This window comes from Cimex lectularius, unplaced genomic scaffold, assembly GCF_000648675.2.
Source record: "Cimex lectularius strain Harlan isolate CLEC.00 unplaced genomic scaffold, Clec_2.1 scaffold69, whole genome shotgun sequence".
In the NCBI taxonomy this organism is placed as follows: domain Eukaryota; kingdom Metazoa; phylum Arthropoda; class Insecta; order Hemiptera; family Cimicidae; genus Cimex; species Cimex lectularius.
Genome location: NW_019392630.1, coordinates 46,847 through 290,639, shown reverse-complemented (window position 1 = coordinate 290,639; position 243,793 = coordinate 46,847). Strand labels below are relative to the sequence as shown.

The 243,793-nt window shown below is 33.5% G+C and overlaps 10 protein-coding genes and 3 long non-coding RNA genes across 58 annotated transcripts; 7 read left to right on the top strand and 6 right to left on the bottom strand.

Moving 5' to 3' along the window:
- The first annotated feature begins 1,101 nt into the window (after positions 1-1,101).
- On the top strand, positions 1,102-36,424 carry LOC106670343 (cytochrome b561). Of its 2 annotated transcripts, XM_014400579.2 has the most exons (6): positions 1,102-1,339; positions 18,746-18,836; positions 33,571-33,780; positions 33,845-34,074; positions 35,735-35,892; positions 35,955-36,424. In XM_014400579.2, exons 2-6 carry the CDS (start codon positions 18,752-18,754, stop codon positions 36,115-36,117), a joined length of 846 nt encoding a protein of 281 aa, XP_014256065.1. In that variant the 5' UTR covers positions 1,102-1,339; positions 18,746-18,751; the 3' UTR covers positions 36,118-36,424. The 2 variants fall into 2 exon arrangements, with proteins under 2 accessions (XP_014256065.1, XP_014256067.1); XM_014400581.2 differs by lacking the exons at positions 1,102-1,339; positions 18,746-18,836 and adding an exon at positions 29,008-29,134.
- Positions 7,807-15,193, bottom strand: LOC106670334 (protein Fer3-like). Of its 2 annotated transcripts, none has more exons than XM_024224605.1 (3): positions 14,862-15,193; positions 10,617-10,756; positions 7,807-8,881 (listed from the first exon to the last, which is right to left on the bottom strand). In XM_024224605.1, the coding sequence occupies exons 1-3, from the start codon at positions 15,096-15,098 to the stop codon at positions 8,509-8,511; spliced, it is 750 nt and encodes a 249-aa protein (XP_024080373.1). In that variant the 5' UTR covers positions 15,099-15,193; the 3' UTR covers positions 7,807-8,508. The 2 variants fall into 2 exon arrangements, with proteins under 2 accessions (XP_024080373.1, XP_024080391.1); XM_024224623.1 differs by having other exon boundaries at positions 14,789-14,920.
- Positions 34,188-62,288, bottom strand: LOC106670337 (protein Malvolio-like). Of its 19 annotated transcripts, none has more exons than XM_024225984.1 (13): positions 51,183-51,598; positions 48,372-48,491; positions 48,176-48,298; positions 47,620-47,846; positions 47,254-47,548; positions 45,845-46,003; positions 45,727-45,771; positions 43,938-44,102; positions 43,651-43,874; positions 43,376-43,580; positions 41,551-41,627; positions 37,409-37,486; positions 34,188-34,442 (listed from the first exon to the last, which is right to left on the bottom strand). In XM_024225984.1, the coding sequence occupies exons 1-12, from the start codon at positions 51,315-51,317 to the stop codon at positions 37,438-37,440; spliced, it is 1,824 nt and encodes a 607-aa protein (XP_024081752.1). In that variant the 5' UTR covers positions 51,318-51,598; the 3' UTR covers positions 34,188-34,442; positions 37,409-37,437. The 19 variants fall into 19 exon arrangements, 18 of the variants coding, with proteins under 18 accessions (XP_024081752.1, XP_024084938.1, XP_014256053.1 ...); XR_002910173.1 differs by lacking the exon at positions 34,188-34,442 and adding an exon at positions 41,327-41,453 and having other exon boundaries at positions 37,044-37,486; positions 51,183-51,597; XM_024229170.1 differs by lacking the exons at positions 34,188-34,442; positions 51,183-51,598 and adding exons at positions 48,556-48,581; positions 56,471-56,551 and having other exon boundaries at positions 37,044-37,486.
- A 380-nt stretch (positions 62,289-62,668) lies between these two features.
- On the bottom strand, positions 62,669-63,984 carry LOC106670348 (cytochrome b5 domain-containing protein 1). The gene is made up of 3 exons (XM_014400594.2): positions 63,569-63,984; positions 63,232-63,453; positions 62,669-62,917 (listed from the first exon to the last, which is right to left on the bottom strand). The coding sequence occupies exons 1-3, from the start codon at positions 63,773-63,775 to the stop codon at positions 62,693-62,695; spliced, it is 654 nt and encodes a 217-aa protein (XP_014256080.1). The 5' UTR covers positions 63,776-63,984; the 3' UTR covers positions 62,669-62,692.
- A 2,339-nt stretch (positions 63,985-66,323) lies between these two features.
- Positions 66,324-77,834, bottom strand: LOC106670344 (clavesin-2-like). Of its 4 annotated transcripts, none has more exons than XR_001341059.2 (7): positions 76,494-77,834; positions 76,227-76,431; positions 70,832-71,006; positions 70,581-70,757; positions 67,768-67,896; positions 67,631-67,704; positions 66,324-67,572 (listed from the first exon to the last, which is right to left on the bottom strand). XR_001341059.2 is itself a non-coding variant. In XM_024230590.1 (6 exons), exons 1-6 carry the CDS (start codon positions 76,645-76,647, stop codon positions 67,699-67,701), a joined length of 846 nt encoding a protein of 281 aa, XP_024086358.1. In that variant the 5' UTR covers positions 76,648-77,834; the 3' UTR covers positions 66,324-67,698. The 4 variants fall into 4 exon arrangements, 2 of the variants coding, with proteins under 2 accessions (XP_024086358.1, XP_014256071.1); XR_001341060.2 differs by having other exon boundaries at positions 66,324-67,563; XM_024230590.1 differs by having other exon boundaries at positions 66,324-67,704.
- On the top strand, positions 71,105-79,841 carry LOC106670349. Its single transcript, XR_001341061.2, has 2 exons — positions 71,105-71,412; positions 78,763-79,841. It is a non-coding gene; the product is annotated as an uncharacterized LOC106670349 (long non-coding RNA).
- Positions 79,842-81,949: 2,108 nt separating this feature from the next.
- On the top strand, positions 81,950-84,829 carry LOC106670345 (aquaporin-11). 2 transcript variants are annotated; one of them, XM_014400587.2, is made up of 6 exons: positions 81,950-82,127; positions 82,641-82,830; positions 83,548-83,740; positions 83,875-83,956; positions 84,072-84,210; positions 84,535-84,829. In XM_014400587.2, the coding sequence occupies exons 2-6, from the start codon at positions 82,650-82,652 to the stop codon at positions 84,732-84,734; spliced, it is 795 nt and encodes a 264-aa protein (XP_014256073.1). In that variant the 5' UTR covers positions 81,950-82,127; positions 82,641-82,649; the 3' UTR covers positions 84,735-84,829. The 2 variants fall into 2 exon arrangements, with proteins under 2 accessions (XP_014256073.1, XP_014256072.1); XM_014400586.2 differs by having other exon boundaries at positions 82,065-82,156.
- Positions 84,830-86,352: 1,523 nt separating this feature from the next.
- LOC106670341 (androgen-induced gene 1 protein-like) lies at positions 86,353-120,008 on the top strand. 8 transcript variants are annotated; one of them, XM_014400573.2, is made up of 9 exons: positions 114,563-114,655; positions 114,723-114,810; positions 114,879-114,882; positions 114,960-115,081; positions 115,712-115,846; positions 115,907-116,124; positions 116,616-116,767; positions 117,878-117,964; positions 119,873-120,008. In XM_014400573.2, the coding sequence occupies exons 1-8, from the start codon at positions 114,651-114,653 to the stop codon at positions 117,943-117,945; spliced, it is 792 nt and encodes a 263-aa protein (XP_014256059.1). In that variant the 5' UTR covers positions 114,563-114,650; the 3' UTR covers positions 117,946-117,964; positions 119,873-120,008. The 8 variants fall into 8 exon arrangements, with proteins under 8 accessions (XP_014256057.1, XP_014256058.1, XP_014256060.1 ...); XM_014400571.2 differs by lacking the exons at positions 114,563-114,655; positions 114,723-114,810 and adding an exon at positions 86,353-86,805; XM_024230483.1 differs by having other exon boundaries at positions 114,310-114,655; positions 114,879-115,081.
- Positions 120,009-124,828: 4,820 nt separating this feature from the next.
- On the top strand, positions 124,829-136,123 carry LOC106670340 (nucleoside diphosphate kinase 7). 3 transcript variants are annotated; one of them, XM_014400568.2, is made up of 10 exons: positions 124,829-124,992; positions 130,592-130,708; positions 130,762-130,928; positions 131,012-131,173; positions 131,248-131,455; positions 132,372-132,483; positions 132,560-132,693; positions 132,763-132,873; positions 133,757-133,864; positions 136,033-136,123. In XM_014400568.2, the coding sequence occupies exons 1-10, from the start codon at positions 124,975-124,977 to the stop codon at positions 136,060-136,062; spliced, it is 1,167 nt and encodes a 388-aa protein (XP_014256054.1). In that variant the 5' UTR covers positions 124,829-124,974; the 3' UTR covers positions 136,063-136,123. The 3 variants fall into 3 exon arrangements, with proteins under 3 accessions (XP_014256054.1, XP_014256056.1, XP_014256055.1); XM_014400570.2 differs by lacking the exon at positions 124,829-124,992 and adding an exon at positions 125,204-125,344; XM_014400569.1 differs by lacking the exon at positions 124,829-124,992 and adding an exon at positions 128,951-129,020.
- LOC106670336 (cytosolic carboxypeptidase-like protein 5) lies at positions 131,191-169,481 on the bottom strand. 11 transcript variants are annotated; one of them, XM_014400547.1, is made up of 18 exons: positions 169,055-169,481; positions 147,978-148,139; positions 147,811-147,921; positions 147,578-147,738; positions 147,149-147,314; positions 146,666-146,841; positions 146,504-146,572; positions 146,006-146,265; positions 144,721-144,850; positions 144,454-144,646; positions 142,234-142,372; positions 141,954-142,164; positions 141,648-141,827; positions 140,257-140,549; positions 132,960-133,064; positions 132,080-132,118; positions 131,859-131,962; positions 131,191-131,464 (listed from the first exon to the last, which is right to left on the bottom strand). In XM_014400547.1, exons 2-17 carry the CDS (start codon positions 148,063-148,065, stop codon positions 131,875-131,877), a joined length of 2,409 nt encoding a protein of 802 aa, XP_014256033.1. In that variant the 5' UTR covers positions 148,066-148,139; positions 169,055-169,481; the 3' UTR covers positions 131,191-131,464; positions 131,859-131,874. The 11 variants fall into 11 exon arrangements, 9 of the variants coding, with proteins under 9 accessions (XP_014256033.1, XP_014256034.1, XP_024080503.1 ...); XM_014400548.1 differs by lacking the exon at positions 169,055-169,481 and adding an exon at positions 155,104-155,383; XM_024224735.1 differs by lacking the exon at positions 169,055-169,481 and adding an exon at positions 154,902-155,083 and having other exon boundaries at positions 144,454-144,643.
- On the top strand, positions 155,431-159,025 carry LOC106670346 (RNA-binding motif protein, X-linked 2). Of its 3 annotated transcripts, XM_014400590.2 has the most exons (6): positions 155,454-155,710; positions 157,521-157,566; positions 157,646-157,798; positions 158,104-158,233; positions 158,325-158,571; positions 158,771-159,025. In XM_014400590.2, the coding sequence occupies exons 3-6, from the start codon at positions 157,650-157,652 to the stop codon at positions 158,965-158,967; spliced, it is 723 nt and encodes a 240-aa protein (XP_014256076.1). In that variant the 5' UTR covers positions 155,454-155,710; positions 157,521-157,566; positions 157,646-157,649; the 3' UTR covers positions 158,968-159,025. The 3 variants fall into 3 exon arrangements, with proteins under 3 accessions (XP_014256075.1, XP_014256076.1, XP_014256074.1); XM_014400589.2 differs by lacking the exon at positions 157,521-157,566 and having other exon boundaries at positions 155,431-155,710; XM_014400588.2 differs by lacking the exons at positions 155,454-155,710; positions 157,521-157,566 and adding an exon at positions 155,922-156,058.
- Positions 163,657-166,186, top strand: LOC112126168. The gene is made up of 2 exons (XR_002909822.1): positions 163,657-163,703; positions 166,011-166,186. It is a non-coding gene; the product is annotated as an uncharacterized LOC112126168 (long non-coding RNA).
- A 26,419-nt stretch (positions 169,482-195,900) lies between the features above and the next one.
- On the bottom strand, positions 195,901-199,503 carry LOC106670366. The gene is made up of 3 exons (XR_001341067.2): positions 198,875-199,503; positions 198,688-198,784; positions 195,901-196,080 (listed from the first exon to the last, which is right to left on the bottom strand). It is a non-coding gene; the product is annotated as an uncharacterized LOC106670366 (long non-coding RNA).
- Between the last annotated feature and the right edge of the window lie 44,290 nt (positions 199,504-243,793).

Here is a 243,793-nt window from a genome sequence, read left to right as displayed (position 1 = left end):
TGGCATGTCTCTATGAGCCCTATTATTAAAAAGGGCTAGTCATTCTCTTTGATATCTTAGTTTTTTCATTGCACAGAAAAACTTTTTTTTAATAAAGCCCATTTATAAATGTCAGGTTTGAATGCTGCTGGATTCAAACCCGGGACCTTTACTTTACAGTGGTGAGTGACAAAACCAAAACTGTGGTAGCCCTAGATAGATATTGTAGTTTTCTCAAGTAGAGAAATGTTTTCATGGAAAAACAAACAAAAAATCCTAGGAACTGAAGATAGGTATAGGGACTATATGTTGGAAGGTGTTGCAAATAGTGTGTACTATCATCCAAATTTTTTTTTAACATCATCTCTGGGACACCTGTATATATGTATTGAAACATTACTTTCAATTGTTTGTGTTTGTTATTTTTAGTTATTGTTACAAGTATATTATTTATATTTCAAATATTGATTATTACTTTTGTACAGTTCAACCTCTTATAGAACCCATTATATTTTGTGGTCCAATTAGAGCAGCAGCATATTGAACCGAATGTCATGGGTTCGAATCCCGCTCATGGCACTAACTTTTTCATTTCAACCACTACCTTACATAAAAAGATCTACTATTTGGAAGCTCTTATAGAACTTTCAACTGTATTTATCAGTATTTATATATGTGTATTTATCAGTATTAAATAAATAGAAAGTTATACTTGCTTTATTATTATTTACTTTATTTTATTCTTTTTGCTCACACAAATTAATTTAAATTATTGTTTTTATATTATATTTTTGTTTTGAAAAATTTTCAAACTTGTAAAAAAAGTTCTGTACTTTAATACAATAAAATAATGATTGATTGATTGATTGCTACCAGCTTCTGCACGTGCGACATAGCGGTAAGTGTGTGGTGATTAGTGACCGTTAATCGATAATTATTCAGAAATCGTGAGATACGGTACCGCATCTCACGATTTCTGAATAATAGCGGTAAGTATTTAAATCGCCCACGTCCCTACAGTAGCGTTCGCCTCACTGCACCTTTGATAGTTTGAATTTATTGTTATTCAAGCGAAACTACTTCAAAACGGGCGATAACAAAAATAACTGCAATTTAAAGAAAAATAATTAGGAAAAAATGCGCGTGGGAAAGTCTTTTTTTGTTTTTTACACAATTTCTCAATAACTACGAATGTTCGGTTTTTGTCCCAGCAGGTTGCAAACCGTGTGTAATGTAAATGTACATCACAACCCCGTTGTAAAGACTGTGACTGTAGATTTCTTTATTATTTTTACAACATCAACCCCCTTTGTTTTGTTTACACCTTCTTTTTTGAAGAGTTCGTCCGATCCAGTAAAAGGTGAGATAAATTTTTTCTGACAGGCTAATTTAAACACTAATCGAATGACAATTCAGTTGTAGGTATTGCGTTGTCTAACGTACAAAAGTGTTAGCCTCGTAAAAAGCCCGTTTATAAATAAAAATATAGTTTTAGATAAGAGATTTAATTTTAAATATTATTCTATTTATTTCCCTTCGCGTATTTCATACACTGCGCATTAATTTATTGACCTTGTGAAGCTATAAAACGTTCATACATGTAATTAAACATACTTATTTGTTGTAGATATATTAAATTTTCATATAATTGATGTTATGTCATTATATTTCATAATTTATTTATTTATATAGTTTTACACATCTCAGCAATGAACTGATATTAAATTTATTTAACCTAAAGTTTCATAGTTTTATATTTAATTATGTAAGGATTTTAAAACTTCATTTTTCTCTTTAATTTAATGGCACGTGATGAACTACAGTGACTGTAATTTCTCGACAACCTGACCCTTAATTTAATTTTAGGCTACATAAGGAAAAACAAGTTTTTTGAGGTTTGTGGGATTGAATAAATTTAAAAAAAATATAGATCTATTATAGAAGCCCTATAAATTATAACTATACTTTGGAAAATGCACATTTTCCTAAAGGCTAAGGTGCCTCTTCACGCACCAAAGCGGCTGTACTGTGACAGGGTTAATGCTGATTTCTCCGATTTGTCCAGACAGAGTTGGCACGTTTCTGTCTCTGCTTTTTCTATCTTATTTAGGTGGTAGTTAATACAGTAGTGGCTGGTATAGAAGCCTATAATTTTCTTCAAATCCTGCCTGGTGAGATAGAGGAGTTACTTCACCTTCCATTTTGTGAGCTTGATAAATCCCTTGGCTTGCCCTTTGTCCAGTGCTTGAGTTATTCTTTCTCAAGACATTTTTCCAGTTACAGTTTAAACACACACTCTTCTGCCCCTAGTTGTGGTTGATTAATGGTCTCATGGGTGAGAAGGCTGCACTTTTTTTGGATAGTTAGTTAGCCTGTTAATTTCCTTCTATACCTTCATGTCCTGGAACACACTTTAAGTAATCTTGTTATGTTTTTCTAGGGCCATTAGGCAATTTAGGCACTCCGAGATAATTTTGAAGTTGAAAGCATATGCATTTAGTGCATTTATAGCTGCCTGACTTTATGAAAGTATGTAAATCTGTGCACCTTTAATGTTTTTCTTTATTAAATCTTGTGCGCAGAGCTTGCATGGAGCTTACCTTGGAAAATTGTTGGGATTTGTCCTAGAATATAGTTCCCTTTAGACCTCTCTGTTCCATCTTTGATCCATCTTAGGGCATATTGGGACTCTTCTTGTGATTTGGGGCCACCTTTCTTCCAAAGGTCTCAATTATCTATGTCCCACTTGGAAGGGTCTGTCAAAGGTTAGTTTTTCTCTCAATTTGTAAGATAACGTTATAGCCATCTCATTTATTTTAATTCTCTCCAGCATTTTGTGGGCTCTTCCTTAGATCTGGTTTTATACCCTTGTATCTCAGGGTCTTTTACCACTCTCAAAAGTCAACTTTTGTACTAATGTTAGGTGGAAAATCAGTGTGGTTTCCATTGCTGCAGTGGGGCAGGTATGCATTGCCTGCGTTATATTAAGACACACTAGTCTTATGTATGATCCTTACTGAGGTACAAACTAGTCCCCCCTTTAATAAACAAAAACAAAAAAGGTACAATTCAGATTATCATGTTAAAAATATTTGGACACCTCCTAAAAATTGATGAGTAAATATATTCGAATTTGAGGTCCTCAAGCCTGTTAGCCGAGCTATAGTCGATAAAGTACCTGACTAGTTTTTTCTTTCTTTTTTCTATTTTTCTTCCTATGATAGCTAAGTTACTTGTTAGATCTTAGTGTTTCCTTGAACTTTTAATTCCAGGCTGGTTACTCCTTGTATCCATAATTGTTAGTTATTTATTAAAATATTGTATATTCATTAGAAAGTGTATTCAAAAGGATTAACCAGCAAGGGGGAGACCTAGTAGATTAGGTAAATTAATAATAATAAAAATATTTCCCTCCTTCCTTGGGTCTTCCCTTTCAGGGCAAGGTTGAAGGAAGCCGTTAAGCACAATAAGATCTCCTAAACTTGCATCCCATTTGAATTAGTTTAGTGGCTGTGGTACGCCGTTATGGGATCTCCCTTAGGTATGGCGGGGAGGTGGAAGGTGGATGGGTAAAAAAAAGTAAATATATTCCTTGAACTTTAATATTTTATTTTGATATCCTTTCTGTTCAACAACATCTTGCCAATGATTGGACATGAGCTTTTTTTTTTTTTTTTTTTTTCAATTAGAAATTCCTATTTTCTCTTAAAGTGGTAGATGAATATGTAATATTTGTGGTGTGTAATATACATTGATCCTTTGAGAGCTATTGTACCTTACAGCACATCAGTGAGTCCTAGTTGAACAAGAAGTTTCATTAGTAGGCCCGGTTTCAACGGTTGAATGATGCAGGTGATGCACAACAGATAAATGCAAAACAAATAAAATTGAAATGTGGTTTAAATATCAAAACCAAATTCATATGGATGTTATATTTTGTGATTTTACTTCCCCCTTTTACCTTTCTTCTTAATATGGAGGTAGAGAATCGGTTTTTCTGCTATCGAAAGCTAAATTAATTCTTCTCATAAAGGATGCTGGTTTTATGGTACATTTATTTAACAACTTTCAGAAAGTTATTTAAAACGCTTTTGAATTGTGTAAATTGGGTTTTCATTCACAACATTGTAGTCCAAAATTGTTAAGTTGTGGGCATATCACGTTTTTAAACAATGCTAATATGTCTCATTCAATAAAGGATGCAGATGATAAATATGTAGAAGTAGTATTTAGGGTATGTAATATGCAGCACTGAGAACTATTGTTTCCCCATTCTGTACCTATTCTTCTATGGTTATGTTGTACTTCCTGCTGCATGTAAGTGTAGCACCATAGTAAATGCAGGTAATGTGTAGCAATTAAATGCAAAACAAAATTAAAAGATATGTAAAATGTTCAAGTTTCAGAACCTAATTTATATATATGGTATGTTTTTTACTTTTAATTCCCTTTTTCATCCCCCCCCACAACAGTTGGGAAGTAGAGAACAGTTTATCTGTTGTCAAAAGATAAATGAAACAGGATTCTTATCAGAAAAGATGCTGGTATTATACAAGTTATTTAATTACCTTTTCATAGCTTAACACTTTCAGAATGGTATTAATGCCAGTTTTGAATAGTATACTTTTTCATACAAATCATACCTCTAGAAAATTGTGTTGTAGACCACAAGATTTTTTAAACAATAGTTGATTGATCATGAAATCCAATTAAAAGTAAGACAAAATTAAAGATCCTTAAAGATTTTAATTTTTACAATCGTGGTATGTATTATCACACTTCAGTTCAGTTTTCAGTCAACTTTATTAGTAAAATTATGTGGTGGAAATCTACCATTTTTAAATATATAATCACATTTTGCAATTGATTTAAACCCTATGATAGAAGAAAAATAAAAATGGCGCTAATACATCTCATTTGTAAGGGTCCAGCAGAATTTTTGTAACAGTTAAATATAAAATGGAGACTTCAAGGGCTATGCTACAATATAAGTATATATGCACTTGAAGAGCCGATGTATCCACTTTTCTGTTTAAAAGTATACCAGTGGGTCCTGATTTTTCTGATTAATTAATTATTGCCTCAGCTCATCTTGGTATTAGCCACAAAATTGTTTCCTTTAGTGTAAATATGATAGTGAATATGTCATCCTGACATCTTTCCTCTGCTTATTTTCAGAACCTTTACATTCATCTATATTACATCTCTGTCATTCATCGATGCTGACCTTATTTTTTATGTACTTTGTGTTCGTTTTTCCGAATTTCTTTTTATTTCCAATTTGGCAAGGAGATTCTTCCAGTGAGATATTTACATTATCTCCACACTGGTGAGTCTAATTCATCAAGGAATTTGATGAGTAGACCTAATTTCAGCAGTTGAATTTCTTCTATGGTTATGTTGTTAGTAGCCGTGATGATTTCTCGTCTACATGTTACCAATCTTCTTCAAATGTCCATTCAGTTTGCAGTGTCCTGTTAAGAATCCTTTTAGGATTCGAATTTTTTTCCTGCTAGCTTTGATGCATTATGCTGCTTCTTTCTTTCTTATATTCGCCAGAAGGTTCTTGGATTGTTTTTGTCCAATGAGTGAATTATTTTGTCATTCATCAGTACCTACCTTCTTTTATATGTAATTTGAGTTTGTTTTCCAAATTTCTTTCTTTTTTTTAAATCTGACAAAATTCTTCCAGCAATATATCTACATTGTGCATGACTTATGACATTTTATCGTTTTTTCTGTAGTACATAGTACAAGGTACAGTGTAGTCAAGTATTAATTGTACGGTTGGGAGGTTGACACAACTGCTATTGGTATTACTGTTTTTGCCAATCTAAATTATAAGTTAAAAAATGCTCATTAATAAAAAGACTTTAGTGTGTGGTATTTAGTCATGGTGATTCATCAATGATGGGCAATGATAAATTTTTTAAATAATTTCTTATTTGAAAGGATTGAAGTACTTTATTCCATTTGATCTACAAACAATTTATTTAGTTATGGAAGGAAATAACACTTACAAATTAATAAAATAACGTTGTTTTGAATAATTAATGTTTTAATTAGAATATTCTAATACTCACTTTGGTGTCGCATGCTACGCATGGAATAAACATGTTTAGAAATTGAAACTATATATGTTCCACCCAAACATGAAAAATAATGATAAATTCGTAAGTTATACACACACGCACACACACCTCACTGCCAGCTTAAACAATGAAACATATCTTCAAAAAACATAATTGAGCGATGGAAAAATCTTTTTTTTCCCCTGCAATTGAAAGAATTTTAAATTCAAAATGTAATACTCTCTTCCGACAAGTTTGTTGTTGTAAGGAAAAGAATATGTATAACAATATAGTCACATAACAGAATAATCATGCCGTTGAGATGATTGAGATTTTACAAAATGAAATTTTTATATACAAAAAGCTATACAATAAATTCTACTGTTCTATGCAGTGTCTGCAATTTATATTAGCAGGAAAACCTTTCTTTTTTCTAAATTTTTACAAATTTCAAAAATCATGTCAAATTTATAAACAATTAAGAAGTTATTTATGTTATCTTATTTAAAAGATTCAGGATCTCAAGAACACCAATTGATCAGTTTATTATATTACAGTTATATACAAATTAGTGATTCGTGCAATTTTTTCAAAGAGGCACTGAAATTAAAGTCCTACATCATTATTGAGTTCATCCAAATAACTGTTAAACCCTTATCTAGGCATGTCTATTTTTTATGCTATTATTAACTTCTATTGGCACTTGTATAATGCATACGCTCAATAATTAACAAAAGCATATCTGATTTTAGTTGTGTACAGAATGAATCTACAGTTTAGTCAATCATTTTAAACAGTAGTTCCTGCATTTATTTATTTATTGGAGTGTTTAGTCAAGGTAACAATCATATCCAGAGGTCAGCTTCTTTATAGCACGCAGATAAGATTTTATTTCGGCTAGGCTTGTCGGTCAGGTAGCATGATTACAAACAGTTTTTATCAGTTTGTAACGTTTAACACTAACGTTTTTACTTTTAGCTTTTTTTCTTTTTCTCCTCAAATGAATAAATCGTCCATAAAAGAATAGACAGTATGAGGGTCATTATCTTTTCCCATAGTCATAGTCTCTGGGAATTAGGTTTCCAATCTGGCGATAATCTCACGGGGGTTTCACGTTCCTTCTTTCCAAGGCCGGTGCCTATTTTAATTTTGATTAATTGATTGGTTGATAAATTAAAAGCTTATTAGTTTTTTCTTTTCGTATTGACTTCAGTTCGCTGTTTTTTAATTTGTAATTTGCCGTTAATTAAAATTCAATAAGGCCGTTTGGGCCAGTCTGTTGGTAAGTTTATCCAGGGTAATTACAGGAAAAATCAATAAAAATTTTATTACACGCAGTTAAAGCATTTTGTCTAGAAATTTTTATGATTCGATAAAATATACCAGCAAGGATATATTGCTTTTCGCTTAATGATTTTTTAAAAATGTTACTTACTCCTTACGGAGAGCGTGGAGGCATGCTGTATTTAAGAATGTATCTCGGGCGCAGTAGCCAGTTTCTACTTTTTGAAGGACGTGGTGTTTTTTATCGTACACAGATCTGTCTTATGTGTTCTGTTTGAGTGCTGTATTTATTATTGAAATCGGTGAGAGTGGTAAATATAGCGTTACCATCATCTTTCCAGTTCTCTCTGCCTCTCTCCGAGCGCATGTGTGTGTTTCGGGTCGTTGGCGGAATATTAAGGAGCCCATCAACCCTATTTTAGATTAAATTATTAATGTTGTAAGTTGCTAGTGGAGGAATATCGAGTATTCCATCTAGTAATCAATATACATAGTTGTGAATGTATTTATTTGTGCGACTGAATTATACCAGTAGTTTTAGGCTAGGGAATAGCTTGCATGCGTTTGGTACTGAAATGACCTAACCGTCGAAAGCCACCGTTGGGTGGAAGGGACAATCTCTTTGGCATCTGGCTTAAGGTAGGTACTAATGAACCATCCGTATAACTCGGTAGTGAAATCCCATGAGGTATAGACCATAGGGTCAGCACATCGGGAAGTGACAGTCCTTCGAGGTGAAAGTCCAATTTAATGTTACTTATAGTTTAAAGGCTGATGTATGTTAGCAAATAACCAAAACTTCCTTATTGCTTTTTTATTATAACATTAGCAGGAATAATACAAATAAAACAAGCCGAAAAACGAATTACCGTACTCCAAACACTTGACATTCAAACAATAAGAACAATAAATAAAATTTGCAAGATTCACTAGTCACAACATATTTTTAAAAAATTGGGATATTTAATTACTTGGCTAATAATTAAAAATTATTCGTAAATATAATATTGCACATTGATAAGAGGTATTTTCCTTGAGGTTTGTTAAATCATTCAATTGTTTGGTAATTTTGGAATCTTTTTAAAAAAAGCAAAAATTGAATAAATTAAATAAACCTCCGTGGATTGTATTTTGACCGAAGTCTCACCAATTTTCGATTTATTTCTTGTAATTTTTACGAGAGAATCGAGTATGGTATGTAATCTCTGTGCGATTGGTAAATCGGGGAAGAAGTCCCTTCACTTTCTTTGTGAGTCCCGTTGAGCAATTCGCTCATGAATGAGATGTAAGTGATCGCCAGCCGTAGTGTCTCTATTCTCGAAAGTCGTTTTTCGTAGGCGAACGTTGGCACTTTCCTTCTCAATTTGTCAAAAGCCTCGTTGAGGTTGAACATCCGCCTCCTTTCCCTGATGTTCGCCGCCCTCCTCTGTGCTATGGTCGCCACCCTCCTCCTCGGCTTCCTCTGCGATCCCAATGGGTTGCCGTTGGGCACACTCCCATTTCCAGTTATCCCTCCGTTCTGGCCCAGTCCACTACCTCGTAACATTCTAAAATATATGCAACATTATCACAGTTAAACAATTCTATACAGAAAAAAAAGCCGGTACTGTATCCAGTACAAAATTATCACATGGAATAATGACGATACAACGAAACAATTAGTACACCAATAATATGGATCTTTATTGATGACTTTATTGTGAGATTTCCTATTGAGTCTGTGTGATGATGGACTTGAAGCTTTTGATTCTCGCCATCTTCAGAAGTGAATCTTATAAGTTAGTGAAAGGTGGCAAAAGGAAGGTATTGATGATTTCCTTTCCTATCGTCGTCTTTGACGGATTAAGTATGTGTCTTTTTCATCATTGTTCTGCTTACAGACCTACCGCTGAAGTTGGCGAGAAACCCAAACTCGTCTGACAGACTCAAATCAACAATTAGACCAACCAATGATCCGAAACGGCCAAACTATAGGTTCATCACTCCACAGACCTCATCTCACTTTGCGTTAACTCCTCTAGCGTTTACAAAGTGCAGGAATTCTTGTGGCATCCCATTCTTTCACCAATTTTTGTAACGTAGGTTGTGTTGTCGAGTTCTTGCGTGACTTCTCACCATGCCCCACTCTTGGGCATGTGGCTTGCCACGATAAAACATTAATTTGCACTTTGTAAAGATTTTCATTCATAGCCGGACAAAATTTCTTTGCTAATAAATTGAGCTGATGGTATTTCACACGCTCAGAAGGTCTGTATGCACGGCTCGGCTGCTATAAAGCCTTAGTCGAGACACATCAGATGTGGGCGCACTCAAAATTACGCCATCCTTCCGAAAAAGTAACCCTGAATTGATTGTATGTTGTCTAGCAAACAAAAGCCTCGATACACAGTATTGGTGAGAAAGAACAGCTGCTGGACGATTAAACGTTAGTCCAATTTCAGAGAGCCTTTTCTTACAGTTCAAGCTGCAATTGACGTTTCTAAATGGCGTTCAAATGATGAAATCTGTTTTCAGTAGTTAAAGTAGGTACCTCTAGGACGGCTTTTTTTTATTATAAAAATCTTTTTTAAAATAATGCATAGTTAAAATTTAGAATTTAGAAGTCAGGATGTTTAGTTATACCATGCCCTTCAAGAGGTGTTGATAGAATCCTGCATAACCGTGTTCATTGACTTCAACTTCCACAGTTGACCATTGAGTCGGCTGAGTCGTCCTGTCAAGGTGCCTATTAAAATTTCAAGTTTCATCCTTGTTCCTTTTTCAAATCTTGCAAGATTGCTTGACTTTTACCTCATCTTCTATTGCAATAACGTCTAATGTGTTTATTGAAATCGTACTGAAGTGTTCGGATTCTGATAGCGATAGGTATTACCCTTGTTTGCAAGGCCATATGCTTCTTTTCTCTCAATTGCTTTGACCTGGTATCTATTAACTAGTCACTGTTTTGCATTTAAACGTTTTTTTAATAACTAAGTATTAAATGGGTTGGATCAGCACATAATACGTTTCATTGGATGCTGGACATGTTCTGTAACACGCGAGTTATCTTAGTCAGGGGATATTTGATTCTTATGAATTTGATTCGTATCGGAGTTAAAGTATCTGTAGTACAGTAGCGATTCAGCTCCTTGCCCGTGCAGGGTTAGTAAGAAGATCCAAGATGACTACGTCCCAAGTTCAGTGAAAAGTAACAGTGCGTTAAAAAATCAAGAGTCTGATAGATCTATTGAATGTTGTTATGAAATTAATTTCCGAGTGTCAGATATAGTGCTTTGTCCTTACCTGTGATGTAAGATAGCTGGATGATTGGGAGGTGGAGGCCAGAGATCTGTCGGACAGCCTAGCCCGGGGTAGTTTCCATGTGACCAAACTCCATGGGACTGGACGCCCGAGCCGCAGTACATATCGTTTTCTGTACAACCCTGAAAAAAGTATAATTATGAATTTATGATAGAATCTCATCCATGAAATGTTTGATATTGGTTGAAATAGAAACACTACAACATAAATTTTTATTTCATTTTAACGGAACCTTTGTTCGTAGGTTGCCACTTGACGTGCCCTAAGTCAAACGGATATTTCGCTGGATGAAGCATAATAATAACTTAACTGTTTTATCTATGTGCCTGTAGTAACAGAAGATAATCCTTCTTTTTAATTTAATTCAGTCGTTTTTATTGATACGGTTCAGATTTAAACGGCTTTTACCCGATGAATAATTGTTTGAATTATCAAGAACTGTCCATATCAAATTGAAATGGTTAGGGATGGGACTCTTGTTTCTGTGCAGATGATACAGAAATCGTTCAAAGAATATTTTTACTAGAAAAACCTCTGAACCTTATGTTAAGTAAAGAAATCATTGATCTGTAGAAATATGGACTTCCAACACTGTGTAACATAACCACTAGGTTCGTCTTATCGCATTCTTATGTAACTTCATTTATAACTATTTCTGCTTTTGAGAGAGGAGAGTACTGTTCGGGTGCATTCTTAGACATGCCCCAAGCTTTTGATGAGGTCTGCACTGAAGCAGTACCTACCCATTCCTTATTACCAAATCGTAAAACCCTACCTAACCGAACGCTCCTTCAAAGTGAGATGCGGCAACGAGGAAGTCAGACAGACCCAGGACGGCGTCCTCAAGGGAACATTTTTGGTCCCATCCTATATAAAATTTATACTGCTAATCTGCCGAAATATCCCAAAACGATCCTTTGAAACTGCGCGGACGATACTGCCGTCTTATCTCCTAATTCAAATCTTACCCGAGTCACCTCCAATATCCAGGAGTGTCTTGAGCTAATTGAAGAAGTATGCAAACCGTGGAAAATGAATTTTGAATGAGGATAAATGCGCCCAAAAGCAACTTACAATGCGACGATCAGGTTGGGCTGTCACGGATTTGGACCTAACTTTTTTTTGGTGATTCTATACTCAAAAATATTGGACGCGTATTCGCCAATTTTTGCGAATAGGCCCTAGTTTCGCAAAAACAATTAAAGTTGAAATTTTCCGTTTTTTTAATGTTTTTATTTCGCCGTTCTACTGGCCCAAAACAAAATGTAAATATATCAATTTACAGCATTTTTATTTAGAAAGCAATAAAAAATATAGTAAAATTAATCAAAGTTTATCACTGACATGCGTTTTACAAGTGAATGTAGACGGACCAGGATGATTAGAAATGAAGTATGTAATAACAGGTTCACATAAAAAAAATTATACCGCAGACATCATGATATTTGACAATTTGACACATACTAGATCATATGTTTTCTTCACAATCGAGATTGTACGAGCATTTCCGATATGTTTCACCAATTTATGTAAGATTTTCTCGTATAGGTCATCACCCGGCCACCCTGATCAAACAGTTGTCAAATCAAAAACAACCCATCTTTTGACAGATAAGAATGGTCGATGACGATCAAACTGTAGGATTTCGATCTGCCATTTTTGTTGGTAGTTTTCGAACATTCTGATCCGTCTTGAAGAAGAAAACAAATTCAGTTGCTACTGCCAAGCTTTCGACCTATTTTAAGGTCATTATCAGGGCAAAACAAGCTTAAATATGGGTACGGCTTGACATATTTAAGTTTTTACAGGCGATCTCAAATTTCCTTGAAGACCGACTCAGTCCCAACATTGCCAAGAACTGTAACAGTATTGCTTTGTATTGGTTTTTTGCACTGATGACCTTAAAATAGATCGAAAGCTAAGCGGTAGCAACTGAATTTGCTCCCTTCTTAAAGACCATACCTTGATCCAGTGTTCGTAACTTTTAATTTAATTAGCACTTGATTGGAAAATCTGTGCTCTCTTACAGTAGTTCTTAGATGTATGATTTTCATTAATTTTTAAGTTTGAAAAAAAATATGCTTCAACATTCACAAATTGTCATTCGGGAAACTGTTGAAAATGAAATCTGAACTTTCGCCAAATATTTTACTATTTCTGATTATACTTTCATTTATTTTCTCAGTTTATTTTTTAATTGGATGTTTATAATATAATAGAATTTTTATTTGTTGTAGAGCATAGCTCATAAAAAGAATTGAGTCTATTAATGCTTTTCGCGTATTGATAGAAAATAATTAATTTTTCTTTAGACCCTGTGGACAATATATTTAATATGTTAAGTATATAGTTGTTAGTAACATTAAGTTGTTGGAAATAATGTTTATGTAATGGTACGTATGCTGTATAGTAGATTATATATTATACTACAAACTACATTTCTGATTGGCGACAATATTATAACAATAACCATTGATGTTTAATTTAATGTAGTGACTATTGCATGTTCTCTTTTGCCACAATAAGTTAACTAATTGCAAATGGCATTTTAGTTAACAGTAATATTGGGGAATTTTACTTTTCAATAGCAAAGTATTATAAACTGGACTGTACCTCGATTTAGACGATTTTAGATCCTTACTATTTAGGAGCTGCTGAAAAGAAATTATTTTTAAAAGAGGATAGGCATTGCCGAAACCTTAAGCTTTAAAAACCCAACTCAGTAAACAATTTTTTAACTTATGAACCCAGTGAAGTTTCGTCCCATTAATTGGTTGAGAGTCTAGAGAACATATAGGAAATACGAGAGTATCTGGTTGCTTCCTTTCCTATAACTTTACATACCCAACCAATTACCAATTTAGTACCCGAACCGACATATGAAGGATACCAACCCAACCTACTGACTGACTATATAATCCGGGTTCGTAGAGTAAACGGATAGTAACCTTTTGTAAAAACTAATTTGGACCTTCTCCAGTAAAGCTACATGTCTTGATGATTTCTGATAGAAAATATTTTGATAATGCTGGCTTATAAAATTCTTTTTAATGTCTTGTTAAAATGATGGCACGACACATTCATGCGGAAATTTTAGAAATATTCTCCATTGGCGGAAACATTGTATTAATTGGAAACAATAATAACAATTACGTCTAAGAAATAGTAAAATGCTCGAGTAGTAAAAGTTTTCAGGGTCAGTTAATCGTTGATCTTGGTCATTTAATCCTTTATGAAGTCTTTTATTTATTTATCTGGAACTGAAAAACTGGAAAACTAACCGTTCTTTTACTATAATAGTTGCCACGTTTAATAACTCAGGAAAGTTTATGTTGTAAGTTTGAATATTATGCAGACATTGATCCAACATTGAAGCCATATTATGCAGACATTGATCCAACATTGAAGCCCTAATGATCATTTCTCAGCTTGCGGTACAGTTTGAAACAAATTTATTTACAAGGTAAAATTTGTTATTTTCAAATTGGCCTTAACGTAAGCTATGAAAATTATTTTGCTACCTACAATTGACGTTGATACTTAAACCTCTGGAAGAGGCTGCTGAATCTCAAAGATCAGGAGTGAGTTAATATTATATATTTCCTTTGATTGCGGTACAGTTTGAATCAAGGTAAAATTTTGCCTTTTCAAATTGGCCTGAACGGAACATATGATATGGTTTTGCCCCTTACAACTGAGGTCGAATTGAATTTTAAGCAGGGTCCTGCCTTACTATATTGTCCAATTCCAAATATCCAATAATTTTGAATGTCAATTTCTTTTTCTATGTTCTTCTCGAACTTGTCCGTTTTGGGGCCCCTTCTATTTATAAATAGAACCTGCATTGCACCCCTGATGGCTATGCCACTGGAAGAGTCTGCTGAACCTTAAAGGTCAGGAATGAATATATCAACATATCATTTTCGTCTTCTTGTACCTATTAACGATTAAATTCGATTCACCTAGCTGCGGTAAACACAATTCACAATAATTGAAGCTACTTACGCATAAAAACAAACAAAAAACAGGATATCACAGTACCGTTTACTTCGCCGAATGCACTCGTTTTAAGATTCCAACGAAAATACATGGTGTTTTTTCGAGTTGTTTTGCATTAAATATAATCTTAGGGTTTATTTGACGGAATTACTAACTGTTCGGTCTCGAGGTCCCAAATTGAACGGCATCAACATCTCCAACCGTAAACCAAAATCTGTATCTACTTACGTTCGCCTGAGACGACTGTACATCCCAAGTTGAAAGGTCGGAACTCATGTTTATACTAAAAGGATGATTTCCACCCCCCATTCCGTTAAAAATCAACCCCGTCGAATGAGGCTCATCCACCCTGCGTAGCCCTTGCTCATAGGGAAGGGCAGATCCGAACATGCGCCGCCCCTTGCCCAATCCCTTTCGTCGGCAGCCATGTTCTTCCATGAAATTATGCGGCCCTTTTCCTTCCATGGGCCTATGCTGAAAATATGATTTCACATGAACTTTGATTTTATTACAACGAGCTATCTGCAATTACAACTAAGACAAACTTCTATGATTACTTCCACCGATTACTATAGGTATTTATCTTTACATAAAGATTCAATTATTTATATTGTTACGCTGACTAAATTTTTGTTTGAAAAATATGTATCAGTAATAATAGGTTTCTTTACTGCGCTTCCTACAATCATAATCCCAACAAAAGCAGAACCGTGAAAAAAGGGCCAAGTTCCAGACCCCCTCCATAAAAACAGCCTATCAATGTATTGATATCTACAATGTGGGCAAGTCCGTTCTTTTTTGAGTCCATAACCTGTGCGAACTTAAAAAAAGTTAAAAGTTCCAGACTCAAAAATGTCAGTCTATCCAAGTAGTGACCAACCTCTCTTAATCCTACTTTATTGAATAACAATGTCCTTTTATTTTTATTACTTAACACTTGGCCAGTTTCGGAATGAGCAAGAGGAGTGTGAAACGTTTTTCTTTTCTTCTGAGTTCTCTACCTTCTCGTCACCCACCTCTCCCGTGTGAGCACACATGGCCGTGTTCTTGTAATCTTCACTCTTGGTCATAGTGTAGGTATCATTACATTGATAGGGTAATTTTTGTTCTGGAACTTGACCCATTGTTCAGGGTTAGGTTTTTGTTGGGATATCATGTGCTTATGTTCGCTTCAGCATCGTTGACGCCGTTTTTTGAGACACAGGATCGATTATGCATGTTGTAGATTTTCTCTTGTAAGAAGAGAAAATTGCAATTTTCAGATTCTTGTACTTGTGTATCAAATATCACATTTCTACTGACACGGGAAATGCCTTATAATTTTGACGATGAGTCTACATTCTAAATTTGTGGAATGTCACTATTACGAACTTTTTATTGTATGCTGTTAAGATCCGTGTGTTTTTCTGGCGGATTGTCGAATTTCTCTTGTAGCAAAGGGTATGGCGTGATCGTCGTCGTTTATTTTTGATAGCTGCTGAACCAGAAGATGGAACATCCATACGCGATCCATAGGTTGAATTAACAGTATGTGGATCAGTTTTTTTAATGCACAGAGCGATAACAGGACAATTCGGGAGATATTTTAATGGGTAGATTCGGGTTCTTGTTTTTTTCACAACTGAGATCTGCTTATCGTCGCTACTTTCGTCTGTCAGATCACACAACCAACATCTTCTGGCAGACCAGGATGGTCGGTAACGATCGGACTACAGGATTTTCTCAGACGTTGGACGTACACTCCAGTACATGTAGGATTCACGTAAGAGGTTAAATTGGGGGTGATGATGGTATTAGGGTGTACAGGTAGGTTAGAGGTATAAATGATATAAAGGACGGGACTAAAAATGCTCCCTTGTGTGACGCCGGCTTGTATCTGTCTGACTTCCGAGAACCCGTTGCCGTTTACTATTTTAATTGATACTTTTAACCCAGCCCTGGCAGTAAATGATACGTTTACTTAATAACCAAATTTCTCATTCTTTGTAACATTCCTCCTTGTGTTAAAAAATTGAAATCCGCTTTCTAAAAAACGATGATTGTCTTGTTGCTATCATCTTTTTATGTTTTTATCTAATGTTTATGAACGACAGGCGAGACGTAGTCAAGTTTTTGTTCAATGTCATTGTTTTTTATCTTTTGTTTTATATCAGGTACATTTTTGTTGTTCGTATGTTGTGTGTAATGATTCTAGACCCCTTAATCTCGCTGTGTTTTCTTAGGAAATCGGGCTAGAGATGTTTTTACCAGAAAGTTCAGCGAGACTATGCGGTCCAGGATTTTGATCAATTAAAGTGTCAAAGAGTGTTGAACAATTCGCAAACCAACATTGTTTCACAATAATTTTTTATTGTCGTTAATTATCAGTAGAGATAACCCATTGAGTCATGTACTCTCAGTTGAATAATACTTTTTTCATTTTTATAATTTTGCATATTTATCCATTATTGAGTGTTATTTTTAAAATTATTTATTTAAAAAATGTAAATAGATTTTTTTTGTGAATGCATTGCTGCTTTGTGGCTTTTGTTATAAAAATATAAAAAGATTCGTTTAATTTACATTTTTTCAGTTCTGTTGCAATGACCTCCATATCACGATATCGTTTGTCTTTACGACAGCAAACAATTACAAATATGTGTTTATATATGCTTAGTTTGGTTTCTTCGGAACCGTAAACATTTTGAACAAAATTACTATGGTATTTTATTATGAAAGCATCACGTACCAAGGCAAGAACAAACCTTTTTGCACTCAAAGGAAGTCGACACTTAAGTTTTTAAACAAATATCTATCGGACGATTAGCCTATTAGATGAGTGAAAGCTCAACCCTATTTCCTTACAGAATCGGACCACTTATCAATCGGTCCATCAGCTGCGATTCTTTTTTGATGGTATAGGCAGTCCCAACCTTGTGATCTATTTCCTATTCTTTCTGTTTCTATTACCAACTTCTTTTGTTCTGGTGCGTGGTGGTATAAGGCTACATGTGTGCAAGTACAGCCTCTCATAATCTGTGAACGTCAATTGTAAAGCTCAACAATACGAGGATGAACTTTTGTAGCCCTTGTACTATCGGGAGTATTCAGATTACTCAATTTATGGTTTGTATTATGTATTTAAATTACTCAAATATGGTTGTAGTCCATTGATCCCACTTGTCAAGGTTCCGTTTTTACTTTGACCGTCGACTGATCTGGTTTTATTTAGGTTAGAAATGTGTGGTGATTAGTGACCGTTAGTCGATGATGTGTTGAGAGTATGTTCACAAACACTTTGAGCCCTGAAGATGATCTCAATAAAGATCGAAACGTTGGCAGGATAAAGAAAATGGTTTTCTGAAACCTACATCACACCAGACCGCATCTCACGATTTCTGAATAATTATTTTATGATAGAGTTAAATGTCTCTGGATCCCTGGTTTTTGGACAGTCTTGCCTGATTTGATTATATGCCTTTTATATTTTTCTTTTTTCTATTACCAGCCTCAGGTTTTTTAGTGGCCAAGTTGAGAACACTTTTTTTTAGCGGGACTCTGCGGATTTCGTACCAAGCACAGTGAAATTGGGCATGTTCGGATTTGATTCATCCCAGGGGAATCCGTGCAAGTATGACCCAATGATTCAGGATCTGTGAGAGCCAAAAGTTTTAAAGCCAAGGATTTATCCACGAGAATGGTATTAGACCTTGTTTTGTCAGGCAATACTCAAATGAGGTTGTAGTCCATCGATTCTGCCAATTGTCTAGGCCCCATTTTTTCATTTTGCCTTTGACCATCGAATGGACTGGTTCAAATATTTTTTTCCTGTATTTCTGACAGCTAGCCCCCTTTTTTTTATTTCCTCGTGGTCGTTTCAATTTTGAGGTTCAGTTCTGAGTGAATCTTTCTCATAGATAACTATTCAAGGATCTCTACGCCTTTGGTATTCCGTTGCACTTCGACATTTTCTTGTCTTGAAGAGATTGGAAATAACCAACAATCGAAAAAAAAGGTTGTGTTGCATTGTATAAGTGTTACATTAAGTTTTAACTTTTATTGTACAGTTATAAATAAATAATGATTAGTGTAAGAATAAATAAATTATATTTTAATTGTATTTCAATTTTCAGATATAAATGAAAAGAGTTATGCCATCAGGTCAAGAAGTATACTATGGAGGTGGTGACGTTGCAGACGAATCCAACTCTGGACGTCAGGGAGGTAATTCACCATTTTCTATTAATTGTGTCATTTATTGTGTGTTATTTGTACATACTTTCAAAGTGAATAGACGTCCCTTAATTCAACCGAACCAGGCTCTAACCGGCGTATTTCGCGGTTTTACTTTACGCTATTCCTGTTTTGTCAGTTCGGGAAGCGTAGCTAAAACCGTGGATTAAATCGGTTAAACGACACTCAGTTGTTGATAAGAGAGTCATCCAACAAGCGAGACCGGCAATTAGCACAAGGGCAGTCAGAGTCTGTATCCAATTCGGAAGGAATCGAAAATCTATGATAGTCCAGTTGACTTTCCCAGAGGAATTAGTCGAATATTATCGTATCTTTTTAATCATGTACTAATAAGATTTAATTTTATGATCTTGCTTAATAAAAAAAGGTTCAACATAAAATATAACGAATTCGTAGACAACAGGAGACATGGTACGTTAAGTTTTATAGTTTTGATTGTTTAATTACTTAAGTCCATTAATAATTAATTAAATCATTTTCCATTAATATTATGTGTTATCATTTTGAACCAGAAGGCCAGAATAAAACCGAAGTAGGTTAATCAGAAAGTCCTTTTCTTTTACCGAACTTTTGGATGAATGAACTTTTAAGTCTTAGTTACATAAGACTTACTTAGTTAAGTTTACTTGTTTTATTTACTAGATGTGGTTTACTATCTGGTTTTTCTCTGAAAGACAGAAGGCCGACAGGCACTTGTCCCCTGACGCAATGGTTAAAGGACCTCACTGAGAGTTGCGGTCACATAATCAAAATCTAGGAATAAAATTGCAAAATTTAGGAAATCTTGCAATATAGCAGCTTTCGTTGTATACCAGAATTATGAGAAACTTAGTATTTAAATATTATTTTTATGTAAGGTCTATCCCGCTCGTGACACTGACTTTTTTTATCTCAATCAAGACCTTACATAAAAAGAATAATTAATTGAAAGAAGTAACTTGGTCAATTGACCTCTAAAACATAAATGGATTAGTGTTTAAACTTAAAGACATATCTGACTCTTCTTTACGATGAAAAGAATTTAAGAAAGATGTTACTTTCATATCATCCCTATATTTATAACTTTATTTTTTAAAGAAATATTTATATATTTTACAATAGTTTTGTACAAATTAATTTAAACGCTTAGCTTTATTTATTAATTTTTAAAAAATAAAATTTCTTTTCATTACATTTTAAATAGGTAATTGTACTAAATCTGTGAGTACAAAGAGATACCTTTTACAACCGATGGTGTATTATTATTAAATTTTAATAAAACGTGAATTTTAATATCCTGAATGTGTTTTTATTACTCCAAAGTCTTTATATTAAATTTAAAAAAATAGTTTAACTTGTGGAAAGCTTAATTATCAGAGAACGCATAGTTAGTTTTAATATTTCAGGCTAAATTGTAACCGCTTTCAAAACTTGTCAATTTAATTTTCTAACAATGGAAAATATAGCCATGATTGTTCAACTAAGCCAAGGAAATTATATCGCATGTGTTAAACATTTGCGCTCAAATCCCGGATGTTACTGCTAAACATTCTTATGTTTTGAAATGACAAATTACTTATACTTTCCGGTCTAATACGTTCTGATGATTTCCACTGGTTGCCAGTTTTTGAAGGTTGTGGTTGACATATTACAACGGAAACCACAATCAAAAGAATCAGTGCTAGAGTTAAACGCTCCAAGGATTTGGTTGGCACGCCATAAAATCGGATAGCGTATTTCAAAAAGGCACAATCCTTGATTTTGAAACTAGTATTGTTCAAATAGACCTTTTCCTGTTGTAGAAGAAGGAGGGAGCAAGTTGTTTATTTATTTATTGAAAAACCCAGTAAAAATAACGGCTTCATTTCAACCATGAATTTATTATTATTATACTTGTCCATGTCACCCAACGGGTAGTTGAACTAAGCCCTCCTATATGACAGGACTTACTTTACACACTATTAAATTTCTGATTAATTTTCTTTATATACTGTTATGAATTTTCTAAGGATTTCTTCTTCTTTTTTTAATTCAGAAGCATTGTTAATTAATATTTTTTCACTACTTTCCCATTATTGTATTCAATTTTTTAATAAAATTACATTTTTCTTACCTACCATACGAAATTACGTGTCTTCATGTATTAAATTATCAAGATTTATTGTGCTCCAATGTAGGCCTGCATACAGGACAGCTGTTTAATGCCCAACTATACGTTGGGTGTCGGGTACGAGGGTCAAACCACTTTACAATATATTCTCCATATATTCACAATTAAAAATGCACGGGCTATGCCGGGATTCGAACCCAGGACCGCTAGCGTGGCAATGCGAATCGGACGCCCTAACCATTGGGCCAGCCAACCCCATAAAAGACGAATAGGGAATTAGATAAATAGTTTTCTGTGTGCATAACAATTTTTTTTTTTTTCAATTTGCCCTCATTTGTTAGCATAATCGATCATGATTAAGATATGATGCTTTGGTGCATGCCTTGCACTCCACAAACTAATCTTGTAACTTTGTATTGTAGTAAGTTAATATTGTACCGAACTTATCCTATTGTTTCTGTTAATTAATTTTCCGTTTATCCATATTATTTTCCTTTATTTCCAAATTCTTGTCAAGTCAATAATACTTGCACCCTCAACAATTCGTTATATTTCCGGTGGGCCAGCGATTTTTTCCCCGGGCTTTTGTTTTCTTCGCTATTTATGTCTGGTCAAAATGTAAATTTAACCCTACTTCTGCTCAGTTTGGACGGTTATTCCATGAAAACATTGTCCATTTATTGAACATGTTTGTCTTTGCACTATTTGATGATCAAGAACTTCCATAATTTATGTGGGCTTGTATTATCTTTGTTAATTTGATCTTTATTTGCTTGAGTGATTTTATTAAAATATGTACAAACGTCGAAAAATAAGTAATATTTTCAATATCATGAAGTCAATTATTTATAATCTTTATTGAGTGCTCAATTTTATTTGTGTAGTTGGATTAAAACATGAAAAAAAAATTATTGAATTTGAAATCTTATTGTTAGATTTTCTCCTGAGGTCTGTGGGGTGATGGTCGATTCCACTTTAGGATACCAACTTCGATGTTTTGGTCAGATACGATTTGGCATTTCGACATCTTCATTGGTGTTTTGGCACAAATCTTCAAACCCACCAAGGATGGCAGGCCAAAAGACCTACCTATAGGCTGTACGTGACAAAAAAAGTTTGATTACCTTCATCAACTTGTTCTGCTTGACCTATCGTTTCGTATGCCCTAGCGACAAAAACGTTTATGTAGAAATATTGTAGCCCCAACACCCAGACGAATTTCTTCTAAATCTCTGTGCAACCCAGTTTCATTTCGATTCCAAATTTAATTAAGCTTCATTGTATTTCATCTCGTGAATCAGCTCGATGCCACTGACAATAAAAACAAGATGCGTTATATCAAACCCGATTCATCACGCGAGCCAAGTGTTTAGAGGGTACAGAACCAAAACAAATTAACTTATTAATAAATCCGATCCTTTTCAAAAGAGGGGTGAAACATCGTAAACAGATTTACATTTAATTGGCCACGTGGATGGGGAAGCCATCCTAGTCGGCCCACCCTCCTACGACGCACGACCCTCTTCTATGTTGCGATTATCCGCTCGAGTAGGCAACAGACGGCACTATGCCTTATTTGAGCTTTAATTTACAGCTAATATTCCTATTAAAACAATATCATGACATTGTTTTGTACAATTCACTTACTGTGGAATTAAGTCATCATCATTCCTGTTTTACTCGTTTATAACAGTTATCGGATGTGGACTTAATACCCACCAATGGCAATGAATGCAGTAAACCTGAAATTATTCTGATAAGGCTTTATTACTCAATTGGTAATGTTTCTGCCGATCATCTTGTTATATTCTGTCCAACACGTGCTTGTCTTCAGAATAAACACCTACAGCAAAATATTGCAAAATTGGTTGTTTTATCTGGTATCAAAAATATATCCATGTTCCAATTCCAGCACAACTTTTGAAAAGCCCAGCAGCATTAGGTATCATACATGCTAGCTTAAATCACCCACACGAATCATAACTAATGTCGGATATAGTAAACTCAGTACTTCTAACCTCTGAAGTACGTATACAAGAATTAAAGCATAATACCATACAACGGTTATATCATAGGCTCATTTAACAAACTATGTAATCATTAAAAATACAAACAAAACGACACTTCAGAAACTGGCATTAATTGGGCCGCATTCACCTGCGGAGATGATCATACTGTCATATATTAAATAATTTAGGCAAAAAATTCCATCAATTATAACAAACATTTTATGAGAAAATTCAACATAACCTCTTTGACCTGACCAATAATAAAAATAAAAATACGATCTAAATGTAGAGAAGCAGTGTCAGACAACTATAAACATATGAAGTAAAAATGTATAATCTTTTTTTTAATTGTATTTTTATGTCTACGTCTGTGATATTACATGAAACTAGTCTAGTCATTTCATAGTTGAAAAGGTGAAGAAAAAAGTGAGGAAAAAATCATTCAATGTTTGCATGAAAATAAAACAATTCAAGTTATTTACTTCTGACTAAAAATCAAGCCCTGAAGAAGGTACAATAAAGTTCCGAAAGCTAGGTTAAGATTTAAGATTGAAAATATTTTATTTGACCACATCCTTGATAACCAAGTGAACATTATCTGCATAAGAAGGTCGATAAATCCACAAAACAGAATGTTTTTTCTTTCTTAGAGTTTTCCTTTCATCTACATTTACTTGTATGTTGGCAGCTCGTTTATGCGATTACTCCAATTTAAACCTATTTTAAACTAACAATAGAAATATGTACAAATACCCTTCAGCATTTTAAAGTTGTGAACTACTAGACATGTCATTATTTGCAATAGGAATTTTACCGTCTACCGATTAATTGGTATACCAGAGCCACAAATAAGTTCAGTTAAGGTCACCAAGGAGAAAACTCACTTTCGCCTGAAAGGAACGTTTAAAACAAACTTCCTATACTGTAAAACCCGGTGGTTTTGATTAAATGTATTCCAAAACCGCATATGAGGCGTAAATGTATTTGGAATGTTGTTTATTTATCTTAATTGACATTCATACTTATTAGACATTTGATTGATATGAATTTTGCTATCAATAAATTATTTTATTGATTATTCGAAAATGAAAAACATTTGAGCATGAAAGCTTGTAATTTTATGTTAATAATTGTAAGGGGTGTTACATCATGTGTAAAAATTAATAGCCATTTTGTGGAAAACAGTATGTATTCAATTTTTAAATATATGTTTAAAAAATTCAAGTTTTTCTATATAATTTGCTGTTTCATTTTGGAAGCGATAATTCATCTTCAATGATTTTTCATTGGGGGAATTTTTTTGCTTATTGCCTTTAATTGATTCATTCAGTGTATAACAAAAAATAAACGAATTAAAAAAATAATCAAGTTTAGCTAATTGGAGTGTGTCTCTCACGTTTTGCCCATTAGAATTATTTTTCATGGTTACTTTTATTGAAGAGTGCATAATAACGGCAGGCTTTCCGACTGGTTGAACGAAAAAACTTATTAACAATTTGTCAATGTTTAGTTTAATGTGTGTCAATTTTGCAGAATTAGCCTCGTATGCTCCTGTGAGATGTCGGTGCTCAATGGCATTTCAATCTTTCACAGGCGTTTTGACTTTTCCCCATCATTGGTAGATCTTATTAAGCAGTCGTCTGATTTCATCTGGATCATTGATGAACTTAATGAAGTTAACTTAACTGAATGAATGAGTTTTATCGTTTCTGATCAATTTGTCTGTCAGACTGATTGAGGCTTCTCACCTTCACCACTGACGATTTATTTATTAGCAACTTTGTTTGGATATATGTATTCAATTGTGACATTTTATCTATAAATCTGCGGGGATGAATCTATAGTTTAGTCGTTTCCGACTAGTTTGTTCTGTTTATCCTCAGTATTTTGATCTGCTAGAGGCGCACTTCGGCTTCACGAGATCATCTGTGGTCGGTTTTATTAAGTTGGCCTCTTAGCAGTATTAAATGATCTGATTTCATCTGGAGGTCTGCTGGTTGATGGACTTGTAGTTTTATCTGTTCTGAATTTGTATGCCAGACGCGTTGTGACTTTTACCATATCAATGATGATTTTTTACAATAGCAACTTTGCGTGGGTAGCTGTTAAATAGTACTCACTGCTTATTGACCTGTCAGAGGCGTTTGGGCTTCTCACCATCATCATTGGCCGGTCTTACTATTGTAATTTATCCGCGTTAGCTGTGTTAAATCATTACGTTATGTATGGAAGCCTGTGGGTTTGTAACCTGTAATTTTATAATTTCTGATCAAATTTGTCGGTCATCAACATAAAAACATATTAACAAATTTGTCCATGCTTCATTAGTATGTAAATTTTCATAAGCACCCTCGTATAGAATATTGGACGATGCAATGGCATTGAGCGATTTATCTCGTTTTTGTCTTAGTTCTAGTCATCATGTGCATCCTATATTTAGCAAAAATTTCACCCGGTTCTCTCGATGTCCCTGGAGTCAAGAAGTCGAAGGTCTTTTCATCCATATCAAAAATCGACGCAATCTCTTGGATCTTTCTCCACCAGTCAGTCCTTGTAGCAAATTTTGACCGATCCGGTTGAAAAGAGCGGAGAAATTCACGGCCTTAGCCACAATAGTTTCTATAGATTTTTCCTCCCTATTATGGTGGCTGCTGAATTAGTATCAACTTGCTGTTTTGAACAATTTTGTGGTCATAATATATATAGTACCACTTACATAATGGAATTTTCAAAATGTACATCAGCAAAGTAAACTTGTCATGGTGCTCCTGGTTCTGTTTTAATTTGAATAGAACACAACTATTTTTTTTCTCGAAAAGTTTGTAGTACATAGTATTAGAAGAAAAATATTCCTATTGTAACTTTCAATATTTTACCAGTTGCTTCGGCTTCCGAACAAAACATTCCTCATCAACTACGTGTCCAGATTACATAATTTCATGCTTGGTTACGATTTGAGTTTAGGTGTTTCTCATGCCTTGACTATGTCATGTGTGCTTTAGAAAAATAACAGCAATTTTATCAACACATTTTTCACCGTTTGTATGATGAGGATTTCAGTTCTTGTTAGCATCCAGTTCTTGTTATACAAACCAGGTATCAGAATTTAAAAAAAAATTAAAATAAATAAAATAAGAAAATTAAGTCTTCCCTTTCCGGGCCATTGCAAAATCAAGGATAATTATATATTTAGGACTGTACAACTTTATTGTTAAACTAATATAAAAGGAAATAGTTGTCGCACAATTTTTTTTTTTTGGGGGGGGGGTTTACGCTGGCATATTACCTATGAAGTTTTCTATTTTCATTTTACTGTCGAGCGGGATCGGCCGACCAGGACCAGGTCCCCGCCGCGCGCCCGCACCCACTCATTCAGCTCCATCTTTTCTCATCTTCTAAATTTTCTTGGTTGAAGATAATCAAAAAGATACGTTTATCGACTTTAGAAATCCATAGATTATGTTGAAAGCTGATGGATTGTTGCTTATTAGGACAGATTCTAAGTTTATTGGTTTTGAAATGTTTGGGACTTTGCTCAGATTTTTTAGCAGTTTGTCTCTTTCATTTTCGTATTCTGGACATTCAAAAATTATGTGGGAAGGAATTGAAGTGCAATCGCAATTGGGACAGTTCGGAGACGATGCCAAACCGATTCTCGTCTTGTAGCTACCCCATAGGCCATGATTTGTCTTCAGTCTAAAAATAGTAGAATAGAACTCCTTTGACATTCCTTCTGGGCTATCGCCTTCCGAAAACCATGGTTTTTTCTTGAGCTCAGGGAACAGTGACCTGTAATAATTGCCAACATTTGATGCGTTGTATTTTTCTTGCCACAGATTTCTAAAAAACTTTTCCAAAAAGTTTTTCCCGTCATCTTTAGAAGAAACTTAACCCTTTAACGTCAAGGGTTGGACCTGATGTTGCTGCAGCCTCCTTTGCAAGTGCACAAATACTTAATCGTTTGAGTCCTGTCATACATGAGAATTACGCTTCATCGTAATCTCCACATGCCAGTAAGTTATTAACAGGATCCCTCAATTAGCCCAGTAGCTGACAAAATTTGGATTACAGATATTTTAGGAGTACTTTAACTAATTAGTATTGATAGTAAATTAGTAAAATGGGCAGATCGTTATGCATCTAATTCAGAATAAATTAAAATATGAATTTTATTTCGTGTTTCTTCTTCATTTATTATATTAATTCATACATGTTTAGCGGTCATAATTGACCATATTAATTATTTCAATTAATTATTCTTTTTATCTAAGGCCTTGGTTGAGATGAAAATAATAATTAACTGAAATTTATTTACTATGATAGGGAGCTCAATGGGCCGTAGTTGCTCTGTAATTTGGTGAATTTTGGCAAATATATGTTTTTAACTTAGAGTTTCATTTAGCTAAATAATGAGCTCTGAAGAAGGGCCAGGGGCGTGGCCCGAAAGGCATTAGCAATTAAAATATGTAGCATAAAAATAAATGGTGTTATTTAATTTAAAAAAAAAGAAAACTTTGTAGGTTTAAAGTGTATTTTTTCTCATCGGTTATTTGATTCTATATACTTCTATACTCCACCCATTTAATTCGGAAACGATTGACTTTACCAAAAAATGGTCTTATACAAACGTCAAGTTAATTTTGGCTATGCGTCGCGGGGTGGTAACATATTTAACATAACTTTCTCATCTAGCTGGGACATTTCTCATTGTTTAAAATAATAAAGTTAGTGTCATTTCACTAACTTTGTTATTTAAAATGAGAATCTTATATTTTTCTTGTACAGTTCGATTCTGCAATGCTACAAGAGGAACTATGCAGGGTATATCATCAATTTCTATAGTCCACCTATTTAATTAGAAAACAATTAACTTTAGCAAAAAAATGGTCTTATACAAAGCCCAAATTAATTTTGCCTAGGAATCCAATTCGATTCTAGAACTTATTTTATGCCACTTTAACTGAAAGGAAAATTTTGATAGGATCGACCATTTATGAGTTATGCCCGAGACGCGTGAGGGGGGTATGTATTTTAAATCTAAAACAGGGAGGGCAACCTTGTTACAAAAAGCCACCTCACGCATCTTCCGTCGGGCATAACTCAGAAATGGTCGATCCTATCATAATTTTCCTTTCAGTAAAACTGGCATAAAATAAGTTCTAGTATAGAATTGCACAATAAAAATATGGGATTCTCATTCAAAATAACAAAGTTAGTTTCATTTCCCAGTTAGATGAGAAAGTTATGTTCAAAGTGTTACCACCACGCGATTTCTAGCCAAAATTAACTTGGGATTTGTAAAAGACCATTTTTATCCAAAGTTAATCGTTTTCGAAATAAAGGGGGTGGGACATCTGAGTGTTACAAAAGGTATACCCTCTTCACGCTTCTTCCGTCGGGCATAACTCAGAAATGGTCGATACTAAAAAATTTTCCTTTCAGTAAAAGTGGCAAAAATAAGCTCTAGAATCGAATTGGATTCCTAGCAAAAATTAAATAGGGATTTGTATAAGTTCATTTTTAGCTAAAGTTAATCGTTTCCGAATTAAATGGGTGGACTATAGCAGTTGATACACCTGCATAATTCCTCTTGTAATATTATTAGTATTAGTACATAAACATTTATTTTTTTCTGGCAATTTTAATAAGCATTTTAAATCTAAAATTATATATAATATATATTTAATTTTAGAATTAAAATGCTTATTTAAATTGTCAGAAAAAAAATTCTAAAATTAAATATATATATATATCTGTGAAGCTTGCCAGCATGCATTTAATTAGCATCTTGTCTGGAGAACTAGAAAAGACTTTTTTTAGATGAGTTTAATTGGGAGGGAATATTTTGTCTTGCATACTACATCCGACAAAGAAACTCATCATTTCTTCAATTCTTACTCTCATTCGCGGTTTTCCATCTATTTGAGAAAGAAAATTCCAAATAATATTCGAGGAATGTTTTAATATCGAACAGAAGGCCGGCAGAGAAGCGAACGGGAGAAACGGGAATCGGGAACGTAGTGGGAGAGCGTTCAAGGCAGGGAAAGGGGAAGCGGAACTCAGCAGTCAGCACGCCTTTTGATCGATATCCAGCTCCGGCCGAAGCAACAGCTGTCTCGGTCCTCATTCGCTCGAATTTCCAGCGAACGCCCTCGCCCAACTGAAACCAGGTATCAAGAGAAAACTGATAAGACATTTTAAATTCTCCCCCTAAGATGCGATACACGTTGAAATAGCTGATGTCAGTCGTTCCATCCGCCTTGGACAACTTTGACATATTGCACGGATCTTTACTGCATCGGTTGTCTCCTTTTGACAACGTTTTCATATCGCAAACAATATACTGTTTAAAAAAAATTGACCTTTCCCAACATATTCAACACTTGATTCCGCCATCCTCTTAAACTTTTTGTCCATTTACACCAATTATTTCTATCACACATCTTTACACTGACAGTGACAGTTGTGATCAATCTGTTTTGGAATCATACGATATTCTTATATTTCTTTGTCATTTTAATAAAACATTACACAAACAGAATATACTCTTGTCAAAATAATTATATAATTTATTGTAATAAAAGTTTAAAATACATAATGTAATACTTTGACTCTTTGAAACGTATAATCGAATATGTATATAACTTGATTTTTTTAAATGGTCGAAGAAGAAGACGGATAAGATTGTCGGCTGCATATATACGTATGCATAAATTTAAATGCATTTGTGAAACTGCAGGACAATTTTGATGAGATGTTAATATACTGATCACAAAAGACGATATTTTTTGTCGAAATAATCATTCTATACTTTATAATAGTTTTTCCACTAAAAAAGTTCAACTATTTTTTTAAATTTTGTATGGTAGCATGGTAGAATAAAATGTATTGTTAAGACTGTCTCATGTTTTGTCTTATACGTATGTGTACATATACGTATGCGTAAATTTAAACGGCAATTGTGAAACTGCAGGACATTTTTGATGCGATCTTTTATACTGATTGACTCTTTGAAACTTATATTCTAATTATGTATATATCTTGATTTTTTTAAATGGTCGAAGAAGAAGACGGATAAGATTGTCGGCTGTTCATCGACACTTTGAAACGAAAAACTGTCTTATTTCTAGCGTATATACGTATTCTTAAATTTAAATGCAATTGTGAAATTCTGCAGGACATTTTTGATGCGATCTTTTACACTGAACACGACAGACGATATTTTTTGTCAAAATAATTATTCAATACTAGTAGTTTTTCCACTAAAAAAAAGTTCAACTATTTTTTATTATTTATTTTTTAATGGCGGAAGAAGAATATATTGTTAAAATTGTCTAACGTTACCTTGACACAGTAAAGTTTAGTCCTATTTCTACGTACGTACATAAATTTAAATGCAATTGAGAAACGTTAGGTACTTGAATTTTTTCGATACAATCTTCTAATTCCAGATAAACCGCACACGGCAAAAGATATTTTTTTGCCGTAATAATTCATGTTTTATTTTAGTGTTAATGTGTGATTGTTTTATTTCTTGCGTATGTACGTATACGTAAATTAAAGTGCAATTGAAAAACTGTGAAACATGGTCCACGCGATCTTTCAAATTCTAATTAAATTGCACACGGCAGAAGATATTTTTTCTCAGAACAATTACATCCTTTGTTGTAGTTTTTACTTAAAAAAAAGTTCACGAAGAAGAAAGATTGTATTGACCTGTTACCTTGACATATTAAAACGTATTATTGTCTTATTTCTAACAATAAGGGGATATACAGGGTGTCCTAGAGATAGTGCGAAAAAAATTTGGGTGATAGTTCACCCCATTTGCAAACAACTGCAAACGTATAGTCAGTCCCTGACGGGTTACCATTTTTGTTAGACCTTACTTGAGAAAAACACAAATGTTTAATCCTAGAGATAGCCAAACTTCACGAAAAGTTCATAAGCTTTCAAACGGTATGCATAACCCCTCCTTATACAGTTATATTTATTTCCCACCTAAGCCGTGATCGTTGATCTCATGTGAGTTTTTTAACAACTGATATGCAGCAGTGTAAGTCTACTGCAATCAGGAAGAAATATCTTCTGTCGTGTGCAATTTAATTAGAATTTAAAATATCGTATCAAAAATGTCCATCATAGTTTTTAAATAGCCTTTCAATTTATTCGTATGTATACATGGTGTCGCAGAGATAGTGCGAAAATATTTTTTGAGTACAACACCCTATTTGCAACTTTTTTTTCAGTATGTTATAAATGTTCCGGCTATTAGTCTACAAGTTCCTTAGAAACCGAATTAAATAAATGGCTAACATATGTATTTTGCCAATAAAAAATGTTAAATCGTAATAAACTATTTAATATAAAGTAACGCATTCTTTGTATCTCGTATGAATAAATCGGAAGAATCCTTGAAAGCTAAGGTTGATCTTTTGAGATAACTACGTATCGAACCGTAACGATGAACAATGAAACTTTTGGAGAAGAATAGAGAAAGAATCTATTGCCTTCATAAAAAAAAAATAATAATAATAATAATAATAATGCAGCCTTATGAATTTGCTTGGATCTCGTTTGTTTCAGATTTTTTTCTAGATGAATTACTAGGCCGGAAGTTGAATTTTTTCTGTGTACTCTTATGCAAATACGACGCCAGTTTTAATGAGTTTACTGTGAACGTGCTATTTCGATGGAATAGGACGATTTTTGTTTTTCTTTGTCATTTTTTTTTTTTACCGATGCCGATCTCGGCGTTTCTAAGGATTTTCAGTCTACCCATTTCAATAAAAATATACAATTTATACGCCCCAGCTACTCATTATTTACCAGAAATATTAATTTTAAATACCATCGCAATTTAAAATAGCTTTTATTTATTCAATTGGCATTTAAAGAGCTTGAAAAATCAGTGGTATTTTTGAAAAGAAAATTACGTTGATCCCAAGATTTAATTTCTTGATTGCTATCAATGAATTGGTTAAAGTAATTGATTCATTTATTTTAGAGTTTTGTGAATGAAATAACTTTTTATTAGTAATATATTTGTATATGCTGCAAATCCTTGATTTTCTTAATCTTATGTAGCCTAAAATGAACTGACTTCATCACATGTATTTCTATTATTCATGATTTTGTTTCTTGTGAATGTAATAGCTTTATTTGATGGGTTTGATAGACACTTTATACATTAAGAAATAATGACTTTTTTTAAACAAGGGTATTTCAACTACAAGGTTACATGAACCCGATTTTTTTTTTTTTTGTAAAATGCAGGGCAGCTGGTTTCGAACCCGGAGCTTATAGGACTTTAGCTTATTGATTTTTTCACATTTTATGCATTAAGGCCGAAGGTTTTTTAAAAATTATTATTCTTAATTTGCTTAATCTTATGGGGCTTTAGCTTATTGATGTCTCCAATAACTTGGTCGGCCTATTCTTGATGGCTTTATTTATTGTGGATGTTAGTTGTTTCAACACTTCATACATTAAGACTGAAGATTTTTTTTTGTGTGTCTTTATTCTTAATTTGCTTAATATTATAGGGCTTTGGCTTATTGATAGTTTCAAATAACTTGGTCTGCCTATTCTTGGTGGTTTTGTTTGTGTTTGTTAGATGTTTCAACAATTTATACATTAAGATTGGTTTTTTTTGTTTGTTTTTTTAATTTGTCTGTTTTAAACTTAAATTCTCTTATCTTACAGGATTTTATTTTTTGATTAAGTTCTTTTATAATTTTGTTTGGATCTCTTCAAGAACCAACCTGATCTGCATTTTCTCGATAGTTTTGTCTCTTTACTTTATTATCTACCTACTTCATTATCTTACAGAACTTTGTGAGCTTTCTTCCAGGGGTATGCCTATTTACACTAGTTTGGTCTGTCAATTTACTTTGTATATTCAGACTTATGTTGTGAGTTGGATCTTCAGGTCAAATGACAAATGAATTTAAAGAAACTAGGAAACAGCTTCCGGGTTCAGCCGAGTTTTCAGCGATTTATATCATTTTACTTATTCAGACTTACGGAAAATATTTTTGTTTGCTGCTTAATGTTCTTTTATGAGTAACTGTGGTCTGAAATTCTTAGTGGTTTTACGTATTAAACTTGTTTTGGTATTCATCATTATTTAATGATTGGACAAAGTGTCTTATAGACAAAACCAGTAGTAATATGCCAGACTTTAATGATCAGAGACAATCAAGTCAAAGATCAATAGATTTTTTTCTTCTTATACCTTGAATATAATATTATAGTAATATTTCACATAATGAAATCTTGGCCAAACAGCTTTTCAAGTCTGAAGTCAAGTTTAGTCAGATTTACAGTCTGTTAATTGTCTGGCAACTAGTCAAGTCTTGTCTATTATTGAAAACTTGGTCTTTAAAGCTGCTCACAACTACCAACAAAAATTTAAGCTCACAACACAGTTTTTTGTTTTAAATAAACATCTTTTTAATTCTTGTCTTTTCTCTTATTATTGTTTCAATTTTCAATCATCCTTTTTTAGGTATAATTAATTAATAACATTCATAATGCTATATTTATTTCTGAATGTGATAAATAAATGTAGGCTGTGAAAATAAATTTTTACAATTTGCTACAGCTCGCCCCAACCGCCAAATGGAAGAAAATCTCAAAGGCTTCAATGTTGCATTTGCAATCAGCCAGGTCCTTGGAGTGACCTGCGTCGTGCTTGTTGCCACCTGGACATCCTCTTACAGAAACGGCTTTGGATGGAGGTCCAACCCGGATCTCGAATTTAACTGGCATCCCCTCTTGATGACTGTCGGTTTAATTTACCTTTATGCAAACTGTAAGCTTTTTCACTTTTGCCTTCATTTGAAAAGTAGTTTAACCAGATTTTTGTCCTATCTCAGCTATCATGATATACCGTGCGTTGAGGACAATGCGAAAACAAAAATTGAAGATTTTCCACGCCATTATCCACTCGGTTGTCATACTTTGTGTTCTGTTTGCACAAATCGCCGTCTTTGATTCGCACAACTTTCACGTCAATCCGCAAACTCAAAAGTTGGACCCTATTCCCAATTTATACAGTCTTCACAGTTGGATTGGATTGGTTGCTATTATTACATTTATTCTACAGGTATTTATTTTGCACACTTTAATTTATTTTCACTTTAATTTTATTCACACAAAAAACAGGCCATTTGTATTTATTTATTTTCCATAACTTGTTGTTGTTTACCTTTATAGAGTGTTACTAATCCCATTTCCCTCTTCAGATTAAAAAATAAAGAAAATCCGTTCAATTTCATCCTTTCCAGAGCCAGCTTGTTGAGCGAGTTAATCGATTTTTCAATTATTTTCTATTCGCTTTTATTCGCTACCGCGATCCGGCCCGGTGACGCTGTGCGAGCAGTAAAGAACGCTGTGAGAAAGCGTTGGCAGCGTCAGTGGGCAGAGAAGCTCCTGCAAGTTAAGGGAACGACTGAACGATGGCCCCATAAGAATCTGAAATGAAATGAAAGGATCGTGTTAACTCGGTTGAGGATTGGCCATACCCGTCTGACACACGGACATCTGCTTCTGGGTCAAAACCCGCGCAGGTGTCTCGCTTGTAGAGAAAGGCTGCTCAGTGTGTCTCATCTTGTCGAGGAGTGCCGTGCCTTGGCCCCCTACAGGGAGCGAGTAGGCATGAACCCTGACATAAAAACGGTACTCGGGCGAGCAAGTCAGATGTTGGATCCCCTATTCCGCTTTTTAAGAGAAACAGGGGTGTTTCCTCACTTGTAAATAGTGTATAAAACGTGAATATCTGTGTAAATAAGTGTATCTGTGTTGTGTTTTATTGTGTCGTGTATTTATTTGTAAGTAATTTATTTATTTGTTTGTTGTAAGTGGGTGATCTTTTAGACTATAGGGCCGATGGCGGAATATTGAGTACCCCATCGGCCATAACAGTGCAGTGCGAGGGGGCTGAAATGACTTTATTGTTGGAAGCCCCGGGAGGGGGAAAAAAATTCTCTGATGAAACAATAAATTTGAGTAAAAAATAATTATTCATTTTTCCCCCCCCAACATTTTGAAGATACTTTAGACATTGGATGTAGCATCCATCCACATAGTCTAGAGTGGTTTAGGGTCTTGGAAATATTTATCAAAGAGAAAACATTGGTCAAACGCAATGTACAACTTCTAGAGATGATTGTTTTATTGGTCTTACTGCACTGTGGAACCATAATTTAATGGCTTTGACTGTACTAAAGTACATTAAAGAAGTTCTTCTGGAAGCCTGTGGCTCCAATCGCTCCATTTATTGGGGACAACTTCGTGTTAATGCACGATAATGGTCTTGTAGCTTGAGTTTTCACCCGTTACTTGGAGACGTAGTGATTGCCAAAATGAATTGATCAGCACATTTCGCTGACATGAATTCCATAGAACACTTTGGGATGCGATAAAGGGACAGATTAGACATCATTTGCCGCCTCCAATAATCTGGTTGCTTATTTATTCGATGCCTAGGAGACTTAAGGCCAGAAGAGGTAATGCGCGTTATTGAGAGTAAAACCAGGTCAAAATGATTTTCTGATGTTTTGGTGAATTTTCTTTCAAACCATCATAATTCCATTATTTTTTTTCAACACATGAATTTTTTCTCTTGTTTAATTTGGTTTATATTAAAATAAGTATTTTGTAATTAATATAACAAAAAAAATACATGATTTGAAATAAACAACAAAATACGAGTGGCCTTTTTTTTTCTCTCCTTTAAGTATATTTAACTATTTTCTTTTCTTTAGTGGATTGGCGGATTGTTAGTTTTCCTGTGGCCTGGCGCTTCTATGACAATAAGAAGTGCTGTTATGCCTTGGCATGTTTTTATCGGGCTTTGTGCTTTTGTCTTAGCCCTTGCAGCAGCCGTCTCTGGTTTGAACGAAAAGGCAATATTTTCTTTGAAGTAAGTATTAATAATCCCTTAACCTACCACATTTTAAGTACTAATTCAATGCTTAATTTCAGTAATTATGCTGCACTTCCTGGAGAAGGTGTTCTCATAAATCTCATCGGTCTCATGTTTGTATTTTTTGGCATCACAGTTGTTTATATCGTAACAGAGTCAAATTATAAACGCCACCCACGCCCTGAAGACGGCGCTCTTTTGAAAACATCACCGTCAGATTAAATTTATGAGATTTCATGTAAGATAGCAACTATAAACTTGTGCTACAAATTTGTTATTTTTTCTCAAATAGAACAAGGTTTTTTCATTTTTATTCAATATAATGAACCTTTCCTATGAAAGATAACATTATTTGACCAGTTGTAAAAAACAAATTTATATACTCTTATCAAGATCAGTTCATAGGGTATATTTTTCATTATTCGTCCCAATCTTAATGTTGTTATGTATGTTTTCGGCTTATTGGCATAATTGTTGACAGTGTTGGTTTAAATTAATTACTATTATCAGAGCACAAACAAAGCACAATCTCTTGAGTGATACTGAGCAGTTAAATTTAGGTTGAATATTTTGTAATAATATTAAAATGAAGAGATTTTAGATTTGATGGTGTAGTAACTCTTCATTTTAAATTACCACAATGTCGTAAAAACTGATGATAAACAAACAAAGAATATATTTTATATTGTTTTGTGTTAAAATATATCTATATTTTAAATTATACTGCAATTTATTTAATAAATATTATTGTGTAAAAGCTCTGGAATAATTGTTTCCAAGTTTACTTAAGTTTTACAATTAAGTAAATGCTTACCACATTACACAAACGAGAGCTTTCTGTAAAATATATAGTTTTGTTTAACTTCTATAAAACAGATTATGCAGAAGTGTGATACACTTTTAATGTTAGTTTTAATTAGAGTTTCGGAAGTTTTATCTTTCTCGCCTTGTTCCAATTCTTTTTAATATTTTTTATTTAAATAAAATATATTTTACTTCTTCATTGTTATATTTCATGTAAATCCTTTCCTTCGAGTGAGTTCACTAAAATAAGAATTAACACCACTTACATATCAATTCAATCTAGCGAGAAGAAACCCAAGATAGTTGTGAACTGTCAGCCTCTTGAGTGAGGAAAAAAAACATTCTTATATATTAATGTATCTTTATTTTGTTATCTTTTAACATTGGTGCCCTCCCTGTCTTTTGAGCAAAGTTTAGCAAAAATTATTCTTATATACAACATACATTTAAATTATGCTTCCCCTTAACATCCATGGAGTATATACAATTATATTTTCAGCTTTGGTGTTAAGTTTGACTAGAAGATTGTAAAAACTATTCTACCTTAAATTTTATGATTTAGGAAGGCACTACAGCAGGGAGATATAAATAATCTAATAGAACAATCATCACAGATATTTATAATTTAAAATTTCAACGAAATATAAAAATAGATTTTTTTATCTGTAAGTACATATTATAATTAAACATATTTCCTTATCATAATTACCCTTGAAAGAATCAAAAAGTCTTGCTGTATCAACTGACACCTGGCTCATCTTCCTTTAAAACATATTTAGATGGAAATCTGAAATGGTTAAAATCTTATTAAAATATAATAAACATAATCGCATGCAGTATAATAAATAAAATATGTGTGGCAAAAACTCGAGTATTACACAATTATGTTAATCAAATAGAGAAATACATTCACAGGCAAAAAATTCAACCCCCTTGATAAATGTATAATTTTTAAAAATTAATTTTGTTAGTAATATATTTTTATGTTATTTTTGAAGAATACAGTAAATTGAATATTGTCTGTTTCTTCCCCTTGCTTTGATAACTTGTCAATATTAATTGGCCAAAATATGATCCCGTGCAAAATTAATTAATTTTCTTGCCGGGCAGTATGACTTTTCCATATCTTTCTAATCCTATACATTTTCAAACAGATTAAAGTCAAAAAAATGGGACAGTAAAAAAAAAAAATGCGCTGGAAGCAAAACAATCATCACAAATGGACAACACATTTCTATACTATATCCAATACAAAGGAGTTTTCAAACCATCACAACATTCATAACCAATAAAAAAAGTCAAATTTTAAAAAGATGGCTATGGACAAAACGCTAACAGCATATCTGATTTTATGTTAGACCAGTTACTTACTGGGTCCCTCTTGAGTGAAGACAGACCCAATAAGTAACCCAGTGGCAGTTTAGCATGAGTTAACCAACTTGCAGACTAACATCCAGCAACAACTATAGTTGATTTTGTCCTACTTTTTATGGCCATCTGGAATTTGTATAATAAATTGAGACACATCAGTAAGCAAACATGTAATCTACACTACTATAAATTTAAACTTTTCTGTTAAAAAAAAGCAGAAGTTCAGTGCATCCTGATTGATTCCTGTGTCAGGGTAGGGAAGTTTCAGTTTGATTAACGATTTGAATGTTTTGAACAACCAGCAGTTAGTGAATTGCATTATCAATGTTTTGGAGACAGTTTTGCACCATTTAAAACATCAAAAAAGTAGTCTTATGCTTATTAGCCAATAACTAGGACCTGACTTAGATTAGAGTAGGAGTTGGCCACTTTACGACCTGTACTCAGTACATAACACCTTCACACCAACATAGGAAATGTTCCGCTGTCTTTTCTTGTATGGGCAACAATTATGTTTCTGCCACTCTGAGTTTATACATATTTCAATGGAGTCTGCAATGTCAGCTAGCAGCGGCCAACTATTATTCTAGTCCTAACACATACTTTTGCCCGTTAGTTTTTGCAATGATCTTGTGATGAACTTTTTTTCTAATGCCTCTGTCCTGGGCTACATTACAATTGAAGGAGGACATATCTGATGTATCCCATGTTTTCAGTATGTGTCAAAATGCTCAGAACCAACAAATGTCCTCATCGAATTTTTCTTGTACAATTTCTCGGCTTCTTTGTTGCTCCTCTGCCCTGGTGCACTGGAGGAAGGGACTTGCATGCAATGACAGCTAATGCAATCCCTAAAGATTAAAGACTGAAGAAAGACCAATTTACAAATAAATGCCTCACTGGCTCACAAGGAAAACCAGCAGTTGTGAATCTAAGATCATGTCATCAATGAGCACAACCGAATGTGCAACTTGCAATGCCTCGGGAATCTTCACAAATTTTAATAACACCTTGACCTAACCTTGCGCAGTGGCAATATCATAATCAATGAAGTTCTACTAAGAATAACACCTTGACCCACACACAAAAAAATACATAGAATAAAATACATACCATAGAAGTTATAAACTTTAAATAAATTAAGGTCGAAAGAAGCCAGGTATTCTGTGGTAGTATATAATAAATAAAAGAAATAAAAATAAAATAATTTATAACTAATATAAATAAAATATTAGTTAGCAATAAAATAATTAAAGTATGTGGAATATTTGGCTGCGAGTATAAAAGTATAGGCACACTGATGTTTTTAAAATTTAGTAACCACGGCCAAGTGGTTAATGTGATAGTCGGCTTGTAGAACCTGCGGTGTCGTGGGTTCAATCCCCACTGTCGCCCTATAGCCTTTTTTCATGCACCCTTTCTCCCAAAAAATATGCGTATGCAGCATCTTACACTTTTCCTCTGGCTAATAAAGAATCATAAGGCAATAAAAAATGGTGTCTGGTCTTTCCGTCTGAATGTGCAAAAGAAGCAAAGTCAACTATTTCCAATGTTGTTAACTTACTAAATCTAAAGGTATACAAGAGGGTTGAATTTCTGTTTTATAAGTTCATTAACAAATTATACTAAAACAATAACACATGCAATTTACACTAGAAGCAACTAAATAGCTATGAATTCAAATATACATGAACATTTACACTTTTATGATGTCCTTGCGGTTTAGTAACTGATTTTAAAGATAATTCAGTCTTCAATTTTCTCTAATTGCGAAAAGTGGAACATTTAGACATTAAATAATACACTCAGTTTACAACGATTTCCTATTTTGGACATTTCAAGAAAAAAAAATGTATGTAGGAGTCTGTAGGAAAAAAATTGAATTTGCGGGCAATGAACAAACAATTTTATTAAGGGAAAATGCAAATGTGGGAAAAAAATTCCATTCCCATTATCTAATTTTTACTGATATTAAATAAATAAAGTATGTAATTTTGAAATTAGGAAAAAAATTGAATTTGCGGGCAATGAACAAACAATTTTATTAAGGGAAAATGCAAATGTGGGAAAAAAATTCCATTCCCATTATCTAATTTTTACTGATATTAAATAAATAAAGTATGTAATTTTGAAATATATACCTAAATTTTAATTACATTTAAAAATATCAATGATTTCAGGAAACAACATTGGTTTATTTATAAATGTTATTACCCTTGAACTAATGACTTTACACAGATAAAAAAAAAGTTTAGTATCCCTTACCACCAAAGACAGCAGGAATAGTTTATGAATTTATTTATAATGAGATCATATCTGAAGTTGTTTTGATGAAGAAACGAATAAGGTAAGGACATACCGAAAATGCCTTATGATACCTTGAGGTTGAGGTAAGCTCACTACATCATTATCACTTCCAAGCAAAAACCAATGTGTTGATATAGACACTTTTGCACATGTTATTCTTGTAGATGTTTACCATGATGGTAACGTGAAAAATTATTTATTTTACAGTGTGATTAAGAAGAAATGTCCATTGATCAAATACACATTTGTAAACTTCAGCTTGGGAAAACTCTTTATCAAATAAAGAACTGAATGTTTCTATTGTACAAATAGAAGTTACTCATATAGAACTGTATTCTCTATAGTGCAATCATTTTTGTCTGCTTATATATGTTGGTTTAGTTTGCCAGATGCCATCTTGAGGGCTAGGTGTGTTGTTTTGTCAATCTTTGACTCAGAACTAAAGATGACAAAATGCTTAAATGCTTCTGACAGACCAAAATGATCAGAAATGTCCAAACCCTGCAGATCTCTTGAAAAAATTTCATTTTCTGCTTGTTGGTGTCAATTCATTACCATAAACTAAAAATAGCATGTCTTTGTTTTACCTATTACAATTCAGCAGTAATCAATCAGCAGAACAGCATACCAAGACTGAACTGTCATGTTTACTTGTGTGCCAACTAAGAATACACTAGGTTGACAAGGTAGCGACCACAATTTTAAGGCATCTTTGATATGATCTTACCCAGTGTTATTTACATATATACAATAATGTGCCATTTATGCAATCTTTATTATTTTCTAATTGGGACAACAAATACCAAAGAAACGTTATTTACTTTTAAACATAATATTCAATTTCAAAATTCAAAACCTTATGTGCAACAATACATCAAGCAACAAGATTATATTTTCATAAGCAATCATCCCGGCATTTGTTAAAAAAACAAAAACAGACTAGACCTACTTTCGAATATATGCAATGCAGTGGTTTTTTTCGTATGAATAACATTCTAGCCTGAGCAAAAGACTTCATACCTTCATCTTAGCTTTTGTTATTGTCTAAAGATTCCAGGATTTATTCTTCCTCAGCACTTAAAACGTTTTATATATAAATTTTAGATTTAAAATAAAGGTAACGAAATACTCAATTAAGGGTATAGAGAATAAGTATTTAATAAAAATGCTCACCTAGATAGAGAAGATTCATAAGTTCTGTCTAAGTCAAATTCATGAGGTGATTCACGCAGTACATAATGCTGAACAAACTGGAAAAAGGTCATTTTATTAAAAAATTGATAATTTAAGCACATTATTATAATTAATCAACTATGTTTATAAAGCCCAGGCCCTGAAAATGATAATAAAGATCGAAACGTTGACATGATAAAGAAAATGTTTTTCTAAATCTACGTCACACCAGATCGCATCTCACAATCTCGAAATAATCATTATAATTAATTATATTTTTTTTTAACAAAACCAATCAGTCATAAAATTAATTAAAATGCTACTCACAGGAAGAGAGGAATGGAAGAAAAAATGGTCCATAATTAAAAATTAGAAAATTTGAAGAAAAAGTGGGAGAAATTTTTGCTTGCGAGTGCGACATGAAGACACATGAAATTGATATTGATTAATCTGACTGAAAATAGTTGTCTGATTATTATTAGCTATAAAGCAAAGTGCTATAAAATAAAGCAAGACTGGTCCCTGGTCCACAAAAGCCGGGATACACATAAGTCTTACTTGGCTTGCACATGGGGCACTTGTGCTGGCAGGAAATAGACAAGCCGTTATGTACCAAAAGGTTAAGCGTAAGGCATACTTTACAAGCAGAAAACTAGAAGCCTACTGATTATGATAGGCATTATGGTACAGCAGCAAGGCATGGATCGCTGTTTCAATACATCAGGGCTGTAAGAGTTTGTAAATGTATAGTAAAACCAAACCTCCATTAGCCAGGGTTCGATTCTCCAGGAATCCAATTATCTGTACTACATAAACAGGTATATATATATTTTGCATCACTTCTGATTTGAGGAACATTGCCTTTTTTTCTGAAACTCCCACCAGACTGTTTATACTGAACATATTCATTACAGCCATCGTTCTGAAATGATGCACTAAACCCTTCCCCATATATGAACGTCTCTTAGGATGGCGCACCTCTTTAGAAAACCCTTGCTTTTGAAGTTTGTAGTGTTGGAGGTATTTTTGGAATTGGTATGATAGGCCCTTTTCCTTTATCAATGTTACTATGAAGACCATTTTTCAATTTGACCTTTTGGAAATTTTTTATGATTTTTTGAAAAAAATTATCAAAATTTTTTCTGTTAGATAAATATTAATAAAAATAATATATGTATGTGTCTTAATTCACCTGTTAAGGAACACATTAAAAAATAAATTATATTATCCAGGGTTTTCAATTTTCCGTGGTCTCCCCATCACTACTGCACATAACGGAAGTTTTACAGTATAGAATACGCGTTTATGTGTTGTTTTTATTTGTGGTGAATGTAAATTATTAGTGTGATTGATGGGATTATCCCCCACACTGATGGAGTGAAAGTGACGAGACTTGTATTGTTTTGGGAGTTGAAGGGACATTGGCGTCGTCAAAACATGCTACATACTGTCCAGGTGTTTCAGACAGAGGAGGGAGGGCTCCCGTTACTGCGGTATTTCTGGGGGAGGTGGGAAGTGGGAAAATCATTATGTGTTTTCTTGTTCTATTAATAATAATTTCACAATCTTGAGGTAACTACAAAAGTTTAGCAAGCTAAGTTAACAGTAGACAAAATATGAGTGTCAGTGATAAAAATGCGCGGAGGAAAAATAATAACAAATTTTCTGTTTAACGCGCAGAGGGCCAGTGATGACCCTTGATATTTATAGGCCAATAAATAATAGATAATACTACTGCAAAATTACATTTGTTATAAAAATATATTATTAACTTCTAAGCGTGTTTAAAGTAATTAAGGGGTGTGGATAAGAGAAGAATACATACCGTTAATGAATTGATGAAACTGTCAGGACTACTCATGCTGGCAGCTGTGTGAAGTATTAAATATAAGCACATGGTAATGTATAATATGAAATAAATTGACAGAGCTGTTATCATCCACCACGTTCCGGTAAGATTTACTCCTACCATTCCTAAATTAATTGATATTATAACAATACTCAGAACACAGGCTATTATTTTATTCGCACTAAAAATAAAGTAAGTATTACCATATGGAGTATGTTTAATTTTAACATTTTCTTCCGTGTAATACTCACATTCCATTTACAAAATCTCCCATTATGCGAGGATTGCTGGTAAATGCAATTGTTGGGAGGGTGGCAAAAGGAAGTTGAAGTGTCATAATAGCATTTAGATTATCGTTTAAGTTGCTCAAATCAGATATGTGACTGAAGAAAGCAATGTAAAATGTAGGTACGATTGCAACCATCCTGGTGAACAGCACTCTCTTCCATCTGACCCACTGTAGATTCAAAAACCCCTGGAATATTTAAAGAATGTTAACATTAATGCTGTATCATTGATTAATAAATTATGGACTTACTTCCATTGCAAATTGGCCAGCATAACAACCAGTCATTGTACTACTCTGACCAGCTGCAAGTATTCCGATAGCCCAAATGTACATGGCGGCTATGCCGAACTGGCAACCGAGGAAAATTCCTCCAGAGTATATATGAACATTTTCATAAGCTAGATTTGTATTATTCTAAACAAAATTAAAATAAAATTTGTATAATTATGTATTATTTATGTATATACATGTAGGGGAGTTTAAATTCTATTCCCATCTATTTTTTTAATATTTTTATTGAGGCGTTTTTATTAAAAATCCTGTATGTAAATTTTGTTAAGCTTCTCTTGAACCAAAAAGTTTTGACCTAACTCTCCAGGATAACAGGATACGGATAGAAACTTTACTATTGCTAATAGCAAGGTTCTCAATGTTTTTTTTTCTAATTGTTTTTTTAACGCTAAATTCAACGGTGCAAATGATTATTAATTTGGAACAACCATCTCAAGTTATTCACAAAAAACTTTTTCGTTCACTGTTTTTAGTTAAACAAAATCTCCAACTTCTTCTCTCAATCACAAAATTGTTTATTTATCATTTTAATTGTTAGTAAACTACTTGCTCTTGATATAGAAAGGTAAAAATGCAAAAAATTTTGCAACAATTTCCTCAAATAACATCGATTAACAGGACGCTCTAGGTGTAGGCCATTAAAGCATAATTCAACTTGGTGCAAATTTCAGTCCACCAATAGCAGAATCATCTCCAATTTTATTGTAATGGTCAAGGCATTGTTATGATTTGCACATATCTAAGATCATAAAAACTAAACTTCAATTTTTATTAACGTTTTTGTTTGTCAAATATTAATTTCTTTCAGTTTGTATTATTTGAAACTGAAATTTACATCAGGATAATCACCATGAATAAGCTACATACAGAGAAACCTGGTAATATGCTGAACCGGCACTGGATCATTAATTGGGTCGTCTTCACTTATGAGTTTGTAGAAATACTCAAACGCGTTTCAGCATTGCTTGTAATTGATGTTAATGTTATTTGGAGAAATTGTTCCTATATTTTTTTGTACCATGAGCAAGTAATTTACTATCAATTAAAACGATAAATCAACAAATCAGTGATTGGTCGAATCAGTGGTTGGAGATTTTCTTTCATTTATCCAAAAAACAGTGTTTGGAAAAAGATATTGTGAATAACTTGAGAACAGTTGCTCCAAATTAAAAACTGTTGGCACTGTTGAATTCAGCATTAAAAAACAGAAAAATGTGCATTGATAAGTAAGTACCTTGCTAATTGAAATAGTTAACCATCTATATCCCATTAACCTGGAGAGTTAGATCAAAACTTTTTGGTTCATGAGAAACTAGACAAAAAATAAATAAAAGTTTACATATCTCAGAACTTTTCCCAAAAACAGAAGGTAAACTCATCCTGCAGATAAATTATATTGGAAACTTTGATTACCAATGCATATACATGTAGAAAGTAAATTAGTCAGTGTTCAAATATTTCCTTTATTATGTTTTGAATAACTGTTTTTTAACATTTACGATATCTTAATTTTAATTTAATAATAACTTAATAACTTAATTTTAATAACTGTGATAAACAGAACCTATTACAACTATCATTAAAGACAAAATTAGTGAAAATACTAGTGATAACACAGCTGTCTTAATTGAGAATGCCTACCACTAAATGTGAACTTACTTTAAAATTTATTCTCTAGTAAAAAACTGAAATCCGTTAACCTCAATAGTTTAGATATCAAAAACACCAAATGAGAAGATGTACCCACCTGGAATACATCGGGGTCTATGTTGGTTGCATTGCAGACTTGAAACTGGAAACAAAAATACAAATAAAAAAATAATAAAAAAGAATTCAACAAAACACCAATGAAACAAAGAACTTACCACATCTGAATTTCGTTTACCATACAGACCATGAGCAAAGACAGCAACGACAAAAACGTTAATTATAAACGAAACAAACAAGGCGATACATGCTTCAATAAAAAAATAATAATTTGCATCCTTCACTTTTTCTCTTTTTGTTCTGTCAACTTGTCGGGACTGAAAAACAAATAAGACATGAATTATTTATGCTTTTTTTTCTATTCATGGCAATTAGTTAGAATTTGTGACAAAGAGTAATTTGGCCATTCTACATTCGTAATGTGTTTTTTAACCTTTTCAGGACTGATTTTCAGATTGTAAAACCTCCGTAAAATTTTCTCCTCCTATAGCCGCTATGCGAACCCCCTCCCCGACCCAAACCTGATTTATTTTGTATCATGCATCGAATTTCAAAGTGTTCGCTTTAAATCGCTCTTACTACTTTTATGTGGCAACAATTCAGTTCAAAATCTGACAGTACATTTCTATGATGCTATATTTTACAATGAAAATAAGTAAATGTAAAGAGAAAAAAGTCGTATTAAAATTTATTTAAAATCCATTTTATTCAAAAAGCCTTAATTATGCATTTTAAAAAATAACCAAATTAATAAATAGATAAAAACTGGTAACTAATTTATTTAATTCAACTCTGAATGTGTATGTACGTAAGTACATGCATACACACGAGTACACAGTTGAAAAGAAAAAAAAAGGAAAAACAACTGAATTTACATAAATAAGGGCAACAAAACAAAAATATATTCTGAAAAGTACAAATGTAAACAATGTACCAAGGGCACTTGGCAGACAAGAGGCGAAAAATCAGAAAGAAAGTAGGACAGATAGTAGGGAAGGGTAGGGGATGGGATAGGCAAAAGCGAGACTTCCCAATGAGATTATATATTACTGCCAATTGGTTTTCCAGTAAAAGGAATGTGTTGCAATTTCTCAAAATTCTGCAGAAGGGGCCAGGCTGTAAACAGAAGGGGGAGAAAAGAATGGTTCAACGATGAGGACAGGAATGGAATTTGCTACCGAGGTGTGTGCTACATATTGGATATAAAATCTCAGCCTAATGATGCTGTGCAGACTGTCAAGTTAGGGATCATAAAAGGCAAAAAACCACGAGGACATGAGATAGGGCCTGGGGAGTGAGCGGACAAGCCCAAAACGATATCCCATCTAGTCCTGAAAAGGTTAAACAACAAAAGCTGATGTTTGTAAAATAACACACAAATGAAAAAAAAAACCTACCAAACATCATGAAATCAAGCATGTTAAGAAGTTTTTATTTATTTATTTTTTTATATCCCTATGTCTTTCTTATTAGCCAACTGTTAAGAAATTATTACATTACACAACTTTGGATATAATTATGATAACCAAATAAATACTCTACTAAATTTAATATTTTGCAAACTCACTTTAACAAGGCCTGAATGAAGGTAGAGATTGTGAGGCATTATCACAGCACCAATTATTCCAATCGCTTGCAACATCATATCAGAATTGCAATTTTCACACCAAGGTATAGCCAGGCCTTTCAGAACTTCAACTGTGTCAGGCTTGACGATAAAAAACTCGTATCCGAAAGTTATCGCCATTACAGTGATCAAAAAACCAAAGAAAAATTCTAACTTTCTTAAACCATATTTGTCTAACAATAAAAATGTAAATGTATCTATCACTGTAATAAGCACACCTCCATAGAGCGGTATTCTAAAAATGAAAATAAATGTATTATTAGGAAAAAAAACATTTTACATTTAAAATGTAGGTGAAGGTGTTACGTTTTGTTTGAGAGGAGATAAATGGCTATCGCAGTTCCTATCACTTCTTGCATGTCGGAACCTATGATAGCGATCTCCATCATTATCCATAAGAAAATTCTTGGTATAGTTTTATACTGGCGATAACACAATTCAGCCAAATGAAGTCCTGTGACGACACCCAGCCGAGCGGATAATCTTTGCATAACTAATCCAAGAACAGTGGACCACATTAACACCCATAGTAACTACAATGATAAAAATTAATTTAGTCATTACACTCTTTGAATATTGATTCAAATACTAAAAAAATGGATTTTATAAAATATTATTGGGATATTTCAATTAATAAATTGATCACATAGATTAGTTTTATTTTAATTTTTTTTTTATATTTGACATAAAATTTTGAACCCTAAGAGAACATCAAACATTTATTACGCATAAATATTTTAATTAATAAAACTGTACTAATAATAGAAAATATTAGAATGGCAGTTAAAAGTAATTTCAATGAAGAAATATGTCAAGGTGGAGTGATAAACATGGTTAAGTTATAGCAACGATGGCATCTCACCCTATATTTTGCTGTCGTTCCGGATTTTAAATCTGACTCTATATTTCCTGGGTCCAAATATGCTATGCTCATTAAAAATCCTGGACCTGTGAAAGCCCATAGCTTCCTAAAGCTGAAACCAGGCTGTAAACAAAAACACATTGAAACATAACAGAAATAATAATATATTATCCATTTTTTTTTTTTTTTAACTTACTGAGTATGACTCCGGTATTATGACCTTATCCTCAGTTTTGGGTACAGTTAGATTTGTTGACTCATTTGGCCTTGTGTCAGGTTTTCCCCCTAAATCTTCTTCTGGGAAATCCATCATTGGCTGTAAAGAACAGATTGCATCATGGTATGATCGAATAAATGCTAATGCATAATGGAATAAACACCTTCTGCTTGGAAGGAAAATCTTTTGCTAAAATCATTTATTAATTGATTTACCAGTTTAATTAAATGTAAAAACATTATTAAATTTTTTTACATTTATATACTTAAAATTACTTACATGTGCTAAATATAATTATTACAATAATTTTGTACAATATTTTTTTAAATCTATATTTCTGTAAAAGCAAATAAAATTTTTATAGAAAATAATAACAAAAAACGGATTTTGGTACAAAATGCACCAAACAAGCAATAAAATGTAGTCTTCTTTGAGATCATTTTACTCTTCCTATTGTGTTATTACGACCAAACTGGCCTGAATTATTCTTTTTCACTAGGTAGCACAAATGTCTGACTAATAGTAGTTCGCTCAAACAATTAACATAAAATGAAAAATCAACACCACAAGACTGTCTGTAAACAAATTAAACACACTACAATTTTTAGTCAAGCTGGTAAACTTGGGGCTGATATCAAGGGAAACACCCAAGTTGACGAATTAAGTCAGAGGAAGCATGAAAAGGGATTAATGCAGCCTCTAAACAAAGTGATGAGAACCTTTGAAAATCTCTGTTGATGTTTATCTCTGGTGATAGCAGATTCGGGTAAATATTTATCTGGATTTGACAGGATCAGAGAGGTACATTCCTCTATGGCGACCATGGATTTCTGCTAATCAATTTTCCAACTGAGAACTGGCCATACTATCTATGCTTACTTGCAAGATTTTGGAATAAAAGCGTCACCACTATTTGAACCAAGAATAAACTGTGGGTTCATCACCCCACCTAAAAAAGAAATGTTGCAGTACTACTTGAAATACTCAATTGTTGTCAATAATAATAACAAGTTATACTTTACAATCGTTTTATAGTTGTTTTATCATAGAAGACCAGGAGATAAGAACTGTAATTACCAGCTAAAGTGATTTAGACGTAAATGTAATCTTCCTAATTAAAGCCTTGAATTTCATGCTGCTCTTCTAAATGTTCTATTACGAATCAATTATTCTTACAAATAAAGTGATTAGTTAACGAAATATGCACCAGCTCAACAGACAGAATACTGAACACCTGAATACTTTTGAATTATGTTAATTAAAAAATTGGAAAAGCGACCAAGACCAGTCCAGTACAGTCAATTTTTACTAACTTAATTAAAGTAGGCTTTACATCTCACCCTTTCCTGAACATTTTTTAAACCAGCACAAGTTTTACGATAAAATGGTCCCCTACTAACAAGGTACAACAAACTTTGCCAAACAATATCGAGTATATTTATGAAAAATGCCATACAACAGTTAACCCATTTTCTTTAAAAATGGATATGTACAAATATGATGATTCAGAAGTTGGGAAAGCAACTCCATTTAGCTACCAACTCTCAACTTCTTGTGGTATAACAATTAAATTTAAAAAAAAAAGAAGTATTTAAACTGAAATAGCATAAGATAAAAAGTCAATAACAAGAAATTGGACACTGACAAATCTCCTCTCAAACCCAGATCAATGAAATAAAGAAATGTTTTAGCAAAAATAGCACAGAGATCAAAGTGCCATTGTTTCCTGTATTTTAATTAATAACTGCTCAACTGAGATACATTATTTTAACAATGTGTAATTTTTATAATCAGCTTAAAAATATTTTTAAAAAATTACACAATTGATTAAAAATGCATTGATTAATAAAACTCGCAGTGGCAATAAAGAACACAATAATTATGAAAAAAAAATTGTAGGGAAAGGTTGCTCAGTGTGTTACACTTGGTCAAAACGTGCCAAGCCTTTACCTCTTACAAGGAGCAAGTAGGCATGACACCCAGCATAAAGATAGCCAGCCCTTGGGCATGAGAGTGAGTTTTGGGTCCTCTGTATTTTAAAACAAACGAGGTTTTTTCCCATCTGTAAATATTATATAATTATTGTGTAGCTCTATAGTGTTTATACATATTTGTTTGTTGTATAATGTTGTTTGCTTATGTAAATTATAAAAAAATTAATTTATTAAATTAACGTCCTGTTAAGGATTAATTTATTGCATTTTAATGGAAGCCTTTGTAGCGCACACAATCCTCATACAATTTCTCAATTTTAAACAGTTACCAAGTTTCCCGTTCTTTTATGCCTAATATAAGTTATTATTAGTAGTTATTACACAATATTGTTTTTCTAGTAAATTCAGTTTATTGGGTATTAGGCAGTCGATCAAATTACTCTCAAACTTTCACATTACGTAATATTTGGTAATAATCATGCCTGGAAATTCACAGCAGAATCGGCATTGGGACAATTAATGGGTCTAGCTGAGGAAGGAATCTTTCTTCATTTAAGATGGTTCAATGCCGAGACACATTTGAGTAGTTTAACCATGAGGGAAAATGGACCCGATGCCAGTTCAGCATGCGTTTATCAACTCGCAGACCAACACCTAGCATCAATTCTAACATTTTTCATAATATAATGCATTAAAAAATCATGGGGATTTGAACCCAGAACCTCTTGCAGATTGTGGTTAATTCTATACTTGTAAATGTAAAATAAAACTAAAAAATAGACATGTGTCGGTGCATAACATGATATGTACCAAAAAGTCAAGATATAATTAAATAAATTAAATAAACCCTATTTACCAGCGCAACTACAATGAATCTGATGAAATGTGAGCTGGAAAAAAAAACCACTATAAAATTTGATTTTTTTTTAAACTTATCCAATTTTGATCCCAGGGTACGCATATGCGACACATGTATAGTATCAGCAGACATTCTGGCTCCATCAGAGCGAAGCCCCCCCAAACCACTTGTGGCAGCCCTGGCTTCAGAATTGAACCTCTACAAATCTCTCGCAACTAGTACTTTTAATGTTAACATTGTGGGCAAGGCTTTATCAAGAAGAAGGTTGCCAATGATACCACCTTAGTGGTAATTCTTTGACCTGGGAGTTCAGAGGGGCACCCCTCAATCCAGCTGGAAACCGACTAGCAACCAAGGTCCCACAAGGGCATCACCACAACTGAGCTACACCACACCACCAACATAGGGTGCCATCAGAGGGAACGAGAATTCAGGGAATATGAAATTTCATTAATATATAATTAAAATGTTGAAAATATGAACAAATGTTTTAGAAATGTCTGTGTTATAACATACAATGAAAAAAAATTCTTGGATAAATTAATTCCTATTTTCAGAACCTTCAGGGTAATAATTAACTAAATAAAATGTTATATTGACCCATAATTTGGTTTAATTTAATTTTACAGTGCAAAATTTAGCAGATAAAAGGAAATATTTAAGTTTCCCCATGAACATATTTGAAGGCACAAATGACAGAATTAAATTTAGAAATTTTACCTTTGTATACAACCTGTGTACATACTTAACAAACTCAGATTCAAAATTCCATAAAATTAATATATTTTAATATTGTTTCAGAGTAGTAGTTTTAGATATATTTTAATTGTTTACATTTAGTGGCTCAAAAAAGTGTAGGCAATTTTGCTTTTTTAATTATTTCACAGCACTGACGTTGATTATTAAATTTAAAATAATTTGATTTTAAAGATATTATAATTACCTAAACAGTAGTAAATCAATAAGGGTTTTAATCGAATATCAAAAAATAAAAAATGAAAGTTGCAAAATCGAAGGTCAAAAAGTAAGGCAATCTAGGTGATTCCTAACCGATAGCAATACAAGTTGTTAATACACCTGGCAAACACTGGGGTTATTTATATTTATTCTGTTGGTTGACCTCTCATACCATGTGGCTAACTAAATTTTACTTATATACCTATATTTAAAAAATCCTCATAAACAATTATCATTATTTACAAAAAATTACATCATTACTTTATAGTATGAAAGTCTAATTTATTGAAGGTTAAAATTAAGTTTATTTATCATGAGAAGTATCATGAAAAAAATTGAAAATACTGAGTCAGTTGCAAATTTGCAATGAAGTGCCCAAGGATATTATGCATGGTATGTGATAAAAAAGGGCTTAAAAGACATTTAGCAGTGGGCCAGACTTGGCGTTAGATGGCAATTAATCTGTATTCAAACAGTAAGAAATGTGTAGAATGAAAAAGCAAATTTCAAAAGTTCTTGTTCTTCTTGTACTCTCTTGGTTTTTTTAAATAAACGGTTCCTTTTCAGTAGCTTTTCTAAAAAAATCTTTTTCATTGAATATATTTCTTACTGTTTGAACACAGAAGGACTTGACCCACAATTTGCCACATCTAACACCGTATGTTCCACAGACAGATAAATGGGCCTTTTCTGATATTTTTTAAGATGTATCGTTTTTCCCTGATTGTGAATAATATCCTAGGTTGCCTACTTTATTTAAAATATTCAACTGACCAAGTGTTTTTAAAATTTTTCACAAAGTTCTCATGATAGTAAACTTAATTTTAACATTTCACCAAACGTACAATAAATTTTACCTTCATAGCATGAAGTAACAATGTTATATTTTTGTAAATAATGACAATTCTTTACAAGGAATTTTTAATAAGTTTTCAATGTAAAATTTTGTTATTTACAAGGCAAGAGAGATCAACCAACTGAATAAATAAAATACCAGTGTTTGACAGATATATGAACTTATATTGTTTACAAATAATCCAATATTAGGAATCTCCTAGATTGTCTATACTTTTGCTTACAAACTATCAAAGGTAGGGAAGCCAGGGGTTCATGCGGGAAGTTGAAAAAATTTTTGCCCTCCAAAATCAAAATTTCCACTCGCACTTTGCGTTTCAGACCTTTTGAACAAATATGATGCCATGACTGTCTGTCTGTGGTCAATTCCTTGAAACCGGCAAAACTCAAAATCATAAGACCAATTTTTATGAAATTTTTATAGATTGTGCAGGCTGGTTCCGGACGGTCCCCTATGAATTTCATCCCCATCAGATCAAGCCTGGACATGCGCAAACATGAAATCCCCTACACAGCTGTATATCCAAAACCATAACTCAGATTTTGACGAAATTGGCAGGGATTATGCAAATTGCTTTCTAGATGATCCTATACAAATTTTATACTAATGGGATTAACATATGTATATCCACGCGCACAAACATAAAATCATGTACACAGCTATATCTCTGAAACCATTTGTTGGATTGTTAGGGCGCTGACACACGGAGCGGTTTTGACCGAAGCGTTTACCGCTTCGGTTTTGCTACGTTGTGACACACGGAGCGGTTTTGACCGAAGCGTTTACCGCTTCGGTTTTGCTAGGTTGTGACACATGCAGCGGTATGATGTGCGTTTTGGCCGAAGCGGTTTTGTTTTCTCTCAGTTATTAAATGTATCCTACAGCAGTGCATATAAGCATTGAACGTCGCAAGGTGTTATTTTGCAGTTTGTATAACAAGTCCTGTTTAATAAATGTATTGTTCTGTAACTTCGTGTATTAGTTACAGCCTTACAGACCATTCGCCCCATGCAGTACTTTTTTTTTCTTTGATGAACATACCATGAAACTGGCTACAAAGTGAAATCTCACAGTTATCTACACACTACGTCTCGTTCGGTTTTCTTTTCTCTATGAAGTTTTGAAAATAGTCTTTAAAAATAAATATTTAAGTTGATTTATATTTAGATGGGATCTCGGGTAGCCGAATAAGCGTGTCAGACTCTCGGCTTAGATCCTGCAGTTGTAGGTTCGATTCTCGTTTCGCTCCCCCCCAACAAAAAAAAATCAATCCTCTCTGATCAATAAAAGTAAAGTAATTCCTGTTCAGAGTCAAGGAAGGTTTAAACTACTTTTCATTTTTCATACTATAATTTAAAAGGCACAGAGCTGGGATTTGAACGAGGTCCCCTTCCTCCTCCAGATAATATTCAAAACAAAATCTTTATTAAACTAGTTACTACCATGTATCACCGACAGTCATACGCATACTTTGTACCCGTAAAGCTGTAGAAATCATTTAATTATAGGGTGATGTACTTTCAAGTAGTTGTAAAGTTAAAAGAGGCCCTGGAGGAAGGTGAGTTCGTTTTAAAAACGGTTGTGTTACTGTACAGCACCGTACAATCTGTAAATACTTAGATTTCCCCCCCCCTTTTTAGTGGTGGTTAAGTATCAATATGTAAAGCTTAGGCGTCAGGAAGTTGAGAATTAGCTAAAATTCTATTATTTATTAATCTTATTGAACTGGCATTGGCCCATTCCCCATGGAGTTCCCATGGATGAAGAGATACTTCTGGTGTCTGTTGTACTATCGTTGGAAGAAGAGAATGGAGAAAAAACACAGGAGAATGTGGGTTCATCCAATTGTCGAGAAGAGAAGCGAAAGAGGGCATTTTAAGAATTTGTTTTCAGAGATGAGGAAACACCCTGAAGAATGTTTTAACATTACCAGGTTGTAAATGGGCAGTTTTGACGAGTTACATAGTAAAATAAAATGCCGCATTACAAATTTTTTTCTCCACGTCTATTTTTTGCATCATAAAAGTAAATTAGAAGACTGACAAACGAACAACCCCTCAAGAAAGTGGGGAACAAACAAGAAAAACAGCTCAAATAAACGCCACGTGTGTCAGGGCTAATGCAATACTTGGGTACCACTCACCGCCTGGCGTTTTCAAAACCGACGCGTTGGGTCGTCTCCGCCACCGACCGACTCGGTTTGAAAACCGACAGGCGGTTACGACCGCTACGTCTGTCAGGTTAAATGCAACAACAATGAACGACTCACCGCCTCGATTTTTCTCGCGGTAAACGCTTCGGTCAAAACCGCCCCGTGTGTCATCGCCCTTAGAACATTTTAAAGTATTATGTGGATTGCTTTCTAGATAATCCTAAACGAATTTTATACCAATGGAATTAACATATGCATGCACAAATGTAAAATCATGTACACAGCTTTATCTTAGCTATCAGTTAGAAATCATCTAGATGACCTATACCTCTTCCACCTTTTATTTTGCAACTTTAATTTTTCAATATTCAAATAATACCCTTACCTATTAGAATATCTTTAAAATCAAATAGTTGTAAATTTAATAGTAAATCTGTGCTATGGAATAATTAAAAAGGCAAAATTGCCAACACGTTTTTGAGCCACTGGAGGTCACTTCAGGAATTCTATACAACCCCAATATTCATGGTTTTGTATGTTACCAAACATTAAAATATACAAGATTCATGTTTGATCAAGTAATTCTGCATGGAGGACATTGTTTTGACCTTTTAAATTTAAAAAGCAATGTTGAACAAAATGATGATTGGGCTAGAATGATCTCCTTTGTTAGCCAAGTTAGGATTGTTTCTTTCCGTTGATAATCGTAATAGCTTAAAAAAATTAAACTGGCAGTTATCAAAGCCTTAACTCGAAAAAATTGTCATCCTAAATAGTTTTTAAATAATTAATGACGTGCGGAACTTCATCGGGTAGCAACTCACCAAACGTATATATCGAACAGAAGACATCACCTTCAGAACGCATCTGAATGTTTTTTACTCAAGTTATGTGACTGTTTCTTTACGTTGATAAACGTAATTACTTAAAAAATGAGACGCAGTTATCAAAGCCTTATCTCGAAAAAATTGACATCCTAAATAGTTTTTAGATAATTAATGACGTACGGAACTTAATCGGGTTGCCACTCACCAAAAGCATATATTGAACAGAAGACATCACCAACTTCAGAACGCATCTGAATAATTTTCGTTAGGAAAAATGATTTAACGTCAAAAAGTCGAACAGCATCAAAATGACACGGTATTCGGACGGTACTCGACGGCCGAATGCAACTAGACGCGTATAAAAAGAAATTTCGATTTCATGCTATTAGTGCTTGAGAAAGGACACAGATAAAAGAAAAAAATTCACAGTTAAAAAGTAGTAATGTGTTAACAGTTGTGAATTACGTATTTATGTCCCCCTGAACACCTCTACCTCGTTCGGGAAAAGTGTTCAATTGTGGTGAAGCGAGGATTCGGGGTTGTTGAAAATATCGTATCACATCTGTCGTCGAGGGCTAAGAAATCGACTCGGTTGAAAGGAGTGACACGACTGTAACCGGATCGGAAACCTACCTCGTACTTGGTGAAGTACGTGTCCCACGGACCCTCTACGCCTCAAACAGTCAAGCTCGACTGGCTCTAAGTCGTTAAACGTCAAAAGACCCGGCTCCTATTGGGCAACTCTAATTCAAAACGCTCATTTTTCCATCATCCCCCACCTCTTTTTTAACACTGCTGATTCATGTTTTGAAGTTTGATAGAAGTGAAAAAAAGTTAGAACTTATCAGGAAAAGTTTGTAGAATCATTTTTAATCACTTTCTTATAGTGGTTTTTTTTGTGCACACACCATCTCTCGGGATGGTAGGAAGATGGAGGAGGAAGAACTATTTCAAACCTCTATAAAATTTCTTGAAAAAGTTATTAAAAACAATGGAAACCTTAAAGGAAACTTGATATAATTATCAATGATTATTCGGAGATTAATGTGTCAATAATGATGCCAAGATCTTTAACAATTTCACGTCTAAATAGGAGCGAGCCTGATAGCGTAGTTAAATTTGATAGAATATTTTATTTTATAGAAAGTCATAACTGAACATTTGTCAGAATTTAAAAAATATTAGTTGAACAACTATTTATTAAGTTTTACTAGCGCGTGTTGAAATTGTAAGCAGTCATAAACAGAATTAATTTTTAGGGATATTTTTAAATGAAATGCAAAAAGTAAGGTCATAATAGATGGAAGAGAATCAGAGATATCGTTTATATAGATTTTAAACAGCAAAGGCTCTAAGGCGACCCTTGAGGAACTCCAGAAGTTGCAAGAAAACTATGCACAATACCGATTTTAATTTCACAAATTTCGTGGTCCGCTTGACTAATTAAATCATTACAATTAATTAAGGTTTTTAAAACTCATAAGGTGGGGTTGAGATAGGAAGTTGATGTCCGAGTGGATCGAGGTCACGATAGCTCAAGTGGTAGAGCAGCGGCGTATCCAGCCGAAGATTGTGGGTTCGAATCGCCATTAACTTTTTTCATCTCAACTAAAAACCTTAATTAATTGTACCGATTTTAATTTTACTTTAAGCATTCCACCTTCTAATTATTCATTGCTATTGTTAAATCTAAGACTAATAAAAAAAATCAGAAGAAACCAAAGAAATTATAAAACGAGAAATTAATCCTGTAGTTTTTAAAAGTGGGAATCGCAAAAATGATTGGTCTGTCAGGAGGAAACATCCTGATTCAGGGCCAATCAAAAACCGAGATGGAGACTGTGTTCAACAATAAATAATGAACTTCTTGTAAAAGATGGTTCTACTCAAAAATTTGTTGTTTACAACTACCGGATTTCAAGCTTAAAGCTCATCTTCAATTGAAATTTGAAAGGAGTTATGAACGTCCTTCGAGATGAAGTAAGAGTGAACTCGCCGTTCCCGCGAACGATACGTTCAAATTCAGAAGCTGGTTTTTTTTTGCCGCTCAATTTTTGAACATGTGAAAAACGTAAATTACAACACAACTAAATATTATCTTAAGACCGATAAGATAACATTAGTTGTGTTGTAATTCATGTTTTTCGCATGTTCAAAATGGAGCAAAATCAAATTAAAACCAGCTTCTCATTGGAACGTCACGTTGGCGGTAGATCGGCGGTTTTAACTCAATTCATGTCGAAAGACACGCTTGTAAGTTGTAACTCTTTCAACCTGATGATGAGCTTTGATGATGAGATGATGAAAACCGGATAATTGTTAACAACAAATTTGTGAGTATAACCATCTTTTACAAAAAGTGAATCTGTATACTCACTTCACCTTCATAATTTCTATAAATAATAACATGGAGGGGTTGATGCATAAATTAAAAAAAAAAGTCCCAGAATTATTATTTACAATATTCCTTAAGAAATTACAAAATAAAATGCAATTCAAGCTATAAAGGAACAAAGTCCTGATCTCTTTCAGTCTGATAGTGTTACAGAATAAAAAAATATAATTAACAGTAAAAATTTCAACAAAGAAGGAATTTAGTAATTGAATTATTCGGAAATCATGAGATGTGGTCTGGTGTGATGTAAGTTTCAGAAAAACATTTTCTTTATCGTGTCAACGTTTCGAACTTTATTGAGTTCATCTTCAGGGCCTGGGATTTACAAACATTGTTTAAATTTAACAAATACATGTAGGATGTGGAAGAAAGTGAATTTGTACAATGCAAAAAAATATTTTTTACATTCAGTCAAAAGCCAGTAATTCTTGTAAAGTAGTATAAGCTGGAATTGTTGGAGGACTGTGAGAAGTGATAAGCTCAATTCTGTGCACACATGTATGTAAAATCCAGATTTGAGCTTATATAAATCAGTAATAAATCAGAAGCAGAGAATAAATTAGTGCCTTTTACTTTTTGCCGAATAAGAGAAAATCAATTCAGACTGCATAAACTGTCAACCAGCTATGTAAATACGAGATACGCCCTCTTACGTTTATGTTCAGCCAGTTTCTTTAGAAAACAAAATTTCTGATTGTGATCGATACTTTTTACCATTTAAAAGATAAATTTTGTCTTTACAGAAGTGTTAGTTTTGTGAAAAAATTAGGATTCCTTGTGATTTAAAAAAACGTCAATGTTGTATGGAATGATCTCTGAATAATCATTGACTAACGGTCACTAAACACCACACAGTTGTATGGAATGTGGATCTACAGAGTCTTTTAGTAATTTTTGTCCTTTCCTTGGTCAATCTGCAAATTAAAAAAGAAAAAGAAAAAAAGAAGATATTATTACGATATGTTCCTCACCAGCCAAGTTACTCCATGACTCCTTTGTAAATATACTAGCTTTAAAGCAGGTAAACAATATAGTTAATGTTAAGAATAGGAAGTTAGATTTCATATTTAACAACGTTTTCAACCCATAGTTCATAAGTCTTTGACTAGTCTTGTTAATGAAGACGATTTTCATCCTTCCTTAAATATTTATTTATCTTATAAACTTAGTAAATATTTCCTAAAATTCTCTAATTTTGAATACAATTTTTTCAAGGGTGACTATGTGCGATGCAAAATTATCTTTCCCACCTCCGTTGGGATATTAATTTAGTATTACAGATGTAAATGAGTATTTAAATTATCTTTATCAATTTCTTTCAATAGCTGTAGAAATGTATGTCCCCAAAACCAAAACTGGCAATAATTACTCATATCCAAAATGGTTTTGCCCAGAACTTATTGAAAAAAATCAAGCAAAAAAGATGTATTGTTCATTGTACTCTTGATAATCATTATTACTCAAAATTTTCATCTCTTAGAGTTCATTGTAAAACACCGTCGAATATCTGCTATAAGAATTATCTTTCTGATACAGAAAACTCAATCCAATCTAATACTAAAAAGTTTGGGAATTATGTGAATTCTGTCAACATTTCTAAGGCCTCTATCATGGATTTAGGAAATGAATCTTTGTCTATTGGCCATGGCTTTGCTAATCTCTTTGCTAAATATTTCTCTCAAGTCTATGACCTCAGTTCTGATCTCCCCACTTCCCTACCTGAAACAACTTCTCTCCTTATGCCATCTTCTCACACTAACACTAATTACTACATCTCATACGATGAAATACTAAACTCCATCTCATTACTCAATGTAAAAAAGTCTTCTGGTCCTGATTCCATAGCCCACATATTAGTTAAACGTTGTTCTGCAGCTCCTCTACACTATATTCTAAACCAGTCGTTAAAAACAGGCATTTTCCTGCTTGGAAATGCACTTTTGTCATTCCTCTACATAAAGCCAGCGATAGATCTAATGTTTCTAAATACAGACCAATATCTATTCAATCCATGTTCTCCAAGATATTTGATTCCATTATTTGTAATAAACTTAAAAACGACATAAAATCTTTTATTATACATCAGCAACATGGTTTCTGCTCCAATAGCTCAACTGTTACTAACCTGCTCATATTTCAAAATTAAATCTTAGATGCAATAAACTCTGGACACCAAGTAGACTCAGTGTATACTGATTTCTCTAAAGCTATTGATAAAGTAAATCCCACAGTACTGTTAAGGAAACTAATAGATTATGGCTTCACCAGAACTTTTATGAATTGGTTATCCAGCTTTCTCTCCGACAGAAAACAAATAATCAAAGTAAAATCATTTAAATCGTGTCCATTTGCAGCTTCCTTGGGGTCCTGCAAGGGTCTCATCTCAGACCGGTTTTGTTTCTCTTATTTATTAATCTCTCTTATTTATTTTGCTCTCCCTTCTGCTCAATTTTTATTATTTGCTGACGATCTGAAAATCTATTTCAAAATTACTTCTCCTTCTGGTTGCTTTCATTTACAAAATTCTATCAATAATGTGCTAACCTGGTGCTCTAATAACAAACTTGCTCTCAATGTCTTCAAATGCTACACAATTGCATTCTCTCATAAGAAACAACTTTTTCTTTATCACTAACTCTCCATGATTCTCTTTTAACGGGAGTTGAGGTCGTAAAGGATCCTGGTGTACTTTTTGATCAAAAGCTCATGTTTAAAGAACATATCTCTTCAATAAAAAATAGATCTATGAAGATGCTAGGTTTCATCACCTGGTACACCTATGAATTTAAAAATCCTCTATGTTTTGTCCATCTTTATAAAGCTTTTGTACAACCCATACTAGAATACGCTACACCTGTTTGGAACCCATACTATCTAAATTATCAAAAAATTATTCAATCTGTACAAAACAAATAAAAACAAAGCTTTTTTATAAACTCAATCTTCCTCCGAACTCAGCCTATCCTGGAATCCGCTCTGAATTTAAACTTTTCGAACTGGCACTAAGATGGGACTCTTTGATATTGTTTTTGTATTTAAATTATTAAACAATCTCATTGATAGTCTCTCTCCTCTACAGCTACACGTCCCTTCACAGTCTCTCAAAACCTACAAACTATTTTATATTGAATTCCGAAGCTCTAACTACATGCTCTCTTCTCCTCTACATCGAATGATGATCAAGAGTAACAACATCTGCAATAGCATTGACTTCTTCAAAAGTTCTGTGCAATCTGTGTAAAACCATATCCTACAACCCTACTCTAATTGAATTTTCTTACCAGTTTATATTTTTTAAATGCTTTTATATTTCATACTGTTAAAAGTTTATTACAATTTATTTCATTTACTGATTCACCTAAATTTGGCACTCTAGTCTTATTATATATCTGTAAAGAGCTTTATTTTCATTAAATATGTTCCTAAATATTGTAGTTTCAATTGTCTTTCAGCTTTATTTTGTTTCCTTTGCCTTACTTTGGTTAATAATTATATCTTTCATTTTTGTTGTTCAGTATTTATTCTTTAATTGCATTTTTATATTTATAATTGTATGGTTTATATTTACCATTTATAATATTACCATGTATATACGTCTTTATTCTATTTGTATATATTATTTGTATTTTTTGCATATATTATTTTGTATATTATTATTTTTTGTTATTGTAAAATGTCTTTTTATAGTGGATTTCGATCCATAAATAAATAAATTACCTTATTGTATAGGACCATAAAAAACCTCTACAATGATCTAAACAGATCTATTGTGGATGACACTACCATATGTCCAACCATAATGAGACAAATTTAACTTAAAATTCATCACTCTGTAATCTGTATTGTACAGTAATAGGCCTTGTACTGTTTAAAAGGTCACTTATAACAACTCAGCAAAACGTATTGACACACATTGGTAACCATGACCTACATATTTGTTAGAAAGGTAGTCTTAGGTTACCTAGAACCGAGAATGGTATTTACTGCTTAAGTTTTTTTGTTTTTTAATTAAAACTGTATTAATTATCTGTCACTAGAAACTACAATTATTTATTTTATGGATGGTTATTTGTTTTATACTTACAAAACTGACTGTCTGTTATTAAAATACAATTGCAAGTTATTGTATTATTCACATTCATTGTTTGAAGTTTAGTCAGCTTTTGCAGAAAAAATTTTTTTTTTTAACATTGTCCCCATAAAATACCTCTAGATGTTTGAAGAGATATATTTTAGTGCATAAAACGTTTTCCCTCACTTCAATGGGCAACTGGTTATTAAATAATTGTTCAAAAATTCTAATTCAAATCCATTGTAATTTTATTCATAATCATCGTCATAATACAGCATGAGACAAGGCGTATGAAGATCTTCTGGAAGCCCGAGAAAGCGAAATCTTTGCTTTTCATCTTTAATGCCATTTTCTTCCAGAGTCTTATTCATCGCCAATTTCTTTTTGTAATATTTCCAAGTGTAACTTTTGGCATTTGAGTTAAAAGGCAAATACCGATCCCTTATTTGTTCTATTGTCTCTTCTCCACAAACCTGAAGGTTTATTATTAATTATTATTATATTATTAAATATAACAAAATTGAAACATCATTACAAAAGTGAAATGCACTATGTTAAAAAAAAAATTTTAAAAAAACTTTTAATTTTAAAGATCAGCAACAGACTAAATGAACTAAAATGTATAGATAGAGGTAATTTTAAAGTATAAGTTCTTATGCGCCTAAGCGCCTAATAAAAAATCCTAAATTAAAAAAAAATATATTTCCAGACATGCTTAACTTCTATCGAGAATTTATTATAAAAATATTAAAATATTTGACTTATGAACCTAGTAAGCTATACTTGCATTGAGCATAATCTCTTTTTGGGTTAAAATGTTAAGAATTCTTATGGGACGAATATTTTTTGACAGTTTTCCCACGTTGTATTTTTCATCCTTCCACCAAGGCGACTGAGGTGATGGCATCCAGTCTGGATCTGGGAAATCGGACTGTTCAGCGTGCGGTATTTTTCCATGAGGGAGATATGGCATGATAGCACCTGTTACCGGATGGACGAACGTCTGAATCTAGAAATTTTTTAAAACCAGTGTTAATTAGTCTTTAAAAAAAAGTGCTGTTTACACAACTATATCAATATCTAACTTAAATCCATTGAGAAGATTTTGCTGATGTGTTACATACGTCTCCATCCTCTTTAAACCAGTGGCTTATATCTTTCCCCGCTTCGGCGAGCAACGGTTTTATGAGAGATGTGTTGCGGTATTCTTGAATTAATGGCGTTAAATCCTTAACGACCCCGAGGAGAGACACCCAACAATCATCAGGCCGATAATGTAGGACAACTTCTGATGGCTTTAAATACGTTGTTCTCCAGTCTTTCTTTCCCATATCTAACAGTTATCACCTCCAATGACTGACAAACTTAACAATTTAAGTAAAGATCTATAAGGTTTAAAACATTCTCTATTTATTTTGAAGGATGGTTATAAAATCATATTATAACATATGTATTAAGGAATACAAATGATTTAGTACATTGTTTTAAGATGGGTATTGTCAAAATAATAATAATGTAGAAAAACTCTTACTTTACACCTTACATAGTATAGTAATAGATTACCTGATAAGTCTAAATGACAAATTCTTGCATAACACATTATTTACAATAAATTGGAGTGATTTTCTACCTACTTGATGGAAAAAAGTCTCATCCAGATTAGATAGAAAAATTCAATTTATGGTGGGTTATTTATATTAGTTGAACAAATAATAACAAAGTCAATACCTACAATAATTATAAGATAAACAAACAATTTTACAAGTAACAATGCAATATTAACTAATAAAATGAATTAACTATTACAGTAAAAATCGCTTATAATTACATTCAAGGAACTTGGTTCTTAAGGCTGATAGTGCTTATACCAGGTTGTTAACATAAGAATGTTGGGCATGCAGATACATATCATAAAATGAAAGTAATGTTTAAATCCTGATAACTATCAAACAAAAAACTGATCCTTTGTGATCCTGATTTATTGTGCCTACAACTTTTTAATATAAATTTTTACTATTACATATTGTTTATTTGGGGATTGTGAAATGCGGTGTGTCTGGTGTGTCGTAGGTTTAAAAAAACATTTTCTTTATCGTGCCATTTCAATATTTATTGAGATCATCATTTATACAATGATAGAAATTCATTTTTTTACATCCTACATGCATTTGTACAATTTAAACAATGTTTATAAATCCCAGGCCCTGAAGATGATCTCAATAAAGACCAAAACGTTGGCACGACAAAGAAAATGTTTTTCTAAACCTACGACCAGACCACATCTCATAATCTGAACTTGTTTTTTTTCTTATGTTCAACTTTGTACATCTTTTTTTAAAATAGAAGTTTCAACATCTTAACGTATACTTTTTTAAACAACTTGTTACACAAATATTAAGTTTTTAGCAATTAAATGTTAATTTTGAAAAATTAAGCACATGTGTTTAAAGCTCATTAGTAGCTATATCGGTCAGTATTTACAGGGCTAAGAAAGTAAAGTCATACTTTAGACAAGAACTTTGAAAATCGTAAAAGTTTATGTTCTAACTTATTTTGTGCTTTATTTGCTTTAAATAACAACAAACAAATAATCTAAATAATAAAAATAAAATAAATAAACCAATTAATCTTACTGGATTTTTAATACTCTCTTCATTGATGAAATTAAATTTTATGAGATACAGGGGCTTTATGGGGAAAAAGTTATGAAAGGTTGAAGTACCATAAAAGAAGAAATTTTCAAAAAAAATTAATAATTGTACTATGGACAATAGGGTCTTTTTAGTCCCAATTGAGATATAAAATGTGACGTCTGTTCACAGGATATCGTTTATATAATTATGTAGAGTGGAAAAAAAACCTTTTTGCTGTATAAATAATATAATTTATTTCATTATATACAATGCATACAAGAGGCACATGCTTTTAGCCTTACTTACCTAATGACCACATTTAAAATTATGATAAATGCATTCGACAATAACAATTGTTACTAATACTGTGCTTACAACTTTTACTTTACATGATACCCAAATAACCAAAACAAGTTTTTTTTTTAACGAGGGTTCGCAACAGCAGAGGTTATATCAACCCTCGGGGTGCCGGTGTTTTTGAAAAAAAGCCCATTTGTAAGTATGCCGGATTCGAATGCAGGGCCGCTGGATTCGAACCCGAGACCTTTACCTTACAGTGATGAGCGCCGTGTCAACGCCTAAACCATTGCGGCCACCGACGCCCCACCAAAAGAAGTTAAAATAAAACTTGGAACATTCGAATAATAATTACAGAAAATTTGTAATTTATTTCATATAACATTCTTACACAGACTTATGCTGCCACAAAATTTATTTTGGGCATGAACAAAAACAATAGAGGTTATACCAAAATAATACAAATCAACCAAACTTTAAAAAACAAACATATTTCATGTTTAATAACAGCTTGTTTAAAAAATTAAACCTCTAAAATTGGTTACCTCAATTCTCTTAATTTCACAATTTTAAATAAAATACAAAAACTTACTTCAGCCACATATATTTATTGCTAATGATAGAACTTCAAGCCCAAAATGACATTTTAAAATATTCTGTGACGTGTTAAAATACATTAAATAAATTCATACCAAAATTAATTGCTAAGTGTACTTTTATTTTTGAAATGCAACCGTCCTTTTTGTATTAAAAATTATGATTTATTTACACACTAGGTATAAAGGCGAAAATAATTTGGATCTATATGCTTTTAAATTTAGATTTTAGGAATTATTCACTATTATAATTACAATAATTATTATAGTAAAATATTTTTGTTTTATCACAATAGAAAGATCACAGACATTAAATCAATAATAAGAGGAATAGTTTTTTTTTTTTTTTTTTTAAATAGTTAAACTGTTTGTCTTATTACTCTTAATGACATATATTAATCAAAATATAGTAAGAAATTAATGTTTAAACTACTGCACTTGAAAACAAACAGGCACTACTTTCACTACACATTAACTTGCATCACAAATATTTATAATAAATAAGAGGAATATTTTTTACAATAACTTACTTAATATAGAAAGTATATTTAATACACTTATATTGAATGGCATTTCTGCTACAAACTATGTTGCAAATTTAAAAAAAATCTCAAATACTGAGGAGGAAGATGGTATCTTTTCAAAACAATTTATAAGATTAGTTTTTTTTTTAAGTAGTCTTTATATGTTTAAACTATTTGGCCTTAAAAATTGTCAAATATAGCACAATAGTGACAATACGAAAAATAAGACAAGGGAAGATGTACATAGTATCAAGATTTCATAATTTTCCAAGAGCTTAATTGGATCATAAATAAAAATGTGTGTAAGAATATTTAAACAAAAGGTACAATTTTTTAAAAGTTTGTTTATACCCAATAGTTTATGCTGAAAATAGTCAGTCTGTTTTTTACATATGTTAATCTCAAAATGGCAGTAATATGCTTTGCTTGACAAATGAGACATGCAGTAAAAATAATAATAATGAAATTACAATGGGAGAGATAGAGGTGGATAAATTTATATTTTTATTCACTTCTTTCAATAGAGTTCATCCTATAATTTTTGATATGAAATTTGACAAAAAGCATACACAACTAACATATCTGCCAACAAAATAATTTATGAATTTTCTAAACATTTCAAGTATCTTTACTGCATAATGGGATGAGCTATTTTATAGTCCCAAATTTGTACTTTTTGATTTAGATGGACTGAACAATAATTTTCCTCGATGAAATATTTTGTAACATCATTATTAAAATACTAAATTACAAAACAACGAAAGCGTCAAACGCTGTCAAGACGGTTTAAATAATGTGGCAATTATTATAAATGAGCTTATAACAAATACTTTGAGAGCTAACAAATTCACCCCTTTTTAATTATTTCATAAAATAGTTATTTGTAACCAAAGGGCAATTTGTCTCTACACGATGAGCTTTTAATGATTAAAATATCACATTAAATCAAGGTTCAATTTTCATTACAACACCATAATTAAACATATAGTATGAGTATTATAAAAACCTGCGAAACTATGAAGTCAGTTCTTCATTCTTATTATAGGTTTTGGACAGTGCTCCAACCAAACTGCAATAGCTAATTATAAAAAATCTTTAACATTTCACCGAGTTAAAAATGACTCAGTTTAACTCACTATTCTTATGAACAAATTCTGCTTATAATGAATAAATTTAAATCTTTATAATTATGGACGACACAGCATCATTTCTGTAAAAAAAATGGTATTGATGTACGATAGTAATAGATAGCAAAATATGAGAAAAAAAATACCGATTCAACCACGTAATTCGCCCAATTGGTAGGACTGTGTGGTGGACCTTCTCCGCCCAATTCAGCAGGAAGAATGTTTATGTTTACATGCTCATGTAAGGTACTCATGTTGTTGCCATGAACAAAAATCTAAAATAAAAGAAAAGTACAACTTCTTTATCAATGTTCTTAACAAAAATTTATGCTCAGTTTATTTCAGTATTACCCTAATGAAAATGAACAGCAATGTATGATATTGGGATAATACTAACAGGAGAGGCTATAGTTGTGGGATCACCGATTTCAATGACTTTTAGTGATACTAGGCCAAAAAATATTAGACATATGTTTGAGGGCCCCAGGAGACAAAAATTTTTTTTGGTATACGAAAATTGCATTCATAAGCTGCCTCTGCTCACAACTCTCTCAATCAATTTGAATGCTATTTTAAAGGATGTGGTACATCAAAAAGTATTAGACACATGTATAGGGGTTTTTTAGGAAATAAAATGGCAGAGGCAGCTTTGTGAATGCTATTTTTGGTCATGTTTAAACCTAAAATATTTTTCTTGGCTCCTGGGGCCCCTTGGACAGAACCCTCAAACACATGTCTAATGTATTTCAACACCGCTATTAAAACTGTAAATTTGAAGGGAAGAATAGACTAAACGAGCTTTCTGTGTAGTTATTTTTTAAGTATATTTACATGATTGAAAAAATTGTTTTCTTAATTGAAAATAATTTATTTAAACACAATGTCTTAACCACTCAGACATGCCATCCATCCCCTTAACCATATTTTTATTTTTTTAAAATTATATTTCCATAATTGAAAATAATTATTTAAACACAAGTCAGATGCCTTAACCACTCAGCATTAACCATATATATATAAAACGCGGTAAATCTGGTAAATTTTCTTTGATTAAATCCTACGGAAATATAATTAAAAAAAAATATATATATTTATATATTTTAAAAAAAATTATATTTCCATAGGATTTAATCAAAGAAAATTTACCAGATTTACCACGTCCCCCATCCTATCACAATCGTATAAAACCGCAGAATATAAATTCACATTTCAGAACAATTTCACACCACACCAATAAGACACCACAAGAATAGCACAGCACTTTATGTGAGGATGAACTACTCGGTTCAAAATTTATATTTACATCTGTATTGTATTTTTTCCAATCAACATGTTTTGTATTTCGCCCCGGCCCTGAAGATGGCTCGAATAAAGGTCGAAATGTCAGCAAATAAGTTAAAAAGATATTTTTCTAAACTACCTCATTCTTGACCACTCCTCACGAATCCAACAAATTATATTTCCATAATTGAAAATAATTTATTTATATATCAGTCAGATGCCCTAACTAATCAGCCATCAGCCGTCTCCACAACCATATATTGGGTTGTCCGGAAAATAATGCAGGATTTTGGTATTAAACAAAAAAAAAGAAACTAGTTACTTTAAAGCAATGTTCTTTAATCAAAATAATTTCCCATACTCTCAATACATTTCTCCCAACGTGTTGGTAACTTATTAATTCCGTCTGAGTAGAATTCAGAATTTTTAGAATTGATAAAGTCAATAAATGCATTTTCCAGTTCCGTTTGATTTTTGAATATTATGTGTTGTAAGTAGTGGTCCAGGTGTCTAAAAAAATGGTAGTCAGTAGGCGAGAGGTCCGGAGAGTAGGGTGGGTGAGGCAAAGTTTCATAGCCAAGCTCCAATAATTTTTGTGACGTTACACGTGACACATGTGGTCGAGCGTTGTCATGCAACAAAATGGGCCCTTTCCGATTGACCAAAGAGGGCTTCATTACTGCCAATTTCTGATGCATGGTATTAATTTGGTTACAGTATGATTCAGCATTGATGGTTTCGCCAGGATTTAAGAAGCTGTAGTGTATTAAACCAAATGAAGCCCACCATACCGTAACCATTACCTTTTTTTGATGAGTTGGGGGCTTTGGAAAATGTATTGGAGCTTCTCCTTTGTCGAGCCACTGTCCAGAACGTCTAGTGTTATCGTAGAGAATCCACTTTTCGTCACATGTAACAATTCTGGCCAGAAATGGGTCATTTTTGTTTCGACAAAGAAGTGATGCACAAACATCAAAGCGCTGATTTTTTTGGCGATCGTTTAATGAGTGTGGAACCCAATTTTCGAGTTTTTTCACTTTTCCAATCGCCTTGAGGTGGTCAGCGACGGTCGTTTTACTGACTTTGAGTTGCTCTGCAAGTTCTCGAACAGTTGTTTTGGGGTTTTCTTCCACCACTGATCGCAGAACATCATCATTAAGAGAGGAAGGCCTTCCACGACCTTCTTCATCTTCAAGGCTGAAATCTCCCTCCCGAAATTTTTTAAACCACCTTTGCACAGTGCACTCATTAACACAACCCTCGCCCCAGACTTGGTTAATGTTTCTAGCCGTTTGGGCTCCGCTTCGGCCGAGTTTAAACTCGTAAAAGAAAATCGTACGAAATTCTCGCTTTGACATTATAAGGATGACTGAATTATTTCCAAGTAGCGGAATGCTACAGAGGTAAACAAACAATATCATTTGGAAGAGGATTAATAAGTGTTGACATTCATACAAATGAGTAATCCTGTAAACGTAAACAGAATATTTTATATAGATTTTTTTTAATGAAAACTTAAAATCCTGCATTATTTTCCGGACAACCCAATAGTTATTTTTTTTTTAATTTTATTTTATTAATTGAAAATAATTTATTTCAAGTAAAAATATATTTAATTTAAACCATTGAAACAGTCACCCTATTCTAAATTAGAATGAAACAAAATTTTCTTGCTTACCTTTTTCTTCGTTTTCTCCTTAAGAAAAGCTCTGATAATGGCTATTATTGGTTCAACATACCAAGGTTGGTTAATAAAATGAATTCCTTTAAATTTAGCCGGGAAGCAGTCTTGCAATCCTTCTATCATTAGCTTTAATGTCTTTGGCGTGAGATTTGTAATCTTTAACAAATAAAACTTTTTTTATATTGCATTTACAAGTGTGTAAATATCATAAAAGATCATAAAAGACTTAATGATAAATTGCTTACTTGTCGGAAAGACATGTTAGTCCAGTCGACTATAATGACAAAACCATTCAGTTGGTTTTCTATATCGACAATTAAAATTTCAAGCGATAACAGGATTGAGCGGTAGATAACGTCTAATGGATAGTTCTCTTGATCCCAATTGTTACAAAAGAAAACAAGAACACATCGCCCACGCCTAAAAAAAAAGAAAAAAAAATCATGTATCATAATCCTTAGATTATGTTATGAAAGAACATTCAATATGTTTTACAAAATAAAATCTGTTACCTAATCTAAATGAAAATGTTTACTTTTATTTAAAATTCAGTAAATCTTACTAACAACTAAAGGGTAATGCTACATTGCTTTATTACCAAAAATATTTTTTTAAAAAATTTTCTCTCCTAAGGATGGAACAAAAATGTAATCTAATTCTTCTCTCCAAGGTTATCTTGATCTTTCATTTTATTCTTGTTTGCATTTGCTCCCACTACCACTCTTATTAGAATGTTTACTTCCTCTTTTTGATAAGAAACATTAATTACATTTTAAGCGAAAGTTTTGTCTGAGGAGGAAGGATAAAATGCTATCAAGGAAACAAGGTAAGAACAAAAATGAAAACCTGCAAATCACATAGAAATTAAACTTATGCAGAACAACAACAATTAAACTTATGCTGACAGGACAAAACAAAGTTAATCACAAAAAACAAAAACAAAAAAACAACTAAATAAATAAAATAATAATAATAATAATTTAAAAGAGTTGAATTTGCTGTGCGGATTTTAAATGGCTTAAGATAACTAACAAATTTTAATCTTTGATTCTATAATTGATTGCTCTCTTAAATTTTTTAATATATTTTCTAGAAATAATTTTTGTTTACTTGCTAAACCACTAATTAGTTTTTTTTCACAATTGATCTACAGTAGAGATAGATAGTATGACATGCGAAAAATTGAATCAAGAAGGATACCTCAATATATAAAATTATAAAATCACTGATTGCATCTTTTTACCTAATTTTGTTCAATGTTATTAGTATTTCTGTCTAACATCGCAGAACTAGGTGGAGAAAAGGAGAACAAAAACATACAAGATAAAGATGGAAATTTGACAAGAATTGCCAAAAATCCAATGTACCCAACATTCTTCCTATCTTGGCTGTATCAATAAGCAAACAAAAATGTTGGCATTGGTGAAATGAATAAATGTCCGTTAGAAGTAGTAAAATGATCAATTACAAGATAGCGTGATATGTCTAGGATTCGTTTGATTCACATCAAGTTTAAATTTATTTATTCCATTCTATTATGGTAAAAATACAGTTTGTGACATTTTTACACATACTGAATGTTCCCCATGACAGGAAAATGATTAATTAATCAGTTGTGGTTGCTGGGTTTTAAAAAATTACAACTTGTTGGTTAAGTTTCCCACGCTACTGTAAACTACCACTTGTGATACTGAAATAGTTCCCAAGAGCTGTAGAAGTGCCTCATGAATTATCACTTGAGAAGCTTTGAAGTGTGTAAAAACCCCACTGTTTATTTTATCGAATCTGAATTAAAAACTGGATCTAATTCACCAACTTTAATAGTGCATAGAACTGGGTGAAGATGTACAAACATTCCACGTGTAATTTCAAAAGTATATATTTGTATAACAATTTACTGAATTCAAATATTTATATAAAAAATAGAGTAAAATGTGATACACTACAATTCAAGAACTCATTCTTCACATATATCAAGTTCTTTGGAATCTGTAAAGCTCAAGGTGGTGAATTTTAGCAAATCAAAACCTGGGGACACCATATTTTCCATAATAAAATCATTAATTCTATTAATGCATCAACACTAAGAGATATTGTCAAGTAAATGTTTAAATTTATTTGTTAATTTATATAGTTTGACATTAATATTACTAGAGAAAATAATCCAAAAATCCATTTTACAAATCTAAACTTGACTATTAAAAATATATTTCTATTCCTTATTAAAAAAAATATAAAAAAAAGTTCTATAGTGGATCTGAATGTTCAACACATTTATAGCAATAGCCATTTTCACTTTTTTTTTCCATTCCCACTCACTCTCTCTTTCTCTTTTGTGTGTCATGTATGTAAATTACAGTGTTTTAATCAAAGGCAAAAAGGCTGTCTAAAAATTATCTAATTTATTATCATGTCCTTTTCGCGTCCTTGTCTGACTAGCTGTCGACTTAATTTCCATTATTATCACTAAAGTTTTGTTCACACGTCATTCATTTAGTTTTTATAATTGATTTCTTTTCATTTTTATCCTGTACATAATTAAACATACTACAAATATGTACATTATTGTTATTTTCACTCAGTTACCCCAAAGGAAATATGTGAGAAACCAGCCAACACTGGCACTAATATGAGGTGTTAAGGGGAAGAGGAGGTGGCAGCCGTTGAAGAGTTGTGGAGAGTTTGGAATAAGAAAGTGCACAGTAGTAGTTTTGAAAGGTCATAATATAACTTTAAGAAGTAGGAAAAGATTTTGTAGATAGCTTTCACTAGCTTTCTGAGGACAGATTAAAAAGATTGAATATGCTGGGGATGGCTAAACTTCACTTGAAATGAAGTTTTAAACTAATTAGTAGGGTTTTTTGGTCCTGGCAGTCTTTCTTTAAGTTGCAGTCTACAGTCTCTTAAAGTTCTACATAAACCTGCTGTCTGTTACTATTTATTGTTGTAGTAACTTGAGTGGATAGCTCCATGCTGATGTTATAGAAGATTATTTTCAAATGGAAATGTTTTTTTAATCACTTAGTGTTGTCTTCTAATTGTTTGACAATTCTTTGATATTAATGTATTCTTACATACATACAAACATCATTCATGGTTGTTGGAACTTGTTTGGATTGAATTGCAGTATTGTCTAGGTAGGTGGTAAAGGCAGTTTACGGATAAATAGCTTTGTCAAAAGTATAAATGGTCCACAAGATAGCACTGAGAATGCTTTCTCTAGCGGATAGTTTGGCTCAGGGTGGTGCATTTATCGATGAACCATAGGAAAAACTATGCATACCTACTTAAATGGACTCTGGAGCAATTAAAAAATAAATAAATAAAACAAATTTCTTGGTAAACAATCCACTGATGAGAAATGAAAATGTGCGTAAATAAATGTATTGTTATGAGTGAACTTGAAGTCAAACATCGTGTTCAAAGACATCCCCTTCTGCCACAACTCAGTAGCTTAATCAGTCATACAAATCTCAGTTGTACTGGGGTGATTATCACAAAAAGTTTGTGAAGTAATGTAAAGCTGTAATTGGTTTATGTTTTAAAAGCCGGAAGATAGATGTAAATTTTGAACTTGATATGGCCAGCCTTACAGAAAAAAGTTTAGAAGTGCGAGGTCTGGTGAACAAGGTGGTCACTGAAGGATGTACCATGAGTTTCAATAGCTTTGTGTCAAAATATGTATCTCGACTAACTTGATGATGGTCTATAATTAGCGGAAAATAAACGTTTTGAATATTTCCATACATTCATGATGCAATACTGTAATACAATCATGATGTAATCCAAAGTTACAATTCAATGTCAATAAAACACATCTGTTTATTAACAATTTACAGCATTGTGTACAAACATGTTGCGATAATTATCTGATTGCAGTTGAAAAATATCCACCTGGAATTTGAAGGGGTACTGCATAGTGGCCGAACGGAATGCCTTCAAACATCAAATTTGACTTTTAAGTTCATATGTATAATATCATAAAACTTCTTTTTTTCTTTGTTTTTACAAACTTTACCAATGTTTTTATTTATGTTTTCATTGAGAAAAATACCTATACATTTTTTATTTTTTATCAGCGGATTTTGTACCTTACCAATTTATTTAAATATGGAATGATTTTTGTTTGTTTGGTAGATGGTATGGTAAAAAGGATACTAGGAATTGTTTGGTGGAATTCATTTATTAATAATTTTATATTGCAAAATTAGAATTAAATTCTTTCAGTGTTTTAATTAGAGTCCAAGTTAAGTTAAAACACCAGAATCCATTTAAGCAGGTGATGCATTGTTTTTCCTATGGGAAAATGCAAATTCAAGAAAGAAAAATTCAACATAAAAATCAAACAAAACACCAATAAGCAATAAACCATAGTGAACAACTAAAGCACAAAAGTTATGTTGAATATTTTTGTGCGTGCTTTTTTATTAGGTTAAAGTTATGTTTTACAACTTCTGTTTTGCTCTGTATTCTGTGTTCAGTGTACATATTTTGTCCAAATTTACTGTTTTGGTTATTTGTTGTTTATTGTCCCTGTTTTATATGTTTTGTTTAATTTTTCTTTCTTTTTGTGCTTTTTTATTAAGTTACAGTTGGAAAATAAATTTTGCTTGGTCAAAAAGTTGAATTACTAGTTTAAACCCCCCATCATCCTTTTTCGTCACTACTTTTTTCCTATTTAACATAACATTTCTGCATTTTGGTCTGATGTAATTAACGATAAGGGTAGCTCTAATAAGTTTATTAAATGGATAAGTTGTTATGAAATTTGCCAAGCTCTGCCGTGAATTTTTCTGAGGTGCAAATGAAATTTTTTTAAACTTGTAAATTCAGCAGTTCTTTTAACCCAAAATTAAATTGAAAGTTCTACAAAAGGTTCCTTTTTAAAAGAAATTTAATGCTCTTTTCATTTTTTCTAATTTCCCCAAAAATGAATAGTCCAAGAGCTACGAGTAAATTTATTATGAAAAACGTATAGCTGAGAAAAAAATTGTGGGTTCAAATCCTGCTCGTAACATCAACTTTTTCATCTAAACCAAGACCTTTTATAAAAAGAATAATTAATTGAAATAATATGGTCAATTATGACCATTAAACATAAATGGATTAATAAAACAAAAAAAATGTTGCATACTCTTAATAAGTTGAGAATCGGACCATGGTTCACACGAACTTTTTTTGTTGCATTTGAGGTGTAGAAACACCTGATGAACTTTGTCGTACAAGTAATGAATCACCCTATAACTTAGTCTCAGTAAGTATTGATTGAAGTTAATTAGTCAACTAATTTTGACTGTCAAGGTAAATCAGTTTTTAATTAGTACAAGACAGGTATAGTATCCAAATTAACTGTTTTTACCTAAAGTTTGGTAATTTTTGGTCATTTTGATTTTCCTATCCTCATTAGCCCACCACTAAAAGGCAGCGGTTAGGTAGACCGAAATGACAGAAAATGAACAAGCTGTAGATTTATCACACTTTAGATTCTAGTACAGGAAATCTATCAATATTTGTATCTTGCTTGATTTATAAGAGCTGAAGCATGTCTAAATAAATGTATGATAAAGGATTGACATCAAATGAACTCATGATTAATTGTAATGATTAAACAAAATGGTAATAGTAGCTCATGATCATTACCTGTCCCTGTTAGATAAGACACCTGGGAATCCGTCATAAAGGGCTTGCTTTATTAAAGGGTCTTCCTTTGAAATGTTATCAAAAAGCTCTCTGTTTCTTTTCCTGTAGGAAAAGTAATTTGACAGCAACTGGTAGCTCTCCTCAACGTTCAATTTTCTAGCGTGAAGGAACCTCAGTAGGAAGTCGTCATCCTTCCGAGTTATATCTAAAACGTTATGTCAAAAATGATTATTTTAATAATTTTCTGCAGTGTTGAAGAGGAGTTACCTTTGTTTTCACCGCTTTCTACGATCGACTTCAAAGTCTTCAAAGCTTCGTCTTTGCTCAAGATTTTCGGCAGTGACGGATTGGAGCCGATTTCCATGTCGTGCTTATGGATCGTCCCCTTCAGGCCGTACACGCTGCTTGAAAATTCTTCCATTTCTTCCTACTGGAAATCACCACCGGGTGCCAACAATAATTCATGACATTGAACCAATTTTAAATGCCCGAACGCAGCGAGCATGAGACAAGAGGGCCGACAACATAACAGTAATGTCAAAAATCGGAGAAACCCGAAAGGAGGTAGACCCCATCATAGAAGTTCCCATGTGCTGGCATGTCTACATGAATGATCACTGGACTGTGGTCGTAGTGCGCCACTTCTAAACCACAGACATGACAGAGAGGGGATGTAGAAACAATTCATGAGTGTTTGCTTTTTTTTTTTTTTAAATATACATCTTAATTTAGACACCCAACAAATTATTTGATAACTACAAATAAGCTTTCCTTGCTTATTTAAAAAAAATTAAAGTTGATCTTAAATTGCAAAATATCAAAACATTCCAATTTTACACACTAATCCACACAAAATATGGCTGGATTTATTTTTTTAGTTTTGCTATAACTTTAATAATAAAAACAGCAAATTATAGACCAAGTTTATAATCATGTATTTCTTATGCCTGTTCATTGCTTGTGTGAGTGGTGTCTTAAGCTCTAAGAATTTTTTACCTGGAATTCTAGCCTTTTGCATTGGTTTTTAGGAGGCTTCTTTATTAAAAGAATAAGTTTGTTAGTTGCCGACCCATTTTCATAGAATTTAATTTATAAAAAGTCCAGATGTAAGAATAAGTTAATAAGAACATAAAGTGGGACTAAAAATAAACATTTTTCGGATAAATAAATTATAAAACATCTGGGACTATCATTCCAATTCTAAAGTTTGGATGACAGAGAAATTTTTGAAAAATGGTTGCAAAATTGGGACCAAAAACTTTGTCCTCCTTCTTGTGGGCAACAGCCTAGCATATCCCAGCAATTAGATTTTTTCTTCCTCCCAGCACAACATTGATGTTACAAGTAATTGACCAGGGGATTGTTGAAAGTAAATTTCAGAAAATAGTTTTACAAATAACGACATTAAAAATAAGAGAGGACCAAAGATCCCAGTATTATATGGTTAGGAATGGTTTAATGCTAGAAAATTTTTGAGGTTATTCAGTTATCGACCAACTTTGATTATAATCTGGTTTGGGGTGTTATTGGGTATGTGGTCCTTCAATCATACAGTGTATTATACAGTTGCCAAGCTTTCGGCTCTATATTTGGCCTTCCTCAGGGCAATGTATGACTTCCTAAATAAAAATAATAATGTAATAACCATTTAAAAGTCAACGATTTTTTAAATACACCTCTCTACACGTTTTTAACAGAAATATTTAATTTCTGTTTTAATTTCAATTTCTTACAGTGTATGATTCATTGAAGGACCACATACCCAAACCAGATTTTAATGCTAGAAAAGGCATGGAATTGTGTAAAACCTTCTACAATTTTGTATTGTTTCTGCCATACTGGATTCGGGATTGACAATCCTTCCACCTCTCAAATTCAAGAAATTAGTGAAGGGTTGCTTCAAGACGGCTTGCGATTTCCCAATTGAGCAGGATGTTCTGGGATTTGAAGATACAGACTTGACAACTCGTAGGAATAAAACAGATGAATAAATTGTTGCAAGAAGTTTCCTGCAGGGAAATTGATGAACATCTTTCTGACAAATTTTTTTGCCCAAATGTAAAAGAAATGTTTACAGCGGTAAGTTTTAGGCTTTCAATTATCATTTTGCAAAAGATTTTATTAAAGAACTGTTAAAGAACTCTTTTTATTTATTTAAAAAAAGTGAATAAAATTTAACATTACTGACTATAAATACATTACAGTTCGAGGTCCGATTGACCCATTAATTAGTAGTAATTACTATTTTTCAGTCAACCAATGAATTTTGTTATCATCTATAAACAATTTTGTCTGTTTTTTCACATTTTATTACATAATAATATAGTATGCATTGTTATTTTTTTGGAAGTTTATAAGCATGCATGATATTTTATATTTCATTACATGGACAGCAAAATTATTGAAAATATTTCCTTTTATTCTCAAAAGTTGACTGTTTAAGATTTTTAATAAACATTTATTTCCATAGAGCAATTTTTTCAATTTCTTAAAGCTGCTGATTTAATGAAAATTAATGTGGCCTTTGCTGTTTTAGTAGGCGGAGAACTCTGTTACCCTGGGGGAGGCGGCCGGGGCATCTGGCATGGGTGCTTTGCACATGGGTAAGAAAGAAAACCCTGGCTCTTGAGGGATGTGGAAGTTCTCAGCCTATGCACATCTATACAGTAGAGCCGAAATAAAATTAATTCAGTAATAACATCATGCTGTTTATACTGCTCATCCCTCTGTATTTTGGCTGGCCTTCTGGGCTTCCTCCTCTCTGGTTCTACGCGCACGGTGAGGAGACTGCATAAGTAAATGCTTTAAGGCAGACCCTTAATGGTTCTATGCCTTTAAAAATTAAAATAAATAAATAAATAAAATAAATAAATAAACAGTACTCACTTGGAATACAATTTCTCAGACAAACATCTTCAATAGCGAGAATTCACAGTAAAATACCAATATTTAAAATTTTAAAAAATGAACAGAATTAACAAGCCTTCCTTGTAAGATTTAATTGATTTTCCATGTTGAATCCATTATTTATTAAAAAACGTTCCACTTTCCTTCAAAGTAAATAAATTAAAAAAATATAACAGAAAGGACATTAATTTCCACATTTTTCTTGATCCAAAGCATTGATAAATAGCAACAAATATTGTTAAACTTCAACACACTGCAGGCCTCAAAAAGTAATCTAACAATTGAACAGATATTGTGCTGTATTGAGTGATTGATTACCTTTTAAAGGAAATCCTTGACATTTTGTTACAAAATTTTATCTTTGCAAATATATTGTGACTGACTTATGAAACAGGCTCTCCTTTATCCTCGTGGCATTTTATTTCAATCTACTGTCTACTCTTGAAAGAGATAGGACTACATTTATTAAGATGTAGTAAATCATTGAATTTTTATGAAAAGTCATATGAACTTATATTATTGCATTTATTGAATTTTCACTTGTTTTATTTAAAACGTAGTATATTAGTACATCAGGATGGGTATGTTGAACAAATGTACGGTTAAATATACGAATGATGTGGCAAACTTGAAAGTTTCATTGTTTGTGTTTTAATAACATTTTCCTTTCTTATTAACAATGTGCCAATAAAATAATTTCAGTGTCAATCTTGATTTTTTTAAACCTAAAAATAAGTATGCTATATGTTTCACATTTGAAGTTTTACATTTAGTGTATCTGGTTAGCACACTAAAACAACACAGACAAAAACTTTTCATTTCGAAATATTTATGGGTTGACAAACATGAAGTGGTTGTAGCATGCTCTAAATTTTTAATGAAAAATCATATATTTTTTGTACATCTTTTTCACTGATTCTCTAATATTTTGCCTTGTTTTCTTAAGTTGTTAGTCTCTGGGCAACCTCGGGTTGTAAAATTAGTATTAAAACAAGAAAACACATTTTGAAGTAGTATATTTCAGAGTGATTAGTAAGTTGTCTATAACTTAAAGTCTCAAAGCTATTTTAGCTATCATATAACATAAATAAGGCACTCATTGATTTACATATATAGTCTGCTGTGTATGCTTCATAAGCAAACTAGGGATTGCTGCTTACTTCATATCTCCACAAATATCGAGCATACTTGAGAGTAATATTTAAGAAAGGAGATCCCTGTTTACGACCAGCTTATCCCGAACAGTATTGGTCTCTTGAGCTTATCCATTGTTGTTTATAGCTCATTATTAAGCTTAGGGCTTTTTATCAGATTCCAAAGCTGTGTCAAGGAATCACATAGATATTCTTCAGGCCCAGCGTACCAACAGAGGACATGTTCCTTTGTCTCTTCTTGCACATGCTTGTTTCAGCCACTCCAGGTCAATACATAGCCTCTGGAGTCTGCAGTGCCCAGTATAGACTATTCTAGTTGTAAATTGTCCTAGAATTAGTAGTTTTGATGTTAGTTTCTGCGATGGTCATTTGATGAACTTTTTTGCAAGTATCCATTGTCTGATAGATCCACATTTTTGGAAGTTTGGTACATCACAAAAAGCTACATAGTCCTCATGAAACTTTCCTTGTCCAATTTATTGGTTAATTCATTGCCCTTCTTCCCTGCGGTAACCAGATAAGGGCTACCTAAGAGTAAATTCCAAATCAAATATTTTTGTTCTCTAAAAACAAAAACACAGCTAAATGGAATTTTTTTTGGTAAATTAGTACAATAGATAAGATTTAAAAAAAAAAAAATTATCTGATTTGAAATTTTCCAATTATCACCAAACTTTAAATAGTGAGTAATCAAGGTTTGAAATACATTTAGTACCAATCAACTATTTTGATGATATAAATACAATGGCATAAGGTACATTTGAATCATGATTGAACCACCTTGATTACATGGTGGTGCACCATGAACATAATTTAGAAAATGTTAAAAATTCAACTTGGTAGCAATAATAATAATAATAGGAGGTATTTTATAGCTATAATAATGAAGATTAGCAACCAACTATTGTAATTGAATTATAAATTGGGCAGTTCTCAGGAAATAACCAGGTATACAACATCAAGATCTTGACAAAACATCAAGTGACATTTGAAATAATCTTAATGCACGATAGTTTATCTAATAAATCAAAACATTTTATACTAAGGAATTACAAGGGCCAACTCTTTTAAGTAATGCTCAATGCTTTTTTTTTAGCTATTATTTTCTGTGAAAACTGTAATAATTTTTTTAAAATGAATTTCAGGATTAATAGTTGGAGAATAAATATGCACTTTGTTACAATTTTAAATAATTTGGATATTTTTGTCTTTACATTTCTTTCAGGTGAAAGTAAATTGTAAAACTATGATTAGGACTTACTTATGCTGGCTTTGGCCAAAACTTTTGTCTTTATTTATTTTATACTCAGAATTGTTTAAATTTTTTGGCCATAAACTTTTCAACATAAAAAGTACATGTTTATATATTGTTAAATATCTTACATTTAGTAATATGAACAATAACATTACTATACATAGTATGCAGTAACATATTTAAATTTTAATTATTGTATTAATTTATTTGCATTTTGTTGTTAGTTTTGTGATCATTAACATATTTATAATACTTATTACTTAAAAGTCAATAAAGTTATTTTTTAGTATAATAGATATTTTATTTATAACCAAATATATTTAGCATTCATAAAATGAATATAGTACATACTATGTTTAACAAAATAAAAGAAGTAAGTAAGAAAAAAAGCAAATGTTCACACTTTTGAATTGAAGATTCATCCTGCACTTTACGATGTTCACATTCTTTCATTATAATTAGCCACCATCAAAAAATATAATAATAGGTGAATCTGCTGGGAGACATTCAGCCAGAATTCTAAAATTATTCATGATACTGTGCCAACAAGTATGGGGTTGAGTTTGCCTAAATGAAATTAAATGTGTAAGTATTAGGAATTTTTTATTGTAAAGGTAAGTGCCTCTTAAGCATACTATCTCAAAGATGTACTTTATTATATAATGCTCACAATTTAAAAACAAATAAACCAATCATATTATCTGTTTATATTGGTAAAATGTAACATAAGAAATTTGATTAATTCATTCACTTTTTATGATTTAAAATAAGATACACGTTATTTGCTAAACACTTGTGTTTAAGTAGAAAAGGTGTTTGCTTTTCCAATAGAGATTTTTTTTTAATATTTAAAATAATTTTGAAAATACTATACTTCACTATGAATTTCTGAACAAAATGCTTGATTATTCATATTTAGGAAATAACTTTGTATTTATCAATGTTTATTTTATGAGGTCCAACCAAGTCAAATTTGGATAGTAGTATAAAATAAATCACTAATAATTTTGTGGTACAATGTAGCGTACCCACCATATCGGCTTACAGAATAGTCTTGGTTTTTTTTATTTGAAAATATTACAAAAAATATGTTTCCAGTCGTAAGAGATGGGGACCCTGTTTGGTCTCTTCGTTTCTACATGCTATATTGGCCTTTCATGCCTTATAGCATGGTGGGCAAGAAAATTAGTTGAAAAGCTATCAGTTGAATCTGCATTTAAAAAGCTCCTATTTCAAGAAACGATAGCAACGTGGGAACTCTGTGCATCATGTTTTGAGCTTATTATAAGTAAGTTTATCATTTTAAAACAATAATATTGATAACCAGGTTTTATAACAGATGAAAAAAAAATTGAAACATGAATTGAAAAAACAAGGAAGTCAAGTTGCTGAGTTCTTTATGATTGTATCTATATATATANAGTATATATAGATATGTTGTCCATATATATATATATATATGGATGTGTAAACTGGAAAGAATAAGTTAAGTTCAACAATTTGCTGAAAGTTTTGAGAGGATAACCTCTTCCAAATTGTAGAATCTTGTTAAAAAGTAATTTGGTCATTACTAATCAATTTGATCTGCTTATCCTTGCTGGCTGGGTCTGTCAGAAGCATTTCAGCATTTTCAGTGTTGGGTCTGTGTGAATCTTTGACCCAGTACAGATGGTGAAATGCCAAATTGCATCTGACAGACCAGCCTAGTGAGAATAGACAAACCAAACTGAGCAGTATTGATCAAATTACAGGTTCATCACATCGTAGACCCAACGGAGAAATCTCACATGCTAAAAAAACTAATTTCACGTAACTGCCTTTTAATAATAAACTGATAATCACTAAAAGCTTAACGATTGAAGGGTTTCCTTTTTTATTTTTACTTATAAATATTACTCAATATTATAAATATATAAACATTATTTCTATTATAAATATTACCTGTTTTCTTTGTTGCCATTTTTTGTTGTCAATGGTTTTAAAATAATAAATTTGATTACTGCAGTTGCTGATAACTATGGAGTTTACATGTATGCAGTTTATTTATTTATGCTGACGGTATGGTGGTCGAAAAATTGGGGCGATGCGACAGCCTGCCCGTACACACATTTTGAAGACGTGGCTGAAGGAAAGCAGTGGTTCGGCGGTGCTCTCTTAAAAATTGCTGCCCAACTTGCCGGAGGACTTCTAACTTATAAGTGATTCTTTCATTATAATTTTGTTTCATTAAAAAAAATTAGACATTTATTAGGTTGTACTATATGAATGCTTAGGTTGTGTTTGATGTTGTTTTTTCAGAAAAGATAATATTTAATTTCAAACTTACTCTCAGGTACACTCAATACCTGTGGAGCTTTGAAGTAAGCAGCAATCATAGAGGAAGAGCTTATGAAGCTTGCACAGCTGACCTTCAGGTAAATTGATGACACTCCATAATATTAAGGTTAAACTAGTCTTTAATAAATATTTTAATTATACAATTTACTCATTGCCGTATTTATTATGGAAAAAAAAAATTTTATTTTTAAGGTATCTACATTATTGGGTGCCTTGATTGAATGCTTTGCAACATGCATTTGCAGAATGTGTAGCCGACTTTTGGCCGCGCTGGAACCAAGATTTGGTGCTGAAATTGATGCTTTTATTGGGACATCACTTGTTGTAGCAGGTAACAAATTTATAAAAGCATTTTTAAATAGTCTCTGTATATTTTCAATAAGACATAATGTATAAAATTAATATGTATTAGTCAACTACGTTACTCCACTAATTGTAAGATTATCTGTGGTAATAATAATGCAACAACAAATATCAGTTTTCCTTGTTTATTGTTTATTCTGTGAAATAAAACTGAAATGTGTACAAACTAAATAGGTTTTTGTTGTATGATACAGAAAAGTTCTCATAACTTATAATATACTCCTGAACAGAGCATTGTTATTAGAGGCGGAAATCAAGAGTTCTAAATGGATTGCAATTTATTCAATTTTAGCATTCAATTACTCTGGGGGTTACTTCAATCCTGCATTGGCAACGTCGTTGAAATATGGGTGTCATGGGCATACGAACACTCAACATTTTATTGTTTATTGGATTGGATCCACTGTTGGAGCACTGACCGCAGTTTATCTGTACCAACATCCAACAGTTAAAACTAAATTAAAGGCACTTGTTGGCAACAAGCAACTTTAATCTACAAATTTCTAATGCAATTAAAAAAAGGTATTTAAATATCTATCGAAATTGTTTCACATGTGAATGAAAATTACAAAGAAATTTAAAAATAATTTCTGAGTTTTTCTTTGATTCCATTTCAAAATCTATAAAAAGTAAAATATATGTAAAATTATATATATATTTTATTTTGTTTCTAGTATTTTGAAAATCTGTATGATATAAACCAAAAATAAAATAGGCAAAGCACTGATTTTTCAGGTTGGCATTTTATATTTTTACCCTATTAATGATCAATGTTTTTGTAAGTTATCAGGATTGATTAATGAGAAAAAATGCTAAAAATTATGTAGTCTTTTCTGTTGTTTATAATTGATATTTATCACATTTTTTTTCTTGTGTACCCCCTATTCTATTAAACCATTGAAGATGTTCCTTCTAAGAAAATGAGCCATATCAATTAATTTAAATATGAATTATTGCAAAATTTTTCTCAGGCATTTTTTATTTCTTATTATGTGTTTAAGTGACAGATCAAAATGTCAACACTTTTTGAAAAAGTAAAAAAAAAATCAGTCTTTAATGAGTTTTTAATGAGTTTGAGTGAGTTTTTGAACTTTAATTTAATTAGGCTTCAGAAAGTAAAGTTCAGCAATGTTAAATATTGCCATTGATATCATTTTCAAATTTTTTAAATAAATAACACAATTATAATTAAAATAAAATATATGGAGGTTTCCCATGGAATGTCACTAAATTGAACGCGTAGTACAGAATGTGCAATTTTCCATTTGATTCACTAGTTTACAGTGCACTTTAATTGAAGAGTATTTTTGTTTTAAAGTAATATTAGTAGGCAGCTATGCTAAGGCATAAGTTGGTTACATTACTAATACCTCAGGTGGCAACTATGATAAGGTGTAAGTTCGTAATAATGGTCAGGTAGGCAAATATGCTGAGGAGTAAGTTGGTATCATTGGTCTACTCAGGTTGGCAATTATGCTGAGGTGTAAGCTAGTAACATTTCTAATACCTCAGGTAGGAAATTATGCTGATGTGTAAATTGGTAACGTAGCTTGCCTCAGTTGGCAACTATGATGAGGTGTAAGTTTGTAACATTGCTCCACTTTAGGTAGATTAATACGTAACTTTCAAATATTATTATTCCTTACTTTAGCATGAATAAGCAAAGGTAGAAATTCGTAAAAATGAGAGTTGATCCCATCTTCCAGACATTTCTGAGATTCAAAATTTTATCCCAGGGGAGGCCTCCCTCACATAATGCCACGGTAAAATAACAAATTAAAAAAAAAAAAATAATAATAATAATTTGAACAGTTGTAGCTTATGCTGAAATAAGTGTGAGTCTAAATCAGTAAATGTGCATTCAAAGATGATTGAATGATATTTATTTTAAAAAAAGTTAAAACTAACAGTGATGGTAAATAAATTAAAGTAATAACAATTTGCAACATTTATGTACTGAATTATGAGTATATTTTAGAACGATAAAATAAAGGAACTGTTTTTGTATTCAATAAATAAAAAATGTAATCCATGCATTTATTATTTACTTAATTATGATTTCTAGAATTGAAAAAGGGGTTTTCGTTTCCTAAAACTTAATGATATTTTAGTTGGGTAGTTTCCGATCATTTTGGTCTATCTGTACTTTAGTGCAGATGGCGAGAAGACTGTCAGATCAAAACAGCGAGGACATGATCTCGTCCTAAAGAAGAAATCACAGAATTTAACTTTTTTGATTATAAACAATACTAAAAATACAGCTGTTCAAAGTATCAAAATATTCCGTGTCTAAGTTGCATTCCACAAAAACTCAACAGAAAATACACTCACTCCTAAGAAAAATCGAGATCGAGGCTTGCATCACTTTATGGATCACTATGAACTCAAGTTCCGACCATTGTTTGTACTGACGAGGTTTAACATTCACGTCATTGGAACGACTTTGGACTTCTACACGTTGCACAGAGGGTTAAAAATCCAAATACCCAGTTCTGCAAAAGTCGCAGGACATATCATCGAGTGTTGCGGACATCTGACGAAATTCCTTTCTTTCTGGAATTTGGTAAGTTGAAAATACTTAATTAAACCATTGTGTAACTTGTAATTTTGTACTTATTGCGATACATACGCAACAATGACAAAGATTTATTAAATTAATCATTTTGAAAAGTCGGCTCCTCTTAAGGTTCTAAGCACGCCTTTACTAATAGTATATATAATAGAATTCGCCTAACGCATACCCCTAGGTGAAGACCTAGCCGTATACTAGCAATTTCAACATAAGTTTATTTATAACTAAAGGAAGGATATAATTAAATATGTTAAAAATACAGGACAAAAACCGGTTTAGTATGATAATTCCCAACTACTGCAAATATTTAAAAAATGTAACTTAGTCTTCCTTCTTGAAACTCAGGCCTTGGGTTTGAATAATTGCTTTTAACGAAAAGACTAATTGTAAGTGAGATTTATTTTGTTTTGTCTCATGTGGTGAACTGTACGATTTTTTGTTGAATGCTATTGCATTTTGAATCTTTTTGTACTTTAGTAATGATTAGTAATAATAGATTCTTAACTTCATAACTCCTGAGCTAGTAGCGATTGTCCCTTTGGTTGATTAGGATTCGCAGTTATTTTTTAAAATTAAATAATCGCAGCAATACTCCTATTGCAGAAATTTCTGGTGCTCTGATCAATTTTTTCAATCCTGCTGTTCAGAAAAAGCTTTTGGGCGAAAGTCCTACTAAAACATGCCTTACACTTAATCGTTAGGGATTTCGCCAATTCGCCTAAGGGCGAAGGGCTTTACTTTGAAGGGAGTTCTTTCACCATGACATATTAATTTGAACAGTATAAAAAGTTGGGGCTGTAAAATTTTTATTATTTTAATACTTTACAAACTAACAACAGCTTCTTTTATTAATTATTTACACAAAATTAATTGTTCGTTTTTCTAAAATAGTTTTACTTTCTTGCCCGATATAGAGCTATTTCATTAAGTAATATGGTATTCAGTATACAGGGTTTCGGCTACTCGTGTTACAAATTTTGCCAGTAGACTCTACATTCAAAGTGGAACCAAAAAAGTCCCAATTAACTATGGTCCGAATCTCAACAGTTTCGGTCTTAATTCCCCTTTTTCTAATTTTTTAAGATTTCACGACCTTGCTTCCAATAAACAATGATAACTCCAAAACTAAAAAGTTTTGGACAAATTCGTCGAGACCATTGAAAATACGTTAAATTTCCAATAAGATTTGATCAAACTAAACTTTACAAGTACTGTTTGGTGATTAGTGACCGTTAGTCGATGATTATTCGGAAATCGTGAGGTGCGGTCTGGTGTGTCGTAGGTTTTAGAAAAACATTTTCTTTATAGAGCCAACGTTGCGATCTTTATTGAGATCATTTTCAAGGCTCAAAGTGTTTGTTTTCTGCGTAATTGTGTCATTCTTGTGTGTCGTGTTGAGAGTGTCCCTTGGTGCCCATATGTAGTTGAAATTTGTTCATAGAATCCCATGTCCTTCGTTGTTCTCGTTTATAAGTATTAAAAGTTGGCTGTCGAGCTGGCTGTTCTCCAAAATAATCTTTTATAGACAACATCGATACACTGGTTTTACATTTTAAGATTGACAAAAAAAGTACTTGCCTAATAGAGAATAATAATAAAAAGAAACAACATTAACACACTACTGATGGGCTGAAAGGCGTCTAGTGTACAAAACAGCGAGGGTTGACAGACCAAAATGATCGGAAACGGCCAAGCTACGGGTTCATCGTTCTTCAGACTTCAAGAGGAAAATCTCATAATTTAATTATTAGACAAAAACCGAAACTCGTCTGATATAGGCAAAGCAGTGCAGATAGGTAGACCAGGAAGACAGGAAATGACTGAAAGTATCTAGGCTTCCCAAACTTTTTAGCCAGTGAACCCCTTTCACAGAACAAAATCCAGGGCGGACCCCTCGCATTCATGTATTTAAAATTTAAAGGGATATCACTATGGAAACAAATATTAGATGGACATATTTAACTTTATTTACAAAATCTGAAAATCAAAAATCAAATTAGTTAGAACGGAATCAATAGGCATGTAAAATTCGAGCCAATTGCAAAATTATTCATTTGATTAATGAATTTATGGGGAGAGTGAGGTTGTTTTCGCCTGCACAATTTGGATATGTTGGGTTTATGTTTAGACTGCTGGAGACGGATGTCATCTAGACAGCTTCGGTATTCTAGTTTTGGTGGCTGTATAGATAGAAAATGTGGCAAATAGAAGAAGAACACGTTTTGCTTTTTCAACTAGAGGTTGAAATTTCCAGACGGGGTCAAAAATGGGAGTAACTATCGGACTCGAAAATAAATTTCAAGGTGGTATCTGAAGTAATAAATATCAAACATTCGTATTTACTTCAAGATAGACGGGTTGGCCTTGTCGAAGTTGAAAACGGTTTGACCACCCATTCACGGTCTTGCAGCGTTGTATCTCGAGCTGTTGGATAGTAGTGTTCAAAGGACATCTTCTAACTTCCAAGGTGTTCACATATTCGCAAGTTGCAGTTTGTATTTTTTTTAAAATCATTTAATACGGGAAAACACTCTTACTTCTCAACAGATTCCACCCCAAACGTTTTCTTTTGAAGGCGTCAATTTTGTCATTAGCATCGACAGTTGTCATACCCTTCCCACGCCAAGAAGGCTCATCTCATTCATTTTAATGGCAATGACTTATAAATTCGACAGTGTACACCATTTCTCATCATTGAAAACGTTGGCCAATTATACTTTGTGGTCCGTCAACAGAGATAAGACTTCAAAACGTAATTCCTGTAAACGTGAAAAACAGTCACCTATCTTCTGTATGGTGAAGCTGGTGACACTCAATATCGACTCAATATGAAGACTCAATATCGACACTTAAGCATTGTGAAAAGTCTTGAATACAATGGCCACTACTTGATATAATTAAGAATTCGTGCAGAAAATCAATCCATCCAAAACTTTCTTATAAGTGGCTGGCATTGTTTCATAGTTAAGACATGTCTGTTGAGAACACAATGACTGCTGCTACAAAATAAAAACTTTCGTTTTCAGTACTCATTGTTATAGTTTTTTAAATTTTATTTATTTATTCTCCGTTTGTTTTTGCAATTATTACTTTTTCTCGAAGTTCGCCGTGGACCCCCAGTTTGGGAAGCCCCGGCCTATACCATTTCTGGTAAGTCTTCACAATATCCGAAGTCAATAGTCGCATTAAATAAACTTATATTTCATAGTAGAATCAAGGAAGTAACGCACTTAATTTTCTAAACAAACTCGAAAAATCTAAAAAAAAAGGATTTTTTAAATTGCCTACTTTAAAATCATACGTCCTCCTGGGTTGATTTGAAGAAGAATCTAGCTAGTAAAGACCTTAATTTTGGAAACAATCTAGAAAAACCGACAAAAACGATTTTTTTAAAAATTGTCTTTTTCGTTTTAAAAAGGCCAAGTGGGAAGATTTGAGGAAGAATTGAGCTGGTAATGGTAAAACCCTTAATTTTGGACAAATTCGAAAAACCGATAAAAGCGATTTTTTGCCTATTTTGAAATCATACGTCATCCTGGGTGGATTCGAAAAAGAATCTACCTAATAAAGCCAAAATTTTGGAAATAAACTCTAAAACCGAAAAAAAATATTTTTTTAAATTGTCTTTTTTGATTTAAAACAACCTGATGGGACGATTTGAAAAGGAATTAAGCTAGTCAAACCCTCAATTTTTGAAACAAACTCGAAAAAGCCTAAAACGAAATTTTTTTCGATTTAAAAAGGTCGTGGGAAGATTTGAAGAAGAATTAAGCTCGTAAAGCCCTTAATTTTGGACAAACTCGAAAAACCTAAAAAAATTTTTTTATTTTTTAAATTGCCTATTTTGAAGTCGTACGCCCTCCTGGGTGGATTCGAAGAAGAATCTAGCTAGTAAAGACCTTAATTTTGGAAACAAAATTATTATGTAGCAACGAATTAAATTGAAACATGTGTGTGAAGCATGTTTAAAAGATGACTTTTTCACAAATCAAAATCAAAATTCACACTGTACATCGCTTATAGCCCTCAGGATCATGTCAGACTTAGAGAGGTTGTTTCTTCTGGAACTGCTTGTAGATACGGTTCAGTTCACTTCACCCGTAGTACAAAATTTGCAAGAGGCGTGCGTTCAATTCCAATTCCTGAATTTTCCCCCTTTGACGATTTGTGAGGAGGACTTTGCACAGAATGCTGCCGGGTACCACTCTTCGGAAGTGCCGTTCAACAGCGGCAAATCTTGCCTTTTCGCTCTTCCGTCGAACACCAACGCCAAGAACCTCAACCTCACCATAAACGTCTTCAGGATGAACGCCAACTGTCAGAAACAACTATGCGGCACCGCTGTGATCAACATGGGAAGAAGTTTTGCCAATCTATCCCAGGCCAGTGCAGGCCAGTCGCAGACCGAACCGATTTCCAACACCTCTCGCAATACTTACACATTTTTCGACAGCAACGGTAACAATACGGGCCGAGCGGGGATCTTCATACGACTTTCCTGCTTTGGCAAACTGATAGTCACTCAATTTGAAGTTAAAAATCCCGAAGAGCAAGAATTCGTTTTCAGAAACAACGAATGCATCATTTAATGGCAAACAGCTTCATTTAAAGTCAAATACAACTAACTGAGAACGAGACAAAGAGCGGTTTTTTTGTAAGTTCACCAAAACCCCCTAAAATAAAAAAAAAATAATAAAAAAACATGAAAATTTGTTGTCAATAAGTTGGTGCCGAAAATAAAAAACGTTAGCCGTTTACTCTTTATATAATTAGCTTATATGCTTGAGTACATTTAAAATATTTCAATTTTGAACATAAAAATTATTTTTTAAGATCCAGTTATGTTAAGTTTAGGAAAAAAGACTGTACAGATGTGAATTTCCCTCTTCATACAATTTCACAAGTATGAATTACATAAAAAATTTGAAATTCATAGTCTACAACCCGGTTAATGTATTATTATTAATTAATGTAGTATTATTAATTGACAATACATTTCCTGCAAAATTGCTGAAGAACATTTTACTTATCATACGCAAAAATATCCCACCGAGTGCCAATGACAAATAGTTATGAGCCCAGCATTTCATCGCTTTCATTAAACCTATGTTTTACTTTAGACTGATCAGATTTCCTATACCTGGTTTACCGCCGCTAGAACATGTTACTAGACGAAACACGTTTGAATGAAATGAAACCAGTGAAAGCAAACATCAGTGAGGCCATGTTGTCCAGTTCAACACGAATTCACCGACTCGCAGACCAACAACCACCTCCAACTTTACCTTGAAAGTATCTCCTCATAAAATAAGTTCATATTAAAATTTTTATTTGAATTGAAGCCACGTGCCAATTTGACATTCACACTTCACAGCAGGCAAATTTTACCTTTTGGAAAACGCTCAAACTCAAAGATTTCATCGAAAACGTCGAAGCATGAAATATCTGTTTCTAGGCCTCGTCAGATTAAGAAAACTTGAATAAAATTATAATCATAATTAACCTAAATTTTTAAAAGAAAAAATCGAACCTATTTAATAAAGCGATGTTGAGTTAACTATACTAGAATGATGTAACAACCTTCATTTTCTCACTCCACATCGTTCCATAAGGCGTAATTGACTTTGCCCGTGAGTACTTCATTAAGTGCAATTATTTCGCTTGTCAGAGCACTTTATTAATCCGAGCATACGGCAGTTGCTGTTATGCAAACGATGATCGACTGCCCATGTTTCTTGATAGACATAGGCCTCGTAGAAAATGTTGAGGGAAAGAGCATGGTTTGTTGACTGGTTAAACAGTTTGGCTGTTTAATCAATTTTAAATTATATTCATTTTCTTAAGTCGAAGCGTCGTTTCTACGTGTTATTGCAAGTTCTCCCTGTAATTAAGCTAATCGGTTTTCTCTTTTGTTGAAACTCTTGAGATTTGACCAATGGAATAAATGAGACTGGTCTGCAGTCTCAGGCATTTCTCTTACGCTTTCTACAACAGGAAGGCCATTTGTGTTCTGTATGTTTTAAGTATAGGACGGAATTCCACCGCAAAAGTTCATTGACACATTCATTCAGTCCCGTCTAAAAATCAATTTAACTGTTTAATCTTCCATTTCTTGGATTTTTATTTATAATCCCACCAATAAAATTTTCTTGGTCGATGAAGACATCCTGACATCATGTAGTACACCTTCTACATACCGAGAAATAATTTGTAATATGTCAAATTAATTCCAAAGAGTACGACAGACACATTTCTTGGATAAAAATAATTTGGAAAATGGTAATTTAATAAGGTAACGACCTTACTACATTCCAGTCCAATATTTAAAGAGTTCCAAGGTTTATTGACATGGCTCTCCTGACACTAGGTTAATTTTCGTCTGTTTCAGTATTGCAGCTTTGTTGTAAACTTTCTCAATTAAAATTGCCGTATGTATGGCTTGATTTATTTCCATACCAAAAACGTTTTAGTTTAGATAACGACAAAAACTATTTTTATAAAAAATATTCTACAATTCGCAATTGGTATCAGGTTAAATTTGCCCCGATCCAGCTCCTTAAAGACGATCTCAAATACATTCCATTCCTGTGCTTCCAATTATAGATAGCTAGATAATACCTTCATTTAAAAATTAGAACTAAAAACATACTTGTACAAAAGAAATTTACAAAAGTAAATACAGCATGGTAATTCAACCGTCTGCCAGCTTTCAATTATATTTATACATTTTATTTGTACGGGGTATGCTGATTAGTATTGTAAAAATATAATAATTTTTAGCAAGAGAGAAGTAATACAAAAATGACCGAGTGAAAATGTTAACCACTGCCTTCCTAGTTCTTTAAGTGAACGACCGTTCATAATAACAAAATCAAGCCAAATATTCGTAAATTGATAACTTAATTAATTAAGTCCAGAGGTGTGTGTGGTTACAAAAATTGACTTGAGGCCAGTTGGGGTTGTCAAGAAGTCAGGTTTACAGCTTGATAGTTATTTGACAAATATTTTTTTCAAATGGATTGCTTTATAATACATTTAAAAAGAGTAAAGTTATGACTGTTATGAGTTAGTTAATAATTTGGTTGACTATTTATAAAAGATGTGCCAAAATCTGGTCACAAGTAGCACAAATGCGTCTGAACTGAAGTAACTTTGGGGATAAATATATCATATTTTAAGAGGAAGTTCTTAAACATAATAGCAAGTCACCCAAGGCAAAAAGTGACGTATTGACAGTTGTGAATTGTCAAGGAATCTTGGTTTTTGCCATTTTGTAACTTGACCCATCTCACGGCGTCTGCTAAAGACGTTTTCTTAAGATTTTATGAAATTCTACCCTCATGTGGTTTATTCTAACTCGAATACCACCCATCCTTGAAGAAGCTAAAACGCGTTGAAAGGTTGACCAAATTGATCGGAAATTACCAAAGTATATAAAGTAAAAACTATATAAATTGACACTGCAATTTATCTAGTGCCTACCCCGTATGATTTATCATATATTTATAGTTCCCGTCCTTATCCTCCTCCATATTTGTACTATTAGCTTTTTTATAGTCATAGGAGAAAGCTGAATAGAATCGTGTCGTTCGACATTTAAAAATTTTGATACGGGCTTATTTAACTGTGAACAGGCCTTTACGATAAGACTAGGCCATACTCAGTAAGAATACGAGGGAAAAATAAATGGGAAACTGTCACTACCTCCAGAACTTTCACCTACAGATTTTCTACTCTTTATGACTATAACTTCCATAATTAAGAAAAAAGGAAATATGAGCTTGCTTCTCGTTGGGGGAGGTAGTCAATAGATATTTCAATGAAAATATTATTTTTTATTTTTATTTTCTCCGTTGAAAAAAACAATCAAAGAACAGGTTTTTCTAGAGGTCGTGGTAATGTAAAAAAGGTGATTATTTGATAATTGGCGATTGTCATTTGGATGGAGCCTGTTGCTCTTTTACGATAAGACTATCCCACACTCAGTAAAAATACACAGGAAACTAACACTACCTCCAGAACTTTCACCAACAGATTTTCTACTGTTTATGACCATAACTTCCAAAATTAAGAAAAAAGGAATTATGCTTCTCGTTGAGGGAGGGTAGACGAAGCCAGTAGAGATTATTTCAATGAAAATATTATTTTTTGTACTATTTTTTTTTACTTTCATTTCCTCCGTTGAAAAAACCAAACAAAGAACAGGTTTTTCTAGAGGTCTTGGTAATATAAAAAAGGCTATTATTTGATAATTGGCGATTGTCATTTGGATGTAGCCTGTTGCTCTTTTACGTTAAGACTAGCCCACACTCAGTAAAAATACGAGGGAAAAATAAATGGTCATTGGATGGGAAATTATCACTCCTCCAGAACTTTCTCCAACAGATTTTCTACTGTTTATGTCCATAACTTCCAAAATAAGAAATAAAGATCAATGGGAATATTAATTTTTATAGTATATTTTTATTTTCATTTCCTCCGTTGAAAACAACCAATCAAAGAACAGGTTTTTCGAGGTGTCGTGATTATATAAAAAAGGTGATTATTTGATAATTGCCGATTGTCATTTGGATGGAGCCCCATGTGGATGGATGTGGAAAGAGTGGAAGTGGGTAGGGCGTTAGACTGCGATAACGGGCAGGTAAAAGGAACATGGGGCCACGAGTCCCCTTTCTCGGCGTAACCTTCTTACGCTCTGATGACACGCCAGTTACGCCGTGTCTGCCTAGTTCTCCGGCTCCGTCCGCTCATTCTTCGTTCGTTCAGCTATGTTGGCCGATTTCCAGAGAAAGAACCGATTACTTTTTAGATGTGCCAGCGTTTTCCTGCATGTGGCGGCCTCCGTACACTTTATTTTTACCTTCTACTGGGACTGGTTCCACGCCATCATTCCAGGCGAAGTCGACAAACGTTATCCGGCCTTTGCCTACAAGCTCAAATTTCTAACCAATTGGGATCTCGTAAGTCGTATTTTATTTTAACATCTCGACCGAATCTTGCCCATTAGATGTTATTAAAAGGAAAAAAAAGTAGATGGTGTAAAAAAAATCCAGTAAAACAGTTTGCGTTTTCCCGCACAAATTCGCTTGTATCCAGAATCTGACGTTTTGTATTTCTTAAGCGCCTTCGAAAGTTCAAAATGGTGGCAAACACTTTTTACAGAAAACAATTAACAAGAAATCCTTAATTTGATGGATGTAAACACTTTACAATATCATAAAATTGTACCATATCCAGCATTTGTTAATAGATCTTAAAACCCTTTACAAAACGTTTTTTAAAATAAAATACATTATGCAATTTCTTAGACCTATTTTTGAACGTGTGGGTAGGTTTTTAATAATACTTCTCCAGCTTGTCTATTTTTGTGTTGTATTCGGTTGCGTATACGTCGGTATAAATAGTCCTAACAAATGACATAAAAACATCCATATTGGAAAATAAAAGAAAAAGAAGCCTACTTCAACAGCATATGCCTAACAGATAAATGTTAAAGACAATTGCCTCTGATCTATAGTGGATTTCTACAAAATTTAAATCACGTCTTTTTAACGTTTCTACCAAATATCTTATCACGTGGTGAAAGGATTGGAACAAAAATGTATTGGGGGGTGGGGGGTGGTTAGTATGTTATTAATAAGTTAGTTAGCCTAAGTAGGTTTTAATACGTTAAAATTAATAGGAAATATCCAGCTGTGATGTTTCTTTTCAGTTGTAGGCAAACTTCTAAAAATACTATAAAAAATCAAATTTCTCTTTCAATAATGCAGGCCTATCAAATTTCAGTGCATCTTTTGGACGTTTCTACTGCATAACATGTGGTGAAAGAATTTGACTAAAAATATATTTAGGAGGGATGGTTAGTGTGTTATTAATAAGTTAGTAAGGATAAGTTTTAATACGTTAAAATTAGTAAGAAATGTTTAGCTGATTGATTTCCTCTCGAATTTAGGCAGTTAGTAGTTGTAAGTTTTGTATGTTAACATTAGTAAAAATTGTCCAGCTCGTAAGTTTCCTCCTAATTTTAGGTAAACCTTCCCTAAAATGCGTTAAAAGGCATATTTTTCCGTTCAACAATGTAGGTCTGCCAAATTATCAATACGCCTTTTTGACCTTTATACTGATTTTCTCAGTATGCTGTGGTGAAATTGATCGAAAATATATTTAGGGGAATGGTTAGTGTATTATTAATAAGTTAGTAAGCATAAGTAAGTTTTAATACGTTGAAATTAATAGGAAATATCCAGCAGTGATATGTTTCCTTTCAGATATAGGTAGACTTTTCGAAAAATCCTGCACTAATTTTCCCTTTCAATAATGTAGGCCTACCAAATAATTTGTCAATGCACTATTTCACGTTTCTATTCAATATTTTCTGAAGGTGAAAAGATGAACAAAAATTTATTTGGAGGGATAGTTAGTATGTTCTTAATAAGTTAGTGAGCATATGCAAGCTTTAATATGATCAAATTACTAAGAAAAGTCTAGCTGATAGGTTTCATATCAGTTTTAAGCGAGCCTTTTGAAAAATGCTTTAAAAACAAAATTTTCATTTTGGGCAAACGTATTAGAAATGCGTTTTTTACCTTATGAAAAAATGCGTTAAAAGTCGAATTATTTTTATTTGGTTTTTCTAAAACACCATTGGGCATGACATCAAATATAGTTTATTGAGAACATGGTAAATATTTTGAGGAGAAAACGCAAAGGATTTCACCCAAAGAATTTGACAGGGTGTCATGATGAAAATTTCCTTTCTACTGAGACGTCAAATTGTTAATTTAAAATTTCTTCGGAATAACATAAAATGTAGTGTAAAGTTTTGGGGCAAAAGAAACACCGAATCAAACTGCTTTGGTGGATTAAAGGCTTAATGGGCTAAGAAACAATTAAAAATATAAGTTAAAAAAAAATCAAGTGGTGTGAAATCTAACATTATTCTACAAAGAACATATAACCCTCCAGAATTCTACGTTAAACAACATCTTAAGATTTTACAAAATAAAGTAAACCAAGTAATTCCCCTCGTACAGGAGGGCTTATCGTCTAAGTACCCGTTGGGTGTCGAAGGCGAGGAGTTAAACCACTTTACAATACTATTTTTCAAACTATAATCCATAAAAAAGTCATGGAGTATGCCAGGATTCGAATCTTGAACCGCAAGCATGACAAATATGAGCCGTAGACTTTCCAAAATAATCCAAATTGCCAATATCACTTTCTAAAAGGTTTGTAATCAACCAAAATTAACGCTGGTCCGAAACAGAATAGTATATTGTACAATTAATTAAGGTTTTTAGTTGAGATAAAAAAGTCAATGGCACGAGCGGGATTCGAACCCACGATCTTCGGCTAGATACGCCGCTGCTCTACCACTTGAGCTATCGTGACCTCGATCCACTCGGACACTAACTTCCCATCTCAACCCCACCTTTTGAATTTTCCCTCCTTTTTGCCATTTTTCAAATGTAGTGTAATCGGATTTGATTCTCGGCGACAAATGAAATGGCCACGGAGAGCTTTAGTGAAGTATACTTCATTTTAAATCATTAAATTCACTAATTTCGTGGTCCGCTTGACCAATTAATATATTACAATTAATTAAGGTTTTTAGTTGACATAAAAAAGTCAGATCTGTTTTGAATAAGACTTTTTTGCGACGCTTATTTTTCCGATAGCTTTCCCTTGAAAGGATGGTAACAAGTATTTAAGGTATTGGTCGAGATAAAAAAGTCAGTGCCACAAGCGGAATTCGAACCCACGACCTTCGGCTAGATACGCCGCTGCTCTACCACTTGAGCTATCGTGACCTCGATCCACTCGGACACTAACTTCCCATCTCACCTAAATACCTTAATTAATTGTAATATATTAATTGGTCAAGCGGACCACGAAATTAGTGAATTTAATGATTCCATACATTTTTGTTGATAAACTGGTTAAATCGTACCTACAAAAATTAAAATAGTTTAAAAAATAGGACTATATAAACAATTATTAACAATTAAATCCATTATAGTTCGTGGTCCGATTGACCAATTAATTTTTTCAATTAATTAATATTTGAAAAATGGCAAAAGGGAGGTAAAATTCAAGATGTGAGGTTGAGATGGTTAGTTGGTGTCCGAGCGGATCGAAGTCACGATAGCTCAAGTGGTAGAGCAGCGGCGTATCTAGTGGGTTCGAATCCCGCTTGTGCCATTGACTTTTTTGATTTCAACTAAAAACCTTAATTAATTGTAATATATTAATTGGTCAAGCGGACCACGAAATTAGTGAATTTAATAGTATATTGTGTTAAAAAGATTTTTGAACAAATAAAAAAATAGTTGCATTTTTTAATTTCAATGATGCATTTGTCAATGTGTCATTGTGTACCAAGATACACCGTAAAAAGCGTCATAGTTCCCAAATAAGGATCTAAGTTCAATTACTAAACTTATCCTGCCACATATGAAACTTAACTTTTTCGCCTAAGAGGATCATGCAAACGGCCGGGCTTTCCTTTGTACTAACCTTGAATGCCAAAAAACAATGATTTCTCATGCTTGGCTCTTATGCGCATTAAACAAATCAAAACAGGCTGATCCTATTATTACACGAACCAATTATCGGAAAATAAATATTAAAATTGATGCATATAACAAGAATTGCCGTTCGTAATGCCCAGCTGCGGCGAAATCTTCCATTTTCACCAAAATCAAAATTAATATATTTCGAAAGTTCCATTTCCAACTAACCTTGGTGAAAGGGGATGTTGGTTACAATATTAGCAATAACGGCAACATCCCGTTTAAAAATCCGCTTCCTTCGACATTGGACATTCCATTTAGATTGACCAACTGTGTTAATGCAGGTTTGCTGATTAAAACAAAAGCAAAACCTAACTGGTGGTCTAGTGTAGTAATAATAATACATTTTGGGCAGGGTTATTTTAGTAGTTAGAAGCTTATTAATTGAGCCCCGACAGGTTTGAGAGCAGTATGATGACACTTGTGCTGAAGTTGGTGACAAGTAAAATGAATATAAGTATAAATCTTTACTAGTTCATGAAAATAATTGTTTATTTATGAAATGTTAATCGTTTTTCAAATAAAAATGCTCGGAAGTTTTAACCAACTTCAATGCAGATGCATCTACAGATTATACCCCCTTAAAGAGAATAAGATTCATTAGCATGCTTTAAAAAAATGTGGGAAAAATAATTATTTTAAAAAACTACATAACTTTAACCTAACGATGTGAATTCTAGAATGAAATAAAACTGAAAAAAAGCAAAAAACATTGTTTAAATGCTATTCCAAGACCTCTAAAAATTTGTTTAATTGATGGCATCAAACAAATTAATAACCACCCTAATAAAAACTGAAATGTACATGGATAAACCTTCCAAACGCTTATATGAGGGAGGGTGGGANGAGAGAGAGAGAGAGAGAGAGAGAGAGAGAGAGAGAGAGAGAGAGAGAGTGAGAGTGAGAGAGAGAGAAGCTTAAAAAAATATTACCAACAACGGAAATTCTACGTGAAATCGTCTTCCTAGGCAAGCTAAATCGTACACATTATCCTATGATTATAAAAAGCAATTAATTTTTAATAAAAACAAAAATTTCATCGGAAATTGCTGTTGCTTTTCTCCTACTGCAAACAAAATTAAAACAAAGTTTTGAACGAATAATAACGAATTAACATTTTTGAACAACAATCGTAGGGAAGAGACAACCTTTAATGATGTTGGGAGCCTATAGAGCAGAACAAAACGTCCCATTAGCCATAAAGTCAAAGATAATTGGGATCCTTTTTTGACGAAAAACGGTGTTTGTGTAACTTTATATTCAAAAATTTATCTAACAGTGAAAAAACCATCTACCAACCTCCTTCCTCAGTTCTTACCAGATCTCCCATAAAATATTTACCCACAAGCAAACAAACAGTTTCTGGCCATGATCTGATAACAAAGTTCTCAGAGAACTTTGAGCAAAAAATTGTTGAATATTTGTTTTTGCACAACACATTTTTAAAATTGCAGGAACTCACTTTCCGATACAATTGGGAATTTTTTATGTGTGAACATGATGCTTTTCAACTTGCTACTTCTTACAAAATTGTAAGAAAACTTGTTTCACAAAAGAATTATTATGAGATTGGTACAGATTCAGTACTGAAGGCAAACCAAAATGATCGGTTAAGATCAAACTAAAAGAGAATGTAGCCTCAATAATTTCCTAGTTCTTCTAGAGGGTACCGAAAAGTTAGAGAAGGCGGCTAAGGATGGGAGGTCCTCCGGATTTAATCACCGGCCTCTATTCAATAAAAAACATGATTAAAAGATGGCAGCGTCGGTGGGCCGGGTTGGGTCGGCAGAGTAGCTCAAGAAGAAAACAACGTTCCAAAAATCACGTCAATGGCAAAACTGAACTGGCGAGCCCGGCTGTGCCGAATATTCGACCGGTCCAAACTCCATCGCGCCACTCCAAGTATCTACGGCGCGACGACGGCATGGCGCGTTCGTGAATGGGAAAACCTGGCGTGAACGGTGGAATATTGGAGCGCTGGCTTGGTCTTGAATGGGAAAACCCGCGTTTTTTTGGCGCAGTCTCCGTCTTTCTGTCACTGAGCAAACATCTCCGTCGTACATTCTCAAAAAGTCAAAAACGTTTATTCTTTATTGGTAATGACATCCAATCGAGATTTTATCGTTTAGGTGATTGAATTGTATGAAAGCTTACCATGTTTATGGAAAGTGGTGGACAATGATTACCACGATATTAATAAAAGAAATTCGGTCCGCAACCAGTTGGTCGACGTTTTCAAAACAAAGGATACAAAGCGAGAGATGCAGTATTAATAACCCCTAAGCGCTGAGTCGTAGTAGAGAACTTAAGTGAACTTAGAGAACGTAATGTGGCTGCTAACCTTTCATGAAGAGTGATGATTTCCTCATGACTGTCTTTTGTTTTCTAATCAAGGGGGTAACAAGCTGGAGTAAATATAAATAAGACGTTAATCTTTATTTTGTAAAGTTTTGGTTGAAATGAAAAAAACAGTGTCACGATGGGATTCGAATCCACGACATTCGGCTAAATACGCCGCTGCTCTACCACTTGAGCTATCGTGACTTTGATAGTTCGATCCACTCGGACACCAACTTCTCATCTCAATCTATCTTTCGAATTTTCCCTCTTTTTGCCATTTTTTGGTGTCCGAGAGGACTGAAGTCACGATAGCTCAAGTGGTAGAGCAGCGACGTATTTATCCGAAGGTTATGGATTCAAATCCAGCTCGTGGCACTAACTTTTCATTTCATCCAAAACCTTACAAAAAAAATTAATTGAAAGAAGTAATTTGGTCAATAGAACACTAAAGATGAACACCATAAGACGTCATCCATCCTTAAATAGGTCCTCCAATCAGCGGGTTCTTTCATGAAACTTCATGAACTGAAAGGGAAAGATCTTGCATCAAATTGATGTGTGTATTACGGCTTCTGTTCAGGAGCCACTTTGCTTTTAATATATAAACAAACAACAGCGTAGCACAAGAGATCGTCATCCATTTTGAGAAGGTAATTCACTAGATGACGTTCGGAGCGACTGGCGGTCGTGAATGCCCACTCAAGTTTCAGGCACTCCAAATGGAGCTATAGGGCTTGGCGCGGTTCCATTTGGAGCGATCGTGAATGGCCACCTTAATGTATCAAAATACGTAGATAGGTGGCCCTCGGAGGATCTAACTCGTGGAAAAAGGGTCATCCTCACCCGATTAAGGGTAGACTATACGAGGATCACTCATGAACACTTATTTTTGGGCCAAAGCCCGCGTATGTGCCCGGCGTGTTGTTCAATATGTCCCACCTAATTGAAAAGAGCAATCCTTGGCTCTATATTGAAAGCATGTAGGAATGTCATCCGATATGAGAATCGTGATTGCCCTTGGAGCATCAGGGTCGACTATTCCGATTTTTGGAGGAAACATGGTTGTTATACTGCATATAGTACTGATAGTTTTGTGTACATAGTGTGTGTTTAGAGTAAATGTATTTATTAGCCTGAGCGTGTAGTGTGAGAGAGCTGATGACGAAATATTGACAACCCTCAATTAGGTTAGTTATATAATAGGTGTAAAGGGTGATGGAAGAATATCTAGGATTTACCGCCCTAATTGAGTGAATGGTAAATAGAAAATAATGCATTTAAGAATGAGTGAAAGTGTAAACGGGTTCGGATCTAGGAACAGTATGCATTGGGTGCTGTGTTGACATAGATGTACATACATGTAGCTCCTTCTCGGTGTCTGGACGGATAACACCGAGATATGACCCTGGACTTCGAACACCAGATGTGGGTGATTCTTGAGTCCTGCCGGTTGTTTATTGTTATTGGGTTGTCCGGAAAATAATGCAGGATTTTGGTATTAAACAAAAAAAAAGAAACTAGTTACTTTAAAGCAATGTTCTTTAATCAAAATAATTTCCCATACTCTCAATACATTTCTCCCAACGTGTTGGTAACTTATTAATTCCGTCTGAGTAGAATTCAGAATTTTTAGAATTGATAAAGTCAATAAATGCATTTTCCAGTTCCGTTTGATTTTTGAATATTATGTGTTGTAAGTAGTGGTCCAGGTGTCTAAAAAAATGGTAGTCAGTAGGCGAGAGGTCCGGAGAGTAGGGTGGGTGAGGCAAAGTTTCATAGCCAAGCTCCAATAATTTTTGTGACGTTACACGTGACACATGTGGTCGAGCGTTGTCATGCAACAAAATGGGCCCTTTTCGATTGACCAAAGAGGGCTTCATTACTGCCAATTTCTGATGCATGGTATTAATTTGGTTACAGTATGATTCAGCATTGATGGTTTCGCCAGGATTTAAGAAGCTGTAGTGTATTAAACCAAATGAAGCCCACCATACCGTAACCATTACCTTTTTTTGATGAGTTGGGGGCTTTGGAGCTTCTCCTTTGTCGAGCCACTGTCCAGAACGTCTAGTGTTATCGTAGAGAATCCACTTTTCGTCACATGTAACAATTCTGGCCAGAAATGGGTCATTTTTGTTTCGACAAAGAAGTGATGCACAAACATCAAAGCGCTGATTTTTTGGCGATCGTTTAATGAGTGTGGAACCCAATTTTCGAGTTTTTTCACTTTTCCAATCGCCTTGAGGTGGTCAGCGACGGTCGTTTTACTGACTTTGAGTTGCTCTGCAAGTTCTCGAACAGTTGTTTTGGGGTTTTCTTCCACCACTGATCGCAGAACATCATCATTAAGAGAGGAAGGCCTTCCACGACCTTCTTCATCTTCAAGGCTGAAATCTCCCTCCCGAAATTTTTTAAACCACCTTTGCACAGTGCACTCATTAACACAACCCTCGCCCCAGACTTGGTTAATGTTTCTAGCCGTTTGGGCTCCGCTTCGGCCGAGTTTAAACTCGTAAAAGAAAATCGTACGAAATTCTCGCTTTGACATTATAAGGATGACTGAATTATTTCCAAGTAGCGGAATGCTACAGAGGTAAACAAACAATATCATTTGGAAGACAAATGAGTAATCCTGTAAACGTAAACAGAATATTTTATATAGATTTTTTTTAATGAAAACTTAAAATCCTGCATTATTTTCCGGACAACCCGATAATTACAAAAATAATGAATGCTTGCCGGAGGGCTGCGAGAGGTGTTCTGTATAGGGAACACATATAAATGTAAATACAGTACAGTACAGTTCATTCACCGTACAGTCACATCAACTTCGACATATTTCATAACTCGATTCATGTAGCGGAAACTGAAGGCAAACTATTTTTAGATGTCTCCTAGGCCTTGGCAAAACCATGAAAGCCTCTTAAACAAATTAAATTTTTTTTATTCTATTCTAATGTTTTGATCGTTCATCAATTAAACCTCAAGGAGAGATTTTTTTGTGGTATACATTGGCTTATAGTTCAAAATTAAAGTTAGACCTCAAGGGTAAACAAATTGACCTTCTAGTAAAGATAATTGTTTATTATTATTATTATTATTTTTTTAAAATTCAAATTTCATCAAACGACAATCAAATTACTTTGAAAATCGACATAATTTCAAACCTGTGTAGATCTCCGAAAGTCAAATTTCCTATTCTAACAAACCTTTCAAATGTAAATAGAATAATAAAAAATGAAATGTTTTACGAGTTGCACGTGCAAAACTCCACCATGAAATTCACATGTTAACTTTAAATTGTTAAATTGTTCAATGAAAACCTTTTTAAAGCACGTTTTCAAAAGGCATTCAAAGATAGCACAAATTCTATACGACACAATTAACACAGTTGACGACTGAATAGAATTGGAAATGGAGATTTGTTAAATGATAAATACTGAGGGGTTACCAATGGGTGGCTTCCTCTATAATAACGATTAACGCAACGTTACTCATAAAATCTATTGGATGTTTTTTTTTATGTAACGGTCTTCCTCTAAAAACTTCTAAACTTGACAAACCATCTTTGGTGCATAAGTAGAACCTCTTTGTCCTTTTAACATATGCCGATATGTCAGTAGTTAAATTGTCTGTGCAATTACAGATCTGTATTTCACGATTTTTATGGTTTAAAACTATCTGGACCCCCCCAAAAAGCAGTTTGGTTGGTATTTTATTCATTGAATGTCTGTTGGCTTCAACTACTCTTCCAAAAGAGAAGCGTCGAAAATACTTTTTGGGAAAAAATCCTCAATAAGAGACTTAATTTTCAAGATTTTTATGTCTAAGGCCATTACCATCGCGAAAATTCAAAAATCAAAATTGCGTCATTCGAACTGAGCGTGCATCATACATCACACGAACACCGAGCATATTTTTCGTACAGCATTAGACACTTTTACACCAAGTTTGTGCATATGAAAATATAAACCTTGAAATCCAAAGAAACAAGAATTGTTTAAAAACGACAGGACTTTTAGAAGAACTGGTAGGTGATGTTCGAGTTAGAATAACACAGAGTAACAACAAAGGTTATAACATGCGCGCAGAATTTCATAAAATCTAAAAAGTACATAACAAAAATGTAGTCAAATATAGCATAAATGCAACTGAAATGAGGGAACCTGAAAATAAATATACATATTTTAAGAGAAACAGAGTAGCAAGATGGTCCGAAGACAGAAATTGACATGTCATTTATGGACAAGAAACCTGGTACAAGGAACACTGGCAAATTTTTGCCTCCGGTTTACTGCATCTGCTAAAGAAGTTTTCGTAAGAATTTTTTAAAATTTTGATGTAATGTTCCCTATGGTATTTATTTTAACAATAAGACTCTACCTCCTGGCAAGAAGCCGAAACGCAATCGACAAGCCAAAACATCAAATATATGATGACCGAATTGACAAACCAGATAAACTAAAGAAACTACATAAAGAGGTACTGCACAATTTAACTTAAGCCTAGCCATTAGGATTTTTCAGTTATCTGCACATTCCTTAACTTTCTGCCAAAAAAAAAACACTTGGATTCTTTGTGTTGAAAAATAGGTCATGTCCAATAAATTTAGTCCATCGTTCATTTCCCCGGGTGAAGAAACCAGAAAAGGGCAAAAATTAACCTATAGCTAGCTACTTGCGAATTCTATAGTATTGCGGAAAAAAACGCACTCAACTTATAGCCAGTTATTTTTTAGTTGATTTTTGCTTGTCCTTTTATAGCCAAATTTTAATAACTTGTGGATTGTCAAGAAACCTTGGTTCTTTTAGCTTTTATGCTGCTCAAACCAAGGTTCTCTATTTTCAAAAACACTGAATCCGAGAAAAAAAATTAATTTAAAAAACCCATTTTAAAAAGTATTTTGAAAGACCTGGTAAATGTATTATTACAGAACTTACTTTGATAATTTAAGACTTAAATCAAGCAGCATTATTGATTTTCTTACACGGTTTAATGTGCTGGAACAATCTAGGGCACAATAATTTATTATGGGGGCGTCGGTGGTTTAGGAGTTGACACGGCGCTCATCACTGTAAGGTAAAGGTCCTGTGTTCGAATTCAGCAGCTCTGCATTCGAACCCGACATACTTACAAAACACCGGCACCCTGAGGGTTTATATGACCTCTGCTGTTGCGAACCCTCGTCATTAAGGTTATTTAGGTTCTGTATCGCCAGTTGATATTGACATCGTTTTGATAAACAGTTTTAATTGGCTTAAAATAAAAATGACATTTTTGATAATTATTGCTTTTACAGTTGACATCTGACGATATCTTAAAAACCCAGTACCCCCAATGCATTTTTTCTATTGCGTATTAACAATCTTTTATTAATGGTGTAAATAGTTTTATTCGAAGCATTTGCAGACTATTTCTGAACTATTACATTATGCACTAAATCGTCGCTAGTGCATTACTAATTAAAGTGTAATTTTTATACGATATTAATAAGTTTCTTCAGTTCTTCCGAAAGTAAACAATTTTATCTGATTGGACACTAATTGTAGAACAAATAGGAAAAGATTTAGGCAAGCAGGACGTGAGAACGAATAGTTAATTTAAAAACTATTACCGTCTCGACCTTATGCTAAATAGAGCACCCCCAGCTTGTTTACTCGGTTAAAATGTCCAAATGACAGATTGAAAAACAGGGAAACTACCAATAAATGAAGGAGTAATTATTAATCGAATAAAGATTTTCGAGACAAATAGTGCCAGAAAGACTTAAAGGTTTTGAGATAACGAAAATTGAAAAAATGGATCTCTTCATCGAGTACATAGATTGTTAATTAAGTTTCGATGTATTTTTCAAATGTAAACAACACCATGACATAATTTATTATGATTTTTGAATAAGACTTATCTTTTCCTAAACTACAAACACAATTCGAAGTTAGTTTTCTTAAGTTTTACAAATTCCAAAAGTAAAATGTGAAATATTTCTATAATTTAGCTTGGACCATCTTAAGGAGCCTGTACCCGGTCTTTAGTTAGCGGTCTTGTTTGAACGGTAAAAATACAAATAAAAAATTTATGAAATGTACAAACGTCTAATAATAACGTGCTGCCATTTCGGGAAATATTGTATGTCTAAATCCAATTTTGCTCAGCTCCAGGTAGTCCAAAATGCGGTTCTATTAATTATTGGAGGGTTTCAACGTTGTACTCCGATAGACTAATGCATGTAGCTTAACAACCCACATCTATAGGGCAGTCGTAAATTTTTACAATTTATGCATAAATAGCCCTTTTGTGCGTATCACATTTTTTAATATTTATAACAGGGACGAACTAAAACTAAATACAAGAATAAAAAAATTTATGCTTGTTTGCAAAATATAATGAACACGTTTAATTGCTGCGACAAATAATGTGTAAATAGATATTATGGTTTTTGTGTATATTTTAAGACAAAATTTTTGTTATATTTAATGTAGACTAGGTGAAAAAGATGCAATACCCTAGTGCCAACTGTATACTTCTATGTAAACATATATCATATACAATAAAATTCTTAATACAAAATTTTAATAAGTAAAAAAGTAAATAGCATTTTTCGTGAAAGTTTAATTTCCTTGCGATTCTAGACTAGTAGTACTATTCTACTAGTATTCTCATGCTATTCGAAATTGTCTTCATATTATCTCTACAAAAGGCCTAATGGTGCGTATTTTGCAAAACAAAAAATATTAGTGGTAGCTTCTGATAACTTCTAAAATAATTGTAAACACTAGTGAACAGTAATATTTTATTTTGTGGTACTTAAAATGTCCGAGTTAGATTTATCAGTAAAAAATCTCTAACTCTAACAAGTAGTGCTTCCATGTATTGTAGGTGTACTGATGTTACAGGTCGAGCATATTCTCTTGATTCTATGATAAAAGGCATACATTTTTATTTTTGTGTTTTACTTACTTAATTGCTTGTGTTCAACCTCGTGTGAGCTATTTCCCATTCTGCTGTGTAAATGGTTGCGGCAGGATAGGAGAGAAAACTCACGAAGAACGTTCAATATATGATAAAGACTGGTGGGTGGGAAAAATACAAGATACGTGATGGTATTTCGCAGTCCTCACAAACCATAAACTAGTTTATTTACTCCATTTGTCACTAGATTGTATTTATATCGATTAGTTGTCAGATCTGTTTTGAATAAGACTTTTTTGCGACGTTTATTTTTTCGATAGCTTTCCCTTGAAAGGATGGTAAGCAATTATAACAAGTATTTAAGGTATTGGTCGAGATAAAAAAGTCAGTGTCACAAGCGGAATTCGAACCCATGACCTTCGGCTAAATACGCTGCTGCTCTACCACTTGGGCTATCGTGACTTCGATCCACTCGGACACTAACTTCCCATCTCAACCTCACCTTTTGAATTTTCCCTCCTTTTTGCCATTTTTCCGTTATTCCAAATAGATTACACGACATTTGAAAAATGTGCTTAGCCCGTAACGTGTTTGGTCGGTTTTCAACCAAATTTCCTCATGGTGGAGTAAAGGCGCTTCTAAATCAAGCAAACCACTTATGGACGGTACTTTCTCACATTGCGTCACCTCCTTAGAAACTACATTTTTTTTTTACAAATATCTAGTGAGAATCCAAGTTATATCCGAATTGCTATTTCTGCCGTAAAAGTATGAACGAATTTAGATTGTTTTCCTTTCAAACAAAACACGTAATGATAGAAACAATAACAAATGAAATTAAACGTATAGAAAGGAAGTGGCTACTTTTGCTTTATCAGGGTAACCAGATGTTAACTGTTTCAGCTTTTTCAAGAACATATAATGATTGAAATTGGTTATTTATGCCACATTTAACATAACTAACATAGTAACAATAATATATAACTATGATAAATAAAATAATGCTAGCGAAGGCTGATGGACACTTCTGCTGTATCAGGACGAGCAAATTGAGCAGTTTTTCATTGTTCCAACAATATATGATGATACAAACTAGTTATTTATGCTAAATGCAGCATCAAATAACAACAATAGCAAATATAACAACAAAAAGGAAATTATATGTACAAAAAGCAAATGGTTAGTTATGCTGAATCAGTGAAGAAATTTAATCTATTTGCCCTTTTTTCAGCAAAACGTAACCGCTTATGTATGCTATAGATAACATAGTAATAATGATACATAACAACCGAAAAAAAATGAAACGTCTATAATGGGACTGGCCTATTCTGCTATTATCAGGATGACCAACATTAAACCGTTCTCCCTCCGTAAAAAATACGTAATGAACCAACCAGTTATTTACGCTAAATATAACATAAAATTACAGCAATAATAAAAATAACATTGACAAAAAATGAAGAGATTATACGTATAGAGGCAAATGGCTACGTATCCTGTATCATTATGATAAAATGTAAACGGCTTTCCCTTTATTTAAAAGATATATTGATAGAAAACAATTATTTATGTTAAATTCAACATCAAATAACATAGGAGTAATAATTATAACAATAACAAATGTAATTAATTTTATTGAAGACCAATGGCTGAGGCTAGTAGTACTGACGTGTCACGATGAACGGATTTAAACTGTGTCATTTTTCAGCGAAACGCAGTGGTAGAGACTGGTTATTTATGCTATGTTTAACATAGATAACATAGTAACAATTACGAAAGATATGATACGTATGTAACGGAAATTGCCAGTTCTATTGCATCAGGATGATCAACTTTAAACTGTTCATGAAGGTTATTTAGAGTAATTCATCAAAATAATAAAATTAATTATAGTAATATATGGCAGGTGGCGACCTTTGCTATCATTTCTATTCGTACAAGTGATCAAAAATATCAATAATAATAAAAAACAGCAAATACTGCCTTTTCTTTCTAGTTGATATCTGCAAATTTCAATTATAATTCCATTCTATTACGTTTCGTGGTCCGATTGACCAAATAAATTCTTTTCAATTAATTAATCTTTAAGTAAAGTTTTGGTTGAGATAAAAAAGTCAGTGTCACCTTTTGAATTTTTTGAACAGGTGGGGTTGAGATGGGAAGTTAGTATCCGAGTGGATCGAGGTCACGATAGCTCAAGTGGTAGAGCAGCGGCGTATTTAGCCGAAGGTCATAGGTTCGAATCCCGCTCGTGACACTGACTTTTATCTCAACCAAAACCTTACTTAAAGATTAATAATTGAATATAATTCCATTGTTCGTTATTTATTTACGTTAGTTAATCATTAATTTTTTTGTGTGGTGATTAGTGACCGTTAGTCGATGATTATTCATATGATTATAATGAATAATCTTTAATTTTTTTATTTCGTTAAACAAAACTAACATAAAAATGAAAATAATATTCAAAAACAGCAAAAAGGAGTTAATCCACTTGTGTTTTTGATGTCTTCTATCAGGATGAACAGATTTATCGTTCATTAAGTTTGTTCATATATGAAGTCTCAATTTTCAATACAAGAGTAATGTATGTCTCGTATTCGTCTTATATTTGCACCAGTAATTAATTCGACTACACAAACCCATGATATAAATTGCAAACGTTACAAACGGTTGATTAGATAATGACATTTCCTCCGAATTGTTATATGGCATATCGTAAAAAATCCTTCACTACGGGTTGTTAACCTCCAAAATCTATTATTAGACTAAATAGGAAGGGCCATAAAAAGCATAGTCCTCTCTTTGACATGATGTTAACGGTCAATCTTTTTTATTTTCCCGACAATGGCAGGATGGATACAAGTCCTTCCTTATGAAACACGTTTGATCTCGAGATATGTATTTTTTACTTAACAAAATTCTATAACGCCAAATTTATTTGTTTGTATATCAATTTGTATTTACATATCAATAAAACATCCACACTTAAGTGATTATCAATGAATAATCAGGTTGAGATTAAAAATAGCAATAAAAAAATTTACAAACAGTAGTATCAATAACGTCCATTTCTGTGATAGTAAATGACCTTTAGGCCTATAAATTGACTTGATTTAAGTTTCTTAAAAGGTCAACTCGAGAGATAACCTTGTAATCATCGAGGCTGTTTCTTTCTTTTCTTTCTTTCCAAGAGAAAGATAACCGTGCACGTTAAAGTTTGACTAATATTTTTAGCCTGTAGCGCATGTTATTGCTTATCTTGCACCTCCACTTGGAAATTGTTCCATTAATTTATAATTAATTCACGTGGATAATCCATAATATCATTTCAATTAAAATTTTTTTAGAGGACGGTTCAACGCATTACGGATGGATATTTACGTTCATCTTTCAGGCGCAGGACACATGCTATTAACGATATTATGCGACTATCATTTTTTCAATGAAGACCCGATTCATTACTATTATGATGGGAGTGTAGCGTTTTATATTCTAAACAGAACGAGATATTTATCTTATCTAAGCATCGTGAGTGTCTATATTTTAATAATATATTCACCTTTATCTATAAACAGCCGTTTGTTAATTACTTTCACCTGCATAACTCTAAAAGATCGGTTGTATAGTTTTGGGTTTATCCGTTAGAAAAAGAAATTGCAATTATATTAGTTTTTACCATTTCTCATTATTGCCAAGTGTTATTATCCTTACTTTGTGTGTAGTAATTACAATTATCAGAAAATCCAATAAGTTATATACATAAATTAATGACATTCATGCATACTCTATCGTCCTTGTTTGAAAATACACACACATTCGCACACAAGTAACCATTAACTTATTCGTTTGGTCAACTTTGTCAAGGGTGCACTTTGTATATTTATATATATGTCACTCTCATACAGTCGTCTGTCGCTTCCCTATTTGCTCAATCTCTCTCAGTCATTCCTTTCATAACTTCCCCACGAGTATTCATTTAGTCAAACACCCTTTTTCTATCACTCCCTCTCTTTCTCTCATTAACACTTATTTAATATTTTTTATCTCTCTCCTCTCTTATCTCAATCTTCTTCTTTCCCTCATACTCACTCCCGCGCGTAATTATTCTCTCTCTCTCTCCCTCTCCTCTCTCCCTCTCCCCCTCTCTCTCCCTCTCCCTCTCCCTCTCTCTCTCTCTCTCTCTCTCTCTCTCTCTCTCTCTCTCTCTCTCTCCCCCTCCCCCTCTCTCTCTCTAGGGGGGGGGGAGCACTAGAAAAAAGTTGTTGTTTACTACCTATTTAGACAATGCATTTTTTTTATTGGAAAAAAAAAAATCATTTTCCCATAGAATTGGAAATGTTTCTGTATAAAAATGAGTTTATTTTGTTTCAAAATTATACCTCTATTAAAGAATTATTATGAGATTTCCTGTTGAGTTCTGTTGCGTGACCAGCCACTGAAAATAGCGAAAAACCGAAACTCATCTGACAAACGGAACAGCTTTTTAATGAACTTCCCATCAAAAATACCAAATTGTAATTTAAAAAATTATATGTATAATTCAACGGCATATTATAAATATTAGAAACTTTAAATTTTAGATTTAGATGTAGCCTTGATTTTGTTTTGCTCTGGAATATCAGCATTCAGGCTTTTAAAATGTGTGTTTGTTAGTTTGGACAAAAAAGTTTTATATTATACTAATTTATTTCTATTCGTAGATAGTCTATATCTTTAGAAAACCCTTCTTTAACTCTTTCCTAAACGACAATCGACTGTACATTGTTGGTTCATTTTTATAATAATAATATAATTTTTAGTTATGTAACGTTTTATCCTCTGAATTGGATATATTTTTGAAGCTTGAATAATAACAATTTTACCTATGTATAAATATTGAAGCTAACAGATGTATTTTGTTAAAGTAAAAGTAAGAAGGCGCAAAATAGAAGTTCAGATATAATTGAACCGAAGTCTTTTGGTCGAAAGGTAGATCGTGCATATTTAATGAACCAGAGGGAAAGACTAAAGGGTTTTATGAAAATTAATAATTAGTGAATTTTTAATTAATTTTGACCCACTTTCCCCCCAGAGAGAGAGAGAGAGAGAGAGAGAGAGAGAGAGAGAGAGAGAGAGAGCGAGTGAGAGAGGGAGGGAGAGGGAGAGAGTGAATGAGCAAGTGAGAATGAGAGAGAGAGTGAGAGAGAGAGAGTGTGAATGTTTATTAAGATGATTGAGAATAAGTTACAATTTGTCATATCTTTTATTCATGGGGTTTTATTTCTGTATTGTTTACATTTTCCTTTCGTTGAGATACGGATTTAGAGCTAATTTTTGGCCTGTCACATGGAGCAGCCCTTTGCGAACACTATTCATTCATGAATATCTTTAAGCTCTGTTCAGTGTTTTAAGCAACTTCCTTTGTATTCCGGTCGGTTTCACCTACAGAGATTGAAACTAAATAGCCGTTTTGCGAAGAGCCAATCATCCATTAATTCGTTCCGATTTTCATTTAAATGGAAATGCAAGGTGGGCAAATACGGAAGAGGTGGACGAACCTCCCTCTGGCATTGCGATCAATGAGAAAAAAGTGGGGATGGCACGGTGACAGTCTGCAAAACAGTGCCATTCAAGTGATGTATTAATTATTATTTTGCACACAGAACGTATGGAATGTAAATTTGAAGAGAATCCAGGCAAATTAAAACCGGGGGTGGGGGATGTTCAAACGGCTGGCGCTAAAACAAGCTCGACGGCGATATGAATAGAGGGACAAGGACTCTGATGTAACTAATATTCTCCGTTCAGTCGTTAGTCAGACAGGCGAACTATCAACCAAGTGACCGATGGAAGTCGACTTGCACAGACGGCACAGAAACATTTACAACGCGCTAAGCTATTCTGTTCATGCTTTCGGTGCTTTGCACTTCGTTTACGCTTGCTACTACGACTGGCGTTATGTCATAGTTCCAAAGGAAGTTTCTCCTCTTCATAACGGTTACGGATATAAATTTAAATTTCTTACATTTTGGGATGCGGTGAGTCTGTTCAGCTTTAATTTTCCTCTTAAAACCAATTCTGAATTAGTCCGAAACCCATTTATAGAACTCAAGGGCGAGCTAGGCTTATATTCAAGACAATTGAGCGGTTTCTTGTCCAAAACGTCGTACGATGGAGATATTTATTACAAATTGTCTGTCATGATAATCTTTCCGATAATATTGGGTGTTTTACGTTATTGAAATTATCAAATTTTTACAGTCTGGTGAGAAATGGAAGTCGAATTATTCAGACGCTACAGTAATGCTTGCAGTACGCTAAGCTGTTCGGTTCATGCTTTAGGTGCTTTGCACTTCGCTTACGCCTGCTACTACGACTGGACGTATGTTGTAGTTCCAAAAGAAGTGTTGCCCCTTTACGGAACTTATGGATATAAATTAAAATTTCTAACATTTTGGGATGCGGTGAGTCTTTTCAACTTTTAATCTTTTTCCTATGATTAAAATCCAATCCTTGTCCAAGGGCCACCGAAATTAAAAATTGAAATTATCTCCAAACTCCGACGAACAAGTCTGAGGAGAAATATTTCTAATGACTTCGAATGCTGGAAGAAATATTCCTTTTCCCCCTTAACACAATTTAAAAATTATATTTCCCATTGGAAATCAGTCTAAACGTTTTCCTCGCCATCCGACGTGAAAAACAAAACCCAAAAGCAAAATATTTTTTTTTAACATAACACCAAATATCATTTGCTCTTAATTTAGGCTATATTCAAAAAAATATTTTGGGTACTGGATAGTTTTAAATAAAAATTACGCACTAAAAAGTGGGTACTGTGATACTTGGGTGTTTGAACTTGATGTACGAATTATTTATGCGATTTCTTTTTCAAATTCATTCAAATTCGCCTCAAATACCAAATTCATGCAGACATTTGAGAGGGGTTCGTATTTTCCTTATAAACTAAATGTTTTCAGATTGAAAATTGTACTCTTTTTTCTATCATTTAAGAGTAGTTAGGAATTGTAAACTCGGAACTTTTTTCATTTTGAATGTAGCTCTTGAATTATTTATGTATTTTTATGTTTTAGGTAACACAAGCCTGCTACTTTTCCCTGTGTGTATTCATAGACATTTGGGGGTCGAAAAATGACCAAAACGAACGGAATGTCCTCGTCAGGATCAAGGACTATGTGGAAGCATCGATCGCATTCCCCATTGCAATGGTGTGGAGCTTTATTACATCCACTGTTTTTTTGGATAATGTAGAATCATATTTTTGACAGTTTGTCGGCGTCACATTCTGGGGGCTAATGGCAGTAGACCGTGAGCTGGTTTTGCCGGCTGCGTTGGATCCTTATTTCCCGTCATGGCTCAATCACATGATGCACACGAATATTTTGATATTTCAGTTCCTTGAGATCATCACGTCGACCAGAGTCTATCCTCAGAGAAAGCACGCCCTTGTAGGGTTAATGACATTCCAGACGACATATCTCATATGGTAAGAGTGAAAAACCATGGTTTATAACTTAAAAACTTTTTGCTAAGTAAAATGCTATTATTAAGCTTATTTCGACATATCTCATATGGTAAGAGTGAAAAACCATGGTTTATAACTTAAAAAATTTTTGCTAAGTAAAATGCTATTATTAAGCTTATTTCATAATTTGAGAGAGAGTACCAATAAACAATCTTAACAACAATGAAACATTCCATGACAAAAGACGTCGCTTTTGACGTTGTGAGGAATTTTCTTGGATCTGCGGGGTGATCGACCTATAGTTTGCTCGGTTCCGATCATAACTTTTTTGATCTGTCAGACCAAACAGCTAAAGATAACGAAATGTCGAAACGTGTCTGACAGGTCAAAACATCGAAGGTAGGCAGACCAAACTGATCGGAAACGATCACACTACAGATACATTCCGCGATTTCCTTTGTTGAGTGAATTTCATTATTGTACTTATTTTCTTTATGTTTTTTTTCCACCAGGATGCACATTGTCCATTATAAAAGTGGTGTTTGGGCTTACCCTATTTTCGAGAAACTTAACGTACCCCTTAGGATAGGGTTTTTCGTCGGTTGTTTCACACTCGGTGGACTTATGTACTTTCTGGGAGAGAAACTACATTATCTCCTTTGGCGTGAGTATCTTGTCTTTCTATACACCCTATCGATTTGCACGAGTAACAACATAAACTTTGAAAAGTACTACTATAGAAATAACAATTTGTCGTTTTGTTTTTATCGTAATTGCACTATTTAGCATGTATGTTTCTGTCCTTAGTTTTTATTTAAAAAAATATCTATGAAGGTTTACCCTGAAACGTAAAATTCGTAGAAAAAAAGTATGTCAAGACTGATTGCGAAAATCCAACTTTCGCCTGATAGTTAGACCTTAACCGAAGAACAACAGATACATAAATAATGTATGTAGCATATTTGAGACACGGTTGTCACTCGGCGTATTCATTGATTTGCATTACCATAAGTTAGTTCGTACAATCAAATCTTTTCCATTATAATCAATGATAGTGTTATATAATTGTATGTAGTATTGCCGTGTTGTTTATCTTGTTTTCTTTTAATGTTAAGATCGTTGGCAAGTATATTTGTGTCGATTAAACAATAAAACCCGATATTTTTTTTACACATGAACGAACGCTAAAAATCGAAGATGGAACACGTATCGGGCCGCAGGAGAAAACAATGCGTGATGGACATTGACGGCACAATTTGGGTGCTTCTGACGACGTCCAGCTCTGTAGCAGACGATGATATTTTCCAATTTAGTCTATATTTATTATTTTAAGTTTTAAAAAATTCAATATATTAATTGACAAATAGGTTTTAATCCAAACAGAACATGTTAAAAGTACTTTAGAGGTACAAAATGAACGAAGTTTGGTGACTGTTAAAGTAGAGGCACATCTTAGAAATAAAATGGAAAACAATTTCAATACTTTAAAAAAAAGATCATTAGAAGATAACAAGGGATTGATAACTATCAAAATACGTCCTTTTTTTTATAGAAGTACAATTTTTAACAAGTGATCAATCAATAGCCGTCTTCAATATTATCGATTTACAAACAGAATCACCTAGTCCCGTGGAGTAGGTATTTTCCAGAGCACTTTGAGAAGAAATAAGAGGTTTTTTGTAAACAATTTTTCGTTAAATTAATAAGCAAAGGGTTGAGTAGCGTTCAGAAAAAAAAGCCTGTTCTTTAGGAGAGAAATTTGAAAATGTTACAGAAAAAGGTGCCAACGAGCGGATGCCACATCCGAATGTTAAATATGACCCAAACGCTGTCTCGCAATAATATTTTTATTTAGTCGACGGTGAGTATTGGTTTTGATGTATTTCTTTTTTAACTTGCATGTTGCACGAATTTAGATGGTACCTGATAATTAATTCAAATCAGATATCTAGTTCTTACTTTTGAATATGTAATTAAATAAATAAACTTTCACATGACCTTTTTTCATAATTTGTGTACTACAGCTGTAATTAGTTTTGTTGTAAACTACAAATAACAGCATATATTTTATTATGTTTTATAATTTATACCGTATAAACAATTTAAGAAATTTACTGTTTATGAAGAACAAACGATAATGTAAATAAATAATTTTTTATTCATTTTAATATTATAATTACAAGTTTTATTGTCCCAAGATATGCCAATATTATGTATTTGTTCAATTAATTTATACACAAATTTTTCATTTCGAAAAAATTGTGTATAATTAATTGAGTAATTATATAATTAAGAATAAGCTGATAAAAATAATTAAAAAGTTAGTATTTTGTATTTACTTCAGTCATTGAGTTTTAACCCCTTTAATATTATTTCTTTCTTTTTAACTTTTTTTGATAACGTAATGAAGCAGTTTTTCTAAATTTTCTAAGTATACAAATTCAATTATTAGCGTTTTGATCCGACACCGTAATCCAGGATTTCTTAAATTGTCTCATGATTATTTTTTAATGTGAACCTAATTTATTAAATCATAGGTTTTTCAGTTGGTCCTATTTAACCAAAGTAATGGTTCAAATTGATTTATAATTTTTACGTAAAATGATAATAAATTACTAACAATAATATAGAATTTACTCACCGAAATGTCATTGAGTTGGTGTTTTAAATCGTAAACTGAATAGTGGTCAATGAACGACTTGGTCGATTTTTATCTGTCGTAAAAGATTATATTAATCCGTTAATCTTATACTCTTCATTGACTGCCTTCTTGTGAAATATTAAGATTGAAACTCCCCTCTGGCCAATATGCTAGACCATAAGGCCAAAAAAAAAAAAAAAAAAAAAAAAAAAAAAAAAAAAAAAAAAAACTCCCCTCCCCTACAAAAATAAAAATTGGGCAAGATAAATCGAAGATTAAATAGTGGAGTTTTCGCAATTTTCTTTCAGTCGGATGTTTAAAGAAAAGATTTGCCCAAATTTACAAACCCGAAAGGAGATCTACCACCAAATAAGGAGAATCGTTCTAGCTCTAGTTGAATCAAGTTTATGGAAAATAATTTTTCGAAATTTTATGATTGTTAATGAGCTATTCGAGGGTAAATAAATTTTTTCTGAAATTCTGTCATAGACGTGTGCAGTTAACCATGACTAAAAAAACATAACATAATCTATAACCGTCACGCCAGAAAGAACAGAAATAAATTTTTTTTAGATTTGTTGATGATTGATTGACAATGATTTTCGCATCGTTTGTTCTGAATGGAGCAAAACAATACAAAAATGCCCTGGAAATCCTAAAAAAGGGATCCCCTGTCGAACTGGGGCGTCAGGTTGAAATGCTGATCATGAAGAAGGTTTTGACGGAAAAATAATTAATTAATTGAAATGGGGTGTCGCCTCAACGACCCGGTGTTTTTTTACGAATATCGTTTGGTGTCCATTTGTCGATTTTTAAACAAAATGGAGGTGGGTTAATTGTAGAAATTTACTAATGATAAATAATCACTGATTAATATTGGATGCATTATTTTCAATACATATTTATAGCTAGTAGATGTTTCTTTTTGAGAGAAATCTTCAACTAGTCAGTCCAAGCTTTTCCCCTCATAAAATATAACTCTGAAGCAATAGTTTGCTAGGTAGTTATTTCTCTTTGGTAGAGATAATCTGTATTGGGTAATTAATGAAACAGTAATATTTACAATCTAGCTTATTTTTTTCTGTACATATATTAATTGAATGTCTTGTTTAATTGTTTTAATTTTAGAAGACGTACGAGAACATCAGTACAGAGACTGAAGAAAAGTGAAGTACAATTGTGTGTTTATGATCCGCATGAAAATGCTTCGTTATTACAGTGATTTTTCTTGAGAACACAACAAATAAAACTATTTACAACAAAACTGGTTGTACTTAATCAAATTTCGGTAGTTTTTAAATTTTGACTGCCTGGCGGTGTTTCGAGGCCGCGAGAAATATAAGTCGAAGCAAGACGAAAGTAGACTTGATTTGCCATTAGAGATTTTTTTCCTTAGAATTCCTAGGAACTTTTATTCTTTTACTTAATTGAACTATTTAAGCAGTTATTGACAAATTATTGTCCATGTTCAAAGTTGACAATAAAAAAAATCCTTTGTTTTATGAGACAACTATATATTTTGTAATGACATCTTGTAGGTAAAAAATATTCATTTCTTCTGAGTACAATGTTAATAAAAATATGTTATATTATATATGTTTGTATTTGAAATAAATTGTTTATTGTGTTTGCGTTTTATCTTTCTGACAAATCTCACCCGTTAAAGACCTAATCTCGTAAGAAGATAACTGGCCAATGCATGTGCTACTCATTAATCTTTCACCCCGCTTCAATAAATGAACATTTATTAGTTGATAACGTACTCTTCTGTGAATATAATGAGATTCCTACAAAAAATAGTTTGTATTAGAAAGTTATTCTTCGTCGTAAGTTGAAGTAGAAATAACTGAACTATAGGAGAGTCGTTTGTCCAAAAATAGTGATGTTACACAACTTTAAATAGGAAACAATTAGAAAAACTACCAATCTCTTTGACGCTCTCACAATTACTGTCCATTAACTACAACTATAAACTGGTTGTTAGAAGGAATGGAATTTATCATTTTCATTTGTTAAATTTGAGTGCATAGAGATAATTCACTAAGGTGGAGAAATTTTTTTTAAAACAAACTATAAAACAAATGTTACTAGTTATTTGCATAATTTTAAACACGCCTTTCTTTGGAAATTATGAAAGTAAATAGAAATATGAGATGTGACTTGTGGGCTGAGGAGTGATGAACCGGAATGATCGGAAACGAGCAACTACAAATATCAGAAAGTTCGATATACCTAATTCAATGTGGTTAAAGAATTTTCTTGTTAATTGACCGTTCTGGTCTGCCTATTCTCGCTGGTTTTTCTCTGTTATACGGGTTTCGGCATTACGCCACATTCAGTGATGGGTCTGTCGAAATGCCGAAAACGTGTGACCTCTTACTTGACACCCAATGGCCATTTCCGGTGGTTTTGTCGGTCAGATGCGTTACTTAATTTTTTCCGTCGTGATATAACCTGGATATTCTTCAACCAACCTGGTCCGCCTATACTCGCAGGTTTTTTGTGGGTCATGGATATAAACACGCCTGCCTTAGTTTGATAGGCTTCGACCAATCTGATCCGCCTATTCTCGTTATTTATTGTCTGCCATAATATAAGCAAGTTTAACCTGTAGTCGGATAGTCTTCAACCACCCTGGTCCGCCTATACTCCCTGGTTTTTTGTGTTTTGGGATGTAAACACGCCGGACTTTTAGCTAAATAGTCTTCGACCATCCTGATCCGCCTATACTCGTTGGTTTTTGTATGTCATGATATAACAAAATCTTACTTTTAGGTTGATAGTTTGACTATATGGGTCTATCTATTCTTCCAAGGTTATATCTGCTATAATATAACCACATCAGGTCTGAAGCTAAATAGTCTTCGACCATTCTGACCTGACAAATCTGATCTGTAGTTCTTCGACATTTTCATCCGCCTATACTCGTTGGTTTTTTTGTCTGTCATGATATAAACCCGCCTGACTTTTAGGTTGATAGTCTTTGACCATCTTGGGCTTCTTATTCTTGAAAGGTTTTATCTGCTATGATATATCCACGTCAGATCTGAAGCTAGACCATACCACCAAGGTCGTAGACGACCATCCTGAACCGCTTATAATCGCTGATTTTTATCTGCTACGATACAACTAATTGGTACATTTTTCACTGCTCATCTTTCAAAATAATAAAGTGAAAGGTGAAAGATGAATCAGAACTAGCTGTAACTTTTTCAGTCACAAAAGTGCATGCAGACAAAAAGTTTTGTCATACATTAGTTATACATCAAAATTAAACCCATCGAAAAAAATTGATTTATACCAGTTCCATTGAAATTATTTATAGAATAGTTACAAAAATTCGGGTCAAGACCTTTTCTAAGTCTCATACATGATATTTAGTTCATTTGTAAGAATAAAGAATACAACGGACTCTGGCCAAGACCTAAAGGTTTTATCTAATGACTTCCAACATAAATTGCGTGTTTCGATGCTAGTATACTTAAGAAATGTTTTAAAAGGTCTGTCAGTATTTTAAGATTGCTTGAGTGAGAATTGTTTAAATGGACCTTTGATCATTCATTTGTAAACTCCTGCTAGCTTCAAGTTGCTCCTATTTGGAGGCTCCATCAGTGCCGGGCGCCTTATGACCCAATTTGGTTTAACTTATTTAAAGCCGATTTGCTAAAGCTCAAAGGGTACAGTGCTAGGCCACGTTTAGAATGTTTATATAATTTTTCATTGCTGCCATCGATTCCTGGCAAAGTCCTAGCATTATGTTTGAAGGACTTTTCTTGGCCGCTGGAGGTTGTTGATGCATAATTCGCTAGTTCGGAGCCGAAAGTACTCATGTTACTTATTTTATTATCATAATTTCGTTATTTTAGGACATTTTGTTTTTATCATGCTTTTAAAAACATTGTTTTATTCCAAGACACATATTTTTTTAATAAAAAGAATAGTACTTAGGGTATCTAACCCAACATAACTCAATAAGCAGTTATAACTGTAATTCACCGGATCTCGATTCGTGCTCAATTTTGGTTTTGCCATTCACAAGACATTGGCATGAGTCTTAAAACAAAAATAGTTAAAACGCCTCAGTTGACCAAGTATTACACAAACTTTCTCTATCTCAACGATTAATTTGGAAGTTGTCAAGGTTCTAGGATGCTGCAGTATCTTACTACTTAGTCTCTTACCACTTAATCAAGATTTTTCTGAGCCTTTTCGTAAAAAATGATCCGAAACGACTAAACTGTTGTACAAGTTATGTTACGTAAGTTAAGTATATACGGTTTGGAAGATGGTAGTTATCATCAAAAGTGCTGAGGACCTGGGCGTGTTCGGCTGACTCCGGTTTTGTTGTTTCTCCGACTCAAAGATTCCCTCTAATTCAGCATGTTGGTTGCCAATACTCTTGTCCGAAGATAACTCTAAGGCTTACTATGATTGCTTTTTATTATTTTTATTACATTCTTTATGAAACAACAGGTCACTATGGAACAGTCATTATTTTTATTGATTAGTTTAACTCTTTTTATTTTTGTTAAACTGTAAGTGGCCAATTTACTTGTTCACCACATCGAAATTTTATTTTATTTTCCTTATTTTCTCATTTTCCTTCTCGGTAATTTTATTCAGAGAAGTGTTTTTCCTTTACTAATCGTACATTCTGTTACTTTCACAAAATTCACTGTACTAAAATCATTTTGTTATGTTAACCATGATGTCAGTCCCTTCAATATTCTCCTCCTTCTTATCTCCTATAGTCTCCTGCTATGGCTAATATCCTAACAGGTCACGTTAACGCCCAGTCTCTTCCTGCACGGTATGGTGATTTTCATGAATATTGACAATTTTTCCCACATCACATCCAAATCCGAAACCTGGTTCAAACCCTCTACTCTGTACTGTGTCCTGGTGCACTCTGTGCACTCAAACCTAAAAGCCCAGATGTAGAACACAGCACTTGTTAAGGATTAAGATTAAGGCCCCAAAGTAGCGACTAGTCAGAAATCTTCTCAAGGCTCATTTGTAGTTCAGTGATTTGCGAATAGCTTGGTGTCACCAAAAGTACCGATTTTACAAATAATTTTGTCATTTACATCATTGATGTAAAAGACGTATAGTATTACACCCAGAACCGATCCTTGCGGAAATTTACTAAGAACTGATAGGAAGAATATGTTTGATCAACTTTGTCTTTAAAACTTCCTTTTCAACGTTAGAAGTATCGACCATTTTTTCACTCACGAACACTGGATCAAGGTATGGTCTTACAGAAAAAGCAAATTCTGTTACTGCCAAGCTTTCAACCTATTTTAAAGTCATCAGGGCAAAACAACATTAAATATGTCTATAGATTAACAGATTTTGCCCTGATGATGACCTTCGAATAGGTCAAAAGCTTGGATTTTTTCTTAAAGACCACACCTTAGAACTCCTGAAAGAGAGGTATGATTTAAAGAAATTTAGGAAAGTACAGTGAATCCCAAGCCGCCCCTCTAGCTTGTAAATTAAAATTTAAGACGCACGATCAATCAAGAGAAATCGAGGTAGATGATCAGTTGGAATGTTTGAGTTCATGTTGTTTGTTCAGAGGTTAACATTTTACCAAGTTTGTAAAAACAGAACGATTCGAGCCGGTTTGCTCGGAAGGAATAATTTTAGTTAAGCTGTTATGTAAGCAATTGTATGACTATTAGTTTTTCTTCTCAAATTTATTTAAAAATTCCGTAGAAGATTTTGTTTAGATCTACTCTTCAGCCAATACGGAACAACTATTGAAGAAGGACTTTTTACCACTTTTACCGTATAAAACATTTGTATGACAAGAAAATTACGTTAAGTTTACGTGTTCGCCCTGTAAAGTAAAACTAATGTTCAATTGATTCAAATTTAATATGAAACCATATGTACAAATGACAGCCAAATGTTATAGACATCCCATCGTATATTTAATTTTCGGAGAGTGGAAGAAGTGTAAAGGCCAATGTCCATTACGACAAGATTCCATGGTCGACTTCCGCTCGTGGCAGCTGTTTTGTTGCCAGCAAGGTGCTAGAAACGTGTTGCTGTTTTGGTTTTTTCGTTGCTAAGGACAACAAGAAACCTCTCTTCTTAAGAGAAAACACCAAACATTTCTTTAGTTTATTATTGTTAGTTGTAGCTGTTTCATTTATTTAATTTTTTTTTTAATCTATTGAAAAAGTACTGTCGCTTTTAAATTGCAATAGAAAACAATAATAATGTCTTTCGACAGACTAGTAAGTAGAAATTTTTTTAAAATTCTAATTTATATGTTTAAAAATAATATTAAAGTGATGGTTATTTTTCCGCCATTGTAACAAAAATGGACAAAAATTCTGCAATAAAAAACCCCCTCAAATAACGAAATTTTCGCCAATGTAGCCAAGGTTACGATTAATATAATAAAATAGATTTATTGTGGTAAAAGAATATAGGAAGAAAAACATTTTCTTCAAAACATTCTGCTGTTCTTCTGGTTACTTTTTGTGTTGTAAACGTAGCGTTTTGACGACTGGAACTATTTGAATGAATGAAGAACCGATCCTTGCAGGATTTTGTGTAAACGTGCATTTTGTGAGTGTATAAAAGGTATGTCAATTATTAAAATGTTTCCCCCCACAGTTAAGAGAACAATTCACAAATGCATTTCTTCATCTATGCCTCTTGTATTCTTTTTGAAGAGTTTGAAGTATCGTTTTTACAAATTTATGACTAAACAGTGTGAAAATTATTTAGAGATTGTGATATGTGGTCTTGTTCTCTAAATAATCATTAATTAATGGTCACTAAATACTGTACTAAATGCTGAGAAGACCCTCTAGAAGACCCCAAACACCTAAAAACAAACCTTAAAGCCTTACATGTGAACGTTGTAATCACACAATGTCACATACGCAGCTATCTTAGGGATATAATTGGACTTTGCGCTAAAATTTTATTAAACGATCTTGATTTTGGATACATCATCAGAGCTCTAATATCCTCAAAACATAAACTATAGTATTTAAATTAAAAAAATACAGTTATTTCATTCAGATAAAATTTTGTAAATACATGTTGGGATATAACTGTACTTGACAGCGCAAAAACTTATTGAGCCCATCTGGTTTCAGATATGTTTGGGACGTCAGAGCTCTCAACACATCAAAAGATAGTATTTAAAAAAATATATCAATTCTATTTATGGAAAAGAGACACTGATAAAATTGCCCATCCATTTATCCAAAATTCAAAGCTTGCTGTATAACTTTCATTTTAGAAAATAATTTGCTTGTATATCATTACAAATAAAAACCCACTGATGTACACTGTAAAGTGAGAACAGTTAGGGTCAAAGATTTTACTCTATATTTCTGAGGCTTAAAAAGTAAGTTTCGGTCAGAAGCAGGCCTTTGCTAATTCTTTAGGTGATGTAAAATCAACAAAGAATCTCATTTTTAAACAAAGATTTTTTGTCAAAAATTAATTATTCTAAGTTCTTGACATTCTCTGTACCTGGATTATGCGATAAAATTTTGTAAATACACCATGTTGGCTTTGTCAGATTTAGTCTACAAAATAGAAACAATAAAAACTAGATTTTGTCTTACAACATTTCACCCAATGCTGAAGATGACGAAATGCCGAAACGCGATAGACCAAACCAGCGAGAATATGTTGACCAAAATGATCATTACAGGCCAATTACAGGTTCTGTTACTGTTAAATTCTGTCCATTACTTAAAAAATTAAAATTTCATCCATTTTACTTAAACTCACGTAAATATCTTTTATTAGAATTTTTTCTTTTTTAAATAATAGATGTTATTAAACTGGTTTCACCATTAATTTCTCTTATCTAACTGTTAATTTTTGATGAGCTTCTCTTTATTTAGTGTTATAAAATTCTCAAGAATGTCCTTCAACTTTGAATCTTTCTCAATTTGAACTTGAAATGTTAGAATTAATTACTGATCATCATGATTATCTTTGAAATTCTTCCCTGGTACTGTTTTTTATATTTTTATTTATCTGATATAAATCTATGACATTGACCTTTTTATCATAAATTTCTTATATATAAACCCTAACAAGTTAAAATATAAAAAATGGTTATGAAACATAATAACCATTAATCGATATAAATAAAAACATTGGAATTTAATTTGTTCAAAACCCACAAAATAAACTTTCTTGTACAAACTATCTATGCAAAATAGGTTTTCTTACCCAACTGATTCGCTGTCACCCTACATTTTGCTTACCATATCGCTAAACCTGCTACAATTATGAAATTTACAACAATTTCACTTGTTTTGTTTTTATTATTTGAACAGCATAACTTAAGTTCACTAATTTCGTGGTCCGCTTGACCAATTAATATATTACAATTAATTAAGGTTTTTAGTTGAGATAAAAAAGTCAATGGCACGAGCGGGATTCGAACCCACGATCTTCGGCTAGATACGCCGCTCCTCTACCACTTGAGCTATGTGACCTCGATCCACTCGGACACTAACTTCCCATCTCAACCCCACCTTTTGAATTTTCCCTCTATTTGCCATTTTTCAAAGGAGGGAAAATTCAAAAGTTGCCATTAACTTTTTTATCTCAACTAAAAACCTTAATTAATTGTAATATAACTTACAGGATAGAAATTTTCATACATTTTGTCTAAATCTCTTAGGCAGTCAAATTTTCAAAATTTACCTACATATTTGAAATGAACATCTTAACCGGCTTCATCCCTGAATTTATTATGATTACACATGTTCATGTCACCCAACAGTTAGTCAAAAACTTAAACCTTCAGGACAAGAAAGGACTTATTTTACTCACTATTAAACGTTTGATTAATTTTCTTTGTATACTGTTATGAATTTTCCAAGGATTTTCTAATTCATTTTTTAATAGATTCATTACTAATTAATCCTTTTTTCATTATTTTACTTATTATTTTTTTATCCTACATCACACCAGACCACATCTTATGATGTTTCAATAATCAGTAATTAACAGTCACTAAATGTGTATTATTGTATGAATTTTTTTATGTAAAATTTATATACCTTTGTACACTAAACTACCATGCATGGGAACCGTGTTGAGGGCATTTGATTGAATTTGCCAAGCTAGCGATCGAGGGTGCACCTGCACAACCTGTTTTTTTCTTTCTTCTTTTAACGGGAGTAGTATGAAAGAAGTATTGTAAAGTGGTTTAACCTGTCGCCCGCAACAACCAGCGGATAGTTGGGTGTTAAGCTCTCCCATATGACAAGAATTACTTTACTTTTTATATTAAATTACCTATACTCTGCTATTAAATTATCATGGATTTATCTTGATTAAATGTAGTCATTGCTGTCATTTAGAAGGCTTAACACCAAACTACCCATTGGCTGCCAAGAATGAGAGGTCTAATGTCTCAACAATACTTTTTGAAAATTACTCTCGAGTAAAGTTTCAAGGGATGTGCCTAGATTTGCACCCAAGAACAGTTAACGAGACAAATACGAGTTGGGCACACTAATGCCCTACATGGTCCTCCTCCATCATTTTATTTTGTAAATTTATTTTATCAAATTACTTTGTTTCTGAACTCGGTACTTAATTGATGTTACCTACCCTCTTCTTTAATGCCGTTTTTAATATGAATTTGTTTTGCCCTACTGCTTTGTCTTCTTAAGATCTATGTGTTGAACTCATAGTCATTCGAGTAGCCTTGGCATTTCACAATCTTTGGGTTTTAGAATATTTTTCCCATTCGTTTATTTATGTAATTAAGAGTATGAAACAACATGACAAATGGAATTTTATTTTAGACTGCACAAATCTTTAAAAATTGTCTGGAAAACCAGAAAAATTGGAAATGTCTAAGTAACTATTTAGAGAATATATTTTTCTTTCTTTGATATGTATTTCTACAAATTCTATTGCCAATGTATTAGATTGACAAGTCTCAACGAACTTTATAGTTCATACGTGGGGGGGGTTTGGAGATTAAAAATATTTCATATTTTTTAATTACTTACAATTCAAGCAGTGGAATGCTTTTGTAGGAAACAGTCTTGGATTAAGCTATGTTCTTTAAAAATATCTGGATGCAAAAGATTTTGTTTTAATTAAGACTATAGGTCTCACTTTATATAACTGGTATAAAAATTTTAAACTACCACCCTTCTTAAAATCCGTAACCAAGGTTTCAGAAGTTTTACATGCAAATTCTATTTATCAGAATAGTTTGTCTAATAGCCTAATATTTCTCAGCATGGATAAAACTTTATCTGTAAGTATAAAAATACTATTTTATAAACATTCTCTCAAGACTGGTGAAAGATAAATGGAAATAGACTTTGCAGTCACTCTAACATGCCTGTCTTGAAAAATTGTATTTTAATATTATTTCAGCATAAAGTGAAACACGATCAACATTTTGGTTTTATAAGAGGAATTGTTTTGCTTTATTGATGGGGGAAAATTGGCTTGTTTTACATACAAAATTTACTAAATTAATATTCTTATAATGTAGCCCTTGTATATCTACGATAATTCTATATTGAAAAGAGTTGAACACTAAAATTTTGTAAGTAGAGTCAACTTGCTAAACTTGAAATGTTATCCTTCCCCCTCAGACTCCTCCATTTGTTTCAATTTTCCTTTTAGATTGTACCAAGTAATATCCGTCCCAGATACGCCCCATCCTCTCACCCTCAAGAATCAAATATCTCTGCTTCTCTTTTTTATTGCAACATTAATGACTTCCCTAATTCCATATATTGCTCCCATCATCTTTATATAGATGACTCTCAAATTCACCTTTTCTTTCCACATATTAACTTACACGCTGCAATTGTAAGAATTCAGGGGGACTTAATTAACTTAACTGAAAATGGGCTTAACCTTAATGGTAGAAAAGTCCCAGGCTATTGTTTTTGTATTCCATTCCCTTCTTCAATACTTACCTTTTATTACTCCAGTTACCTTTAACAATCACTCTATTAATTTCTGTCCCACTGTCAAGAAACTTGGGATTGTCCTGAACCAGCCTTTATCTTGGAAACCTCATATTTGTCCATCTCACATCAGCTTTTCCACTGTCCATTTGTTTCATCACAAGTACATTCTCCTCATTAGTACCTGTTAACTCCTAGTCTCCTCTCTTATTCTCCCCCACTTTGACTTCGTGTTGTGTATAGGGGACACACTGGGGACCTGGATGATAAACTTAAGCACGATTACTTACAATTCAAACAGTGGAATGCTTTTGTAGGAAACAGTAGATCCAACATGACTGATACGTGCTCTGGCTTGAAGTGGTATACCCTTCCCAGTTCCCACCACAAGATGTACTTCTGTTACCAAACATATCTCCCCATTCCCGACCCTATAAATATGATTTTCTAAAATTTAGGTCTTTGGTACACTACCGTCAAACTCATACTTGATCTTCTGACTCCCTAAACCCAGAACTACCACTTTCAGTTGTTCCTTCGTCATCCATTCATCCAACTTCTGGAATCCCCTTTCTCGGTCTACTTGCCATGCTTCCCTTCCACATTTAAGTCGCATCTATTTGATGCTTTGATGGCTTCCTGACATTGCAACTTACCACCAGTTGCCTTAATTGGTAAATTATTAATACATTATTTGCATTATTAAACTTAACTGTCCATTTTAATTTTATTACAGTACATTTTTAGTTCATGTTTATATTTTTGTAATTGTAATTTCCCTTTTGTATTTGTGTTCGACATGAGTCCAGATACAGCTCTATTATGTAGTTTTGTTATTCAAGGGGACTTAAAAGTATATTGTTTATTCTTCTTTCTTTTTAATTGGTTTTTCTTTTTCTTTCAGCCTGTTATTACCAACATGGACCGTTATGCATTCCTAGCTGAATGGTTTGAACCGGAGTCCTTTCGAATCAGAAAATTTATCCTTTTTTACTATCCAATTGATCATTCCATTGCCTTGGTGAGTATATGAATCAATTATGTTGACAGATAATTAATTAAAAGTTATTTCAGTATGATATCGACTATAAGCGTCAGTTTTTACGGAGGACCAATGTTGAAAATATCACACCAGAAGATATGTTTGTGGGCAATACGATGAAAATATTTGCAAGACATTTTAAAATAACAGATTATGGCAATGATTACACGAGAAAAGTAATGGGAATAAATATGCAAAGGTGTTTATTGATTTTTAATATATTATTTTCAACTTTCTGTTAAATTTTACTATAAATCATTGAAATAAAAAATTATTGTCTAGGACTTTAGGTATAATTAAACCCGAAGCTCTAAATCAAAAAGGTGCGATAATAAGAATGCTCACAAAGCACGGTTTCAAAGTGAGTAAGTTACGAATGTTGCACATGACTGAAGACTTAGTTAAAAAACTTTACAGCCACCATAAAGACAGTTTATCATTTCCGTAAGAGAAACATCTTATTAAGTAGAATTACAATAGAAAATACATTTATTTGTTGTTTATGTTTGTGTCATCAGTGCTGTGATTGCCCATATGACTTCATCGCCGGTTATTGCAATGGAGCTTTTGAACGACTATGGAGTTTCCAAACTGAATGAATTAACTGGCCCTTCTAATCCAGAAATTGCTCGAACCGAAAATCCAGAAAGTATAAGGGCTTGTTTCGGTTTTGACGAAATGAGAAATGGGTTCTATTGTTCTCCTTCCCAAGAAGATGCCGAGCATGTAAGTTCACTACAATTGATTTTAGAATAAATTAAACAATTATATTAATTAAAGACAAAATGTTCAAACAGTAAAGCATTTTTGAGGGTTACTGGTTCAGGATGCAGTATTAAAAAAAAGTTTTTGTATATTTTTTTTACAAAAGATTTAGTTTATTTGCTATCCACTAACTTGATAATATAATGAAACAATCTTCATGATATATAATAAAATTGAAAAACTTTACAGTTATACAGTTACAAATATAATTTTTGTAACACTCAAATTGTCAACAGAGGTCGTCTGCGTTACTGTTTTCTCAATTATAAGTCAAACGGTTTGGCCCATTTAGACGAAAGTTCTAACAGAACAAGCCGTTGATTAATTTTAAACACATACGATAGGACCAGAAATGTTCATTTACCATTGAAGGTGCGAACTTATAAGGCCGTTTTTGTCTGCTCACTTTGATTAATCATGGGGTATTTATTATGCTGAGAACGTGCAGTATCAAGTGCAAAAGCAAGACTGAAAATATATTTAATAATTAAGTTATGACTCTTTAAAATACACTCTCTTGCACAATTTAAAAATGAAACTAATATTTAGGAGATTTAATTGAAATCAATTATTATTAATACTTACAGCAAATATCGGCACAATAACATCTTGGCCTGCTCATACCTAAAATTGCAAATTGAAATACAAAAATGAAGTTTGTACATTTCATGGATAGTTTTTTTTTAAAATAAGGCAAAACTGTCTCCTTCAATATTAATTAAAAAAAAAAAAATCATCTATTAAAAATAAAGAAATTAATGCTTGTTCCTTTGTGTATGCTGTTAATGTTTTTATGTCTCAAATCATTTTTTTAAATTTAATTCTGAGCTTAATTTTTTGTCTCAAATTTGTTTTAAAGAAATTATCAAATTTTCAGGAATTAGAAACATTTTTTGGCAATGATGCCCCTCTAAGCAGCACCACAACTGATACTTGTGTTCTAGTTAACACCACTTGCTGTGTAGTAAAACCGCATGCAGTTCGTGAAGGTGATTTAAAAAAAAAAAAATAAATATAAATAAAACTAAAAATGTGAAAATTTTTACAATTTTCACCCTTTCACAGGATATTTGGGAGACATAATAAATTTTATTGAGAAAGAAGGCTACATGATTACAGCAATGCAAATGTTTTATTTAGACCATGTACACGCAGAAGAATTCCTTGAAGTCTACAGAGGAGTTTTAAAAGAATATCCGGTAATAAGAGATACATTTTTTGAAATAAATAGTTTAAAATGGTTTAAAAGGATGGTCAGTTGTTTTTAGGATATCATAAATGAAATGACATCAGGCGGATGTGTGGCTATGGAAATTATGGGCCCAACAAAAGAAGAAACCCCACAGGACTTTAGAAATTTTGTCGGCCCTTCAGACCCAGTAAGTTTTTGGATTAAAATATTACTTCTACGCTTTTAGTTTAAGATTTAAAAAAGTTACAGTTCATCACCAAAATGTCAACTTACTCAACTACTTCTTTTTCACCCATGTGCTCAATATAATTTTTTATTTCTTCCAAATGAGGATCTCTCTGGTCTTTCAGTGTGTTAGCATTTTCATCATTAATGTCACTGTAAAATAACTTTTGAATGAAACAATATCTGCTTAAAAAGAAAAGAAAAGAAATTCCTAATTAAACTTATCTTTATTTAACAATGCTATACTTAAATATCGAGCTTGAATGAATGAAATAAAATGGCAGGCTGTTTAGTATAATAGCATTTATTAAACAATAATTAGATTTTGAATATAACAATTAAACACTATGTGCAAGCTCCCCACGAGTGAATGACTGATTTACTTGCTGACAACAGCAGCAATACTTTGCTTATTTGTGAGAAGAATGGCAAACTGAAAAAACGTCACTATGAGTGGGTATTGGGTAAGACTATTAACAAAAATAATAATGTATTACAGCTATAGTGTTATCTTTCAGCAGATGATAGTAGCTCGTTTAAGCAGTTCTTCCAATACATATACTAAAGAATCCCTTTCATTTACTGCAAAGATATTTTTTTCGTGATGCTGTTCTTCTTCCTAATGAATGAGCATTTCGATTGATATTTTGTTAATTTAACATCCAATGAAATCTTTCAATTAAAAAATCAATTTTCTTACTTTAAATAACATATTAAAATGTGAAGTTGTCCATTTTTGGTGTTTAATTTAGAGTCTAATTTTAAATGATTGGGTCGTTTGAAATTAAAAAAATTTTCCTTTTGAATTAAATGTTTTTATTAATAACCATAAATAACAATTTCAGGAAATGGCTAGGCATTTAAGACCTGATACACTTAGGGCTCAATTTGGCAAAACCAAAGTACAAAATGCTGTGCATGTCACAGATCTTCCTGAAGATGCATTGCTGGAAGTAAGTCAATTTTAAATTTACATGAAATTTCCATACAACCATTAAGCCTGAACAGTTTTTGTTTTCAAATGTAGGGTTTTAAACAAAAAACAAAGAAGTTTTGTACAATAATTGTTAAACAGAATATTCACCTTAGTGGCACAATGAAACTTAGGTGTTCAAAATTATCTAGTCAAATTGTTTTAAATTTAATATTTACACTTTCAATGTACTTGTTTATTGTATTGTAACAGTTGGGTTTGGAGTAAAACATGTAAATGTCAAAACAAGCCCATTTACTACCATCAAATTAGCTTTTAAAAATTATACATAAAGCAAAGTATGATATTAATCACTGGAATTTTTTATTCCTTGAAAAATTGACCAAAATGTGTGGAAATAGGTAGGATGTGGGGACGGAGGTATGTAGCATGTCATGCTGAGTCAGCATTAAATCCATTTGGGCCCATTTTCACTCCTGTGTTTGAGTAGTTTTGTAATTTTGTACCGACTGATCATTGCAACATCTATTTTTCCAAATTTGTCACTTTAAATTTCTAAGCCTCCTAAAGCCAAAAATCATGGTGTGCCCAGTTTAATTGTATGGTAGACAGCAGTTTGATTTCAGCCCTACCAACTCTTATTTTCTCATCCATGGTCAAAAATCTATAAATTCAAAAATTATCCAATATTTGGCAGTGTTATAGTCTTAGTTTGATGTACACAGAAACAAAATAATACATTTTTGGGGTCTTTTTATGCTCTTTCCTTAAAACTGTTGGCCAACACACAACACAGGTTGAATTAAGTAATGAAACTAAATAATAAATTTAATAGTGTCATATGTACTACCTATGAATACAATCGTACTATTTTTTTAAAACTATTAAAATTGTTCTGACTTGCCCTCAGCATCATATAAACATGTTTTAAATTTCTAGGCCCATTGCTTTAGTTTCCAGTAAAATGGTATTTTCTGTAAAAGATAGGATGAAAAAGTATTTTAAAAATTTGTGTGAATTGTATAGTTTTTTCTTGTGAAATTGACTACTTAAGCATTTTATTGAGCTTTGCTAGTTGCACTTTTATTTGGTGTGGAATTGCATATGTTAAAGTACGTGTACAAACTAAAACACAATAACGGAAACAATTTTAAACAAGATTAACTTTAAGAATGCTTGGAATATCTTTCGAATCAGAATTTCAGGGTTTATTTGAACAAATTCTTAACTGATTAGGCTGATTTTTTAAAATTGTTTTTTATAAGAAACAAATTGTAAAACTTGAACTGTATGTGAGAAGGAAATGAAATGGTGAAGCATGGGGCAAATACAGTTTTTTTTAAAGCAGTGTTTTAATAATTAAACCATGTAGTATCCCTACAAAATAAAAAGTCAATAAATTTATAACATTATTTTGATCAATCTTATGCACTTACCTTCTACATAGATGTCAGTGAATTCCTATTTACTCATGAAAACTTCCAAATGAAATTGTAATAAAAATCATTGGAGCAATTTCTGGTTTGTTTTGCCTTTTGTTTATACTTAAAGGAAGTAAGTACATTCTTTTATTTCTTCTTTACACATTTCAATGTAAAGATAAGAATTACCACTGATTTCCCACACTTGATGATAATTCTATAGTGATTTGCATTGTGGAAAGGCTTATTGTTATTTTTTTAAATTCAATGTAGATATTTATTCTACAGAAAGTGCATTTTTGTAAAGATGCTATCAGCAACCAATGTAATCAGTTCAAAATTCTATAGTTCAATTGTTTCTAATATTTAAACCCTGATTTTCTGAACAAAGTGAACTATAACTATAAGCTGAGACATTAAAACTTTAAATATCTATTTTTCAATTGTAATAAGGAAGCACAATTTTAAAGCTACTTTGGTCTGCAAATTAGTGCTGGTATAAGCTATTTTGGAAGATAATTTCAAATACTGTGCAGGTGCTTCAGATGATAAGACATACTCAGAACCTCTTTATTTTTTATACTATTTAAAAAAAATTAAAAACAATATTAAAAAACATTTAAAAAGTGGTCAAAGTAAAAATTTGCCTCAATAAAAAGCTTTTCAAAACTTCTTTGAATATTTGAAACTATATTGTAAATGATCTCAATCTTTTAATAAGTGCCAGATTTAGATGTGTCTAATAAATGTATAAATGCATTTTCAGGTAGAATACTTCTTCAAGATTTTAGTGTGAATACAGTACAATTTTCAAATGTAAAGAAACAAAAATTTAATAAATGATGCATATCAAAAAATGTGTTTTTTGTTTAAAATTTTCTCTCTCTCTCTCTCCTTTCCCTTATTCAAGTACTCACTTCCCCGTTTTATCATTTATGAGGGTATTACAACTACGAGGTTACATGAACCCTCGAAGTGCCGGTGTCTTTGGAAAAAAAGCCCATTTTTGTAATTATGTTGGGTTGTTTCAAATTCATGGACACTGTATCTTACAGTGATGAGAGCTGTGTCAATGTCTTAACTGTTGTGGCCACTGATGCCCCCAAACTTTCCTCTTTGATAAACAATTCAAGAAATTATTTTTTCATTCTCAACTGATGATGATAAAAACAACAGATTTATGTGAAGAAAAATTCAGTAAGTAAAATTGTACAAAAAAAAATGTTATGTTCAAGTCAAACATTATGACTCATTCTTTATATGTTATTACAATATTGTTTATTTAAATTGTTTATTAAATGCCTGATTACCTTGTACATAATATAATGTTAAACTAGTGACCTACCTTATTAACTTGCGAGCATCAATTAGTAGATGAATAAGCAAAAATATTCAAATTATTTTGTTTATTACATTTAGAAAATTATAAATAATTAATAATTATTGTTATAAATTTTATAAAAAGATTAATCTGTATAATTATAACTTTTGCCTGTAAGGAAAATTTGGGCTTTTAATTAAAAAAAAGAAGCATGTTCACAGCATACAAACAGGGGCACTAATAAAAAGAAATGAGCGGCAATTTATTTGATTTGCAGAAACCAATAAAAACTTTAATTTAGGGACAAATTTGTTCTATTCAAGTTTAACAAATAATTTAATGAATAAAATAATTGTGGGATTTCAGGAGTTTGTTCATGCTTTTATGTTAAAACATGTTTCAAATAGATTAAACTATTAAAAGAGCTTTAGGTAACAAAAATTTAAGTAACATGTCCTCAATCGCTAATGAACACATTTGAAAATATCACTATTACTATTATCTAGGCTATATTTCTAAACACACGTATGTTAAGGTACAATATGAAGTTTTTTAGTTATGTGTTGTCTACAAATTAAAATTTTATCCACATTCTATTTTAATGTAGGCCAAGGTACAGAACCCCTGCAATAAATAGCCAAGGCCTTAAACATCAATCAAAATTGTACTACTTTCGATCAGAAAATGTACTACTTAAAAGGTTTAACTGCATATTGAATGTTCAATAATATATGAAAAATATAATTTCGTATGTTAACTTAAAAAAATAACAATTATATAACTTTTTATCAATAGAAATATACAGAAATATATTAGGATGGTTTATAACGAGAATGCATCTCACAAATGATATTGCTGAAAATAATAAAAGATGATCAAATCATCAACTCATAAAATTACCAAATTTGTATTATTTCAATTATTAGTAGCATTCTCAATATCATTGTACTTTACAGTTTCAATGGCAAGTCCTTGTCCATTTGAAGTTCTTGGCAGTTAATCTTACAAAAATAACTGAATACATTAATATTAAATATAGTCATCACTAACCTTTTTAGGAAAAACAGCTACATTTAAAAATTTCAAAATACCTTAATCACTATAAGTTCTATAGTGACAAAGTCACATGTTTTTATAATGCCTGCCTTTATAATTGAACCTTTGTGTAACACTCACTAAACTACTTTTTCACCCCGGATTTTTCCGGGTCTACCCATTTAAACAAAGAGATATTTGTTTTGTTCTATATCTAATATTACTGAATGTAATTATACTCTAACATCAATTTAAAAAAAAAATAATTAAAATATAAATTTTAGCTCTAATCTGAACATGGTATATTTCTAGACATAGCAATATTGCAAAAGATAATTAAAGTTAGCAGACCATTCACAGCCATAAAACATACAAGCAAGAAAAAACATATTGCACTTAATGTTATAAGCTTCATAAATTAATCATTACAATTTTTTTAAATTCAGACAAAAAGATCACAATGATGTCACTGCGCTGACTTATTTTAAAAATTGATCACATATAATCAGAAGTAACAAAACACTTCTGAACTTCAATATTAAAAACATGCAGTTTGATCAATAATCTTCCTTGTCTGTCTATTCTTGCCTGTTGTGTCTGCCAGATGCCATGAGGTACATTTGATGATGGCTACTCTAATCAAATAATAAGTTGAATATGGTCCTATGTTTCCATATGGTCCTACAGATGCACGACTGGCCAAATAATTGTGTGTCAAAAATGAAAAAACATGAGCACAAAGATTTGCTTTTCCTGGATTATATAAAGGTTATGATGCTGAGAGAATTTAATATTCCCTAACTAATAAAAATGACACTCACTGAAGTAAAAGAGCCAAAATCGAGAAAGTAAGTCAGAATTTTGGCTAAAAAATGGAATTAAGCAGAGGTGCTTCCCTCAGCCATGATTTTAAACCTGGCATTACCAGGTGATGAAAAAAATTGCCAAGGTGGTTTACCAAGAGGTTCCAGATCAGCCTAAGAAATTGAGAACCTAACAAGAAACAGAAGAGAAACAGTTTGGGAGATTTAGATTGTAGTTGGAACAAGCTGGAAAAAAGATGACTATATCTTCAAAATTGTCGATTATTTCAAGTTCATCAAATCCAACATAAATTGTGACAAGATATTTAAAGATGTTGATGATGGAATAAGGCTGAAGAACTAGAACAACACTACAATCTTCATCACAAATTATGTTGTCTGCTTTGGCAGAGAAAAGTAGCCAATTACCAAAGTGATGTGAACAGATGAAAACATTGAAAAGAAAAGTGATGAAAGGACTAGGAGTGGTTGGAAAGGCCAAATTAGATAAAATGAGAAACACGATAAATGATAAATATAAAGGACTAGTGATGTCGTGGTTCACATAAGGATACACATTATCAAAAGAGAGTATAGGGAAACTTTGAGAGGCCAAGACCTACAATTCCCAGGAAAGTGTTGCACTATTTTGCCATTTTCAGTTGGTTTGTAAAGATTTAATAAGTTACAAATCCATCTAAACTAACCAAAATATGGTAAAATAATGAAAGAATCTGAAAGACAATCCAGTAAGAATAGGCAAATAAGAGAGATGATCAAATGGCCACCTTATAGACCTCAATTACACTAATTTTTGATGGAATGAAAGCATAATGGTAAAAAAATAAATATCACGACTTTAAGATGTGACTAATTAAATAGGTTCTCTTGCCGTTGTTGACTTTTTCATTCATTCTTGAATTTGAAATGAACAAACTGTGCAATGTGTACATAAAATATTTATAGATTTAAACATTAACTACAAATAGTAGATCCAACTAGAAAAAAAAAAAAAAGGTTCTCTACAATTTCCTATTCGACTGTAATGGAAATAATACATCATCAATGAAGCACTGCCAAACCATATTGCATACAATATTCAGCTTTACGAACAGAAATAAAAAAACAATATAGATTTAAAAAAAAAATTGTTACACAAAAACAGGTATATAAGCAAAAAGAAAAATATTTGCTACCTATTTTTGAATACATAAATGCATACATTGTATTAAGAAAACAAAATCTTCAAGATTTATATTGGTTTATATACATATTATCATTGTAGATAAAAAAAAAGCTAAGGTTTAATAACCTCATAATTTTTTATAAAAAAAGGTTAAAAAATAATGGGATGAGTAAATTAAATAAGACTTTACCCAAATGTTAATATTTTAAAGTGATCACAGCGAGCTGTCTTTATGTAAGTATCTATATTCACATTCAGCCCTATAAATTTAGCTTTTTTACAAAAAGCACAATGGATGGTTGCTGCCATTTGAGATGGAATACATCTTTGGATTAACCAAAATTTTCACAGCTAATAATTATAGAACCAAAAGGCTACTCAAATGCTAGGAGTTCAAAACATGTAAGAGAAGATTCTTTGGACATTACTTTTTGTTGTTTAAATTTCAATTATAAGACCAGTAAGAATAATGTTATTAAATAAAAGTAAATTGTAATTTAATAAGAAATGCAACAGTGCTTGATATTCCATAAAAAGCACTGTATTAACTTCAAATGGTAAATGGTAAATTTTCTCAGATCAAATTTAAGCAGTTTAAGAAAAAAATCTTTCCATTAAAAACTATGATTATTTATTGAGACTCACTTTGGTTTCAACTTCTTCCTACGCTGTTCAGGCAGAAGCCTTTTGGCATCGCCTTTTTTCTCGAGACGAGACATACTCATCCAATTAGGTGAATTTGTCCTTTTCATTCGCTTTTTCCTTATTTCTGGTGCAGTCGACACATGGCTGGGCTGACCTTTGGTCCCAAATTTAGACAGAGAAGCGCTATTCGAAGGGTTTGGGGACACCTTCGATTTCCTGGATCTATCTTCTCCTCGGTTGTTTACTTTTGGTTTGCTACCATTGAAAGTGATGCCACTATTGTCACCCTTCACCTATTAAAACACAACCCTTCGGTCTTCAGCATTTGTAAAATGAATATACTTTTTTTTTTTTTAAATCAAGAAAAACACCAAACACCTGCCTGACTAATACAAGAATTTCGTTGAACAACATAATGTAGAGGTTGCATAGAAGTGCATATTTACATTTGTTGTGCAAGTTGTTTTTAAACTAAACACATTAAATTATGTCAAAATCCATTACTTATTAAATTTATTAATTATGTAGAAAGAGATTCATTTATAAAAATTGTCAAATAGAGCAAAAACATCACAAATTAAATGGAATTATGTAAAACTGTTGTTAAAACTTCTTAGTTACATGAATCAAGTGATAAATAAAGGTCGTGGGTATTTTTGTTTATTTCTCTCTATTATAGATCCATGGAAACTTTTTTGTGTATGATTTGTAAAAAATAATACGGGTTAATCCTGTAAATCTTAATTTTTTTCAACTGCAATTTCTCTAAATATTCTCTAATTTACAAACAATTGCATGGTAGTGGGACTGCACATTACATTTTTTCTAGTTGTGGTATTTATTGTGAAGATTCATGCAGACATTGACTAAACAACCTCTACAAAATGCAAATTGAGTAATCAGAATGATCTACATGAAATACTACATGATATTCAGTGAATTTGTTGACTTATTTGGTATGTCAAGTTTTGTATTGAGCAAAGCGATGCAGGCAGTTATCAACATTTCCTGTTGTGCACGATAAAAACATGGGAATAAAAATTAAAGTGCTTTTTTTCAAATATAAATAAACAAATCTGCGAATTATAAAAATAAACAGAATATGAATTTAGGACATAAAATATTCTATTTGTGTTTAAAATTCAAAGGCTTCTAAATAAAAAAAGGTATTCTTATTTTTCTTGAGATACGATATATTCTTATGTTCACCATAATAAAATATTTTTGTTTTCAAGATCTCAACTACAATTTAAGAAAAATGAAGTAAGAATAATAACCAAATTAGGTCATTATTAGATGACATTATTAAAAAGGCAAATGTAAAATTATCAAACTATTTTTAAAATGTACTGCGTGGTTTCATGCATATTTAAACAATTGTTCTTACATACCTTGCTACTTCTAGCTTTTTTCATTTCGGCTTTGCCGTCACTCAGATTTTGATCAGCAATTACTTTATACTTCAGCACTTCTCGTACATTCAACAAACATCTATATGATGAATTAATAAGGCGAGAATTTGGATGAAGACCATTTAAATCAAGAACAGACCAAAGAATGGAACGTCCAACCTAAAAGCAATAATTTTTTTTAAATTTGAAAACCCTTCAAATAAATTTGTCTAAAAATACGTCCAAAATAACAATAGAAAGGTATTGTTAAAGACAGTAACAGTTCAAAAAATCATTCAAGCATACCTCTTCAAAAATCTGTGGCGTGAACTTTGGAGGTGTTATATGCGGTTGCATGGGCTTCTTGTCTAGAGTCTCTCGCAGGGGTGGAGGAAGATGGTTCACTCTCTTCCCCATGTTGTAATTACACTCTAAAGTATAACTTCTGATCAGCCCTATTAACTTTAGCGTGGCGACTCTGCCTGCGCCTTCTCTCGAACTGCCATCTTTTTTATCCCTTTTAAAAACAATTACAAAAGTGAGTTTATTTTGTATAGAGTGTAAATGGCACAACTAGCACACTTACTTGAGATACATGTTTCTCTCTGTAAAGTTACATGAGTCGAAATGGAAATGTTGGGAATTGATTGAGATCAACTTTGGCAGTAGCATGCAATCAATGTTATCTTGCATGTTTTTAAAATGATTTCCATACATAAAAATGCCTAAAAAAATTCATTTTAATTTTCAAAGAGAAAAATAACATTTAAGGTTGTAAAAAGTAAAGTAATTCCTGTCAGGAGGGCTTAATGTCCAACTGCTTGTTGGGTGTGAAACCACTTTATAATACCTTTTTCATATTATTCTCGATTAAAAAAGCTAAGGGCTAGTATGGCAAATATGAGTCGGACACCTTAATCATTCAGCCACTGTGATCCTCAAAACAGTAGTTATGTTTTATAACAGTATATACTATTAAACAGTATGTATTAAAAAAGTATGTATATATTACATAGAAAGAATTTTGAACAACTTGTGCCTAAGGGAGAAATTGCCTACAAATTACTAAAAGACGTTTATAAGGTGATATATTTTAACTCAGTAAGGCTGGTAAAATATTTACTGCAGAAACATTAGATACACAATTTTTATCCTAAGATAAATGAGGTTCATACTGAAGCGATAAGACATGAGACAGCCAATAACAAAGCCAACGTCCTCACACTTTGAATTTGTCATCTTCACCCTTCGCAATATCGTTGACACTGAAGGAAGAGATGAGCAAGCAACGTCTCTGGATACCCTTATTTTATAACACATGTACAGGTGTGAACTACATTTTGCCATACCTTCATGTTTTTATAGGCCTGAGTGTTGCATACTTTACAGGGCAATTATTGTATATCGCTTACGATCAACGATGTGTTTCTTATTGCTCTGGTGTGAACCCTACCTAACTGTATTCTACACTTGACCATTTTGGTTGCCCACAGTGGAATTCATTTATCACAATCAAAATAGCTCTCTGACACTTTATTTTTATTATTATTTTTTTAATGGCCTTAACAACTAGTGTATAAGACAGAGTACGTAGTTGAATAGTTAATTGTTTCAGTGTAGTTAGGAGGGGGTATAGTGTAAAAAGGGGTCAGGACAATGATGAGAATCAACCTGTACCTGGTCTATGGGCCAAGAGTCTAACACGCTAACCACTGGCTACTTACTGCGGTCCCCATCTCTGGGACTTCAAAATAACCTAAATGATTTGTTTATTATTTTTTTTAACATTTACCAAAGTGTTAAAAATTATATGGCACAAGAGTTGTGTCCCCCACAGCGCTAAGTAAATGAAGTAGGCAACCCCGCAGAACGTTTTGTCAATATGGGTGCATATTTGAATAAAAGTCATTTCTACATTTAAAATGTTTTAATTTATTTTTTATTAAACTCATACAAAATGGGTAAGTAATTAATTAAAATAAAATAATATTTTACAGTAATGTAAATTACATGGCTTTTGCAGAATAATTAAAAAAAAAATTACTTCCAGTTGGAAAAATTTAGCCAGTAACACTTTTGTACTTTCTGAGGAGTCCTCGGAATTTCGAATGGGATTGCGTAGGGAGTGAAGTTGTGGGAGGTTTAGTTGGACAACCAATCAAATAAATAACTAATGTCGAGTTATTTAGTGCTGAAAGGTTGTCACAAGGCCAAAAAATATGTAGCGACATGGACATCATAAATTGAAGTTGCATCAACCAGGTACGTGATACCCATTTTTCGAGGTCCACCCGCAACGTGGGAACTCCCCAGACTTTTGATTTTTCCTTTCCACACTCCAGCAGAGAAACTGTTATAAAAAGGGATGATTTGGAAATCAAAAGTCAGTCAATACCAAAGACTCACCCCAGATTTAAGGTTGTGGCTTACTTTTTAGATTATTAAGACTTTTTTTTTTTGTATATTTAAAAGGCAGAATTGTGTTATAATAAATGTTGAAGAACATGGTTTATTAAATTCTAGAACCTCACTATTCACTTATTGCTTAAAGGAAAGCAAGCAAATATAGAGAGATTATTCGGTGGTTGCTGTTTACAGATATTTATTTTTTTAAGGACTGAAGAATGAGTGTGGGACTATGAATTATCAGTTCTGGGCTCAATTGTTGGCACTTTCTTCAATAATTTGAGTGGATAATAGTAAAGACGTAGAACAATCAAATAGGCTTGACATAAAACCTTCATACATGACAGGATCAATTTTTTCCCAGGAATAGTTGGTTTTTAAAGCAGTATTATAAAATTACCTTTTTTTGAGGCATGACCATGCATATCAATGTACAGAAATATGCCAGAATTTTCAGGCGGTGTTATCAACTGGTGGAAAGACAAATCTGGACTATTTTTTTCTTCGTTACAATCCGCAGTTCCATTGTTCGGAAGGTGGATTAAATCCCCACAGCTGTCATCGCATTCCTCCTCTGGGCTATCATCAGCCTGCTAAAATAAATAAAAATAAATAAATAAATAAAAGCCAGACACAAATCAGTATATTTAAATGTAAATCTTCTTACATCGTAAGTTTTTAGTACTTTCAAATCAGTGTCATCTGTTTTATCATTAGGGCTAGGAAGGCTGAAAGCAGCAAATAGATTTGGCGGTTCTTCAACTTCACGACCATGGTGGTAAAAGAGGATCAATTTCCTGAAAAATAAATAAATAAATACAAAATAATACAAAAAGAAATTTAACCTGCCTTATTTAATTTTATTAAAAAATGAATAAGTAATTAGTTTCCTTTTTCTGTTGTTAATTTAACTGCACTACAACATAAGAAATGTAAAAAGACTACGTTGGCAAGTCCTGGGATCATGATGTTTATCTTTAATTATGTTTATGTAAAAAATGTTTTGTATTTTTATATGAATAAATACAAGAGGGCTAATCCTGTTGACCCCTTGTCAAGAACTCCCCGGGGAACATCTACGCTGCCTCTTGTATTTCTCTGTACCTCACAGGAACTAAGGTAAGGAACACTGCTTTCTGCACTCGCTGGATTATGCCAGGATGCAACCAAAGCTTTTCCAGTCCTCTACTAAAGGTGGTAAGGATAACACCCATGGCCGGTAGGAGAAGTCTCCACACTTATTATTTGTCTCCAGTGAGTCCAGTGAGCAGCGATCTCCAGTGATAGCTTGCTGTATTTTCTCATTTTAACATGGAATGAAATTTTTACCCTAAATTTCGATTATCTGGCACGGCAACATCTATTATATACACTGTGCAATTTTTGCACTTCTTATTGTGCCAGATAATATCGGGCTGGTAGCAGTAATGTGTGAAGTAAGTTCAAACTTTTAGGAAGTGCTAAATATATAATCTTTGTGGCACAATTCTGCTTTTCCGTGTATTGTTTAGCGGCCATCATTGTAAATCCAGACACATGCTGGATCGTCTCTGCGTACCGGCCACATATGCTGCAAACATCATCCATGGCAGTTGGGTCCCCTACTATTCTTTTTAAATAAACTTTCATGGGACCACCTGGTCATGTATAGCCACGAACCTCTCAGGAAAGAGCTCCCATATTTTAGCTAGAATATGGAAACGTCCAGGTCTATTCTCTCGCCTGCTAATTCGGCCAGAAACTGCCTGCAAAGAGTTCTCTTGCCACTTTCTAACTCCTTCACTAACTCTCCATATGACACTTTTCTTCCTTATTACTATTTTTTAATTCGATTTGTACAAATACAGATGCTACCAATTAATTTTAAGATCTATATTCTATGTCATTACTGAAATTCTAAAATCAAAGTGGAACTATATGCAATTTGAAAAAAATATTAAATAGAAAAATACCTTGCGCCATAAATTGCAGGATGATCAGTAGGAGAAGGATTTAGGTAAACCCTGTTAAGATTGACTCCTCTTGTATCTGTCCTATAATTGCCTCTATAAACCCCATCGGGATTGATCATTGGTATTATCTTGAAGACGTAATACTTTCTTAGGGCTATGGCAACAGGATCCTCTTTGCACATCAAAAACGACAAAATCCCATTCATGACAAAGCTCGAAGGCGTTTCTCCAGGGTGAACTCTGGCGCTGAGAAATATTACCTGCCAAAGTTTTATTATAATTTTAAAGTAATTTGCTGACGTAAAAATCAAAATAATAAAAAAAAGCACATAGAATGTTTAATTTGTTGCCTTTTTTTATTATATATAATTCAGACAGTGTAGCACTAAATTATTGTAAAAAAAATTGAAGTATGATGACATCAAATACAGAATTTGTATACATTTCTCAAATTCCAAAGTTTGAAATTATTAATTAAAAAATTGATAATATCAAAACCTGTTTTTGAGTCGGTTTCATGAATTGTCTTCTGAACTTGAAGAGATATTTATCACTTTCACTTTCATTCTACATTTTGAAGAGAAATTAGATCAATAAAAACAACAAAAAAACTAGCTTCCTCAACAAAATTATAAAATTAGGTACCACTATAGGTTGTACCTTTTTGATAAATTTGAAACATCTGGGTGTCGACAGATCGGGGAATAGATGTTCGAATCTTGGCTCTCGTTGAGTGCTAATGTTATGGTGGGATGATATTGTTATTAAATCAACTCTTCGTTTCTCTAGAGTGTAACACAGCAACTCTCTGTGATAGTAAATATCATCTACTTTTGCTAGAAAGATACAAATACATATAACAACATGTCAGACTGTTATGACGATTAATTAGAGAATTAATCTCTGCAACATGCTTTTGTATGTGGTCATATGAGAATGGTCAGTGGAAAAAAGTAACTATGTGCACAACACAACTCATGTTGCAGAGTATAAATAATTAAATGACGATACTTAATCACATGAATTATTAATTAAAAGTGAAAAAAAAGCTGTATATGTATATTATATAATTCCAGGTTTCCTGAGCTATTTAAATTAGAGTTTCCAACAAGCCAATTGCAAGTTTAAACAATATTTTCTTACTGTGTGTTGATGTCTCATTCTTCATTCGGTACATGAAGTCTAACGAACACAAAAAACTCTGGAGGTCGGAATAAGAAAATGGGTATGTGAATGCGAAAAATGTTGTCGTCTTCTCAGTTTCCCCTAATTTATGTTTGAAACTTAGAATAAATTTTCCACTTGTTATCTAAAATAAAACAATTGTTCTTTAGTAAGGCATATTAAGCAGAATTTTATTTATTTAATAATACAAGTACTGGGGTAATATCTAATTGTTTTTAAGAGATATTTTGTAGGTTTTTCTCAAAATATTATCCAATACTTGTTTAAAATGAAATAACCTTATGTTTTAGGAAAAAACTCAGTAAAAATATCGGATTAGAATTTTAAGGATTATGTTAAATAAGGATTAAATATAGGATTAGGAAAGTGAATGGAAAGGAAATTAACATTTTGCACGAGATTTACTGAAAACGTCGGCCTGTCCTTGATCCTTTCCCAATTCCCTCTTCCAGGGAGCACCCGATAAACAGGTGCCATCCCTTGGCCATACATCTTGCTTTGCTTATTCATCTGAATGTTCAACTTTATGGTGCTGAATGGTGTCCCACCTGGAAATGAATCGCATTTAAAACACCAAATACGCATTTTTTTCCAATTTTTATATGGTGTAAATTTTATACCTCTGATACCAAAGTAGAACCAGGTACGATTCCCATTCTCATACTCGGAGCCTCCATTATCAGGTCTTGTCCAAACATCAAATTCAAAATATGGCTCTTCATCTTCGGGTTCTTTTTTGAATAAACTCGTTATATAAATGTGTAAGTCAAATATGTACTCAACTTACCATAATACCCGAGATACTCGACATTAGCCAAATTTCCAGAATCAAAGTTGTGGAGGAATTGATATCCTCCACATTCTATATCTGCCATGTTGTTAAATCTAGAATCTCAAGTCATATTCACCAAGAGCCATTTGGAATAGTTTTCACTGAAACTTTTCTTAACTGTAAAAAGAAAAGAAAAAAAGGTGACATAACTAATACGGTCCTTACATGGTACTACAAAATAAAACAGACCTAGTTTAAATATTTCATAAAAAATAACTTTTAAGACAGTTGTATAAATGAAATTTTCTTTTTGGTGAACAACCCGCAAATATAAATAAATAATACAGTAAAAACTTTGCATTTGGTAACCAAAAATAACTTAGATTTACAGAAATAATGAAGGTGGAGTGAGTAGTCGATTCACTTTTATGCAAAGGATGGCTTTTACAGGTTTTGTTGTTTAAAACCATACGGATTTCAAGCATTAAACACTCATCAGTTTGGAGGAGTTACAAACATGTCTCTTGAAATAAATTGTAGAAGTAAAACCTGCGAGTAAGAGTAATCCTTGTATAAAAGTAACTTTGATTTGTAAGACAATAAAAGAATATTTAAATAGTAATAGTTATTCAGAAACGACTAATGGTCACTAATCACCACACAATAGTAATAGTAATAATATTTAAATAATACAGTTGTTTCCCATATTTTGTCAATATTAGCCGCCAGAGCTCATATTCGATTAATGGTTTATTTGTTATTGTGTTTTTGGAGGAAGAGAAATATGAAAAAAAGGGATCACAGTTTTTTTTTTTTTTGTGCCACAATAAATCAAATGTAAAATTTGTCCATGTTTTTTTCTAAATAAAAGTAGGTTTACCTTAGGAATGAATGTATTAATTGTATAATCTATATTTTTTAATTCATTATTTTCTAATAACACAGATTATTTCTTTTTTTTGCATGTCTCTGTGTTGTCTTTGTTCCAAATTTCTTCTCTAGCTTATATATTGTCATTCAAAATGGCACTTATTTTGGCATTTCTATGTGTATTGGCATCTTATTTGGCATCTGATGTGACAGAAACAATACTTTTATATTGCAGATCTCTAGAGATTTCCGATTCTAATTTGTTTAAAATATAATTTAATATAGAATAATGTAAGCACCTCCCTTGCCAATTGCTATTTTCAATTCGAGTTTTTCAAAACTCTATGTTCGTTACCTTTTATCTGTATACACTTCTCTGTAGGAAAATTGTTTGTCCATCTTGAATTTCTTATTATTTTTACTTGTACTATGATGGAATATGATGTATTATTTTACTTTTAACTGTGACAAGGTACCAGCTGTTTAAAAAAAAAAATAAGGAAACATTATGCAAATTTTTATAATAAACACACATGAGTGAACCAAAATTAATTCCAAATTTTTACAGAGAGTTAAACAACTTAATAATATTCTTTTTTAAATATATCACTATTTTATTTACATTTTGAGCTTACAAAAGCTTTATGGTATTTTTTGTTACTATTGTATGACAAAAGTGATATATCTTTCAACTATTATTGTAAAAAAAAGTAGGATTCGTTCAATTCAAATGTGTAAATCATTGGTATTCTAAAATGCCAGGGAAATCATATCATTTTTATGAAAACACTAGATGATTAAAAACCCTTATGGTTCTTAAAGGTTTCATCCCTTATCATCAAATCGGTGGAGGAGTTTTAAAACACCTACAAATAACTGTTTTGTTCATACAATACAGCTGTGTACGAATTGATAATGAAAAGGGATTGATTGAACTCTTTGGATATTACAAAAAATAGAAGTTAAAGATGAACATCAATAAGACCAAAGTGCCTTTACTAATTTTACCAGACTCAATAATCTTATTAGTTCAACAAGTCTGAATTTTTAAGAGTGTGTATATCACATTAAACTAAACACTTGGATATCACATTAAAAAAAGGCCTGCCTTATAGTAAAATCTATAAAAATTCAGCAATAGGTGTTGCTGTCGTTTCAAATCCTCAACAAAAAGTCTTTATTGAACAGTAAAAATAAACTACAGGTATACTACCTTTATATGTTAGGTATTAATTTATAATAGCCCAGTCAGGAATACATAATCAAAAATCAACATCAAGAAACCCCAGATGATTCAGAATGAAAGCTTGTGCATTATAAACTGATACCTACAAGGATGAAATAGAAGAACAAAGAATTTAAGATAGCAGACTTTTTTTCAAAATGCACTACTCACCCAAACCTTGTGGTGAAAGACACCGTAATTACTAGGGCTGTGATTTATATGCAATAAAAACATTCAAATATGCACATATATATGTAAACATATTTGGTAAAAATTGCAATTTAAAACTGAAAATATGCGAAACTACCATGAGAAAAAATAAGGAAACCTCAAAGTTTTGAAGTAGTGAATAGAGAAACAGTGGCAAGAGGAATATCACATGGCTATTATTAAAAAAGAAAAACGCATTTAAAAAAAAAAAAAAAATTTTAAAAATCCTCCGTCTCATACATCGAGACCCAGATCGGTCTATTTTCGATGACGTCTCTGATTTTATGGAGTGTTTCATTGTATTTAAGATCCAGGTGAGATTTCCTGAGGGTACTTTCGTGTGGAAGGTTTTCCCTTTGCATTTTTCCAAAAAAACCTTGAATTCTGGGTGGCTTAGTTTATAGATGGTCAGCTCTAACTAAAGAACGACATAAATCGGTATCGAAACCAGACTTTCCAGACCAGTTGTGTCACAAAAGTTTGTTGAAACTTAGACTTCCAACTTTTGTTTCCCTTGTGTTTTACTGTTTTCATATGCTCTGTTACCAAAAAACGTGTAGCTGTTGATACAGGTTTACCCCAATAAACACAGTGTAAAACGTCTGCATCGCCCTTAAAAGTCTCACTGGAAAATTCACGCACATACTTTTGAAAAAAAATCATTCGTCTTTGCGGTGGCTTTCGGCATTTTAGGACTAGTCAGTTCACAACACACGAATACTGCTTCACGATGTAACGTGAACGCATGAGAGACTGGGTACAGCTATGTTCGTATGTTGGTAGGTAAAGAAGAGAACTGAGGTCGTAATATTTCCATGAATCCAATTGAACTATTGCAAGGGAACATTTACAGTGGTACAAACACTATTCCTTTCTACATCTATTCCAAGAGAAGCAAAGGCGACCGAAAGTTCGCAGAGGAGCAGCAACTGAACAAACACAAACTCGTTCATTATGTGGAAACGGAAGACTGGGAACCCGTAGCTCTTTTTCGGATATTTTTGCCTATTCAGAAGCAGTAAAATTTGACGTGCCAAATACCGATGTGCCGGATATGTAAAAAAATATGCAATTACAACCCGTTTATGCAAAAATATGCATTGATGGCAATATATGCACAAATATGCAAATTAAATATAGCTTAAATTGATTCCAAATGCTTTCAAACATATACAGTTTGTTAAAACTGTAGGTTTTAGTTAACCAGAAAAAATATGCAAATGCATATATTCCATAGCCCTAGTAATTACAATTGCAATATGTTAAACATATAAGTACATAAAAATTCAAATTACGTGAATTAAGGAAATATTTTAACAAAGGATAAATCACTGATCCTCCTAGCCTAGTTATAATTCAGAGATTGAGAGAAAGTGAGCAATTTCAGACTATGTAAACTTAATTATATTGACCATGAAGGAATCTGAAATTCAAAGAACGAAGAATAATGTACTTGGACTTATAAATTGAGACAATTCTGATCATACTACTCTCAGTGAACTAAAATAAAAATCATAATGACAGTGAAAGGGCTGAACTTGTCTGACAGATCAAAACAGAGATCAAAGTACAAAATTAATAACCTTGGATTTCTCAAGAAGAAATTGGAATTGTGAAATTGGATGCTAATCATTTAGTTGGTTCTGAATATCTTGCTGTGTCTATTCAACACAATAACAAAATTCTCTGTTGGAGATGGCAAAATACCAAAACAAGCGATAAGTAGACCAGGATTACATGAAAAAAAATGTTGAAGCCCTTGAGATGGTAAACATAGTTTGGACTTTCCTATCTCCCAGGTCTGCCTATTTCACTGACACCTATAAAAGGACAGGACAAAACTACAGGATCATATCCCTGCAGACCTTGAATATGAAATTTCCCAATTAAACTTTTTGAATATCTTGATCAACCTGTCTAACCTAACAACACAAATCCTTAATTGTAAATAGTGAAACATTGAAATATCTGATGACCAAAACAGCAAGGAGAGGCAGACTAGAATGATAAAATTGCAGTTTGAAGTTTTGTTGTTTAATTCGCTGCCACTTACAGAAGTAAAAGATAAAACTAAGGTTTATCACCCCGAATTAAAACAGTGTGGATAGGGAAGCCAGGATAATCAGAAACAATCCAACCACCAACTTATCACCCCAGTATCCATCAAGTTGAAACCTGCACTTATGTTAGATGCTAATTTTTTGTCTTTTTCTAATATCTTGATTCTGCCTATTCAACCCAACAAACTCCCCTTCATTCAGGGGTGTCAGTGGCCACAACATGGTGCTCCTCACTGTAAGGTAACAGCCCTGTATTCAAACCTGTCATCCTTACAAAATACAAATGGGCTTTTTTTGAAAAACACCAACACTCCGAGGGTTCATAAAACCTCATAAAGAAAATCTTCATTTAAAATGGTAAAAATCCAAAACAATTAACAGACCAAAAGCAGTGAGGATAAGGTGACCAGGATTATTTAAAAATGAACAAAAATGGTTTTGCCGAGGTCCCTGAGGTCTAGTTCTATGCTTATTCATTGCCACTTATAGAAGAAAACGATCAACCTCGAGTTTCATCCCCCTGCCTTCCTCAAGTTGAAACATGATTTAAATGACCAATAATTTGAAGGGAAGACCGGATGAACAAAAATGACCAAACTTCACATTACATCCCTTTAAGATGAAATCCTATGAATAAATGGTACTTGTTGGCCCTGAATATCTAACCAAACAAAACAAACTCAACAATGAAGATGGCAAAATGCTACAAAAATATCTGACAGACCAAAACCACTATGATTAGAGGATTAGCAAAATATCAGAAACGTTTAAACTTGAGGTTTATCATCCTACAGACTTCAGGATAAAATCTAATAACATTTATTTTGTCTTTAATGCCCAGAGGGTTCCTGAGACTCCAGACATGAGTCTTCATGAGAATGTTTGCTTTCACAACTGTTATGACCTTTTTTTTCTTATCAAAGTGTGTTTGGTTTGGCTCACCTTTAAGAAAGAAAAGCTCAAAATATAAATGAAATGAGACAAATTACCATAAATTTGCCTTCTGAATATCTTGATTTTGCCTATACAATTACTGAAACATGGTCAACAGACCTAAACAGAGAGGATAGGCAGATGATCAGAAATGACCAAACTACAGATTGAACACTCCCAGCAAACCTCAAGAGGAAATCTTACAATTAAATAAATATATTGATATGCCTATTTAACCCATTATCCTAATGAAAATTCAACATTGAAGATGGGGAAATGCTGAAACATGTCTGACAGACCAAAATAACTACATTAGACAAGGTAATGTGATGTGTGATAGCTTTGTGATTGTAGGTAATTGTTTATTAATTTCTGTCTATTCAATCCAACACTGAAGATGGCAAAATGCTGAAACATGATGACACGTAAATGCTAATTTTTTATTCACTTTTGAACATACGGATCTGGCTATCAACCCACAGACAACTATGATAGGAAAGCCAGGATGATCAGAAATGACTAAACAGTAGATTCATACCCCTCTGCATACTTCAATGATTCAATGCTAATCTTTCCCAAATATCTCCATCTGCCTATTCAAAAAAAAAGTTATATATATAAGATGGTAAAATATCTGACAGACAAAAACTGCAATGATTAGCAGAACAAAACAGCAATGATTAGCAGACCAAAGCAACAATGATTAGGCAGAACAAAACAGCAATCATTCGTAGACCAAAAAAGCAATGATTAGCAGGCCAAAACAGCAATGATTAGCAGACCAAAATTGCAATGATTAGCAGACTAAAAACTGCAAAGATTACTTGACCAAAATAGCAATGATTAGCAGACCAAAACAGCAATGAATAGCAGACTAAAAACTGCAATGTTTAGCAGGCTAAAAACTGTAATGATTAGCACACCAAAACATCAATGATTATCAGAACAAAACAGCAATGATTAGCAGACTAAAAACTGCAAAGATTAGTTGACCAGAACAGCAATGATTAGCAGACCAAAACAGCAATGATTAGCAGACCAAAACAGCAATGATAAGCAGAACAAAACAGCAATGATTAGCAGAACAAAACAGCAATGATAAGCAGACCAAAACGAACAGAAACATTCAAACTTGTAGTTTAGCACCCTGCAGACCTTAGGAATAAATCTAACAAAATTATTTTTATCATTAATAACTAGATTTTCCCCGAAAAACTCCAGAACTGAGTCTCCGTGAGATTGATTTCACAACTAGCTGACCTTTTGTTTCGAAAAAATTGTTTTTTATATGGCTCATCTCGGAGGAAGAAAACACCAAAGTTGCAGAATGAAGCGAGTCGAATTATTTTTAAGTTTTACCTCGGATTGGTGTTAAGAATAAGAAGTCGCCTGCTGTCTTATACTCGCCCCGTTACACAAGAATCTGAGTAAAATTGCAAATTGCAACACCGACTTCCTATCTCGTCAGAAACCGCTGTAACATTAATCGTGCTATTATCCGGGTGACATTCGATTTATTTGACCTCAAAACCCAAATAAACGGGGATCTCTCCGTATTATCACCGCTCGGTTTGTTTTTCCCCACAAACGTACAGCAATTACAGTATTGTTAAGAACGGTATTTACATCTAGCAGACTTACTCCAGAGGTTTCCACTTTCCTATTCGCGGCCGTAGACGTCTGAGGATGTTTTAAAGTATTTTAGAATTTAGTTAACAAAAGGAAATCAAAGATGTCATTTGGGCACAGGGAGTCGATTTTTATTTGCACGAAAACATATGGGACGATTTATTATGTTTCGAGTAGGGAAAGGCCGTCCCAACAGATTTTCTTTCAATTCTACCTGGGTGCTTCTCGTCCAATTCTCGCAGCCGGAGGATCGGCCCCGTTCTCCAACTTCTCAATTGAACTTTTCAATCGGCATCGGGCGGATTTTGGTCGAATTCAATCCCGTTTTCGAAACTCAACCGATTCGAGGGGTAGAGATTAAGTCGTTTATTGACTTTTTAAGCACTTGGAATTTGTTCAAACGTCCAAAGGCCCTTTAGAACACCGAGTCAATATTCAATTGACAAGGAGCAGATAACATTTATAACAGATAACATAAATATAACCGTTTGGACAAACTCTGCTTGACGACTGGCGAGTAACAGCGATTTAGCCTCTCCGCCTTGGCAATCAATTCAAAACAAAAATCGTTACCGGGATCGGGAACGTGGATGAAACACATACTGCAGATTTTCAAAGAAAACGCTTCTTTTAAGTTTAATTATTTTAACAGAACAAACAATGCGGAATTTTCTAGTTTCAGTTTTTCCGCCACGCTTTTGATTTTCTAAAGTCTGTTTTTAAGTACGACCCACGCCAACTTTAGGTCATTTTGGATATTTTATCGAAACTTTCTTTGGATTTTTGAAAGAATAATTGAAAAACAACATGAACCCGCTGACGTAAGTAAAGATTTGAATATAGTCAGGTGCAAAGTTCATCGAGAAGCAAAAAAATAAAAAAAGAAAAAAAAGTGGCCACTCTTAATATTTTAAATTTTCTATTAGACAATCGTCCATTGTATCTTACAACAATATTTGATCCGATTTAAAGGATCAGAGGTAAATAAAACACTGATAAAATCTCCCACATGTTTCAAATTTGTTTGAGTGATACGAATTCGTCTAGAATCATTGATGGAAGAAGTCAAGCGTATTTGGCCAGGGTGCTTAACATCTCTAGAGCGACTGTCCAAAAGGTCTTCCGTCACTACCAAGACATTACATGTCACTGAAGAAGTCATGGATCAGGTCACCATTGTGTCACAAATCAAAGACGATAGTTTTATTATTTTCGAAGGTACTCTGTATTTGACATTCTACCACTGCTGAGATCAAATAATGACTTCAAAAAGTTAGAAATGTTATGTTAGTTTATGCATTGTAAGGTGAAGACTTTCAGAAGCTGGATTACTCGGGAGAAGGCCAGAACTTCTGACAAGTCTCAGAACTGCTTGGTTAAGTTTCACAAGAAGTCGTATCAGTTGGTCTGAGCAAGATTGTACTAAAACCTTGTTTTCGGATGGGACAAGGGCTTTGTCTTCTGGAGGTCGAGAGAGGGTTTGGGGAAGTACAGGAGAGTTATCACTCTATGACACACACATATCTGTCATTTTCACTCAGGAAAAGCTATGGAAAAGTGGTGTTATGGTGCACAAACTTGATCTTCATCGAGGGTTCCCTAACAGCTGCCCGATGCATTACAGATGTGTTATCAGAAGTTGTTCCTTTTATGCCACTAATTAGCGACGGTGTTTTTTTTTTTTTTTGTATGCATTACAATACAAGGCCCTTCACACATAGGATCGTTAGTTGTTCTGAAATTGAGCTATTTTGCATTACAAACAATATATTGATCGTAAAGAAGGATCAAGATGTGACTAAATTATTGAGGAAGATCTGTGATGACAGCTTTCCAGTTAGGTAATTTCTGACAATTTTAATCCGCCCATCTTTACTACAAGAAAATTTTTTCCAAATTAAAAAAAAGAAAAAATTCTTATGTGCACAATAGTGCAAGAACTCTATATGAAATTTCGTTGTCTTCATACATTTTGTGTTATAACATTATTATAGTGGAGAAGTAGTCCATGGTTTACATATCTATCACAACTCTATTCGTTTTCTCACTAGGGAGGAAATCGTGAGGCCATTGGTGCTTCAGGCATCTTAGAAATTATCAGGGAGGCTCGAATTGAAAGGTGTTGGACTTGAGAGTTGGTATGAGGTTTGAGGGTTTTATGGAGGTGTTTTTAAGGGTGTATATTAAGTTAGTTGAGTTTTGACGGTTAAAACAGATATCAGTCCTAGAAGTCTTTTTAGTTGTAAAAGTCTTCTTTTAAGTTTTGTATCTTAATTCTTGTGTGAGGATTTCACATCAGTTGCTAGCTAGGCACAGTCCTATGTGTCAGTAGCTCTCCTTGTTGTTATGGAGGGCAAGATTGTGCCAATGTATTAAATCTACACTAGGAATTTTTTACCTCATTCAGTCTTGCCCTCCATTTTTTTTGCACCAGTCTTTGATAAGCTGTGTTGGATGTTGGTTGGATCGGATTCGGGTTAGAAGATAATTGTGGTGTCATCTGTATAAGTGGTAATGATGGTGTTGGGGTGTATAACAAAGTCAGCCATGTAAATGTTTTACACTATTTAATACTGAATTTATTATTCTTGAAAAATATATGATTGTTTTTTAATTTTATGCATTTTCTAGAATGTTTAATTTCTTTAATTGAGCCCTATCATTTACTGTTTATAATGTAGGCTTAATTTGTAATTATTTTATTTTTATTTATTTTTTTAAATGGAAAAACATTTTATGAATTTTTTTTTAAACAGAAATATGAAAAATGTGCTCAAGCTAAGCGAGCAGGAATTGAAAAATCCTTCAAAATCATCATGGCATGATCAATACAAGGATAGCGCTTGGATATTTATTGGAGGATTACCGTATGACTTAACAGAGGGAGACGTCATATGTATTTTTTCACAGTTAGTATTATTTATTTGTGTTAGGTAAATTAAAATCCACATAATTGGCAAACTGTTTATGAAATTTATCAACATTTTATTTATGTATATGTATTTATGTAATGTGTGTGTATATATGTATGTATGTATGTATATACATGTATGTATATATAAATACATACATGATATGTACGTATATATAAATACATACATAAATTATATACATACAATATAATACTACTACTACAACTACTACTACTACTACTACTACTACTACTACTACTATTAATAATAATAATAATAATAATAACATATTTTATTTTTAGATTTGGAGAAGTTGTAAATATTAATTTGGTAAGAGATAAAGCGACTGGAAAACAAAAAGGCTTTTGTTTTCTATGTTATGAAGATCAAAGGAGTACAGTTTTAGCAGTAGATAATCTCAATGGGATTAAGGTACTCGAGTCAAAACATTCTTAGTATTAGACTTATCATTGAAATCAGTTGTATTTGAGTTTTTCTACAGAATCTTGTTATTGTATTACAGATACTGGGAAGGTCAATTCGTGTTGATCATGTATTAGATTACAAAACCCCCAAAGAGACGAAAAACATAACTGCAGAAACATTGAAACTACAAGAAGAAGGTTGTGAAGAGACTCCGATCGTCCATTATGACCAATCTATCAAAGTAAAGGACGAGCCAGTGTCTCCTCAAAGGAAAAAGACTGACACACCAAAAAAACCCAAGAAATTCAAAAAAGAAAAAAGCCACGATAAAAGTGAAGGAAAAGGTTAGAAATATAGTAACTTTTAAATACTGAATAAATAAAATGTACTAAATAATAAATAAAAAAATCCCTTAAGAATACATTGCATTATATTTAAAAATTGACTATATAAATTGTAAATGTTTTAAAATTATTGTTTGTTTTTCCATTTAATTTTCATCTACATAGTTGTTTGTATATAATGTTTTTATTGTTTTTTCAGTGAAAAAAGAGAAAAGTTCAAAGAAAAGATCGAAAATGCATAAAATATCACAGAAAAAGAAGAGGTCTCGTAAACATTCCCAGTCGGAAACATCATCAACCTCCTCGTCATCATCATCGTCATCTTCTTCTTCTTCTTCCTCAGAATCCAGCACATCTAGTGACTCAGACAGTAATAGCTCTGACAGTTCCGACTAGACTAAATTTGCCAAGTTTTGTATATATTTGTAATTAAAATATTTTTTTAACATTTGAATTTGTCGTTTCCCTCCCCCTCGATTTAAATAGAATAAAGTGAGATTGCACAATGTGACATTTATGGAGTTTTTACTCTCATAAATCTTGTGTTCCCAGAGAAATAATGAAGATGTAATGTGTTTAACTTTTTTATAACTCATCAAACCAATTTTACTGTTAGCTTTTAATTCTTATGTATATTTTAATTAGTTAGATATTTTATATAATTATGCTTCTCACTGAATTTTAAGCAAAAAATGTAAGGTAGTAAGTAACAAAACAATGCTATTAACAAACAGAACTATTAGCTTTTCTCATCAAACTACACTAATATTTTTACTTATATCAGCGGAGTCAATCTCAGCCTCAAGAAGAACCCTAGGCAAAGCTCTAAAAAATGTCATATTGACTAGTAATAAGATCTAAGTTACTGTATGGCTCATCAATTAGATGAGTTGTGGATGTTTATGGACTAAAGCTCAAGATATCAGCTTTCATGGATAAGTACACTTATAAAAAAATGCTCTCTTCGGCAGAAAATTAATCAAATAAACAAGGAAACATGAGGATTGAGTCAACTGAACTAAAGAACTAAGAAAAGCACTTTTTTTAAAAAAAGTTAGACTCAATAAATTTTAGTACTTCCATACCATTTATCTTAAAGTTCTACATACTTGTGTGAGCTAGTCATTTGCACAAATTTATTGATATACAGGGTGTCCTTTTTAGATGGCCCGGCTGAATTTCTCTTGAACCAAAGATTCTATAAAAAAAGTGTTTAATATTTTTTAGTCTAGGTTCAAATTTTTCCTTGTTTTGGAGAAAATATTTATAGGGTACCACAGATCCAATTCAACTTCAAAATTTCAAAGATGACCCTATATATGCTGACACATTATTTTAAAGGATTTTTTTGCGCCGAAATCAATGGTGCAATCGACATTTAAATTGGTCAAAAAATGACAAAGTTATGACAAAAAGTTTGAAAAAAGTCATTTGGTTTACTATTTATTAATCAGATATCATGTTCGAACTGCCTGCCTTGCGTAAAGATGCAAAGATTTGCTCTTTTTAACCACTCTTTACTGGTGCTCAAAGCCAGTGGAAGTGTGGATTGACAAGCATTTTCTATCCTTTGCCGCAGTTCTTCAACTGAGGTCGCTGGGTTATGATTGGCATAGATACTTTTTTTTAAATGACCACACAGAAAATAGACAAATGGAGTTAAATCGGGTCACTGAGGAGACCAACAGATCAGGCCATGTGGTCCTATCCACTATCCCGGAAGTGACAATTTGAATAATTGTGTGCACAGCATCCATCAGGCTGGAGAATCATCCTTTGTCGTTGTTACAGAGGAACATCATCTAATAGTGGTGGTAAAACCAATGTCAAAAAATTGAGGTACTGAGCACCATTTAAATTGTTTTTGTAGAAATAAAGCCCAATTAATTTATTTCTGACAAGCACACACCAAACGTTGATACTGTGAACCACCTGATGATGACAAGAATACGAAATTTCCGGGTTTCCTCTGTCCACGTTCGAAAATTCCAATGGTTTAGTATACCATTAGAGGTGAACGTGGATTCATCAGTCCATAGGAAGAAAGAGGAAAAACGTTTTCTTCAGCTTCTCAAATCAACATGTGCAAGGAACATTAGACGCCTGTCATAATCAGAGTCTCAAAGTCCCTGGACAAGATGAAAGCGATACGGCTTATAATTGTAAGTCCAGAGTACATTTCTAATTGTATTTTTGAAAAACCTAAAACCCTTCCAACATTTCAGAGAGAGGAATTCGGATTTTCACGAACATTCAATAAAATAAATATTCAGCTCCTCTTCGAAATTACACTACCGATGTTTTTTTTCCATAATTTTGTCATTTTTATACCAATTTAAAATCCGATTGCACCATTATTTTCAGCGTAAAAAATCCTTTAAAATGAAGTGTCAGGATGTATAGAGTCATATTTGAAATTTTGAAATTGAACTGGACCTGAGGTCCTCTATGAAATTTTTCTCCAAAAAAAGGTAAAAATTTGAAACTGGACTAAAAACTATTAAACACGTATTTTTTTCTTATAGCGTCCATTGTTTCAGAAGTTCAGTTGAGAGAAATTCAACTGGGCCACCTAAAAAGGACACCCTGTATTGGTTGTTGCAACATCCTGGTTTGCCTTTCCTTGCAGTTATGGTCTGTTAGATGTGTTTCTTCTATCCACTTATATGAGGACACAATGGAGAAAATAACACACAGACCAACCAATACCAATGCCAAATAATACCACAATGCTCCTGACAGACCACGATGATCGGAAAGGACCAGACTACAAGTTCATCACTCCACAGACACCATGGCGAATTTCACAAGATCACAATGTTGAATTAGTTATTTTGTTATTTTATTAGGAATAAATCTTCATGCCAATTGGGAAAAAATATATTTTATAGGGAAGAAAGAACATTTTCAGAATTTTATAGAAATTTTTTTAAAATCAAAAATATTCATTTGGTAACAAGTTTTTAATTTGGAACAGAGTAAAATAAACAGAACAAATTGACTCAAACATGGTCAGGATGATCAGAAAATTGGTTTACAGATTACAGGTTCATCAATAAATAGACTCTACGAAGAAATATTATACTCTATTGTGAAAAACATGATTTGCCAAGTGGGAGAAAATGTATTTTATAGAGACTTAAAAAAACATTGGCCACAGTGATGGCACAAAAAGTACAGAACAAATTGGCATAAACTTGATCAGGATGATAGGAAACAACCAGACTACACAGGTCTTCACTCATTGTGCGATCAGGATAATCAGAAAAACCAGACTGCAGGTTCATCAATAAATGGACTCTATGAAGAAATATATACTCTATTATGAAAAACTTGACTTGCCAATTGGGAGAAAAATGTATTTTATAGACTTAAAAAAATTTTTTTTGATAAAAATGCTCATTTCGTCATAAGAACCATCATATGTTTCATTTGGAACAATGATGAAAAAGTGCAGAACAAATTAGCATACACTTGATCAGTATGAATTATTATGACCTGAACATGGGCTTGTGTAAATAAAATGTGTAACTAAAATTAAAAATACTTTGAACCTTGCCATACGAAAACTTTTATTAGTCACCCTGATAAAATCGAGACTTTTTGTCAGCAGAATTAACTCCCAATGTTCTAGTGACATTTAGCGAGAAAACCTAGCTTTAAGGTAAATGTTACGAATTCTTAGTTATTATATATTATTTTATTAAACGCTTTTCAAATTAAGTTATTCTGATAGTCATTCATCCATATAAGATTTATTTAAACAAAGCACGCATATTAAAATAGAAATAGGGAGTTTGCCCAAAGGACATTGAATCCTTCCGTCAACAGTCAATACAACACTGAAATTTCTAAGAAAAGCTTTATTTAGAACTAGGTGAAACATAAAATTAGACCGGGAGTAACATATAATCCGAGATAAAGGTATTATCTAAAATCGCAGGTAATAATTCGTAACATTTATATTTGCATATTACTGATTTATCCACACGATACATATAAATGGCTTTTCCTCCAGTCAGCCTACAGTACGAGAGTCAATAAATCTACGATCTTTGGTCGGGAGCACGTAACATTTAATTGATTTCCGCGGTTGTAATTTGGAAGGTGGCCTTTTCACAAAATCACCAATTGTGAAAAATTTAAAAATTTCTTTTGGGCAGTTTTCTCCTATGTATAAATATTTTAAACGCGTGCTTGTGATCAACCTTGACCCCGAAAATCCCTTTTTTCATTATAATAATACCCTTCCGATTCGAAAACGCAATTTTTTTTACATATAATTAATTACGAAGTATGTCCTAAGCCATTTTTCCACAATTTAACAATTTAAGTTCATGATCATATTTATGGCATTCGCCCACTGATATTATTTATTATATTCACTAGTTTCGTGGTCCGCTTGACCAATTAATATCATACAATTAATTAAGGTTTTTAGATGAGATAAAAAAGTCAATGCCACGAGCGGGATTCGAACCCACGATCTTCGGCTTGATACGCCGCTGTGGTAACTTGAGCTATCATGACCTCGATCCACTCGGACACCAACCTCCCGTCTCAACCACACCTTTTGAATTTTCCCTCCTTTTTGCTATTTTTTATTATACAGCTATAAATTGTGCAAATAGGTATGCATGTCGAGAAATATTAACGTCGAACTAGAAGCGACAACGTTGTTTATGTTTTGAGCATCATTTTCATTCTGGTAATGTTATTTTCGTTTTGTCGATTTTTAGCACGGTAGTAACAACTTTGTACCAGCGAACAAAGTGAAAATGATAACAATTTATTTGCAATTTTGTTCTCAGAAAATGTCGCCGCGACGATTAATTTGGAATAAATGTACTTCACTTTTTTTAAATGATGGTTCCACTGACATATTTAATTTTAAATAAAATAAATCAATTTAAAATTTATTTCTTATATTCATTTTAAATACATTTAAATTTAAAGTGTTGTTCCTATATATACTTTTTTCAGATTAAATTGATCTTTGATCAATCAAATTGAACTTTTTTCAACCAAAAAAGCTTTTTTTTGTGGGTTTATGGTATTATATTACCCATGTATCAAATATATATATATATATAAGTTATCGGATATTATCAGATTGCAATGCTAAGATGCAGGTGGCATTCTCAGAATTGCAATCAGCACTCTCTCCCACCAGGGAAACGTAATTGTTTATAATTTAAAATGTAAGAACATTCCTTGCCTAGAAATCAGTGAAGTCACATCATTGTAATTGGTAAACTTAATTATTCTTTGTCAACTGTATTTCGCAAATAAAGTTTTTAAAAAGGAATCAACCAGCGAAGTTGACTTAATTNAACCACACTACCGAAAGTAAACTACCGTATATTTTGTTTCCACACGGAAATCTAAAAATCCTTATTGATACAGGTAGCACAAAATCTTTCATCAACCCTAAAATTGCAAAGACCCACTTTAACGCAAGATTTAACTACGAACCATTCAAAATTACAACAGCACATGGATCCTCTTTTGAAAGGTATAGCACTGTTATAAATTGTACTGAACTATTTAATATGGAAAATCTCTTCTTAAAATTCAATATCTTCAATTTTCATAACTATTTCGACATCCTAATTGGACTAGATAATCTTCAAAAACTCAATGCTCGCATAGATTTTAAAACGAATATATTAAGTACCCCTTTTCAGGAAATTAAAATTTTGTACTATAAAATCCCAAAATCTATTGAGTTAGCCAGTTTCCTGAAAGCTTTAGAACAGAGCCAAAGGAGTAGCTCAGGTCAACCTTTAAACATGGCCTCGGCTACAGCCGACAAAATTGGCCGAGGGCACAAACTGAGACGAGTCAAGAGAAAAATAGAATTTGATTCTTTAGCTGACTCCGAGTATCATCTCGTTCCAATAAACGAAAATGAAAAAGTTTCAGATAACGACCTAAAATTGAGAAATGACACTGATGGAAAAATTCAATTGAAATTTAATGAAATAACATTGAGTGAGTCAATTAAAAACAATGGTATTTCGCATTGGTGCAATTTTAAATTTGATCTTCAGTCAATTCTCAAATGCATAGATGAGGTTAAAGCATAATTCAATAGTAATCTGTGCTTTCGACTTCAACTGATCTCAAATATTTGTATCTTTTCGGACCACAAGGTTTTATTTAGACTACATTTTAAAATTACAGTAATGTAAATGTGGTTTATTTTTCTTTTTTCATTATTTCTTATTTATTTAATTACTTTAAGATTAAATAAAGTGCCTTCAGCATTTATTGACTAAGCTTTAATATAGCTTGAAGTTTTCCAAATTGTATTTTCCAATTTCCACAATAAGTAATTTTCAACATTTTTCTGACTGGAATATTGTATTATTACATCTTACAAATTTAATTTTTTTCTAGTACCATTGTACAAATACATTAACAATTTCTAGGAAATAATTATATTTTCTTTCTTTCTTTTTTAAATCAGAGTTAATAGTTGTTAAATGTATTATTCAAATCTTCCAAAAAGTTCAATTTAAAACAGTTTAGTCTAGATGCAACTGTTTGTAGGTTTTTTAAATGATTTATGTTAATCATTAAACATGTCTTGCTCTAAGAAATTATGAATAATATTATTTTCATTTTTACACAATGAATTTTAAAATTTGTTAGATGTTAATACGAAACACAAAATTTTTGACAATCATTGACCCATTTTCTAAATATGCAGAAGCATATAAACTAAAATTAATAAGAGAAACTTGGCAAGAACAGAATTACCAGAAATACCAGACATAGTTTATGTCAAAAACAAACAAAAACAGAATAAGTTGAGACTACGATTTAAAAGAGAAAAAGTAAAAGCAAAAAACCCTGATTTAAAAACAGCTCTAATAGAAAAATCTCATTATAACACTAAACCGAACATTCATTTATCCAATATAAAACGTCCAAGACAGTTTCCTTATCAATTTCACAAGAAGAATGATGATGTTGCAGGGTACTCGCGGCGTTCGCCTCCAGCTTCGCCTACGACATAAAGGACGTATCGCGCAATAACGGAATTCTACCAGTCAGTTTAGGGAACGCGAGATTAGAAATTTCAAAACATACTATGGTGCATTACTATGATTTAAAAGATTTAATTTCAGAAATCTATATTCTACAAAAGCAATATCACAAAATCACAGAATACATCAAATTTAACAAGAGTATTGTAGAACAAACACTACCAGTCCGCAACATAATAAATTATTCAAAATCGCTTATTGAGGAAAAACTCAACCACATAACTATTCATAAAACGATTAGGAATAAAAGAGGACTTATTAACGGACTAGGTACAATCATAAAATTTATTACCGGAAATTTAGATAATACGGACAAGGAAAAATTTGACAACTTAATTTTGCACATTGAGGATAACCAAAACAACATTCAAAANTAAGATGCAGGTGGCATTCTCAGAATTGCAATCAGCACTCTCTCCCACCAGGGAAACGTAATTGTTTATAATTTAAAATGTAAGAACATTCCTTGCCTAGAAATCAGTGAAGTCACATCATTGTAATTGGTAAACTTAATTATTCTTTGTCAACTGTATTTCGCAAATAAAGTTTTTAAAAAGGAATCAACCAGCGAAGTTGACTTAATTTATATATATAATTTTTTAAAACGTGATACCACCACCACTTAGCGCGGCAGGTGAGAAGAGACCCGAGCCGAAGCACGCGCCCCATGTTACATGTCTACCTTTGAATTACACCTCAATGCAACTTTCCCTTATGAAACAATAAATGAGATGGTATATGTCTCTTCTCCCAGATGTAATTAAAGTTTCCAATGAAACAAAAAAAAGCTTAAAATCATCATATAATTTTTTACTTTTACTATCAAATCATACTTATAAATTACATTGAACCTGTTTGAAATAAAAATACATATATTTTTCTAGATTAAAAAGATTTTTTTAAACAAATCAAATTCTTTCAAATACGAAATCAAAACAAAGGTTTTCTAGACCAAAATATAGTTATTCCAAACAGAAATTTATTATTTTTAATTTTTCCCTGACAAAATTAAAGGATTTCAAATCAAAATGCAATTACAAATCTAAAGACAGTTTTTCTAAACCAAAATCGAGGATTTCCACATCAAAATTCAGTCGTTCAAAACCACAATATAGTTTTTCGGAAGCAAAATTCAATTGTTCCCAATTAAAACAATGTTTTTCACATCAAAATACAATTGCCCTTTTTCAAACCAAACTAAAAAAGTGAAAAAAATGTTTTTTCCGAAAATACATGTTTTGCAGCTCTAATAGAATTTTTTTGCAATTCAAAGTACAATTATTGTTAATTGACCAATTGATTTTTCCTAAAGCAAAATACAGTTTTCCCGCATCAGCAGAGGTCATATCCCCCACGTGGTACGGTTTTTATTGAAAAAAAGGCCATTTGTTACAATTGTTCCAAACCAAAATTTTAGCAAATCAAAATATAGTTTTCCATATCTAAACACTGTTGTTCTAAACCAAAATTCCGTTTTTCCAAGCCAAAATTAATTGTTTCCTAATCACAATTCTGTTATTCCGAATTACAATACAGTTTTTCCGAACCAAAATACACTTTTCAAAATCCAACTGTTTGAAATGCAACTTTTTCCAAACTAAATTAGTTTTTTTCCAGATCAACATATAGTTTGTTCCATATCAAAATGAACTTTTCCCAAATAAATTTTTAGCAAATCAACAATAGTTGTTCTCAATCAAATTGAACATTGTTGGAACAAAAATTCATTTTTTCAAATGAAAATATTGTTTCCATAACAAATATTGGGTTGTCCGGAAAATAATGCAGGATTTTGGTATTAAACAAAAAAAAAGAAACTAGTTACTTTAAAGCAATGTTCTTTAATCAAAATAATTTCCCATACTCTCAATACATTTCTCCCAATGTGTTGGTAACTTATTAATTCCGTCTGAGTAGAATTCAGAATTTTTAGAATTGATAAAGTCAATAAATGCATTTTCCAGTTCCGTTTGATTTTTGAATATTATGTGTTGTAAGTAGTGGTCCAGGTGTCTAAAAAAATGGTAGTCAGTAGGCGAGAGGTCCGGAGAGTAGGGTGGGTGAGGCAAAGTTTCATAGCCAAGCTCCAATAATTTTTGTGACGTTACACGTGACACATGTGGTCGAGCGTTGTCATGCAACAAAATGGGCCCTTTCCGATTGACCAAAGAGGGCTTCATTACAGCCAATTTCTGATGCATGGTATTAATTTGGTTACAGTATGATTCAGCATTGATGGTTTCGCCAGGATTTAAGAAGCTGTAGTGTATTAAACCAAATGAAGCCCACCATACCGTAACCATTACCTTTTTTTGATGAGTTGGGGGCTTTGGAAAATGTATTGGAGCTTCTCCTTTGTCGAGCCACTGTCCAGAATCCACTTTTCGTCACATGTAACAATTCTGGCCAGAAATGGGTCATTTTTGTTTCGACAAAGAAGTGATGCACAAACATCAAAGCGCTGATTTTTTTGGCGATCGTTTAATGAGTGTGGAACCCAATTTTCGAGTTTTTTCACTTTTCCAATCGCCTTGAGGTGGTCAGCGACGGTCGTTTTACTGACTTTGAGTTGCTCTGCAAGTTCTCGAACAGTTGTTTTGGGGTTTTCTTCCACCACTGATCGCAGAACATCATCATTAAGAGAGGAAGGCCTTCCACGACCTTCTTCATCTTCAAGGCTGAAATCTCCCTCCCGAAATTTTTTAAACCACCTTTGCACAGTGCACTCATTAACACAACCCTCGCCCCAGACTTGGTTAATGTTTCTAGCCGTTTGGGCTCCGCTTCGGCCGAGTTTAAACTCGTAAAAGAAAATCGTACGAAATTCTCGCTTTGACATTATAAGGATGACTGAATTATTTCCAAGTAGCGGAATGCTACAGAGGTAAACAAACAATATCATTTGGAAGAGGATTAATAAGTGTTGACATTCATACAAATGAGTAATCCTGTAAACGTAAACAGAATATTTTATATAGATTTTTTTTAATGAAAACTTAAAATCCTGCATTATTTTCCGGACAACCCAATATATAGAGCTTCTCTTCTTTTAAAGCAATATACATATGTATAGTTTTTCAAATTAAAATATGTTTGAACTATATCAAATAGTTATTTCTTAAAAAATATTACCTCGTAGTATGAAAAATGTTCAAAATGTTTTAAAAGCTTTTGAATATAGGATGTGCATTTGTTTTGGTAAAATATAGCCAGGATAATGTTTATTATTCGAAATTGTTTTTGCGATTTTGGAATTGAATTTAGTTTATAATACTGTGCATTACAGGAAATACTGAAAAGTTAATGTTATAGTTTAATCTGCAAAAACAATGAAAGGTGTCAACATCACACACAGGTTGTTCGATTTGTGGATCTGTTTTCTTAATAGTGACAATTTCTTATCAAAGTACCGATTTATGTTTCGTTACCTTTTGTTTTGTCCTTTCATTTAGCTCACTGACTCTCCGAATAGTTTTTCTTACAAAGGCGATCGTTTTCGTCTCGGGGTTCGATTCCTATTTCTGCAAACGTCTGCGTGTCGACGTGGCTACGTGCATTTTCGCCTCGGTTCAAGAAAAACATGGAAATTTCGTTCTGACGTTCTCTAGCACTGGTCTGTGTTTCGTCCCTGTGCTTGGTGTTCCACGGCCGGAAATCGTGCTACGGTTGAGGGCAAGTACCGCAAAAAAGCGAAATTTTTAGTATATCTAAGCCAGACAGTTGTAATGGTGTCATTTATAACTATTAACACAACCCTCTAATCCGAAGTGTTAAAAGTCATTATTATCCGATTGTGAAAGCCCTCTCGGCCTTTCAAGCCGTCGGAGCCAGGTATCTTCCAACGAAGTATTAAAATATTCTGAATTTTCATAATTATTTTTTTAACAGGTGACTCAATTTTTGGGAATTTATTTGAAAACAAAATACACCCTTAGCCTTTAACTTGCTACACATCGGCGAATTTGTTAAACGTTTTTGTCGAAGAATCCGTTTTGTGGAGCAATTGATTTTTACAAACTCGTCTCTTCCACTCTTAAAAAAAAGTGTTACATTCATTTGCACGTTCTTCAACGAATTATAGACGTTCTCCATGTGATCAGAATATCTTTGAAGGCAGAGCATCTGTAAAGGTAAAGGTGGTTTACGTAATTCTGCACAAGAATATTGTTTCAGTCAAATCATATTTTTTGAAACAGTGAAGGAACGTTCGTTCCCATCTGCACTTTTATTAGAATAAAACATAAATAGCAAGTCATTTTATTTATGTGTTAGTCCAGATTGGAAGCACAAGCGATAACATTCTCATGGAAAATCAAGACATTAGAAAAAGCGACGGGAACTGTCAAACTGGCAGGTAAATCATGCAGAAAACAGGCATGAACGTTGCAAGAAGTATGTTGAAATCTCAAAACAGAATGAAAATAACGATTAATTATCTAAAAAAAGAGATTGGTGGTTGATGTTATTCTGTACGTCTGTGAACACTTGAATTGATGGACTCTTCATCACTTCGCTGGATCCGTTTTCGGTCCAAAATTTCGTTGCTGCTTAGATTGACATCTGACCTTAAATTATTCGGTGTCATCGTAAATGTGCCTTCAAAATGACATCTCTGTTTAGATTAACAAAGTGATAACGTGAAATTATGAACCGCAAACAAATGAAATAAAACCTACGATAGTTTCTCTAGCGTACGAAAGTACATGGTAAATGCCCATGAAGAAGGAAGGATGAATCGACCGTCAGGATATCACCAGTAAGTTAGAGATCAGGGATGCATCAAAACAAGTAAGTTTTGAAACTTATGTCAAGCTTTCAACCTTTATTGAGGTCTTCATCAGGGCTCTACAAGTAATCACAACGATTATAATTTATAAGTAACACAATAATTATCAGATAACAATGGATAACTTACTTGGCATAAGTTACAAAACTTACTTGTTTTGATGAATTCCTGATCTCTAACTTCCTAATTTTACGTTATCACTTTGTTAATCTAAATAGAGATGTCATTTTGAAGGTATGTTAACGATAACAGCATCCCTGATCTCTAACTTAGTAGTGCCCATAAAGACAAAGAAAAAAGTACAGCATACTTGTTGGTAGATTTTATGAGCTTGTAACCCACATATTTAAAAATAATCCATTAAATCGGATTGGTACCGTTATTAAAATTGCTTGTAATTTTTGTTCTCGCTTTTTCGTTAATGTGTGAACTGTTTACTTTCCACTTTGGCATTTGATCAGAACTTAGTTGTAATTGTTTGTGAACGTGAACATCCCTTATAATTGGTTGTATGTTGTCCTTTGCAATTAATAGCACGTTCGAAACTGTTTCGAGGCCAGTACAGAATCAAGCAATCTGTACAAACATGCAAAAAGAGCTAACACGTAATTTGACAACAGTGTCGGATGTGCAAACAGAACGTGAGGTCAAATCAACGTATCGTTGGTAATGTTTAAAAAAAATGTATATATAAATGGTAGGAAGTGTACTGTATAACGTCGAGACAAGGGCCTCGTTTCTGATACAATCTAAACATATTTATGTGTAATGATAGGCAAAAAATTTTACCCAATTGATTTTTTTCATTTTTTCGATAAAAGAAAAGTCTGCCCTTAATTTGTCTCATTGTTTTTATCAATAAATATTTGTTTGTGCTATGTTTTAAATTGGGAATATCAATTAGAGGTAAATACACTTAATCCATAATTAATCCAAAGCCGAAAACAAGGATAAAGGATTTTTCAATGTTTACTTTTTACGAAATTTAAAATCGTATTTAAAGTGGTATTTAGTGACCGTTAATTAATGATTATTTGGAAATCGTGAGAGGCGGTATAGTGCGACGTAGGTTTAGAAAAACATTTTCTTTATCGTGCCAACATTTCGATTTTTATTGAGATCATCTTCAGGGCTCAAAGTTTTTGATTTCTGTGTAGATGTGACATGACTCTGTGTCGTGTTGAGAGTGCCCTTGGTATGCAGCTATAACCATCGGAGTTCCGTTCGAAACTCTACGAGACGCCGGTAGACGCTTTCGAGAAGCTGGGCCCTGCCATAGAAGGCCCGGTTCTGGACGCCCTCGGGTAACTGAACCACAGGATGACCGTTTTGTTGACTTTGAGAATTTTGCGAATCCGTCACCTTACAGTTTTTGTTCAAGCGATTCATCAGCTCCAGGAAGTTCGAGGTGTCCAAATTTCTGAACGCACTGCTCGAAGAAGATAAAATCTATATGGACCGATGGCTTTTCGCCCCGTAAGAGGACCAGAATAGACCAGAACACACAGAATTGCACAGCTCGCATTTGCTCGAGAACACATTCATTGGTCTTTAGACGATTGATCTGCTGTACTTTTTACAAATGAGTGTAGATTTGTTCTACGCTTCCAGATGGGCGGGAAAGAGTGTGTGGAGAAGGCGAAATGAAAGGTACGAAGCTTGTAATTTTTCCGAGCCAACCTTTTCAACTTAGCTCAGTGATGGTTTTGGGTAGGAATTTCATTGGAGAGTGGCCTCGATCCTCGATGAAATCGACGACAACCCTACACACCCTAATACACGTTAATGCCCGTCGACATGTCGCTCGCATAGTACAAACGTACCTTCAACAGCATGACATCAGATCTTAGCCTGGCCAGTCTGTTCTCCAGACTTGAACCCGATCGAACATTTATAGGATAACCTCAAAACACGAATAAGAGCACGTCCATCACTTCCTGATACACCCCACGATCTTGAAAGAAAGGGCTAACATCCAGCAAAGAGATATTTCCAGACTGGTAGAAAGTGTACCGAGGTGTCTTCGAGATAGGCAAGAGGAGGAAATACGATATTGAAATGTTAACTAAAAATCTAATAAAAACAAATTTTATCTGTCCGTCTTTTTTTCATTTTCAGCAATTTACATTTAAATTTACATTTTTTAAAACTTTTTTCGACAAAGACTCAATTATTATACGTTAAAAATGTGAAATTTTGATTAGTATATAAAAATATATACAAATCAAGTTACATTACAAGTGGGTGGAATTTTTTGACTGTCAGTGTATAAACAATGCATGGGTAAAGTAAATGTATTTCACTGTATCAACAACCTTTTTTCGTCCTTTTTGCTATTTACTGAGCATGTAAAATGTTTGGTTTATTGGGCGGGATTTCAATGGGGAGTCGCACAGAGTTGGTGTTGTTCGAGGAGGGTCTTTGACGGCTACTTGCTAAGTGGATGAAATTTTGGAACATCATGCGTTGCCTATCCTCGATGAAATCAACGACAATCCTATGCTAATGCACGATAATGCCCGTCGCTCGCATTAATACAAATATACCTTCAAAAGCATACCATCAGGGTCTTAGCCTGGCCAGTCCGATTTCCAGACTTGAACCCCATCGAATATTTGTGAGATAACCTCAAAAGACGAATAAGAGCATCCGCCACTTCTTGATACACTCCACGATCTTGAAAGGACTCTTCGTGAAGAATGGTCTAACTTCCAGCAAAGAGACATTTCCAAACTGGTAGAAAGTATGCTGAGGCGTCTTCGAGATGTTATTAAGGCAAGAGAAAGAAATACGCGATATTGAAATATTAGCTAAAAATGTAATAAAAACAAATTTTATCTTTCCGTCTTTTTTTCATTTTTCTTAGCAATTTACACTTTTTTAACTTTTTTAGACACAGACTCAATTATTAAACGTTAACAACGTGAAACTTTGCTTAATGTATAAAAATATATACAAATCAAGTTATATTACAGTGGAATTTTTTGCCTGTCAGTGTATTTATGGCTAAAGAACTTCAGAATTCTGGTGTAAGACTATCAAAAGAGCGAGTTGAGGATTGATAGATTGACTTTAATTATCAATCTATCCACCCCGAAGTCTAATCGCCTGTAAAGTCATGTTAACCGACGCCAAAGTTGAGACACAGTTTCGAGACCAGTGAACAATGTTGTACCATCTTTGGTAAGTAAACCTCTCAGAGGAATTAGGTTAAAATGTCGGAAACGGGGTAGGGGCGAGGAGACTATGGCCGGCCGGGGTTTGAGAAGTTTGGCCGCCGACTAATTTCTTGATGAATCGCGAGTTAAGGGCTCAAAGGGCTTTGGTTAACAAGGTTGATACGGCATCCGTGAAACGAAAGAGACAAACCCTAGCGGACTCGATTCAGAGAGAGCGCGCAATGCACGAATGCCTGAAATAAGTGGTATAAAAAAGCTCTTCCCGAAGAAAATACGGGGAAATACATATTGGATTTCCACAAAGTGTAAAACTGCATGCTTTTTAACACGCAGGCCGAATAATGTCATAATCTTTCGGTTGTTTTCAATCATTTCAGTCAGCCTATCCTCGCAGGTTTTGTCAGTCAGATGCGTGTCGGTTTCTCGTCATCTTCAATGTTAACAAAATAATTTGGTCGGACGTTGATATTAAATTTCTGAAATATTGACGAACTTTTCGATAAGGCAGCAGCGAGCGTAAGTTCTCTCCAACCGACCACCGATTCGAAGCGCAGTAAATCCACTTTCTTCAAATTTTCAAATCTTTTTCTTTAATTTCTTTTAGCTGAAACACTACTGAGTATGGCGAGACGGCGGAACGTGTCTAACAAACTAAAACAACGAGTATAGAAAGACCAAAATGATCGAATACGAGCAAAGCATGAAGTATCACAATTTAGCATTGTAATTATCAAACAAAATATCCTAAAAACATGCGTGTGACAAAATATTTTCACTTTTCATTCCGTTTTTTCCATACGGGAATTTGTTTTAAATACTTGCTAAAAAGGATGAATGCCAAAAAAACGCCAAATTTTCACATAACTAACAATGAACTCAACAATGAATTCCTTCGTTTAGAAACATTGAGATTGCAAATCAGGTATGAAAAAATGAACCAAGGAAATCATATAGATAAAAGATAATTTTACCTCATCAAGTAGCTATTACCATAACCCTAAAGCTAGGCAATTTATTAAATTATTAATTATAAATAGTTTGCAATGCATTCAATTATAATTTTAATACGAAGGACAGATATGTTTTGGTCAATCAAACTTATCCTAGGTACAAAGTAAGTTAAAAAGAACTTCTGAGATTAGCTTCTCTAATATTACAAAAATTTTATTAAACAACTTAATAAAATATTAAAAATTTAAAATTTTCTTTATTATTTTATTATCAGGGATACAAGAAACTATAAATAAGATGTGTTTGGCTAAAAGTTGTAAAAAGTAAAAGTAAAAGTTTGACTTCATCGAATATCATCCTTTGCCGTCACATAATGTTTTCTAATTTTCTGCTGAGGCCAAATGCGAACTTCTTGTTTATTTCGAAATCGATATCACTGGAAAAAAAACATACACAACCGCAGGTTGATATTATACCAGGGCCATAAACGACGTCCGGCTGGGCGGTTTATTGCCCCATAGAGCGACCTCGGAAGAACAAGTTGTAAACTGTATAATAGGCAGGGAAATAGGCATGATGAAGGGGGAATTGTTGGTTTTCTTGCATTTGAGGGAGGAAGGATTAGATTTGACTGAATTTTCTTATAAACATTTAGCCAAATGACGATTAATATCTTAGTTATTAGAGAAAAAATTGGAAATTTAATTTTTTACAAATTTTAAATTTAACAATTTTTGCAAGATTTAATGTTTTTTACCAAAAATTAAATTGAATTAAACGGGAATTTAACGCTTCTTTCAATCCTTTTTTTTAGATTTCCACAAAAATGACTAGTCCACGAACTACTAGATTTATGACGAAAATGGTAGATAGTTGATAAAATATAAAATGTTGAATATTTGCGAAATGGCTGTTGCATCTAAGGCAGCACCTGACTAACATTGTCCTACAAGTATTGAATCACCCTGTATATCATAAAGATATTTCGTTATTTTTACAATTTGCATCATAATGAAATTTTATCCTTTCTTTGATACTTATTCACCGTGGAATGCTCATGAAATCATGATCAATTGTGTTTGTCGTGTGGACTGGAAGTTGACGAATATTTGTCAGTCTGTCAGAAGTCGTCGGTCATCATGTTCTGTATGTATTTTGTGTCGACTCATTTCGTGTGTGGAGTTCTGTCATTCGTGATCATGTTTCCTGTCTTATTGAAAAAAGGCCGTATTAGGGTTGAGGGAGACGGAGCATTAGCCCTGTTTGGTCGATGTCCTTTATAAGAAATCGTCAATTCAAATGGGAGGGACAACGAAAATGACGAACCCTTCTATTCGAAATTGGTTGATTACACTAAAAAATCGTCAAAATAGATGGATTTTTTTAAATTTTCTGATAGTTAAAAACAAAATTCCTCTAATCCCTCTAATCTTGGTTCAATGTTAAGGCATGGCTGTAGATAATGTATATAGAACTCGTTAATTATTCCATTTTTAAATCCATTCTATGTTCTACACCATTTTTAGAGATTTTATTTATTAACTTTACGTATAAAATTGATACTTTTAGTTGAGCTGATTTTACTATTATAATCCAACTATGTAACACTTGTGGTAACATATCCCATAAAATATTTCTTCTCACTTTCCTTCTCACAGAACGTTCACAGAATATATAAATAAACGAATGTAAAACAATGTATAAAATAAACAAGAATATAACAAACTAATAAATACGTGTTAAAAAAAAAAAAATGGAAGAAAACCTTCTGTTTATTTTCAATTAATTAATCTTTTTATGTAAGGTTTTGGTTGAAATGAAAATTGTTAGTATTGTTCAATAGAGTGCGCTCAAATTAACTCACTAACACTTTTCCTTTTTAAACGTCTTTTACTTCGTAGCTGTGGAAGATCATTTGAAATGTGTTGAACGACAGTATTTGTATGGCCTGCCATGAAGAAGTCAACAAGGTGGTCTTAACGACAGCGACCCTAGGGCGCTAATTTCTAAAAAAAATTTTTAAAAATTAACTTCATTGTACAAGGTACACTTTTGATAAGATTTTCTACATTCGCCCAAGTTTGGGTTTCCAGATTAAAGAACGACGCGGAGGAAAAAATATTACGTGTTCAAGGGGTGAAATTAGTTGTGCATACAGAAGGGAGCTTAACTTTAAGAAAAAACAGCTCGATATTGAAGAAAACGAGGTCTCATATAGCATATAAAAACAGAGTGAAAATAAATGAGGAGCAGCAAGGGGCCGCATGAAAAGTAATTATAAAAATCCAAATTCACGAAGGTAACTAAAAGAAAGCTGACGAGATGAGGAGAGATTATGAAAAGGGACTTAAAAAAATGAAAGAAGAAAACAAAAGAATGCAAAATTAATAATTTTCTTTCATTCAAACCTCATTGAAGATGGCGTAAGTATATATTCACTGATAGGCAATAAATTTCACCCAAATGATTTTTTTCATTTTCTCGATAAAACAAAATTTTCCCCTTAATTTATTTCATTGTTTTTACCAATAAATTTTGTTTAAGGTATGTTTTAAATTGGGAATATCAATTAGAGGTAAACACATTTAATCCATAATCCAAAAGGATTTTTCAACGTTTATTTTTTACGGAATTTAAAATATTCAGTCTCATTTGAATTCTGAAGCAATAAACTGTTTAGTTGTCATCTTTGTTTTCTTAATTTCAATTTTTAAACTTAAAAATGCCACTTAGTGCTGAGGATGTTGCGCGTGGTGTGGCACTGATGGTGGACGTTCCATCAAGTATGTGACGTTGCCATCAGAGTTCTCTACGAAACTCTGTGAGTTGCCGATAGACGTCTTTGAGAAATTGGGTACCAACATAGAAGGCCCGATTCTGGACGCCCTAGGGTAACAGAACCACAAGATGGCCGTTTTTTGACTTTGAGAATTTTGCGAAACCATCACCTTACAATTAATTGTACAAGCGATTCATCAGTTCCAGTTTCTGAACGCGCTGCTCGAAGAAGGTTCAATCTATATGAACCGATGGCTTTTCGCCCCGTAAGAGGACCAGAATAGACCAGAACACACAGAATTGCACAGCTCAATTGATTGGTCTTAGGACGACATACTGATTAAATTTTCTTCTAGAAGTCGTTCAGAAATTTGGACACTTCGAACTTCCTGGAGCTGATGAATTGCTTGAACAATAGTAAGCTAACGTTAATTTCAGAATTTTAATGAATTTCATTGGTAGGTTCTTTCATTATCTGATGACATCGGCTACAAAGTGGCCAACTGTTTTCATACAGAATTGTCATGATATTTTTCTATTCTTTTTTATGTAACTGTTTTCCGACTAGCTTCACATTTCCAGTCGTATATCTGTCGAACCAAAACAAAGTACAGGAGCCCTTTTATGTTATGATATTGGTACAATTCTTTGATTTGAGTAAGTGATGCCTTATCATATTCGTCTTACTGAAGCCTGGTGATAAACGTAAGACAAACCATTATCAATTATAAAAATAATGAATTACTAATTAGTTTAGTTAATTTTAGTATATTTTTTGAAAACTTATTGAGACAACATTTGCTGTCAAGTGTATTGCTAGTCCAGTTGGCTTGGGTAACTGGCAGAAAATTATTACGATTTATCTATCACAGCACTCATGTATTTATTAGCATTCAGATTTCAAGTTTAGTGTAACATAACTCCTCCATTTGAAATGGAAATCTCTCGTTCCGTAATCCATTGGAACTTCGTAAACGGCGTTGCGTTAATGAGAGTAAGTCGCATTAAGACAGATCTTTAATCTTGTATTGAATTATTATGTCGAACCTGTGGCGTGTAAATATTCGATTGAAGTGGCACTAAATTGGATACATTATATATATTCCGCCGTAAGACCGAGATACGGATCATACAAACTGACTATTCATGGAGGTAACTAGGACCAAACACGTGAAACAGCTGACTTTTGATCATATTTACAGCTACTTCATTATCGTCGTTTGCATAGCTTAAGAAACGCGAGAGGCGAAACTTCGAACTTTGATGTTTGACTTAATATGCTTAGTTCGTCATCCTTATAAATAAATTCAATAACTTAAATTCTAATATGGAATTTTCTTTATGTTATCAGTGGTATTTATGAATGGTAAAATGGTTTTTCGTAAGAATTCTTCTTGAAATTTAAAAAAAAAAAAAAAAAAAAAAAAACCGCAACAGAAATGATCGATTCGGGATATTTGCTCCTCAATTTTTCGCCAATTCCTTAGAGAAGCTTAAACCACCAAGAACAATATTTTATTGAACACAAGTTTTTGGATCGAGTAGCATAGCAAAGGTTAATAACCGTTTAGAAGTTGCCGGTTGATTTAAGAGGTTGCAACTCGATAACTGCCATGCAATAAACTGCAAGTTTTCCAATTTCCTCGGCTTAACAATGTAAGGATGTTGTGGGCAGGCGTTACTGAACCTTAGCGGTAATTTCCAAAACCCACCCGATGCTTATGTAAGCAAAGACCCTTGCCTTGGGAGGGTGCTCGTCTCTTCAATATTTCAACGAGGTTAAAAAATAAAAAAAATAAAACTTTCATATACGGTTCAACCATTGGGAGGGCTTTGTTTTGTTGATCAGATTTGATACTAATTTTGTCAAGAAGTGTGAGAAATATTTGTTCTGTTGAAAAGGGATTTTTCCGCATTGATCATGAGCGGCCATTGATTCGTTTGACATAACAGTAAACATACGGTTGTTAAATATAATTTTTAAATTCACTAGTTTCATGGTCCGCTTGACCAAGTAATATTTTACAATTAATTAAGGTTTTTTAGTTGAGATAAACAAGTTAATGGCACGAGCGGGATTCGAACCATGATCTTCGGCTAGATACGCTGCTGCTTTACCACTTGAGCTGACCTCGATCCACTTGGACACCAACTTGCTATCTCAACCCCACCTTTTGAATTTTCCCTCCTTTTTGCCATTTTTCAAATGTCGTGGAATCTATTTGATTCTCGGCGACAAATGATAATAATTATAATTTAATAATAATAATTTTTAAAGTTTTCTGTCTGTAAAATTTCCAATGAAGTTATCATAGATAACTTTATTTTTACTTAGGTCAGACCAGCGGATGCCCTTGCTAGAAAAGAGACTGTTATACCGCTGATAGGACCGGAACCCTTATGTGGCATAGGAATTCACCCTATCAATGAGCACATCAGACAGAATTCTAAAGAAAAAGAGGGAACAATGGAGCACTCATTGGACACAAACAATGTAAGCATCTCCTAACAAACTTTGGAAGGAAGGAGGTAACAGCAAAAAAACACAGCGCATCCTAATAGGATTCTTAACAGGCGCTGAAATTAAATGGACATCTGAAGAATATTGGCACAGCCCAACTAGTGCAGATTCTGCACAGAAGCAGAGGAAACACCTATTGATAAACAGTAGTGTTACACTTACCCGCGGCAGGCGGTTGGGGCGTACAACCATGGAAGAGATTCAACCACTGAAACCGGGTCTACTGATAATCAAGTTCCTTGCTGAACTAGGTCTCATCGGCGTACTATAAGCACAGAACGGGGGACGCAACAGCTCGCAATATAATACACACACATTCATCTACATCTACATCTAGTTCAAACCATTGTCGGTGACATAAAAATTATGACCGATTCCCTCTATGTTCCAAGTTTTCACATAGGTACCTCTTTTACTTAATCCACATATTTTATAAATCATACATTACGAAGCTTATACGCTGTTTATTTCTATCGTATTGATCAAATTTTTTTTAAAAATAATTTTATATTGTATTACACTTGGTTTAAAAACCATTTCCAAATATCATCAAGTTGTAATATTCTTTTTTCCGCACAGAATCTACTGAAGGGTCACGATATGATGATTGCCTTCTATCACCAGCTAAAATCCAAAAGGAACATTTTTTAAAATTCCCTATTGGCGGCATAGATCAAGATGGCACTAGATCAAACAATCGGCACTAGAACAAAGAATCAGCACCAGATCAAAGAATCGACACTAGATCAAAGAAAGAAGGAAGGATGGGGCCGAGGAATGCCCATTTTGCCGGAGGATTTTTAAGGGAAAAGACATCTTTTTTTTAGAAAGATTGTACGTCATTACCTAAAACATCGATTACATTTTGGATTTGGTTTATGAAATGTCTTGAGCATTTATGTATTTGTGGATTCTCAGCTGAAGATAGTATAGCCTCATTCCTCGTAGAGTCTGCAGATGAATTCCTCCTTGTAGATCTTTAACGTGTACATATATCTATGCTAATGCTTTTTATAACAGGTGTGACAGTAGTGCAAGATTGGTTCAACAGAGAGAAGTTGTGAGTTGGTCAGTTCAAACGAAAGACATGCTATATGCCTGGCTTTATCTTGGTCTATCTGCCCTTTGATGTCTTCTTACCCAGTTTGTTAGAATTTGTTTAAAGTAGAACTTGTGCGTACGCAGGTTATCAACTTAAATATATTGTACGTGTTTTGAAAAATTTCTTATATTTAATAAACCATGGATTCCTGACTCTTAAGCTAGGAGGACTTTTGGCAAAGGATTCGACGTGCATTTTCTAATAGTTTAATGTTATTGTAATTTAATTACAGTTCAAGTTTTTCATATTTGCGTTATAGTTGCTTATGAGATAATTATTGTTGTTTTGAGGCTTGCGAGGAACATTGGAGGTTTCATCGATTTCGATTATCCTGATTCATCTTTCGTAACTGCTTTCGTTCGTCGTGTTCCGGTGTTTCGTCATCTTCAGTAAAAGATTTTTGAAACAAAGTTAACTCAATGCTGACAGACTCATTGCACACCAACGCATAGACAAAGGATATGATAGGCAAAATAACCCAGACCAATTACAAAAGAAGGTGAGAAACCGAAACGTGATTGCGATAACAAGAAAGGTTAAGACAATCCCATGGTTAAGTTTTCATCTGGATCCTTGCAAAATCGTACGTGCACACAAAGTAGGTATGCGCGGACACAAAAAAGAGCATGTAAGGCATGAACGGTTCATCCTGTTATTGTTCACCAACAGGATGGAGATCTCTTGGCAACTATCTTTGGCCAATGAAGGCAACCATGTCGCGTGGCGTTGTTTTTTTGTAAAATGTTTTTATTAGCAAGGTCTCTTCTTTGTTTCTTTCAACATACACTGACTCTGTTTTGCACACCATTACATTTACAAATATCGATTTAAAATTAATAAAGTTATATGTAGGATTCAATTATAAACCGTTAAGAGTACAGTTTATTAAAAGCTGTTTTCCAGCCAGATGAAGTCAAAAACCTCAGGGAAAGGCGGAAAGTCGATCCACATGAAAACTGCTGTTACACGTGAGCAAGCAAAACCGTTTTTGTCAACCCGTTGAACGGAAACCTTGTTAAAAGCCGATTCCTTAACCCCATAAATGAGTTACATTTCACCATGAGCAGCCAGCTTCTTTTTCCGTTCAAATCATTGCTAGTGTAATTGTTGTCGAATCCATTATGCATGGGGAGGAAGAGAGATTTACATGGAAGAGGATTGGCTCCTGGGGTCTCATTAGGAGTTTTTTCATAGTCAGACAGGCTTTTACCAGGCCATTTTTTTAAATTTAAATAATAGCTATCACATTTTTCTTTCAACTGAAAAGACTTGAATTAGATAAATTTGCGGATTTTCCCGCTTCCTAACTTATTTCAATCTGGCCATTTAATTAAATGTATGTAATATACCCACGATGTAAATTATATATGTAATGTGTGATATTACAGACATAAAATATTTAAAATAACGAATTAATAATATTTAACATATTAAGCACACCACTACACCGTTCTACAGGAAAACCCTTTATATAGGTTTAGAAGCTTATAAACTACATGTAATGGCACCTAGCCTGCGTACATAAATTAGAACCAGGTATAAAAAACATTATTTGAACAGTTTTTGTTAATTTCATCCTCATTTTCCCACTAATTATGACCTATAGCCTAAACATATTGACATTGACTAGAATAAGAGAAATGGGGGGCATCGATGGCTGCAACGGTTTAGGCGTTGACACGGCGCTCATCACTGTAAGGTAAAGGGTCCTGGGTTCAAATGCGGGACCGCTGGATTCGAACCCGACATACTTACAAATGGGCTTTTTTTCAAAAACACCGGCACCCCGAGGGTTGATATAACGTTTTAAAGGTTTGTTTTCCGTTTTTAGACCTAAATTTGTTTAATTGTTTTTTGTATTGTCTATTATCTTTAATCACTAATTTATAATTATTTTCTTACAGTATTTACTATTATAATATTTATTTGTGTTATAATTTCCTCGTTTCGCACGTACAAATAGAGCGCCATTAAAAAAACCAGCTGCTAATTGGAACGTCGCGTTGGCGGGTTTATCAGCGGGTTCATTTTGCAGTTCATGTCGAGAAACGTGGTTGTAGAAGTCCTTCAACCTGATGATGACCTAAAGGGCTCGAAATCCGGATCGTTGCAAAACAACTTACTGTGAGTAGGAACTATATTTTTAAAAAGGATAGAAGACCCAGTTCTCGACGCCCTAGGGTAACAGAACCACAGGATGACCGTTTTTTGACTTTGAGAATTTTGCGAAACCGGCACCTTAGAGTTGCACGGCTCCTATTTGCTCGAGAACACAGCCATTGGTCATTAGACGATTGGTCTGCTGTACTTTTTAAAGATGACTGTGGATTTGCTCGTGAAAGAGTGTGGAGAAGGCGAAATGAAAGATACGAAGCTTGTAATTTTTCCCAGAGTCACCCTTTTCAACTTAGCTCAGTGATGGTTTTGGGTAGGAATTTCATTGGAGAGTGGCCTCGATCCTCGATGAAATCGACGACAACCCTACACACCCTAATACACGTTAATGCCCGTCGACATGTCGCTCGCATAGTACAAACGTACCTTCAACAGCATGACATCAGATCTTAGCCTGGCCAGTCTGTTCTCCAGACTTGAACCCGATCGAACATTTATAGGATAACCTCAAAACACGAATAAGAGCACGTCCATCACTTCCTGATACACCCCACGATCTTGAAAGAAAGGGCTAACATCCAGCAAAGAGATATTTCCAGACTGGTAGAAAGTGTACCGAGGTGTCTTCGAGATAGGCAAGAGGAGGAAATACGATATTGAAATGTTAACTAAAAATCTAATAAAAACAAATTTTATCTGTCCGTCTTTTTTTCATTTTCAGCAATTTACATTTAAATTTACATTTTTTAAAACTTTTTTCGACAAAGACTCAATTATTATACGTTAAAAATGTGAAATTTTGATTAGTATATAAAAATATATACAAATCAAGTTACATTACAAGTGGGTGGAATTTTTTGACTGTCAGTGTATAAACAATGCATGGGTAAAGTAAATGTATTTCACTGTATCAACAACCTTTTTTCGTCCTTTTTGCTATTTACTGAGCATGTAAAATGTTTGGTTTATTTTCCTTGGTTTATTCTTCCAAAGTTCCTCAGCGTTGTTAAATTTTAGTGTTTGGTTTTATTACGGATTCTTCCCTACGGCGATGTGCTTTATGCAAAGGGAAAGCCGGTTATATAAGATGACAGGAGACGAGTGCTTTAAACAATAAATTGCCAGCATCACCTGTATCGTGTGTAAAATGAAACAAATTCCATAAAAAAATTTAATCTTCTCCGGCCTAGGGAGCAGCGCACCTTTTCCAAACGCGGCATCCGTCATTGCAATCGATTCGGGCCTAATCAACTCAAGTGCACCGTTGTCGAATATTGATGGTGTCGTGTAATTTTATAAAATCACTTTAACTCGGGTTTACTGCACATAACGCCAGACCACCCAGAATGTCCGTTTTAAAAATTCAACCTTTCTCTCTTGTTCATTGCTCTGGCGATGCTTCTCGTATATTTGACGACACTAAGCTCGCTTGATTTGCTAAAAAGCATCTCAAATTACCTCTGCTCATATTACATTCTTATAAACTTAAAAGATCGACTTTAGTATAATCAGCACACATAAATCCGTTCACAATAATACGACCTGTATTCTCTGATTTTATCAACTATCAACTGTCATTATGTTATTTCCAGCATACACTCTTTAATCCTATAATTAATTTAATTAGTACAAGTGATTAACTTGTTATTGTCATTAAATACCGATACAAAAACTTTCACAAAATTTTTAAACCTTCATACCTTTCCACTTGTCCAACAGCTTTTTATCCCAACATTCCTGCAAATCCCACACGTCTTTTGAAGCAGTTATGGCCGAGAAATCTCTTAAGGGATTGATTGACTCAATGTGAGGAAGTGTCACTACTGAGTGACTTCTCTTATTATGTGTAACATGCACGACTTTCATTGAATCATTTATCTCAATTGCTTGTTGCGACTAAAAATCGCAGTTGTAAAATTCACAATAAAATGTTATTATTTTCATAAAAGACGTTATTACGTCAGTCTACATCTTTGGGAGTTCAAATTATTTTATTGGCAAGTAAAAGCCCGAGGGCTATGGCGTGATTCGAACCCAGGACAAATGCAAGTCAGATTCAATAACCACTCGGCCACAGCGGTCCCCACATTGCATTAGTGATTGCGAATTATTGTGTATTGTCGACAATTATAAGTACATTTAAACGAACCACCCCAACCTTTATGTAGATATCAGTGGGGTCTGTCGAATGACCGAGCTCTAGCTTGGTCGCTGCTCTATCACTTGAACTATCGTGACTTCGATCCACTCGGACACCAACTCCCCATCTCAACCTTTCGAATTTTCCCTCCTTTTGAAAAATGGCAAAAGTGGTAGAGCAGCGGCGTATTTAGCCGAAGGTCGTGGGTTCGAATCCCGCTCGTGGCACTAACTTTCTCATTTCAACCAAAACATTACTTAAAAAGATTAATTAATTTAAAGAAATAATTTCGTCAATAGACCACTAAATATAGTGGATTTAATGTGTAAAGTGTCCGTACAAAAATAATTTATCTATAGCATTTTATCATAATTTTATTTTATCAGTATTATTAAAATTATTTGGAAAAAGTTTATCCTGAGTAAAGTGAGATATTCTCTTAAATTTATTATTAGTTTCGAAGCGTTGTGTTTACCGCCGAGATTTTTCTTTTATGAATAATATCCCATTTCAAGGTAAAATCGAGTTTAATCTTTATGACAAAACGCGGTCGATGAAGCTAAGGTTCCAAGTTCCAACCACAATGCAATAAAACCATGATTAAAAGATGGCAGCGTCGGTGGGCCGGGTCAGCAGAGAAACTATCACGTATCAAGAGTACTGTCGATAGGTGGCCCTAGGGAGACCTGACGCGTAGAAGGGTCATATTAACCCGAATGAAGATAATAAATATAGCCACACGATGTTGACGCGGACTTACGTTTTGAATAATTCCCGCGTATGAAGAGAAATCAATGTGACCTAATTGAAAGGTGCAATTCTTTGGCTCCAAATAGAGATCGTACGACCTCTATTTTATAGATGACATACGACCCGTTATGAGAATCGTGCTTGAGCACTGATGCTTGAGCAAGGCAGCGAGTATCAGAGTTCAATGTTCCAATTGTTGGAGGAAACATGGTTGTTTTAGTATACAGTGTATGTTTAGAGTGTATTTATTAGCCTGAACGTGTAGTGTGAGTGAGCTGATGGCGGAATATTGACAACCCTCAATTAGGTTAGTTATATAATAGGTGTAAAGAGTGATGAAGGAATATTGAGTACTTCATTGCCCTAATTGAATGAATGGTATTTAAATAGGAAATAATGCATTTAAGAATGACAGTGTGAATGGGTTTGTATCTAGGAACTGCACGTCTTGGGTTCTGAATTGACCTAGCAGTTGTCAGCATCCTGATGGCTGGGCGGATAAGACCGAGGGAAAAACCCCGGACTGTATACACGAGGTGGGTGATTTTGGAGGCCAGTCGGTAATTGATTGGAAAGTAAACACAAAAGCTGGAAATGCTGGTGAACTGCGAGAAGTTATAGGCTGAACTCTGTACACACGTGTGTATTTATGTATATACATACATACATGTGGAGATTTGAGCTTATATAAATACAAAAACCAAATCTCACGATAATAAGTTTTGTTCTATTTGTTTTTCAGAAATCATTACCACCGTCCAACCTTTTGCATCGATTGTTAAAATTGACAAATTTTAAATTCAAATTTCTGAAAAAATTAATTAAAAAATATTAAAAATAGAAATATTAAGTACGTTTTATTTATACTGTTACAGCTTTTTATGTTTTTTTGTTTTATAAGATTTTTTAAAAATTTTTATTGTATTTTATTCTAATACTGTCATTTTTTAATCTATATTTTCATAATGTATTCTAATTTATAAATTTTGTTATTAATATTATTTATAATTACAAGTAAGTCACCAATCTTGTTAGATCAAATTTGGCATAACTTGACTTTTACTTTCATAGCTATGGTCGAGATTTTGTAAAACTAAAATGTTCACATATTAACCGTTTTGGATAATAAATCTTCTTGTGACAGTTAAAGTGTTTTTTTTGTTATGTTACACATCCGTCTTGCAACAACAGGAGGACAAACTAAGACAAATGTGTTTCATTACTGCCGTAACGCAGAAGCGTAATTAAATTTAAAATCTAGTTACTCTTTTATTAGGCATAAACATATAAACACACTTTAATTAATAATTTTACAATTCCTTTGTTAAAAAACTGAACATCACCATAATAAACATAAAATCTATAAAGGGTGTTCGGCTACTCGTGTTACAAACTTTGCCAGTACATTTTACATTCAAAATGGAACCAAAAAGCCCTATTAACTATTGTCCGAATCTCAGTTTCGGAGTTATTTAACTTTTTCTGATTTTTTAAGATTTCACGACCTTGCTTTCAATAAGGAATGATAACTCCAAAACTAAAAGGTTTTGGACAAATCTGTTGAGGCGATTGAAAGGTACATACGTTAAATTTCCAATAAGATGTGATCAATACTAAACTTGTAAACGTAAGTGAAATAAGAGGTTTAGTACCGAGAACTTTGAAAAACATTTTCTTTTCAAAACCTACTATGGTAATTCTAAACTACTATGTCCAATCCTAGAGACCGGCAAATTTCAGAAAATGCACTCCATTTAATATCCGTTTTAGTGGTGTCATTGGTTTTTTAATTACTTTTTTCAAAGATGAAGAATTGATGAAGAAAAAGAAAAAAAACAATCATTCAACCACGGCTTTTTCTTTTCCTTGATCAATTTCTTGCACCACTAAAATGGATATTAAATGGAGTACGTTTTCTGAAATTTGCTGGTCTCTAGGTTTGGAAATAATAGTTTAGAGTCACCATAGTAAGTTAAAAATAAATTCAAAGTTCTCGCTACTAAAACGCTTATTTCTCTTACAAGTTTCGTACTGTTCAATGGTCTAAACGGATTTGCCAAAACATTTTAGTTTTGGAGTAATCATTGTTTATTTGAAGCAAGGTCGTGAAATCTTAAAAAATAAAAAAAAAGGGAATTACTCCGAAACTGTTAAGATTCGGTCCATAGTTAATTAGGACCTTTTGGTTTCATTTTGAATGTAGAATCTACTGGCACAGTTTGGAACACGAATAGCTGAACACCATGTATAAAACTGGCAAAATTGTCACGGAATATAATTTTACACAAAATTAATAACAATTTAAAAAGAAATAAATTGGTTATAAACGTGTGCCCAAAGTGTCTTAGACATTACAAAATGTTATTACTGTCAGAAATTAATTCATGTATATTTTAAGTAATAAAATATGTTTAGGTGGTAAGAACTCTCTCTCTCTCTAAATTTAAAAGAAAAATAATACCATTCATTGTTTGAGACTGAATAAAAACAAACAATTGCTTACAGTTTCCCATTCATTTTTGGTAAAACATTTTTCATGGCAGGCATTGTATTGTGCTGAGTTGGTGGTTGATATATTTTTGTTCAAATTATTTCCCGTTTTTATTGATAACTTTGTGGCATTCATTATTCCATCATCCCACAAGCTTTTGGACTATAGATCAATAAATTTCTGCGAAGTCAGGCGAATGTGGTGAGCGAGGTATAGGTCAAAGGGGAACAATTTTAATTGAACACAATGATACTAACGGGATACGAAAGTTTTGCCATATTTCTGTTTAGCCGTAAATTAGATGTGATTGACAGTTAATTGACATAATGCAGTACATTGTAATATATTCTGTGCCAATCCCGTCAAAGTCAGATTCAATCCACCTACACAGACACAAAGCAGCACCGAAATACATGACGGACAGATTAAAAACCGAATCACTAACTCAAAAAAGTAAAAATATAGCAAATAGACGAAATCAGTAAATTAGTGAACAAAAGACATACCAAAACAAAACGACACCTTAAAACCAAACATTAAATTAAATTCACTATATATGGAAATAGACGTACAAACTACTAATTTATTAACCAAAAATAACTACACAATTTGATAACGACTGGCACAAAACTACGATACAATACAAACCCTATAAACAAAAACATACAATAACATGCGAATGCGGAGAAACATATATCGGGCGGACTTAGGACGCACTAACTAAACACTGATGATGGTGCCACCAGCACTTCGACAATGCTGAATGAAGTATTGTATGTTTCAGTCTATTCCGTAATTGGAAAGAAATAGGAGGTTAACAATTTTGGATATCGTCTTAGTTTCCATGTAAAAGAATCAGTAACAGATTGGGACGCTGAAACTGATGCATAGTACGCGTAAAAGACCAGAATCCTTTTAAAAGTCAATTGGAAGTATGTCCAGTAGCCCCTTTACCTTACAGTGATGAACACTTTTTCCCTGCCTTAATTGGCTAGGACTAAAACATTGACCATGAAAGTTAATTATGTAAATCTCATTGGAAGTCAACCGTTTATGAAGTTAAAGTTTTTTTCAATGTGAATCCCAATCATTTAATGTTATATATCAAATTTTGACTGAAGATATATTGAAGACCCAAAATGATCAGTCTCCTCGCCCCAACCCCGTTTCCGAAATTTTAACCTAATTCCTCTGAGAGGTTTACTTACCAAAGATGGTACAACATTGTTCAACTTTGGCGTCGGTTACGAGATGATTTTACAGGCGATTAGACTTCGGGATACAGATTGGTAATTAAAGTCAATCGATCAATCCTCAGCTCGCTCTTTTGATAGTCTTACACCAGAATTCTGATGTTCTTTAGCGATAAATACACTGACAGGCAAAAATTTCCACCAACCTGTTATATAACTTGATATTTATATATTTTTATGAAATGAAAAAAGAAAAAAAAGACGGACAGATAAAATTTGTATTTATTAGATTTTTAGTTAACATTTCAATATCGTGTATTTCATCCTCTTGCCTTAATTACATCTCGAAAACGCTTGTGCATACTTTCTACCAGTTTGGAAATGTCTCTTTGCTGGAGTTAGACCATTCTTCACGAAGAATCCTTTCAAGATCGTGGAGTGTATCAAGAAGTGACGGATGTGCTCTTTTTCGACTTTTGAGGTTAATCAATTAATGTTCGGTGGGATTTAAGTAGGGAGTACGGGCTGGCCAGGCTCCAAGGGCTATAGCTGCATACCAAGGGCACTCTCAACACGACACACAACAGTCACTAAATACCACTTTAAATACCATTTTAAATTTCGTAAAAAGTAAACATTGAAAAATCCTTCATCCTTGTTTTCGATTATGATTAAGTGTATTTACCTCTAATTGATATTCCCAATTAACTTAGCACAAAAAAATATTTACTGATAAAAACAATGAGACAAATTAAGGGCAGACTTAAGGGGAGACGGGGCTGGCCAGGGGGAGAACGGGCTGGCCAGGGTAAGACCATGATGTCATGCTGTTGAAGGTAAGTTTGTACTATGCGAGCGACATGTGGAAGTTATCGTGGATTAGAATAGGGTTGTCGCTGATTTCATTGAAGATAGGCAACGCTCGATATTCCAAAATTTCATCCACATAGCAACTGGCCGTCAAAGACTTTCCATAAACAACAGCCAACTCTGTGCGACTCTCCATTGAAATTCCTGCCTACACCATCACTGCGCTACGTTGAAAAGGTTGAATCTGGGAAAGATTACAAATTACAAATTTCATTTCGCCTTTTCCACACTCTTTCATACCCTCTGGAGATCCTGAGCAAATCCAAACTTATCTGTAAAAAGTACAGCAGTCCTAAAGACCAATGGCTGAGTTCTTGAGCAAATGCGAGCCGTGTAATTGTGTGTGTTCTGGTCAATTCCAGTCATCTTACGGTGCGAAAAGCCATCAGCCCATACTGATCTAATCTTCTTCGGGCAGTGTTCAGAAATTTGAATACATTACCCTAGGGCGTCCCGAACCGGGCCTTCTATGTTAGAACTCAGTTTCTCGAAAACGTCTAACGGCGTCTCACAGAGGTTCGTAGGGGACTCCGATGGCAATACTCGCATACCTGATGGAACGTCCATCATCAATATTCCTTTCTTTACTCTTTTTCACTATTTTATATTATTAATTCTATCTGATAACGTTCATATTTCCGATATCCGGTACGTGGCCACTGCAATCGCGCCTCAAGCGTAGCGATCAGGACATTGTACACCCCCCCCCTGCTTTATGAGAAATTTACCTGTAGGAATTAATTTGCAGGAATGACATAGAATTAGTTCCTTTCTACTTTTTCCACATGAATCTATTTCATAGATAGGGTTTGAAATTCGACGTGTAATACTGAATGGTCCACTTCTAATTTCTTCTATCTTAGTGAAGTCCTGACCACAATCATAATGAATCTCGAAAATAAAGCCATGGTGTACCAGCAAGATATTTTTAAGAGATGGATCTATCTTTTTTTAATTTGTATGTGTGATAATCAGGTATTAGGTCAGAGAAACTATATGCCAAGCTTTCGTTTACAAACGTTTACAAATTAAACGAAAGCTTGGCATGAAGTTGGGAGTTTCTATGTTATATGTTGTACTCATTAATGGCAAATTTGTAGTTTTTCCGATTTTTATTGCACTTTTTTTTTTCTTCACATGGAATTTTCTAACGCTCTTCTTGGTCTTTATGGTAAATTGCGCTTAATTTGGTTCTCTTAGTCACCCTCGCATATGATGAAAATAAAAAATCTCGTCTATGACTTGAATTTCGTGAATTGAATAAATTGGTGATCCCTGAACCTCAAACATTCCCAAGAATGGAAGACATCACGGTCAAAGCCAGGAATGGTACTGGTACACAGTTTTAGATATAAACTCGGTTTTGTGGTCAATTCTTGTAACCAAAGTAGTTATTATATTTGACAATTATTGGTTGGTAGGAAGAGAGTTTACTGGGATTACAGACCATGAACCTTTAGAGCAGGGGTGCTCAAACTTGAACTGCTGGCGATCTACCTCAATATTTTTAGACTACTTNAAAAAAAAAAAAAAAAAAAAAAAAAAAAAAAAAAAAAAAAAAAAAAAAAAAAAAAAAAAACCATAGGCAATTTGGACATATTGGGGCTCAATTCACATTATTACAGTTACGACCACATTACTAATTATTTAATTAAGGTAATTATTTACTGCAATAAATGCCAAATATGTAAGAAAAATAAAATACGAACTATCTGTCCAATCGGGTTGCTTCGTATCATCATTTGGGTTCAGCAACTACACCATACGCAATTATGACATAGACATTGTGGTAACTGGTGGTAAATTGATGGATTTGGTGGCAATAGTTCCTTGAAACGATATATTGGTTGACCACGACAACCTCAAGTGGACAAAAGACAAATGAAAAAAAATGAAAAAATATATATGTGAGTGACTTTTTATATTAAAATTAAGGAATTATGGATTTTTAATGTACAAATTTTATTTATGATGTTTTTATGTTTCGAAATGTAATATAATAATTTTATTTAAAATTTTCTTTTAACTAAACATAGTAATTTTTCTGCGAGAATTATTTTTCCTTTGCGTTTGCGTTTTGATTGCTGGTGAAGAGTTTTTAGCCCAAGTTGACCCGGTGCGTGCTTCGACTTCTTTTACATGCTACTTTGTTTTACCATAGTTCAACAAGATTTGGTGTAGAGGATTTTAATTAAGCGAATAAACACCATTGTTGTTGTAAACAGACCTCTAACTTTAAACTTGGTTCCGGCGCATTACTTAGACTACCAGCTTTAATGATAATACTATGTACCCCAATAACTTTAAAACTCAATTTAATCAAGATTATTACAACTCTATTTTAATTTTAAATGATTCTTAGTGTACATGATATATGTAAATTATTTTTTAGATAATTTGTTTGAACAATAGGCTTGAAATTGTCATTCGGTTTGAATGATGGGTGCCAAATAATCCTTGGCCGTCATCTGTTTCTGATTTGAATGGAAAATTGCTGAATTTCGTATGTAGTCGAAATGTAAAACGACATCGGCGGCAATAATACGCCATACGTGAACAGACGGACCTTAGAATTGGAAAAAAATGGCGAGGATGAAGGCGCCGGAAATAAATTTTGGATCGGCATGGATCGAACGGTCCAGGTGATTGCCCCTTGGAAACGCTAACGGATTAAAATATAATATAATATTAACAAGGTTTCTTCGCCATATTTATCGACATTGAATGTTAACAGTTAACAATTGAAACAATAACAAATTCAAGGCAGAGTGTTGAAGACACTAGTACTAAACGTCGAAATTATTTTTTTTCTAAAAATTCACGATTTTTATGAACATAAATGGAAGCAGGTACTGAATGCTGATCCATTATCTCAGGGTCAAAAATATTTTTAATTGTATATTCAGTTACATATATGTGATACATGTTATTTGTTGGAATGAAAGTATTTATTTGCGTGAATGGAAGGGCCCAATTACCCCACAGAATATCGAGTACTGGGATAGAGAAAATATAATTTACTAGCGTAAGTGGAGCGGCATATCTCCAATTACTCCGAAAGATATCTAGTACCCTGGGGTAGTGTTGCTAACCAAACTATCATGTTATAATCTGTGTTTGTTATTTGTGTTATTTTGTCCACAATTGATGGTGCCCTGAGGTACAGAGAGGCTAGCAAAAGAGAAAGAAGAGAGAGAGAGAGAGAGAGAGAGAGAGAGAGAGAGAGAGAGAGAGAGAGAGAGAGAGAGAGAGTGTGTTGTTTACCGTTATATCACAAACCATCGGGCTAGAGAAAGAAGAAAAGAAATTATTAGGTGTAGAACGCGAGAATGATAAGAAAAGAATAGCTAAGAAAGAGAAAGAGGTGGAGATGACCAATATAGTTTGCTGGCCCTAACACGAAAGTAAATGTCAAAGCCCGGTTATTTTATACTCACATACACACCTTTTTTCTCCTATTAAAGAATCCCTTTAAAAGATTATACACCCTTTGAAGGGCAAAATTGAGCGGTCCTTTACTAATTTCATTACCTGATAATTTCGGGCCAACTCTAATAATCCGTCAATTCAAAGGCAGTTTTGTTGCAAATTTCCAAGCCGATAATACGATTGAGATTGATGATTGATAATGAAAAAATTTACCCCATATAAAAGATTGATTTGCAAAACAAATTCCTTAGCCGACGTTTTAGACCTAGTCTATATTATTTAAATATATTCCATATTTTAATTGATTCTGTTCATTTAAGTACTTAGTTCCTTCGTCGAGGAAACTATGTATATGAAACTATAATGAATTTACAAGGTTAACAAATATGAATATGAAACATGACTCGACCATGTTTGATCTCGTATGGACCGGAATAAAACAGGCGGCCACACCAGGTCTCTGCACCTCGACCTGATAGATCTATTGTGCTCCCCTGTTTTTTTTTATAACTCAGTGGCCAGCTTCAGGTAGTTAATCAGCATCCATAGCTTTGCCTTAGCGGCTCCTTAGTGTAGGATCTTGCTTGCGGTTTTTCTTGTCCTAGTTGCAAAACCTGTACCTACATAGACCTTCACTTCTTTATAATGTTTTCTGCGATCTCCTCCTCTTCCTGGCAGTATCTGCACAGTTGTTCTTCCGTCTGTACTCCTATCCAGTGCATGTGCTTTCTTAAGTGGCAATGCCCTGTCAGGAGTAGTCCAACCAGTATTGTTGCGGTTGCCTAATTCTTTTGTAAGTTTTGAATCTCATCGTGTGCCTCATACCTGTGGTATTGTTCCTCCAGATTTTGGACTCATTAAGGATCCATTTTGAGATGTATCCTCTTTTGAGGAAGGATGCTAAGCCACAGTAGGGTTCAGGACCAAGAGAATTCATGTTGCCCCCCCCCCTATTTGGCCATCATTTCAACCTTTTTGTTGCCTCTATGCCCCGAGTGCCCAGATTCCCATGCCAGGGTCTGGTCATTAGTATCACTAACGTCCATCAAGTCCTCAATGCAGTTCCCAACACTCTTTGCCTTCATGAGGATTTAGAGCCGCCTGACAGTCAGAGAAAATGGCTATCTTCTGGGAATGTATTCCTAGCCTTTTTATTTCCCTGGCGCATTGTTCAATTGCTATGATTTCAGCCTTGAAAACTGTGGCAAGTTTACCTAGGTTCATCGTCAGTTCGGTCTTTGGGTTCATCACCGACCCATATGTCAACGTCTCAAACTCTGTTCAATTAATTTCATTTTAAGACTTGAAACATAGGAGATGGCCATATTTGATAACCTTGTAAAGTAAAAATTACAGTTTCATAGCCGGACCAAGGAACTGAGTGTTTTCTTTCTAATTGGCCTCATCCCAGCTCGTTTATTTTTAATAAATATAAAGTCAAAATATTAAAAGATAGTAACTAAATGTATCAGTGATAAGAGTGATTTGATGATATACGTAACACATAAAAGTATGTCACATCTTTACAATGAGCATAGTTATTAACAGATTTATTGTTGTTACATGCAGATTATACATTTAAGAGCTGCTGTTTAATTCATCCGGCTCTTAGCCTCAAAACAAGGACAAAAATCTACATTTAAAAGAGTCCGAATGTATTTTTTAAACAATCCTAGCTTTTATAAATAATTAATATTCATTTTTTGAAGTGAAACGTACGAACTGAAATGATATCTCCCTTGATTAATGACGACAGCCAGAACGAGTGTTGTTACAAGTCAGTTAAGTGGATCAAAGCCTGTTATTTTACACACAGACTACAAACACATAGAAAGAGGTCCAAACTTATAAAAATAATTGGAATATGTTTCATTCAAAACTACCATATATATGCTTTATACTGCTGAGTAGTTTAGAATACTAAAAAATATAGAAACTATTGTAAAATTTAACTATTTTTGTTAGATATTTTTGAGGCCTTCGATACGATGTATTGATTAGTCTTCTTCGTTCATTCCATTCTGTCTCATCGGTTTTTATATTAGGTGTACTGTTAATCTGTTTGTTCGAAGTTTGCGAAAGAAATTGTCTGTCCTACTGTGAGGCAATACAGCGAAACATGTAGCGAGACTGGGTGGACGAATGACATCTGAAAAGGTCAAACAATCCTCTGTCAACGTTTTCTGGCATTGTAAATCTGATTGGAAGACTCAAAGAGAAAATTCATAAATAAATTGACAATAAGAACTACAATAACAAACTCTTCCATAAATAAGTTGGTATAATCAATCAATAATAATCAAATAATAGTGACAATAAAAACTAAAATACTAAACATTTATACTGATTATTCTACCATTTTCTGAGAAACTCTAGCTACATTTATAGATATTTGTTAATAATAGATATTTGTTACGGAAATGTAGAATATTATCTTTATAGTTTAAGATAAATTAACTTGAAAACCTAAATTGTCAAACTGTGCTTTTTCTTGTTGCGGTTATAATTATAGGAGTTCCACAATAGACCTACACAGGTCGCGGTGGAGGAAAGGATTTTTTAAATTCTTAATTAATCCTCAAAAATCTTAATAAAAATCAACCTAAATGGCCAAATTTTGCTTTTTCTTGTAGTTTGACCTTTTCCGATTACCCTGATCTGCATATACTTGGTTTGGTCAGTCCGATACCTTTTGTCTCTTTGCCATATCCAATTATTGGTTTAAGTTATTTTGTTTAAGGTGTCTGTTTTATGTGTTGGGGTAAAATGTCAGCATAGTCTAGGTTTATCTATTTGTTTTACAAACAACCCACCACTGAAGAGGACTAAAAACCTAAATTACCTAATGGCTGTAGAAAAAACAACAAGATTAGCTTAAAATGGGTTCCGGGACGAGAAGGTTCAGAAGGAGATGAACAGGCTGTCCAATTAGCCAAAATGCCCTCTAACCCATGGGACATAACCACAACAAGATGCACAGGAGTGTGTGCTTAAGTTGGAAAAATGGATCGAGAAAGAAAAACTCAAACATTGAAACTAAAAGCACCAGGTATGAGGCAAGATGAGAGATTTATAAAAGGAAGGCAAAGAAACTCCTCTCTTTCAGCAGGCAGGATTTGAGGAAAATTATAGGTCCCTACAATGCCTATTATGCACAAGGCCACTGCCCTATTAACTAACATCTACAAAAAATGAGTAAAGCAGATAATGAGTAAAGGATAGAAAGTGCGAAGAAGCACGGAACTTATGTTTATAGAAAATTTTTTTTCAGACGTATTGTTATAATTTATAGAGGGTCGACAATGTATGGTTAGTATGTAGATAATAAATTTTCTATATTTTTACCTTTTTATTTTTTCTAAAAATGGTGTTCTTTAGGCAGGGTTGTCCAAGAGACAAGTGGTTTTGATTTAGGTTATTTATTTCACATTAATGTTTCGGGCTGTTTTCCCCCTTTTTATCTGCCCATCATCAGAAAACCTTTACAAGATTTCAGTAATTTAGTTTACATTATAATTTGATAAGTATTTTTATTTAAAAATGTTAATTATTATGTTAATTCTGACCGTATCTTCTTATATAGGTTCTTCTCGTTCGTTCCGTTTTTTCTGAGGTGAGCCGATGGTTGGATATATTTCTAAGTGGTTAGGATATATCCTATTTTTATTCATATTTTTATTGTTTTATAAGATTCTACGTCTATAGATTATTTGTATATATTTTTATGTTTTTTATTTTACTAAAAGAGGTATCCATTAGCCAGGGTTAGTCCAAGAGACACGTGGTTTTGATTTAGGCTATTTATTTCACATTTACATTTCGGGCTGTTTTTCCTTTTTTTGCTGCCCATCATCAGGGAAATCTTTAAAAGAAGTACTGTCAGTTAGTTTACATTATAATTTGGTAATGATTTGAACGAGAAGAACCTACATAAGAAGGATAGGATTCAAATTTTTAAATAAAAATACTTGTCAAGAATACTCTTTTTAAAAAAATAAAAAGGTAAAAATATATAAAAATGATCACAGACGTGGAATCCTACAAAAAATAGAAATAATAAATATATAAAAACACCCTCCAAAATATCTAAATTGTCAAATTGTGTTTTTTCTTGTAATTGGGCCTTTTATTATCCTAGTCTGCTTATAAATCCATAGGATGGTCGGTTTGATGTCTTTTGGCTATATGCAGGGTTGCCTGTGCGTTATTTTGTTCATGTGTAATGAGATTTAATGCATCCTACAAAAATGACTGGTACAGCTATTACTGTTTGGAAAAAATCAATTCTAGTTTGACAGATATGCATATTCTTTTTTAAAAATATAGTTCCTATTCACAGCAAGTACAGTAACTTACTGTGAGTAGGAACTATCTTTTTAAAAAGGACTGAACACCGCACTCACTCCATCATTCATCATTTCTAATATGCATCTTGGTTTTTCCGATCATTTTGGCCTGCTTATTGTTCTTTTAGTTTCATCTATCATTAATGGGTGTGGGTTCGCGAAACAAACTGATACTTTAAGAAATAGGCCATAATTTCACCACAACGTAAAGGACACGACTGACTAAACAACTAACAGACCAACACCGAAGAAACCGAAATGCTGAAACCCGTCAGATAAAAGAGAGAGGTAAACTAAAACGATCAGACAAGTTCATCAGCCCATACATCTCAAGAAAATCCCTCACCGCTACAAATACTTACCTTCTTTTTTATCTTGATGGCTTTCACAATATAAATTAAACGACTTACTTTCAAATTATTTCCTTTCGAGAAAGTTAAACAGTGCTAATCAGCGCCAAACCCAGTACAAATGAAGTATGTTTTTATTGCGAATTTGATTATAAACCTGTAAATATAAAGTATAAAGCTTTTTCTAAGTTTCAATGTTTCAGTGATTTAATAAAAAAAACAGTAGAATATTAAAAAAATATGTTACCTGGGTTATAACATGAGGCTGGATGAACATAAAAGGAATTCTTCCTAAGGGGCTGATTATACGTGTGAAAAATAAAATTCTCTTTCGCCTCTTATGTCGTGTATTAGAACAGGAAAAGGTTCAAATAAACAGAAAAATCCTTTTGAGTATTTCGAGTCAAAAGAAGGTTAAACATTTTTATCAGTCGAAAAAAGACCAAATAAATTTTCCCGTTGTTAATAATATCTAGAAAATCGAGTGAATTTGAGCCCCGTGAAATTTAATTGACTATCCTTAATTATTTTATTGAATAGTAATATCCAATGAGGACAATCAGACCTAAAAATACAGACGGGAAGGTCTGGACAAGGAAAAGGGTGTCTGGAGGGGGAGTCACGCCTCCACCCCCGGCGTACAACCCCTGTAACAACCCCGTCGGGCTTCCAGTTCAGTCCTTTTCCAACAACCGATGGAGCCGCTACTCATCGTCCTTCTTCTCTCCGGGATCGCAGCCAACTCCGAGACAATAGGTACTGTTACAAATTTGTTTTTAGAAAACTTTTTCCTCATGTCTTAAAATTATCAAGGTCAAAATTATAATAATTGTGCATGTGAAATATTAGAAAAAAGTGGAGGAAATGAATTTTCAAATTATTTAAACGTGTGTTTGGTCGCATTTTGATTTTTATAAAAAACAGATTTTTTTCGTGACAGTGCGTTATTTAAAAACCTAATTTTCTATTTTATCAATTTTTAAAAAAAAGGATAATACTAATCTGGCATATCACATCGTCATTTCTTAACGCAAATCCAAAAAATTGAATTTTTACTCTTTCTTTCTTAGCTTGTTAAAACTGTTAAACAAATTATTTTACTTTGACATTTAACGTGTTCATATTCAGAATTTTTTAAAAATTATTTACAATCGTCATATTATTGAAATTACAAGAAGCGACGTACCTTTGTGAAGGGGGTGGGCGTCTGCATGAATTATGCACTTTCACTCAACTTCAAGTCTTTAGATTTCGATTTTCTTTGTTCAAACATTCGCCCCCTTTAAAGCAAAGGGCAAAGAAACACTCTGTTGTTTTTTTACACAGAGTTACGCTCACTTAAATATATTGTGATTTGTCATTAGTTAAACTGGACTTGTTTCGTTGTTGAACACGTGGATGACAAAAATTTTTAAAAGTTCTATCGTCACTTACGATCCGCTGCTTGTATTATTTAAAGTTCAACGCATCCAGGCAATTTTTGTAGATATTTAAGCGTTTGCGAATACATATTTAAAACATACTAAAATATATAATTTTGTAGGTAATATTGAATTGATTATATGGAGATAGTGAGATGCGGTCTGGTGTGGCGTAAGTTTTAGAAAAACGTTTTCTTTATCGTGCCAACGTTTCGATCATCTTCAGGGCTCAAAGTGTTTGTTTTCCGAGTAGACGTGTCATTCTTCTGTGTTTGTTGAGAGTCCAACTGTGTATTGAATTTACAGTACATTTTTTTAACGAGGGTTCGCAACAGCAGAGGTCATATAAACCCTCAGGGTGCCGGTGTTTTTGAAAAAAAAGCCCATTTGTAAGTATGTCGGGTTCGAATGCAGGGCCGCTGGATTCGAACCCGGGACCTTACCTTATAGTGATGAGCGCCGTGTCAACGCCTAAACCGTTGCGGCCACCGACGCCCCTACAATGTGTTGCTATTGAAGAACATTTTTTTCCATGTAATTTTTCACAGGCAATTTGGTTGATATAAAGTTTTCAATTATAATTATCTCTACAAGCGTCACATATGTATTTTTAATTCTAAAAATTTACAGTTTTTTTCAAATATCAATTCAAAATACTTAATTTAATGTGTTAAATTTAAAAAAAAAAACCAAAACTGCATTCAAAACTTTTTGTTGTTTGTTCTACAAGATGTGTCAAATTTAATTGAATAGAATTTTTTTCGTTCTTTTCATTCCTGTCCGTCTATTATCGCTGGGTTTATTCAGCAATATTCGGCCAATCTTTCACGATTTCACGCTCATAGACTTGGATGGCAACCTTGAAAATATATTTGTACAATTACTAGATTGTTAAAATTTCAAATTAATGTTATAAATGGCTTTCTTTTTTTTCAAGTCAAATAAATTTTATTTTCCAAATCTTGTTGTTCCATTAGTTACCAAACAGTTGAAAATAAATTAAAAACGCAAATTAGCGATCAATATCGTTAAATAACACAACATCAATGACCGAGCAATGAAATATTTTACAAGAGCTCACTCCCATCGGATAAATTGTCAATAATGGACATTCGAAAAGAACCGTTACTGGATTTGTTCTTCGGGCTTCCTTTATAATATATTTATTTTGGCGAACCGTCACTATTTTTAGCCTTCTCAACGGGCAAGAAAAATATTTGATAGCCGAACGTTCTGGGGTGACCTGTTTAGCACGCGATGATAGCTTCAAGAAAACTCGATAAAGTGGTTGTGATTGACTCGTTTAATGCATAAGTACAGTCATGAGTCGATATCTGCACGATTTCTTACTTATTTCCATCTGGAAAATCTTAAATATTTTAAAAAGGTTTCTTGTTAATAATGAAGTTTTGATAAGAAACCGGAAATAGGTTAATACAACAACATTTTCCAGCTGCAACATATTTCATTCATTTAGTTCTAGTACAGTTTTTGAAAACGAGTAAATCGAGTTTCTCACTAAGTGAATTTAGAAAATAAAAAGAGTTTATTTTTTTAACAAATTGCATAAAAATTAAAGAGAAATCATCACCATTATTTTACAGTGGCAATATGATTGCGTGCGTATTTGTACTTTATTATACAGCATGGATTTCATTCCCAAGGGGTAATTAAACTTACAATTGTTACGCAAATTGTGGACTTTTCGCTGAGAGGTGATAGGGTCACGTGTTCCATTGAAGAGATACATCAGGATAGATCAAATTTAATCCGCCCATCATTGAATTTTATCCCTCCATCCCACAACCTGGACTAATTTCCCTCAGATTCGTCCTCTGCAGTCAACAGAAACGGTTAAATTGTGTCGTTTCCTCTAATTATCATAGGCAACAATGAAACGTATCGATTTGCGAATGAGGGAAATCATTATTTCAAGCTCAACTGCTCCGCGATATTCGAATGTTTTTTCATTTGTTTGTTTTATTATATTTTATCAACGAAATCGCCGAAAAGTTCCGGGAAATCCTCTCGAGATACTTGTTTACACGGTCACGTAAACTAGGGGAATTAAATATATATAAAAGAGTACTTTTTTTTACCTGTGGGAAAAATATGCGTAGGAACCAGCGCACAGATTTTTTGTGAATGTCTCGTTTGTTTATTTATCTGGTTCATCTATTATTTCAAGCCGTCGTACATAACACAATCCACCTAACTGACTGACATAACAAACCTGTGCCCATCCCGACCAAATGGACTATCCACATACTGACAAACGCGCTACACCAAAACTGCGACAACGAATATGTGATACAACTAACACAACTTAAAAACACTGAATAAAATTACATTAAATTCAACAATACACCCCAAAAGACAGTCCAAGATCAGTTATTCATGCAGAGGTGTTTCTCCAAAGCCTTTCCAAAAAATAATGGCTGAGAACGGAATGGTCCATCCGTTTGGATAGTTGACGACAGCACTAAGGACCAATAATAACACACGTAAACTACCAAAAATAAACACAATCATAACTGACCTGTTAGACAAAAACAGTGTGAAAATAAAATATCGATTCACAGAACATCTCAGATACTTGAAAGACAACGATAGTAAATCATTATACGCCACACACTTAATATATCACGATCATGAATGAAACGCAAAAGAAACAATCATGACTTTAATACACAAAGCACAAAAAGGACGAAAAGACAACGTACTGGACAACATACAATACAAACAAAAAACACTTAAAGACGTGTTCCGAAGTACATCTCTAATTTTATTTTTTGAAAAACCTAAAACCCTTCCAACATTTCGGAGAGAGGAATTATTTTCGAGTCGAAATTACGCTGCCGGTTTCTTGGTGATGGAACAGCATCTGATCCTAATTTCTTCATATTGCTACACGAATCAACGTTTTGTGGTTTACTCTGGAGCGTTCAGAAAATTTCTGGGAGTACAATTCGACTGCACGACGCACAATACCACCACAACCCATAAAGCAGTCGTACATATCAACTCACTGTTGATCGCAAAAATTTATTGACTTCCGTTAATTAAGATTTCCTCTCATAATGCGAGTCATAGTGCGACAAACAATGACAAAATGTAAATAAAAAAGGCACTTAATGTTTACTTTAGTGAAGAAGCAAATTATTGGTAATAACTACGAAACAAACGAAATGCTTTTTTTAAAAACTTTTTGCCATTACTTTGTCATTTTTTGGCCAATTTAAAATCCGATTGCACCATTGTTTTCATCGTAAAAATCCTTTAAAATGTTGTGTTGTGTCAGGATGTATAGGGTCGTATTTGAAAATTGAAGTTGAACAGGGCCTGAGATGCCCTTCCTAATTTTTCTACAAAAAAGGAAAAAATTTGAAACTAGACTAAAAAGATAAACAAGTAATTTTGTTTTTTTGATAGCGTAATTGGTTCAAAAGAAATTCAGCCGGGCCGCCTAAAAAGGACACTGTATTTTAAATGTAGTAACATGGAAAAAGAGTTAAAATTAATTTTGTTTACTTCAAGGACTCGTTACGGTAAGATGCGTTAATTTACCCTCTTCTAACCCAGGTCCGTTTGTCAAAGTGGTGCTTTATAACCATTTTAACATTTACTAATTCTGCTCCTAATTGGCTGAAACTGAGATTTACAGGTAAGGCTGACCTTATGATAGCATTTATTTAAGGAGAAGTAAGGTCATTTGTTTGGCAAAAAAACTTTTCCAGCCTCGGAGGCAGAGGCTTTTCTTCGTTGCACAATTTTTCACGACAGAAAAGTTTCAAATCTTATTCTCTTACTTCCAAAGCGGCAGGTGCTCATTAACACCGGACAAACACGGTTTCCATGAAAGTCCACTAAACTAAGTGGACAAGCTGATGCCATCGGCCATTCTCAATGTGCTACTGCACAGGTTTGATACGTAACTTTTAACTTAAAATGAAATGAAAAATGCAAAACGAGTTAAAAAAAAAAAAAAAAATTAAAAATTAAAAATTAAACAAAAATATAAGAAATAAACAACAGAGGAGGCAAAATATTAAAAAAACATTTCAAACAGTATTCCCTCATATTCAAACAATGATGAATAAGCGCTACCGTTTTTAATATATCGTTAAAATTAAAACAAAATTGTTTTAGGACAGTGTTTTTGTAAAATTTTTTCAAACCCAGTTATAGATTTCTAAAATGAATTCGAATTTTCGTGTTTATTTTAACCCTCATGTAAGTCCTTTTTAAATATATATGATTTTAAATAATAGTTATGAGATCAAATTCTGATAATCCGTTGCAATTCATCATATTATAAAAAAACTATTGGAAACCTCTCGTCCATGTCACCCAACGGGTAGTTAGACGTGAATTACTTTACTCTATGTAAAGTACTACTATGTAATTTGTTTACGTTTTTAATTAAAACTAACAAAAGTTCAAAAGTACATAATATTTGTCATCAAGTGTTGAATTTCCAATACAAAAAGCTTCAAAGAATTATAAAATGTCGAATATGCTTTAGAAAAATTGTTAAGTCTGCTTTTAAAAAGTTTAACTTGTTTAGGAATAGTGAAATTTGGTTTTGGTAATAGTTCGTTTTGGAAAATTTTAATTGTGTTTAAAGAAAAAAACATAGTTTGGCTGGTAGAAAGTATAATTCGGTTTGGGAATAATGAAATTGCCAATGGTTCAATTTGGTGTAATAAAATATAATATGTAATTTAGTTTGGGAATAGTGTGCCAATAATTTAATTTGTTGTAGAAAAACTACATAAATTGGTTGAGGAATAATGCAATTGGGGCTCGGTGGCCGCAACGGTTTAGGCGTTGAAACGGCGCTCATCACTGTAAGGTAAAAGTCCCGGGTTCGAATCCAGCGGCCCTACATTCAAACTCGACATACTTACAAATGGGTTTTTTTCAAAAACACCGGCACCCCGAGGGTTGACATAACCTCTGCTGTTGCAAACCCTCGTAAAAAAATGCAATTTGGCTGGCCAATGGTTTACTTTGATAGTGTGCCAATAATTTAACTTGGTGTAGAAAAACTACATGAAATTTGGTTGGGGAATAGTGTAATTTTGCTTGCAAACGGTTTATTTGGTGTAGAAATAACGTAAATTGGTTGGGGTATAGTGTAATTTTGCTTACAAACGGTTTAATTTGACGTGGAAAAATATAATATATAATTTAGTTTGGGAATAGTGTGCCAATAATTTAATTTGGCGTAGAAAAACTACCTGAAATTTGGTTGGGGAATAGTGTAATTTTGTAAAGTAGTGAGGAACAGCATAAATTGGTTGAAGAATAGTGCAATTTGGCTAGCCATTTGACGTAGAAAAAATACAAATGTAATTTAGTTTTGGGATAGTCTCATGCGACTAGCCAATGATTAAATTTCGAGTAAAAAATATAATATGTAATTCTTTTGGGCATAGTTTGGCAATAATTTAATTTGGTGTAGAAAAAGAAACATGAAATTTGGTGTAGCAATAGTGTCATTTGGCTAGTCAATGGTTTAGTTTCATGTAGAAAAAATATAATTGGTCAGAGGATAGTATAATTGTGCTTTTTGATGGTTTAATTTGGTGTAAAAATATATTATTTGGTTTGGGAATTATGTGCTCATAATTTAATTTGTTATAGAAAAAAACAATAACATGAAATTTTGTCTGGGAATAGTCTTATTTCCCTAGACAATGGTTTAGATTTATGTAGAAAAAATATAATTTGTTTGGAAAATAGTGCAATTCGGCTAGCCAATGATTAAATTTGAAGTAATAAAATATAATATGTAATTCGTTTTGGTTTAGTGTGCCAATAATTTGATTTGGTGTAGGAAAAAAACACATGAAATTTGGCCTGCGAATGGTGTCATTTGTTAAGCCACTGGTTTAGTACAGTGTAGAAAAATATAATTGGTTAGGGAATGGTGTAATTTGGATGGCCAATTTAATTTGGTTTGGGAATATTTTATAATAGCTTTATTATAAAAAAATATTGGTTAGTTAATAGTGTAATTTAGTTTGCCAATAGTTTAATTTGTTGTAGAATTTGTTTGCAACAAATATAATTTCTTTTGTAGATTTATCGACCAACTTATGCAGGTAATGTTTTCTTTGCTATTAGCAGGGATGTGGCGAGAGAAAATAGTTTTAATTTTAAATCTTCGCCTAGCTTTCGTAACTTTATTGTACCTTCTTCAGGGCTCTACAAAACGATATATTATACATTTTAACATCAAATATATATAAGAACATTTTTATACTTCCCGATTTTTAGCCAGAAGTATATAAACTTAAATTCTTTTATTTTTGTGTTAACACTGAGAACATTTTCACTTTTTTCTTCACCTTTCCAACTATGTAAAGACTAGACTAGTTTTATACAATATTTAGTTGTACTGCCTGTGATATTATATAAAACTAGTCTAGTCATTTCATAGGTGAAAAGGTGAAGAAAAAAGTGAAAAGGTTCTGTGTTAACATGAAAATAAAAGAATTTAAGTTCATATTCTTCTGACTAAAAATCCGTAAGTATAGTAGGTATAAAAATGTATGTCTTGTTCTTATATATATTTGATGTTAAAAAATGTATAATATATAGTTTTGAAATAACTGATAACAACAAAGACAAAATATAATTTCGTTACAGTTAAATAGAAGGAGCATTCACATAAAGATGTGCCATATCCACAGAACTTTCGGCAGTTGGTTCAATGATATTAGTTACCACACACAAGAAAATTATAGATAGGGTGATGGTTAATGTGATTAATACGTTTTCCATCCCAAACTTTCGAGTATATATCGTACTCAATCTATAAAGTCATTTGTCTAACGACTGATAAGGGTGGGCCCCAGTTCAGAAACAAGACCGCGAAACCATCTTTATCGGGTTCAACGCACGTTCGACTAAACAGACCGTTTAAAGTTTACCAGAGGAAAAGTAGATGAATAGGACAGGCGTCGAATATGAAAAAGGTCGCTCTCGATTCGATTCGAACGTTATAAATTGGGTTTTCACCGGAATTAAGAACTCCTCGAAAGTTCAAATGTGGCCGTGCGACGCACACGTATGAACTCTAGATCGCTTTTAGGACAACCTCTTTACCGTGAGTAAAGAGTTGGTGATAAATCAGCAGAGAATTAAACTCCTGTTGGAATTGCGGCCGTTTAATGACATTTATGTAAACTCTCGGAGGATTAATCATTCATCATAGCGGACTTCTCTTAAGCGATGGCTTATTAAATGCGTCCAAGAGGATTGCTACCCTTTTAGCACAGGTAGGACGATCGTCCCTGGGGAGAGTTTCGGATCGGATTAAATTGAAAAGGGGGCACCCTCTAAGAGGTCTGACTTACTAAATTCCTTTGAACTGACAATCCCATACATTTGAAAAACAAGTAGGCGAAACAAAAATTAAAGCAATCAAACCAAAACGACCCCATTTGCCTTCGCAGTTCACGCTTTTCATTTGATTTTAAACCCTACAAAAGATATTACGGAGAAAAGCACGGAGAATCGAAAGCGCGATAGTTTTATTGTCACCCCTAAACACATCATTCAAGGAATACAGGAAATAATGGTCCGACTAAATCGATTCTATTGCCCACACATCGCCAATTCCGTATAAGCCCAACAATGAAGCCGCTCGAGGGTTAAAGTGTTTAATATAGGGGATATTTTTCTTTTTTTTCAAAAAAGAATTCCTCTCACCCTCAAATCGTCACGGTAAAATTGTACGCTTCATGCTTCATTTTAGACTTTAGGGGTGATTTTTTAGCCCCCAGAGCAATATCACGGTAGATTAGATGTGATGTAAATAAATACGTCGGATAAAGATGCCGTTCTTCTGACGAGTAAAAATTTATATCTTTAAATTATCACAAATTTCATAGTTTTGTCTATAATTCTGTACATTTTATTATTTGGTAGTTGCAATAATTTGGCATACTGTACGTAAAAAATATCTTGTTTATTACTTATCGTTTAGGTCGGCTTATTCTCGCTGTTTTAGTTTCTCGCCATCATCAGTGGTGGACTAGTGTGGTTTTCTGTTTAGTGAGTCTATTTAATAAAGTCGTCGAAAAATATGCAAGGAGTATTTCGAAGTGGTTTTTATGTGCCAGTGTCTTTCTGTTTTTTTAAAGTCAGTTATTGTGGTTATCGGTTCTTTCTGTTGTATGATTTAATGTGTTGAGTTCGTATATTTTTAAGTTTTAAACTATGATAATTTTTTATCCTTTTGTATGTTATGTGGTAAGTTTAAGCTTGTCAGTTGAAAGTTTAATATATGGTTTTGTTTGAGGTGAGTCGCATAGTTTGAATTTACGCTGTTGTCCGTACATAAACCTATATGTTTTTTGTATCTGTATTTTATTTTATTCGTGTTTATCTGATGATTTTACTCCAAATTCGACTGTTATGTTATAGGGCTTTCTTAAAACCGTTATTGCCTCGATGGTTTGCCCCTTCCATGTTTTATCACAGGGTTTTTTTTCTGTGCAGTTTTTATGTAATTGTTTAAATGTCTCTTTTCCTATGTACAATTTGGACATTTCACTATTTTCGAAGTGTTGTTTGGTTCACTAGCTTATTGGTTGAGTTCATCTTGCAGCCATTGTTGTGGGTATGCTTTTAATTATTTGCACTTTCTGGTTGTAGTTTTTATTTTTATTATTCCGTTATTTATTTAAGTGATGAAATTTCTTATCTCTAGGTGGGTTGAGTCATCTCTTATGATAAATGTGTCTTTTGGTTTTCTTGTCTATTGTATTTTGTTGTTGAGGATGTTTTTACTGTCGGCGTTTGGTTTGTTCAGTGAATGTTACGTTCTTATGTTAGTAACTGAGATTTTTTTAGTATTTTTTGTTAGTGACCACCTTAATCACGGTCCTGCCTGGTTTTATCAGGCGTTTTGTCATGTCTACAGCGTCAACTCTTGTAATAACAAACTAAAACAGAGAAAGACGATGGTTGGATATCATGATCTTTCGGACATTGTTCATTCCTTAGCCTTTTAGGTTTTCGAGTTCTGTCAGACGCATATCGATCTCGTATTGACGGTCGAATATTTTTCAACATTGTAATTTCATCAGGTACTTCTCGCAGACATTCCTGAACACTTTGTTTCATGTAAAAACGAGGGCTTTTTCTATTTGATCGAAATAGGAATATTCAAGGAGGCGAACTGTCAAATGCGAAAGTTTCATGATCCTTCAAATTGAAATGTGGAGATTCGAGGCTGGCCATCCATAGTTAACAAACAGGCCGAACGAGATGTTAGAAACATCAGCCATCAACTATCCAACGAACTACCCCTTGGCGCAAGCTACCCTAACCCACAGAGGATTGATCGAGGTCGGCATCCCACGCCACACTCAAAACGAGGGCAATCTGAAAAAAAAAGATGAAAAATGCTCTTTGTCTTATGATATATTAAGTGGATTATTTATAGTGAGCTCATTCAATTCAACACGTGAGCCAGTCTAAGTTTATTCTGAACAATTAGAATTAATTTATGACGTTTAAACGTGTCAAGCCCCGACAAGGGCGAGGACTCGGTTTAACGGATGGCTCGTGTTTGTGTAATTTTGAATTCATGTTTTTACCTAACGATTAACCAAAGACTCGGAGTTCAAATATTAACAATTTTGTGTATTCCTACCTGAACCGAGTATTTTAATATATGAACAACAGTAACGTGTATTTAATAAATTTTCGATTTTTGGACAATGTTTTTAATAAGACGTATTCAACCAAGTTTTAGTTACATAACTGCCTGAAACTTGAAAATAAAGAAGCAACATGAAGAAAAATAAATAATTATATAAATAACAATTTAAACACCCTTCTTTATTAGTTAATTCCATTATATTTCGTGGTCCGATTGACCAAATAACTTCTTCCAATTAATTAATCTTTTTGTATAAGGTTTTTGGTTGAAATGAAAAAGTTAGTGCCACGAGCGGGATTCGAACCCACGAAATATAATGGAATTAACTAATAAAGAAGGGTGTATAAATTGTTATTTCTATAATTATTTATTTAAATAATTCGGCTAAATACGCCGCTACTCTCCCACTTGAACTATCGTAACTTCGATCCACTCGGTCACCAATCCGCATCTCAACCTACGGCCTTTCTAATTTTCCCTCTTTTTTACCATTTTTCAAATGTCGTGTAATCAGGATTCGATTCTCAGCGACATATGATGTGGCCACGAGGAGCTGTTAATGAAGTTATACTTGTTTTATTTACTAAATTCATATACTATTTATATTCATATACTTTAGTGCTCTATTGACTAAATTACTTATTTCAATTAGTTAATCTTTTTATATAAGGTTTTTGGTTGAAATGAAAAAGTTAGTGCCACTTCGATTCGATGGGGATTCGTACCACGACCTTCAGCTAAATACGCCGCTGCTCTACCACTTGAGCTGTTACTCACTTCTTTATTAGGTTTATCTCTATAAGCTTTTGGACGGACAAAAATCCTATATTTTTGCCCTGCACCTATCCACCACGCCTCACCGGATAATCCTCTATAGACAAATGAAATCGGACTAGACTCCACTACCTCTTTATCTTCCTCCTAAAGCCTTTTCATCTTTCGGCATAAAACGTGTTATCAACCCCTTAAAAAAGAGTCCCGGATTTGATCTGAATACGTGTCAAAAATCCTTCGCTAACTGCCGATAGAAGTTGTCGTTTTCCTTACTTACATCATTAATTCTGTCCTGCGGACAACATATTTTCTTACCACTTGGAAATTTACCTCTATATTTCTTTTCCATAAATCAAAACACAAAACCTTCCCTAACTAACCAAATCTGTCAATCGTCCTTCATCCTACCGCTCTATAAGTCTCCTTCCTGCAAGAGTAAAATTTTTGAGAAACTCCTATTCAAACGCCTATACCTAAAAAAATATTCCGACTCACCAGTCCCTACACTCTACAATCAATCGATCTATGCCATCGCGATTTGGACGTCATTTCATCCTCCCTTGAACAAAATAAGGGTTGTCCGGGTGTATTCTTTGACATTGCTCAAGCCTTCGACAGGGTTTAGCACCCGGGCCTCATGTGGAAGGTGAAGGGCATCCTACCCATACCCATCATACCAGTACCTTCTATTTAACCTGAAATCGTACCTGTCTGACCGTTTGTTCAGAGTTCTCCTTTACTTGATATATATTGTTAACATTCATATCCTTCCAGATACAATTTTCTCTACTTTCACCTACGATACAGCAATTCTTTTCTAGTATAAAAATCCAGTACAGCATACAGAAACCTTCAAAACCATTTGCCGTGCCTCATCATTTGGTACAAAAATAGAAACGTCGTTACCGATGATAAATGCAACGAAATGCCAATACACTAACTTCACACACTTATTACACTACCACCATTTACTTTAACAGAATTTCACTACCCCCCTGTCGACCACGATGTTACTTAGGACTTCACCTGAAAAACGCCTTACTTGAAATCGGCACACAAGACTGTAATGAACTAAAAATGAACTAAACGGACGTTACAAACTGTAATCACCACTATTCGTCAGACGATCCAAAGTTTCACTTAACTACAAAAGATACATCATGGTTCTCAAACCTATGAGGACTTAAAAAAATGTTAACCCTCTTAATATTTACTTTGTTCTAAAAATAGAGAAAGGCATTACAAAAATTTTATGTTTTAAATGGGTACATTTTATAAATTATTAAAAAGTATACGTTTAGATTGCGACATTATGTGCTGTCAGCGGTATGATAACCTATAATTTGATCGTTACCGATCATTTTGGTCCAACCATCCTTGCTGGGTTGGTTTGTATGATTTGTGCATTACCTTACCTCTTCATTGTTATGTCTGTGTGAGGTTTAGGGTTCGAGTGACGGCGTTATCATTGTCGGTCCCTTTTGTGTATTAACTTTTTCTTCATTGTTCTAGTCGGTCTTTGTAGCCTTGAATTTTTCATCGGTGTTTTGAATGGTGCTACGTGTTGTCTATTTGTGCTTATGAGTTTGTTAGTGTTAAATATGTTATTTCTTATTTTTTCAATTTTCACGTGCTCATTTTTCGACCTTTTTGCTTCGCGTTGTAGTTGAGTCGCATAGTTTCATTTTCTAACATGGCAAATACCGAATCGCATCTGACAAACCTACGCAGGAGTATAGGCAGACTAACAGGAAGAGTACTGACTAAATGAGTACTAAGTAAGTATAATTTTGTTTTGTTGAAACGACACTATTTTTTACGAAATTAAAAAAAAAGGTTTTTCCAGTTGCAAAAATCATATTTCATCTTTCAGCCAGCGAGAAAATTACGATCAATTTTATTATTGTTTGTGAACATAAATTTTGACGGTAGGCAATGGTCGTTCCAGTGAACAAAAATAACCATCGGCGCGATCCTTTTCAACAACCCAATCTTACAGTTACATTTCGGTCCACCTTTTGTTCTTATTTCTCTTTACGCTTTTCATTCTGCACATCAAATTTCCTTCTGGTTGAACCCGGTTGTATTAGACTTTAAACCCTTCTGAGAAAATAATTTCACCAAAGGCATGCTACTGTCATACAATTTAATGAAATACAAAATAACTCACGCGTGGGGAGAGATCCTTTTAAAAATACATGCCCTTTGAATAAAAGGGAACGGCGGTTTATGCTTTCGAGGTATAAATATAATATATTCTACACCCGATTATCGAAACATTCCACGGACGGGACCGCATAAAAGGGGATTCCTTCGTACAGAAGTAAACATAGATTACGAGGCATCCATTACAAGTTTGAACACAATAGCTACTTTGCGTGGACTGTTAATCAGCCTGTTAACTGCTTGTTACGACTGATATATTTTACGTTTAGAAGGGAAATATGTTTCGTTGGGTTAAAACGTCCCATGGTCCAGTGGTAAATGCTATAATCATATTTTATAAATATGTGAATGCTATCCAACTATGAAAATAAAGTTTTAAGTAAAAGGTGAAGATATCTAAAAACTATACCAATACATAGGGTATCGACTTACTAATTCTTTGTCAAAAACGAGTCAACCTAGAAAAAAATTAAAACAGTTTTTTAGCATAACCTCTACTACATAAATTGCAATAATTACAGTTTGATATTTATTCTCCACTTCTTTGTTGACTGGTTTTTTGTTTGTAAATTTTGGTTTTGTAATGAAGTGATCCAACCTTTTTGTTTGTATTTATTATGCATTTTTGAGCTGATAAAAATTTTTTATAGCTGTTTTGATGTGGTCATGAAAAATTGGATGGATAAGTCGTTATGAATATTATGATTTTAAACGTAAGAAGGAGTAGCCGAGTGGTTAGCATGAGAGACTCTCACGCCGCGGTCGTGGGTTCGATTCCCACCGTACCCTCTGGCCCTTTTTTCACAATAACCCCCCCCCCCCAAATTTGAACACACATATACGAATTGTCACATGGCTAATATGCATAGTTCATAACGCCAAAAAAAGAAGAAAAAAAAACATAAGAAGGAGTAGCCGAGTGGTTAGCATGAGAGACTCTCACGCCGCGGTCGTGGGTTCGATTCCCACCGTCCCCTCTGGCCCTTTTTTCACAATAACCCCCCCCCCCCAAATTTGAACACACATATACGAATTGTCACATGGCTAATATGCATAGTTCATAACGCCAAAAAAAGAAGAAAAAAAACATAAGAAGGAGCATTTATAATTTGACGGAGAATTTTCGACTGAATTGGAGATGTTGGTTATTGGTTCCTTGGGCGAACCCCACACTTTACAACCGTACCGCGATAGAGGTCTTACATTGCCTTGTAAATTAAAAATTTGTTTCCAATGTCTAATTTTGATCTGAGTCAAGCAGTCTTTTTTAATGATTTAACGTCGATTTCTTTCTAGTCTTTTCAGTCTTGTGTGGGGATTCCGAGTTTGTCATTTATCCATGAAATGGTCGGCAATGTAGTTCCATTTATGGAGAGGTACTTTTTCAGTGGTGGTTTAATCGGTCTGGGAGGATGTTTAGACTCGAATGTTTTATTTTCTGTGTTCACCTCGGATAATTGAGTAAATGGTTTGGCTGTAATAAAACATGGCGGCATATCGCTACTATTTGCCGGCAGTACAATTGTAGGGATAGAATCCACTCCAATATTATCTCTATTTGTATCTATCGTATTATTTTTTCCGGGTTTGCTTTTATCTAATGGATGAGGTCTTTTCTTTTTAAAGGTACAAAACTGAGAAGAAATCCGTACTATAGAATAGTTCTGGTCACTTAGATCCACAGGGTGAGTAAAAGGTTTGCCAGATTGACGAATTGAAGTTCTACTAAGTTGTAACTTGCTGGTAGCAGTAGGCACAAGCTCTGCTGCAATGCTTCCTCTTTCAGAATCCCCACAATAATACTCGCATGCACAAACTGACTCAGAAAGAAAGCGAAAAAACACATACATCCCACTTTTAAGCCGGGTGAAAAGTCAAACTAGATCACAAAAAGGCTTCTACCTAGATCCGACCAATTATAATACTTTTTATTTTACCAAAAATAAATCTCCTAATTAAACTTGTACCATTTCCGCGACAGTCGAGGTTTATTCGAATGAAATTATGAAATTATCATGACAAAAAGATCAATTAATAATAATTAAATAAGTCTTAAAGCGAGCAGGTTTGACGTCGGAATAGAGTCGAAATTATTTTTTTATCAAGCCAATAAGAGAGACAATACTAAAACTCTCATGACATTTATGTATAGTTTATCAACATATGGAATTTCATTGCTGGCTTTTACATCGCAGTTGATAATCAATATATAAATACGTTACGATAAAACCCAATATGTTACATGTTTTGGTTGATGGTATTGGCAAATTTTTGTGATATATAAGCCATATATACATGTATCATATTTATAAATTTTTAGTAATTTGACCTTTGCAAATATATTAAAAGTGCTCATCGAAAAAGTAATGGTTAGATTAACATAAAACAGCTCAAATTTAACTATATGTTTACGTTTATATAAATTAATTTATAAATGTGTTTTTTTCTTTTAGTGATCGGATGTTTAATAATTTGTAGGAGTAGTGAAGAGCGGTCAAGAATGGTGTAGTTTAGAAAAACATCATTTTCATTTTTTCCCGACGTTTCGACCTTTATTCGGGACATCTTCAGGGCATGAAGTTGGTGCTGTTCTTGTGGTGTCATATTGTGTGAAATCGTTGTGCTACAAGAGAAGACGTCCCACAACTATATCACACAAAACCAATATGACACCACAAGAACAGCGACACAATTTATGCTCTGAAGATGTCCGGAATAAAGGTCGGAACGCCGGCAAAAAAATGAAAATGGTGTTTTTCTAAACTACCCCATTCTTGACCGACCTTCACTACTCCAAAAAATTATTAATACACTGACAAGCAAAAAATTCCACCCACTTGTAATATAACTTGATTTGTATATGTTTTTATAACAATCAAAATTGCACGTTTTTTAACGTTTAAGAATTGAGTCTTCTCTAAAAAAGTTGAAAAAAAGTAAACTGCTAAGGAAAAAAACGGACAGATAAAATTTGTTCTAATTTTGTTGTAGATTTTTAATTAACATTTCAATATTGCGTATTTCCTCCTCTTGCCTTAATAACATCTCGAAGACACCTCGGCATACTTTCTACCAGTATGGAAATGTCACATTGCTCTGGAGGTTGGCCCATTCTTCACGAAGAATCCATTCAAGATCGTGGAGGGTACCAAGAAGTGGTGGACATGCTCTTATTCGTCTTTTGAGGTTATCCCGTAAATGTTCTATTGGGTTCAAGTCTGGAGAACAGGCTGGCCAGGCTAAGACCCTGATGTCGTGAATTAGAATAGGATTGTCGCTGATTTCATCGAGGATAGGCAACGCACGATGTTCCAAAATTTCATCCACTTAGCGAGTGGCGGCCAAAGACCCTCCACGGACAACAACCAACTCTGTGCGACTCTCCATTGAAATTCCCCCCCACACCATCACTGAACTACTTTGAAAAGGTTGAATCTGGGAAAACTTACAAATTACAAATTTCATTTCGTTTTCTCCACCTCTTTCATGCCCATCTGGTGGGAAAATCCACACTCATCTGTAAAAAGTACAGGAGATCAATCGTCTAAAGACCAATAAATGTGTTCTCGAGCAAATGCGTGCTGTGCAATTCTATGTGTTCTGGTCTATTCTGGTCCTCTTACGGGGCAAAAAGCCATCAGTCGATATAGATTTTATCTTCTTCAAGCAGTGCGTTCAGAAACTTGGACACCTCGAACTTCCTGGAGGTGCTGAATCGTTTGAACAGTAAGGTGCCGGTTTCGCAAAATTGTCAAAGTCAAAGAACGGTCATCCTGTGGTTCTGTTACCCTTGGGTGTCCGGAACTGGGCCTCGAGGACCCAGTTTCTCGAAAACGTCTAACGGCGCTTCGCAGTGTTTCATAGGGAACTCCGATGGCAACAGCCGCATACCTGACAGAATGTTCATCATCAATAAGAGCCACACCACGCGAAACATCCTGAACACTAAGTGGAATTTTTAAGTTTAAAAATTAAAATTAAGAAAACAAAGATGAAAACGAAACAGTTTATTGCCTCAGTATTCAAATGGGACTGAATAAACATTTTAAATTCCGTAAAAAGTAAATATTGAAAAACTTTTATCCTTGTTTTGGATTAAGGATTAAGTGTGTTTACGTCTAAATATTCCCAATTTAAAACATAGCATAAAGAAATGTTTGTTGGTAAAAACAATGAGTCAAATTAAGGAGTGAATTTTCTTTTATCGAGAAAATTCACCCCTTAATTTATTTATATNTTTAAAGTGATTCATAATGAAATTAAGAATTGTAGAAGTTTGAAAGTCACATTTAGGCCCCGAATTTTGAAATTAATTTGTTGGTTTTCGATCTTAATTTAACGGTCCAAAATTGTTCACGCTTTCCAAGTACAATAATTATGAATAATGTTGGAGATGTCTTTTAAATTAATAAACTTAATTAATTTATCTCGTTAGATGTGTTCCTTCTTCGGCATTTAATAATTAGGCGGGGTATAATTTGTTATAATGAACTCATTTGATGAATTTACAGGAATTGTCTTTGGCTTTTTCCAATCTGGAGTTAATTTAAGCCCTGTATTACGATCCTTGGGCTATTTTTCCCCGTTGGGTCGAGACTTGCCTTCGATATTAAGTAAAACATCAGGGAAAGGAGAGATAAGTCTGCTCGATGGGGCGGCTTCATCCCTGAAGGATGGGGGCGGTTTTGGCCCTTTGCCAGAGATCGCGGACCTGTTGAATCCCAATTACGTTCGCCTTGCCCCTCGCCGCCCCCGCTCGCACTTCTGTCCTTGGTTTAACTTTCGGTAAATGTTTTTAACTCATTTGTCTAGACTGGGAGTCGGGCTTGGGCATTCATTTACACACTGTCCTGAACAAAGTTGGGAATTGTTTGAAATAAAGCACTTAACTTTTGCCGCCTCTCCTTATAATTGGTGGCTTGACACAAACAGTTGTTGCGTCCTCCATTTAATTTGTAATACATTCGACGGATTCAGCTTGTTTTTGGTTTGTTTCCCTTTTTCATTTAACTTTTACCGTTAAATACTTCCACTGTTTCTCCTGATTAAAATCCTCCGCCGTTATTCCCTGCTTTCAAACGAAATTTCAGTAAAGTACTCAATTTTCAACTGCCTAGAAATTGAATAAATATTCACATCAAAGATAGTTTACATTTCATAAAGACAGTCTATCTTTAAGAGCTTTAAGATACAACTTTGTTTCAACCGGAAAAAATTCTTTAATAAATTATTTTTAGTGGTCTGTTTGACCACATTATTTCTTTCAATTAATTATTCTTTGATTCTTTCCTTTGGCTCAATACGCCGCCGGTCTAACAACTTGAGCTATCGTGACTTCGATCCACTCGGACACCAAGTCCCCATCTCTCCTGGTTGGAAGATTCTAAAGGCTGTATGTTGAGATGGGGAGTTGGTTCGAATCCCGCTCGTGACACTAACTTTTTCATTTCAACCAAGACCTTACATAAAGATTAATTAATTGAAAGAAGTTATTTAGTCAATCGGACCTCGAAATATAATGGATTTAATCAATAAAACGAAGTGTAACTTCACTAACAGCTCCCCGTGGCCACTTTGTGTGTCGCCGAGAATCGAATCCTGATTACACGACATTTGAAAAATGACAAACAGAGGGAAAATTCGAAAGGTCGTAGGTTGAGATGGGGAGTTGGTGTCCGAGCGGAACGAAGTCACGGTAGCTCAAGTGGTTAGAGCAACGGCGTATTGAGCCGAAGGTCGTGGGTTCGAATCCCGCTCGTGACACTAAATTTTGAATTAATTTGTACCAAAGTTCATCTAGATTTGGTCATTCTGAAATAAAATTACTACTTAAGGAGAGAATTATGTACATTTATAAAAGTTATGTTATTTCGTAAAATGAAGTAGTTTTTAAACAATAATACTATTTGTTACACAACAATAAAATACAATATTTCATGTCCATCTTGAATTGGAGGCGGATATTATTTTTTCTTCGCACTCTTCATTGTTTTGCATAAAAGTATTAAACATTCACCAGCTCGTATTCCCAGTTACCTTTATTCGGGTCATCTTCAGGGAATTACAAAACATAGGTTGATTGGAAAATACAATACAAATGTAAATATAAACTTTGAACCTAAGTATTTCATACTCACATAAAGTGTGGTGCTATTCCTTGGTGTCTTATTGGTGTGATGTGAAATTGTTGTGAAACCTGAAATTATATTTTGCTGTTTTTATACGATTGTGACAGGGTGGGGGTCGCGGTAAATCTGGTAAATTTGCTTTGTGTCACACAGTTTCGGGGATGGAGACAGTTTCATTTGTTGCGTGTATGTTCTAGGTACTCTGACTTGCGCCTTTCCTTTGTTGGTACGCTTTTGGTTCCTCAATTTTATAATGATGAATTCTTTTAAGCTTTTTGGAAAAAACGAACAAACAAAAACGTTATATTTTCATCGGAACAAATTAAAACGGAAATTTGTACAATCCAAATCAATAGTGCGTTCTCAACCTCAGCTACCCGAAAAACCGCTGTTCCTGCCACTTGTACGGCCGATTTGGTAAAACGCATGCAATTAATCTCTGGGGATCAGCAGCTAATTATCGTTAGTATAAAATTAACAGAAAACCGTGTTTTAAGAATTATTAGGGGTTCACCATGATATTGTGTATCTGCTGTCAATTTTGTCTTGCACCCAATTAATTATTACATTTATTGGTCTTCGAGCGATGCTGTTAAGTGAGTTTGGTGTTCAACTAGCTAAAACTATGAACATATATATATTCATACAAAGGCATTAATTTGATTATAACATGTTTGTTTATCGTTTAGGACAGCTAATGTATTGTACTTTTGTACAAGTGCCTTGTTATTGTTTATACACCAATGCTTAAACAGACTGTAATATTGTAATTAAAAAAGAAGTTCTGCAAATATAAAAATGGTACCGCCATGGAAGTAGAGCGACTGTCATAAACCGAACTGATTAAACTTTGTTTATTTTTAACTTTTAAAACTGTTCTTTTTTTCCCACACAGTATATTCAAAATTAGGACGTGGGGTGGTACACTTTGCATTTGATAATGTACACAGCGAATGGATTCGTTTGAATACAGTCGGTTCCGTAGAATTCATCTCTCCATTCATAATATTTTAGCACACCAATATGATGCTTTTAACAAGCTTGAAAAGGATTTAATTTGGTCCGTTTTTGGGAATCCCACAAATAGATTTTCTCATCCGGTAGAAAATGTCATAGTTATCCAGAAATTTGAATACTTATATAAAATATTTTTTAATATTTGAAGCAAATTTAATTTAGACATAAAAACAAATCGCTCGGTTATTAAATGATGGGGAAATTTATTGTTATTAGCAGATTCTCAATCTGGTGCTAGGTGTACACTGCCATAATCAAAATAAAGATTGTGTAATAATATGAGTTGTAACAGTATTGCTTGTGAAAGTTTTTCTTTATTAACATTAACAAATATTATGGATGAGAAAAACTCCAGCAAATTTGCAATTCATCTTTAAATGTATTCCGGTGTAGATTTTATAAAAACTAACGTCGGAAGTTTCGGAACAAGTGTCTGGCCGTGGTTGGAGAAGAGAGGATGCAACTAAGCACCCTTCAACACTTTTGGTATTTTCATACTGAACAAAACCGAGAGAACTATTTGAATAATCTTAAATCTCTCGTGATTTTATTGAATATGTATGATTAGGGCTTTGTGTACGCCGCAGTACCGTAAAAAATCGATTTTGAGTTTGCTTAGGACGTCTTAAAAACCCCTGGATCCTTTTTTTTAAACGTTTAAACCCACAATCAATCCGGGTCAATTAGGTGAAAAGAATTTTAAACCACAATTCACCAGAATAGAACAGCAGATAGAAAATGGGGCTGCGCGAGAAGATTGATGTACAGTGTTACGTAAGTAATTGTCTTCCGACATGCATTCGACTCGTTCGATACAGAATTTAAGAACATTTCATCACCGGCTTACCAAAGTAGACAGATAAATCACCCTATCTTAAAATGTCACCTGCCATATTAAAAAAATTAAATCAATAATTTTTCTATTCTCGTGTTTTGACACTATAATTAATTGTTAATAAATTATCATTTACACCCTTCAATGTAAGATAATTTATATGTACACGAAGTGTAAATTTTACTACTTCCTTTTATTCATTACGTATTCATCGTAAAATCCTATCAGTATGATAGATATTTTCAGGTACAAACGAATCTTTATTCCCTTCATTCTATACCCTGAAGGGAGTGTTCCTCAAGGCAACATTTTTTGTGCCATTCTCTAGTCACTATATACTGTAGAAATTCTACCAAATCCAGTAACTTTCATATATTTTTAGAAGAAAAGTTCAAGAAATTGAGGACAAACTCACTGAAACCATATCATGTCACTTCATATTCAATCTACTACAATCGTTTGCCTTTGCCAGCAGTACGTGCCGTCCCCTATTTGGGATTTTACATCGACAAAACACGTAGAAACCCATTACACGACCTAAGAAAATAGAACTGAACCTACCATATAAATTTCCGAAAGCACTGCTTGACAAAGATCTACTTCCGATACAAAGCGAACACCTGCTACAACCAACGTGGATGTACATTTGTGTGTTTAAATGTGTGGTGGTTAGTGACCGTTAATCGATAATTATTCAGAAATCGTGAGATGCTGACTGGTGTGATGTAGGTTTCAGAAAAACATTTTCTTTATAGTGCCAACGTTTCGATCTTTATTGAGATCATCTTCAGGGCTCAAAGTGTTTGTCTTCTGTGTAATTGTGCCATTCTTGCGTGTCGTGGATGATCTCAATAAAGATCGAAACGTTGGCACGGTAAAGAAAATGTTTTTCTGAAACCTACATCACACCAGACCGCATCTCACGATTTCTGAATAAGTTTGTGTGTTTGTTGAATTTAACCAAGCGGTCCAATGCGCAAAGAATTGTCTAATCCATTCAGTCCAATCTTCTGATCTAATTTGTCCTTGAAGCGTCTAGATAGACGAGGCAACACTATACTACAGACAGTCGTACCATTTCCGTTAGACTACTCCTCACATATGCTGCTGACGTCCTTTCTGGTTCCTCAAACCCCCAGTGAGTTCAGGCCATCTCTGTTTGGGAGCATGGTTTAAGGCATAGACGATCAAACGCAATGAAATCAAATCCCAACAAATAACCTTCAATATCCGCCAAATACACTCCTTCAATCTACTAAAACTCTATTCCTCCCCAGATGTCGTCAGCTATTTATAAGATTGACTCTTATCTGGAACAAGAATATAAGGGAATTGAACTGAACGTTCGACAAAAACTCCTCAAAATACTGTTTGATGACAGATCTTAACTTTAACTCCAAAGCAAACACTTCACTGCTATAGCCAATATGAGCGTACTGAATTGTGGGTTTAACCAACTTTCAAAAGAGTCGACCAAAATCCTTAGAACCATTGGCCAAGCTTCGTAGCTAAGCTTTAACTTTACTATCCACCCAGACCTTCAGATCCCATTTGTACTCGAAACCGTCAGACGATGATACAGACCTTTCCATGTTACTTTGGATTCTCAATTCCAATCCTCCAAGGCACCTTTCAAACCAGACACTACCCGAAAAAAAGTAAATACTTAAAAAAAGTATGAAAAGCGAATACTTAATGTGCTACTACCCTTATTCAGAGAACGGTTGCTTGATGTGCCCCACATAATAGAAGCCCCTCTTTACTTGGCTCCTTACAGAGAGCCTGCTGCAGAATTTAAGAATGGTTCTTGGACTCAGTAGTGATTTTCTAGACTTTTGGAGGGTGTAGGTTTTTTTTATTGTATATAGATCTGTTTTATGTGGTTTGTGGTTATGTGCTTTGTTTGAGTGGGTGAGCGTGCGTCATCATCGCCTCTCCCGCAGTATGTATGTACCGTCGATGGTGGAAGATTTATAAAAGTATTCCATCGGATGGAGGAATATCGAGTACTCCACCGACTAATCAGATTGAGCGCAATGTACATAGGTGTGAATGTATTTATTTGCGCAAGTGTATTATAATCGGTTAGTTAATTTTAGGCTAGATTATATTACGTCTTGGTGGCTGAAATGACTTAGCTGACGAAAGCCTAACCCCGTTTAGTAGATGGGTAATAACTAACCCCGTTTGTTGGGAAGCAACGATTTCTTGGCCTTCTGGCTTAACGTAGATACTAGCGACCCAGCCCATAACATGGTAGCTGAACTCTCCTGAGGTATAGGACCGAGGGTCATCACATCGGGGAGAGGGAACTCTTGTGAAGAAAAGTGCTAGTTTGGGGAGATGGTGCCGAAACGGTTTAGGCACAACGGTTCAAATCCAGTGGACCTGCATTCGAACCCAACATATTTACAAATAGTCTTTTTTTCAAAAACACAGCATCCCGAGGGTTCATATAACTTCGTAGTTGAAATCCTCGTTAAAAAAAAAAAAATCTAAATAGCTTTGAATTTGACACGTATACATCATGGATATAACTGACTAAACAAAATATAAATCATTGTTTTTCATTTGTTTTCACCGGGCTCTCTACCGGATGAGTCCAGTGTAAACATTGTTCAACCTACTAGATCTTCACTTTGTGCTAAGAAAATAAATGGACATCGCCTTGGAAAAGGTGGTTTCCCACGGGTGTTCCCATTTCATTTCGCCACCACGATTTCAGGAAGAGGTGAGATGAGTCTTAGCCAGTTGATTAATTACGAAGTACTACGATTTCGTATGTATAAAAAATGTGTTCAAACCCACACAGAAAATATTATGTTTCTCATAATAACAATACTAATTTTCCGTTGAATGGTTATTAATCTAGACTGACAGTTACAAACCACAAAATAACAAAACACCTAATAACATTTGCCAGGAAATCAGATGCGTCAATCTAACTCCTTATCATGGCCAATTAATTTATTGTTGAACAAATATTTATGTTTTTATTGAATATATTGGGGCTAATCTTAACAAGCTCTCAAAAAATTTTGTTTTACTTCATCTCATCTAGAGAGTTGAGAGAATCTAGTGTAGCACAACGACCCTATGTCAAATCCGCGGTTTGAAACTATTTAGTTCATGCAAATCCGAAACTCGAAACACCATGATTTATTAGATCGTCTTGCGGAGCTCGTTTTGCTTTATGCTTCTGAATTCTGGCGACTTGTTTAAACAAACTATAAGGATACAGTTAATTATATCAGAACAAAAACTGGGGGATAATCAATGTAAAATCTATAATTATTAGGTGGTAAATTATTACCACTGAATAATTTGAAAAATCTTCTCAGATGGATAAAATTCCGAATACATTTCCCAAATTATTGGTCGTTTCTGATCATTTTGGTTTTTCTATCGCAGTTTACTATCTGATGCGTTTTGGCATCTCGCCACCTTCAATAGTGGATTAATTGATGTGATCGAGACTACCGAAATGCAGATTCATAACTTAACAGACCACAAGAAGTAACGTCACACTAAGGGGTGTCAGTGGCCGCAACGATTTAGGCGTTGACACGGCGCGGCGCTGTAACGTAAAGGTTACGGGTTCGAATGCAGGGCCGCTGGATTCGAACCCGGCACCCCGAGGCAACCTGCAGAGTAGAAAGTAACTCTTGATTGATTTATATTCTATTTTATTCCGTAATTGTATTAAAAAAGAATAATATAAAGAAATATAAAGAAAAAAGAACAGGAACAGAATAAAGTTTTGATTTGATTTTCCTATTCGAATGGATTTTGATTTTACTTTTATTAATTTAAACTATTTCCCATCTTTATTGTTAAAAAAATATTTTTTTATGATTTATGTTTGTTAAAGAATTAAGATTCCTGTCCTGTTTATTTTTATTATTCTTAATTACGTAAACATAACTAGGAATTTCATCTTTATGTAATAGTAAATGTCTAAACGGACCCGATAATCAATTATTAAAAATTTAATTCAAATAAAATATCCTGTTGAAATAATTTGATTGTTGTTTTGTATTTTTTATCAGCCAACAGCAAATTAAGTTTTGGTAACCTCATCAACCAAACTTCATTTGATCGTTTCATTTTTTGTACATATAAAACAATTTGTATTGAGAGTTTTTTTTAACCCTTCCCGGTTTCTGCCGGAAAAGGAAGGATTCAGGATCAAGGTGTGGAGTATAGGGAAAGAGTAGGCCAAGCTGATCCTGTCGTACCTAAAAGCTTTATTTTAAAAATCTTGAAATGTTAGTCTCGCCTTTGTTTGGTTGAAAACTGATGTTCTGTACATAAATTTTTTCTGTAATTTGCATTTTGAGTTGCTTAAACGGAAAACAACTTATTTATCATCTCTCGCGGATCAAGAATGAGAAATTAGTAAATAGAGATGCTTATTAATTTTAACGAATGATATTCAATATGTTTATGTTAAAAAATACAACCGAATATTTACATCATATTTTAATTAATAAATAAAATAAAAATATTCGATAAAAATGGAAATTTGTGTGATGTTTTGCTGTCAAGTACAGGGTGACATCTGTTGGATTTTTAATTTATTTTCCGTTTCATCTATTGAAAAGTTAAATAAAGTGTATCAAATATATATATATATATATATATATATATATATATCCCAGGTCAATCCCAGGTAAAATATTTAATTTTTAATACCTTAATTGAAAAAGGACATTGTATATGTTTTTCAAATTAACATTTCAACAGTAGGAATATTATTTTTGGAGGGCCGATGTTCTAAATCTCAGCCGGTAGCTTTAACCCGATAATCAAATCAATTAACTGTGAAATGGACAGTGGGCTAAAAGGTATGGGCATAAGCGATAGGGAGAGATATATTAATGCCATTGATCGCCTTCAGTTACAGGTCTGCGAGAAGGAAATGGATTTCAACTCATTGCAGGACTATGTTCAATATTGAACAGTGATTTATATTAGAATCGTGTTTATAAGAGGAATCACACAATACGATTTGCTCGATTGAAGAATCTTGTAAAAATTACGATGCAAGAGTTTACAAAAAAAGTCATAGCGTACACTACTTTCCTAGATTAATTGTTACCAACGTTAGTACTGGGATTTACAAACATTGTTTACATTTAACAAATACATGTCTCAACACGACACGCAAGAATGGCACAATTACACAGAAGACAAACAATTTGAGTGAGTAGAAATACTTTGATTGAATATAAAAAATATATTTTGCACTGTATAAATTCACTTTTCCACATCCTAAATGTATTTGTTAAATGTAAACAATGTTTGTAAATCCCAGGCCCTGAAGATGATCTCAATAAAGATCGAAACGTTGGCACGATAAAGAAAATGTTTTTCTGAAACCTACAACACACCAGACCGCATCTCACGATTTCTGAATAATTATCGATTAACGGCCACTAATCGCCACACGTTTTCAAATAGTGTGAAGTGGTATAAAATGTAATAAAACGTGCTGACATTTCGTTTCTTTCGGATAAAACTTAAGAAATTCAAACGGTTCGCGTTGGCTCGTTAAAACAAAATTGGCGAGCAGTTTAGGGTACTTCAGTTTCATGAAATTGAAACGAAAGAATGTACGAATTCTATCGTTACATAATGCACATGACGAGCTTTGTCAGTTCTTACGCTTCTCATTTTTAATTTCATTGTACTATAAACAGAAGGTTTTAAAATTGTGAGTTGTTATTTATATTTGGCAACCCTTTAAATGTGTAGTGAAAGATTAAAAATTCCAATCCCCGAAGTATATCGATTACTCTGGGGTGAGTGTGTGTCGCCTGGAGAGTAAAAGTAAGTTATTAGCGAGAATAGAGTGGGTTCAACCCCGAGGAATATCGACTACTCTGGAGGAGTGAATGTTGTTGTGATGTATGTTTAGTGTATTCTGTACTTGACAACCTGAGGTACAAATATGAGGCTAACATTTTAAGATTTCAACTTAGTTTACATATAAAAGAAGAGGGGTAGTAACAGATCGAGATGCCCGAATGGCTGCAGGTTGGAAAATTTTCGTGGAATGCCGGAAAAAAGTAAAAACGCACTTCCCACAACATTATTATTATTTTACGAGGGTTCGCAACAGCAGAGGTTATATCAACCCTCGGGGTGCCGATGTTTTTGAAAAAAAGCCCATTTGTAAGTATGTCGGGTTCGAATCCAGCGGTCCCGCATTCGAACCCGGGACCCTTTACCTTACAGTGATGAGCGCCATGTCAACGCCTAAACAGTTTCGGCCACCGACGCCCCTATTATTATTATTGCTATCTAAAATTCTCAGGAAGGGGACATATTTTTCGAAAGTTGAAAAATAGAACCGAATGTTTTTCTTTCTAATTGGCCTCATCCCAGATACTTTTAATATTGATACATTGATTTCTGTATATTTTAATGGGCATGGTTTAGATACCAGTGTAGTGTGTAATATAAGGGAATTTGGAGAGGCTAAATTTTACCAATTTTTTCTGACATAGTTTCAGTACTGTTGCTTCTTACTTCTAAATAATGAGTAAACTAAAAATATTTACAATAATTTAGAACTAGCAGCTTGAAGGAGAGGGTAAGAATGTAAAATTAAAGTCATATAAGGATTTTTTAGTCAACAGTTATTATTCAAGAATTTCAAAAAATAATACAAAATTTGATAGAATAATCATTCATCATCGTCATCAGCTTTCGAGGTTTCATTCAAAAAGCGAAGGCCGGCAAAATATTTGTCAAGGATATTAATTTGACGAGAACATACGAAAGGGCCTTTTTAGAGTTGTACGCTTTATTATAAAGGTATTTCTCTTTTAAATATTAAGCCCACATCCTATAATTAAATATCGTCGCCCATTTTCTTGATACGGGGCCCGCTTTAAATAAAACAGTCTGTTAAATTTTCCCTTCAAATGAAAAGAGGCATGAGGGAAATGACGACTACGGATGAAAGCCTATAACAGACTGTCCTCCAGGGAAAATAAGGTCCGGAGGAGGAATTATTTCCATTTATCTTTCCTCGTTTCTTTCCGTTTTATTTCTTTTTCCCCACATCGCCGAGAGAAATAGAAAAGGGTGTGGATATTTTTTAAAATGTTTACCACTTTACACTTCTTCCAGTACCCTCCCCCCCCCACCATACTGTGTATTTTAATATTACTCATCCATAATTTAATAGAATACGCAAAAGAGTTAAAGTAATACGTGTAACATAGGCACTCAAGGGAAAATATTATTATGTTATTTACAGGCTCATCTTATATTGAAATATACTTTTTCATGTATTTAAAAATTTAAAAAAGGTATTTGTGTTAATAGGTCAAGGGTTAACTTTTATATGCAAGCAGTCATAGGAATGTTTTGTTTTATTTCCTTCATTCCAAATGAATTTCAACGAATAATAAAAAGTATTCTTTGCTTTAGCTGTACTCTGAATGAGTTTAATAAATATTAACAATTGAAGTTGTTAAGCGTAAAATTTGATTAAGCTTATTATTTCCTAAGCACTGTCGAGTTGAAAGTATTAACGAATTATACGGAACTCACTTTATAATAGCTAAAGTATTTATTAGCTTTAAATTATGAAATTATAACTAAAGAATGATTTTGCATTTATGTCGTTTTCATGCCTGTTGATTTTCAGCTTCTCGACATCATCAGTGATGTTTTTGATTAATGGGAATCTAGACTAATGACATNATGTAATTTGACCGTTTCCTATTATTTTGATATGTGTGGTGATTAGTGACCGTTAATCGATATTTATTTAGAAATCGTGAGATGCGGTCTGATGTGATGTAGGTTTCAGAAAAACATTTTCTTTATCGTGCCAACGTTTCGATCTTTATTGAGATCATTTTCAGGGCTCAAAGTGTTTGTCTTCTGTGTAATTGTGCCATTATTGCGTGTCGTGGGCACTCTCGACACGACACGCAATAATGGCACAATTACACAGAATACAAACACTTTGAGCCCTGAAGATGATCTTAATAAAGATCGAAATGTTGGCTCGATAAAGAAAATGTTTTTCTGAAACCTACATCACACCAGACCGCATCTCATGATTTCTAAATAAATTATTTTGATATTTGCGTTTTCACATAAAACCATCATGACGCGCCCTGCGTATGTATAACCCTGATTAAACACTGGATATGACGCTAGGATAGACAGACTAACATGATCGGAATCGACCATACTACAGGTTACCTTCCCGAAGACTACTAGATGAAATATCAAAATTTAACACAACCAAGATAAATTAGTATTACAAGACCCACCGCTGAAGATGACGAGAAGACGAAACGCGTTCGAGAGATAGCAATGATAGATGGGGCCACATTGAACCGCCATGAACGAACTATATACTATAATCATTTGCAAATGAAGTTGATTACTTAAAATACATCCAAAATAAAACTTTTCTTTAATTATTTTAATTTATGAAAAGGAAATTAATGTTAACATTTTTACAATATATGAAGTTTGTCTGAAATTTTTTTTTCAGGGCCAGGAACAAGAAAATTCACGTATATTTTACTTTTGGATAAGGTTTTATTTAATTTTTACCATTTCTATTACCATGTAGGTCTTTTTCGGTTAATAATTGCTGCTTGAAGTAGACGAGGCCTTATTAACATTTTGATGCTATCTTAAGGGATCGGGTTCCATTCCTCCAATAGTGCTGATTGCAGTTCATGTAAAATCTTTGGTAAGATCCTAAAATCCTTCTTTGAAGTTTATACAATAAATGTTCAATGGTATATAAGTCTGGCTAGCAAGCAGTGAAATCCAGGCGTCGAATTTCTTGATCATCCAAGAATGGGTTTACGATTCTAGCCCTGTGATATGTAGAATTATTATCTACAATGACAAATTCAGGGCCAATTGCTACTGCCATATGCTGTGATATTGGTGTTAATATCCATTCCAGGTAGGTCTAAGTGTCATTTCGCATCACCGATGAGGGGCTCGAGGGTTTGTTGATATTCGACCCCAAACTGTAATTGAACCGAATGGATCAGGGAAGGTTTGTATCTTTTTTCAGATCGTCTGGTAACTCGTTTCAGATTCATCCCAACCTTAATCAGTTCATGAGATTGTATTGTAGAATGTATTGAGGAAATTGAAGTCTGCGAACTTTATGATGTGAAGTAAGCAAAATGACTAGTTCTTCCCCGTTGCAATCTATACTCTATCAACCTTCTAAGAGTATGAAACTAAATTCGCAAAGTAGAAGCAGAATACAAATCATCAAGTTGCCTTCGGTAATTTTTGGTGCGATTCTTGTGAATTCAGAGTTAAATATCGGTCTATGGTTGTAGACGTCCTCCTCCGAGTGTATATTCGAAGGCACCACTATTCTGGTAACATCTCCAGGAGCGACTTTTTCACGTGATTTTTTTTCATTTGTCGGTTGATTTGAATGGAGCCAACCATACAAGTTTTTAAGGAACGTTTATTTGGCCATATCAATGTTCTACGTTGAACTTTACTGTTACAGAGTGTCGCTTTTCATAACCAGAGTAATCGTTTAACAATCGATGGCTATATTTAGCGTTCCAGTGTGAAGTTTGAACTAGGGAAATTGAGTCTATGTTGCTCAAGAGCATTTGAAACCGAGCAACAAAATATTCGCCGAAGATAGATGTAAAATTAAATTAATTCAGGATTGTGTCAAATGAAGTGTAAAACATATGTCAGGTGCACGCTAGGTGAGAAACTTTTATAAACATTATTCCAAGCAATCACGTCGAAGCCGGCTGTTTTGTCACTTAGAGTTTGTAAACATGCATCGATAAAACTGAGAAAATTAACACGCCCCCGCTCTCGTGTAAACAATTTACTAAAGTCATACAATCTAAGCAAGGCGAACAATGCGGAAGATTAATTAATTCTAACATAGGTGAAAAGATATTAAATTCCATTTATTATCCCAAAGAAGAAGTGGTGAGTTATTTTAGGTGACAGTTTGGCGGATGAAAAAATCAGTGGTTGGCACTCCAGTGGAATGCCAAATTGGAAGGGCCCTTTTAAGCTAGAATAAAAATAATTGTAAACGACCAAACTAGAAGTTCATAACTCCGTAGACCTCTAGGTTAACTATGATAAATTAACGTAATTATCCTAACGGCCTAACAGAACAAAAACAATGAAGATTGGAAGCAAAATATTTGTAAAGAACCAAATTACAGGTTCATCACCCCGCTGACTTAGATGAAATTTCAGGAATTAACACAGCTAGCCAAGATAGTTTACTATTACTAGACCCACCGTTGAAGCAGACGAGATTCGAAACGCGTCTAACAGAACAAAACATGAAGTTGGAAGCAAAATATTCGGAAAGGACAAAATTACAGGTTCATCATATCGCTGACCTAGATGAAATTCCACGAATTAACAAAGCTGGCCAAGCTAGTTTACTATTAATAAGACCTACCACTGAAGAAGACGAGATTCGAATCGCGTCTAACGGAACAAAACAATGAAGTTGGAAGCAAAATATTCGTAAAGGACCAAATTACAGATTCATCACCCCACTTAGCTAGATGGAATTTCACGAATTAACACAGCTAGCCAAGCTAGTTTACTATTAGTAAGACCTACCACTGAAGAAGACGAGATTCGAAACGCGTCTAACAGAACGAAACAATAAAGTTGCAAGCAACATATTCGGAAAGGACAAAATTACAGGTTCATTACTCCGCTGACCTCGATGAACTCTCAGGAATTAACTTAGCTGGCCAAGCTAGTTTACTATTTATAAGACCTACCACTGAGGAAGAGAGAAGTGGAAAAGCACCTAACATATAACAGTGACGATAGGGAAAGAAAATGATTGTAAACAACCAATCCACGGCTTCAGCAGGTAGAGTTTATAGATTTAGCTTTGTGTTTGTAAACATGTTAGTTACATTTTTCGATTTGCTTATTTTTTCCCTTTTCTCCTATTACATCGCCCTGTGACGTATTTAGTGAACTTTGAATATTTTCGAGGTTTAAGCGTAGGATGGAGGAGTCAAGAAAGCATACGGAAAAGTCACTTTTTCACCCATCAAAAGTCTAAAACCCAGTTTAGTTCCGTTTCAGTGCGCCCGAAGAAAACCGTATTCCTCCTCCTCCGACAATATGCGTGTTGGTTTAGGGCCGGTTATCGTTTCCAGAGTCACACAGAAATGTTTTCGCCAAATATAAATGACGCTCTTTGTAACGCTGGATTTTGCCCAGTGTCTGTTTAAATTGTTTAACCCCGGGAGATGGCAATTAATCACGACTACTTGACGGACAATTCCGTTAATTGCTTATTAACCTTTATTCCTACATTATGCTAATTAAAAGGGTTGTTACTTGGTGGGCGATATATTCCGTGTTGTTTGACCGACAGCATAAAAAATATAACATGGCGTTGCGTACTGATATATTATTATAATTTTTATAATTTATACAATACTTGCCAACAGTATATTGTACTATATTAATTCTTATATATTTAGCGGTCATAATTGACCTATTTAATTATTTCAACTAATAGGACTTTTATCTAATGTCTTGGTTGAGATAAAAAAGATAGTACCACAGCGGGATTCGAACCCACGACGTTCGGCTGAATACGCCGCTAATCTAACCACTTAAGCTATCGCGACTTCGATCCACTCGGACACCAACCCCATCTCAACCTACAACCTTTTTAATTTTCCCTCTTGTTGCCATATTGCAATGTCGTGTAATCAGGATTCGATTTTAAGCTATTTATGAAGTACGGGGAACAGTTAGCGAAGTAATTACTTCTCTGTAATTATTATATTAATTTCTTACAAGTTTAGCCATCCTATTTGACCTATTTAATTATTTCAATTAATAGGATTTTATCTAAAGTCTTGGTTGAGATGAAAAAGCTAGTGTCACGAGTGAGATTCGAACCCACAACCTTCGGCTCAATGCGCCGCTGATCTACATGACCTATCGTAACTTCGATCCACTCGGACACCAACTCCTCATCTCGACCTACAACCTTTCTAATTTTCCCACTTTTCGCCATATTTTCAAATATCGTGTAATCAGGATTCGATTCTCAGCGACTTATGAAGTGGCCCCCGGGAACTGCTAGCGAAGTAATTACGTCTTTTTAATTATTACACTAATGCGTATATGTTTAGCGGCCATAATTGAAATATTTAATGGTTTCAATTAATTATACTTTTATCTAAAGTCTTGGTTGAGATGAAAAAGCTAGTGTCACGAGAGATGAGGAATTGGTGTCCGAGTGGAAGCCACGATAGCTCAAAGTGGTTAGAGGAGCGGCGTATTGAGCTGAAGGTCGTGTGTTCGGATTCCGCTCGTGGCACTTGCTTTTTTCATCTCGATCAAGACTTTAGATAAAAGTTTAATTAACCGAAGTATATTTTATTTTTAATACGTTCATCTTTGTTATTTATTCATTATTAAGCTATTTACATGCTCAAACATTTTTCTCATGTTTTATTTGAACTGTAGGGCCAAAATAAGAATTTTGTGGTCGATTTGAGTAATGGATTAATTTTTTTTATATATGTTGCAATTTATGGCCTATCATTACTGAAATTTAGATTTGCCATATTTGGTATGAAATCAACGTGATATGAAAATAACGACAATCAAAAAATATAAAATAAATTTATCCTTATCCTAAATATAAGTAGTGACCCAATAAAATAAAGTAAAATTGTTAAAGTTTGTCTAATGCCAGTCGTTTTTCGCATTGTTGTTAAAGGTGTTTTTGAAATAAAAGAAAAACTCAAAACGAGGAACTGACAAATTCAAATACAATTGGAACGGGATCAGAACCCCTCGATACAAGGGTATTTTCATTCCTTTCTTTTTTTTATTCCGTACGATTTGTATTTTCAACCTTTTTAGCCGTCCTAATCTTTCAATCCGTCCCCTCCAATTCGCCCTCTCCCCTTTTTTCAGGACCCGTGAAAATAAATAAACATCACGGGAAGTGGGAAATAACGTGTAGGAGAAGATAGCCTTTCGGGGTGAGGGCGAGCGCCCCCACGCTCCTCCCCGAGATACGGACCAGATTTATAAGTGTCCACCAGATTCCGTGGGACATTTTTACAGATCGGGACCACGTGCCGTTATCGGTCCGTGACACTTCCTCCTTCGAGATGGCCACCACCATTTCCTCCTTGCTCCTTCGAGATACAATGATAAATTTGGATTTTTCGAATCGAAACCGGTCAGCAATTTATCGCATAGACGATGGCTTTAACTTTGAAGAAGCTGACATGTTATGATAAAGGGTTATTCAAAATATCGGTCCGAAAATGTCGAATAGTTCTAGTGAACATAACTTAGAGTATATAACAAGATATCCTAAATATTTATATATAAAAGTGGCTCTGGTTAGTTTATAATAAGGCTATATAAGTTAGTTTATCTATAAGGACAACTCTTATAACTAAAATTTACACTTAATGAGGAACTTCGAAATGTTGTAATATAGAGTTATTCTTTATGATTTGAAGCCTTTTGAGCCATTTTTTGATATAATGAATTTAACTAACAATTTATTATACCATTTTACTCATAAAATTTAACTAACAATTTATTTATATGGTTCTGCTCATAAAATTGCACCATTTTCGTCGAGTAGCTTCGGAAGAAGACACCCATATTTTTTGTAGTTTATTTTAAACTAAGTATAAGTAATTTTGTCATTATATTAATTACAACATTCCTATTTTATTGTAAACCAAATTAACCGAGATCAAAAATTCATTCGTTTTTATTTAAAAAAATTAATTTTAATGGTTTGGTAGAAAATTGATCAAAACACCGGAATACCATTTTTTTATATAATGAATTTAACAATTTATTACACGGTTCTGTTCATAAAATTACACCATTTTTCGTCGAGTAGCGTCAGAACAGGACACTCATATTTTTTGTAGTTTATTTCAAACTATGTATATGTAATTTTGTCGTTATATTAATTGCATCATTCTTATTTTAATATAAACCAAATTAAACGAGTTCAAAAATTCATTAGTTTTTATGTAGAAAAAATAATTTTAACGGTTTGGCAGAAAATTTATCAAAACACTGGAATAACTTTATTTAAAACAATTAAATTTGACTAACAATTTATTATTGGGTTGTCCGGAAAATAATGCAGGATTTTAAGTTTTCATTAAAAAAAATCTATATAAAATATTCTGTTTACGTTTACAGGATTACTCATTTGTATGAATGTCAACACTTATTAATCCTCTTCCAAATGATATTGTTTGTTTACCTCTGTAGCATTCCGCTACTTGGAAATAATTCAGTCATCCTTATAATGTCAAAGCGAGAATTTCGTACGATTTTCTTTTACGAGTTTAAACTCGGCCGAAGCGGAGCCCAAACGGCTAGAAACATTAACCAAGTCTGGGGCGAGGGTTGTGTTAATGAGTGCACTGTGCAAAGGTGGTTTAAAAAATTTCGGGAGGGAGATTTCAGCCTTGAAGATGAAGAAGGTCGTGGAAGGCCTTCCTCTCTTAATGATGATGTTCTGCGATCAGTGGTGGGTGCAGAGCAACTCAAAGTCAGTAAAACGACCGTCGCTGACCACCTCAAGGCGATTGGAAAAGTGAAAAAACTCGAAAATTGGGTTCCACACTCATTAAACGATCGCCAAAAAAATCAGCGCTTTGATGTTTGTGCATCACTTCTTTGTCGAAACAAAAATGACCCATTTCTGGCCAGAATTGTTACATGTGACGAAAAGTGGATTCTCTACGATAACACTAGACGTTCTGGACAGTGGCTCGACAAAGGAGAAGCTCCAATACATTTTCCAAAGCCCCCAACTCATCAAAAAAAGGTAATGGTTACGGTATGGTGGGCTTCATTTGGTTTAATACACTACAGCTTCTTAAATCCTGGCGAAACCATCAATGCTGAATCATACTGTAACCAAATTAATACCATGCATCAGAAATTGGCAGTAATGAAGCCCTCTTTGGTCAATCGGAAAGGGCCCATTTTGTTGCATGACAACGCTCGACCACATGTGTCACGTGTAACGTCACAAAAATTATTGGAGCTTGGCTATGAAACTTTGCCTCACCCACCCTACTCTCCGGACCTCTCGCCTACTGACTACCATTTTTTTAGACACCTGGACCACTACTTAGAACACATAATATTCAAAAATCAAACGGAACTGGAAAATGCATTTATTGACTTTATCAATTCTAAAAATTCTGAATTCTACTCAGACGGAATTAATAAGTTACCAACACGTTGGGAATTTTGATTAAAGAACATTGCTTTAAAGTAACTAGTTTCTTTTTTTTTGTTTAATACCAAAATCCTGCATTATTTTCCGGACAACCCAATACATGGTTGGGCTCATAAAATTTAACAAAAATTTATTACATGGTTTTGCTCAAAATAGTGCATTAAGAACAAAAGAGGCGTTGCGATTATGATACTGATTTGTGATACACGCTATGTGACTGTACGTGGCGTGTGCTTGACGTCGCATAGGTATGCACACCCTAACAAAACGAGACAAGGCGTCGGGTAGCATCGGATAGCGTCGCATCGGGTAAGTGTGTTCCCTGCTTAAACCTTCTTTTTGTTGCCTTCCTTACGTAGAATGTATAAAGTTATTAATTTGGTGGTTTAATGTCTAATCTCTAACTTTGTTCTTTGTTATGTTAAGAGTAGTAAAACGTTTTATCATAACCCAAAGATTTGTAAGCGCTTCCACGGCTATTATTCAGACCTTGACTTTTTCTCTCCCAGAAGTAGATGTCTCAGTCCGCAAAGCCTTCTCATCATAACGTTCTCATAACGTGGAAACGTTATGATGTTTCTTCTTTTTCCTGACAATATCTTTCTACTTCTCTCAGTGTATAAAATTTGCCTCCGGAGTTTGTAGTGTCCAGTCAACTAAGGCTAGAAGATAGTGGCATCTTTTCAAAAAGATAGTTCCTACGCACAGTAAATTGCTTTCAACCATCCGGATTCGAACTTATAGCTCATCATCAGGTTGAAGGAGTTCTACAACCTGATGATGAGCTATAAGCTCTTGAGCTTGTTAAAAAGAATGAACAACACACTCACTCCACCATTTATTATTTCGATGATAGTGGCATTTTACCAAAAATTCAGGGAAGTATTTCTCTGTTGTGTCTAGTTTTGTAAAAATATTTCTGCAATTATGGTGTGTACTTTTGTACATTACAAGTAGTTTGGTTTTGTTGTCGTCTGTATTATGTTCAATATTCGATAGAGCATATTCGTTGTCACATTTTTTGTGTAATGTCTGTTGTTTCCTTTACTGGAATTGATAGTTGGTTATGTCAAATTATATTAGTTTGGTAGAAGTAGTAACTTTTTAGTAATGTATACAGACTTAGCTATAACAAATAATTTTAATTAATTATAAATAAAAATCAGCAACAACAGTAGTTTATATAAATCGATAAGAAATAACGTTTTCAACCAAGCACAAAACAGTATCACAATTGATCAAAGTCAATTTTTTTTAAGAATTTGAAGGACTCAGGGCTTTTAGGCAGATCTTCTAATTTTGGCGGCCAACGTTCTCTGCTTGTAATAATGCCCCTTAGAAGTCAAGTCGCTGCAGATCAAAATTGGGAGGTCCAGGACGATATGTTCCCAGGTTTGGGGATGTTCATCGGACAGTGACACTGTCGTCCTCAATTAAATTAAACCTCTTCAAGTAAGCCTTTTTTTGAGAGAGCCGCTGAGAACTTGCGTTGTCTTCCAAGTAGCGGGGATTTGAGTTTTTAGACGAGTCGAGAACTTCGGAAAAAACTTTTTTGTGTGTGATCCATAAAATTTCTTCCCACTTTTTTTCCATTTACTGATTTAGAGCCGCCTGGATATAAGTTACAGGAACATGGTGGAACGTCGATTGACGACTTTCGTCTTGGTAGTCGTAGTTGTAACTTGTAAGCTTTTGATTTTATTAATTAGGTCTGTTGAGCTTTTTAAACATTGTATCTTGTTTAGTTTCATGTTTGCTTCGAGAGAATGTTTTTCTGTGTTCAATTGTGCGCTTTTTTTACGGATTAAATACGTACGTGTTCATATATTATAACAAAAATATGTTTGTTTTTCATTAAAACCTAGTTGGTTATGCGGCTGGCTATTATTGAACAGGTTGAATCGTTATAATCAGCTCGGCTTATTTTCTGCGCACCAATGTAAAAATTTAAATCATGGTATTCAGTTAAATTTAAACGATTTGTTTCGTCGGTTTATATTGCTACTCATATTAATCGATCGGACGCATAAGCCCAGCTTTATCCAATGGGATCCTATGTCGTCTAAATAATGTGGGGGTTTAAATGTGGCCAGTGAACCGATAATGTCATTAGATGTCCAAGTTCCGAGTGATTTGGACCAACTTATCCAAATCATAGATGAGCGAATTATTTCCTCTTTGAGACATTAGAATTGACATTTTCTCGAGGTCATTCACCCATGTAGATTGGTGTAATCAATTGATGAATTCGATCTATTTTTGTCAATTTTTATTCATTTGAAGTATTGTTATTTGTAAATATTAAAATTGTGCAATACTGTACAAGCGAAAACATAGAAAATTCTTTGAAATATAAATAATCATTTGCATCTGTCAACCTAAATAAAATCTGCATAGTTAGAAAATTTGTTTTTTCTCCCACGGAACACGTTTGCACCAATATTTCCGCACGAAAGAAAAGTAGTATTGACATCTTTTTAAATATGAACGTTGTAGATTGCTTTATTCATAATAAAGTTCAATCAGTCACAGCTTGTCGAACTAATATCAATTGTATTAACTTTTAACCAATTGTCGTTGAGCCTCGACGATCCCGTTTATTAAAGCAATCTTTCTTCCCCGACATCTCTGAACTTTCTTCTTTTAATATGTTTTTGCCATTGATAAAAAAGCGTATATAGCCGAAGACAGCAGAAATAACAGTTGACTGAAATACTAGGCATCATCCTCCTTCAGACGGAAAATTGTTGTTTGTTGTTTAATCAATAAAAATTAAATACATTTAATATAACAACAGATACAAATTTGGCAGTTTAGATGGTAGAAGTGAATTACATATAAAGAAAGTTTATTTTTTTACAGATAGATTTAATTCAACAACAATTAACCAACGAGAAGGAGCAGGTTATGTAGACGCATCCTGAATTTACTACTTTTTTTGTAGCTATGTAAAAACAAATAAATGTGCTCCAGGTCGTATGTCATCATTAGACGGTTACTGTGTTTGCTAGTACAGTACTTTATAAGGGTCAATTTTTGGAGAGATGATAGCCATGTCATCGGCCAATTTCAAAATTAGTGTATCGAGGTGAAGAGAAAGGTAGGCAGTCTATTGGGTATAAAGATTCCTGACAGTCAACCCTTGCCGATAGTTAACCAGGTGATCGGAGGCCAAATCAATCGTCTAGGTTCCTCGGAGGGCCAAATTGGAAAGATTATTTATTAAAGGTGAAGGTGAGGGTACTACATGTAATGGAAATTACGGCATCCGGATTTGTAGGTTTAGGACATTGACGATGTTTGTAGACATATGATCAACATGTAAAACAATATGCACGTTTTAGTCATGTGTTTGGTTACAGTTAAATCGTCTGCTACGGTACAACACTGAGAAGCGCATCATATTGAGGTATAAGGAAGTTGAATTTGTTTTCGTAAGTGAATATGTGGCTATGATAGAATCATTTTTGGAAAAGAGGATAACCGTGTCATCGGCAAATGCAAAAAGTTTATGGTTCTGCGGTGAAGGGAAAGATCACCAGCTATCGTAAGTATAGAGTGCCACGATACTTCATCGAGGATTAGCAGAGTTGATGGGTTAATGGCAGATGCAGAGAAATATTTGGAAAAGAATGAGGCTTGATGTTAATACGGGGATCACTGATTATGGGGTGAGCTATATGAAAGCGATCGGGTCAGTACGATTTAAGGAAAGTGGAAGAACTATTATCTAAATTTACGCAGCAGACCCAGGAGTCATACGCGGTAAAAGTTTTGAGCTCGATCTAGAAGACAAGCGGACAGTGCTGGTAACTATGGTGTCCACAGCGTTGATCGGTCTACGGAAAGAGATTTGGGTGATATGGTTATTATTTTGTAAGGAGGAACTTCTAGATCTCCTTCCATGGAACTTACGGGGTTGATGTGGTGTAATCAGTTAGTTTTTGTATTTTTCGATCATTTGAATAAAAGAGAATATCCAAAGGGTAGGAGAATCCTTTTTGAAATCAAGTTAAAACTAAATAATCAGATAAAGAACAACTGCCAGATACGAATTGCTTCGTTTGTTTAAAACTCACCATTGCTGCACACTTTTTTTTTGTTATAACTAATAAATTAGACTTCATTATACGGGAGGTCATCAAATGGGACAAATGGGAATGAATACAGGAGGAAATAAGGCATACGCGTGACAATCGTGGGAGGATTGATGCCAGAATTGGTACAATTGGGCACACTTAACCTGATTGCAACTTTTTTCTTCATTCTCATTAGTCTCTATTCATGTTACAACCTGAAATTATCAACGGGCAGAACAGTCTCGGTTTCAAATCAAGTCTTCTTGAATTTCGTTATATCCTCCCCGTTTAAAACTGCCGCTGTGCAATGGATAAAGAAGTTTTTCTTGATATAAGGAAAATAGCATTTCTTATGTAAAGAAAATTTATTTTTACATCTATTTATTAAGTTTTAAAAATAACACATTAGAGCCTTTGTATCAAAGAAGATTAATCCTCAATAATTTTTAAATTATATACCATTACGTATAATAATAAACCATTAAATATAACAATGTATATTCTTGAAAATTGGGCAACATCAAACCAAAACGAGTGGGTACTTGTGAACACGCAAATTAACAACTCATTTATAATCAAAAAGAAACGGACTGACATATAAAATAACTGATCGGACCAACAAACGGAACAGCTAGATCATCCTTCATTGCGCTACAACAAAACAAACCCCCAGAAAATCCACACATTTTGGCAGTCTTTACATATACGTGTAACATGAACTTGACTATGAAAAATAAGACATACCCGATCAATTAAATAGTGAAATAGTGTAATATTTCTGAAAACGAAACGAGAATAAATGAACCAGAGTAAGTAGGGGCGCCCACAATTCCTCGCAGACCTTATCGAAACATCGAAAATACCTTTAATGCTAAAATGAGTCGAAATTTCGATTTTTTTTTCTAAGTATCTAACTCAAGAAAATTACATACGTTATAGGCTTCACGTGCAAAAACATCGCCAAGATGGTAGAATGAGACTTTTTAAAGCCATCGTAAATGTTAACTCACGCAATCTTTTCTTTTATGAATGTTACCAGAGTCCAAACAGCACTATTATCCGCACTGATATAAAAGTAGAGTTCTGTTGTATTGTAAGTCGCTGAAAAGAATAAATCCCTAGTCGCGGGGAAGATTGGGCTTTCCTAAAGGCGTTTTGTTTTTGCATCGGCTTAAGGATGAAACGCCAAAGGTTATATGCTGGAAGGGGCCCAAATGGGATGAATCGAACCTTCGCATGAGGCGTATGGGGCTAGACTGATTTGCATCTCAACTTTAATGAAACCCCACTTTCGGAGGGGAAATATTTCAGGGTAGGCTGATAAGAAATTCACCCTTCATGGCGGAGAATCCGGCGACAGATAAATTCCCGTGGGTGGGGAGGATGGAAAATGTTTTGCTTAGGTGCGATTTTTGTTTGTCTGAAGATAAAAATGAACTCTACTTTATGTATATACTACGGGTTTTTTCACTCGAGTTACATTATTTATTTTTAAGGGATAAGAGTCCTGTTTTAAATCATCAGTTTTAAGTAGCAACCTATTTACTTTTATTTTATTTATAACAATTTGTTATGTATATTACATTATTTAATGAGATGGATATTTTACAAGTATTACATTTTACATATCGCAATATGTTCCGAGAAGAGTTAAAAATCATTGTTGATATTCCGACCCTCAAGGAATAACCCACGTTAGAAGGTCGTGAGGCCACTTCCTCTTATAGGGGTGGTTTCTAATGGATGATGTTGGCTCCATCTACGGCTAGTAGATTAGGGTGAGAAAAGAGTTTATTATGGAAGTGGAAAAACTTTTGTTGGAAGATTTTGTATCTCGAGGTCATTGTTCAGGGCGAGACTTTGTAGAGAGCATTGACTATGGTTCTGAGCACTTTGGATTGGAAAGATTGTATTTTTTAAATATTGGAAGGTTTATTTGTGCTCCGGATCTAGTCAGTATTTTCAACTTCGGTTGGATATTGCTTCGTAGATTGTCAATTTGTTTTTTGCCGAAATGTGAGATTTGCGTGCTAGTAGTTTATCGATCCCAAATCGTCTGTTTTACTCCTGTTATGTGTTTTGTTGCTAGGTTAGTTGTGAGTCCACGTAGAACCCAAATTTGCAGTCCGTTTTAGGATGCGAATGGTGTTGAGAAATATGTTATTTTATGTAGGGTTTGCTTCGAAGGATAAATAGTACCAATATTTTCTATTTGGCTAATTGCCGAATACCTGATTAATATGCTTGCTCTTCGGAAAAGGTATACTATGGTCTGGGACCCGGGGCCACCATTCGTGATGTATGCAACACCAGTCTGAATTAAAGCTATAGACAATAAGAAAAACGTCAAAAAACTCGAAGGTGCACAAAGAAAAATGGCTCTACGAATAAAAAATGATAAAATCAACGCGTGATAATGCCCAATGGGAAGAACGTTGGAGGCGTACTACTAAAGGTCTTCAAACTAAAACTCGAGAATATCTCTATAAATTCCACATAACACAGGGTTCGGAATGCGACTGTCCAGGGAGACCTCAACAAACATGGGACCACATCTGATTCGACTGCCCATTCAAGAACCACGCCGAAAATCTCTAATAAGGGACGTTGAATGTAAAGGTGGACAATAGCCACCAGACCATCATATTTTGATTAAATACCACATTGAAGCCTTAATTAATTTGGTTAGTAAAACTACATTAAATTAATTGGAAATAATAATTGTATATGGATATGAATACCCGAAATCACCATGGGATTAGGTAATAAATAAATTCTCTAGCCTTAAGGTTACTAAGGTTAGAAAAAAGAAAGAAAAAAAGTGGTGAAGAGGAGGTAAATGATTGGTTCCCCATTTCCAGAGAGCAATAGTCGGAGTAGGCCGATCTTTGGCGGACTCACCTATTATTACCTAATTTATAAAATGCACTTGTTTTTCATGATGAGTTTTCAACAATTGATTTTATACAGGTTTCATTTATTTATTCCTTTTAACACCTTTACAGTAGAATGTGGTCACATTTAACTCTAAAAGCAAGCGTGCTACAACGATCGTTCCAGGCTCTTTTCTACACCTCATTCATGTCGAGGACTTCCTGTAACTGTTGGTAATGCTGCGAATTGAAGCGTTTACTCAAAAGACCAAACGTTAGTTCTATAACTGAACTTTTCAAATATCGAATTGTGAAAAAAGTGGAGAATAATCATCAGTTCTGGTAATCAGTAGATCGGCCGTTTATAGACCATACCAGCAAGGATAAGTTAAAGGTGGTCAAACTACACGAATGCTGAGAAATCTAAATTTGCACCTTCACTCATAAAAACGCAGCCACAACCTACTATTATTCTAAATGATAAAATAATACTTAACACTAACTAATAACCTAAACTTTGGAAAACTCCTATGACATTTGAATATCGACGATATAACGAACTAAGAAACGTATCATATTTTAAACCATTAGTTGGGCCTTCTTCTTGAATTAGTCTTCTATACTAATTTTGTTTCAACTGATGTAATAATACAGCTGTTGGATGTGTGACAGCAAACTGCCTTTTCAAAAGCATACAAACGAGTCAAAAAACCTATTGGCTTGTTAGGAGGGGCTAACTCGAGGTTGACTGTCTTTAAGACAAGCTATTACCTCCGTCATACCGTAGTAGACGATACAAATACTGTACTACTGCTAGACCCTTCAAAAGAAAATGACAGCGATCTGAAACTAGGCTTTTTTTATTTAGATTCGCAGTAACACATTTCCCTCTATTGACCACT

Excerpts from the sequence above, each read along its gene's own strand:
- LOC106670334 (XM_024224605.1), bottom strand. The coding sequence starts at position 15,098 with ATGGAAGGAAAAGGGCCGCATAATTTCATGGAAGAACATGGCTGCCGA. Across the intron at positions 10,757-14,861 it reads TACAGTCGTCTCAGGCGAAC|GGTTGTACAGAAAACGATAT; the intron begins GTAAGTAGATAC and ends TACTTTTTTCAG. Across the intron at positions 8,882-10,616 it reads CCAGCTATCTTACATCACAG|AATGTTACGAGGTAGTGGAC; the intron begins GTAAGGACAAAG and ends CATATATTTTAG.
- LOC106670343 (XM_014400579.2), top strand. The coding sequence starts at position 18,752 with ATGAAAAGAGTTATGCCATCAGGTCAAGAAGTATACTATGGAGGTGGT. Across the intron at positions 18,837-33,570 it reads CAACTCTGGACGTCAGGGAG|CTCGCCCCAACCGCCAAATG; the intron begins GTAATTCACCAT and ends AATTTGCTACAG. Across the intron at positions 34,075-35,734 it reads TTATTACATTTATTCTACAG|TGGATTGGCGGATTGTTAGT; the intron begins GTATTTATTTTG and ends TCTTTTCTTTAG.
- LOC106670337 (XM_024225984.1), bottom strand. The coding sequence starts at position 51,317 with ATGTCTGCTGATACTATACATGTGTCGCATATGCGTACCCTGGGATCA. Across the intron at positions 47,549-47,619 it reads TATCTCCTCTCAAACAAAAC|AATACCGCTCTATGGAGGTG; the intron begins GTAACACCTTCA and ends TTTCATTTTTAG. Across the intron at positions 41,628-43,375 it reads GTTTCATCAATTCATTAACG|TTTGTTCAGCATTATGTACT; the intron begins GTATGTATTCTT and ends ACCTTTTTCCAG.
- LOC106670348 (XM_014400594.2), bottom strand. The coding sequence starts at position 63,775 with ATGGGAAAGAAAGACTGGAGAACAACGTATTTAAAGCCATCAGAAGTT. Across the intron at positions 63,454-63,568 it reads GGTTTAAAGAGGATGGAGAC|ATTCAGACGTTCGTCCATCC; the intron begins GTATGTAACACA and ends AAAAATTTCTAG. Across the intron at positions 62,918-63,231 it reads AAAAAGAGATTATGCTCAAT|GTTTGTGGAGAAGAGACAAT; the intron begins GCAAGTATAGCT and ends ATAAACCTTCAG.
- LOC106670344 (XM_024230590.1), bottom strand. The coding sequence starts at position 76,647 with ATGGAAGAATTTTCAAGCAGCGTGTACGGCCTGAAGGGGACGATCCAT. Across the intron at positions 70,758-70,831 it reads CTAACATGTCTTTCCGACAA|TTTTATTTGTTAAAGATTAC; the intron begins GTAAGCAATTTA and ends ATATAAAAAAAG. Across the intron at positions 67,897-70,580 it reads AGGAGAAAACGAAGAAAAAG|ATTTTTGTTCATGGCAACAA; the intron begins GTAAGCAAGAAA and ends CTTTTATTTTAG.
- LOC106670345 (XM_014400587.2), top strand. The coding sequence starts at position 82,650 with ATGGGGACCCTGTTTGGTCTCTTCGTTTCTACATGCTATATTGGCCTT. Across the intron at positions 82,831-83,547 it reads ATGTTTTGAGCTTATTATAA|TTGCTGATAACTATGGAGTT; the intron begins GTAAGTTTATCA and ends TGATTACTGCAG. Across the intron at positions 83,957-84,071 it reads CTTGCACAGCTGACCTTCAG|GTATCTACATTATTGGGTGC; the intron begins GTAAATTGATGA and ends TTTATTTTTAAG.
- LOC106670341 (XM_014400571.2), top strand. The coding sequence starts at position 86,611 with ATGGATCACTATGAACTCAAGTTCCGACCATTGTTTGTACTGACGAGG. Across the intron at positions 115,082-115,711 it reads TTCTAACATTTTGGGATGCG|GTAACACAAGCCTGCTACTT; the intron begins GTGAGTCTTTTC and ends TTTATGTTTTAG. Across the intron at positions 115,847-115,906 it reads TCGCATTCCCCATTGCAATG|TTTGTCGGCGTCACATTCTG; the intron begins GTGTGGAGCTTT and ends TATTTTTGACAG.
- LOC106670340 (XM_014400568.2), top strand. Across the intron at positions 130,709-130,761 it reads TTGATCATTCCATTGCCTTG|TATGATATCGACTATAAGCG; the intron begins GTGAGTATATGA and ends AAGTTATTTCAG. Across the intron at positions 131,456-132,371 it reads CCCAAGAAGATGCCGAGCAT|GAATTAGAAACATTTTTTGG; the intron begins GTAAGTTCACTA and ends TCAAATTTTCAG.
- LOC106670336 (XM_014400547.1), bottom strand. The coding sequence starts at position 148,065 with ATGGCAGATATAGAATGTGGAGGATATCAATTCCTCCACAACTTTGAT. Across the intron at positions 142,373-144,453 it reads TGGTCATGCCTCAAAAAAAG|GCATTTTTATGTATGGAAAT; the intron begins GTAATTTTATAA and ends GAATTTTTTTAG. Across the intron at positions 133,065-140,256 it reads AGGAAGAAGTTGAAACCAAA|TGACATTAATGATGAAAATG; the intron begins GTGAGTCTCAAT and ends GTTATTTTACAG.
- LOC106670346 (XM_014400588.2), top strand. The coding sequence starts at position 156,033 with ATGTCACTGAAGAAGTCATGGATCAG. Across the intron at positions 156,059-157,645 it reads CTGAAGAAGTCATGGATCAG|AAATATGAAAAATGTGCTCA; the intron begins GTCACCATTGTG and ends TTTTTTAAACAG. Across the intron at positions 158,234-158,324 it reads ATAATCTCAATGGGATTAAG|ATACTGGGAAGGTCAATTCG; the intron begins GTACTCGAGTCA and ends ATTGTATTACAG.